The following is a 277,798-nucleotide window of genomic DNA, read 5'->3' on the forward strand; positions in this document are numbered from 1 at the left end:
ACTGTTCACATTATCCGTTTCCTCTTCTTTAGCACATCCTTATCCATGTGACAGGAGTAGGGACGGAAGCCCGACATGTGCACAACCAAACTTCCTTGCTGACCAATTTTGTTTAATTTGTCACTGTTTGGAAAAGTTGGTCAATTAAAATCCTGACTCCTCACTGGTAAGGCTACTTTTTTGGTAATGGTAAATATATTCACATAGCATTCTCACTGACCACTTACCCTTTTCTCCTGGGGAAAGTAGCCATTCCTGTTTGCAAAATCAAGACAATCACAGTTGCACATTTTCCCAAATCTTTGGCTGTATTGCAATGGTTGTTTCATTGTGTAATCTCCAACTAACATTTCCTAACCATGGGTTAACAATATAGTTACTGGCTGCTTTCTTTTAACAGTATTTATCCAACATAACAAAATAAACTGCAATTTGTTATACTTTTTTTTTACAAAACATTTTATAAATATTTTTACAAAATGTATACAAAGCAATTTCAAGTGAGACATCCTATACAAATGAAGGTATTTAAGCGAATGAAGCCCACACCACACTGACAGCAAGTGACGCACCCTCCCGAAGTCAAGTCAGTCTGCAAGGCCTCCCTAATCTAACAGAGTCTACTAAACTCTTCAGAGCTAAAACAGTTCTTGTTTGTAATTGCCAGTTTAAAATTTGCTTTATCTTTAGGCAGTACGTAAGGACACAGAAAATCAATTGCGTAATAACAAATTCACACTTTTCCACAACAAACAGGAAAAAAAAAAGAAAATGATTTTTTTTTTTTGTTACTGAGTACAAGTAGTTCTAAAACTTAACTCTGACTAATGACCTGAACAACTGAATGCTGGCATCTGGGGCTGAGCTCTCTTCCCTTCGCCATGGGCTGGAACCTAATCACAGGAGTAAAATACATTTTGTAATCTTCATTTGTCATTATCTATGGTCCTTCCTCCAGAAAAAGTAAACTTACATACAAGGACACAATTTACATGTTTCATTTTGGTAAGTTAGGCTCTCCATCAGCTGGACAAGTGTTAGGGCTTAAAAACCCTGTAAGATGGCATACAGAAAGGTTAGGGTTGGGGTAGTGGGGCAGGAGAGGGCAGGAAGAGGTGACACATATACATGGGGCTTATCTTGTCTCTTTAGAATTCCACTGATTTGTAGTAATTAATGTAACTCATTAGCAGCCCACGGGAAGGCTACCAGGGACCACTTGAATTAGGAGGTGTGAGCCCGAAGAAAGGAGCCCGTAAAATCCCAGGATTCAGGACAGGCTCTTAACCCTGCACAAGCAGAAGGTGTCAACCGGAAACACCAACTCGCTTTCTAATGTGTTGTAACTGGAAGAAGGGAGACCTACAACTTGGATATTGGCACAAATCAGGGAAAAATGGCAACCCTAAAATGGCCCAGATTTTCCCGTTTCAATTGGCCGAGGCCTGGGTGGGGAGAGGTACGTTGCTCTCATGAAGACTGGCTGTCTCACAGGGTTTCTTTGTGCGGTGGGTCAGAGAGGCAGGGAGGGTACAGGTCTTCTGTTGCTGTGATTTTTATTTTTTGAGACAGAGTCTCATTATGTAGTCCAGGTTGGCCTGAACTTGCTATGAAGCCCAGGCTGGCCTTGAACTCAAGATCCTCCTGTCTCAGCCTCCCGAGTGCTGGGATTATAGGCGTTTGCCACCACACCTGGCTTGTTGCTGTGTTTTTGAAAAATCAGAAGCTTTTCTTTCCTTTGCAGGCCAGTGTGGAAAAGAGAGGCTCAACATGATGACAATGGGCCGGCCATCCCCATCATGAGGACACGTTAAAGTGGGAACCAGTGGGTGCACCTCTATAGCCAGGGAAACGAGTAGAGTAAGTGAGTGTGTGTGCACATGTGCTAATCAAAATGACCTCTGGATCCCAACAGCTTAGACACATGCAAAGGTGCCATGGGAAGAAGATGGCTTTCCCAGCGATGGCTGCCATGACATTGAGAATGAAGGTAGCAACAGAAATGGGATGACCTGGGGCAGGTATACAGGAAAGGAAAATGGGAACGCTCCCTGAAAAGAAATATAAATAAATAAAGCAAGAGGTCATGTTCACTAGGATGAACTGTGACAGGGCAAATCCTTTGGCTCTCACGTGGGAGTCCTGGGTCTCAGCTCCTTCCTTCAGTGCTGGGCTGGCTGGTTACCTTTGGTTTGTCTGTGTTTTGGTAATGATTGCTGCCAGGGGTCACTGCTGTTCTCAGACAAGAAGCATAATCAAGGCCAAAGTCCCCTTCACGTTTAAACTGAAAAATTATAACATAGTTTTTAAATGAAAGTGCTTTTGATGCTTGGCTATTCCTTGTGGGAGAGGATACACAGAGAGGCTAAACAAAACAGAACCCAGCAACAAACAAAAACATACATTGTATGTTGATTATACCCAATTATAAAATGCAAAACCCTCGTTTTTCTCAACAGTAACATATATACATATTATAATCCTCTTGGCTCTGTCCCAGCCTCCCTGTACGCTGTGCCACTTGACTGGTTTTCATTTTCCTTTATTTAGCCTGGTGACGTTATTTCAAGTCTTGCTGTTATGACTAAGTACAGAGCATTCCCTAGATGAATTCAAATGGATGTGCTGAGCAGGAGGGTTTGCTTCAGGAGCATCAGAAAAGCACTTGGCTGACAGGGAGGGAAGGCCTGCAAATGCCCTGCTGTGTGCTATTGGCTTCTTACACCAGGCAGAGAAGCCAGCAACTTACCTCAGAGAGGGCTGACTGGGGAGAGACTATGTGGTGTTCCCCCAACAAAACAAAAACAAAACTAAACTAACCACTAACTTGGAGTTGCAGTGAGATACTCTTTAAAAAGTAGCTTCTATCAGTCCTGTTTGATTTTCTTTAATAAGTTTGTTCTTTTCAAATGACTTATGATTGTCAAAATTTTACCCAGGGCCAAGTGTACTGGGGTCACATTGAGTGACAGTGTTTTACAAAAATAAAACAAAGAAACAACAAAAGACCATAAGCACTTTCATGACACTTGAAATGCGAAGAGCCTATCAGACTGCTTTCCACCAAGGGTAACTGTACTAAAGGATCTCCCTGTAACCACCACGAGTATTGCTCTTAAACAAACAGGATTAGATGAGAAAGCGGAACCTGTGATGAAAGACCAAGCAGGCTGGAGACAGGAGACCGTTTCCATTTGCTCTTGCCAGGAGAGAATGTAACTTGTCCGGGCTGGGTGTCAGGGTGGGGAAGAACTGCTGCTATTAACACTCTAGGATACTATTTACAGCTGCTTCTAAAATGGAGTCTGTTTCTACAACGCCTTCACTGTGGTCCGGGATGAACTTTTCCAGGCAGTTTTCCTGTGAAGCCATCGGAGAGAAGTTGGGGAAATCTAACTCCACAGAGCCGCTCACAGCGGGGTCACTCTGGGGCTGCCGCCCAGCCTTCTTGAGTTCCAAGATGTTCTTAAATGTTGTTTCTAAACTCTTGGTGAGCTGGAGATCTGGCTGGGGCTCGCCAGATCCTTTCATGATGTCTGTGTGTAAAACTTCATTCTTTGGGGAATTCCTCCGAGTTTTGTCCTGGAAGGAATTGTTACACGTCATCTCCAAGTGAGAATCTACCAGGATGCTGGAAAGCTTGCTCTCAGTACCATGATCTGGTCTGGACAAGGTTTTGCGGTGCCCCTCGGGGCCAGGGGAGCACTCGTTAGCCTTCATGGGGTCTCTCCGACTGCCCTTCTCTTCAGATGCACCCCGGTACTGAGCTAAGCCCGCTTTGTCAAATTTCAGTGCTCTGCCGAGGCATTCTGTCTTTTTAGAAATGTTTCCCTCTGCAGAGACCACGATGTGATTAGGCACTGGATGAAATTGGTCATGATTCGTTGGTTCTGCCAGGCCTGGTTTGGCTCGGTCTCTGCTTTGGGCCTTGGCTGCCAGATGTAGAGAGCTGGTTGTTTTACTGCCATGCTGGTCACTCCTGCCAAACTGTGCGTCATGAGCCGCTGAGTCAAGCTTCAGGGAACAGCAGAAATCGGCCTTTTGAAAGCCCTCTGGAAATGGAAGGGAAAGGTCAGGAATGAGTGAGCCAGGGTAAGAGCTGTGCAACAGACTCTAGCTGGTGAGGTGCTGAGGGCAAGCCTGCCCCTTCCACCCATCCAGGCCCACCCTCCGCACCTAGCCCGGTCATATCCTGGCAGAGTAACCAAAACTCTGGGGCCACTGCTTCCTAACATCTTGGAAAACACAGCTGTTAGATGACCACTGGGGGAGCCTCATGGGCACAGAGCTCTACTTAGTTCTCATTGCTTAGTGTCAGAATTATTATTTATTTATTTTTATTTTTTGTTTTTTGCAGTGCTGGGATCACGTCCAAGGCCTTGTGCCTGCTGAGCATGCGTCCTCCCAGTGAGCCACACCCCCGGCATTTCTCTTAGTGTTATTTTATTTGTTTATGTATTTTGGTGGTATTGGGCTTAATCTCAGGGCCTCACACTTGCCAGGCAGGCACTCTACCACTTGAGCCACTCCACCAGCCCTTTTTTTGTGTTGGGTATTTTTGAGGTAGGGTCTCTCGAACTATTTGCCCAGGCTGGCTTTGAACTGTGATCCCCCTGATCTCTGCCTCCTGAGTAGCTAGGATTACAGGCATGGGTCACCAGCACCCAGCCTTAGTGTTATTTTAAATTAGTTTTTGCTAATGACTGCTTTGAAACAGCTAAAAACAGAAGTTAGGTGCTGGTATCAGCCTAGTTTCTGCCTCAGAGCACAAGACCCTCCTTGGGATAGGGCTTTATGATGAAGGGGGATGAACACAGCGATTTGTCTCTGGGTGATGACATTTTAGTCCCTCTAGAAATGTGTGATGGATCATCACTTTGCCCAGATCACAAAATTAATGGGCACCACACACCGGGCTGTGGTGTCTGAAGGAACTGTGTGAACCAGCACTGACAAGAGAAGTGTCCATGAGGATTTTGGATATAAAGGATGCAGCTGGAGGTAAGGACACTGCTGTTATGCAGGCACAAGTAATGAAAGTGAAGTGGGGCACTGAGACATACAAAACCACCAAAGAGGATGATTAGAACAGGCATTTGCTCACCAAATTCCCAAATGTGAGGGCTAGCTTGAAGCATAAAAGGTGACTCCACCTACCAGACCTTGCTGTGCGGGCACAGACAGAATGGAGCACAGTCCCTGCTCATGTGGTACTCATGACCGGGCAGTGACAACGTGGCAGGGTTTATGCCCAAGGCAATTCAGCAAAAGGCAATGGGAGATTGAGGCCCTCACTAGGTGCACACATTTCCTCAGAATTGTCTATTAGTGAGAGTAAGGACCATATATTCTAGTTGTTAAGCTTCTTCTTTTTTTTTTTGGCCCCCGTACTAGGGGTTGAACTCAGGACCTCCTGCTTGGTAGGCAGGCACTCTATTACTTGAGCCATTCCACCAGCCCTAGTTGTAAACTTCTTGAGTGTGAGAATCAACTAAAATTAGGTCTTTTCTGTCAAAGGAGTTAATGTGTAAATGCTAGCTACCCTCCCCGATTTGCTGCATTCATTCTTTGTGAAACATTGCTTGACCCTACAAGGTCAAACAAAGAGCTATTTACCACTAGATGCCCTAATCTCAAACTGCTTAATGAGTAAAATGTCAGCCCCCTTCCCCTCTCTGCAGGGGACCTTGAGAAAACACTTTTTCACTGAGCTGTAAAAATGTCACTGCATTGGAAAACCTTGCCCTTACCCCAAACAATAGCTAGCCAATCTGGAAGATTGTGAATCCAAACCCATCCATCAGGGTGAGGGGCAGAGAGATGAAAACTGAGTTGATTCCCTGCTCAGTGTGTTCTGCCTATCAGACCATGGTCTGTGTTTGCACCCTTCTGCAAAGTGAAACTTTTCTTTTTGCCTTGCTGAGTGTTTCTTTGATCACCACTTGGGAACGGCACTTCTAACATTGAGACATATCAAACCCAACACAGAACCTTAATTTGAGTATCAGAAAAGACAATAAAAGGAGGAGAATAAAGCCATAGGAAAAAACAGTCTAATAGCAGGAGAATGGATTAGCTAAATCATCAAGCTAATGCATCAGATGCATTAAATATTATTTTAAAGATTATAGCAATGCTATAAAAACTTCAAATGTGTCAACTAAAAGAGAATTAGAATACAAAGATCATATCTGACATTTGATCTGTGATTATAACTATATATAAATTATGTATACAAATAGGAACCAGAACTGGAAGAAAATCACAGAAATGAAAATATTTCTTTTATAGATGGTATATAGGTAAAATTTATACTCCATGAACTACTATGGTGTTATTTGATTTAAAAAATTTTAGCTGGCACTAGGAGGATCACTTCATTGCATGAATTTGAGACCGGCCTGGGCAACACAGGGAGACCCTGTCTCAAAAACAAAACAAAAGTGTAGAGGCTAAATAAAGTCAAGAGACTCCTGACCCAGGGCTTTCAACCATGGGCAGTACCACTGAGCTGTACACCAAGGCCAGATTCATATATATATGTATAAATTTTTTTTTTTGCTCCTGTTGTTTTTATTTTGAGACAGTGTCTCACTATATAGTCTTGAACTCGTGATCCTCCTGCCTCAGCCTCTCAAATGTTAGGGTTATAGGTGCGTGCTACCATACCTGGTTCCCAAACTCATTTTTATTATCTGTCTGTCTGTCTATTTATCTATCTACCTTTCTTTCTTTCTTTTTGGTGGTACTGGAGTCTGAACTCAGGTTTTCACACTTGATAGGATGGCACTCTACCTCTTGAGCCTCCAGCCCTTTCGCTCTGGTTATTTTTGAGACAGAGTCTCACTTTTTTGTCTGGACTGTGATTCTCTTATTTTACATCTCCTGCAGTCGCTAGGATGACATATGCATGCTAGCATGCCCAGCTATTGGTTGAGATGAGGTCTTGCAAACTTTTTGTCTAAACTGGACTCGAACCGTGATTCTCTTGATCTCAGATTCCCAAGTAGCTAGGATTACAGGCATGAACCACCACACGTAGCTTGTGAATTCATTTTTAAAAGGCAAAATATGGGCTGGGGGCATGGCTTAAGTGGTAGAGCACCTGCATAGCAAGTGTGAGGCCATAAGCTCAAACTCCAGCACCATCAAAGATAAAAGGAAGAAAAAACTGAGGTGCATTTCTGTAATCCTAGCTAATCTGGAAGCTGAGCTCAAAAGGATCATGATTCAAGGCCAGCCCCAGCAAAAAGTTTGAGAGACTCTCATCTCAACCAATGTCTGGGCAAGGTTTTGCACAGCTGTCATCCCAGGTATAGCAGAAAGCACAAATAAGAAGATCATGGTCCAGTGTGGCCTGGGCATAATGTGAGTCTCCATGCAGAAAGTCCTCAGAATGCGGCTCAAGTGGCAGAGCACCTGCCCAGCAAACACAAAGCCCAGAGTTCAAACCCCAGCACCGCAAAAAGAAAGAACAGAAAGAAACAAAATAAATAAATAAAAGTAAAAAAATTAAATAAAAGGCAGAATATGAGACAAATCTAAAATACATGCAGTGGGCAGGAAATCACTGGGAGGAAGGAAAAGGACTTCAATGTAGTGCTCCAATCTATTGGCTGGGGCTGGGGGCGGCTGTGTGTAACTGGTGTTTTCCTCCTAACCGTGACCTGCAATGGCAAGAACCTTCAATAACATGTTGAGGTTTAATTGGTTTTTTTGGTGGTGCTGGGATTTGAACTCAGGACCTCATGCTTGCTAGGCAGGCACTCTACTACGTGACCAGAATTTGAAATTTACAATGGGGAAAAAGAATCACTTAACTGAATGTAAAATTTCAGTTTGTTTTTTGATTTTTATTTAATTTTCTGGTGCTGGGGACTGAAGTTAGGCCCTTGCACTTGCCAGGCAAATGCTCTTTCACTAAGCTAAATCCCCAATCCCTAAAATTCCACTTTGGAGAGTAGTTCTCAGAACATTCATACACTGCTCTCAAGTCTGAGATTTTCTCTCTCTAGACTTAATGTTCCACCTTCTGGACTCAGCCAGGGTCAGTTCATACAGACTTCCTCAAGGCTCCTTGGTCCCTAACTATGACAGTGGCTCTCCCTCATTTGCATGCTGATGTTTCTTACCAGGGTCTACGAGCGCCAGCCGCTTGTCTCGGGACAGGGAAGCTCTTTCCTCCTGGTTGAACATTCGGTCAATCATGACCATCTCAGCAGAGGGATTGATCCGCTGGAAATGAGAGAAGCCAGTCATTTCAGATCCTTTTAATAAGTGCAAACAACTCAGTGTGTCTTTGAAATAAATGAAGTAATCACAAATGAGACTTTGGTGTGTAGATTCTGGTCATGTCCCCTCTAGTCACATTTATCCTAGTCACATGGGATACGTTTTTTTAAAATGTATTTTTTAAAAAGAAATTTACATATTGGTCAAAATTCAAAAGGTAGCTCAGGGCATGTGACAAGTGAGCCTTCCTTCTTTGTCGCCCCTGTCCACCCACTGCCACTTTATGCCTCCTCCATTTGCATGGCAGCTTAAAACACTCTTCGAAACTGATTTTAGTAATAAGCGTGTGTCACCACACTTGGATCCTTATTTTTAAAATTCACTTTTTAATTGATAAATACAAAAAAATTGTACACATTAATGGGGACCATGTGATGCCTTCATGCATGTGTTTAACCAGGTTAAACACAGTTATCTCAACTCAAGCATTTATTTCTTCTTTGAAAACATTCAAAATCCTTTCTTCCATCTTTTTGAGATATACAGTACACGACTGCTATCTACAGTCTCCCTACTGTGCAGCACCCGGAAGAACTTCTCTCATAGCTAAGTGCAGCTTAGGGTCCACTGACCAGCCTTCCCCACTTCTGCCTCCTCTTCTTCTCCCCAGCCTCTGGGAACCACCATTCCACTGTCAACTTCTATGAGATCAACTGTTTTAGATGGCACATGAGTGAGACTACGTGGTACTTTTCTTTCTGTGCCTGGCTTACTTCACATAACATACCGATCCCTGATTTGTTCAACAAGAAAACAGTGCTGGTTGGGATCCACCAAGTGTCATTGCTGTCATTTGTAGTAGCAGTAAGTTTTTCTACAACCTTAAATATTGGTGCTCTTTAAACTATGTTCTGACAATGCCATTCCTTGAACATCTGACTCAGTAGGTGTGGCTGAGGAGTAGTAAAGCAATGTCCCGGGGAGGACAACTTTACCATGGCGTCTTCTAGGAGCAGGCATCGGTACTTGTTTAGCATAGCTTGGGTCCTTTTTAGGAGCTGAGTGGCAACTGTTTCAAATTCATTGTCCACTTTAAAAAGAGAGAGAGAGAGAACAGTAAGAAAGTTTAAATTTCTGACCAGGTCTTTTATTTCTTAAGACTGAAATGAGTCAGGCGTGGTGGTACACACGTGTAATCCCAGTACTAGGGAGGCTAAGGTAAGAGAATTGTGAATTTGAGGCCAGTGTGGGCTACATATTGAAAACCAAAACCAAACAAAGGGCTGGGAGTGTAGCTCAGCGGTAGAGTACCTGCCTCAGATGCATCAGGCCCAGGGTTTGGTCCCTAGCAACACGCACGCAAGCACGCACGCACGCACGCGCGCAGACTAAAATGAACCACTTTTCCGTTATTCTAACATGGCTCATGAGTGGCGACCTTCTCCTTGGTTAAGTTTCAAGCTTCTGTACAGCGTCCCGTCATGGTCTCCTTGCATATGGCCATGGAACCTTACTCTAACACAGCGTATTTCAAGTTTAATTAGGAAACCAACAGCATACTACTTTTGAATATCACCTATAAAATGAATCCGTGGAAGAGACCAATGAACAGAGGACGGTCTGCCAGTTAGAGGATCTAAGCCTCTATACCTTTCCAACAGCATGAAAAAGTTCAAACAACTGTCTGGGTTGGGCAGACCAGTTTAATGTAAACTAGTCCAGGATGCCTTTCAGGTCATGGTCTGCAGCTCTTTCCTTTGTCTTTCAGTCTCTGACTTCACATTTTCTATCTTTCTTTTTCTTGGTGGTACTACAGTTTGAACTCAGAGCTTCATGCTTGCTAGGCAGGTGCTCTATCACTTGAACCACTTCGATAGCCCTTTTTTGTAACGGGTATTTTTCAAGATAGAATCTCATGAACTATTTGGCTGGGTTGGTCTCAAATCTCAATCTTCCTGACCTCTGCCCCTCTGGTTACAGGTGTGAACCACTGGTGGCCAGCAATACATCCCATTTTCTAATTTGCTCTTTTTAGCATCTTCCTATCTCTGTTTAATGCTGGATCTTGTCCCCATCCTGGGTCCTCCCAGGGAGGCCCACAGTGGACTGATGACACCACTATACTCGGAGGTCAAAGATCCTGCCAGGAGAAACAAGACTGGTGGCAGGACAAGAATGGAACTGAGCTGCACAACTGGAAGTGGCAGCAGGGCCAGGCAGCAGAATGGGCAGAGCTCTGAGTTGGGAGAAGGGGCTCTGATGCCTAACCTTTAAGTCAGTTTCTTGAAATTCAGCTAATACCCTGTCCTAGACTCACTTTGGAACTTCAGGGAATGCTTTTGGGGATAAAGTAGCCACTTAGTTACTAGGAGTGGTAGAACAGCTGAGGGAAGGATGAAGCTACAAGCTAGCCCATCTGCAGTCAATGCTTTCCACTCACTGCCCCCCAGTGTGTTTTTTATTTGGCAGTACTGGAGTTTGAACTCAGGGCCTTGTGCCTGCTTGGTTGGCGTGCTACTACTTGAGCCGTGCCCCCAGCTCCAATGTGTCAACAAGTTACTATGACATTTGAGGAGCCCCTTCATAGAATATTGAGAACAAGTTATAACCCTAGGCATGGATTGGGAACAAGTTAGGTTTGTGACAAAAAACGAGAACATGTCTACCAGTTCATGAGTGCAATACACTCTCGTCCTGTGGGCGGCCTGGGGGCACTTTGTGAGTGTCCGAGTGCACTGTAGGTGCAGCCTATTTACCTTTCCTCAAGTCTTCCTCCGTGGGCATGGAGCCCTGGCACACGTGGTAGGACAGCAATCTTTGCACCGCATCACTTAGTGATCGGAACTGGCTTTTGTCAGGTGTCACAGCGTGGGCTTGGTCCCTGTGTAACTGCTGGAGGATGCTTTAAAAGAGAAATGCCAGCGTCAGTACAGAATCATTCAAGGAAGTCAGATCTAATCATGATGTTTATTAGCGTGCAAAGAAAATAAGGCAAACAGGAATGTCCTATTCACAGGAGTTTTGTTTGTCTTTCAGTGTTACATTTGCATATTACCACCGTCACCCTGACCTCAAAAGCAGTTTCCACCAACCAATGGTGTATGATGGTGCAAGGGCTGACCACTGGCCAACACTGCTTATGCTAACGTTGCTCTTCTAAACCCAGGAGCTTATCAGCCAGCTTCTTCTGAGAGACTCTGCCTCTAAAGAGACAAAGATTACTCTCCTGAGAGCAAAAGAGCAAACAGTAGGCTCAAGCCATATCTGATATGCTTATAGGTCTTCAGGAAAATAAAGTACATTTCTGAGAGGCTAGTAAGCTCATTACTACAACCTGACTTTGCAGTGTACTTATTGAAGGTTAGGGACCTAGGGCAAGGCTAAAAGTAATTTGCAGTTGCAAAGGTAACTCACAAAGCTCCTTTAGTCAGCTGTTTGGCAGCAGGCCTTTTTTGTCCTCCTGAATGACTGTCCACCTAAACACAAAACATACCTCTCATTACTCCCCTTGGTAGGAAAAAGAAGCAGAATGCAGCCACACATAAAAGTCATTATGTTTCAAATGTTTTTAACTACCTATCAATAGCATATTCTAGAATGTGCTAAAAAACAAAATAAACAAGCAAGCATGGTAGATCCAGATAGCAAAGGTGTGCTGAGTTAAGATCACAGAAAGCTGTACTATCAGTCTCTTAGAAGGACTTAGTTTGTACTTTTTAAAAAATTTTAGGCACAGGGTCTCACTATGTTGTCTAGATTATTCTCCAGCTCTTGGGTCCAAGTGATCCTCTGGCCTCAGTCTCCTGAGTAGCTGGGACTACAGGTATGTACCACCACACCTGGCTCAGTTTTGTACTTGAAAGTTTGGATCCTTATCTCCCTCTATAAAAGCATCATCTTATTAAAGAACTATGTTTGTGGGTTCTGGCCCAACTCCATGAACACCATTTTCTTAATGTGAGTACGTTTGGAGCTCCTGTGACATACAGCTAAGGCGTGTGGTCTGACGGGCATTTCTTCTATCATTTAAGGAACCAAGTGTGCCTTAAGTCAGAACCTGAACATACCCTTCACCGGGTATGCTGGGCAGGCTCATACTGTAGCAAGTTTCATTTAGCTGTTAATTGGGAAGTTTCTTCTAAGTAAAAATACAAAAACATCTACTTCCTTTTTTAGACTAGTGGTTTATATCTCAAGTATCTTGAGATATAAAAGCCAAAGTTGGGTCAAAAGACTATTGGGACTGCTTACTTCTTACACTCCTGACTTACTACGGAGAAGGAAAAATCTCCCGCATCACCAAAGATCGATCCACTTTTCATATGATGATGAGTGTGTGAGTATGTGTCTTTTTTCTTTTCTGCAGTGCTGGCGATCAAATCCAGGGCCTCACACATGCTAGGCAAGTGCTCTACCACAGAGCTACACCAACCCCTGCTGGTTTAAATTAATCCAGAATGTGTCAGAATAGACTAGACACATTCATCGTAGAAACAGAAACACGATCAGGCCTGGCCCACCAGGAAGGTCTTTGGTGACGACACAGTTGTAGGCGCACAGGGCCTGCTGGCTGTGCACATGACGCTGTACAGAAGTGACAAGCAGCTGGCATGACCACATGCTCATGTAAGTATGTTAATCATGAAAGGGCTATGCAGACAGTTTTCTACCTGCACAGCTGGCTGGCCAGGGGATGATCCAATTGCTTTCTCCTGTTGCGGCTGGGCAGCTCCTAAGGACACTGGCATAACTTTACTTCCAGAATCCTGCCCTGTTAGAATGAATACAGAAGGCTACGTTCAACACAAACATTGACGCAAGTCACTGCACCCCTGTGCCCAGTGTAGATGGCTGAGCTAATCTTCTGGAAGGGGTTTCTTAAGGGGGTGCCTGCTGTGAGGAAGGCAGCAGGAGAATGCATTCATCTATAAGCGCTAGAGGCAGAGGTGAGGGTCTGACAGGTATTAAATATAGAGAACTCACTCGATAAATGGTTAATAGAAGCTGTAAGTGCTACAGTTTCAAATTATCTAGTCTTCTTATAGTCTGTCGCCACATCAGAACTCCAAAACACTACTTAAGAGGTGCAAAGGAGGCACTGACTAGGAATGCTCAAACTTCCCTCTTTTTTTAGTATTAACTCAGTAGTGTGGGTGTTTATAGCCTTAAAAATTGGATATGACCCATGGTGTTTCAGTTTCATGAAGAAGGACTCTAAATACACTTATATAAATCAACACGAGGATAATTAGAAAGTCATGGACACCACGGAATACCAGATTTCACTGTTTCTAAGCAGTGCATTTTTTTTTTTACATAATTTAGTGTGTTTCATAATGCAATTAAAGTGCTTTTTTTTCCTTCTTTAGTGATATACAACCCATGGCATTTTGGAGGTGATGCAACATGGTATAGTATTTAGGTGGGAAGGATACAGATAAAAGGAATGGTCAGAGAGGAGGTGAGATCCAGTCAGAAAGATTTCATGAAGAATGAAAGAGGCAAGAAGAGTGTACACTGGTTTGGGGGAACAGGGACACAATGCAGCAAGCTTCTACAAAGGCTCCTGACCTGGCAGTGCTGTGCTCAGGAGCCCGGGGATCTGTGCTTGCCTCAGGCAATCTGCGCTCTTGGAAGTGGATACGGGGGAGGTCTGATTCAAACATTTTTTCTGAGCCTGTGGAACACATAACCAAGAGGGAAAAATTAATTTCATTATTAAAAACTTTAATAGATTGCTTAAAAATGCCAACCAGGCCTCTTAATGCCTAGCTGGCATCACTTTCAGGTTGGATTACAAAACAAAATAAAACTTTAAAAACATTATTCTTTTATCACAGTGGGAGAATTTTGCAAAATACACCCTCTACAATCTGAATTTCCTCAGCGCCATTCGGTAGAGATGCCGAGTTGACACCAGATGTATTCTTGCGCCTGGGACTACTGGATGTGGTGCTGTTGCTGGAATTCAGTTTCTGTCCCCAGCAAATTTATGTTGCACCTGCTAGCATTATGATTCTGACCTGCAGTTCCTATGTGGGGTCTGTCAGAGCCTTGGGCCCATCCCAAATTAATTGCCAATACACATTGTCTTGCTGTGTAGAAGGTGTAAAGGATATTTCATCATTGCCTTCTGGGGTGTCCCTAGTTTGTGTCATTTCAACTCCAGGTGAGAAGTAATCATATTAGCCTGAGCAAAACATAAAAAGAAAAAAGTAATCCAATGTTTAAACTGCTGTGTGGCTTCTTTACGATAAACAAGGAAGACGAACTAGATGATACTTAAGAACAAATTTCTCTTAGCTCTTGAAAAAAACAAATCTGTTCTCACTACAATGCATTCTTTTTTGTGTGGCACAAGGATCAAACCCAGGGGGTAAGGGAGGGGGCAGGGGGAAGGGGGGGAGAAATGACCCAAACATTGTATGCACATATGAATAAAATAAAAATAAAAATAAAAAAGGATCAAACCCAGGTCTTCACACATGCTTGGCAGGTACTCTGTCACCAATCTGTATCTCTATACCCAGCCCTCTTGTTTTTTTTGGTTGTACTGGGGTTTGAACTCAGGGACTCATGCTTGCTAGGTCGTGCTCTACCACTTGAGCCACTCCACCAGCCCTTTTTTTGTGTTGGGTATTTTTGAGATAGGGTCTCTCAAACATTTTTCCCAGGCTGGCCTTGAACTGTGATTTTCCTGATCTCTGCCTCCCAAGCAACAAAGCTTACAGGCGCCCTGAACATAATGCATTTTGTGTTGCTGTTTTTAATTCTGTTATCTAATCTTCTGTTTTGCTTTGTTCCCATTCTCTAATCTTCTGCTTTAGTTTTTAAGCAGATTTTTGAGGTTTAATAAAACCCACCTACTTTGAGTGTACAGTTTGACAAATTTTGATAAATGTACAAATATATTCACACACATATATAAAACTATCACCAAAATGAAAGTAGGAAGTTTTTCTTCATTATGTGAGAAGCTACCTCATATCATTCAGTTAATCTTCAGCGCTTACCATGACTTTGGGCAAACTCTGATTGATTTTCTGCCACTACAGATTAGTTACATATGCTTTTTTAAGTACAATAAGGGCTTTTAACTTATACTCAATCTTTACTCCTCTCTGCCATTACCACTTCACAGTGCAGTAAACTTTCAGTCTGTTCTTCAGTCCCCATTACATATTTTACCAGTGCACTTAGAACGCAGCTAACCATCCCCACAGGGGACTTAAACTACGACGGTGGCAGAAGCAACAAAGCAAAACGTTCTCACTCTGCATTCAGGTGTGAGTGCTCGCATGGACCTTGGCAATGCCTGATCACTGGCAAGCTAACTCATGTAACATTTCTATTCTGAACAATTAGGTATCTATTTAGTTCTCTCTTTTTTGGCGGTACTGGGGTTTGAACTCAGGGCTTTGCACTGGCTCTAGTTATCTTTTTAATATAAAGATGGAAGGGAATCTGACATTCCCAAGCAACACTGGGGGAAGTCAATATAGAGTTGGGAATGGTCACTTTTTTCATGCTTTCGCTAGCAGGGAAAGGCAAACCTACACTGTCCTAGGTAGACAGGCAACACGTTCTTAGGAAGAAAATGACCAGGGGAAAGGTCAATGTAAAAATCTCCCAGTTGTTACAGCACTTCTCACCTGGAAGGGATGCCCACACCCTCTCCTACAGGGAAGCTGTGGGGCCCAGGGCAAGCAGTGACCACAGACCCTCCCCAGCAATATGTCCAGCGGACGGATGCTGAGGGCCATCCAATACCCAGCCAGGTGGAAGCAGGGGGCAAGGCTGCATACCAGGTGGGACTCAGAATGTGAGATCAAGAGCCAAGTAGAAGAATCACATTGATAAGCTCAAATGATCAAAGACCTTATAGCAGTGTTGGCTGTACACAAAAACTTTGGAACTGTTTTTTACTATTGCTGGTTCATATGAACAGAACAAAGTCATCTTTAGGGCTTTAGAGCAGATGTTTTTTTGATAAAAATGGCATTAGCCAGTTTCCTCTCCAATGTTATTTATCAAACAAGACCTAGAAGACTCCTGGCTATCAACCAAACAAATGCAACAAAATGCAGTGAATCTGTAAACAAGGATGAAGACTCTGTAAGAGCCAGGGGAGGGGCTGAGACTGAGAAGCACTGTCATACTCTCTTTCTTAAGCGAAGTGGCATCTCCACAGGTATTTGCTTTATAATTCATTAACGAGGCCTTCGTGTTTTATGCAGTTTTTCTAAGTGTACTATGTCTCATATAAGATTAAAAGTAAACAAAAGGAGAACAATTTCATGCCAAAGCATGGAAATTTGCCATCCTGGTAGGCTACTTTAGACGGAACTGTCATCTGTAAAGCCCAGTGGCTCCTCTGTGAGTTTGCTGTGGGATCCATGTTTTAGAGTCACCTGGGCTGCTTGCATGGGCAATTCACTAATATTGGTGGGTAGGCTAGACTGCATCCTTTCCTTGGGACTAGAATACTCGCTCTGATTGTCACACTGCCAGGCAGAGGATGGGTGGTGTGGGCAGGCCCACGGGGCAGTAATCACCTACTGGGGAACTTGGTCTGGTCCCCACATTGGGATCCTCTGTAGGTTGAGAAGGCTCTGTGGCAGGGGCTACAGCATGTGCAGAAGTGCCCTCTTGGTGTTCTCTCTCTCTCTCTCTCTCTCTGTGGGACTAGGGTTTGAACTAGCAAAGCAGGTGTTCTGCTGCTCGTTCTGGTTATTTATTTTTTGATCTGGTTATTTAGGAGATCAGGTCGTGTGAACTATTTGCCCCGGCTGGCCTCAAACCTTGATCCTCCTGATCTCAGCCTCCCAAGCAGCTAGGGTTATAGGCGTGAGTCACAGACACTGGCTGGGTCCTCTCATTTTGAGGACAGAACTGTGGTCTATCTGGTTCAATGCCACCCAGCATGGGAACAGGTCGTGGCACCACAGTAAGCACACAGCTAATAGTTGTTAAAGAAAATAAGTGAAAAAAGTAAGTGAATGAATTCCACTGAGGTATGCCATATTGGTTTCTTCCTCTTCCCAGTGCCCCACTCTCCCTCCCATTCCCCCCACCTTTAGGTCACCCCAGTTGATCAGCTTTTCCAGCAACAGAATTAATCATTATCTTGTTTTATGGAACTTTTAGAGAACACCTGCTCTTGAAATACATTTTCTTCACAAATATAAGTGTAAGTTAAGGACACTGATACTCAGTGATAAGCTCATCGTAAAGTAAAAGATTCATTAAGTAGAACCATCGTTATGTGGGGACCATCTGTATTTTGTTGAGAATTTGGCTCCAAGAATTCTACTGTCAATGGACAAATCTAACTCTTTAGGTTCATGAATTATTTTGACATCATATGGATGGAATGAAAAATCTCAAGGAACTCTAGACTTCATGTGTCATTTCCCCGTCAGTAGTACAATTTGCGAGAAGACAATTACATGTTAGCAAGATGATATTCATGAAAGAAGCATTTCATGAATGAAGCAGACCATTTAGGGTCTGCCCAGTCAATTCTCTTCTGATAACTGCTCCACTGCCACAAAAATGGGGTGGAGGCTAGCAAGGATGGAAAATGCATCAAGAACTCCAGGATTCTGGTCCAATGTATGAGGAAGTCTTTATTCTAACAATGAAAAACAGAAAAATCAAGAGTTCTCCTTAGATCCAGGGTCTCAGGGCAAACCAATGCCTGACAATTAGAGCAACAGAGAGGGGATACAGAGACAGAGACGCTGACCCACCAGATTAAAAACCTGAGGGGGTTGTGGGGAGGAAACTGAACTGTAACTGACGAGGCATTATCAGGGAGGCTCACTGCCATCTGCCTGAGAGAGAATTCTGGGGACACCTAGTCCCAAGTGACCTCACACTTCTTTCAGTTTTCCCTCTTACACCTAGTCTCAAGTGACCTTACACTTCTTTTGAGTTTCTGCTCTAGGAATCCTACCAGGTCCCCATGATAAAATTCAGAGAAAAATCTCATGCTTCCTGCACCAGGAGGAATAAGGAACTATTCTGAAACACCAGAGCATTCCGTTCTTAGCAAGGCCTACCCCAGGAGAAACTATTTTACCAGAAGCTAATCTTCTGGGTTACTTCAGAGCTTACCCCGCCTACTTGGGGAAAGAGAAATAACCAACTTCAGCTTTCTCTAGCCTGTTATGGGAAGAAGGGGAACAATGGATTCCAGATCCCAGTATTCACCTGTTGGAAACCTAATCCCCAATGCAACAGTGTTGAGAAGTAGAACCTTGAAGAGGTGATCAGGCCAGGTACCAGTGGCTCACACCTGTAATCCTGGCTCCTCAGGAGGTAGAGATCAAGAAGATCTCAGTTCAAAGCCAGCCTGGGCAAATAGTTTGAGAGACCCTATCTGGAAAAAAAAAAATCCATCACAAAAAAGGGCTGGTGGCATGGCTCAAGGTGTAGGCTCTGAGTTCAAATCCCAGTACCACTGAAATCAGTAAGATTCAATAATCAATAATCTTTCAAAACTAAACGCACCAGGCTCAGAGGGCTTGATAGGTGAATTCTATACATATTTAAGGAAGAAATCCTATCAATTCTTTATAATCTCTCTGGAAGACAGAAGCAGAAGGAAAACCTCCTAACTCATTCTATGAGGCGGGCATCACCCATATGCTCAACCGGATCAAGACATCACAAAACCAGGCAACTGCAGACAGTATCTTACCACCAATACAGACGCACAGCTCCTCAGTGGAATATTATTAGCAAGTCAGTCCAGTGTTCCATAAAAAGAATATACACCATGATCAAGTGCGCCTTCTTTCATCGTGCCTCCTTTGGGCCATAGAGAATCTTTTTTTTTCTTTTCTTTTCTCTAGGGCTACAGAGAATCTTGTCAAGGCCCTAGAACACATGTTCTCTGCCTTCTCATCAGCTCTGAATAAACCTCAAGTCTTTGCCATTAAAAGCAAATTCCCTTGACCTCACACCTCCTCGGTGCTTCTGCCTTGCCAGGCACCTGTTTCTCCGAAGGCTGGCTGTGCCCCTTCCCACTCCTCCCGCTCTCTCTTCAGTCACTGCGATCAGGCTTCTGCTCTATCATTCCATGGAAACAAGTCTTAGCAAAGACACAGCAGCCTCCCCCTTGCTAAGTCTATCAGAAAGGTCCCAGGCCTTCCCTCCACCCACTTCCCAGTGGCACTCTATATGTGACCTTGTCTCCAGGGCTGCAACATGCTTTGTCCTTAGTTTCCAAGGGGTGGGGCCTTGCTGCTGTCACTTTTTTTCGCTCTCACTGTGGGCTCCTCTGGGTGTCCCTCCTATAAATGCTGACCTGCTCTGAGTTCTCTTCTGGTTGACTTTGCTTCTCTAGACACACTGGTCCATTTCCCATGGTTTCCATTACAACTTATATGTCTACTGAGCCATTTGGTTCTTAAGCTTTCCTGTGTACAGCTGCTTGTCATCCATCTTGGTTCCTTCAGATACCTCAGACCTTGACAACCATCCTAAACTCAACTCAACTCTACAATAGCTTCCCATTTCTCTAACTCAGTGAAGTTGAGATCCTGTGTGCCATCTTTATTCCTCCATTATGGCTGACCAATCACAAGTTCTATCTCACTTAATTGTCTCAAGTTCATTCACTTCTCAGCATGTCTACTGCCACTAGGCTAGTGTGGGTCTTCACTACTTCACATGTAAGTTATGACACTGGCTCTTACCACGACATACAAGACTGGTATGATTTGGCCACTGTTCACCCTTCCCAACCAACATCTTGCTCACTTCACCAGAACTTGCTTTCCTCCCCAACCTCCACCCTCGTCCCCTGCAGTACCATGGTGTCTATCCTCCTAGCCTTTGCACTTGTGTCTTCTACTTCCTAGAAAATTCTCTACCCAGACCCTCTGTCTGGGTGACTCTTCTTCCCTTTAGAAGGTCTTAGCTCAGTAATCACTGTCTTACTGAACACCGAGCACTGTCTTACTGATGTCCTAGGCCATTTCATCTGGGTAGAGCTTCTAGTCTGAGCCTGGCACTCTAGGTGACTTCTACCAGCACACGTGAAACTCTATGGTGGCTGCTGGTTTATCTGTCTCCCTGGAATAGCAGGGAGTTTTATCCCAGGCATTGGCATGCCGCAGCACTCAAATGCTGAGAAAGGACCAAGAAGAAAACATCTAGCACATCAGCAGGCAGTACAACAACAAGAGAAACAGGCAGAGGAGAGAGCAAAGGAGAAACTAAAAGAAGCCTCATTCTTCTAGGGGCTCTGGGTGGGCCAAGGAGGAAAGAACTGAGACAGGACAGAAAAAGACATGCACTGGACACCTTCAGCAGAGGTTCACTCACAATGTGTCTGGCCCATGCAGGGCACGATGGGGCGTCAGCCTCTCTAAATGCAGGTTTCCAACCAGAGCACCTCCACCACAGGCGAGGGACTGTGCATCCTCCCGTGGGTGGGAGATCACCAGGCAAATGTGTTTGGAGGGTTAATGTAGTGGAAACCTGCCGTTAGGAAGAGATGGAAGGCAGACCAGTCACTGAGGCCTAATCAGGCACTGCCCGGGCTGTAATGAGCTGTGGAAACCACCTGGCCCGTGGTTCTCTTCCCGGGCTGCACTTTAGAATTGCTTGGGGAGCTTTCTGGAAAAGGCTGACACCTAATGCCCTTTCTCCAGGCTGTTTAGAGCAGGATTTATGGGGGTGAGATCCAGGCATCCATATTTTGTAAAAGCTCCCTGATGGTTCTACTGCACAGCTAAGCTCCTCACTTCAGAGAAAACCCGGGCTAGAGAGCGTAATACAGGAGCTTATGCCACAAAAGCACTGGCTGGCAGAGGAGGACCAGCTACTCAGCTTTGCCTCCGGACCCGGCTGATTTTCCCATCACAGTTTAGTCTCTCAGGAAGCCAGGTGCTGGCGGCTCACAACTGTAATCCTACCTACTCAGGAAGCAGAGATCAGTAGGATCTCAGTTTGAAGCCAATCCGGGCAAATAGTTTGTGAGTCCCATTTCAAAAAACCCACCACAAAATGGCTGGTGAAGTAACTCAAGGTGTAGGCCCTGAGTTCAAGCCCCAGTACCACAAAAAACCAAAAAAACAAAAAGCCAACCTGAGGGTATGGATATAGAAAAGGAGAGAGACAGGAAGCAGTAGCGAAGGAGCTGGCAGGTTACAGTTTGCCTTTATGCCCAATTTGTCTACACTATGGACCTGGACCTCCACCCCTCCACTGTGGCATGGGACCAACAGTACCACCTGGTCACGAGGGAGAGGTTGGAAATAATGTGTACAATCCCTACTCTGTCCCTCTTGTTATCAACATTGTTAATGTGTTCATCATGATTGCAAAAATGGACACGAGACATTTTCAAAGAAGGTGCAGCAGAGAAGAAACCAATAATATCTAAGTTTTCTTTCCTTTGAGGTATTGGGAATTGAAGCCAGGGCCTCATGTTTTCTAGACAAGCACTCTACCACTTAAACCATACCTCCTCCCTCACTTTTGTTTATATTTTGGTTTTGAAATAGGGTCTCAAAAACTTTGCCCTGAATTCACAATCCTCCTGCCTCTGCCTCCCAAGTAGCCAGGGTTACAGGTGTGCACTTCCATGCCTGGCAAGAACATCTAGATTTTGAAGTAAGTCTGCCTATCTGGAAACACAGTAGGTCAAGCAGGCAGGGCTATAGAGGGCAGGGAACTAGGGAGGGCAGGGGGGCTGAGACATCAGCAAGAATTTAGCTCCATCATGTCTGTACTCTTACACCCAAGGCATGACAGATGCTGCAGGTCACATGGGCTCAGCTGCTCTCAAGGATTTTAAATCGACTAAAACCTTTTAGCGATCTAAAGAGATTTGGGCCTATAATGTGTTTACTTTTGTTTGATAGGCTAAACTCTTATAAATTCACTAGTTTAAATACTGACTTTTGAATTTTTGATCCATTTCTAAGAAAGTGTAAACCCTGTAAGTTATTCTCAGCCTTAAGACTTAAGTTCCCAGGGCTCCTTGGAGAATGGCTGATTCTAGGTTTGAGGCAAGGTAATCTCAAGGGAAGTCTACAGTATCTTGTGCCACAAAGTGGGGAAGTGCTGAGAGAAGGAGTCAGAATTACAGAAGCTTGCTCCAGACTGAATCTGGGGCAAAGTGAGCGCTGAAAAGAACAAGGTAAACAACAGACTACAATGAATGAAATACAAGATATTTCAATGGTTTGAATGGCGGGGAGGGGACTGAAGCTCACACTCTAGGAAGCTGTTTATATCGGATGCCTACCAGCAACAGGGTGGCTGGGGGAGAGGAGGGAAACCTGGCTGTGCTGAAACTTTCTGTACCATTTGATTCTTTGAACAAGTTAATGTATTATCTACATTGTAAACAAACGGTATTTATATTTAGAAACTTAGTCCTAATATTAACCCTTTATGGTACTGAAACTTGCTGAACTAAGTTACCACAGACAAACAGCAAAGGCCTCTGTTAATAGTATGTTTTGTCCATTACAACATTATTTTATTTATTAATTTATTTATAGCTGTGTAACCCCTCTTTTTCCATTTTTTCCTTTTCTTTATTAGCATATTATAGTTGAACTGGGGGTGCACTGTGACATTTACGAAAGCGCTTACAGTATATCTTAGTAAGACTCACCCCTCCATCGCTCTCTTATTTTTTGATTTATACAAAAATTGTACACAAATTATGAAGGACAAGAGTCACTCTCAGAGGTTCTGGGTGTCCTATGGTAAAAATTGAAAGTGATCTAAAGCCACTCTTCCAGTTCCTTCTGCCTCTAAGCCCATGTCTCCTTATTCCAACACACCTGACCTTTCATCCGATTACAAAACCAATGGCAGGAACACACTTTAAGTAACACCACTGACCTAGTATCTGACACTTTTGGCATAAAAAGGCACAAAAAATTACTTTGAAGTTGCCAGTGTTGGTTTGCTAGCTTTGGGAGTAGTGAACGGTGATTTTCTTTTCTATGGTGGTGGGCGGTAGCAGCACTTATGGCTTGAGTTCAGGGCATTCTAGGCACGTGCTCTGCCACTTGAGCTACAACCCCAAACCCTTTTTTTGCTTCAGGTAGGGTCCTGCATTTTTGCCCAGGGCTGGCCTTGGAGTATGATCACTCTACTGATGACTCCTGCCACATCTGGGACCCACAGGCATTCGCCACCCTGCCCAGCTTATTGGTTGAGATGGATCTTGCTAACTTTTTGCCCAGGCTGTCCTTAAACTTCGACTCTCACAATCTCCACCTCTTGAGTAGGTGATTGGATTACAGACGTGAGCCACCATGCTCAGACTAGTAAGAAGTTCCCTAACCCACACTGAAGCATTACTTATTATCTAGGGAAAAAAAAATTTAAAAAAGAGAGGACAATGACTATGCTGTAGCTGACTACACATAATTAATTATAATAAACGTAAAGCAGAGTAATACTAGAGATCAAAAATGATCCTGAAGTTATGTAACTGAAAATGCCTACAGCGTGCTGAAGAGATGAGCAGCTTAAGGCAGAGGCCATGTTTAAGAGAATGCAAAGAACCCAGAGACAGAGGGACAGCAGAAGGAAACTGGGGCTAGGGGAAGGCTTGCTTTTCACTCTGAACCATTTGGGGACTATTTTCTTTTTTGTACTGATGGCATGTTTCACTTATTTTTAAGAAGTGCATTTGATAAATGCTATCCTGGCAGCCCTCCTCCGTGAGGGGCAAGTTTTTAAAGTCAGAAAGAAGTGCAACTAGCTGTATTCCTGCCACCAGACCCTGCATTAATGTTCTAGTGCACTTCCTTCTGGTCAAGTTTCTGGGTGTTGTGTAAGCAAGAGGTTTTCAGTTTTCTAATTCATTATATTGTCTCTCTCTCTGCCATTTTTTGAAGAGCATAAATCATTTGTTTATTTAACATTTTATATTTACATGTGGATTTTTCACTGGAAGTTATTTTGCAAACTTTCCCCTAAATTTAAATTATTTTTGGAAACCTTTTTTTTTTTTGGTGGGACTGGGGTTTTAACTTAGGGCTTCGTGCTTGTAAAGTAGGCACTCTACATCTCGAGTCACGCCTCCAGTCCATTTTGCTCTGGTTATTTTGGAGATGGGGGTCTCAAGAACTATTTGCTTAGGCTGGCCTCACACTGTGATCCTCCTGATCTCAGCTTCTCAAGTAGCTAGGATTACAGGTGTGGGCCAGCACCGCCCTGTTGGAAACACTGTAAATGGCTACATGGTACTTCACCATATCTAGTCATACTCCCATTACTGGACATTTGTGGTTTGTAAGAAACTTTTTGCAACCAAAGTGAAGAAGAATAGCTACTGTGTGCTTTGCTTTGAGTAAAAAGGAAGGGAAATAAGAAAATACGCAGGGATCTGCCTATGTGTACGAAAATAGGAAAAATAAACTATAGACTTAAGAGACGGAATGTTGGGGTGAGTGAGATGGCGGGGAAGGAAGTGTAATAAGAGTAGAAGGGTAGGGAGAAGCAAGAGTCCCTGTTCTCTGTGACCCTGACCATGCTAATGGATCACCTGATTGAAAGGAATTAAACAGATAAAATCAGTAAGCAGGGTGGGAAGGAATCCTAAAATATGACATAGGCAGAAACAAACAGACTATACTTCAAATGAATGGCATAACCACATCAAAGAAGGGAAGAAAAGAACTGACCCAGACAACTTCTGAACACAGTATTTTTAACTAAAGGCTAAAGGCAGCACTGCAAACCAATAATGAGGTCTAATTAGTAGGTTTGTTTTTCACAGTGGTGAAAAGCCTGGATGAGCAATTCCAAAACTACTTTCTACATACTCTAGGATTGAGCAAATAAATGAATATATTGTGGAATTGGCATTTTTGCTGTTAGAAAGGAGTTACAAGTATGGAAAAGAGGGAGGGCTGGAAGCTCAGGTGGTAGAGCACCTGCCTAGCAAGCTCAAAATCCCGGGTTCAAATCCCAGCACTGCCAAAAAAATTTTTTTAAATGGTAAAAAAGAGAAGAAAAGAGGGAACCCTGGGTGAATCTAATAGCCATGAGTTACAATTGGAGGGATCAGTCTGAACTCGTAGCTTGTAATATATATTGATACAAATGCTGGGTATGTACAAATATACATACTTCCCAGCTGAGATAAACTCAGTAGCAATGAAAGCACATAGTGCTCAGCTCCTGTGTGTGCGTGTGTGTGCATGCATGCGCGTGTGTGTGCATGTGTGTGTGTGTTGCTGAGGACTGAACACGGGACTCTATACATGCTAGGCGAGCACTAGCTCTACCATGGAGCCCCCCCCCGGCCCCAGACCTTGGATTCCAAATACTGTTCTCTGTGATTCCAGGTCAAGGGAAGAGAAATTAAAAGATGAACATGAAACATCTTCTTTTGTCAGAAATTAAAGGGAGTGCTCGAATCATGACAGACACATGTCAGAAGGACCAGCGACTAATGTAGAGGGGTGCTGCTAGCCAAATGTGGATTGATCTGAGATGCAAAACAGATGACTGCAACAGTTCATAACCCACTGAATAAAATAAGTGTGTCCATATTAATGGAAACCAAAAAAAAAAACAAAACCAAAAAAAACCAAACAGATTGATGTAAACAAATACAAACACGTAAAGGGAAGAGAAGGAAAATCTTCCTTAGAGCTGAATGCCCACACCACAAGCAGGACACGGGTAGACTGAGAAAATCTCACTTGGAAACCCTCAAAGTCATAGCTCAGGAATCTCTGAAACAACAGTAATCATGGAAGCTGGAACTAGTGTGTGCGAGTTTGAAAAGAAACTGGGTATCCACAGAGCCTCAAAGTATTTCCCAGAAGATTCTTGCTAACAGCAAAAGGAAAACTAGTGGTAAAACTGGCAGACACCATCTTAAGCAAGGGTTCAAAGTTAGTATTACAAATCCACACTGCGAATCTGAGGACACAGCACCTGTGTGACAATCCTGCCAGAAATGTATGTCCTGTGTTGACTCCTGATAAAATATCATGAGAAACTCAACTTTAGGGACACCTTACAAAGTAATGGGCTAGTTCTCGTCAAACCCATCAGGATCAGGAAAGGCAAAGAAAGGAGAGGATTGTTGTAGGTTTAAAGACATGACAGAAAAATGAGACAGGACCCTGGTAGATCCTGGACCATAAACACCAAAATGAAATACTTGTTTTTCTCTTTTGCTTTCATGGACACTATTGGGAGAATTGACTAAATCAGAATAAAGTCTGCAGATTATAGTACTGTCAGAATGATCACTTCTTCTTAATTTGGATGAATGTACTGCGGTTATATAGGGGAGTGTCTGTTTTTAGGAATTATAAACTGAAGGAAGTAATCAGGGAAAAGAAGTATCAGGCTTATGAATTGCTGCAAAAATTATGTGTGTCAGGGAGGGTAAATAGAAGGAAAAATTATGGTAAAAGTTAACATTTGAGAAATCTTGGTGAAGGGTATATGAAAAGTCTTTGTATTTGCAACCTTACTTGTTTTTTGGTAGTACTGGGGTTTGAACTTAGAGTCTACACCTTGAGCCACTCCACCAGCCTTTTTTGTGATGGGTGTTTTTCAAGATAGGGTCTTACAAACTGTATTTGCCTGGGCTGGCTTTGAACCGTAAACCTCCTGATCTCTGCCTCCTGAGTAGCTAGGATTACAGGTATGAGCAACCAGCATCTGGCTACATTGGGTATTTTTGAGATAGGATCTTGTGAGCTATTTGCCCAGGCTAGCTTTGAACAGCAATCCTTCTGATCTCTGCCTCCTGGGTAGCTAGGATTATAGATGTGAGCCACTGGTGCCCAGTGGCGCCCAGCTACAACCTTACCTTTTTTTTTTTTTTTTTTTTTTTTTGGGTCAGTCTGACATTGCTTTAAACACATACACCCCTTTGACACAAGAACTAATACTCTGAACATCCTTAATCATGAATCCATGAATCAGTTTTTTTGGCGGGACTGGGGTTTGAACTCAGGGCTTCTTTACTTGCAAAGCAGACACTCTACTGCTTGAGCCACAACTCCAGCCCATTTTGCTTTGGTTATTTTTGAGATGGGGGGGGGTGAACTTTTTGCTCAGGCTGGCCTTGAACTGCGATCCTCTCAATCTCAGCTTCCTAGAAGCTAAGATTACAGGTGTGAGCCACTGTCATCTGGCTCTTTTGTTTCCTTAGGATTCTTACTAAGTCAAAGGTATACAACTTTTAAAAGAGTGGTGGATATATATCTAATAGATTGATAGGAACTACATTGATATACAAAAAACAGAAGTTCTTGAAACTCCTGACTGTGGGGGAGAAAGGAAGCACATGGAGGATTGAAGAGAGCAGATACGGGGTAGAAGTGGGGTATGGAAATGGGTGGGACGAAAAGGACCTGGCTCAGTCTGAGCAGGAACCAAAGCAGAGGAGAGGAAGGATCAGCTGGACTGCAGGGCTGACACTGGTGACTATTGCAGACCCTTTCCAGAAGCAATCTGCTGTGTTTTTACCAATTGCCCACAGCAATTTCTCTGCACAATGGCGCGGTAAGAGCGGGCTCAGGTACTTGATCAAATGACAGTGCTGTGGAGCTCTCCCTCTCCACGCGTGTCTCCCTTTATTGTGGGCCAGTCACCTGCTGTTGAGTCTCACTAAGTCCCTGAGCCCTTCCTGTTGGCACACAAGAAATCACTACATAGTCCACAGACACATGACCTGGTGGCTTACATGGGATGTAAGTAAATGCTTGCATATGGTTTGGATATGACATGACCCCTCCCAAAAGACTCCTGTTAGACCTGGTTGCCAGCTGGCAGGTGTTTGGATGCTGAGGGCTCTGACCTAACAATGGATTAATCCCTTGATGATTCATGATAAGATGGCATTATTGGGAGGTGAGGCCCAGCTGGAGGAAGGAGGACACCGGGGCACAGCCTGGAAAGATACCTTGTCCCTTACTCATTTCTCTCTCTGTTTCCTGGTTACCATGAAACAAGCAGCCTCTGTCATGTGTCCTGCTGCCATGATAGTCTGCTTTGCAATGGATCCAGCTGATCTTGGACTGAAACATCTGAATGCATGAGCCAAAATAAATCCTTCCTCCTTTTAAACTGTTTCTCTCAGGCTTTGTCACAGCAACAACAAACTAACACAATTATCTAACCTTTCATCTGATGCCCATAATATATTTCAAGTATGTACATCTGTAAACACTGGCTCCTATATCCTGGACTATCTAAACGCCTTGTGAAATGATCTCACCTAATCCTCTCAGTAACTCCATGTGGTAACATTATCATCCCCATCTCACTGATGAAAATTAAGTCTAGAGAGGTAAGTTAATTGCTCCATGGCATACAGCCTATATTTGAACCCAAGAGTTTGGCTCCAAAGTCTCCAGTCTAGACTAAGAAATTTTCATTAAGAAGAAAAAATGATAATCAATCATAAACTGAAATTTTTCAGTTAACAAATTGGGAGTTGACAATGAAAACTGTATTCAGATAAATATTTATGTAATCTGTCAGAAAGGGGCATTACCTGACAGAAGAACTGTTGCTGGCTCCCTGCTCCAGGTGTGTTACTGAAGGTGCTGGTAGGTTTGGAAGAAGAGACTGGAAGACGATGGGACACACTGACTGGTACCGGAGTCCTATTTGGCTGTGTCAGCTGATCTCCTGAAAAGTTTGATCCTGATGCCCCAGACTGAACCGCAGCCCCAAGACTAGGATGCGCAGTGCTGGCTGAGCTGACAGCAGGAAACCGTGCAGGTCCTGACATGCCTGTCACTGAGGGCATAGCGGTGAAGCCAGGTCTTCCTTGGGAGACACCGCTCTGCCCAGGTGATAGGTGCAAAACGGTTGGTGATGCCTGTTGCATGGGCATCTGTCCACCAACAATCTGAGGAGATGCATGATTAACTATCACTGGACTTCCCGAGGTGGCAAAAGTCTGCCCAGATACTAACTGGACAGAGGTGTTCTGGCTGCTCAGCATCTGTCCAGAATATGGTTGGTTGGTCCTGAGCATGTTGGAAGAAGTCCTGTTCAACATGACATGCTCTGAGGCCACTTGGCCAGAAATGAGCTGAGAGGGTTGAGTCTGAAGAAGTTGCCCATTTATGGTCTGGACGTGGTGTACTGAGTTGGAGCTGACTGAAAGGCTTGTAGGTATGAGGAACTGACTTTGAGGGGCATGAGGCTGACCCATGGGGGAATGAATGACAATACTGCCCCCCGTGCTGCTCACTGCCTGTGAGGTGACTGGCTTTCTTGCGTTCTGTTGGTTTACAATGTTCACTGACATGTGTGGACCAACCACGGAGCCCTGGGGAGAGCTTGCAGAGGCAAAAGAGATCCCTTGTTGGACGTGGTGCTGCTGAATTCCCAAATTGTTCACATTGTATGTATTCTGCTGCCCCATCTGGATAGGCTTTGGCTGTATATTAATTGGGACTTTATTTGAATTTGGTGCAAGACCCCTCTGTATGATGATGTTATGCACAGGTAAGGATGTTTGGAAATTTGTGCTGTTGAATGGAACGGTAACAGGCTGTGCTACTGGACTGGAGCTGGAGTTGCCAAATAAGGAGTTGCCATTGGGAGTCTGTCTATGAACCAGAAGCCCTCCACTCACATTTGACGGGGCCTGCTGCCCGTTGCCCTTTAATATGATTTGAGATCCATCTAGGTTATTAATAGTCATCATGGAAGGCTGATTACCAAATGACCCAATTAACTGTATTTGACCAGAACCACTAATCTGACTGCTGTTAGACAAATGCTGGCTGGGAACACTGATCCCCACGTGCTGCATGAAGCCATGTTGCACACCCACTGTATTGCTTGCGAACGATGCTCCAACAGGCACGTGAGTCACCCCTATAGGCTGCAGCGTCTGACCTGAGTAATTAGAAACGTTAGAAGCCTGAGTAAAGGATGCTGATGAAGAAGGATGAAGCTGAGCTTGTGCAAACTGTTGGCTTGAACCTATACTGGCATCCAAATACGCCTCTTCTGCCAATGTCTGTTCAGTGATATTTGCCTCCTGCAAGGATTTCTGAAGAATGTCGAAAGGTTGGTCCTCACTGAGATCAGGAAGAGGAGAAGACTCAAGTTCATCTTCAAGAAACTGAAGGCTACTTGAAAGTGGTACTCCATCACTGGGCCCTTCTCCAAGCTGGTTGCTTACACCTTTGAGGGACGACTTAGGATCAGCACTCTACAAAAATAAACAGTATGTTACATGGCATGCCAAACCTTTGAAAGGGATGTATAAAAATTAATGTCACTTTTGAGTGTTAGTGGAACATAGCAATATGCTTTTAGGATACAACTTGCCAAATTACTCCCCTCATTCTGCTATTTTATTTCTTTAGTAATGATGTACACACTTATATTTGTAAGTGTATGCATTCATTATTCTCGTAGATTATTTTATAGAGGATAAAAAACATGAAATACTGACTACCTGGATCCAGCTTCATGTTTTTGAGATACTAGCACAGATTCTTATTTTTATATTTTTAGTGGTAGGGATTGAACCGAGGTTCTTAGGCAAGTGCTACACTACTGAGCTACATTCCCAGCAAAATTTATTTATTTTTTATGTTTTAGTGGTACTGGAGTTTGCACTCATGGTCTCATGGTTGCTAGGCAGGCACTCTACCACTTGAGCCACTCCATCAGCCCTTTTCTGTGTTGGGTTGTTTCTGAGAAATAGTCAACTTATTAACATGTTTTTTAAATCACTTAAATATTTAGCAACATATCTTTATCTTAAAAAATCTTTACAAAAAAACCTACTTAAGTGTCCTATTCAAAAGTCAACAGCCACTAGTGTTAGTTTTGTCCTCAAGGCACTCCAGCAAAAGACAATGCAGACATAGGAGGAGAAATGAACACAGTAGTAACAAATAAGATATACTCCACTGACCAACAATGTAAAAAATTGTAAAATAGAATGATATGAAAGCAAATCATCTAAAATAAGTAGAAGACAATAAGAATGTATTTAATACTACTGAATTGTACACTTGAAAATAATTAAGATGGGCAATTCTTTTTTCTTTTGGTGGTTCTGGGGATAGAATCCAGGACCTCATACAATGCTAGGCAAGTTCTCTACTACTAAGCTATATCCACCGGCATTTGAACTTAGGGCTGTGTGCTTGCAAAGCAAGCACTCTAGCACTAGAGCCACACCTCCAGTCCATTTTGCTCTGGTTATTTTGGAGATGCAGTCTTGCGGACTATTTGTCTGGGTTCTCCTTGAACCTTGATCCTCCTGATCTCAGCCTTCCAAGTAGCTAGGATTATAGGCATGAGCCACCAACACTTGGCATCAAAAGGGAAAATCCTATTGTGTGTGTTTAACTACAATTAAAAACAAAAAGAACTGGGTGTGGCGATTCACACCTCTAATACCAAGACTTAGAAGGGTGAGGCGGGATGGTTGAGAGTTCCAGGCCAGTTTGGGCTACATAAAGAGACACAGTCTTAAATAAACAAACAAAAGAGGAGAGAGAAAGAGAGAGAGAGAGAGAGAGAGAGAGAGAGAGAGAGAGAGAGAGAGAGAGAGAAGATTCATTTGAAAGTAGGGAAAGCAAATAGAAGCAAGAAGGTCTTTTGTTGTTGTTGTCTTTTGCAGAGAACTATCAAGGCAACCGTGGATATCTCCTGAGTGGTGATACACAGTTTAATACATTTTCAGTGTGCAAATTAACAAATCATAGGTTTGTTTTGAGACAGGGTCTTACTATAAAGCCCAGGCTGGTCTGTAACTTGCTATGTAATCCAGGCTAGACTTGAACTTGAAATCCTCCTGCCTCAGCTTGAGTGATGGGATTACAGGTGTGAACCACCATGCCCAGCTAACAATCACATTTTTAAGAGCATTTTTGATAGTTGTACTATGCCTGACATGCTGCAATAAAAGTTTGCAATAAATACATACTGAATGAAGCAGTGTGAAAAGTTAGAATTAATACTGACCTGGAAGTAGGAGAGTGGTTTAAAAAAATTATTTGTGTTGAGGTTAAATGCAAGTGTAAAGCTCTGAGTTCAAACCCCAGTACCGCCAAAAAAAAAAAAAAAAAAAGGATGAATGTCAGAAATGCTACTGGGGCTGGGGTCAGTGGTAAAGTGGATTTGATAATTGGCACCACCATAAAAGGAAGGGAGGGAGGGAGGGAGGAAGGAAGGAAGGAATGAAATGCTACTGATCCACAACCATTACAGAAAATCAGGGCTGTGAATTTGAAGCCACTCTAGCAGGTAGAGGCATCTTATATGACATGGTCTGACAATACATATACTCAAATACTTGGAAAACTTCAGAGTTTCTGAATACCATTCCATTCCACAGTAAAGGCCCTCAGGATAAGGACAAGTTAACAATTGTTGACTGTCCTGAGTGAGTTCCATGACTAGAAAATTGATCTTAACCACCTAGGAGGTGGTTCCATTGCTATCCTGGTTTCATAGTGAGGAAATGGAGTATCACAGAAATTGACTGATGCAGCTAAGATTACACACCTAGTAAGAGGCAGTGAGGACTCACCTGTGGGCAGCCTAACTTTGGCCTACCATCTATAGTAGAATGATGAAACTGAGAAGATTAGGTACCATAAGGTTTAAACACAAGATTAAACAAGGTTTAATCTTGATACAGTCCCAAGCAGGACTCCCCATTTATCTAACTGGTCTCCATGCTCCTAGAGCTTAACAATATGGGTCCAGAGGCTGGCGTCAGAATCTTAGGGCTGCAACTCAAGGATGTGTAATATTGGGCCAACCTCTCTATGCTTTATTTTCCTCACCTATAACATATGAATAACAGTAGAACCGCTTCCTGGAAGTACTGGGAGGACTGCATGAGATAATACATGCTACGCCTTTAGTACCAAACACATAATGCTCAACAAGTTCAGTTAGCATTTTTTTCTTACTTAAAACGAAAATGACTTGTAAGTAACTATAATTAAGAATGACTTCTTTAAAGCTTATGTAACAAGGCTCAAAACATATGACTGTCTCAAGTTATAACACTTGAGTCATTTTAGAAAGCTGAAAGCTTAGAAAATTGGCTAAGTAAATCTCATTTGGCCTGTATGGTATGATTAAAAGTAGAAAACAACATGACCAGTAGAGTTTTCTCCCCGCTAAGTTACAAGAGATAAGGATTCTCTGAGGACACAAAGGCAGTTAAAGCCTCACTTCCTCAGGCATCCTTGAGACGGTATCCAGTACTCACAGTAGAGTTGGCGAAAATGGAATTTGAGTTGGCTGCAGAATATGCTGCATTAGTCAAGTCATCGCTGCTCTGCAAAGGGCAAGTTCAACAAAGTGGTTACTTGAGCTGTTAAACAAACAAAAGTTGTATCGCGCGGTGATGTTCTGAGTAGCACTTACAGGTTTGTTACTGGGTCCATGGAGAAAGTAGTTCAATGCTTGTGGGTCTCTAGAAAAAAAAAAAAAGAGAGAGAGAAGGGAAACAACAAATAAATACCTGTATTTTTTTTACTAGGGTGAAAAAGAAAATGATGTATTAGCCCGAGTAAAGCCTTCTCCCTATTTAAAACTGACTTTCTGAGTAATTTTTTCTTTTTATTTTGTTTCTTATGTTGTTCCATTTCTTACTATCACTTATTTCTGCCTCGTGGAATTATCAACATTCTATTATTATTATTTGCAGTGCTGGGAATTGAATCCATGGCCTATGCATGCTAAGCACACACTCTACCACAGAGCTACACACCTAGCTTTGACTCCTGGGATGTGACAGAAAAAATGTGTAAGGGTAATTAAATTGACTCCTGTGATAATCTCTATCTCTTTGCCTCCCTGCTATAACTGATTACTATCTAATTTCTATTTTAAAAACTCAGCAGCTTTCAATATACCGATGGACTGAGTTTGTCCTGCAAACCTCTGGCCCACCCTAGGTTGGGAATGGGCACCTTACCCGATAAGATCAAGGAGACACGAGTCATCATCATCATCCATGACAACTGGAAAGAAAAGGAAGAGGGAAGCAGGTTGAGCAAACAGACCACAGCCAGTGCTGTCACTGCAACATGAAGCACACCTCACACTGTATGAGAGCTAGCTGTGTAGGTCATGGGGGTTTTCTCTAATTGCTTATTATTAATGTGATCCAAAAAAATTTTGTGCCTGTAGACTCAGTTACTCAGGAGGCTGAGGTGGGAGGACTGCTTAAGCCCAGGAGTTCAAGACCAGCCTGAGCAACACAGCAAGACCCCCATCTCAAAAATAAATAAATAAGCGAATAATGGTAGAAATACAATAAAATAACATTTTGTGGTCATTTGAGAAAGTATTCCACTTAAATTGTTTTTATTATAAACAAGTCCTCAACTTACAGGAAAGAGTCTAGAAAAATCAAAGAGTTGGCAGCAACTTCTTTGACACGTAGAGCCCCCACAGGAACTAAAAACAACAGACAGCTTCCTCAAATGTAGACCAAACAAGGGGAGAAGCAGCATTTTTGTAGAAACAATCTCATAGGTTCAGAAGTCTTTGTTGTGACAGATGCTTCAACACATGGAGAGCAGTCTGGACTTTGTGCCCTAGTTTGGCTGTCTTTAGGAAGACAAAGAAGCGGGTCTCCTGAATTTGGGGACAGAAGAGACTCCTTCCCCCAGCAGGCCAGTCAGGCTCTGGCCAACAGGGCCCAGGCTGTGCAGTGGCACTGCCACTATTCAAACCAGCCCTAGAATGTTTAAAATAGAAAGTTTCAGGCATAAGTCCACCCGCCCAGGCCATGAGCTTCCCCCTCCTGGCAGGCAGCCTCAAGTCAGGTCAGCACAGTGACTGTGCTTCAGCTGAGCCCGTCACAAGTACACGAATTCCAAGTGTGGTTCTCCCCCGAGATCCAGGCAACTTACACTCGTGATCCGACACCTGGCAACACTGCCTCGCACCCTTTCAAGCCATGCGTGGAATGGATTTACATCACAGAACGCCAGGGCCAAGGGTTCTGGAGCAGTTGGAAAGGGCAGTTGTGGACAGCAGTTGGATGGGAATGAAACACTGAAGAGATGCCCAGAAGAGGGCCACGCCCGGAGAAGGCAGGAGGAAGAGTCTCCACTGCATGTGTTTTCTCTCTTGAAACCGCCATCACCTCTCCAGGTCCCCCAGATTTGTCATTCTAGCAGTGCCCAGGCCAAACAAGCATAGAACCCACTCCTGCCACATGGAAGGGCACTTGGTTTGGTTTCCTAGGACAAGCAGGGTGAGTACTCCTGATGTGGGGCTTTCCTGCTGGTGGATGGGTTTGTTCAATTGCTGAGTGACCTGGGTGATTCTAATCCACTTGCGGGTGAGAAAGGAGGAAGGAAGAGTGGGACTTTACCCAGAGGTGTCACTGATGGCTGAAACCAGAAAGGGCAGCCAGCCACACACCTGAGTTACTTGAGGGCAGTGGCGCTAGTGAACCAGCACACAGAGGTCAGGGCAAAGGCGGCTGGGAGGGGAGCGGGAAAACGATCACCAGTGGATCTATGAACAGCTGAGTGAGGGTCTTCCACTTCATTCTCATGCAGTTAACATGGCCCAACCACATTAGCCATCGCTCAGACTGTCACACCATGGGCTTGTCTCCCCCGTGTTACAATCTCACCTGGGATAAATTAGGCAATTATGATGTATAATTCGGCCTATAAACTAGATACTGTTTATTTACTTCAATGTGACTATTCAAGTGGAGTTTCACTCTATCCTTTTTAAACATTTATTTATCTACTTAATTTTTTAGCAGTACTGGGGTTTGAACTCAAGGCTTTGTGCTTGCTAGGCAGGTGCTCTACAATTTCCAGTTTGTGTTGTTCTCGTTACTTGGGAGAAAGGGTCTTGCTCTCTCCAGGCTGGACTGGACTATAATCTTTCTATTTTACACTTCCTACCATTGCTGGGATGACAGGCACACAACACCACCACCACATCTAGCTTTTTTCTATTGAGATACGGTCTTGTACTCTTTTGCCTGGACTGGCCTGGAACCTTGATCCTCCTGATCTCAGACTCCCAAGTAGCTAGGATTAAAGGCATGAGCTACCAGCATTTTTTGAATTATTTTTTGAAGTGTCTGGGATGAGAATATAGTTCAGTGGTGCAAAACATGTTAGCATATGTGATGCCCTGGGTTTGATTCTCAGTACAAGAAAGAAAGAAAGAAAGAAAGAAAGAGAGCTGGGCGACAGTGGCTCACACCTGTAATCCTAGCTACTCAGGAGGCAGAGACCAGAAGGATCACGGTTTGAAGCCAGCCCCGGGCAATTAATTCCGAGAGACCCTATCTCAAAACTAGCTAACATAATAAAGGGCTGGTGGAGAGGCTCAAGGTATAGGCCCTGAGTGCAAGCCCCAGTACGGCAAAAAAAAAAAAAGAAAAGAAACAGAAAGAAAGAGAAAGTTACAGTCTCTAATACAAAGTAATTAATGTGAGAAAGAGCCTACCAAAGAAAAGCAGGCTCATAACTCTGAAAGTTCTCTCCCCTCTAACTCTTGTACTTGATGGATGTGCTAAGAGCTGACACACAAAGTCTGATGAAGGAGCTCTGTGCTAGTCATGGCACTGAGGTGTCACTGCCACCAGGGCTTCCAAGCCAGAGCACATTTCCTACCCACAGTTTAAGCGACAAGCTACTCCTTAAATAATCCAAATAAAAGAACAATTAATTTTTTTTTTTTTACAGTGCTGGGGACTTCCCACACTAGGCAAATACTCTACCACTGAGCTATACCCCTGACCCAACAAACTTATAATTTAGATGAAATTGAAAGCCATTGTATATCCTTCTCCAAACCAAAGAGGCTGGTCAAACACTGATTTGAAAGAGTCTTCTTGGGGCCTTCTAGACTATCCAGGCAGCAGAAGCCCTGGCAGGTGGGCCTCCCCCGCTGGTCCCACAGGTAGAATTCTACAAGCCTTCACAAGTTGGGGGGGGACCCTGAAAATTCTTTTTAAAGAGCCATACTCTTTCCTGGCTTTAAACAGTTCCAAATTCCCACATCCCTGGCTTTAAATAGTGTCAAAATACAGTATAATCTTCTGCCAGGATGATACATGGTTCACCAAAGTAAATTTACCTAAGTCAAATTATAAAAACTGACCGATTCTAAAGTGAAAGACAACCCAAGGATCAGAAACCAATGACTCAAAAGCAAGGTGTCTCCATTTACTTATGGACTCTTTTTTTTCCTCCAGTACTGGGGTTTGAACTCAGGGCCTTGAGTGCTAGGCAGGTATTCTGCCACTTTAGAGCCACAACTCTAGCCCTTACTTCTGACTGTTAGTGATGGTCTTTTCCCAGTCAAGTCACAGCCCTGGGATCACAGGATGGGTCAGTGGCACCAGGTGGATTTTGTAAGGCTGTGTGAAAGACTGGCTCTCCTCTAAGTGGAAATTCCCAGTTGGAAAGTATTTCTTGGCCCAAGACAGGTGACATGGTCCCTCAGTAACAACAGCTCTACCCAACAGGATCTGACATGGAGGGAAGAGGTTAGCTCTTACAGGATTCTGACAGGCACCCCACCAGTTCAGAAACTGCTGTCCTGGATACTTGGCTACCACTCTTAAAAAATTAAAGCTAATACTTAAAGTTGCTCTTAACAGAGTCAACAAAAACCTTGAATGCCTTTTAATCAAGAGGACACGATATACAAGTGACACATTAGAACACTGGGGGCAGGATCCTAGCCATGTGGGAAAAAGAAGGTGGACCCACACCTCACATCTTATACCAAAAGAAATTCCAGCTGGATCTAAGAGTGAAGAGCTAAATGAGTAGCAGAATAACATAAGGGAGAATTTTTTTTTAAAAACTCAGAATGAGGAAAGTCTAAGGATGTCACAGGACACAGAATTCATAAGAGATCGACAAATTCCATGTTATAAAAGTTTTAGGTTCTGCATGAGAAAAAAAAAAGACATCATAAGCAAAGTTAAAGCTGGGTGCAGTGACTCGTGCCTGTAATCCTAGCTACTCAGGAGGTGGAGACTGGGAGGAGTGAGGTTTTTGAGACCCTATCTTGACCAATAAAAAGCTGGGCACAGTAGCACGAACCTATCATCTCAGCTACTTGGGAAGTATAAATAGGAGGGTCATGATCCTGGCTGGCCTAGACATAAAAGTGAGCCCCTACTCAAAAAAATCTATAAAGCAAGACAGGCTGGGGGTGGGGCTCAAGTGGCAGAGCACCTGCCTGGCAAGTGCAAAGCTCTTGGTTCAAACCCAGTACCATAGAAAGAAACTAATTAAAAAATTAAAGAATGAAATAAATAAGGAAACAAATAAAAGATACTTTGTAGAAGGTTTCTCTAAACACTTAGAGTTCATATAAGTAAAAGTCAGGATACTTGCAGAAAATCAAAGGTATGAACAATGAATTCATAAAAAAAAGGAACTTGGGCTGCCTCCTTAGCAAGTAGGAGGCCCTGAGTTCAAACTCTGGTACCACAAAAAAAAAAAATGAGGGAGAGAGAGAGAAAGAGAGAGAGAGAGAGAGAGAGAGAGAGAGAGAGAGAGAGAGAGAGAAGTTGGGTGTGGTAGTATATGTCTATAACCCCAGCACTCAGGAAGCTAAGGTAGGAAGATCACAAATTCAAGGCCAGCCTGGGCTACATAGCGGCACCTTGTCTCAAAAAAAGGGGTGGGGAGACAAGTAGCTCCTAAACATAAAATAATCAACCTCACTTCTGAGAGAAACAGAAATTAAGTTAAAATTACTATGAGATACTATTTCCTGTCAGATTAGCAAAGACAAAAATGTTTGATTAAGGACTGTGCTGGTCAGGGAGTAGAGAAACAGGAACTTTTAGAGTGACCAAATATAGACTTACATGACCTTTAGAGAGGGCAATTCAGCAGACACTCTCAAAATTTTATTTATTTATTTTAAGTATCTAATTGTTTTGTTATTATTGTTGTGCTGGGTGGGATACATTGTAGCATTTACAAAGTTCTTACAATGTATCCAATACATCATACTTGAATTCACCCCCTCCATTGCTCTCTTTCATCCCCCCTCCCACTCTCAAAATTTTAAATAACAAACCAGGACAACCTTGACATATTCTTTGCCTATATGACCTTTTGTATCTTTTGAATTTTGCTATGCATGTCAAACCTATTGAAAAAAAAAAAAAAGGAAATAGCCAGGCATTCTGGCACCTGTCTGTAGTCCCAGCACTCTGGAGGCTGAGGCAGAAGGATTATTTGAATCCAGGAGTTGATGCTGTCATAAACAAACAAACCAAAACAAAATTAACAAATCTGTGAGCCTCAGGTCAGGCTCACTTTGGTTAAACACAAAGTGTTCAGCAGCTGTCTAGAGGAATCCTTTGGTTTTCATTAGCATCTGGAAGGACTTCACAGACCCCCTCCAGGCAGAGAAATGAAGGTGACAGCCTAGTTAAATTCTTTTCACTCAGGGGGAAAGCTCTAGTAACAAGAAACTTACTAATGTCAAGAAGTGATACTTTAGAAAAACTAGCCAGGCAAATCAGCTCTGCCTCTTAAGATAGTCTAAGCTAGTGGGAGGGAAAGAATGAAGCTTGGCCTTTGAAGACCAGAAAACAAGATTTAAAATCCCTCAAACAGAAGTTTGGCAGAGCAGAGTACAACTATTTTTGTTTCCTCCCTATCTGCTTCTCTGTTCATTCTTCCAAAAATAAAGCCTAGTGAGGATGATAGCGAAGAAGCTAAAACTTCAAACCACCAGAGACGATACAACAGGCTATTTTACCAAAGTATGAAAAATGACTGTCATTTGCTTTCTTTGTATTAATCTGACAGAGCATCTCAGTATATGCCGTAACTTGCTAACCACTCTAAAAGGTGCTGAGGACTGGGCATGGTGACTCAAACCTGTAATTCAAGCAACTCAGGAGGCGGAGACTGGGGGGATCATGGTTCAAGGCCAGCCTGGGCAAAATCTGTGAGACCCTAATTTTAACCAATAGGTGGTATGTGTCTGTCATTTCAGCTACATGGGGAGGCCCAAATAGGAGGACTGTGGTCCAGACTGGCCTGGGCATAAAATGAGACCCTATCTCAAAAATAACTAAATGCAAAAAGGGCTAGTGGAGTGGCTCAAGTTGTAGGGCATCTGCTTAGTGAGTGAGAGGTCCCAGTTCAACCCTCAGTACTGCGAAAAGAAAAAGGGGCTGAGGTGAGCAGAGGGCTCAATGAGAGACTTTAAGAAGTCAGAACTTTGCCATGGTTAGAGCCTTCACAGTGACAAGGCTTTTTTTCTTCTTTCAGTTCTTTAACAGTATTACCACATTGCTTCTCACTTGTACTATTTCCAAAGAAAAGTCTGCTGTCTTTCTTATCTGTTTTTATTCATAATGTCTCTTTTTCTCTCCAGATGCTTTGAGTTTTCTCTTTATCACTAGTTTTAGGCAATTTGACTATAATATGCCTTACTGTAATTTTCTTTATGCTTCTTGTGCTTGGGGTTCATAAAGCTTATAGAATCTGCAGGTTTTGGCTCAAGTAGTATAATACCTGCCTAGCAAGTGTGAGGCCCTGAGTTAAAACCCCAGTATCACCATAAATAAATAAATAAATAAGAATCTACAAGTTTATATTTTTCCTTCAAAAATTTCTGCCATAAATTTTTCAAGTATTTTGTGCCTCTTCCCTTCCTTCGGGGATCCCAATTCTGTCTGTATTATTAGGCTGCTCATTGTGGTTTATTTTTCTTTGAGCCTTTTTATCTCCCTGGCTTTCATTTAGGATACTTTCTATTATTGTATGTGCAAGCTGTGACTATGTTCTTTCTTCCTGTCTATCTTTTCAGTGCTGGGAATCAAATCCAGGGCTTTGTGCTGTTAGCACTTTTCTTTTGCAATGGGTAATCTTATGTTAGTCTGCCCAATGTATATATATTTTTTCCTTTTGATGGTACTGGGGTTTGAACTCAGGGCCTCATGCTTGCTAGGCCAGCATTCTACCACTTGAGCTATTCCACCAACCCTGCCCAGTATATTTTTATTTTCAAACGTTCATGTTGGAAGTTCAATTTATGTTTTCATGTAATGTGTTCAGTCTTTCCTCTGTCTTCTTGAACTTATGCAAAAGTGATAAATTTTGAATGTCTTCCACTAATTCTGTCACCTGTGTCATTTTTGGGCCTGTATCTATCGACTGTTTTTTTCCCCTCTTCATTATAAGTGGTATTTCCTATTGCCTTACAACTATAGTAATTTTTGACTGGATGTCAGACATTTATTGCACTTTAAAATTTTTTAATTTTAACTTAATTTTATTTTTATTTTTTGGCAGTCCTGGGGTTTGAACTCAGGGCCTCCTGTTTGTTAAGCAGGTGCTCTACTGTGTGAGTTACTCCACTAACCCTTTTTTGTGTTGAATACTTTCAAAATAGGGTTTATTGAACTATTTGCCCAGGCTGGCTTCAAACCAAGATTCTCCTGATCTCTGCATCCTGAGTAGCTAGGATTATAGGCATGCATCACTGCAACCTAGCTGGGTATTTGTGAAATGTTAATTTTACATCATCAGGTGCTAGACATTTTTATATCCACATAGCTGTTTTGTGCTTCATCTAGCACACAATTAGATGACGTAAGTAGTTTGATCTTCTTGAGGCTTTCTTTTAAGCTCTGTCAATCTTTAGTGGAGGGTTAGCACTGCCCTATACTAATGCAGTGCCCTTTGGGTGCTTCACTTGATTACAGAGAGCTCTGTACTCTTGTAGATGGGAGCACAAAGTGTCTCTACCCAGCCTGGGCTCCAAGTGTCGATTCCTTTGTTCCTATTGGGTGGTTCTTTCCCAGCGCTTGGGTAGTTTCCTTACACACAGGAACTGATCAATCATCAGCTGAACGCTGGGGATGGAGCGTGCGGTACAGTACTTGCCTAGTACACAGAGCCCTGGGTTCAGTCCCCAGAACTGAAACAAAACAAAACAAAACAAAACAATCAGCTAGCTGAAGACCTGACAGAAGAGGCAGAGCAGATTGCCAGGATGTTCTCTATGCACAGTTCTCTTCTATGAACTTTTCACCCCTGAGTTGTATCAGCTCAATTCAGGAAGATTCCTAGAGCCCATCTGGGTCCCCTGCCTGTGCTGATAGATGCTGATAGAGCTTGCTGCAATTGTTTTTCCTTGCTGCCTGATGTGGGCTGTTTTGTCCAATTTTTAATTTTTTTAATGTAGGAAGGTAAATCCAATCCCTGATATTCCACCAAGGTCCTATTGTTTTCTTCTTCTTCTTCTTCTTTTTTTTTTTTGATGGTACTGGGGTTTAAACTCAGGGCCTTGCGCTTGCTAGGCAGGTGCTCTACCACTTGAGCTCCACTCCCAGCACTTTTTGCTTTAGGTATTGCTCAGATAGGGTCTCACTTTGTACCCAGGTCAGCCTGGACTGTGATCCATCTATGTATGCTTCCAAGCATATCTGTGATGACACATGTGCCACAAACCTTTTGCCTGGGCTGGGTTTGAACCTCAAGATGCTTCCTGAGTAGCTAGGATTACAGGCTTACACACAATTAATGTATTCACTAGTATAAATTATCTATCAGAATAGCCTGTAAAAGGGAGGAGACAGATACCTAAATCACAGTTTTTCTCCTCCACCTCCTGTTTCCTACCCAGAAGCATAGCTGCAACATGGAAAGCCAGCTTCTTTAATTAAGCTGCTCAGTGGGTGTAGAAGATTCATTATTCATTTAACAAGCATTTACCACTGACCATGTGCCAGGTACTGTGTAAGGGGTTGTGAACATCAAATGAGAATGATATAACATGACAGTAACATAAATACTCTGAACATTTTGTAGTATGGAAGAGCAAGGCTGAGAAGCGAACTATTTATTGTGTTTAATCAAGCAACTTTTTCGTGAGTGTCATGATGAAAAGTTTTACCAGGAAATAGCCACTTATCCAGGAAAGTAACTTTTTATGTCATTTAGGATATACAGTACTGTCATCTTATTTCTCTTACTCTATTGCAGTTATGGTGGTGGGCTGCTGAATTCGTAGTGGCAAGCCTTCCCCTCTGGCACTGCTTTTAAGGAACTCATTTTCTTTGGGAAGAGACTTGCAGCGTGAGAAGTGCTAGAGTGTTGGCAGGGCTTCCCAACTTCTGCAGGTGAAGTCACTGGGCTCTTTAAAAATTAATTTGGCAGTACTGGGCTTTGAACGCAGGGCCTTTTGGTTGCTAGGCAGGTGCTCTACCACTTGAGTCACACCCCCCAGCACTCTGTGCTTTTATTTTTCAAATAGGGTCTCACATTTCTGCCTGGGCATCACTGGGCTTTCATGAAATAATCACATTGTTGTAGGAGAAAACAGGACCATATTTCCCCAATTATATCCATTTATAATAAAAAGAAGGCATCAAACTCAATGTGATTGGTTCTGAGTTCTTAAGTATTAGTCAACCAAGAACTCCATTTTGTCGCCAGCAAAAGGTGGAAAAGACTTAAGAAAAAATTTTTACAAGTAAAACTTACATATTATAATATTCCTCAAACTCAGAAAAGACAATTATTAATGTCCGCAGGATAAGACTTTGGCTCATTTTGTGAAATGCAGAATTTGTAAGCTTTTCGGCTTTTAATTCTGACTTGGAATGAGGTGGGTAGGGTAGAAACAAACCTAATACATTGAACCCCTCAGCTGGCAAAAAACACACTGTACTGTGGGGTGGCAGAAAGGTCAGCTCAGGTTGGGGAGAACATCTGGCAGAGGCTGGGGACACACTGGGAAGTCATAGGGCTCATTTTGGGTATCGATGCTGACGGTGATTAACAAGTTCTAACTTCTCAGGGCCCTGACTCCCCATCTTGAAGTTAACAGACCTCACTGGTGACTTTTAAACTTTGCTTCCTGGGGACCTAGGATTCTCTAAGGCATTCAGGAGTTATCTTTGGAGGCCTAAAAAGGTTGAGGTGGAGGTGCTTTGACACCCTGACTTTACCCCACACGTGCTTTTCAACTGAGTGACTCAACTCTTGCTCAAACGGAAGAAAAAAGTCTGAAAACCATTCACCTGTCCAGCTCCCAGAACTCCCAGAACTCAATGGCCTGTCATCCATTACAAAGGAATGACCAATGTGGGTATCAGTGGCTCATGCCTATAATCCTAGCTACCCAAGAGGCAGAGATCAGGAGGATCACAGTTTGAAGCCAGCCCGTGCTGGGCAAATAGTTTGCAAGACCCTATCTCAAAAAAAAAAAAAAAAACCCATCACAAAAAAGGGCTGGTGGAGTGGCTCAATAGTCCCTGAATTCAAGCCCAAATACTGCAAAAAACAACCACAAAGGAATGACCAATGGTGGCCAATCTGAAAATGGACACACAGGAAGGAGTCCATGGAAATCAATATATCATGATTATTTTAGCAAAAGAATCATGGTATGAGGTCCAAATCTCATTAAGACAAACTCCAAGCCAGGTGCCAGTGGCTCTTGCCTATAATCCTAGCTACTCAAAACGCAGAGATCAGGAGGATTGAGGTTCGAGGTCAGCCTGGGCAAATAATTCATGAGACCCTATCTTGAAAATACTCAACACAAAACAGGGCTTGTGGAGTGACTCAAGTGGTAGAGCACCTGCCTAGTAAGCATGAGGCTCTGAGTTCAAACCACAGTACTGCCAAAAAAAAAAAAAAAAAAAAAAAAGATAAACTTCAAAGCCGGGTGTAGTGGTGCATACCACTAGCTGAGGCCAGCCTGAGCTTCAGAGTGACTATGAGACCAACCTGGGCTGTATAGAGAGAACCTGCCTCCTAGGGAGGAAAACTCCAACATAGTGATAATGGTCTTAACTCACTGACTAAACTCTGGGGTCTGAGGAAATAATCTTCGCTGGTCCAAGGTCTCAATTTTGAGAAACACTAAAAGATTCTAAAAATTGTGCAGAAATACACATTCCGAAAAACTTTCAATGATTAAAATTCCGCTTAAAATGTCTGTTAAAGGCTGTTCAAAATCTTTTTTTTTTTTGTGGTGCTGGGAATAGAACCCAGGGCCTCATACATGCTAGGCAAGTGCTCTACTACTGAGCTACACCCTCAACCCCTCAAGATCTTGAGATCCAATAGCGTCTACTGCAGAAGACCTGTGTGACTGGTTTCAAAGATGGCCGTGGAGACAAGGGAGGGGTGAGGACAGGTAAGACACCTAAAAAACTAGCTAGCATTTGTTGCCCTTAACACAGAGAAACTAAAGCAGATACCTTAAAGCAACTGAGGCCAATAGGAAAAGGGGAACAGGTACTAGAGAAAAGGTTAGATCAAAAAGAATTAACCTAGAAGGTAACACCCACGCACAGGAAATCAATATGAGTCAATGCCCTGTATAGCTATCCTTATCTCAACTAGCAAAAACCCTTGTTCCTTCCTATTATTGCTTATACTCTCTCTACAACAAAATTAGAAATAAGGGCAAAATAGTTTCTGCTGGGTATTGAGGGGGAGGGAGAGGGAGGGGGTGGAGTGGGTGGTAAGGGAGGGGGTGGGGGCAGGGGGGAGAAATGAACCAAGCCTTGTATGCACATATGAATAATAAAAGAAAAATGAAAAAAAAAAAAAAAAGATGGCCGTGGAGAAAACATTTCCAGGCCACTCTTCATCCTCCTGCAATCTCAGCTGCTAACTGCGCATGGGGATTGGGTGGAGGGGTGGCTCCAGATGTAAACAAAGGTGGGCATCCAAAGAGACATGATTGAGTCCCGAGAATCTTAGATACCTCTGCATGCAGGCGAGAGGTGTCTCAAGAGACACAAACGCTGAACGTGAGAAAGCCCTGCAGCAGGGAGTACACTCATGACAGCCATTCTCCTGCACTGCACAGCTCCGAGTAGGAAGGAAGGGTGGGGATTCAATAAAGCTCAATTATAATGGGTTAAGACACTGACTTCAAATTTGAATATTAATAACAAACTATCATCTAGAAACGAACAGTCTAAAATACTACCCTCACAATCAGAAATCTTACCTCCTTCACCTTTATATCTCTGCTAAATAGCACAATAATAGGGTAACAAGTAGTGAATAAATACAGAGGTAGGGCAGTTGCATTTTAGACAAAAACTGTGTTTCTGAAGATTGCATAATTGTAACTCTAATCCTAACAAAGAAATTTGTGATTTCCTAGAGCCCACTGTTTGCAATTCCTGATGAATAAGTAATATATAAATATTAGCTAATTTTGTAGATGTAATGAATGTGGGTTTATATTTTTAAAAAGAACTTGCATCTTTTGGAGATCCATACTGAAACAGGTAGAAATTAAGCCACCTGATGGCTGGGATTTGGAGTAGTTTGTTAAAAACATGGAACCCTGTCCTCCTTCACCCACTCCCTGGAGACTGAGTCACCAGGAATATGGGGCTGTTAGCTGCTCTTGGGAAATCTTCAGGCAAAACAGGGAACTTGTTCTAGGTCTGAGTGGACTCATGTGGGAACTCCTCATGGGGACCTTTCAAGGTTTGTTTGAAGACCTCTGGTTTGTTTCAAGAGAAGCGCCACCTGTTCAAGTGCAAGCTCAGTAATCTGACTGAAGGAAGGTGGCGGAGGGACAATCTTCTAGACCACCTTCAGTACCAGTCTCTTTTTGCTCGCTCTTTTTCTTTTTTCTTTTTGGTGGTCCTAGGGTTTGAACTCAGGGCCTCACACTTGCCAGGAAGGTACTCTACCACTTGAGTCACTCCACAGCCTTTCTGTTCTTTCTACAGAGTAACCCCTCTACTTCTCCCTCGCTCTTATTACTACATGTACTCATATTTGTACTAGAACGCCAGCTCTGTGATGTCAGAGGTTTGTGTCATTCCCAGATGAACCCTGGCACCCAGGAGAGTATCAGGTACGTTGTTATGTGCCAGAAGCTCTGTAAACTTTAAAAAACAAAAAAGAAACAAACCTGTCTCCTTTCCCAAGGTGCTGGCCACAAGGTGGCAAGCCTGCAACAGAATGGGATGGCAGGGAGCATGGGCTTATTATTTCCTTTTCCTTGAAAGGTACTTCAGTGTTCCAAGAATGTAGGGTTTTATTTTGGAGATCAGACTATTACAATGGAGAAGAACCTAAAGTGAAAATAAAAATGTACCATAGAGCTCAGGTTATTCCCACTGTTCTCTGCACTCCATTCCTGCCGAACTGCCACTCTCCCAGCCCCAGGACATGAGGCACTGCCCTCCTCCAGGTGACAAGTGCCTTACTCAAATGTTCTTCTCTATAGCTACTGAAATTTCAACCATTACTCAAGACTTAGCCTGAAGCCTATCTCTGAAAGAATCCTTTCAGGTAACGTTGGGCTGTCTTTAGAATTCTCTGCCAGGAATTCTGAAAGTAACAACGGTGTCATTGGACCCTGACCAGTCCCTGCTGTGTAAAATTATCTGTTATCTGTTCTGTTCTCAACTACAGCAGAGCTCAAAGTGAAGGAAATATACCGTTAAGTGTTAGGAGAGTACTCATAAGACAGCAGTGAATCCTCCCATGTCAAAAGACAGTCAGGGTGGGTTTGGATGTCAGTGAGCTGACTATGCTGGCTTGTGATAGTGAGGCACCACGTCTCCACACCCCACCTGTCCCTGTGAGAAACCCCCACCCATCTCATGTCCCTAGTTATTTAGCATTTTGTCAGTTATTTGGCTTTGTACCTGTCCTTTTAGTTAGAAGACAAAAGACCTCTCTACCAACTTCCTAGTGGTTCAGTGACAGCACCTACTTACTTATCCTTTAAAGCTGTAAGAAAATGATATTGCCTTTCTTTACTTTTTTTTTAATTGCTCACTTACTTGCATCCCTAGAACACGTCTGCCACACTGCCAATGGCACGCACATGTGATGAATACTTTATTTTCTTACCCCCCCCATTACCTTAAAAGTTTCAGGAAAGGGTGGTCAGTTTTGTTTCATCTTTGTATCACTGGTGTTTGGTGCAATGCCTCATACATAGGTGTCTAATACATGCTTACTCTACTGAATTGCTTTCGTAAGATTTGGGTCTCCAAAGGACAACTTTGTTAACTTACTTTTGTGTATGTGGTGCTGACGGTGGAAGCAAGGGTCTCCTGCATACTAGGCAAACACTCTATCACACAGCTACACCTCTGGCCAAAGGACAACTTTAAAAGGGGCAATGTCAGTTGCTTATAATTTAGTTTCAAAAAACATGCAGCCAAGATACATGTGCATTTTTTCTTTTCTTTTTTTTTTTTTTTTTTTTGTAGTACTGGGATTTAAATTCAGGACTTCATGCTTGCAAAGCAGGTGCTCTAGCACTTGAGCCACACCTCCATGCCATTTTTCTCTGGTTATTTTGGAGATGGGGGTGGGGGTGGGGGGGTTGGGGGGAGGTGTCTCTCATGAACTATTTGCCCAGGCTGGCCTTGAACCATGATCCTCCCGATCTCAGTCTCCCAAGTAGCTACGATTACAGGCATGAGTCACTGGCACCTGGCCACATGAGCACATGTAATCTAGCCAGCCTCTTTTGAGTAGGAAAAGCCAGGAGGAACCAATTGATTCTGCTCCAGACCTGACAGCCCAACTCTCTCAGGCATAAGGAAACGCTATTTTTTAAGATCTGCAAAATGAGACTCTGCATCTTTCCAAGGTAAGTATCTAATGAACCACCTTAAAACTGGGGCTTAGCATGAAGCCCTGAGTTCAAACCCCAGTCCTACAAAAACAAAAAAACAAACAAAAAAACCCCTGGGGCTTACGTGCTGAACACAAACATGCTTCTTTTAGGTGTCTAAGTGTTCAGCATAGTATCTTACTGGTAATGCTTATGTTCATCAAAAGACTCAGAAGTAAGAAAATTGAAGTGGTTTTGTTTTGGTGGTACTGGGGCTTGAACTAAGGGCCTCACACTTGCGAGGCAGGCGTTCTACCACTTGAGCCACTCTGATAGCACTTTTTTGTGTTGGGTATATTCAAGATTGGGTCTCGTGAGCTATTTGCCCAGGCTGGCTTCGAACCCCAATCTTCCTGATCTCTACCTCCTGAGTAGGTAGGATTATAGGCGTGAGGCACGGGTGCCGATCAAGTTGAATTTCTGGCCACAGCCATGTATAGCTTTTTTTAGCCCTTAAAGAAACAAGCAACTCTGCAATATAGGAAAAAACAGATGCCCCAACAAAAATGCTTTTATACTTTATTTTGTTTCTTAAGAGACTGAAGACATTTTAATGACGATGGAAAATAGTACAAAGGAAACGACTGAGAAACAATACAAAGAACGCTGCTGCCATGCTTTTCTCTCTTATTTAAAAAAAAAATTTTTTTTGCAGAACTGGGTTTTGAACCCAGGGCTTCTGCTTGCTAGGCAGGCACTCTACCACTTGAGCCTCACCTCCAGCCTTCTCTCTTATTTTTGAGACACGAGGTCTTGGGCTCAAGAAATGTTCCAGTCTCAGCCTTGCTAGTAGCTGGGACTACAGGTGCAGCCACTGGACCCAGCTGATCCACTGAGTATTGAGCAAAATTAAACTGAAATCACCTTTATGCTAATTTATAGCATCTCAGTACACAGAATAGTGCATGTTAAAAAGACGACTCAGTTCCTGGATGGTACCTGATGTTCAACATCTCCTGACGTTTACCTTTGGTAAGGTGTCTGTTTTGTTAATTACATGTTTTTAATTCAGTTTTTTGTTGTCTTGTTGAGTCTTAAGAGTTCTTCGTATATTTTGGATTTATGAGGATATGACACATTTTCTTTACCAGATATGTGTTTTGCAAAGAAAAAAAGATGAGCTAAATGTTCAGTACTAAATTTCAATTAAAGAGTTTTTATAAGCTGGGTATGGTGGTACATGCCTGTAATTCTGGTTACTTGGAAGGCTGAGCTGGGATGATCACTTGTGTCCAGGAGTTTGAGACCAGCCTGGGGCAATATAGGGAAAATAGTCTCAATCAAAACCAAACAGCAACAGAAAAAAATGTTTGCATTATACTTCTCAATAAAAGTTGAATTCCCATTTTAATGACTGGTCATCACATTTGTTATTTTCTCTCACCCAGTTAGAGAAGTACCTCCCTGTGACAAGTTGACCTGTGACACCAACATTGAGACTAGCCATCCCTAAAATGTTTATTATTTATCAGCCAATAGCACACTAGTAAAAATTTTAGACATAGGAGTTAAACACTAGAAGAGGTAAGTCTTTGTGTGTGTGTACATGTGTGTGTGGGGGGGGCCCTGGGGATGGTACCCATGGCCTTGTGCATGCTAAACAAGCACTCTACCATTGAGTCACACCCCCAGCTCAGAAAGTGTCTGACACTTTTCTGATATCTAGTTTTATTCAGAAAAGATGTATCTTTTATTAAATGAAATGCAGATTTATCTATGTCATGCACGTTTTTCCTAATGTAAAAAAAGACTTATTTTAGAGACTATTTTGAATGAAGTGAAAGTGATACTCTTCCCAATGTGCTTTTAAAAACCATGGAGGGTTGAGGCATGGCTCAAGTGGTAGAGTGCTTTCCTAGCATGCAAGAGGCCCTGGGTTCAATCCTCAGACCCACAAAAAGTTCAGAACCCACAATGGATACTTTTATATGACGCCAGCCATAAATAGTAAAAAGGGGAGAAATGGCTGCTTGCATTCCCACCCCACAGTCACAGAACTCACTAAAGTACAGTACGGCAAGAATGATTAAGCTATAAAATCACAACTTCTGATGTCTGTGCCCTTGCACAGCATCAGTGCACTTTGTATTTGTCACTGTCCTCGTGTACAAATGCTTTAAAAATACTTGGAAATGGCAGTCAGTTTGAACAAAACACGTTTTTTTTTCATGAAGCATTATTCTAGAGTTCTGGTTAAACTTACTCAAACTCATGACTCCCATTCCCTTCTGTCAATAAGTAACATTCAAAATATTCTGGTTTTGCAGCATGTTCTAAGAAAAACAAGCGGTATAAAAATACCAACAATATTAACAAAACTTCCATTTTATAAAGTCAGTGATACGCTGAGCATGGTGGCTCACTATAAGAGGCAGCTACTCAGGAGATAGAGATCGGGAGGACTGCAGTTCGAGGCCAGCCCAGGCAAAAAGTTAGCAAGACCTATCTCAACAAATAAGCCAACTGTGGTGGTACATGCCTGTAATTCCAGCTAAGCAGGAGGCATAGATAGGATTATGGTCCAGCCAGGCCTGGGCAGAAACAGGAGACCATATCAAAAAAAAAATAACTAAAGCAAAAAGGACAGGAGGTGTGGCTCAAGTAGTAGAGCACAAGGCCTTGAGTTCAAACCCCAATACTTCCCTTCCAGCACTGCCCTCCCCTCCAAAAGCCAGTGATGTTACCCAGGAGACACTGAGGATTCTCTTTTATAAAGGGAGACTCAAAAGGGTGATGTGTGGCAAAATCATTTTTTAAGGAGGAAAAATGAGAGGACTTTTTAAAGATTAAAGATGATTTGGGAGAGAACATGAACAAATATATATGCAGCATGTTACCCCAAGCAAGATGTCACACGAGTTTCTATGAAGATTTTAAAGATGCTCAATTGTCACCCCTTTAAATTCTAAGACATAAACAATCTAGTCTGAAATTCTTTTATAAACCCTCAGAAATGGTATGTGAACTGGAATCCATATTTGCAGTCTTTCTACTGAAAGACCCTAAGATACATAACTGCAGCTGGAAAAGATGAGAAAGTTCTGGAAGGATGGTGGGATGTTTGCAAAACAATGTGAATGCACCAGTGCTGCAGAGTTGTGCACTTGAAAATGACTAAATAATAAATTTTATACTATGTTTTTACCACAATAAAAAGTATGTGTGAATATTTTTATAAAAAGACGACAATCATGTTTGAATATAAGTAGTCATACATCTTGGATAAAATGCATTTCTGGCAAAGTATTCTTTTCCTCAATGACCTTCAGGACAGAGGTGCTCACTGAGGTGAGATAAGGGGTCCGAAGCGCCTCAATTAAAATTAACCCCAGCGAGCAACTGGGGGGAGAGGAGGGGGAGGCAGATCCCACCCAAGCCACTGATAGACACCACGCAGCTGTGGTTACAAATCACTCTGCTAAACCGGGCACCGGTGGCTCACGCCTGTTATCCTAGCTGGGCAGAGATCAGGAGGACTGTGGTCTGAAGCCAGCCTGGGCAAATACTTTGCAAGACCCCATCTTGAAAACACCCAACACAAAAAAGGGCTGGCAGAGTGGTTCAAGTGGTAGAGTGCCTGCCTAGCAAGTATGAGGTCCTGAGTTCAAACCCCAGTACAGCCAAAAAAAAAAAAAAATCACTCTGTTGAAGGAGAAAAGTACTTAACTCCTGTGCCCTTTGCAATCTGGTGAAGTTTATGGCTTATGGATGAAATTTCAAGATGCAGTGTATATAGGATTTTATTGAAATATAATTGTAAAATTTTTTAAATGTATAATCTAGTTACAGGTGTGATTTTTAATCAGTGCATTAAAATACAAGATTTTTGGGGTGGGTTGGGGCAAGGGTCCAGGGTCTTGTCTGGCCTCAAATTTGGTATGTAGCCTAGGCTGGCCTTGAACTCACAATCCAGCTGCCTCCACCTCCTGAATGTTGGGGTTACAGTAAAATGCAAGATTTAGTGGTGAATCAGGTAACTACTGTCATTTAGGAGAGTAATCTTTCAAGACATCTTGTGATATAAAATAATGTAACATAAAAATATTTCTACTTAGTAACAAATTCCCATGCACTGCTAATACTCTTCTGTGACTTTTGTTCATAGACTTAGGAAATGGCAAATTTCAGATGGAGTCTTGATGCAAAAATTTTTGTACCCCAATTCATAGATTCCCTGATCACAGAATTCTATTCCGGGATCCCTCAAGAGTCAGTTCAACCAGCCCTCGTACTACGGAGGCCCAGGACAGATGTTAACAAGGAAAGAGAATAAACTCAAGCCAGTGACAAACACAAATGGATGTTCCATATCGTAAGGGAATTCACAAGGTGTTTTTATACTTGCTCAGCACACAATGGTCACTTCTACAAAGTGTGTTGATGGTTTTGTTTTGTGTTTTTTTTTTGCAAGGCAGAGATGGCCAAGGACCTGCCAATAGCAAGGATGGCAGCAACAAGCTGCAGAAAGGATACTTTAGTATCAGGAAAGATCCAGAAAGAATCCCAATTGAGCAAGGCCAAGTAAGCCAATTTCCTGTAAGCTGAGCAGAGGGCATTGCAAATTCATTTTATAATTTGGAAAGCCTGTAGGAGAAAAGTCCACTGAAATTCCCAATTCTTGGGGTGGGGTGGAAGGATTAGTTACATACATTCATACACAGAGATAGACAGGTAGCATAGTGAAAACTACCAACCACTTTAAAAAGCGGGGTTGGGGGGCAGTATTACATTTAGGAATATAATGGAGGGGTGAGCTTGTTCAAAGCACCCTGTATGTGCCTATGGAATTATCACAAAGAAACCCCCTTGTACTATTAATATATGCTAGTAAGACAAATGCTAGAGAAACCTGAAAAAGAAAAAAAAAAAGGAATTCCCATTCTCAACCAGAGCTGGGTACAAGGGCAAATTTCACTTGATAAACATGTAACCGTCTTTTCTGAAATGCTTAGTCAGAATTTACATCTTCGTTCCACCAACATCCAAAGTGGAAAGGAGTCACCTCAGTCATGCACTTTTCCAGTTTTATACAAATGTTTGCAATTGAATGAATATTGAAAGTAAAAGCTTTTTCTGTACTCCCTTCTGGGCTTTCTTTTTTAATGCTGACTGACTGACTTACAACATCACTCTGAGCCAGGCACCAGAGGCTCACGCCTGTAATCCTAGGTACTCAAGAGGCAGAGATCACGAGGATCGCAGTTCAGAGACAGCTGGGGTAGGTAATTCAAGAAACCCTACCTCAAAAAAACCCAACACGAAAACGGGGTTGGAGGAGTGGCTCAAGTGGCAGAGCACCTTCCTAGCAGGTTTGAGGCCCTGAGTTCAAACCCCAGTTCTAGAGCACACCACACCTTCTATCTATACCAGGGTGCTGTCCTTAGGAAAGAAAGACTTTTGAGTTCGAGTCTATCTCCTATCACTTCTGGGTCACTTAAAATAGGACAGACTTGTAATTCTTTATCACTGTTGTTCAGTACCATCTTTTTTGAGAAAAATAAGACAATGTCCTCCTGGTTCACCAAGTATCCATAGTGCCGCCTTAGGAATACCTTGTTTCTTCTCTAAATATTCAAATTCTTAGGATTTTATCCCACTCAGTAAAGTTATTCTTCTACAGAGGTTTATCATAATTGAACAATTTTTAAATGGTAGCTTGCAACCTTTTTAAACAACCCTCAATATTTGTATTATAATTTTTCTTAAAGAAAGTACATTAAAAGATGTGATATAGCTTGGTGGCAGAGCACTTGCCTAGTCTGTTGGTCCCTGGGTTTGATCCTCTGCATTGCACACACACACACACACACACACACACACACACACATACAATATTAAAATGCACATGTATGTAACACATCTTAGGTCTCACGTAGCAAATCATCTTAATGGAAAGGCAAGACATGGATCGAAATTATTCTCCAAACTGCATAAAATGCTATCAATATGCCTAAAAATGAATGTACATAAGCATGGACATTGACTGGTATCTCATCCAAGGTGACAAAAACTAACAGCTAATATTTACTAAGTGCCTTCCTTCTTCCAGGCTCTCCATAGTCCGGACCCTTGCAACAGCGGGGCATCGCTCCCCATTCTCAGCGCTGCGGGTGCCTGAGTCTCTCAGCCCAGGGCTCTTATCTCCTGGATGGAAATACGATGTTTGGAGGAGTCTGATTTCTGTAAACGTTTCCCATGCCAAAATATGGCAACTGAGAGTCCTAAAGTACTTTCTCCCATCCTGAAAAATCTCACTACTCTTATCAGCTAAAATTATAAAAATTTTAACCAACTTAACAAAGGTATTTTTGCTGGGAAAAGTAAGACATGCCATTTAAAATCTGTCACTTACAAAGAGCGAGTATAAGTCAGGAACTCTGGGAGCGCTGTGACTCAGAAGAGCACTTGGGTCTCGTGTTTGGAGACTATGGGGAGGGGGTGTTCGTTTTGCTTTGTTTTCGAGATGGGGATCTCACTATGTTGTTCAACTCAAGTGATCTTCCTGACTCAGCCTGGAGTAGCTGGGACTACAGATGGACGCCACCATGTCAGGGAAAGAAGTCTTTTAACCCAAAAAAAGGATGTCTGAAGTTCCATAATGAACTCTTGAGAAACATGACATGTGACTGACCCTCCTCGGTAATTCACAAAGCACGGCAGACCTCCTGTTCTCTGAAACTCAGTTTTCCAAGAGCCTTCCTCTCCCCTCCAATCCCCAGAAACTCCACCTCCCTCCCCTCTTTAATTCCCAGAAGGTCCAGCTCGGTGCTGCAGTAGGAACAGGAGTCACAAATAAGCTTCAGTTTCTAGTGGTTAATTTTGTATGTGCTGGGGGGAATCTACTTCTGGCCCCCAATTTTCTAAAAGTGTACTTTAATATAATTTATTTTTATATTTATATTTAAGAAATCTAAAATACTATCACTCCAACATGTAATTAATAAAATATTAATGAGATACCTTACATCCCTTTTTTCATATGACCTTTAAATTCTTGTATAGACTTTATACTTAAGCACATTACAGTTAGGGCCAGCCACATTTCAGATGCTAAAAGCCACATGTGGCTGGTGGCCATCATATTGGACAGTTCAGGTCTAGACACTTTCATAGAACTTAGTTGAAGAAAATACTAGCTTAGTTGGGCATGGCAGTTCACCTCTGTAATCTCAGCTACCCAGGAGGCAGTAATTGAGAGGATCATAGTTTGAGGCCAACCTAGGCAAAAAGTTAGTGAGACCCTATCTCAATCAATAAGCAGGGTCTGGTGGATTCATGCCTGTCATTCCAGCTATGCAGGAAACATAGATAAGAGGATAGAGGTCTGAGGCCAGCCCTGGGCAAAAACTCCAGACCCTATCTGAAAAATAACCAAAGCAAAAGGGCTGGGGGCATGGCTCAAGCAGCAGAGCCACTTGCCCAGTAAGGGTGATGCCCCGAGTTCAAACTTCCAGCACCACAAAAATAACACAAAAATGACAAAAAAACTAGCCTAACAATTTCCTCTTTGCTACCTCTTATGAATATACATAAGGTGGAAATCTTTCATAAGTTTTAGAGTTGAGCCCAGCATGGTGGTGCTCTTCTGTAATTCCAGGGCTTTGAACTTGCAAAGTAGGTGCTCTACTGCTTGAGCCATACCTCCAGTCCTTATCTTCTAATTTAAAAATAGCATAAAGTTCTAGCTGGGAATTTCTAACTGCAATGGAGAAAATATGTTCTACAGTTCAATTTATCTGAATTCATAAACACACAACTAAATTATTTGTTCACATTAACATTAGCTCAACTCTCAGTATTGCTCATTCTGTACTGTATAGCCAAAGTGCTTTTGTTTTTTTTAAGATGGGGGTTTCACTATGATGCCCACGTTGGTCTTGAACGCCTGGGCTCAAGTGATCCTCTTGCCTTAGCCTTCTGAGCCTGGGACTACAGGCATGTGCCACTGTGCCAGGCTAAGGCATGTGTTTTTAAAAAATAAGTTGGATGACTTTCTAATACTAGATGCAGATTTTTTCAGTCATCTAGACTGTAGTTCATGCATTATTTGTGATTACAGGTGGGAGATCTATAAAGACCTCTGTAAGACTTACAGTAATTTCTTAATTGGTTATGTGTCTAAATTAACTTTAAGCTTTAACATGACAGTGCAAATGAAAAAAGAATATACAGTAGTACATTAGTACAGTTGTGCCTCAGTATCCCTGGGGGATGGGTGCCAGACCCCCTGCAGATACCCCAATCTGAGGATGCTCAAGTCTCTTACATAAACGTTGTTCATTTGCATATAACATACACAGATCCTCCTGTATACATTAAATCATCTCATAATTCCTAATATGTAAATGCTATGTAAATAGTTGTTACTCTGCATTGTCTCAGGAATGACAAAATCTGTACATGTTCAGTGCATACACAATTTTATTTTAAATACTTTCTATCAAGGGGGTGGGGGCAGGGGAAAGAAATGACCCAAGCTTTGTATGCACATATGAATAATAAAACAATAAAAAAAAATGCCATCATGAAAAAAAAAATTTTCCATCAGCAGTTGGTTGAATACATGGATGCAGAAGTTGCAGACATGAGCCAGGCGCCAGGGGCTCACACCTGCAATCCTAGCTACTTAGGAGGCAGAGATCAGGAGGATCACAGTTTGAAGCCAACCCAGGCAAATGGTTCTCAAGACCCTTGGAAAAAACCCATCACAAAAAGGGCTGATGGAGTAGCTCAAGTGGTAAGAACCATTGCCTAGAAAATGTGAGCCCCTGAGTTCAAACCCCAGTGTTACAAAAGAATCTATCACCTATTTCTATGTATATTTACTTGTACCCCCAGGAAATAAGAGTTTTAAAAATATAAATATAGCAAGATTCATTTATATTAAAACCAAAAAGAAATACTTCCTTAAAACTACAAAATCAAATCAACTTTTACTCTTAGTAACCAAGAAAAAAAATCGGATTCTTTTGTAGGTAACAGTCTCTATACACAGAAGGAGTTGCTTATAAATTTGGACACATTTCTCTGCACTTCAAAAACATCTACATCTACTTGTCTTCCAGGTTTAGTCCAGTTTTAAAAAAGAAAATTTGCTCTGGAAAATGTTGACATTAATTCTAATTTCATCTGTAATCAAAATATTTTAATGTCTCAAAATGGCAGCCAGATTTCTCTCATTCTACCAATTACAGAGAAATGATTTCTTAAAAAAAAAAAAAAGACGCGTCAAGGAATAAATTACAAATGTTTCTAGGCTGCTTTATACTCATAAAATGTCCATGCATATTATACAAAAGCTAAGTTTATTCAATGATGGCCTTTTTTTTTTTTTAATTTAGAAGAAATGCTTAGGTCCTTGAGACTTAGTCCTAAAAATTTGCTGGGAATTGGGGCGGGAGTGGACATAACACTGCAAGGTATTTTCTCAACAGCACTGAACACCAAACCTCAAATTAAAACCCATCTGAGAAACCTGATAGACTAGTTTATCTTTTTTTTTAAAAAAAGTTACAGCTGGGTGTCATCGGTGGCTCATGCCTGTGGTCATAGCTACACAGGAGGCAGACATCAGAACTAGCTCAAAAAAAACCCTTCACAAAAAGAAGGCTGGTGGAGTGGCTCAAGGTGTAGGACCTGAGTTCAAACCCCAGTACCACAAAATAAATAAAGATTATAACAAAAGGGGTCATATCTGAAATTTACTGCAAGCTTTGAAGACATGCAATCGCAGTCTCAATACTTGGTTATGTCCAAAGTATCTATATACCAAAGTCTGAAATTCTCTCCAATATTACACTTAACACTAGATTTTGCAATTCTGGACTCCCCAAATTGGGCTTGTTAGTAATAAGTAGTCCGGAGGGTTGGTTCTTATTGGGTGAGATGGAAATTTCTCACAGCTGTGCACGAGGCACTCTTTCAAAGTAATGGTCTAGAGCTGTGGCTCTCATTTGTAAGAACTGACAGAACTGTTCAGAGTGTTTCACCGTGGCCTGTGGGGCTAAGCTTTCTTGTAACTCCAAAGCAAGACATGTGATTTCACTGGCCTCAACTTAGTAAATATGCCTACATTCATCCTACAATACAGCCTTTAAAGAATGGTTCTTCTGGCAAATCATACCTTATCCCCTTTTAAACATTTCTCCCCCAAACTGTATTTTTGTCATTGTGCTTACACTGATAGCAGCACTCCAAGCACAGGAACGACTTGAGCCACCCCAGACAATGGTTAAGATCTCTGTGTTCTCTTTTCAAATGAGGATTTTTTAAAGTCAGAGAGATGACTCAATCCCTGATGGCTAGCAAATATAGAGCTAAAATGGCACCCATGTTGACTCACCACACTAGCTGCAAAAAGGCAGAATGACTGCTTTGACTTAAAATATATTTGGCTACCAAGAAATTCTGTTTTTCTGATCACAATTTTATCAATGAAAGTATCTTTTCCTATTCCTCTTATTGAAACAAAGGTCATTCAATTAATTTTATTTAACTCTTTTGAGATCAGATCTCACTATGTTGTCCAGGCTGGCCTTGAATTGGGCTAAAGTAACCCTCCCGCCTCCAGAGTAGCTGGGATGACAGGCATATCAGTGTGCCTGGCTATAGGCATCCATTTTAATTTATAAAATCTCAAAATTTTTAGCGACTAAGCAGTCATTTGTAGATTAAATTGATACATGAATTTAATAGTAATGGCAAAAATCACTAATGCAAGAATCAGCATTATATATTCAAATCCCAGTTACGTTCCTTAGTGACATACCTTAGGCAAGTTATTTATTCTTTCTAAAGTTGTTTCAAAATGTTTTAAATGGAGATAAAACCTACACTATAGGGCAGTTGAGATGTTAATAGTATCTATCAAGCAGCCATCAGGTTTCAGAACAGTGTAAAAATTTTGATGAATAGTTCTTGTTCTCCCCATTTTTTTTCCTTGTGAAAACGTTTCGATTACAGGACAAGACACAAAGTTTAATCCTGATGATACAAGGAAACACCTTGGATTTTGGCTGAACCAAAACAAGCCACTTCTAGAAAGGCAAATGCTTTCATCCTTACTCCCTTGCATACTCACACTCAAGCATTCATTTTAGGCACATTAGTGTCTATGTGTTTGCAAGATAGAGCCAAAGAACCCACAAAAGCAGAAAGTGTTCAAGTCACAACTTTATTAAAAAGAAATTTATAATTAAACAAATCACAACTTTATAAATTAAAGTTGGTAAGGATTAAGGGGAACCTGGGCATAAGTAGTGGTACAGTGAGATCTTGATTTTTTTTCCTGAATGGAAGCACATATGTGGTGGGGGAAAAACAGACAAAAACCCCAGCTGCTCCTCCCCAGGACCATTTCTTCACCTCCCCACTCTGTCTCCAGCTCTCTTGAAGAGTACTACAGATGAGCAAGCCACCCCAGTCACAGCAGGTACCACTGAAAGGTTACCTACCACCCGAAGGCTTTCCTGTCAGGTCTACAGTGTACTCCTCTTGTCAGCTCTCACTCCTCCCCCATCCCTCCAACTCTTTCAACCCTCGGGATTTCCCATATCCACCATAGGCAAGCGTCAGGAGACAAGCATGCCGTGCAGATGGATTTGGCATGAGGTTTAGGCTTAAATCATGTCCTGGTCATAGCCTGGCACTATTTATTCTACCCATTCCCACCACACTGACACTTTCTACACATTTGCTCCTCTTCTTAAACTCAAAACCTTTTGCCTCTGTCTCTACAAATGACTATACCTTCTCAGTGAGGACTTAAGACTTCTGTTTTGAGTCTCCACGTACCCCATGGTCCTTTTTTTCTCATTGCACTCTGTTCCTTATTCTGTAGCCAATTCAGGGAATACAGTAAGAGTAACACTAGTAGATTCACAGAGGAAAGAAAGGGAAAGGGAAGCAGTACACACTCCCACTGGCACTGTCTGTAGAAAATTATGTTCTCAACAACCTCTGCATCCTGCAAGCTAACTTTTTCCCAACTACAGGCAAAGTCATATGCTAAAAACATCCAATGGGTCTCCCTGATCCTTTTTCTCAAAGATCCCTCTAAGAGTAATAGGACATTGCTGACCTTTACATCTCAAAAAACTGTTTTCCTTTTGGTCATTTACCTCTTTCTAAGTTCCCTACGTATTCACTAGTCAGCAAATGTTTACTGAGTACCTAGTTTGTTTTAAAGGTTACACTAAAGGCTTAGGATAACTCAGTAAACAAGAAACAAACAATGTAAATGTCCAGATCCTATTCCAGAATCTCTGTCTACAGATAACTGGTAAGCACACACAACTTTGGTACTACGATAAGAGGGAGGGGACACTCTCTGTTGCCTGAGATTTGCTTTCTAAAGCAGCCGTCTGCTTTAGAAAATGCAGTGCTATGCAAGTAGCATTTGTATCTGCCACAAATGTGAAAGTGCTATATGTTTCAAATGTTAATTGGCTTTACGGAGGTAAAATATGGCATAATATGTACTATTTTAACCATTTCCAGTGCCCAGCTCAATTGCAGTAGTAAATTCACTGTTAGGTTGCCATTATCACCGTCTAGTTCAGAAGTTTTCACCAAACTAACTCTACCCATTCACTTTAAAAAAAAAAAAAAAAGGCCCTCTTCCTTGAGCCCATCTGTCTCCTCCCTTCCTAGCATTCACCTCACTTCCATTCTCCAAACATTCCAATCTAACTTCCACCCCATCTGCCACTGAAGCTCCTGTCAACACAGCCAGCCCATGTTGTCAAAGCCGAACCCCAGTGTTTGACAGAGGCAATCCTTCTTTCTTTCTTGGAAAGGATAAAGAGTATTCCACTTTAGTGGCTGAGCATTTTCAGCCTCCACCACCTGACTTTTAGCCATTAAAAACATTTTAGGACTTGATCTTATGGCCTCTATGACCACAGATGAACTCTGCCAGCTCCACGACATACCATCTCTGCTAGTGACTTCCAACATTCACGTCCAGTCTAGACAACCCCTTTCAGTTCAACGTGAATATTCAATGCCTATTTGACTGTCTACTAGGCTGTCTCACAAGTACTTTGAACACAACGGGTTTGGGCTGGGGATGCAGCTCAGTGGCAGATTGCCTGCTAGCGTGGCCAAGGCCCTGGGTTCCATACCTAGCACCACAGAAAACCAAAAGGAACACAACAAATTCCTAAGAACTCACCCACCCCTACTTGTTCCTCTTCCAACCTTCTGCAATCAGCACATAGCACCATCAGCCACCCCAAGACTTAAGTCAGAAAACTGAAGGCCTCCTGATTCCTTCCTCTCTTCAAAGCCAACCTATTAGGCAAATCCTTCTGATCCTGCCTCTAATACATCTGAAGCCTACCACCTACTACTGTCTCCACGGCCCTCTGCTTGCCTAAGTCTTGGGCTGACTGTGGCAATAGCCTAATTTCCCTCTCTGCTTCCTCTCTTCCTTCACATAGCAGCCAGTGATCTCTAAAGACAAAACAGGAACCAGGTGTGGTGGTTCCAATCTGTAGTCCCAGCACTCACCTAAACTAGCTTGACACCAGCCTAGGCAAGCCAAGGGTGGGGAAGGAAGTAGAGAGGAAGGAAGGAAATTGGGAGTGTAACTATGTGGCAGAATGCTGCCTAGCAGGCATGGGCCCTGGGTTCAATCCCCAGCACCTGAACCCTGAATATACTACTGCCATGACATCTTTCAATAGTTTCTTACTGCCACTCGAATAAAATCTAAGAATCCTCCTATGGCCTAATATGAGGCTCTGCTCACAAGAGTCTGCCCTCCGTGGTACCATTCTGCCTTCCACTCTGCACTTGTCCTCAGGCCTGGAATGTCACCACTTTTCATAGCTTTTCACGTGGCTAGCACAAGCTCATGTTTCAAGTCTCAGTTCACATGTCACCTCTTCTAAGAAACTCTCCTGTCCCCTACTAGCCAAAATGGTTATTTTCCAACACACCTCCCTTTAGATCCATCAGCAACCTCATCATTTTTTTAATCTGCAATTATCTTGTTTATTTTCCATTTTTCCCACTTGCTGTAAACTCCATGAGTGCAGATACCTTGTCTGTTTTGAATTCTACTAAAGACTACCTTAAAATAAACAAGATACTCTTTCCCTGTAAGCTGGTGTATTTTAGATTTCTCCTTGTTCAGGATTCACTGGATTTTAGTCAAAGATTATAATTACACTGGCATTACCACGAAAAACAAGGGGAGAAAAGCCACAAGAAACATTAAAAATTGGAACTTGTCCTACCAAGCCAGCAGTCTAGACTGACTGTACACAGCCATTCAACAGTTGCTCCTTACAAAAATTTTCAAACAAGGGAGGAAAGAGAAATATGGACACACACGAAGATGGTGTGATTTTGACACCTGCATCAAAATCCAGGGTTTTAACCACCCTCCCTAACAATTCCTAAACATAATGATGATTTGAGAGTAAAAGGGAAGCACAAAAGAACACATGACCCTTCCTTCAGAGAAGTTAGGCTTCTCATATGACTTGGTTCTCATTTTAGTTAGGTCATCTGATTAGCACCTGTTCTAGATGTTTCTTCCTGACCTCTTCTGTATTTTTATCCATATTGGTCTTTTGTTGAAGAGGGGGGACAATCCTGGGGTTTGAGCTCAAAGCTTCAGGCTTGGTAGGCGGGCTCTACCACTTAAGCCACGCCCTCGCCCCATACTCTGTTCTTACTGGGTTTCATGTTTAGAGTAACTGACCATCCTACTTCCCAAAACCTAAAAGATGTATCTGCAGTTCAAAATTAACCCTTTCTTACAAGGATTTATCTCTAGGTCTTTATTTCAGGGTCTTTTCTACTCTCTTGCTAATTTCTGCATAAATCCTGGATTTAATTCTATCTTTGTTGTACAGCAGTCTTGACTAAACTAGATGGCCTGGCAAGATTAGACTCAGAAGCCTGTTTGTTATATGACTTCTCACTACAATGAGGAAATACACTTTTAAAATGTACTTTAATTTTATTTATTTACTTTTTAAACCTTTTTATTAGCATATGTTAGTTGTACAGGGGGGTTTCATTGTCCTATTTCCATGTATGTTTGCAATGAACCATGGTTAGACTGATTCCCTCCATCATTCTCCCTCACCCCCATCTCCCCTACACTTGCTTTTTTTAAAGATAGGGTCTCAGTAGATAACCCAGGCTGGTCTTGAACTTGAGATCCTTCTCCCTCAATCTCCCAAATGCTGAGATTACAGGTGGCACCACATGCCAGCTCTGTAATGAGATTTTAAAGTCTCAGGATACCCAAGAAAATAATTTCTATAATTTACAGATTATAAGAAAATAATTTCAATAATTTGATAAATGGAAGCTAGATAGGAAAAGGATGTGAGCAGTAAAATTATGTATGAAGCTCAAAGTGATATGGACCTAAATCCACATGCTCCAATTAAAAAACCAAAAAAACCCCACCAATGGTACAGTGCATAACCTACTTATAGCAGATTCCAAATGTATATCTATGTCACAGTGGAACCATTTGGAGAACTCTGGAATTAACAGACGCCTATGGAGGGTCTGAGCAGGCCAGAATTTCAAATATTGGAGGGGGTTAGGGACATCAAAGGGTGGAAGTCATCAAAGTCATCAAAGGTTGCCTAACACATGAAAGGACACAACCGGCCCTGGCAAATAATGGAGGTTACAAGTCTGTATTTAAAAACATCTCCCAGTTCATTTTGATTCAGACTTGGAAATCATAGGTATGGATCAAAGGATATGACTTTTGGGATCCAATGCCAGTTTCACTACTTAAAACCATAAGACCTTGAGCAATTAGCAAACCTCTGTGAACATCAGTTCCTTTCCTAGTAGATAATAAAATCAATATTGTATGGATAACAAAATAAGCAGAAATTATATACAACACCAAACACATTTCTGGCATAGACTAGGTATTTAATCTAGGAACAGTGAAGCAACTCTAACACCCACCACATAGGTATTGTGCTCATAAACACAAGGCCACACCCACTGGCCAGCCACTAAGTTACTTTTAGCCCCTGGAAATTAACTATTTACTTTCCATCTCTGAGGATGCTTAGAGATGAGAGCTTTACAGGCTTTTCTCCACTTCAATAACAATTTAAAAAGTTAAAACCCCACACACACCTGTCTGCTATAGAACTACCACCCCAGAGATACCTCTGTAGATGCTGTAAATCTCGTTCTTTTGAAAGGCTGAAGTCTGAGTTTTAAACCAGCATAATTTTTCAGATCAAGGTTCTAAGAAACTTTTATTTTGCTATCATCTGAAGTATTACGAAGGCCGACTAGAGGTTTCAAATCACTAACACCCATCACCTTCCCACAATCTGACCACTAAACAAAGTCTCTCTAGGGTTGGTTTACAAGACAACCAACTAAAAAAATAAATAAATAAAACTTGGCACCTGTAAGATTGACCCACCCTTGTCCCTGACTCTTGTTTTGCGGGTTGTAACCTGGGGGACTCCACTTTCAGTACTAACTGGAAGAGGAGGAAGGAACAGCCTCAGTGCCTTGTCCTCAGCCGGACCAGGGAAGCCCAAGCTGTCCAGCTCAGGTCACAGGAGAGAAGAATGAACCCCACACCTCCGATTTGAACCGGTGGTGCGGGGACAGGGAGGGGACCCATTAGCTACGAGGCCTGCCGCGGCCCACTTCCCCACCCCCCCTCAGAAAAAGGGAGAGAGGCCCTTTCCCCTCCGACCCGGAGACCTGCTCTTTTGGGTCTGGGGACGTGGGATCGACAAGGGCGGCGCGGCCCCATCCCCATCCCTCAGCGCCCCGCGCGTGGCTCGCCCTCGCCCGGGCTTCGCGAGGTCCGGGCCGGCGAGGCTTCACGGAAGGCGCCGCCCGCGCCGCGAGGGAAGATGGCGCCCGCGGAGCAACTGCGCCACCAGCCCTGGCGACCAGCCAGGCCCAGCGCCATCTTTAGCGCCTTGTAACCCCCCTCCCCCCGCCCAGATCCCGCATTCGGGGCGACTTGGGGGGGCGCGAAACCAATCGTGCCCACGCAGTCTCCGCCAAAAAAAAAAAAAAAAAAAAAAATCCCCAAAAAACAAAAACAAAAAATCCGTCACAGCCTGTCTTCTCTTCCGCCGGCGGGACAGCGCGGGCCTCGTAGGCGGCGCCTGGCTGGGCCGCGCGCGGGTCCTCCACGCGGTGCCGGCGCTCCTTCGGGCCGGGCCCGCGGGTCCTCGTCGGCGCTTCGGGGCCAGGCGCCGAGGCGGTCCGGAAGGGGCCGCCCCGCCGGCAGGTGCACGCCGCGGGCCGGGGCCGGAGCGGGACCCGGGCGGCCCGGCGGCCCCTCGCTCTCCCCTTCGCCGGCCGCCTGCAGATGCGGCGGGAAGGAGGAAGCCAAGGGTGAAAAATAAGCCCGGTCCCAGGCGCCGCCGCCGCCGCCGCCCTCCCCGCCCGCTCCCTCCCCTCCCCCGCCGCGGTGTCCATTTTGTGGAGAAGAAAGAAAATGCGATTCACACCCAAGAGCTTCCGAGTGAGAGAGAGAGGAGAGAGAGAGAGAAAAGGAACGCGGGGGGGATAGGCGAGGGGAGGAGATTGGAAAAGCTTATTTTTCTTGCTCGCTCGCCGTCACTCCAGGCCCTCCCTGCCCCCTGCTCGCGGCCCCGCCGCGCCGTCCTCCCCTCGCCGAGCCCCGCTCCCTCCTTCCCGGCTCCCGGCGGCTCCGGGGGGCGGAAGACACACTCACACTCGCGCACACAACTAATTTTAAACCGGCTCAATCAATGAGTCATTAAAAGGCTTCCCTCCCCTCCCCTCCCCACCGCCAACCGCCACGCCACCCCCCTTCCCGGGCTCTCCCTCTCCCCGCTCCAGAAATTTGCATCGCGGAAAAAAAAAAAAAGGAAAAAAAAAAAAGGCGCCAGGGCCCCCACCCTGCCGCCGAGGCGCCCCCGGCCCGGCGCCGCCGCCCCCTGCCCGTCCGCCCGCCCGCGCCCCCGCCCGCGACACTGAACTTGGTCTTCCCGGGGCCCCGGCGGCGCTGGGAGAGGCATAAACACTCGATTCCCCTTTTCTCCGTGTCCATTAAACATCCACCCACCACCACCACCATCACCCACCCACAAACCCACCCCCCCCAAAAAAAAAAAAAAAACACAGCCTTAGCCAATAGCTCTCTGGGCTGAAACCTAATATCCTGGTTTTGGCAACTCGATGTTTAATTTGCTCCTCTTTCTTTTCTGTCTGGAGATAGATCTCCAGCCCCCCCTCCCTGACTGCTCCCCTCCCCGAAGGAAAGAGGCAGAGGAAGGAGGTTGTGTGTGTGTTTTCTTTTTTTTCTCCTTGAAATTTTTATCACAAAATTATAATACACTCAAAGGGAAACTCACCGTCATGAAAAAGCAGTGCCTTGTCAACGGGGTTTCTGCGCCATCGCACCAGGGGCGGCGGCGGCGGCGGCGGGCGCGGGGCGCGGGGCGCGGGCGCGGGAGCTCCCGGCCGAGCGAGCGGCGCCGGCCACACGCGCTCCGCTCTCTCTCTCGCTCACCCCCGCGCCGGGCGGCGGGCGCCCGCTCCCCGCGCCCGCCCGGCCTGCATGCTCCGCGCCCGGCCGAACCGCTCGCCTGCTCGTCTACCTCCAAACTTCGGTGCTCGCCTGGCAAGAAATGGGGAGATTAGGTTTTTTTAATTAAAAAAAAATTTTTTTTTTTTAAGAAAAATCAAGCTCCAAGGTGGTTAATTCCTGTTTCCTTTGGGATTCTTTGTAACTTTGAAATGTATTGGGGTTTATTCGAGAAACAGGGTTTATTTGGCTTTTTTTTTTTTTTTTAAAGATCTACAAAATGCGTGTTGATTCTCCGCAGGCGTCCTGTACACACGCGCGTGCACACACACACACACACACACACACACACACTAGTTTTAGGTTGACTGGGGAGGGGTAAAGAAAAAAACAGTATTTGTTTAGAATTTGTATTTAGAGCAAACCACAGTAAATGCTTTTTTGCATAAGCTTTTTAAAAACTGAAACATCCCTTTTATTATTTGGCAAATAACTGGTGTATCCTAACTTTCTAATGTACTAAACTTTCCCAAAATGCTGTGAAAACTCACCCGTGAAACTTACATGTCAACATTAAAAAGGAAAACAACCAAACTAGGGGCTGAGATGAAAGGTAAGGAGCCAGAGTAAATCGCACTCAAAACATTCCATGCCTTCCGCCTTCTCTTTATGTAGCTTTTATCTCTATTAATTTGCATTAAACAAGTTCCATTCTTAAAAAGGAGGCTACAAAGCCTTTTAACACTTTTTTGTTCAAGTAAATTGCCACCTGTTTTAAATCTCAGATTGTTGAGTCTTTTCCCTAAACCATCTAGGATATCCAAAACATTTAAATAAATGATAATTATGATAGCTTAGAGTGGGAGAGCGTTGCTTTGTAGTCTGGTAACTACAAATGCCCACAAAATATAGTTGGGGTTTTGTTGTCTTTTATTTTAAGTAAGTATCAAAGATGGATAAAAGATAAATTGCACAAGAACTTAATTCAGGTTTAAAAAATACATATGTAAACCTCAAAATTCTAAAGTTACTTTAAATCAGTTTTGCGATGCATACGGTAATGAGACCCGGTGAGACAACAGAATGCTCACACCATGTTTGGCAAGTATCTGGTGGGGTCTAACAAAAATTATCCTGAGATTTCAATTATTTAAATAAAAGTACTGTTTGGTTTTTATATCCCCTTAGCTCAGCGGTACAGTAAGTTAGCTTGTGTGACACCCTGGGTTCAATCCCCAGCATCAAACAAACAAAACGAACTTTATGCATCTTGCTTACTTAATAAGGACACTGTAACTATAATGTGCAAAACAAAATGTGTCAAAACTGGCATATAATGTCATAGTCAACAGATCTTAAACAAACTGCTACTCTATCATTATTCATAATGTCTGCTTTGTATTTAAACGCACCTGAAAAATACAGTGACTTAGTATCACATAGTATCAGAGAGGGGTTTTCTCAAGACATTCCCCTTCAAATTCAGCCAAGGCCTTCCTGGAACAGTCCTCTATGCATAAATTAGCATATTTCTCTACACTTGATGGTTGGACCAACTAGTTTTTTAATTGGCTTGGGAAAATTTCAAACATGTTTTAAAGTGCCTTTGGATTGGCTGGAATTTAAGTATAATACCCATTTCCAAGAATTACATTTCAAGAGCCCATGGATTATTCATTGCAATTAGGGCCCAACCAAGTTTTATAGCTGTTGCTCCAAAGCGCCAGTGAAATATTAATAAGACTTCAGAAAGAGATCCTCCCCAGCTGGCCAGAACCCCACGGAAACCAGAAATCTGACTTCAAAGATGACTTACCATTCTAATGTGATCATTACACAACTGTACACATACTGAAATGTCATATTACAGCTCATGAATATGAACAATTGTTATGTATCATTCCAAAATAAAATTAATTTTTAAAGGAAAAAAAAAAAGACCTAACAAGCCGAATTTATCTAAGGTTCCAGAGTACTGCAGTCATTTTAGAGACCGCCCAGATTAAGAGCGTTGACTTTCACCGAGTGCCAAAGTGCCACAGGCATTCTGAGATACACTGACACACATTATCACCAGAATCTTCACTACACCTCAAGAACAAGGTTTAATCATTTGCAGATGAGGCTCTCAATGATTTCAAGTAATTAGCCTGAGGTCTCGGACTAGTGAGGGCTGATGGAAGAATTCAGGGCTGGTTGATCCCAAAACTCACCCTTGATCAGGCCTGAAAAGTATCTTGGGAACAAGCAGTCTTGCTGTGTCAACGTAAACCTCAGAGTCCAGTGGTGTGGCACAGACAGAGGGGACAACCCTCTAATTAGTCAAGACCTACTCTGAGAATGCCAGTTGTCAAATCTAATTTTAAATCTGAGGGAGGGGTTTGCAAAACACTGAGAGTGCCGTGGAGACTTTTTGACTCTCCAGGTACCACTGAAATCGTAATCATTTCACAATACAGCAAAACAAAACCAAGCTCTTATAGTTTCCCCCTATGATTATAAAATTTAGCATTTTAAGTAAGGGATATGGCTTTGTATGCAAAATTTAAAGCGGTGTTGTAAATAGACAGGATTTTGGAATCTGAGTGAGATTAGGAAACTTTTTAGGAGAAAAGTTCTTAAAATAGCTTTACTATATGCAAATGAATTGTATTTTCTACAGTTTCACTATTTATATATAGTTAAATGGTCACTCCTGTGATTCCATCCAGAAAGAAGGGTAGCAGGACACACACACACAAAATGATAATGTTGTCATAATCAAAATATCCTAGCATGTGTTTGAGCCTCCAAATGAACAGGCCCAATGCCCATGTAACAATTAAGAGTGAAAATGGAGCTGGGGGTGTAGCTCAGTGGTAGAGCACTTGCCTAAGTGCTCTCACAGGCGGGGCCTGGGTCTGAGTCCATTTCTCAACCAGAGGAGGGGGGCGGGGGAAGTGAAAGTGTTTTTTTGTTTTGTTTTTTTCCCTCCAAGTGTTTCCCTTGGCTGGTTAGAATGCAAATGCTGGATATTAAGTAGTGGTGTGCACCACCACAGCCCACCACAAAATGCCAAAACTACCAGATGAGTTAGTACGGTTCTACAGAGAGCTTGCAAAATACAAATTAAACAATTCTCAATGCACCTCAATAAGGTGCGCCCCTTTATTTGTGCCTCTGGAGGTGCTTATCATCTTCGGCTCTGTAATCAGTCTGAGTGGGTTCAAATTCCACCGTTGTCACTCTCCAGGTGTGTGGCTCTGGACAAGTCATTTCACCCTTCATAGCCTCAACTTCCTCATCTAAAAAACAGAGATAATTATAGTGCTCCTTTTGAGAGTTATTTTAAGGAACTGCCACATGTAAGACGGTTAGCAGGACACTTGAAACGCAGTGAGAGCTCGGTACATCCGGTGTCCAGCTCACTCACCTTCTCTTAGCTGGGCCTCAGGGCAGGGCTGGGGGAGGGGGCCCTGTGAACACCCAGTGCCATGCTCCTAGGACTGAAGCTCCCTCTCCTGTTCTGCAGGGACAGTGTGCTCCCCCCAAGAGCCCAGTCAAGGGCCCAGGCTGTATGCTCTGTGAGGGCCAAGCAACACACTTTGTATGTGCAGTTAGTGCAAAAGCAATGTTTTGGGGATGGAGGAAAAACAGCCCCAGTCTACATGATCTACAAGAATACAAGAAGTGAGCTGTCTACCTCAAGACCCATATATTAAGAAGGTAAAGTCTCCCTAAACCATATGATTGGAACAATTATGTCCAACTGGCCACAAGCATTATAGCAGAATGATTTAGACTCCTCCCTTCAGTCAGTTTTATCATTACTACTTTTTAGGCATCTAATCTTGACTTACTTTTTATTTTTTAAATATTTATTTATCTACTTACTTGCATGTTTGGTATTGTAATTTGAACTCAGGACTTCAAGCCTGCTAGGCAGGCACTTGAGTCAAGTCCCCAGCACTGACCTAGTTTTTAAACTTCTCTCATCTCAGTTTCCACATCTGTAAAATGGAAACAACAATAATGGTTTGAGAGAGTTCAATGCTATTAGTTATACAAAACTCCTTGCTTTAGTGCCAGGTATATAGTAATTATTCAATAATCACTGCCACTGTTGTTACTATTATTAAAAGTTACGTGGAAGGCTGGGGGCATGGTTCAGGGGTAGGACAGACGCCTAGCATGCTCCAAATTCTGGGTTCAATCCCTCCCCAATCCCCTACCTCAAGAAAAAAAGGAATGCTGAATAAACAATTTATTGGATTACAAATGTTTCAATATCTTGCCTATATTATTTGGTTTGATATAACTACAAACACTTTTAAGTCATTATTGTAAGACTAAGGCTATTCTAGTCATGACATATTTCAAGCTGATTATTTTCCTTGACCAGATTTAAAAAAAAAAATCTGAACTCCTACAAGTTTTTACTACAAGGATAAGGAGTTAATACAACACAGCAAAGCTGTGAAAAAAAAAAAAGGCACTCAGTCCTCCCACTGGCCTTGCCGTCTTACACATCCAGCCTGCTTCCCCACAGACACCAGGAGGGGGAGGACAGCAGTCAGGTTAGGAGGGCACCGCATATGGCTGTTTTCTTCCACAACGCCTTACCTCCCTGGGCTGGAAGTTCAGTCCACTCCACACTAGCAGGATGGGGGAACTGCAGAGGGAGTCGATTGGAGGTCAGTGTCATCACTGGGCTTCTAAGACAGGGTACCCATGGAAGAGGGCTTGCACAACAAATGTCAGTGTCATTTTCGAAACAAAACTACTAAGAGATAAGAACCTACCCTAGTAGATGACTTAGAAGATAAAGACAAGGAAACGTGTAGGCTCTAGCAGGCGCTCTCTCAGGTGTACTCTCAGCATGGAAGAGAAAACTTCCAGGGGTATTCTGATCACTAAAAAGCCACATTCTTATTTCAGCACAGAAAAGTTAATCAGGCATTTTTAGAGCCCACGTGAAATCTCCCCGAGATGGTACAATTCTTTTTCCTAAATATTGCAATCACTAGTTCCATTTCCCAGGTAAAGGTGACACCATGAGCAAAGAAAGGTGTAACTACTCTTTTGTTTGTTTGTTTGTTTCTTGGTTTTGGTGGTACTGGGGTTTGAATTGAGGCAGGTGCTTTACCACTTCAGCCACTCCTCCAGCCCAGAACAAATAACCTTATACCTCAAAAAAAAATTTTTTTTGTGGTACTGGGGTTTGTACTCAGGACCTACATCTTAAGACACTCCATCAGCCCTTTTTTTGTGATTTTTTTTTCGAGATAGGGTCTCACACAAACTATTTCCCGGGGCTGGCTTCATACTGTTATCTTCCTAATCTCTGCCTCCTAAGTAGCTAGGATTACAGGCATGTGCCACCAGCACCTGAACCTCCAAATTCTTATACATCTCTCTCACCATGAATCATACCGACCAGTACCCCCTTGGATATTTTAGGATTGTCTATGACTCCTCCTTGTCTCTTCCACCTCAAACCATAGAACCTGCTTCTAAAATCCCTCAAATTCAGCCCCTCTTCTCCACCTGCATCCAGGTCCTCATCTCTTGCTTCACCTCCCATCAATCTTCTGTCTAAATACTACTACAGAAGTCTCCTTCCTAAATCCTCCAGCTGGTTGTGTCACACCTCCATCAGCACTTCACTGCTTGGGGAGAGACTTATTAAAAATAAAGATTTACCCTGCTGGAGTGTGGCACAGTGGCAGAGTGTGAGGCCCTGCAAAAGAAAATGTGGGGCTGGAGGTGTGGCTCAATTGGTAGAGTGCCTCCCTAGCAAGCACGGGGCTCTGAGTTCAAACCCCAATACCATCACCAAAAAAGAAAACATGGATTCCCTCAAACTCCAGTGCTGCCAACAAAAAAAAAAAAAAGAAAGAAAGAAAATGTAGGTTCTCAAGCCCAAATCCATAACCAGGGAATGGAAACTTCTGGGGAAAATGGAGACCTGACACGTGTACTTTTGAAATTACATTAAATTGAATTAAATTTAGGTCTGGGAATTGAACCCAGGGCCTCATGAATACGAAGCCTGTGCTCTACCACTGAGCTACCCACTCCCCCACCCCCAGCCCCGAGGTGTACTTTCAAGCGGTTCACTAAATGGTTCCTCCTGCCTCCCTCAGGTGCATCTCCAGCCATGTCTGTCCTAGTACACCAGAGTCCGACGTGGGGAACGCTCTGCCCTGGAACACGTATCCCGATTTGGGCATCCCTATTCTCTTTGACTGAAATGCTCTTCTTCGTCTGAGGTAAGTGTACCATTCTCCAAGCCCCAGCTCAAATGCTACCTCCTCTGGGAAAAGCCTCCTTCCATCTCATCAGTAGCTTTCAAACATCTTTGCCTGTGACTGATTCCAAGAAATCCATTTCACACCGCGAAGCTATAGATAGATGACCGAAACGAACGTTTCTGAAAGCATGGCTAAACTTACTATGGAGGACACAACTGGGTATACTCCCTTCTGTGCTAGCTTGTGTCTACAAATACCATTAGACACCTTGTAAAGGACTTCCAGATCGCATGGGAGGTGACCTCCATGTGAAAAACACTGCTTAAACAAATGATTTGTTCCTCTCTGCACCCACATACGCCTTCTCTTACACTTCGAAATAGTGATCTGTTTACATCTGTCTTCACCTCACCCCTCCACAGTCTACACCCACCACCACTGCCTTAGCCATCTGCCAGTCACACAGCTGCTGCCAATGCAGAAGTGAGACGATTGGACAAGGAACACTTTCACTGCTTTTGCTTATGTCTGAAAAAAATAATTTTTTTTTCTTTTCTAGTTACAGTTCACAGCATACTGGATTGGAAACTCCCCAGAGACTAGGTCTGGGAATTATAGTAGTTTCAACTATGAAGTTAACAACAATTAAAAAAGAAAGGAAGAAAGAAAAATAGTCATTATATATTTCAGTACAATTTCACCAAGTGGATGGAGGCATGGCTCAAGTGGTAGATCTCCTGCCTCACAAGCAAAGGCCCTGAGTTCAAACCCCAGTACCAGCATAGGAAAAAAGATAGGGTATCAGTTTCACCAAGGTGAAATTTCACATACAGAAAATATGTCAGGTAGCTAGCTCACCAAGATAGTGCAGATGTGGGCCAACAAATATCTCACTTAGATACTTAGAAGCAAATATTCAAAAACCTCAAAATCCTCCCTAATACCACTTCAGAAAGGAATTCCACCCCCCAAACCCCCTCACCTAGGTGGTGCAGACAGCGGCCTCCATCCCTGTGCTTAAACCTCCATTTCTGCCTAGGTTGTCTCTACCACACTACAGAAAAGTAGGAAAACCCAAAAGATGCCCAAGTTGCCCAAAGGGACTATGGCGATGAACCCAGGCAGGATGCAAGTTCAGGGTGAAGGGTACCTGTAATGCTCAGGAGGGCGGGTGGCTGGGGGATGGGGGCAGGGAGAGCTTCTTTCTGCCACACGTGGCTCCACAGACAGGAAACCCGTCTGCAGCACTCCTACTCCTCTGCACACTCATTTGCAACACTTCATTTACATGATGCTAATGTGCTCCATGTTCTTTAAACGTTTTTACAAGATTCAATGAAAAGATATTGCAGGCTTGGAGGAAGTGGTCCTAAGGCCGGCAGGGAGGAGGAACCCAGCTGTCACCATTGTGGGTGAAAGGTTCTAGGAGGAGGAGGAGAAAGCAGGCATCCTGTTGAGGGGGGTGGGGGGTGGGAGTAGATGCTTTAAGCTAGGTTTTCAAGGATAGGTAAGAGTTCTCCAGATAACGGGAAAGAAGGAGGAGAACTCCAGGTAGAAGCCACCTACGCAGGCTTGAGAGGGAACTGTGGTCAGGTAGATGGTGAGGGGTTTTGTAGATGGTGGCAGGGAGTCAGCATGATCCCTAGGCTGCTACTGCCACAAGGCAGGTCATAATATGGTTTAGGTGGGTTTTTTTTTTTTTTTATCTTTTTCTTTTTGTGATGCTGGGGATCAAACTCAGACCCTTATGCATGCTAGGCAGGCATTCTATAACTTGACCCACTCCACCACCCCTGGTGTTTTGTTTTGTTGTTGTGCCTAGGATGGAATACAGAGCCTCACCCAGGCTAGGCAAGCTCTGTACCACTGAGCTACACAACTAGTCACAATGTTAAAAGCTGTGAATGATACAGTCAGGCATGGCTACACAAGTTGGCAATACCAGCACTTGCCAGTTTGAGGCCAGCCTGGGCCACATGGGGAGACAATGCATCAAAACAACAATAAAATAGCCTAGATTATAAAATATGAGACTACAGCACAAGGTAACTCTTGTGAAATTTGTTTCAGTTCTGAATGTGTGTATGGCTCTTCCACTTGAGTCAATGTCTCCAGCCCATTTTGCTTTATGGTTATTTTTCAGATAGGGTCTTATATTTTCGCCTGGGTTGGCACTGGTCCAGCCTCTAACTGCAATCCTCCTACCTATGCCTCCCAGGTAGCTGGGATCACCAGAGTGCATGGCCATGGTAGCTTGTCTGTTGAAGTGGAATCTTGCTGACTTTTCTCCCCCATAGCTGGCTTCGAACCTCAATCTTCCTGATCTCTGCCTCCCAAGTAGCTGTGATTACAGGCATTAGCCACCGCACCAGCCTAAAATGTATTTCTTATTGTGGTGGTGATTTAACATTTTTCAAATAGAAAAAATCTAAACAAAGAAGACTCAGTAAGGGAGGGTTCTGAAAAGATCTGAATTCCAAGTGTATTAAGTATGATACTTCAAAGATTCCTTTTTTTTTTCTTTCTTTCTTTCTTGAGACAGGGTCTTGCTATGTAGCCCAGACTGGCTTTGAACTCACAATCCTGCAGCCTCAGCCTGGATAACAGACATGCAAATGACCCCCTTTCCTTAGAACAATTTTTCATTTTTTACCTGCTCGTCTTTCTTACAGCCAAAACACTCCAGCCAATTTCCCTGCAGTGCTGGCCAGGAGAGCAGGGAGTCCCCCTTGGGAGGTCAAGTGTCTCTCCTGAGAGCAACAGCTCAGCAGACACCAAACTTTATGCTCGGCTCGAGCAGAAACTGCTGGAGACGGAGCAAAGGTCCTTTTGGACTGTCAACATGCTTAGCCTTCACTTCATTTTCATAAATAATCCTTTGATCATGAATGCGCTTGAGTTTTGGGGATGGTGAAAGTTGCATTCTGGCCAGCTGACCCATTGTTCCAATGGTTGGTTAAGCTCATGACCATTATAAATTAACAGACTGGCCTGAGAGGAAGTTATTCTAGAGTAACCTCTGTTTTGTTTCCTCTGCTCTTGGTCAAGCCCTGTCATTAACCCGATGAAACACAGCCACAGCCATGGCCAATGGCCTGGTCCCACTCCAGTCCCTTCTCCTGAACACAAATCAGATGCCTTGGTTGCTGTTCAAAACCCTCGGGTGGGTCCTCACGAGCCTCCAGGATGACTGAGGTCCCTCCTGGCCATTCTCTGCTCTTGCCATGGGTGCTCCTTCAAGTTTATCCCATTCAGCAAGGCCTGTCTGCTCTGCTCAGGTTCCTTCTGCTGCCTGGCACTCCTTCCTCCGGCACCTCCCCTGCCTGCCCTTTCCCTCACTCTTCTTCCCCTTGTACTTCCATACAACCCCCTTCCTCCTTTTTCACACACTGTCTACTCATGCAGCAAGGAATGACCCTTTCCATGTAACGGTTTGAAAGCTGGGTATGGTGGTACATGCCTATAGTCTCAGCTTACTTGGGGGGCAGAGGGAGGAGGATCACAGTCCAAGCCCAGCCTCAGCCAAGTTAGCTCCAGGCCCTAGCAAAAAACAAACTAAATGCAAAAGGGCCAGGGGCTTGGCTCAAGTGGTCCAGTGTTAGCCTTGCCTGGCAGCCTCTAGAGCTCTCTACAGAACCAGGAACAGGTGAGAAGGAAGATCTGAGAGGCTTTTGCAATAAGTGTGTCTTCCCATCACTAGTTTCATTCAAGCTTCGCCTTTCACTTCACAGTCATTTTTCAGACAGAAATAAAGTTTTTATTACTTTAAGGGACAAATAGAAAAATAGCTTGCCATGTTTAAATTCAGAGGCCAGGCAGAGGCAGGCCCTGCCCACCAGTTAAGTGATCATCTCCCTCTCCACAGGTCTCCTCCAGGATGCTGAATCTGTGCCTCAGCAAATTTCCAGGTACCACACTGGGATGTCCCAAGAGTGAACTCAATTGGTAAAGAGCCAAAATGCCTCACCCCACAGGCCTGCCACCACAGTCCTAAACTGCATGTGCCTTTGTCCCCTCCAAATCAATACCTTTCACCTTTTATAAGCAAACATTCACAATTCTTACAAAGCAAAGGACGGAAGGCTCTGCAGCTCTGGCTGCTCCCACCTGACAGCTATTTCACAGGATCTGCCATATTTCCTATGCCTATCAAGCTATCATGACACAAAAGGTGTCCATCTACCCAATTCAACGCACTTTTGCACATCCTAATACATAAAGCTCCACGCACACGACTGCTTTATTTTTTTCTGGCACTACTGGAGTTTTGAACTCAGGGGCTATACCTTGAGCCACTCCACCAGCCCTTTTTTGCGAAGGCTTTTTTCAAGCTAGGGCTTTGAGAACAACTTGCCTGGACTGGCTTTGAACCCTGATCCTCCTGATCTCTGTCTCTAGCTAGGATTAGAGGTGTGAGCCACTGGTGTCCAGTTACACAACTGCTTTTCAAGCTTGCCCTCCCTCCCTTCAGTCCTCCCTCCCTCCCTTCATTTTCATGGTCTGGGGCTCAAAGCCAGGGACATGTACATGCTAAGTGCAAAAAGAATATGTGTCTACCACTGAGCCTGAGCCAGAGCCCTGAACAGTTTTTGTTTTTCTTTTGTTTGGATTTTGTGGTGCTGGGGATGGAACCCAGGACCTTGTACATGCTCAGCTGAGCTGAGCTACTTACCCAGCCCACCCCAAACTTTTTTAACCATAAATAGAGCCACACATGGTAACATATACCTGTAGTCCCAGCTACTCAGAATTTATCTTGCAAGTCATGGATATGCATATATATGTAACATATTCATATAATATAAGCTTATTTATGCAAAGAAAGCACTCTGGCATTTCTGGTTTTTCTGAGACAGGGTCTCACTGTGTTGCCAAGGCTGACCTCCAACTCCTGAGCGCAAGAGATTCTCCCGCTTTAGCCTTCTGCATAGGTGAGACTACAGTGACACTACCTTTTTTTTGTAGTACTGAGATTTGAACTCAGGGCTTCATGCTTGCAAGGCAGGCGCTCTACCACTTGAGCCACTCTGCCAGCCATTTTTGTGTTGGGTATTTTCAAGACAGGGTCTCACAAACTATTTGCCCAGGCTGGCTTCAAACCACAATTCTCCTTATCTCTGCCTCCTGAGTAGCTAGGATTATAGGTGTGAGCCATCAGTGCCTGGCTTTATTTTTTTTTAATGCAGACTGCACCACTAACTGAATTTCCTTGACTCTTTTATTTTGGCAGCTGCAATTTTAAAACACCAGTTTATATTATTTCAAAGAAAAGTAGCACCTCATAAAAAAAATAATGAAATCCTCCCTAAGGAAGAAGACCTTAGAACTTGTAGACAGAATTGCCTTGACATTTTAAAAACATTTGAGTTCAATGAACAAGCATTTATACAAAAGCTTCTGAACAATTGCAAAACCTCACAGCTCACTATTGTCATTATACTATGGAAAGAAACTGAGGCAGAAAAAGCAAGTTCTCCCCAAATTGTATTAAAACCCCACATGCACATGGTTCAAGCAGTAGACCACCTGCCTAGCAGGTGTGAACCCTGAGTTCAGTACTGCCAAAAGAACCTAAAACAAAACTCACAATCACGTGGAAATTAAAATCTGCCTATGTCTCTCAAATAATCTTGGAATTATTGTTTCAAATGATCGCCTTTCTGGCAAAGTTACCATGAAGGCTAAATGAGATAAGTGAAGTACCTGGTGGGTCTGGCTGCCATTCAGCATCTAGGATGCTTGACCTCTGTGTGACCCGTGGGCTCCTTTGCTCATGGAGCACCTGCCCTACTGAGCCATTAAGGACAGAAGATCCCTCCAGAGACTTGTTGAGAAGAATATCTTCACTGCTAGGATAAAGCCCAGTGCCTGGGCTGAGTATTTCATTTATTCATTCAACAGATAATTACTGAGAGCCTTTCACACCAGGCATGGTGCTGTGTGCTGGGATTACAGGGATTTTGAATGCTCCCCCAAAGGCCACATGGTGAAGCTTGTGGCACTCCTGGGAGATGGTAGCTCCTATAAGAGGTAGGGCTCAGGTTCCTGGGGATGTGCCTTGAAGAGAATATGGGGCACTGGTCTTTTCCTCTCGTTCTTTTTTGCTACTTGGTTGTCATAAGGTAACCAAACCTTGTGTTCCTGCCATAATGTACTGTATGAGCCACCACAGGCCAAAGCAACAAAGCCAAGTGCCCATGGACTGAAACTTCTGAACTCTGAGCCAAAAGAACTTTTCCTCTTTCTAAGTTGTTTCTCTCAGGTATTCTGTCACAGTAATAGAAAGCTGACTAACCCGGGGACATAAAAAACAGCAGACACAACCACGCTCTCCTAGGGCTGACAGGCAAAGAAGAACTTAAGTGTATGTGAAAGCACAGTTTATTCTATTAAATACAGAACATGAGGGCTGGAGGTGTGCCTAGCATACATGAACCCCTGAGTTCAAACCCTAGTACTGACAAAAAAAAAAAGGTAACTTGAGAGTTTTACACTCTCATTTGTGAACTGAGGTCAGGGTAGATCAGGGGTTCCCAAAACTGAAGATTCTACGATAAGGAAAGCTTTCCATAAAGAAATATGACGGCTGGGCACAGTGGCTCAATATTTGTAGTCTTAGCTACCCAGGAGGCTGAGATTAGGAGGATCATGGTTTAAGGCCAGCCCAGGCAAAAAGTTAGTGAGACCCCCATCTCAACCAATAGACCAGGTGTGGTGGTGTGTTCCTCTATCATTGCAGCTAAATAGGAGGTCATAAGTAGGAGGATCTCAGTCCAGGTTGCCTGAACGACAAAAAAAAAAGTGAGACCTTACCTGAAAAATAACTAAAAGCAAAAAAAGGGAGGGAGCATGGCTCAAGTAGGAGAACACCTGCCTAGCAAGAACAAGGCCCTGAGTTCAAACCCCAGTGCTGTAACTGGGGGCTGGTGGCTCATGCCTGTAATCCTAGCTACTCAGGAGGCAGAGATCAGGAGGATCATGGTTCAAATTCAGTACAGGCAAATAGTTCTCAAGACCCCATCTCAACAATATCCAACACAAAAAAGGGCTGTGAGGTGGCTCAAGTGGTAGAGCACCTGCTTAGCAAGCACAAGGCCCTGAGTTCAAATCTAGTACTGCCAAAAGAAAAGCAGTACTGCCAAAAAAACAAAAAAGATGAAGAGAAAGAAAAAGGATATACTTTCACAATGCAGTTCTTTAAACAAATTGCCATAAAAATAACAACATATATTTTCTTTTTTATTATAAGCCAGTTAAATTTTGTGCTGGTATTAAAGGACCCCTTGGAATTCACCCAACTCTGACTTTCTACGGTGCTTTGATTTTCTTTTGCAGCACTATTTACATGTAAATTTTGCCAAAATATCCCCTAAAATGCAGAAAGCCTACACAACTATTTATAGGAAAAGCATTATTTATTTTCTTTTGTGGGACTGGGGTTTGAACTCAGGGCTTTGCTCTACTGCTTAAGTCATGCCCTGAGCCTTTTTTGCTCTGGTTATTTTTGAATTGGGGTCTTGAGAACTATTTGCCCAGGCTGGCCTCAAATCTCACACTCCCAAGTAGCTAGGCTAATAGGCATGAGCCTGGTTTCCGGGTGAGAATTATTAAACAGCCATTTTTGAGAAGGTCATAGAGCACAGAGGAGATTCTGGCTTTATCATTGACCTTGATGGCAAAGAAGTGCAAAGAAATGAAGGTCATGGCGACAGAAAGGAACCTGGTAACTACTGAGGGTTTGTTACTGGTCGGTTCAGTGTTGAGTATTTCACCACACAGTACTTTATTTAACATCACAGTAATCCTGAAACATGTATTTCCTTATCCTTAGCTTATAGTTGTAGGAAACTGAGCTCAGAGAGGTTAAGCATCATGGCTGATGCCACATAGCTAGTGTCACACAACTAATCAGCATTTCAGGTCAGATCCATCCACTCATTTCCTACCACCATACCTCACTGATAAGATCATGACAGAAAGAACACCAGTGCAGACATGTTTAAATAAATTTATGTACCTTTTGACCTGAAAATAATTTATAACTATATTCAAAATACAATTTATATTTATTTAATTTATATATGTATCACTCTAGCCTCCCAGAGTGACATCTTTCTAGTGACCCCTGCCACGTACCCTTTTTTTTTTTTTTTAAACAGTACTGGGGCCTGAATTCAAAGCTTTGCTTTACCACTTACATCATGCCCCCAGCCCTTCTGCTATTTTTTGGATAGGGTCTCACTTTTGCCTAGGCCAGCCTTGGACTGTGATCCTCCTACCTCCACCTCCAGAGTAGCTTGGATTATAGACATTTGCCACCATATCAGACTTGGGTTTTTTGTTTGTTTTTGGCAGGACTGGGGATTGAATTCAGGACCTTGTGCTTGCTAGGCAGGCACTCTACCACTTGAACCACAGGAGAAAGATGGAGAGGGACAGAGAGTAGCCCAGTTAGAGTGAGGGAGGTGCTGTGGACGATGCTCATTTCCTGTGTGGAAATGATTGCCCGGGAAGTCTGACAGCGCAGACTCAGGAACCAGGCTGACTTGACTCAAATCTTAGCATACAGAAATACATAGAGAAGGAAAGCTTGCCAAAGGAGAAGGCAACAGGAGCAAGGCAGGTAGGAGGATGGAATTCTGGCCTCAGGGATACTTAAGAGATGGTGGAGGAAGTTTGTGAAGGAGACAAGAAACAGTATCAGGGAAGGGCAAAGAACCAAAAAAAGCAGCAGGAAGCCTGACACCCTGCCTTGAGAAGAATCAATAACTGAATGCCACAAAGAGCACTGGCTTTGAAAACTGGGACAGAACATGAAATTGACTGGGTAATTTCAGGTTCAAATAAGAGGCAGGGCAGAAGTGGGATGTGAAGGAGCGAAGGAAGGAATGATAGTTCAGAAACCACCTTGCAAATGTGGATTACTGTTTTTTAAGTCTGTTGTTGGGAAAAGGAAGAAAGTTGGAGCATTTGGTTGAGTGGCTGACAGGACAAAGGAAAAGCTGTCCTAAGTTGAGGGAACTTGCTCACTGAGAGGAGAAGCCAAAAAAAAAAGAAGCCAAAGAAGGAAGGGATTAAGGGCAGATCCAAGGATGCTGGTGGCTAGAGGTAGTAAAAAGTGGGAGGGAGGAGCTGGAGAAGCTTTGCGTCCAGTGAGAAGGGAGAGAGGTTAAGAGGCAGATGGAGCTGGCACCAGTGGCTCACACCTACAATCCTAGCTACTCTGGATGCAGAAATCAGGAGGCTCCCTGTTTGAAGCCAGCCAGGGGAAATAATGTGAAAGACCCCATCTCCAAAATAGCCAGGACAAAATGGACTGGAGGTGTGTCTCAAGTGGTAGAGCGCCTGTGTTGCAAGTGAGAGGCCCTGAGTTCACACCCCAGGCCACCCCCCCACCAAAAAAAAAAATTGAGAGCTGGGCGTGGTGGCAGGGGTATTTCTTTAATTTGAAGCCAGCCTGGGCAAAGTTAAGAGAGACCTTATTTCAAAAACAAAGTAAATACAAGCGGGCTGGAGAAGTGGCTCAAGTGGCAGAGTGCTTGTCTGGGTTCAAACTCCAGAACTGCAAAAGTTCAGAAACCTCTCTGCAGTAAGGAAGTCACCCTGCCTATCAATGACAAATCCCTGCACTTGTACTCCAGCCTTCTCAGGGACTCTGTACTATGCACCTATGTCCCCTCTCTCCTCTTTTGAAGTTTTCCTCTCCACTGGATCCTTCCCACTGGCTCCAGACACACTCAAGTTCGACTGTAAAAATCAAAAAACACCTCCTTGGCTTCCTCCCATGTCCCAGTTCCTCCCACTGCTCTGTTCCAGCCAAACTTCTCCAGAGTTGTATGTGTTGGTCCTTGACTCTGGCGCGCACCCCTCCCTTCTCAGCCCTTCAGCCAGCCTCCTACCAGGCAGCACTTCTCCCACCAGGCTCTCAAGGTCACCAGTGATATCCATTTCTCCCTGTTTATTCCCACTCATCCTTCCAGCCTTTGCTCAGCAGCCTGGGAAGCCTTCACCAGTGGACGCCCTGCACCTCTTTCCTCCGTAACAGTTGCCACTGGTCACTGTTACATGCTTCTGTGGTTATGTGTTCAGATTCAGTGACTATGTGTGCAGCTCTGGCAACCTGAGGGTCTCCTGGCTCAGTACTGGGCACAATTAGTATTTGCTAAGCAGGTGGTAGACGAGCAAACAGGTCCCAGCCTCTGTACTCACCAGTAAGTGTATGATGATGAAAAAAGTTCCAGAAGGGAAAGGGTGCTGAGGTGGAGGAGAGAGCCAGGGCAAAAGCCAAGCAAGCTTCAGTCCTGCTTCTCAGATGAGTTTAGCGTCTTTTTAAACAACAGGACATGGGGTCACAGCTGTCATCTTTCACTGTCTCTGCCAGAAAAGTCAGCGATCAAGGTAGGAAGATTGCCTGCCATTTGATGCTTGATAGAGCTCTCTCATGAATGTGTCCCATCTGCCATACTCCCTGTGTGCTGAAGGATGAACAGGTAAAGCCTCCTTCTGGACAAGGCCTAGGTTTGGTTTATTTGCTTCCAAATGGTTGACATCTTCCACCTGCACAGGGCCAATGACAAATTCCATAACATAGGCCTTATTCCTATGCTGTCTAGGCATACCCACACTGGTTTTTGTGTTCTTTTAACACCTGTTCTTAGTCAAAAGGCCAAGAAGCAGTTTCTTAAATGATTTTACTACTTGCTTATTTATTTTCCTGGGGATATAAATACAAACATGAGGTGCTGGGGTTTGAACTTTGGGCTTCAAGCTTGCTAGGCAGGCACTCTACCACTTGAGCCATGCCTCCAGCCCTTTTTGCTCTGATTATTTTGGAGATAGGGACTCACTTTCTGCCAGTCTATTTTACATTTTCCATTGTCTGTAGGAAGACAAGTACACACAACCATGCCCAACTTTTTCCCATTGAGATGGGATCTCAGTAACTCTTTTTGACTCAGCCTCCCAAGCTAGCTTTAAACTTGCATTCCTCCTACCAGAGGAATCCCAGCTAAGTGCTGGGATTACTGGCGCGCACCAACACACTGGGCATGAAATTCATTTTTATGACATTAAAGATCAAATAAATGCAACAAGTATTTCAAATACATCACATACTGAATGAAAACGCAACCGGCAACATGCAGACTCTGGGAAACTCTATGACACAGATGATCATGTTTTTTCAACAAAACTTCTGAAAGAGGGTGGAACCTGCACATTATATGGTCTTAAGGGACACACAACTATAGAACCCATTTGCATCCTTATAAAATAACTTCAAGTAAAGGAAATTATAGGCTAAGCAGAGAGAAATGAATGTAGACTGAAAATCTGACATTAGGAAAAAATTATAGTGTTTGGGGGGTACAGTGATGATAATATAATTATAATTTTAAAAGGGAGGGCTAATGTTCTAAGGACTATTTGTAGATTGTAAAACATGAAATTATATAGTGTCTGGGATCTGCTGTAAAATAACCAAGGTGGGGTGGGGAAAGAGAGGAGGGTTTTAAAAGAAACAAAAGTGTGTCAGTTGGTAATTGTTGAGGCTGGGTGATAAGTATATGTTTTATGTATGCTGGCAATTTTTGAAAAGCTAGAAAGTAAATCTAACAAATAGACAAAGTATCGAACTTATTATTAAGCAAATGTTAACATTCATTGTACTTTCATTCTTTCATTTTTCAAGATGTCTGTGGGAGAGCGGGGCTTTGATCCCAAGCCCCTTCATTGAGAATAAGACAGAACCAGCTGCTTGCATTCACCACGATCCTACTGGAAAGCATCCTCTTTCCTTCTGTCAGGATAGCTGCTTACCTTTGACCAACTCCGATCCATTTCAAGGATGTAGGCTGAATCCACTGCCCTGGAATGTTACAAAGAGGATGCAAATACAGTCTGCCAAGGCCAGCAGTTTCCCAGCCATCCCACAGCCTTTGAACTTGACCATCTACCTCTGCCTGCAGCTTTGCTGGGAGATGTAAAGGAATGTCAGCTAGGAACTTCCCGACACCCTGGCCACTGACCTGTCCCTGTCCACAGCCATTCAGGCCTTACATCAGTCTTTTAAACTGCCCCCAACACATTGGGTCAACTGGGTGACCTGCTAATCTTTGTCCTTTACAATATTAGAACCTTACAGTCTACAGGCAGAAATGACATTCCTGAAAGGATTCATGACATTCAATTCCACTCTGGATAAGGGCAACACATACAGCCACCCACAGATTCACCACCGCTAACACAGAAAGGCTGCTTCACTCCAGCTGCAATATCCAAGACCAAAAGCCTTCTTTGGCTACAAACTTTCTTAATTTGAGGGGGACAGGTTCAGCTACTGAAAAACTTAAGAGAAGCAAATCAGTCCCCTCAACCCCACAAAATAAGTCTTCTCTAAACTTTAATTAAATCCACCTTTCCTGAAAGAAAACAGCTATTGCATTCCTCCACGTGACCTGAACAAGATCAAGCTATATTTCTTTCCCAGTTTCAGACACATACTTTTGTCAACTAAGACTGCTTTTGGGAAAAATGTAAAAATAAGTCTACCTTGCCCAAGAAACAAAACTAACGAAAACGAGGATGAACTCGCACTGCCAGCCTAAGCCCCGTTGTTTTCGGCGTTACGTCTCCATAGGATGCGCCCAAAACACTCACAGACCCAGGAGACTGTCCCCTCCTGCGTCTCACGCGGGGACTCGGCCACCCGCTGTGACCTGTGCTGACTCAGCGGACGGGGAACGCTCGATTCAACCGAGGCTTTGTGTTTTGTTTTTTTAACAATGGTTAAAAGGCAAGTGGGACATGAAAATCGGAGATCAGTCTCAATTCCCATTTAAATGAACAGCTCTCGTTCCCTTCCATCTTTCACTGCATCAGAATGCAGGTACATGGTGACATTTCGAGTAACAGTTTCTTGGACAGTTAAAAATCCCCTATTAAAAACGATGGAGGCTGGGAACGGGGTGCAGACAGGGTAAATGGAGGCCTGACCGGGGCCGAGCGCAGCACGCGAGGCGGTGGCCCGGGCGGCCGCTGCGACCCCGGCTCTGCCGGTCGCTGCCGTGGGCTTTTGCCGGTGACTGCGCGGTCGCCGGTGACTGCGCGGTCTCCGCTGCCCACTCACACCTCGGGTTGGTCCCCACTTTAGGCTAGGCTCGTTCACTTCCGGTTACAAATCCCTCCCACCACCTCTAGAAATAATGTACCGTTTCCCCAACGCTTTCCTAAAGACCGACGGCCCTACAGAGAGGCGCGGGGCGGGCGGCCGGGGTCTCGGCACAGCGCGGCCAGCGGCGCCCAGCTGCGGAGGGAGTGGCCCGGCCGGGCCCGCGGAGGAAGAGGACGGGGACGAGGGATCTCATCTTCCCTCGCTCCCCCCTCCTACTGCAGCAATTGGAAAAAAAAAAATGTAATGTTTTTAGACTCCCCCAGGGCTCCCTGAAGCCGTTGCAGTGAGGCGCCCCGTCTCTCCCAGCGCGGAGCTCGCCTCTCCCGCCCCAGTAACCGCCCGCGGGGACCCAGGAGCCCCAGGCCGCGCCGAGCAGCAGCGAAGGGGGAGGGCGGGAAGGATAAGGGTTATGAGGCGGCAGGAATGGGTTGGGGGAAGGGGTGATGGAAAGGAAAAGAAAAAAAAACCCAGAGACATGCAAGCGGCTCCCTAGCCAGCTGTTCCAGCTGCCGCTTCCTCCGGCGCGGGCCGGGAGGTGCAGTATCCCCCCCTCCATCTTTCTCACCACTACCTGTCCCCCCACCCACCACAAGCACACATTCCTCCCCACCACCCGGTAGCGAATCTCTGGCCTGTAAGGGGGTAGTAGGGAGGAGCTGGGGGGAGGGGGAGGCCTGCGAGTTTCTAACCTTGTTCTTATAAACAAACCCACATGTGCAGCTGCCGCTGCTGCAACTCACCCCACAATCCCGGATATAAGTCCTGCCCCTTTAAGAGGAAAAAAAAAAAAAAAACCTTCCCCCGCCTGCCTCCCACCCCACCCATCCACAAGGACCTTTGTCTCCCCCACCCCTTGTCAGTCGGCCCCTCCCCGCCTCCACGCCCCTCTAACGCGGAGGAACCAATAGGCAAAGGAAATAAGGCCGAGGGGCTGACGTCAGCGAGACTGACCAATCAAAAGACGCGTTGGTGGGAGGCCTCACGGAGGGCGCGCCCAGAGGAAGGGAGTCCAGGGAGAAGCTTGAAGTCAATATGGAGAACGCCAGTTTCTCTGTCGCCGCCGTTCGGAACGGGAACGAGGGTGTCCAGCGGGACCCGAGCCTGGTTCCTGAGCGGATTCAGAGGCGCGAGCAGGAGCGGCAACTGGAGGTGGAAAAGCGGAGGCAGAAGCGGCAGGACCAGGAGGTGGAAGAGGAGAAGAGCAGCTTTTTCGCGGCCGCCTTGGCTCGGGAGCGAAAGGCCGTGGCAGAGCTGCTGGAGGGCGAGGGCTCTGCGGAGCGGCTGGAGGAGGCGGCCGCCCGGCTGCAGGGCCTGCGGAAGCTTCTCAACGACGCGGTGCTGTTCCTGGCCTCCTACGACCTGCGGCAGGGACAGGAGGCGCTGGCGCAGCTGCAGGCGGCCCTGGCCCGACGGCGCCAGGAGCTGCAGCCCAAGAAGCGCTTCGCGTTCAAGGCCCGGAAAAAGGAGGCAGCTTCGGCTACCGAAGGGGACGCGGCTCCTGTCGCCCCGGCGGCTGAAGGCCTCCTGGCCTCTTCGCTGCCCTTGAAGGAGGAGGAGGAGGAAGGAACGCTCGATTCCAGCCGGGCCTGCGGCTTCTCCAACCTGGAGTCCCAAGTGTTGGAGAAGAGGGGCGACGAGCTGCACCAGCGCGACATCCTTCTGAACGAACTGAAGGATTGCACGATCAAGCTGTATGGCAATCCTAACGCCTTGCGCCTGGCCAAGGCCCACGGCTGCAGGGTGCTGTGCGGCCCGGTGTCCACCTCCGTGTTCCTGGAGGACTGCAGAGACTGCGTGCTGGCCGTGGCCTGCCAGCAGCTCCGCGTCCACACTACCAGAGACACCCGCATCTTCTTGCATGTGACCAGCCGGGCCATCGTGGAGGACTGCGGCGGCATCCAGTTCTCCCCTTACACCTGGAGCTACCCGGGGATCGAGCAGGACTTCCAGGGCTCTGGTTTAGATAGGGGCAGAAATAACTGGAACACCGTTGACGACTTCAACTGGCTGGCCCGGGATGTCCCCTCCCCAAACTGGAGCATTCTTCCTGAAGAGGAGCGAAAGATGGAGTGGGACTAGCAGTTGTCACACTTGTTCTGCGCTCTCAGCAAATACTTTCCACGTGGGAGTGCCTCCAGCTGAGGGGACCCCAGAACTTATCCTTTGTCACATTGAATATTTTAAGGCTTGAGCTTGCCAGAGGCTCCTAAACTGTTACTTTCATTAAATTCATGCTACATCTAACCCATTTTTGCTATTTTGGCAACGTTTATAAGCTTTTCTTTGACGACAGTAATTTGAAGCAATAAGGGGATGATTTTGAATGGTTTGTGACACTTAAAATGGTTAAAGTAGGTCTTCAGTTTTTATTTTTGGTGGCACTGAGGTTTGAACCCAGGGCCTGGAGCTTGCTAGGTAGACGCTCTGCTTCTTGAGCCATGCCCCCAGTCCTTCAATAAATATTTAATAAGCAAAGTCAGCAGGGCTCTTAAGAGCAGCTAATTCAAGTGGTATCAAGCTGTGCAAAATACCATTAGCAGGTTTTCTGCATTGCAGTGTTGGGTCCCTTACCAAAGTGTTTCTCAGCAGGAAGACTGCAAAGATTCCTCTTTGGTCTTAAACTACACATTAACTTGGGCTTTTGGAATCCATGGTGCATGAATCTTAACAACTGTAAACCAAAATCAGTTCTCATTCTTCTGTGCACTTAAACTCTTAGACATACTGACTTTTTAAATCCTCAAGATCATATAAGGTAGTTTGTGTTAGCACCATTTTGCAAGTGAGAAAACAGGTAAGCAATTTACCCAAGGTCACACCGCCCAGGTGATGTCCTGGGATTTGAAACCAGGTAGTCAAGTTTCTGCAACCCACCTTCACCACCACTACCATGTGTGGCTTACTAAACAGTGCTAGCTGAGTTGGAAAGAAAGTTTCCAAAATAAAGAGAGCAAACTGCTTAAGTTCTCAGTTTTGCTGCTAGGTGTTCTCTTACAAAGAAAATTGAGGCAAACATCCAGCCAAGTTGTAATTTTTTCCATACATTTTACTGTAATGCACTACTGTTACAGGTTTGTCTTTCTGCTCTATAAACTACTGTGCAGCATTCTTAGATGGATAGTTGTAAGAACTTTAAGAAGCACTTTCCGGTCTTGTGGCCCCACGCCTTCAGGCATGCTTTTTTAAAATAACTACCTCAAGTGTTAAGATACATGATGTAGCTCTGCTTGCCCAGTATGCTCAAAGCTCCAGGTTCAAACCCCAGCACTGCAAAAATAAATTAATACTGAAGAATTAAAGTCTGGAGTCTGGGGGTTGTAGTTCAGTGGTTGGAGCGTTTATCTACCTTGAATGAAGTTTAATCCCCAACACCAAAAGAAAAATACTTGAAATACTTAAAAAAATTTTATGTTCAATATTTATATGTTCTAATTCAAAAGAGCACTTAAAGTAGCTTTTAGTATAAGTAAAAAAGGTAACAAAAATAAATGAGAAGGATGGAATCAAAATGGAGGCAGACATTCCATTCCTTAATGAGAAGTGAACCTGAATCTTTTTTCTCTCAAATGTTAGTCTTGAAAACACACACACACACACACACACACACACGAAGAGCCTAATGAGTTTTACAATTTGCAACATTTACAAAGAAGGAAAAAATTTCTCAGAAAAAAATTCTGGTAAATGTAATCAAATTCTTAATTATACCATCATAGTAGGAACCATGACCCATACCCTAAACCATAGCCTTTAAGACTGATAATTTAGCCCCAAGAACACTTAAGTAAAAGTCATTCTTGTGGCATTGGGGGCTTACAATTCATATTTGTGGGCTGATCATTTTTACAGGACAGCTAACTCCATTTAAAAAACAAAACCCTGGCCAGGTGCCCGTGGCTCACACCTGTGATCCTTGCTACTTGGGAGGCTGAGATTGAGATTGGGAGGATTGCTGGTTGAGGCCAGCCTGGGCAAATAGTTCGTGAGACCCCCATCCCCAAAACAACCAGAGCAAAATGGACTGGAGGTGTGGCTCAAGTGGTAGAGCAACTGCTTTGCAAGTGAGAAGCCCTGAGTTCAAATCCCAATCCCCCCCCACACACACAAAAACTCTGGGATGGTGGCATAGAGTGCTTGCCTAGGCTTGGTTTGATCCCCCGCCCCGTGTACCACAAAAAGGAAAAACAACAAAACAGAGTAAAGTCTGTTGGAGCTTTTGCAAACTTGCTACCTGTAACAGATAAAACAATCACAAAATTATGGAAGTTTGAATCATGATTAATGCTAATGTCAGCTAAGCTTTCAGTGCTGGTCAGCAAGTCCACTGAGCACTTCTGAACAGCTCCTTCCACATGTTTACACCAACAATTCCGGACCTTTTTCTATTTTCCTAAGGCTTACAACCCTAAGCCCATAACTCTGCTCGTCTCACCCAGCCAACAAATTATAAGACATCCAACTAGCACCCCTTTAATGTCCCTCAATATTTAAAAAAATTCCCATCTTCACTGACCTTCCTCTCCCAAGGCACATTTCCTCCTCCCCAGAGCCATCTATTCCACTTAGGCGCAAGCTTACGTGTTTGGAAAGGCCAATCCAAAGTTTGAATTCCCTGCATGAAATTCTACCTGAGACCAACTCAGATGAGCATTAGTCACAGAAGGAAGCCTTCCTACCATTCGAGATACTACACTCCCCCTAACTCTAGAGACTGGTAAGACTACTTGTCTTTGTGCTGCTATAACAGAATACCATAGACTGGATGACTTATCAACAATAGAAATTTGTTTCTCACAGTTCTGGAGGCTGAGAAGACCAGCGTCAAGGCAAGAGCCCATTCAGTGTTGGTGAGGGTCCACTTCCTAGTTTGTAGACTGCTGTCTTATCACCATGTCCTTACTCAGCCAAAAGGGCAAGGGGACACTCTAGAGTCTAAACTAATGACCTACCAAGGCCCACCCCTAATACCATCACATTTTGGGGTAGGATTTCAATGTGAATTTTGGGAGAGATGCAAATATTCAGTCTGTAACACCAGCAGATAATTCAAGGCTGTTTACTGGGGTTTGAGCTCAGGGCTTTGGACTTTTAAGGCAGGCACTCTACCTCTTGAGCTAAGTCAAATACTTCTTTTGAGATTTTTTTTTTTTTTAACCCAAGTATTTCTTGTGTTTATTTCACCAAGAAAACTACATAATCTGACCTTTAGAACTGACATCAATGTAGAGGTTTGAGTCTAAGAAAACAGTGCAATGTTTTCTTTTTAAAAATAGGAATTCATAAAAAGGTACAAAAGAATTACAGTAAACACTTAGTGTTCTTCCCTCTTTTGTCCCAGACCCTTCAGTCCTCTTTGGAGAGCTCTCACTCTTACCACTCTTTACCAGTTTATATCTTTTTGGTCTGTCATTTATAAACCTCTATGTTATGTACTGTATATCCTTCTATTCCTGGACCCAAACAGAAGCACACAAAGTATACTATTCTGCACCTTCCTACATCATTAACATCATATGTGGAGACCTTTCCACATAAGTACATATCATGCCATATTTCCTACATATTTCTGTCACGTGTGACATACCATCTAATTAGTCTCTAACTGATGAATATTAAAGTTGTTTCCAATCTTTAGCCATTAGAACAATGAAACATTGAATAGGCTAATACACAAATTATTTAGCACGCCCCTAATTATAGCTTTAGGCTAACTACTTAGGACTGCATCAACAAGTTCTAAACATTTATAATATTTATAGATATTATCAAATTGCACTCCCAAGAGGCTTACCAATTTACACACACACTAGCAGGGTCTGCTACTGCTATTCCCTCACATCCTGATGAACACAATGTGCTGTCAGATTTTTGGATCATTGCCAATCTGATAGTTACAAAATGGTATCTTCCCGGTAGCAGTAATGTAATCATCTCCTAACTTGTCTCTTCAGTTCCTACCCCATTCTGCATGGAGTTATCAAATTAGTCTTAAAGTATGTCACTCCTGAGGTGCCCATTTTCTCAGGGACTCCCTGGCCTGGAATCTGAGCCCCTCTGCCATCTGTTCACTACCTACTGTTCTTACATGATGTTATAGTGTTTCATCACACACACTTCATGCTCCAGCTAGTCTGAACTAATACCCATTAATCAAACACTGTATCAGCCCTGGCAGGAAACAGATGCCACACTCAAAATGGATAATTTGTGAAGAGCTTAACACAGGAGCTATTTACAAAGCTGTGGATAGAGCTCAGACCCGAGGGCTGAAGGGACAAAATTTATTAGCTGAATAAGGAAGAAGGGGAAAAGAGAGAGAAAGAAGAAGGAGGAAGAGGAGGAGAAGGAGGAGGAGAGAAAATAAAAGAACACTGCAGGACAGAAGTTGTCACCTTCAGTGGAAGAATGCAGCCCATCCAAGTGACTGGGGAGAGCCAACAGGCAAGAGCCATGGGAAATGAAAAATGCCACCCCTTTGATTGCTGCCTTCCATTGGCTGAAGCCAATTGGAAATTTCAGGGCAAGGAAGTCTGCTGGTGCAATTGGTATGAATCAGTTACCAGGACAGAGCAAGGTGGAGAAAAATGAAGAGGGAATCTGGAGAAGGAAATGGAAGATATTTGGTACAAATGCTTCCTTCCATTCTTCCTGGGCTGATCACATGGCTTCGGTCTATGTGCACTGGCCAAAATTTTGTGCAAACCACAAGTCGGAAGTCTTCTGGGGTTTCCTTCAGTGTCTGGTATTTTGAGACAATATGAGCAAGAAAGAAGGGTGAGGAGCCAGGCATAGTAGCACATGCCTGCAATCCCAGCTACAGAGGCGGAGCTAGGAGGATCTCAGTCTGAAGCAAGCCTGGCAGAAAAACACAAGACCCTATCTGAAAAAAAACCTCAAAGCAAGAGGACAAGGGGTAAGACTCAAGTGGTACAGGGAGGTCCAAATTCAGTCCTCAGTACTGCCAACAAACAAACAAGCCAATGGAGGTTAAGTTGCTGAGTTCTCCAGCGGGCACAATCTTTGAGGGAAAGGAAAGGATTTGAAGAATGTGAAAAGTATAGCAACTCAGTCAGCACTCAGTGATAGCTCAACTTGAGGATGCCCAGCAGCATTAGCTGCTGAGACTCCAGTATGGTTGAGCCATGAATGAGTTCTGCAAAGTCATTGTCTATTTTGAAAAGTTTAAGAAGAGACATCAGAAGAAAAACCTGAAAGAGTCCAAAGTGACTTCTCAAGAAAAAGACAGGGGAAGCCTCCGGTGCCAACACAGAGGTACCAAGATGTACGCAAAAGTTAGCAGCCATCTTTGAAGAGGAGGTGACGGAGGAGGGGAAGTGGCCTTTAGTTATCAAGATTCTTGGGGAAGGAGCATTCAGTAATGGATTAGATGACTGGAATAGCGACTGGCTTTTAAGGTCCCTAAGCAATGAGAATGCTTAAGGACATTTGCCAAGAGCTATAGTTTAAGAAACATCAAGCTGGTGGAGTGGCACAAGTGGTAGAGCGACTGCCTAACAAGCACGAGGCTCCGAGTTCGAACCCCAGTACCACACACACACACGCAAAAAAAAGGAACTTTAGCAAGCCCAGCTCACACACATAACTGCCTCCCCAATTTAGCTTTTGGACTCTGTATATACTTAGTTTAGGTGTAATATATACTGTGATCCTCTTGATCTCTGCCGCCTGAGTAACTAGGATTACAGGCATGAGCCACCAGGGCCCTGTTTGATTGTATTATATATATTTATGTTAATTTTATTTTCACATCCCTTCATCTTCCATTCTGGTATTTAATGGTTGGGTGTTTCCTGCCACCAATCTATAATGGTGCACCTGTAGGAAGTATGGGTTAGACTGAATAGCTTGACCTTTTGTGTATGTGGTGGTACCAGGGTTTGAACTCAGGGCCTTGTGCTTGATTGAAAGGTGATCTACTACTTAAGCCATACACCTAGCTCTTTTTGCTGATTTTTCCACTAGGGTCTCATGTTTTTTGCCTGGGCTGGTCTGGACCATGGTCCTTCTACCTTGTCTCCCAAGTAGCTGGGCTCACAGGTGTGAACCACCACATCTGACTTGCTGGTTGAGACAGGATTTCCCAAACTTTTTGCAAGGGCTGGCCTCCAACCATTATCCTCCATATCTGGGCCTCTTGAGTAGCTGGGATTAATAGATGTGAGCCACTGTACCTGGCCACAACAGAATTTCAACTCATACTATGTGGTGCCTGTGAGTTCTGATTTCCCTTGTGGAAGAAGATCATGTTGCTGTCCTTGTGTCACCAGCAGGAAGAGCTGAGCAGTCAACACCCCCTGGGAGCAGCCCTCTGTAAGTGATCTCAAAGTTGATGGATAAATACTTCAGCTCCCTCACTGCACGTGGGACAATTCTGAGGTGTAGTCCCCAGGCGATTTCCCTCCTACTTGCTAGGCAGGAGCTCTACCACCTGAGCCTCTCTGCCAGCCCTCTCAGCCTCTTGTTAACACTGAATTCATCCTGTAGAATGAGAAGACTTTCGGCTTTCAAAGGATGGGCCAGATTGCTGCCTGTGGGGAGGAGCAGGGAGGGAAGGAAGCAGGGAAGGTGCCAGGGCCGGGAGGCCACCCAGAGCACTCAGGGCCACACCGCTCTGCACCTGGAGGAGGAAACCTTCTAGAAACTTCTGCCATAAGGGCTGCTGCAGCTAACCCAGTGGATGGAAGTGGACTCTTGAGGATCCAGAAAGTGCGTCCTGCCCTGGGCAGCTGCTCTACTCTGCAGCTGGTGCCCAGGTTTCCAGAAGCCCTGATGCCAACAGCTGGGGCCAAGCTCTGAAGCTGCTGCTTTTGAAAAACTCACACCTGCTGGCCGTGGGTGGCTCACACCTGAAATCCCAGCTATCTGGGAGGCTTAGATTGGGAGGATCGAGTTTTGAGGCCAGCCTGGGCAAATAATACACAGGATCTCAGCTCCAAAATAACCAGAGCAAGCAAAACAGAACATTGCACATGGTAGGCAGGCATGCTACCATTTGGGCCACATCCATGTCCCTATTTTGAGTTTTTAGTTACTTTTCAGAGAGGGTCTCATGTTTTTTGCCTGGGACTGGCCTCAGAACACCACCCTTCTATTTATGGCTTCCCACATAGCTGGGATGACAGGTACACACCACCAAGCCAGACTTTATTGATTGGGAGGGAGTCTCACTAACTTTTTTTTTTATTATTCATATGTGCATACAATGCTTGGGTCATTTCTCCCCCCTCCCCCCACCCCCTCCCTTACCACCCACACCACCCCCTCCCTCTCCTCCCCACCCCTTCCATACCCGGCAGAAACTATTTTGCCCTTATCTCTAATTTTGTTGAAGAGAGAGTATAAGCAATAATAGGAAGGAACAAGGGTTTTTGCTAGTTGAGATAAGGATAGCTATACAGGGAGTTGGCTCACATTAATTTCCTGTGCATGTGTGTTACCTTCTAGGTCAATTCTTTTTGATCTAACCTTTTCTCTAGTTCCTGGTCCCCTTCTCCTATTGGCCTCAGTTGCTTTTAAAGTATCTGCTTTAGTTTCTCTGCGTTGAGGGCAACAAATGCTAGCTAATTTTTTAGGTGTCTTACCTATCCTCACACCTCCCTTGTGTGCTCTCGCTTTTATCATGTGCTCAAAGTCCAATCCCCTTGTTGTGTTTGCCCTTGATCTAATGTCCGCAGATGAGGGAGAACATACGATTTTTGGTCTTTTAGGCCAGGGTAACCTCACTCAGAATGATGTTCTCCAATTCCATCCATTTACCAGCGAATGATAACATTTTGTTCTTCTTCATGGTTGCATAAAATTCCATTGTGTATAGATACCACATTTTCTTAATCCATTCGTCAGTGGTGGGACATCTTGGCTGTTTCCATAACTTGGCTATTGTCTCACTAACTTTTTGTCTGGGCTGGCCTTGACCTGCAATCTTTATCTCCCAAGTAGCTAAGATTACAGATATGAGCTACTGAGCCTGGCCTTTTCCTCTTTTTAAGTTGATTATCTCAGGTATCTGTTATACAAAAGAAAGCTAGCTGATATGACAATACAATGTCAGAGTTGAATATGTGCAATAATGGGTTATGGGCCTTCAAACCTAAAATAGTTACCATCTGGCCTTTTTACAAAAAAAAGTTTGCCAATCATAGAAAAAGTTCTCAACCAATGGTGATTTTGCCTTTCTGGGGATATATGCAATGTCAGGAGACATTTTTGGTTGTCATGGTTGAGAGGGTGGTGGTAGATAGTCTTGGCAAGCAGTGAATAGAAAGCAGGGACACTGAAACACCCTACAATGCACCAGACAGTCCCCCCATAACAAAGAATTATCTGGTCCATGTGAAGAATCACGGTTCGACAAAAGAAATGGTAAGTAGACTGATGGCTGACTTCTTGACATTAGCAATGCATGCCAAAAGCAGTGGAATGACTCTTTCAAAGGCTGGTAGGCAAAAACTGTCAGCCAAGTAGTGCTACTTTGACATTACAGGATTATGTAAAGATGTTTTCAGGTTTACACTAATGAAACCTTACAAAGGGAAATTCTAAGGATGTACTCAGAAAGGAAGAAAGTGACCCTCAGGAGGACAGTGTGTCAGGACACTCCAAGTGCAGTACATCCAATCATGCAGCAGTCATATACAAGACAAGCATGGTATCTACCCTTGATGGGCTTAAGAAAACACCACAGAACTAAAGTACTGGGTAAGAATAGCATATCGATCTAGAAGAAGTGATTAAAATATTCTGAGGTGATTGGATTATCCTGCAGGAAGACAAATGTACACATTAAATTCAGACATTATCAAATATATACTTAAAAAAATCCAGGGATAACCATTAAAATATAATAAAGTAAATCACTGGTAACAGGTAAAGAAAAAGTGAAGTGAGGATAAATATACTCCGTGAACCACAAAGAAGTCAAAGAGAAAAAGTATAGAAAAATTTAGACAGAGAAAAATCAAAATAAGTTGGTAGATATACATCCAAACAGGTCAGCAATTCCAGCAAATACAAGTGGACTAGAGTTCCAGTTAAAACAGAGACTGTCTTCTGTCTTAAAATCAACTATGGCATGAGGCCCTGAGTTCAAACACCAGTACTGCCAAAAAAAAAAAAAAAAAAAAAAACCTAAAATCAACTATGTACTATAAGTTAAGCATTCAGCTTAAGAAATCAGAAAACAAGCTGGACACAGTGGCGCACTCCTGTAGTCCTAGCTACTCGGGAGGTGGAGATGGGGAGGCTCTTGGTTGGAGGCCATTAGGGGCAAAAGGAGGTCCCATCTTAATCAGTAAAGCTGGACATGCTGGTGTGTACCTGTCATCCCAGCTATGTGGGAAGCAAAAATAGAAACATGATCCAGGCATGCCCAAGCATAAATGTGAGACCATATCACAAAAATAACCAAAGCAAAATAAAAAATTAAAAAAAAAAAGGGGGCTAGGGCATTGCAGTAGAGGCCCTGCCTTAAGCAAGTGCGAAGCCCTGAGTTCAAACCCCAGTACTGTCAACAAATGAACAAATATAAAAGAAAACAAACATCAATATTTGAAGAAAAGAAATTACATAGATTAGACCCAAAAATAATGATGTAAGCACAATAGAGAGATTAGAAAATATAGACTGATCCTTTGAAAAGATTAATGAAATGAACAAATCTTTGGAAGCCATTATAAAAGTCAGAGGCAAGTACAAACAGTAAGAGAAATAAGAGGCCTTACTACTAATGCTGCAGATGTTAGAAAGATAGTAAGTGAATACTATGAACAGCGTTCTGCTAATAAACTTGAGTACTTACACAAAATGAAGAATTTGCAGAAAAATAGGATTTACCACAAGTAGAAGAAAATCTAAAGAGGCCTAGAACTATTAAATAAGACTGAGGGGTCAGTCACCAGTGGCTCATGCCTGTAATCCTAGCTACTCAGGAGGCAGAGATCAGGAGGATAGTGGTTCGAAGCCAGTCCCGGGCAATTGATCCTGCAAGACCCTATCTTGAAAATACCTAACACAAAAAAGGGCTGGTAGAGTGGCTCAAGTGTAGGCCCTGAGTTCAAACCCTAGTAACACACACACACACACAAAGACACCGAGGTCATAATTAAAAACCTTCCAGGGCAGGGTGTAGGGGGGTGTAGCTCAGTGGTAGAGAGCTTGCTCAGCATCATGCATGAGACCCTGGGTTTGATCCCAGCTACTTAGGAGGTGAGGCAGGTGGATCACTTGAGACTAGGAGCTGAAGGCCAGTCTGGGTAACACAGCCAGATCCTGGTTCAAAACAACCAACCAACCAATCTACCCCCAAAGAGCACCGATTAAAATAAAAACAAAAACAAAAGTACCTTCCCATAAAGAAAATGTGGGAATGGTTGGTTTTTTGTTTGTTTGTTTTGGGTCATTTTTCTGTTTTTGCAGTGCTGGGGATTGGACCCAGGACCTTGTCCATGCTCGGCAAATGCTCTACCAATGAGCTACACCCGAACACCCCCTAAATGGTTTTAACAGTAAATTCTATCAAACATTAAGGAAGAAATAATGCCATTGAAGATTCGCAGTCTCTTTCTCAGAAAGTTCTCATCAGGGATGCAAACTGGGAAAACTGGAGAGTTCTTGCCAGACATGCACAAATGTTCAAAAGCACTGCTTGTACAAGCAAACTCCAGAGGTCAGCCATATTCTTCCCTGGGTAGAAGATACAGAGAGAACATGTCTTGAGTTCCTTTATTTTTAAAAATTGTATCATTTCATCATCTTAGGAATTTCTTAGGAATTTCTAAAGAAGAAAAGTGAATCGCTCTTAATTCTATTTTTTGAGACACTATCTTACCTTTTTAATAATGTATAGCATTTAGACTCACTTCTATTTGTCCAGAAGGAGGAGGGAGCCCTCCATTATCCACAAAAGAGTCATTAACCCTCCCTCTGAAGTCCACACTTTTTCTTCCCTGTCCATCGCCATCTCCTGCTCTGAATGATTCTCAAAATTTTGGCCAGAGACATTTAATTTTTTTCTTTGCCCTTTGTTGGTAATTTGACATCCTGGCCACCAGGGGGCACTCACAGACTTGACACAGGCTTGGCCCTGTGTTCACGGTTTACAATCTCCCTGTCAGGAAGAAAGAGGCCTAATCCCCTTAATCTTGTAGAGCTATTTTAAAATTCTTGTCCTCTGGTTTCTACAGCAAGTGTTTCTTCCTCTCCCGCCCTTTGATTTTCTCATCCACACCATGCTCCTAAGAGGTTCCGAGCTAGCATCACTGTCATCCACATCCTATTTCAGACAAGTTGTCTGTAGATTTTTTTTTGTGCAGGATGTAGGAGTCTAGTCATACTTCTGGTTATCTGAACATCCTCTCTGGAAAAAAATCACAATAAAGCAAAAAAGCAACATATCCGGAAACTGCCCCACATTCTTTTTGGTGCTGCTTGGAATTGAACTCAAGGACTTGCACATGCTAAGCAAGAGCTCTACCACTGAGTTACATTCTCCAGCCTTGTGTTTGTTTCTTTTGAAATAGCATCTTGCTATGTAGTCCAGGCTTGCCTTGAACTCATGATCCTCCTGCCTTTCCTCTCAAGTGCTGAGTTTACAGGCAGCTTCTACCACCTGGCTAGCACATTTTTTTTTTCTCCTGTCCCCTCCCCTCCCCTCCCCTCCCCTCCCCTCCCCTCCCCTCCCCAATCCTTCCCTCTCCTCCTCTCGTCTTCTCTTCCCTCTCCTTCCTTCCCTCCTTCCTTTACTTTCCTTCCTTCCTTTCTTTCTTTTGGTACTGGAGTTTGAATTCAGGGCCTCATGCTTGCTAGGCAAGTGCTCTACTGCTTGAGCCACTCCTCTAGCTCTGCACATTCTTTTCAAAGTCTTTGATGGGAAAGAGTTGGAATGCTTTGAAGATCCAAAGCTACACTAAGGTTTCACTACTAGAAGAGAAGTTACCCTGGGTAAAATGTGGCATGACAACATATAGCAAGATTGTTTTGGAGTTTGGCTTTGGAGTTGCCAATTGCAGTCTAAATTTGGGTTGAGCACTGGAACACTGCTGTTTCCCAAGGTGATTCTGTTGGAGGGAAAACTCCTGCCTCTTGGCTTTGTTCTCACCCCTCCTGTGTTGTGGAGAAATGCTCCTGCGGTTTTACCTGGTGACCTGGAGATCTTTTGTTTTGGTGGCACTGAGACTTGAACTCAGGTCCTCACACTTGCTAAGCAGATACTGTACCCCTTGAGCGACTCTGCCAGCAACCTGGAGATCTTAGAGAGGAGCGTGTTGGTGGTGAGTCCTGGGGAGCTGACGCACAGAAGGGCAGATTGGAGATTTGACCCCCCTGCTGTCTTGACCTCTGAGCCTCTTATTCTAGTCATGAAACCTTCCTTGGTTTTAGGTAGATAAGAATTTCAGGACAAGACTGGTTTGTTCTTAAGTCCTTTGTTCTTATTTATACATGGGCTGATTGAGAAGAATTACTGGGTCCTCGTGAATGTGAATTTAAACTGTAACAGAGATAGCTAGTTCCTCTTTCCAAAAAGGCTGTAAACAGGGCTGGGAACACGGCTCAGGTGCATAGCAATAATGTGAGGCCCTGAGTTCAAACCCCAGTACCAACAAAAGAAAACAAACAAACAAAAAGGATTAATGAATGAGCCAAAAAGACTGTGAACAATGTGGGTTGGGTCTTGTGGTGCATATCTGTAATCCCAGCTACTCAAGGAAGCTGGACCTTGAGTGCAAATAAAACCAAAGAAACAAATAAAATCAAAGAAACAAATAAAAGAAACCTCTTAAAACATGGCAAAAGTTCTGAAAGGGCACCTGACCAAAGAAAATATACAAACAACAAATAACATATAAAAAGATACTCAGTAGAAAATGTCATTATGGAATTGCAAATTAAAACAGCAAGGAGATACCTCTGCACACCCATAAGAATGGTTAAAACCAGAACACTGACAATACCAAATACTGGCAAGGGTGTGCTGCAAGAGGAGTTTGTGGGAGTGCCAAATTGTGCAGCCACCTTGGAAGATAGTTTGGCAATTTTTCACCAAACTAAACACAGTTCTGCCATATGATCCAGTCTTATCCTTTTAGATATTTACCCAATGTCCACAGACACACCTGCACATAGATACTATAAGCACTTTTATTCCTAATTGCCAAAAATGGGAAGCAAGCAAGATGCTCCTTACTAGCATGTCTGTATAATCAAATATTATTCTGTGGTAAATAGACATGATCTGTGCTGTCACAGAAAGATGTTGCTGGTGGAAAGCAGTCTGCAAAGGCTACATACTGTATGATTCAGACAACGTAACGTTCTGGAAAAGGCAAAATGACAGAGACAGTAGTGGCCGAAGGCTGTGCAAGGAGGGAAGAAGGAGCATATGGGTGGACAGAGGGGACCATCAGAGCAGAGAAACTACTCTGTGTGGTGTGACATGATAATGAGGGGTATATGACATTATGCATTTGTTAAAACTCACAGAACCATTAAAAAAAACATGCCATGTATTACTATACAGGAAACTTGTTGGGGTGAGGTAGTACATGGGAACTCTATTTTCTGTTCAGTTTTTTTGTAAACCTAAACTTGCTCTTGGAAATAGTCTATTAATTAAAAATTATAGAGTATTATTATAATACAGTTCAAAGCCAGCCAGGGAAAACATTTAGTGAGACTTCATCTCACCAATAAAAAGCTCAGTGTAGTGGTGCATGCCTACCATCCAGCTATGCAGGAAATAGAAATAGGAGGATCATGGTTCAGGCTGACGTTGGCATAAATGCAGGACTCTAGCCCCAAAGTAACTAAAGCAAAAAGGGCTGGCAGAGTGGCTCAAGTGGGAGACTGCCTGCCTGGCAAGTGTGAGGCCCTGAGTTCAAACCCAAGTATCACCTGAAATAAAGAATAAAGTAATAAATTAGAAATGCAGCAAGAGGGTCTAGCTCCATTTCCACTATCTTTATGTTACTGTGTGGTGACAGAATTTGGGTACATGTTCAATCTGATGGATGAGTTTGGTCTCTAGGTCTCTATTGTTGCTTAATTTGCATTTCCCTGCATATTACTCAGGTTCAAGATCTTTTCTGGATTGTTGGACTTGCCAGGTTTCCTTGTTATGAACTGCCTGTTCTGTTCTGTCCTTTGCCTGTTTTCCCAGTTGATTTTTTTTTTTTTTTTGCAGTGATGAAGATGGAACCCAGGACCTCACACATGCTAGGCAAGTAGTCTACCACTGAGCCATACACCAGCAGATTTTTGATCTTTTGATTGTAGATTTGTGAGATTTAAAATTTTTAGCACATGAATTCTCAGTTTTGGGTATTGCAAATGTTTTGTCACAATCTCTCATTTCTTTTCAACTTGGATTATGATGCCTTTTGTCCCACAGGAAGTTTTAATTTTTGAAGGTGACTGGCCAGGAAATAGGCTTCTGGGAGACAGATTCTGAACTAGCCCTCCTGGTAGATAGAGCCCATTCCTCTGGCCAGTCTCGCCCTTTTGCCTCTCCTGAGCTCTCTGGTCTGGCATGTGTGCAAAGGCCCCCTTTGGCCGTGTTTTGAGACTGGCACGGCTTTGTCTAATGGGATGAACCTACTAAAGAGATTAGCAAGACATTTTGTAGATCCCACTTTTAATCTGCAGGGTTCAGGCTGTCCCTGCTTGGCTAGGAAGGGAGCTGCAGCAACGACGCCCCAGACTGGCCCCTGCTACCACTACTGAGTTAACAGGGGGTCCCAGGCTAGGGAACCCCAACATGGGCAACCCCCAGGACAGCTTCCTGCAACTCAGGCCCTCTGCACCCTTCCCGAGGCCCTGAGTGGTCATCCCCTGAGCTCACTCAGATTAGGAGTGGGAGCTGTGCTGTGGGAGGCTGCCTGGACTGAACTTAGCAAGGATGGCGCTGCTCAAAGTCAAGTTTGACCAGAAGAAGCGGGTCAAGTTGGCCCAAGGGCTCTGGCTCATGAACTGGCTGTCTGTGTTGGCTGGGACCATCATCTTCAGTCTGGGGCTGTTCTTGAAGATCGAACTTCGGAAGAGGAGTGAAGTGATGAATAATTCCGAGAGTCATTTTGTGCCCAACTCCTTGATAGGGGTGGGGGTGCTGTCCTGTATCTTCAACTCTCTGGCTGGCAAGATCTGCTATGATGCCCTGGACCCCGCTAAGTACGCCAAGTGGAAGCCCTGGCTGAAGCTGTACCTGGCCATCTGTGTCCTCTTCAACCTTGTCCTCTTCCTCGTGGCTCTCTGCTGCTTTCTGCTGCGGGGCTCCCTGGAGAGCACCCTGGCCTATGGGCTGAAGAATGGCATGAAGTACTACCGGGACACGGACACCCCTGGCCGGTGCTTCATGAAGAAGACCATCGACATGCTGCAGATCGAATTCAAGTGCTGTGGCAACAATGGCTTTCGGGACTGGTTTGAGATTCAGTGGATCAGCAATCGCTACCTGGACTTCTCCTCCAAGGATGTCAAAGAGTGAGTAGCCTCAGCCCCGGGGTCATGGAGGCCCAGGCCTCTGATTCCGGCGACTTTTCTTCCCTGTTGGAGGTACAGCTGTTAAGTGGACTGAGGGACATACTGTTGGACCGTACGAAATTGCCAGTATCCTGGCACCTGTGGTCCATAAAATGGCCCAGCCTAACAGTTGGCTGAGGTGGAGGAAGGTGCCAAGTTATCGAAGCTGCTTGGGTAGGAGTCACCAGGAGAGAGATCTAGACAGGAATGTGTCTGCTGTAAGGATGCATTCCTTCGGAGTTCACGTTAGGAGGCATTGTTTGGTTCTTGCCTCATTCAATCAAAGGAGGTGGGTTCAGTCCCAGAAGTATCAATTTCCTCACTCATTCCCTGGTTTTCCAACCTTTCAGGACCAAGCATCACCTCCCAAGGATTTTTCCCTGGATATGGTGGAATCCAACCACACCATATTCCAGTGGGTATGGAGCAGAGGATGAGGACAGGCAGATCTGGGCTGTGGCTCTGGCTCTGTTGTTAATTGGCTGTGACCTTGGGCAGGTCCCTTCCACGTCAGGCCTTTGTTGTCCAACTTTGAAGTGAAGGCACTAGAGTAGGTGACCTTGGAGCTCACCTCCTAACTCTGCCCAGAGCCTGGCATGCAGCAGGTGCTCATTAAATGCTTGCTGGTGTTTATCTCTTAAATCATGATAGTGCAATGTGATAAAGTATTGTGAAGTCTTCTGGGCATATGTAAATGAAATCCTGGAGTGGGCAGTGGTAAGAGAGAGAATCACCTTCGCTTTGGATATCCCAATGTGGGTGCTGATTTCAGCCACTGCCCTTCCCAAGACAGATGCCAACTTGGGTCTGGAGTGATTTTCCAGGAGAAGGGCAGGCTGCCCTGAGCCAGACACTCTCCCCACCTCTCCTTTCTTCTGACTCTACACTGCCTGGGTGACATTACAGTACCACGGGTCAACCAGGTGTTTTCTTCTGGCAAGTTCAAGGGGGACTTGAACTTGAGGGTCACACAACAGCAGAATATATTGAAGTCCAGACAGCATTACTGAACCCTAGATAGCTGGCTTAGCTGCCCTCAGGTGGAAGGGAAGTCACAGTGAAGGTCACTGCCTGGGATTTTATTTTCTCAGGATGCAGATTACTACTGCAAATCCCCAGCCCAAGAGAGGATTGTGACAGGCTCTGCCCTTCCCAGATGATAGGCCTGCAGGGACAGCACAAGGTGGCATGGCTTACTTAAGTCACCAGGAGGGTGTGAAGCCAAGGGGTGCAAGAGGCCATGGTAGAACCAGCCTTTGTGAGTAGATGAGAAGGTGTTTTTCATGTCCTTCTATTATTTTTCTTAAAAAAAAATTTACTGGAAACTTTTTTCTTTAAGTGCTAGGGAATCAAACCCAGGGTCTTGGGCATGCCCGGCATATACTTTTGAGCAATATCCCCAGCCCTCTGTCATTTCTCTTTATGATCCTCTGCAGAGAACCAGTCTTTGGAGAGACATACAAAAATGGCTCTATAACACAAATCCCTTTCATTTCAGAGTGAAGAAATTATCCAAGTCATTATCTCAGTGACCAGTGGACCCAAACATTTAGCTTAATCAAAACTACCTCAAGGCCCCATACCAACTTATCCTAACTCCACTGACTTGGAGAAAACTTTCTCTATTTCACACATAAAAAAATGGCGACTATATTAAGAGGAACAATAGCAGGAAAAGAAATTAAAGCCAGCTTCTCACCCACAACTGGTTGATGGCTTTAATTTTTCCACATTTCAGTCTAGTCTTGTTAGTACCTTCATAGTGATGTGATGTAACCATAGTATAAATGCAACTCAACAGCTGGTGGAGTGGCTCAAGTGGTGGAGTGCCTGCCTAGCAGGCCCCGAGTTCAAACCCCAGAATCACCAAAAAAAAAAAAAAATTAGAAACGCAACCAAGTGCTCCATCTTGTAATCTGATCTATCACATTTGCATTAAAGTTTGCCACAATCCTGTTTAATTGCTACATACTGTTCCAAGGAAGGCTCTTCTTATTTGCTTCTAAGTAACAGAAAGGGCCTCATTGAGCCCTGTGCTGCTCTTGGTTCTCTTATTTCACTTTGGCTAAATTCCTAGGAAGGAAGCTACCTGCTAGCAGTCTTCAGATACAGCTGTAGCATTGATTTGCCTTTCTACTTTTCAAACCCTCTAGAACCTCACACTACAGTAGAATCACCTATGTGCCCAAGGGCACAGTCCGAATCATTTCCCATAGACTTTTACATTAGCAACCAGTGGACAATGCCTGGGAGGGTTCAGTCCAGAAAGCTTCTAATAGTTGTGTTTTCCTGAGGGCTAGGGCCTGAATGATTGAAAGAACAGGGGAGGGAGGAATGAGAGGGTGTGGAGTGGCACTTGCCTCTCCCCCGAGGGAACTAAAAAGATTATTTCTGTATTTGGATCTTGACTACTTCATTTAGGAGTCCTAATAAGTTTATGTGACAAAGCAGGCTCCCCAAAACCCTCCCCCGAAAATACAAAGTATGTTTCTTTTTTTTGTTGGGACTGGGGTTTGAACTCAGAGCTTCATGCTTGCAAAGCAAGCACTCTACAGCTTGAGCCACACCTCCAGTCCATTTTGCTCTGGTCATTTTGGACATGGGATCTCAAGAACTATTTGCCTGGGCTGGCCTCAAACCATGATCCTCCTGATCTCAGCCTCACAAGTAACTAGGGTCACAGGACTCCCGGCCAAAGTATCTTTCTTTATTTTTTGAGATCTTAAGCACTGAGAAGTGTTAAGTATTTACCTTCTTTCTTCTGGATTTTTGTGGCAGCATCCACAGGCTAGGATTGTGTTTTTTGAGAGGTTCTCATTAGGTAGCCCAGTTGGTCTCAAACCAGTGATCCTCCCACCTCAGCCGTCCCAGTGCTGGGATCACAGGCATGAGCCATCATGCCAGTTCCTCAGGCTAGGATTCTGATGGCAAAGAGATGGGGCCTAGAAAGAGGAAGCAGGGTAATCACCCAACAAGAGACTTTTAGCGGAATTCTCCTTTTTCCTTTTCCACTGAATTTGGACACACCAGCAAAGAGGCTTGGCTCATACGCTCTGGACTCCAAGGACGTGGGGTGGTGACCCCAGGAGCAGGAGCTGGTCAGAGGGTGGATGATTTGGAGAACATGCCTGAAGAACCCCACCTGAGGCTATGTAATTTCCTGTCATTTTTGCAGGCTCTGCCCTGGAGCAGCTCTGTGGATTCTGTGTGAGGCATGCCATGCTGGACTAGGCAAGAGAAGGTTGAGGCTGGCACCGCCCAGCCTCTCCAGTCCAGCCCAGAACTGGGGTTACTGGGTTCTTGAGCCTGGCTCCCCAGAGGACAGATCCATGGCCTCAGCAAGCATGGAGGGGTGGGCTGCTTTTGGAGATTTCTCAGGGGAATCAGTAAATGAATGTTTGTTTACTACTGACAGAAACCTCCAGACTGCTTTGGTGGGGAGACGATCTGTCTTTTTCCCTTTTTTTCCTGGATTTCTCTGGCTTGTTTTCCATGTCCTTTCCTAGAGAGAAATGAGAGGTCATGCAGAGAAGATGAGCTTGAAAAGCATCTGTGGATTATGACTGTATTCCTATGCCAGGGTCACAGATAATTAGGGGGCAGCCCTCAAAATCAAAAATATCACCCCAGGCTCCTTGGGCTCCCAGATGTGGTAAATGGGGCTGTCACTGTGTCTTGACTTCTGCATCTCACTTCCTCCCCAGCTTGGGGACTCTGGGTGGGCCTAGAGGGACGCACTCTGCTGTCATTGGAGGAGGCCATCAACAGAAGACAAGCCCAGGAATGGTGCCTCCTTCAGGGCCTGAGTTCCCGGGAGCCAGGCGTCAGGAAGACAGACCTGTTATTCTCAACCAGTGATTTTATCTGATTTTAGGGCTGGGGTTATTTTAGTCTTATTTTAGACTGGGGTTCCCTGAGTGAGGAGCCCAGTTGAAGGTGGGGATGGGCCAAGCTTGGTGGAGGTGGACTTCTCTGGGCACCCAGCCTGGAGCCTCATGGTCCCACACCTCTGTCCACACCACCCTCCAGGGGTGTCACCTTGTTTACTCAGGGCCTGCCTCTCCTTCCAACCACAGATTAAGGCCTCACTCACCTCTTAAGACAAAGCCAGGTGCTGCAAGCTCCTTAGGTGGTGAGCTGACTATTTATATCCGAGAGTGTTTCCCAGGCTACCAATTTGCTCTCCTGGGGGTCACTAGGGCTTGTAGGATCTTGATTAAAATAAGGCCTGAGTCTGATGTAGTACCTATAATCCCAGCATTCAGGAGGCTAAGGCTGGAGGATTGTGAGTTTGAGGTCAGCCTGGATGACATAGTGAGACCCTGTAACCACAAAAAAAAAAAAAAAAAGAAAGAAAAACAACAAAAGGTAAGTCCTATGTTCTAGGCTGCTCCCCCTGGCCAGGCCACATAGAACTTGGGCAAATAATCATGTCAGAGTTTTTTTTGAGAAACAATTTAGTAGATGAGTCAATAAATCAGTAAGGACAGACATATGGAAATTAGTGGGAAGGGGAGTGAGGGACTCAGGAGTGTAACCAATGATAAGTCAGCCAGACCTATGCTAGCTGAGTGATGGCTGGAACCTTGGCAACTCCTGAGCCTCAGTTGCCCATCTGGAAAATGAGAATATAAATGACTGACAGGGATATGGTGGGCATTAAGTGCAAGAGCATATGTACAGCACCTGGTATATGGCAAGGGTTTCATATTTCTTTTAAGATTTTTCCTTTGAGGGCTGGTGGAGTGGCTCAAGTGGTAGAGTGTCTGCCTAGCAAGCATGAGGGCCTGAGAGTAAACCCCAGTACCTCCAAAAATAAAAATACAGTTGATCTAAAAAAAGAAAGATTTCTCCTTTGAGTAGTCACTAGACATAAAGTACTGCAGGTGGTAAGGGAAGAGGTAAGAAGACACCATACTCAGGGAGCCTCCATCTGAGTAAGACACAGTCCCATCCTCAGGGAGCCTCTGTCTGAGGGAAACACAGCCTCATCCTCAGGGATCCCCCATGTGAGGGAGACACGGCCCTGTCCTCAGGGAGCCTCTGAGGGAGACATGTCCTCAGGGAGCCCCAGTCTGATGGCGATACAGCCCTTGTCCTCAGACAGCCCAGCTTCAGGGGAAACATAGCCCTGCTCTATGGAGCCCCAGGGTGACTTGTCCATTGGGGGTCAGGTAGGTGAGGGTGGGGAGTAAGAGACTGTCTAGAAGGGCAGCCTATAGACTATGGGCAGCTCAGAGCTCTGCTGGCCTCAGTCTCACCTCAGCTGCAGGCCTGGCCCTCACTTCAGGTACACCTGTAATATGTATGAGGCAGGTATGCAGGCTTTACCTCAACTGAGGGACACCTGCAGGAGGTGTAAGGATGGGTGAAAGTGGTTAGGCAATGGTTTTTGGGATGGGTAACAGGGAAGAGAAATCACACGTTCCCTGGAGTTTAACTAGAAAAGCCAACAGGCCAGAAGTTGTGGAGAGGTGGGTAAATTCTGAGGCAATGGGGAATTTAAGTGTGAAATTACTGTGGGTTGGTCTTTGACTTCCTGTGTGGCTTGAGTCAGGCTCTGCCTTGCTCGAGTTCCACTTACTCTTCTGTAGAACACCAAATTCTGGTGGATTTCAAGATCCTGTACAAACAACTCTTAAGTGGAGAGGAACCAACATTTTCTGAGGGTCCAGGGAGCTTGGACAAGCTTGGTCACATGTGTTACTTGCATCACCTGAGAGGCGGACAGCATCCTCACCACCTCACACTGGTCCAGAAAGGGTGAGGCCCATGGCTTTGGGACTCCAAGGTCTGCTCTCTGCCACATCCACCCGTGTCTCTGGAACACTGGGAATGACTCCAGGGAATACTGTGGTGTGGGAGAGGGCTCAAGGCATAGTCTGCAGATGAGGAAGAGGGTAGAACAGCATTTGAGCCCTACCCAGGGCATACCTACCTGCTCTCACCAAGGGCCTACACAGCTGGGGTGCCATCTCAGGGTTGTGGGAGAAACTGAGCAAGACCTGGTTTCTGCCAGGAAGACAGGCTCCTGTGAGAAGCGACTGCAGGTCACTCTCCTCAGCCAGGAGTTCTCAGCACCTACCCATAAGGCAGCCCTCACCCATGAGCTCATGTTTACTGTGTACCTCCCACATACCAGGCCCTCTTCAGGCATTTTTACACACACAGTCCTCATACAACCTCCATTTTACAGATGAGGAAGCTGAGGCAGGGAGTGGCAAAGGAACTTGTCCAAAGGGATGGGACTGGTCTGTGGCAGGGCCAGGAGTCAATTCTGGGTCATCCTGCTCTTATCCCTGCCCCATGCCTGTGCAACCCAGGGCCACCTGTAATGCAGGCAGTATGTCCTGCCCATGCAGTAGAGGTCAGGGATGAAAGGCAGGTGGAAATGTGGCCACAGTAACCCAGGCCACCATATGTAGCCTTCCTGAAGTCTTAATCCTACTAGATGGAAATCAACAGGCAGTTCATACAAAAAGAACCACAAGTGATGCTTAAAAGACACTTAACTTTGCTCATAAAGAGAAAAATGGAAATTAAAACAACCTTAAGACACTAGTTTTCATCTATTAGCTTGGCAATGATCAAGTCAGACCCTGTGGGTGTGGCTGTGAGAAGCAGGCTCTCCCATGAATGGCTGGTCAGTGTGACTGTACAGCTTCCCAAGGAGAAATATGGCAGCGATTTGGCGAGATCACCCACGGACATAGTTTGCCTCTTCTAGAAATTTACTATGTAGAAATATGTGCCATATGCACAATGACCCAAGTCCATGTTGTATGAACAGGAGAATGGAAAAAAAACCCCAAACATCTATTAGTATAGAACTGGATAGAACCCAACAGAAACCTCAATGATCAACTTCAATATAGGCACACCACACAGCTCACTACACACTAGCAAAACATCTAGAACCCTCTCCACTGGCAGATGGGAAAGGGTCTGCTAAGGGAAAAAGGGCAGGTTCAGCAGTATGTATGTCACATTAGCATCTGAGTTTTAAAAACCCTAGAAAACATGAGGTTTGCAGAATCTGAGCTTGCTTGTCTGTGCGTGAGGCCTTTCTGAAGGACAGGTGGGGATGGCTGTAGTGGTGGGACCTGGAGGCAGAGTCAAAGGTGGGACACTTGTTTTGTATTTAGGAGATTGTATTTAGAAGCTAAACATGGATATATTTTAAAGAGAACAGTTATCATGCCAATGCACATCGTTGAAAATACTTGGTTTTAAACAATGACATGTTTTCTATTCTAAAAGTCTATTATGTAATGCAGGCTGGCTGGAAGCTTTTTCACTTGAGACAAGACATACACAGTCCAGTGCAAAATCTCAAGTGTGCAGCTGGATGAATTTTGCCACATACAGACACTTGGGTAACCACACCCAGGACAGGTAGAACATACCCAGCCTGCCTGAGGGCGAGAGGAAGCGCTTCACTGTAACAATACCTTTTGAAGGCTGGCTAGCTACTGGGAAAGCTGATACCAGGAGGATTGCAGTTCGAGGCCAGCTTGGGCAGAAAGATCTTGAGACCTCCATCTCCAATATAACCAGAGCAAAAATGGTCTGTAGGTGTGGCTCAAGTGACAGAGTACCTACTTTGCAAGTGCAAAGCCCTGAGTTCAAACCCCAGTCCCCCCCTCCCTCCCAAAAAAAGATCTCTTTTGAATTCTGCACTAGGGTAAATGTACAGTGTATTCTAGAGAAGCATACATGAATACAGATGCAAAAGTTGCTGGGAGTGTTGTGGTTGGTCTGGACAGGTGAGGGGGCAGCACATCCTTCAAGTGAGTAAGGGACTCCCACCAGCCGGGGCAGAGTTTGCAAAAGGCAAGCCCTCTGGTATCCATCCACTGCCTCTGCACATGTGGCTGGAAGAGGTGTTGGCCATGAAGATCCTTGAGAGAGGAAAAGATTTGTGAGGCGGTTAGTGGCTAAATTTTGACAGTCATGAATGATGGCCAGACCTTCTCCATGTCACTGCCTGTCCTTCCTACCAGCCTGGCACACTTCCAAGAAGATCTCGTAGGCTTGGGCCTGGCAGTACAGTGTGGTCAGGTGAGTTTCTATGTCCTCTATTGCCTCTTGGTTTGCCATCGGCCTCCACTTCTAGAACACACTGCAGACAGGCAGGGCTGCATGCTCACTACTCTGTTTGGTGCCGAGAGCACGGGCCAGCGCACAGTGACTGTGTGAACTGTGACGTAGGTTTTCAGGGATGGAGGGTCTGGCACCTTGGTGAGAAGCCCAGGATGCCTCAATCAGGCTTTCTGTCTCTCCTCTAGCCGCATCAAGAGCAATGTGGATGGACGGTATCTGGTGGATGGTGTCCCTTTCAGCTGTTGCAACCCCAACTCGCCGCGACCCTGCATCCAGTACCAGCTCACCAACAACTCAGCACACTACAGCTATGACCACCAGACAGAGGAGCTCAACCTTTGGCTGCGTGGCTGCAGGGCCGCCTTGGTCAGTTACTACAGCAGCCTCATGAACTCCACGGGTGTCGCTGTGCTCCTGGCCTGGCTCTTGGAGGTAGGCCAGTGGGTGGAGGACAGGGAGCACCTTGCCCTTCTTGGTTTAGTGGGGTGGAGCCAGGCCCGGAAAGCAGCCTCCCTCCTGTGGCTTAGCCCTGGATTTGAACCCCAGTGTCTCCTTCCACTTCGCTTTGTTTCCCATCCCTTTTTTTTTTCAGTGTTGGGGATGGAACCCAGGGCCTCACACGCTAGGGAGGTGCTAGGCTAAGCTACACTCTCAGCCCTCCTATCTTTTATTTTTGAGATAGGGTTTCACTATCTTGCCCAGGATGACCTCAAACTCAGCTTCTCAAATAGCATGTACCACAGTTCCTGGGGCTCCATCACTTATTGAAAAAAGTAAGTTGGCATAAACTTGTCATTTTTAAGCACACAATCCAGCATACTCACAAGGGTGTGCAACAACCACCTCAATCTAGCTCCAGAACATTCCAATCACCTCCAAAGAGAGCCTCGTCCCCACTCAGCAGTTATTCCTCACTTGCCCCCACACCGGTCCCTGGCAACTAGCAGTCTCTGTTCTGTGGGGTCACTTATCTGTCCTGGACACAGATAAATGAACCCACAGTGTGTAACCTTTTGTGTTGGCCTTTTCTCACTCAGCATGTCTTGGAGGTTTGTCTTGTGTGCCCATGGCTGGTTTCTGAGGCCTTGGACAGCTGTTTCACCTCAGAGGACAGCTTCCCTTAGCTTTGGGGACTTCTTGATGTCTGGCCGCTATTTACATGTTACTCTAATGACTTCTGGGTTCACCTTACGTTACTTGCAAGGCTTAGTTTCTCTCTTTGTAGCTACGGAGCTTGAAATGTGCCAAGCCCCCAGCAAATATGTTGAATTGCAGTTCTGGGGTTTGAATTCAGGGCCTCACACTTGCTAGGCAGGTGCTCTACAACTTGAGCCCCTCTGCCAGCCCTCAGAGAATTCTCAAACCACGTGCCGGGAGCTGTTCTAGGTGCTGAACGAGGATGCAGTAGTGAATGGGAGACAGGATGGCCAGGGGCAACTCAGGGTGCCTGCTTTGAGCTACTCTGACAGCAGAAAATCCAGATTCCAAAATCCAAATGCACAAAGCCAGAAGCAGTAGGTGGGGAAGATTTCTTCTCCAGAGAAGTTTCCCTGAAGTTTCCTTTAAGTAGGTCACTCTTCTAGTGCAATGGAGAGTAGTAGGGTGTATCATGCCTGTGGTGCTACACACACATGAAGCCAGAGGGGGGCAGTGCCACCTGGAAAAGCTTGTGTGTGTGTGTGTGTGTGTGTGTGTTGTGGGCAGGGGGACTGGGGTTTGATCTCAGGGTTTTGAGCTTACAAACCAGGCGCTCTCCCACTTCAGCCACACCATTTTTTGCTCTGGTTATTTTGGAGATGGGGTCTCATGAACTACTTTCCTAGGCTGGCCTGAAACGGCAATCTTCCCAATCTCAGCCTCCCAAGTAGCTAGGATAACAGGAGGGAGCCACCAGCGCCCAGCAGACAGCTCCTTTTGATGTAGAGGTAAACATGGTATAGTTATGACCGGTTACTAGTTGTTGGCTCTGTGAGGCACAGTCTTGGGGAGTTGTAAGTATAAGGAGGACTTCTTTACTACTAGAAGGTGAGGTCAGGACTCTCCAAAACCCATGAAAAAAAAAGACTTTTTCTTTTTTGCGGTACTGAATTTGAACTCAGTGCCTACACTTTGAACCACCACACTAGCCCTTTTTAGTGATGGGCTTTTTTGAGATAGGTTCTTGCAAACTATTTGCCTGGGCTGGCTTTGAACTGCAATCCTCCTGATCTCTGCCTCCTGAGTATCTTGGATTACAGGTGTGAGCCACCAGCACCTGACCAGAAGACTTTCTGAAACAACAACAGAAGTTAGGGGAAAAATGGAGTTCTACTGCCTCTCAGCTCACCACCTTTATAGGAATCTGGCTCACTGGAACCAGCTCCCTGGGAACAGAGAGTTTGAACATCCCCAATTTTTCCTCTAGGCCTTTAATGGGCAGAGCTGTCTTGGGTACCAGGGTGGTAGAGCTAATGATAAGATTCAGACCTTAGCCATGACCTCCTGCCTTTCATGGCCAGTCAGGAGATGACATCACCTATGAACCAAAGGGAGGACCATTGCCAAGTGTAAAGTGCCAAGTTCACCTTGCAGCCTTCAGGAAAGCTAAGGGAGTCAGAGGGGATGCCCTCATCACAAGGACCTCCAGGAGGAGGTGACTTTTTTCACTGTTAATGCATTTTATTAAACTTTCAATTGACAGTAACAAGAACAAAATCTAAACCTTGGTCAGTTACTAGTCATTAAGCACTATCATATTTATAATCTCCAGAGCATTCTTGGGTGGTGCTACTACCACTTGGTGTTGTTCTAGGAGCTGGGATGCTGGGTGTTCCAGAGGCATAGAGGCCAGCTCTGCTCTTGGAGTGGCCTTGTTTTCTCACAGCATCTGCCATGTCACACAGGAAGTAGAAGAGCATGACCCAGGAACTTGGGTAGAAATACATGGTAAATGGAGTGTTCCTGGACAGGTGAAAACAGTACTTACCAAGTTAATCCACCAATCACAGCCAACTTCTACTTTCCTACCCTGCGCTGTATGGATACCGTGGCATCACAGCAGTCACGTGAGGCAGGTGCCATTTCATCTGAAAAATCTTCAAGCCAGAAGAGTAAGCTATGGTTTTCTAGTCACATGGCTAGCTAAGTGTCAGGCTGGGGTTCCAGCCCAAGCATCTGGCACCAGAGACTGCCACAGTGAGTGCTAGTGAACAAATCCAAATGATCCATTGGTAGTATCCATTCACTACTACACTCATCAAAATAACGAAAGAGGAACCACACATCACATGGTTTGCAGAGAAAGAAGTGACTTTTCAGTCCTACCCAATGAAAGTGCTGATCACCCAATATTGCCAAGGAACATTCTGGGAATGGGTGAGAGGAGGACACAGTGGTGAAGGAACCCAGGTCTAGTGAGCCCAGGATGGGGGACCCAGGAAGAAGGGAGAATGGCAGGGGAACTCACCCTAGATTGACTCTGAGCTTACAAGGTGAATATGGAGAGCGATATGTTTAGCCAGAAAGGCAGATGGTAAATATGTAGAGAGGAGAAAAAAGGGGTGACAGGAGGGGGAGGACTTAGGTCCTGAGTTGAGGCTGGGGAAGAGGCAGGAACCCTGAGCACTGAAGCAGGGGTGGGGTGAGTCAAGCCTTCACCAACCCAGACTCCACAGTACCCCTCAGTTTAGCTCCCACCCCCCAGGGAGGCACAGGCTGGTGGCTCCCGGCTCCCACCCCCACTCCTCTTCTAAGTCTCCTCTCTTCCCATCAGGTGAGTGTCACAGTTGGGCTGCGCTACCTGCACACGGCGCTGGAAAGTGTATCTAACCCTGAGGACCCTGAGTGTGACAGCGAGGGCTGGCTGCTGGAGAAGAGTGTGCCCGAGACCTGGAAGGCCTTTCTGGAGAGCTTGAAAAAGCTGGGCAAGGGCAACCAGGTGGAAGCCGAGGGTGCAGAGGCAGGCCAGGCCCCTGAGGCTGGGTGATGGCCTAAGGGGGGGAGGTTCCCTTCCCTTCTGAACACTCAGTAGTGGACTCCAGGAAATGTGGCTACCCCCCTTGTCCAACGGAAAGTCCAAATCTCCTAAGAAGGCTGGCCACCTTCAGACTCAGAATTCTGATTTTTTTTTTTGTTTGTTTTTTTTTGGTGGTACCCAGGGCCTTGTGCATACTAGGCAAAAACACTCAATCACTGAGCTATATCCCTAGCCCAATTCAGACTTTTCTTGATGGTGGGATTTAAAGTTCAGGGTCTCTAAAGCATGTGGCAAATATTTGTGCGATGGCTGACTCCAAATGTGAATGAATAGGCACTCACTCCAAAGGCCCTCTGCTCTGGGATGTGTCCTTAAGGTGCCCTTGGGGCCTCGCAGGGCATGACCGGCCCAGGACTCATCTTTCTCCCAGCACTGATTTCTCAGTTCCTGTGGACACCGAGGACTGTTCCCTCTTGAGCGTTTGCCTGTTTTTCAGTTCCCAGTTCCTCCATTCTATATCCAAAGCATCACCTGATGCATAAACACAAGATCTGGAAAATGTAATGGCCATGTTGTGTTCTGTTTTGTTTTGAATGCCAAGATTGACAGGCTGGTCATTTTGTTTGCTTAATGACAGAAGGTGGGGAAGTTACACTTTTCTAGCTGTCCTGCTGTGGAAGAAGAGCAACAATTAGACCAGCGTCCACCCTTTGGAGACCAGGCCTCACCTCCTGGTGGGCCCGGTGACACCTGTTGAGGTGGCCATGACTGACCCTGTTTACAACTCTGCCTGCAGTGGAGGGCAAGGAGTTCTCTGAGAGTTTCTCCCTGGTTCTTTCCCCAGATCCCCATCTTGCAAAGCACTATTTCTGGAATGCTTCTGCATCAAAGATGAATCTCTGAGACAGTCTTTCTGAACTAGCACCTGTATGAGATTTCACTTCCTATAGCAGAAAGAGTCACGTTTTCAGGAGAGAAAACACGATTTCACCAGCACCCAGGCTCCTGGGGTCAGGAGCACAGCAGGGACCAGTGTAATTCTGCTGGTTGAACATTCAAGAGAGCTACTCCTGTCTGGCTGGAGAGCAAAGCCAGAGGTAGAAGAGAACCGGACATTGTAACTTACCACTGTTTTGACCAAGCAATGGCATTTGGAAACAAGTTACTTTGGCCCGAATTTGGGTTTACTGATCTAAAAATTTCAGTACAAAGAAAGTTGACTTTTGGTGCTGCCTCGGTGTATTCTAGTGCTTTCTCCCATGCAGAAGACAGATCAAAGATGTTTGGATACCCATCAGATTGTGGTTTCTCTGGACTTCTGAGTCTCTGAGACCAAGGAAGGATCCACAGTGAGAATGCCGAGCCAGCCACCTCTGGTGAGGGCCCTTTAGCTACCGGGGTCTCTCAGGAATGCTGAGAGACCATCCTGAAAGCGCTATTCTAAGCCCAACATGTGTAGCTATGCTGTCAACAGTTGTGTAACAGATATTAAAAACTATATGAAAATTACTTAAATGATTATCTTAGTCCATTCAACAGAATGTCACAGAATACCCAACTCTAGCTAGGATTTGTTAAAAAAAAAAAGGACAGAAACCAACTCCAAAAAGGAGCACTGTTAAGGATCAGTGTCACCAACATGGCCTAGATATCATGGTTCTTCTCTAGCCACCTTGGATGATTTTTTAGGTCATCGAAGTATCTTTAATATTTGTTAAGAGTTTGAGTTGAAGCTGAATTGTAAATGTGGCATTTTAATTTATCGATTTAAGAATTCCAAACCTAAGGCTGGGGGTGTAGGTCAGTGGTGGAATGCTTGCCCAACACACACGTGAGGCCCCAGGTTTCATACCTAGCACCATCCCCACCTCCCCAAAAAAAAAAAAAATCAAGCCTTTTTTTTTCCCTTCTCCCAAGGTCAAACCCTCCCCACCAATGCCCCATAGGTCAATCTGACTTTTCAGGGGTCAGGAAATTGGGAAGATGCGAGCAACTCAAGAAGCCGAAAGCAATTAGGAGGACCAAGTATGAACTGACTCTGTGATAAACTTCATCAGCTGGTTCAGAGCAGACTAAGGGCTAGCTGTGTCTCAGGTAGCTAGTAACTTGCTAGAGAAACCTGGCCCATCCCTTTTGCCCGGTAAGATTCTGGGACATACACAGGTTCTTTTAGGACTTTGTCATCATCTTTTGGCAGTACTGGGTTTGAACTCAGGGCTTCATGCATGCTACATAGGTGCTCTTCCACTTTTTTGTGTTGGATATTTTTGAGATAGGGTCTCTTTATTACTTGGGCTGTTCTCAAACCACAATCCATGTAATCTCTGCCTCCTGGGAAGTTAGGATTACAGATGTAAGCCACCAGTACCTGGCCAATCTTTTTCTTTGTTGTAGTACTGGGACTTGAACTCAGGGCTTTGAGCTTAGTACGCAAATACTTTACTATTTGAGCCACGTCTGCAGTCCTATTCATTATTTTTTACGTGCTGGAGATTGACCTGAGGGAGCTAAGTGCTCTATCATTGTTTCATTCCCAGCCTGGACATCTGTTTACATACACATGTGCTGGGGATCAAACTTGAGGCCTCAAGCTTAAGCAAATGCTCTATCACTTGAGTCACACCCCCAGTCCTTTTGCTTAGCTTGTTTTTCTGATAGGGTTTGGCAGTAACTGCCTGGGTGGCCTTGATCAGTGATCCTTCTGTCTTTGGTGGACATTTTAAAAAATACTCCATACTGAAGTAGTAGGGGATGGCTTCTTATGTAAAATATTTAGGAAGGCAGGTTTTCTGGAATTTGTAGCCTCAGCTCAAGAAATCACTTCTTGCAACAAGCTTCAAAGCCCAAGGCTGAGCTGCCAGCAAATAAACCCCAGGTGACCTCAATATACACGAATAAGATTAGCTGCTTGCTTGTCACTCCTCCTCGTAGGGCACCTGTTATGCTAGGTCAGCAGGTTTTCAGCTTAGCTGGCTGAAAAGACAGCTCCTGCTGGCAGTGTGAGGAATAGGAATGTGTCTGTAGAACACTATGGAAATCCAGGGAAGATGGGATGCATGTCTTCCCAGTCCTCAGTGGACTTGGGATTGGCTGGAAGGGAGAAAACATGTCTTTGATTCCCGGTGGCATTTTATCCTGTCCCCTAAAACAGAGGATAAATGTTAACAGCAAAGTTAGAGATGAGAGAATGCTGTGCCCCAACGCTACAGAGTGGATTATGATAGACGGGGTGACTAGGTATTTACTCAGAGGAAATAGAACATTTAGGTCCACACGAAAACCCACACGTGATTATCAGTGGGGCAACCGATAAATCATCACCAAAAATCACACGCCCCTTATTTGGTGAGTGCAAGAACAGGTGGCAATGGAATGTTGTCACAACCTCCTCTGACTGCATTCTACGGAGCTAGAGAAGCATAGTTGGAAGGCTCCACTGATGAAACATTCTGGAAGAACACAGAAACCAGTGGAACCAGGTGGCAGGACAGGGAGAGAAGCTGACTACACAGGGGCACCAGGGAACTGAACCTGGAACGGTTCAGTTTCTCAACTGTGATTACACAACTGTACATACTTCTTAACACGTACAGAACTGAACACTAAAAAGGGTTAACCTCACTGTTTGTAAACTATACCTCAATAACTCTGGCTTTGCAACAAAATAGGGATAGAGCAAGGAATGAGTCAGAGGGGGCTCAGTGAGTCCTTGAACTGAAGGCAAGCCAGGCCCAGAGTCAGCTGGGCACTCATGATAATCAGGAGGTACAGCAAGTGTTAATGGAAACCCTATTTCAGTTTGATGTTCTCCTTTTAAGAAGATTCTGAAAAGCACTGCAGAATTCTCATAGGCAATGACTCTCTTTTGAATAAAATACAGCTTCCTTTCTATACATGTCTCAAAAGCAGAAAGTGTCTGGTGACAGTCACAAGCTGTCATAGGCAATGAATATGAAACTTGATCAGCAGAAATAATGACTAAGCTTTCTATGGGAGGGTCAAGATGGCTCAGCTAGTGGCCATAACTGACACTAATAATATAAGCCTCTTAAATTTCAAGCTAATACAGATGTTCCACTTTTGCAAGGTGACATGGGGAGCACTGCTATGACATTTAAGTGTGTAAAAAAACAACAACAAAAAACAACAGAAAGAAGACATAAGCAAACCCATAGTAATGTCAATGCCTAAAGCATTTATTTGGGTATCTTTAAACTTTTTACATATGATACATTCCAAATTTTACAAGTTTTCCACAGATATTAAATTATAGCCAATTTATTAAACAGATAGGATTTCCCTGATATGGAAAGCATGATGTATACATTTCTACAATAAACATAAAACATGCGGAACAAATCATAAAATTCATATGTTTCATTGGTAGGGAAGATAACCAGTTTAACATCGGAAAACAAGAGTGTGCATGTTTCATTTTCCTGTGAATTCACCTCCTAGACTCTCCAACATCATCAGAGAATACATCCAGGACACTCTCTTGCCAACACCAGGCTTCTATGAAGTCAGGCCTGAAAACTGGAGTATTGCCATGATTTGTGAAGATATTTATAATTTATAATTCACTTAGAGGAGGGGAGAGAGTTTAAGCATGGTGAAAAGCTCAAAGAATCTTAACTTAAACATTAAAGAACTGCATGTGTCAAAGTCCAAAATAAACATTAATTATGCCATCCACAGTCCAAATAATCAGATTACATAAAGGAAAGAAAGGCCAGAAAAAGGGAGAGCGTGGTAGATTCTAATTTGGATTTTCTTCCTGTTGGATGTCCTCTTAGCATGAGCCAGTCCCAAGCAAAATTGTTAATTTAAACTAATGCTTTCAAAGGAGGTGGTTCTTTCACACATGAGCTTGGAGAGATGTGGCTTCTGCATCCTATTTTAGCCTCCAGTCTGAACTTCAGGCTTTCCTCCAGGGAACACTGTGAAACGTGCACAGCTGAGTGGAACAGAACTTGCAGATGTGATTCAAAAAAGCTGAGTAAAAGGGTTGCTTGCGTTGGTTAGAAAATCCAAGAGCCATGTGTTATTCACCTGTCCCTCAGCCCTACTTCAGAGCTCAGAATTCATTCCTCTACTAAATCTGCTGTCACTCTGTGTAGTCAAGCTCTCAGTACATGGATATCAGACTCGAGTAGCTATATAGTAAGGGCTATATGGTAAGCTCCTTTACTAAGTGGCTAACGCTCTACGAAGGCACCTCTTAGTAAGAACAATATTTAAAAAGAATAAAAAGCCTGGGTGCAGACTGTCCCAGGAATGTCCTAAGCAAGCCAGTAGGTAAGCAGCAATTCATCTAGTCCAGGAAATCCTGGATAGGGTGGGGAACCTCAAAACACTGCAGTCTCACATTTTTGCTACTATGATTCAAGATGCATGCACTCTCTCAGTTTAGCCTTAGAAAGAATGCAGACCATTTTTGTCTGAAAAATTAGGAGATTCTTTGTTTTCAAAAAGCCATTTTAAGTGAGTTTTTCTCTCAAAGCCAAAGTCTTAACAAAAATAGAAAAAACAGTAACAAAAAGATCAATCTTCCATAGCTGCAAAAAAGCCAGACAGCATACTAAGAAGCTACCTCCTCCCTAGGCACTCTTGTTTGAGTGCCCCCAACTGTCTCAGACAATGCAGAGAAGGGAATCCCATCTTCAAATTCAACTGCTTTGCTTTTAGAGAGAGAGGTAGGGTCCCGTCAGCAGAGGTGAACGCCAAGTGAGCTTTAGTGCTAAGTCACTAAGGAGTCAGGAAGTATGTCCCTGATGGGCCAGAGAAACTTGCTTCCTGCCTCTGCTGAGTCAGCCCCAAATTCACTAGAACCAATGATGTGAAGTGGCTTGGACTACTGGCAAGCCAGCGCAGTCAGACTTCAAGAGGTGCTGAGCTCCAGTCCAGGAAGGGACACTCCTCCTTGGATCTTAAACCCAAGGTGTGACATTTGAGGGACACAGCAACAGTGCAAAAAAACCTGCTGATGGAAATTAATTTTCATCAATCCTTGGAGCCAGAACTATAAAAATAAAATTGGAAAGGAAAGCTTAAATAAAGAATTTATTTCAAAATTCAGCAGAACTTATTTCCTACTCTTTTTCTTGAAAAGCCAACTAGGATACAAAACTCCAAGTTCATGTTTTTGGTAGTGAAGCGATTATAAATGCTGCCAGTCAATGCCAACCAGGGTCTGATTTGCTTCTTGTGCATGTCCGATTTCCTCTGTGATACTGTGTTGGTGCCAGAGCTTCTGGATCTTCTTAAATCGCTCTTTGCACAAATGTAAAGGATTTCCCCGTCTAGAAAGAAGACACGTGTCACTCAGGATGCTTTGTTTATTCACCTGTTACACTCCAACCTTTCCTGTTCTAGGAACAGTACAAGTTATTGATTTTAGATCCTCTGCACAACTTCTGTTCAGTCAGTGACTGGCTGTTAGCAAGCATGTGAGCTCTACAGGGCTCTATGACAGGTGACAGGAAGGAAGTATCTGCTGAAGAGGAGGAGAAGGCACTTAAGCTCACCAACATCCTGAGTGCGGTGAGGGTTCAGGGAATGGGAGAACAGGGGGTCCGGGTTGATAGGCTAAAATACTCACTGTCCATTTTGTGGGTGACATATAAAAAGGATGGCGGGGCAGAGGAGAGGGCAAAAGGAGAATTACTAAATGTTCCTCAGGTTGCTGTCTTTTAGCCTCAAGTCTCAGGGCAGCAGCCAAATTTGAGTAACCGCCAGGTGTAACTTAACCACAAGGGCAGGCTTCACTGGGTTCCCACCTGGGTCCCTGGTCCTGAGCCTGGTCCCTTTGTGGCCTGTTCAGAGTGCACCAATCCTTGCATTGTCGAGCCGGGACCATCCTCCTAGAGCTCACACTCCTCAGGAAAGTAGGAGGAACCATTCCACATAGCATATAGGCGTAACCTTGACTCAGGTGCCTAGAGCAGCTTCTCTACTTACCTTCCCCGGCTTTTCAGGCCTCCAACTCTGGCTACTCAAGCCTGGACAGGCTATCTACATTAAAGCTTTTATCTCCTCTGGGCAAGAGATGGTCTAATGAAGTTCTTTTATAGTGCTTGGTAAATGGCTAGCATTTTGCTACCAGAGTAGCAAACTTTGGCAGTAGCAACTACCAGAGTAGAAGTGACTAAGCCTCAAGTGCTGCTGTGTAGTGCTCTGTATGTACTAAACTATCCCCCCAGATTCTTATGTAATAAGATAAGCATATCTCGTAGCAGGCAAAAATTGTTCTTTTTTTTTTTTAATCACCTGGAGAAGCCCAGGTCTTCCCTAGACAAAGCCACACAGGTCAGAAGGGCCACCTCTTTCATACTCTAAGGCTGGGGAGGCAATTTAAACAGTTCTTGGGAGCGATGATGGCATCAGATGCCCTCTGTCCTCTTCTCTCCTCTTATTTATCCTGATGTCCCTCAAGGCGTTTTCAAGGCTGGGAAAGAACACCAAGGCAAGCAGCCAGATGTCCTCCTTGCAAGAGTCCACAGATAAAATAGCCACCTCTGCCAGCACCAGCCCTTGGTGTCAGCAGGGCTGACTTCAGGATCCACATGGCTCACCATGCAGAGAATGGCTCTGAGGCCCAGGGTCAGGCCACCCAGTCCCCAGGATGGGACCTTACCTAAGTCCCTGGTCAGTCTCCCCGTAGTCATCAAGATAAGGAGGAGAATAAAAGCAGCCTTTGGTTTTGCCGGCTAAAAATAGCACCTGACATTCCCGTACTCTGCAGAAAGATCATTCAGACATTACACTTTATACATTAGTAACCAAGGTTTGGATTCAGGTCTTCTATAAAAACAAAACAACAAAAACAGACTCAGTGTTAGAAGGGGAAAAACATCTAGAGCAAAGAGATATTTAAAAGTATCAATCCATCTGCCTAAATTTTCAGAATAACTATAATGACTGTATAATTGGTAACATACAGCAAATCCATATAGTCATACCTTGGTGTAGGAATTCAGGGCTCAAAAAATAGAATTTAAAAAATGGTTAAGTATGAGAAAGACAGCTTACTTCTGAACATCTATTTTATGTTCAGAAATAGGCACTGATTATTTTAATCATTATTATGAGGAAATTATTGATTTAAAAATTATGAATTAGGTTGCAGATGTTGTATAGAATCAAAAGAACTTATAATATGTTAGACAAGAGAAAATACTTCTTTTGTACTTCTCCCAATAGCTATTTAATAATTCAGCTGAATTCAACAAGCACTTATTGAGAATTATTTACTATGTATAAGAAATTGTCAGGGCCCTGAGCGGATACTAAGATGACTAAGGTACAGATAAAACCTGTGCCCCGAGGAGCTCACAGTCATGTCACTTCTCTACTTCAACCCTGAAATGGCTTCTATCTCACTTAAAGGTGTCACAAGGACATACCAGGCCCTGTGATTCTCTGTACTGCTCACACACTAGTGACACCCGCTTCCTTGTCTTGACATGTAGGCACATTCCCATCCAGCAACTGTGCACTACTAGCTGCTCCTGCTTAGGTGTTCTCCCCCTTTCTTTAGGTCTTTACTCAAATGTCACATTCTTAACTCCCTTAGGGAGCTAAGAATGTGACATTTTGCGGTATTCGAGTGTGAACTCAGTGCCTACTGCTAGTACTTGAGCCCCCATCCCCATCCTTGGATCTAAAATTCAACTCTTCCTTTACCATTTCATGTTTCTCTCTGCTTTTTCTCCTCCAACATACATCACTATCTTAAGTTCTTATCAATCTAATTTTTTCTCTCTCATTAGAAAATGAGCTCCAGAGCAGAATTTTTTTTGGTGGTAAGGATCAAACCCTAGGAGAGTCCAGGGCAGTGAATTTTTGTCTGTTCTGCTGACTACCCCATTCTCAGTGCCTACTACATGGCACTTACAAAGTATTTACTGTATATTGTTGAATGAGCACAGCACATGCCAGCCTGTGATGCATGAGTAGAGGCCAAATCCAAAAGCCAGAAGGACACAACAGAAAGAATAGTTCTGACTGGACTGGGGAAGAAGATCAGGACCAGTTGTAAGTGTCAAATGACAAAAGAGGCATGAAGAAAGTAGAACAGAGTTGTTGATGGGGGGCAGAGGTGGGAGAGGGAATGACAAATCATGGAAGAGCCAACAGAAAGCTTGCAGGAGCCAAATGAGAGATGTGAGAAATAAGGACCCTCATGCTCTTCAAACACACATCTAAGAACAGCAGTTTCAAAAGTCTCTTGTGCCAGTCCCTCGAGAGGCATATATGGGACAGAACCAGTGCTGGAAAGCCCCAGCAAGTCCTTACCTCAGGAATATGCCTGCCCCGGAGCCGCAGGAGTACGTGTGAGCTGTGCAGGCTCCTACATCCTCTCCTTCCAGCTCCGTCTGGCAGCAGTAGCTCTGGGAACACAGCAGACTTCCACACACAAGGCACAGAGTTGGGGCTCTGCTCTTATCACCACCTGATTTGGGACACCTCCATGGGGCAAAGACACCAAGTCATTTCTCTAAAAAAAGAGTGGCTAAGGAGCTGATGGTGGAAAACCACCCTAGAAAATAATCTGCACCATTAAGTGGAACCAAAATGCTTATACCTCGTGGGAATGGGGAACATCTTATACAGACACACAAAATACATGTACTAGAAACACTTAAGGTGTCAACAATTAAAGGTAAAATAAAATTATCAATAAGAGAAAAAGATAAATAGTGTAATCATCACATAATAAAATACAGCAGTGAAAAGCAGTGAAAAGCAACAACTTACAAAATTCCTTATGTCACATGGATAAATCTTAGAAAATGCTCAGTGAAAACAAGCTGTAGAATACGTACAGTACAGTGCCACTAAATAAAGCTTAAAACATGTAATATAGTAACCCAGGCTGTTCAGGAATGAATGTAAGTCTATGCAGTTAACATGCAGATTGACAGGAATGTCTCACTGCAGAGGAAGGGTGCAGGGGAAGGAAGGCAACAGAGAAGAGTTACCCAGGGAGCTCAATTGTCTAGGTAATGGTTAATTTCTTACAGTATTGCATTCTTCATGTTGCTTATACATCAAACATTTAGTCATGTATTTAAGATTACTAAGGGCTCTTATTAAAGTATAATTATTGTTTAGATAACCCTTCATTAATAAAACCTATCTGTTGCTACCCCTCACCACATCTTATTCTGAACCATGGTGGGGAATGATGCCTTTATAGATTAGGTAACAGAAAAGTACTGCCGATGTTATCATTTTCTTACCCAAACACAACAAAGCACAACAAGCAAATCCCTCAAATTCCTTGTAGGAAGGTGAGTGTTCCAGTGGCAGGGCATGCTCAATGCTCTAGTAAAAACTTACGAGAAATTGGAAGCTTGGTTAATGAGGCTGCTGTAGTCCTCTGGAAGGTCTATTAATTTGTTAGATTCTCTTGGATAGCTAAAAAAAAAAAAAAAGTAAAAATTCAAAGATCTCAGTTAATAGGAGGTTATATTTGTCTTAACTCTTAGCTTAGTCAAACCAAAGACTGATTTCATGCTACCAGAGTGATGCAAGCCAGAGTAAGAACCAAAGATGCACTCTTATGAGTGTGCTAGGGTTCATATTTTTACTTGAGCTCAGAATTAAGTGGTCAAAACAGCAGTGATGGTACTTAGAATCTCCCCTGTTTAAGCAAAACTTTGGTAACTACAGGAAGAAGGGAAGGGTCAGACGAGGAAATTCATTCTTAGCTTTTGCCTACACTACACAGTAATGGTGAGCCTAACCACAGAGTTTAGGATATTGAAGACAGAAGGGGTGTGCTTAGTAGGGGTGATCTTAAGGTGAAATGAGTTGGGAGACAGAAGACAGTAGAAGAATGGATTGATTTCTTTAAATTAGAGGTACCCAGACATGTTGACTCAAGCTAATTCAGAAAAAGTTTATACCCAAATCCAACCAGTATTTGAGGACCCACTGTCAGTGTGAGGCACTTCCATGTGCATACACCTGCCCAGCAAAGGGAATGTGGATGGCCTTTCACTAATCACCTACTGCAAAGACAAAGAGTGGGCTTCAACTGAGGGGGAATTACTTTAGGCAGATTTTTTTTTTTTTTTGGGTGGTGTTAGGCTACCATTTGAGCCATGCCCCCAGCCCAAGACAGTAGTTCTTAATCATACTATAAGTAAATGGGGGAGCTCTGAGGGGCACATATGTGCTAGGACTTCAACTTTAGAAGATCAGATTTGGTAGGCAGTGGTGTATCATTATTTTTTCTGGCAGTACTGGAGTTTAAACTCAGGAGTTTGCACTTGCTAGGCAGGCACTCTACCATCTGAGCCACACTTTGTTTCCTCAGTCATTCTGATGCAGGACTACTGTTCCATATATTAAGACTTTTCTGACTGCAGGGTTGAAATTGGTGATATCTGATCCCTTCTGACTTATGAAAACTGGAACTTCATATGGTTCAACCTAATAAAATTAGGCTACCATTTCCGGATGTGTAAAAGCAAGCAAATAGAACAGATAATCATCTCTGATCTTCTGGTTTTTTATAGCTAGTATACTAACAGGACCAAGGAAATACTAACAGATGAAATACACGGCATATCACTTTACTGTGTAATCAGAGTACAACTAATGCAAAAAGGAATGAAGAAAAAATAAAAATGAAAATGACTGGCCATGATTTGTTACTAAAGGTGGATGCTAAGCATGTAGAGCCTCCTCGTACTATTCTATTTTTGAGTAGTCTGAAATTTTCCATAATAAATATACATAAAAAATAGAGCTAAGAAAAACCTAGATGAGAACCTACACTTTTTATAGAAAATATTCCAAAATATAATTATGCTTTCGCTACTAAAAATAATGTAGTTAGTATATTTATATTCTTACTTCTGACATTTATAAACTCTCATCAGCAAATTGAGAAGAAAGTGTAGAAGTGAGATTTCCTACCTCTTGGAATCACTGAAGTCTTGGGAAGCTGGTTTTGATGAAATACAGCACTTACATCCACAGTGTGTCTCCCTACCACCCACACCCAGGCAAGTCTTTATTTCCTTTAACCTACCTTATGGCATCTCTTTCACCTTCTAGGTACCGTTTAACTTCATTGTTATGACACCAACTTTAATGTAATGGGGGAGAAAAATTAAAACATTTTTATTTTTAAAGGGCTAGAACTAGAATTTTGTCCTCTCTATAGCCAAAAAAGGGGAAATAACCATCTTGACTTAATGTGCATATACCTCATCTAAAGAAGCCTGGAGAAATACCACATTTTGCTTGCAAAATTTTAAAATTAGAAGAGTATTTATTTTCTAAAAGCAAGAATGGTTAATATACTAAGATTTGCAGCTCTATACTTTATAACCCACTAATCTGAACACTCTGGATAAACCAATCTAAATGAATGAGAAGCTCACATTATCAGAACTGAGAAGATCCATATTAAACATTTTAAGTATAACAGTTCATGGCATTAAGTACATTCACACTGTTGGGCAACCATCAACACATCTTCAGAACTTTCTCATCTTGCTTAACTTAAACTCTATACCTGTTAAACACTAACTTCCTTCCCCAGCTCCTGGCAACCACCATTTTACTTTCTGTCTCATGAATGTAACTCTGCTAGACAGCTCATTTAAGTGGAATCATACAGTAATTGTCTTTTTGTGACAAGTTTATTTCACAGAGATAATGCCCTCAAGATTAGATCAAGAGATAATGCCCATCCATACTGCAGCCTGTTTCATTTTTTTTTTTATTATACTTTTGAATATATGTTGTTTATTTTTTTATTTTTTTATTTTTTATTTTTTATTTTTTTTCTTTTATTATTCATATGTGCATACAAGGCTTGGTTCATTTCTCCCCCCTGCCCCCACCCCCTCCCTTACCACCCACTCCACCCCCTCCCGCTCCCCCCCCTCAATACCCAGCAGAAACTATTTTCCCCTTATCTCTAATTTTGTTATAGAGACAGTATAAGCATTAATAGGAAGGAACAAGGGGTTTTGCTGGTTGAGATAAGGATAGCTATACAGGGCATTGACTCACATTGATTTCCTGTGCGTGGGTGTTTTCAGAATTTGCTTCCTTTTTAAGATCAAGTGATGCTCTATTGTGTGTGTGCCCATATTTTACTTATCCATTCACTTGTTGATGAACATCTGAGCTTTTTATACCTTCTAGCTCTAGTGCATAATGCTGCTATGAATATGCATGTGTAAGTATTGATTTGAGTCCCTATTTTCAATATATACCTATAAGTGAATCACTGTGTCATATGTAATGCTATGATTAATTTTCTGAGAACTGCCATACTGTTTTACACAGTGGCACTATAATTTCCTACTCATACTCAGTGCACAAAGATACCAACTTCTCTACATTCTTGCCAACATTTGTTATTCCCCTCCCTCTTAAAAAAAAAAAAAAAGCCACTTAGCTGGGCACTAGTGGCTCACGCCTCTAATCCTGGCTACTTGGGAGGCTGAGATTGAAGGACTGTGGTTTGAGGCCAGACAGGGAAAGTGATTCATGAAACTCCAAACTAAATGGAGCAAAATAGATAAGAGGCATAGCTCAAGCAATAGAACACCTGCTTTGCAAGCACGAAGCCCTGGGTTCAAACACACACACAGCCATGTAATGGACACAAGGTGGTATTTTTTTGTCTTGTCATATTGACTTTTTTTGGCTTTTTGAAACAGGCTCTCACTATGCAGCCCAGGCTGGTTTCAAACTAGCTATCCTCCTGCCTCTGCCTCCGAAGTGCTGGGATTGGGTGTTTTGTGTGCACCATAATGTCTAGCTTGACATTATGTGCTTACTGGCCATTTGTATATCTTTAGAGGAATGTCTGTTTAAGCATTTTACTCATATCCAGTTGGGCTGTTGCTCTTTTTGGTTTGTTTATATTAATTATTCAATTGTAGGAGTTGTAGATACACACACACACACACATACACACACATATATTCTGGATATTAATTCCTGATCAGATATATGGATTAAAAATATTTTCTTACATTTTGTGGGTAGAACAGCCATTTATCTTACCTCTGTCACAAACTTGACTTGTTTAGAATGGCTAATTCCTCTAGCCTTCAATTTTCTCAGTATAAAGTGAGGGTATTTGACTAGTTAATTCTGGTACTTTTTAATTTTTTTGGAGGCAGTGGAAGTTGAATTCAGGGCCTCACACTTGCGATGCAGGCACTATACCATTTGAGCCACTCTTTTTTTTTTTTTTGTAGTACTGGAGTCTGAACTCAGGGCCTACACCTTGAGCCACTCTACCAGGCCTTTTTTGTGATTTTTTTTTCAAGATAGGGTCTTACAAACTATTTCCTTGGGCTGGCTTCAAACTGTGATCCTCCTGATCTCTACCTCCCGAGTAGCTAGAATTATAGGCGAGAGCCACCAGCACCTGCATAAGCCACTCTTACCAAGTAAGTTCTATCACTATTCCCTTTCCAAGAAATCTGTTCACTAGCTTGGCAAAAATCTTACCCCAAAGCCAAATCCTTAGCTAAAAAGTCCTTTCTGATTGAACACAGGGGCACCTGCATGCAAGGCAAGCACTCTACCATTGAGTCCCCCAAGTCCTCACTCTTGTAGCATTTGAGTATAAAATAAAGAGTGTCCCATGTAACTTCTTTTTTTTTTAAATGACAAAGCCATGTAACTTTTCAATATGATGCAGAAAAGTATACAATCATTACCTTTCCATTAGTGAATTCATTATCTCACTATTTTCTTGAAAGAGGCAAATGAGGTTGGTTGGCAGGGAAAGATAGTTACATAAATGCTCAAAATTGTTCGTTCCAGAAACTGCAGACAAAGAAAAGAGTAATACATAAAACAACTAAGAGTACATTCTTCATAACAGTGAAAAATAGCAGAGCTTCAGAAAAACAAAACAGAACAAAAACAAAAACAAAGTATGGCAAAAGCATTCAAACTTGCTAGGGATGTCGGAAGCTCATGGACTGGCATGTGGGAGGGACCCAGGGGAAACACAACACGATGGACAGGATGGAGTGAGACAGCTTCTACAAGGGTCACCACTTCCTGGGCCTCAGGTGGACTATTTGCAAAATGGCACACCTGCTCAATGTACTTTATGGGGTTACGTTGAACATTAAATGACAAAAGTCATGTATGGGTATTCTAAAAATGATAAGCAATGTAAGAATATAAGACGGTTTAATAATGACAGAAGGATTTAAACACTAACTCTAAACTCATCACTGCAAATACTGCGTGTGCAATGACTAGCACAGCCGTCAGCCAACTTGTAGAGAGCAGCATTACACACAGGCGCCTATGCGCAGTTTCAGCACTATCAGAATACAGACACATGGCTAAGTTGATCCTTACACTGCTTTCATTAAATGAATCAGAAGAAAACATGGAAAGCAACTGTGAAATAGCTAAGAAATCTCACCTTAAAGTCAGATTTATGTGCAGTTATGGTATTCTACATTTTCATGCCACACAGTTTAAAGGTAAAAATCACATACAATTGTTACTTTTTATTTTAAAATTTTAAGGGCTCAGTTTATGAAGAATATATGTGAAGCAATTTAACATCTAAAGAAGAGCGCCTTACAAATGTAAAACCACAGAAGTTTAATGGTGTATTTACTGAGATTCAAATAAAAATGCAGACATATAGACAAATGTGCACTTTTAATTCTAGAAACGTGTACCTCACTATAGTCAATTTGCTATGCACTAAAGTTTTAATTAGCTTTCATTTTTCAAATCACCTTTATTCTAAACTGCTGGAGTAAAAGCCTACAAACATTTCAAAGAAATGAGAAGTTACCTTGAATGTCGGGTGGGGCTGGAACTCCATTTAAGTAATGAAAGAACAAAGCAGAACACTTCAGGAAAGGCATGATTCCAGCTCTGACACTCCTGCACAGATACCAGCCAGAAGGTACTTCTCTCAAGGCACTGAAAAAGAGAAAATGATTATTATCAAGAAAAGGTCATTCTAGTTAAAGCATAGTGTAACTGACCTTTGGAACTGATGGTACCTATGTTAGAAAGAGTGGGCTAACAGGTTAGCTGTAGCCTTGTCTATTAAAGGATGTCAGGTATAAACAGTGATATAACCTCTAATTCTATTATTAAGATTTATAAAAGTAATAAAGTCACATGAAAAGAAAACTTGAAAATGAAAAACCAGTGTGAGGCCCTGAGGTCAACTCTGAGTACCACCAAAGAGAGGAAGAGAGAAATTGAAAAAACCACCAATTATTCTAGTATCTTACATCAGCAGGTTATTTTTCTGGCAAACTATTTTCATAGTAATTTGTCTTACATAGTTGTTAACTATGTGAAGCTTAAAATTAAAATGCTTTGCAGAACATTAATGCCATAATATTTTAGAATAGGTTTACTTTATTAGAGTGGATTCTCAGAAATGTGATAATTTAACAAAGAACAAACTTTTTCTTGCTATGTAGCCCAGGCTGGTTTCAAACTCAAGATCCTCCTGCCTCCTGAGTACTGGGATTACAGATATGTCCCATCTTGCTCAGCAAAAACAAACATTTTTATAGGTTCTGATGTAAACTGCTAAGAAGCTGAATGAGACTGCTGTACTAAATCATAGTAACTCTAACAGTATGGAGTATAAGCCACAATATAGAGAACAATAATTTTACTTCACTCCTGCCATTCCTGCGTATTACTTTCAAAATATACTATGCCAACTTAATTACAAAAAAGCAGCTTTCCAAAGTACATCTATTTGCTAGTCTGTGCCAGATCCTCTGTGCAAGTAGAAGCTCCATGCCAAATAAAAGTGGGATGTTCTGCATATTACTCTTATCTCAGAGATTTCCAATTATGTCAAGTGTATGAATAATTTTTTTTTTTTTTTTTGGTGGAATTGGGGTTTGAACTCAGGGACTTGCGCTTGCAAAACAGGTGCTCTACCACCCCAGTCCTCTTCTTTTTTGACGGCACTAGGTTTTGAAAGCAGGGCCTCGTGCTTGCTAGGCAGGTGCTCTTATTGCTTGAGTCACTCCACCAGCCCTTTTTTTGCGATGGATTTTTTTCAATAGGTCTCAAAAACCTTATCTCTGTCTCCTGAGTAGCTCACAGGTATAAGCCACTGGTGCCCAGCTCTCTTCTTTTTTTAAACAGGTCAATACACAGTTTCTCCTGATGTTCACTAGGATGAATTCCTTTCTCATGCTGACCTCTACTAAAGTGTGGGGCATACCTATCATGGAAAGATTATGATCTTACCTTCCTGTATACTTGTGAAGTGTTTTATACAAATCAAGAACTGCTAATTCTTCTTCCCCAGAGGTATTTTCTTGATCCATGCCATTCTCTTCTAAAAGATAAGGAAATACCAGTACTCTGTTTTCCTATTGTGTTGTCAAAAGGATTGGTCAGTTAAGTACTCAAATATAGCCATACACTCACGTATAACATGAAATATTGTCACAAACTACACAGAATTTTAGTTCTTCAAGTGTGAGCACAGTACTGATCTCCATTAAACCAAGGAGCCAGCCAGCATGCAGTGGGAAAAATCAGCTAAATATATTGTCTTGAAATATTTGAAAAACAGGAACTTTGAATGCAAGACATACTAATGATGAACTCACCAGGATACAAACAAATGTGTAAGTTAAATTCTAACACATAAATTTCTAAGGGACTAGCCTACTATGCTACTCAGCTATTAATGAACTTATAAGATTAAAAAAAAACCATTCATATTGCTAGGGGATTTTAACAGGAGAAGGAAATTTAATTCAAAACTTTTTATATGAAAATAAACAGAAAAAGCAAGTAGCCTAATTATAATTTATACATTATTCTCACCCAAACATCTTTCCCTCTACAACTTTTTTAAACTGAGAAAACTCAAGTACTTTCAAGAAGCTGACAAAAAAACATAAGAGTTACCTGTACATGAGGTAAGTAAGATCTGCACGATGTGTGCCATAGTAACCAGATGGAAAATGTGAAGGTCTCCAGTGCCAAGGCTGGTCCCTGAAAAATCCTGACACTGCAGCGCAGGGAAAGACAGCAGCAAGCCCACCTAGACACCAAACCCAGAACATCAGACAGAGGAGTGCCTTTCTCTTGCAGCTGAACACATCTTTATTTTCTTATGAGACCCCTCTTGAGTTTAGTTCCCCCTTTAAGAAATCATTGTTCTTAAAGGGAATATGCATCAGAAAATTCACTAGGAGTGGCTAAATGAGATGACTTGGGTGCTGGTGGTCCATGTCTGTAATTCAAGTCACTTGGAGGCCAGCAACCCCATCTTAATGGAAAAAAGTTGGTATGATGGTGAACATTTGTCATTCCAGCTACGGCGGGAAGCATAACATAGGAGGACTGAAGTCCAGACTGGCCTGGGCAAACAGCAATACTCTATTTCTAAAATAATCAGAGCAAAAGGGCTGAAGGCACAAGTGGAAGAGTGCCTGCAAGCGTGAAGCCCTGAGTTCAAACCCAGGTACTGCTGCAAAAATAAAAAAAAGAGAAAGACAATTAACAGGGACACACCACACCTGTAATCCCAGCTACCTGAGAGGCAGAGGCTGGAGGATCATGAGTTTGAGTCCAGCTGGGAAAAGTTATGGAGACCCTATTTAAAAAAAAGTGGTGGTAGGGTTGTGGGTATAGCTCAAATGGCAGAGCATTTGCACAGCATGACAAAGGCCCTGGGTCCATTCCCCAGGAGCAAAAAACAAATAAGCAAACACACACAGACAAAAACAAAAGAAGGGGGTCTTGATGGGCAGTATCACTTATCGAGCGGGCTCCCTACACATAGCTTATTGTTAATGTGAATAAAAACATGACTTGAAATCTTTGTAGGGCGTGATCAGTGGAAAAAGACATAGGTATGTCTCAGTTTCTTTCTTTCTTCTTCTTTTTTTTTGATTGGTCTGGGGTTTAAACTTAGGGCTTCCCACTTGCAAAGCAGGCTCTCTACTGCTTGAACAACACCCTCAGTCCATTTTTCCTCTAGTTATTTTGGAGATGGGTATTCTTGCACACTATTTGCCAAGGCTGGCCTTGAACCCTGATCCTCCCTATCTCAATCTCCCAAGTAGCTAGAATTATGAATGTCAGTCACCAGTGAAGGGCTCCAGATCTTTCACTTACGAACTTTTATACAAGTTAACATGTTTGAGCTGTACTTTCCCTACTAGAAAACTAGACCATATACCTTGGTAGTAGGGATATGAAGACAAATGTGAATGTAGGTGAGAGCAGACAGGTACCTCCTGCTGCTAGGGTGGTGATGCCTGTGATGCTGGTTTTTGGAGTAGTGTGAGAACAATAGTAACAGGTAACATTTATCAGGGATATACTACTTTAATCTCTTAGCATGCAGTAACCCATTAAATTGTGAAACAGTCCTTGAGGGGGGTACTAACAAACCTGAAGATACAGAATCTCGGGTCCAAGGATTAGGGGACAACACTTGAGGCTGCAGTGTGTGGCACTGACCTCATCTGTAAGGGGACCAAGGTGAGTTAGGGCTAAAATTCGGCCATAGGCTGTTTGGCCAGCTATGTGTTCTGGTTGTAGGTTGCAACTGCTCAGTAGATATGCCCATATAATGGGGCTATCTGCCATTAAGTAGTGTGGCTGCAGGATGGTATCTGCCCAGATTTTCTAAAATGCACAGGAACACTGTATGAATCAGTAGTAGCACTTATGTTACTTGTGCTATTTTTACCTCCTTATAAGTTAAAAGCACAGAGAGATTAACTTACTGACCTCAGTCACAAAGCAAAGTATGAGAGGGGCATGTTTAGACACTCGGGTCAAGTCTCGCAACTAGGTTGAGAGACTCCTCATAAAAGATTTAATGTAGAAATGGTAAGAATGATGTCAGTGACTAACTCCTCCTGCATGTCTCTACACTACTCACCAAATCTAAGTTACAGTTAAGAATTACAATAAGAGAACATCAAACTGACTGCCAGATACCCACCAGTAAATGAAACATGTCGATGTCTAATAGGCATGGAAGGTCTTCATAACTGTCACTAGGCACCAATGCTAGAGATTTAAGGAAAAATACATTAGCATGTTTCATATGGTAATATAAATAAAAGTGGGTAAAATCTAGTTTAAACTTATCCTTTGGAAGATACATATGAATTCAGGAGCTAGAGCTTCATATAAGAAAAACAGTACTACCAAATACTTCATTCATAATTGAGAGAAGTTAATACTGCTAATAACCAAATTTTCCATGAGAAATTACCATGACACATATTATAAATATATGAATGCTCACAGGCAAAAAGTTTACAAAAGTGTCCTTGCACCACTGAAAGAGATGCCACTGTCCAATGTGCTGCTGCGAATCTTGTTAATGACCTAAGACAGTCATCCTGAAATAAAGAAGCGGACAATTATCAAAGAAATCAACATATGAAGGAGTTTTAGTTCAAAGCACAGCTGTATGTACAATGAACTCTCTCTAAATGGTATGGAATTGAATCTGTGACATCTTCAGTGACATGTCTCTAACTTAGAATAAACTGAACAGGAAACATATACTTGTATGCCGAATAAGTAAAAGCTATATTCCTGCCACACACTGCTGGATTTCTGGAAAAGAAAATACCTGCACATGTGTCAACACATACTACTAGGAAGCTGATGCAGTATGTCTTTATAGTTACTCTAAAGAGACCCTTTAAGATGTAGGAAATACTCCAAATATTCAGGAAATTATGCACAAAAAAACAGATGAACAAATCAAGGTGTCTATGGTGATTAAAAAACTGTTATGAGTGGGCATGCATTGAAATACCCCTTTGAAGATCAACTCAAATATTAATAACAAAAACTAGGACTGTAAAATAGGCACAGTGTGTGTATGGGGGAGGGGGTACTAGTGGGAAGGAGGAGGGTGAAGGAAGGAGATTAAGGTGACAATATATGGCTGATGGACTTTATATACCTATATGAAACAGAACTAAAAAACCTCTTGCAATTGCTTTAAGTGGGATGGGAAGGGGTTGAGGGGGAGAGACGATGGGGGAAATATAAATAATGTACAATATAAGATTGATCAGAACTGTCACTGCGCATCCCCCCCAATGAATATATCCTAATAAAAAATTGTAATAAAAAAATTTCAGAATTCCTTAAGATATTGAAACTTCCAGTATTTATAAAACTTCCAGTATTTATATATTTAATTTTCCATACTCAATAGCAAGAATATACAAGTTAATATGAAAAGGCTCATGTGTCAGCATAAATTAAAAGGCAGAACATTCTTTTAATATAAATAAACGTGGTTTCATTAGTTAAAAAAAACTGTTTTGGAAAGTAAGTAGCAATAATGAGAAAATTCTCAATTTAAAGTGAGGAACAAAGACCCAAAAAACTCTACTCAGAAGCTTCTAGACATCATCAATAGCTATAGCAAGGTAGCAGGATATAAAATCAACATAGAAAAATCATTAGCATTTCTATACACTAACAATGAGCAAACGGAAAAAGAATGTATGAAAACAATTCCATTTACAATAGCCTCAAAAAAATCAAATACCTAGGTGTAAACCTAACAAAAGATGTGAAAGACCTCTACAAGGAAAACTATACACTTCTGAAGAAAGAGATTGAGGAAGACTATAGAAAGTGGAGAGATCTCCCATGCTCATGGATTGGTAGAATCAACATAGTAAAAATGTCTATACTCCCAAAAGTAATCTACATGTTTAATGCAATTCCCATCAAAATTCCAATGACATTCATTAAAGAGATTGAAAAATCTACTGTTAAATTTATATGGAAACACAAGAGGCCACGAATAGCCAAGGCAATACTCAGTCAAAAGAACAATGCAGGAGGTATCACAATACCTGACTTCAAACTATATTACAAAGCAATAATAATAAAAACAGCATGGTACTGGCACAAAAACAGACATGAAGACCAGTGGAACAGAATAGAGGATCCAGATATGAAGCCACACAACTATAAGCAACTTATCTTTGACAAAGGAGCTAAAAATATACGATGGAGAAATAGCAGCCTCTTCAACAAAAACTGCTGGGAAAACTGGTTAGCAGTCTGCAAAAAACTGAAACTAGATCCATGTATATCACCCTATACCAAGATTAACTCAAAATGGATCAAGGATCTTAATATCAGACCCCAAACTCTTAAGTTGATACAAGAAAGAGTAGGAAATACTCTGGAGTTAGTAGGTATAGGTAAGAACTTTCTCAATGAAACCCCAGCAGCACAGCATAGATAAATGGGACCTCATAAAACTAAAAAGCTTCTGTTCATCAAAAGAAATGGTCTCTAAACTGAAGAGAACACCCACAGAGTGGGAGAAAATATTTGCCAACTATACATCAGACAAAGGACTGATAACCAGAATATACAGGGAACTTAAAAAACTAAATTCTCCCAAAACTAATGAACCAATAAAGAAATGGGCAGGTGAACTAAACAGAACTTTCTCAAAAGAAGAAATTCAAATGGCCAGAAAACACATGAAAAAATGCTCACCATCTCTAGCAATAAAGGAAATGCAAATTAAAACCACACTAAGATTCCACCTCACCCCTGTTAGAATAGCCATCATCAGCAACACGACCAACAACAGGTGTTGGCGAGGATGCGGGGAAAAAGGAACCCTCTTACACTGTTGGTGGGAATGTAGACTAGTACAACCACTCTGGAAAAAAATTTGGAGGCTACTTAAAAAGCTGGACATCGATCTACCATTTGATCCAGCAATACCACTCTTGGGGATATACCCAAAAGACTGTTACTCCAGAGGCACCTGCACATCCATGTTTATTGCGGCACTATTCACAATAGCCAAGTTATGGAAACAGCCAAGATGACCCAGCACTGACAAATGGATTAAGAAAATGTGGTATCTATACACAATGGAATTTTATGCAGCCATGAAGAAGAACGAAATGTTATCATTCGCTGGTAAATGGATGGAATTGGAGAACATCATTCTGAGTGAGGTTAGCCTGGCTCAAAAGACCAAAAATCGTATGTTCTCCCTCATATGTGGACATTAGATCAAGGGCAAACACAACAAGGGGATTGGACTATGAGCACATGATAAAAGCGAGAGCACACAAGGGAGGGGTGAGGATAGATAAGACACCTAAAAAACTAGCTAGCATTTGTTGCCCTTAATGCAGAGAAACTAAAGCAGATACCTTAAAGCAACTGAGGCCAATAGGAAAAGGGGACCAGGAACTAGAGAAAAGGTTAGATTAAAAAGAATTAACCTAGAAGGTAACACCCACACACAGGAAATCAATGTGAGTCAATGCCCTGTATAGCTATCCTTATCTCAACCAGCAAAACCCCTTGTTCCTTCCTATTATTGCTTATACTCTCTCTACAACAAAATTAGAGATAAGGGCAAAATAGTTTCTGCTGGGTATTGAGGGGAGGAGTGGGTGGTAAGGGAGGGGGTGGGGGCAGGGGGGAGAAATAAACCAAGCCTTGTATGCACATATGAATAATAAAAGAAAAATGAAAAAAAAAAAAAAGTGAGGAACACAGCAGGAACAAAACTATAGGTGACTATCAGCTGCAATCAAGTATAAGCATGCTAATGGAAAAGATGGACAGGTGAGAAGTTGGCGAGGGTTTTCTTTTTGTTTATTCTCTATTTTGCAAATTTTCAGTAATGTCATTTGGTTTAATAAATATACTAGGGCAAGATACAAGGTAGAGACAGTTACACTTGTCTAGGCAAGAAGTGTTATGGGACAACCCAGATGAGCACAGGCGGGAATGGAAAGAAGTTAACAGACTGCTGGCTAACTGGATGCAGCTGCCTAGGCCAAATGATGCATCTAATAGGACCTTAATTTTCTGACTTGATCATTTGGATGGCAGTGGTGACATTTAACTGAGAAGAATATAGGAAGAAAAAGTGACTTGGATTGTGAAACTTGATACCTTTAGGAGATCTAGGTGAAAAAATAAAAGCAGGCAATGTGGTAACTGATCTGGGTTGGAGTTACACGGGTAGGAATCATTTGGATAGCCTAACAGATGGGGGTCATGGGCAGGACTCTGGGACTTTAAGGTAACAATGAGACAATGAAGGAGAGAGAGCAGACTAAAAAGAATAGCAAGAGAGACAGAAGCATTTCACAAATCAAGTTTGTACAATGTCAAGTAAGATAAGGGTTGATGAATGCCCACCCAAAATGATAATCAGAAGAGCATTTGGTGAGCTTGACAATAGCTGCTTCCAAAAAAGTGAAGTGTTAGGAGTTGGAAGCCAAACTACAGGAGATGAAATGTGAACACTTAGCAAGAAAATGATGCTTGAGAACATGTTTTTCTTTGAAGATGGCTTGTTGTGTATAAGATTCCAGACACATGAAGGATATGAGATGAAATTAAAAACTGCAGGTGCTATTTCTTTTTTTTTATCTGCATTTAATTATTTTTCAGGGCTGCCTAGCTTGGGTGCTAGGCAAAAGGAAGAGAAGCTTGAATGCAAGAATAAATGAAGGATCGGAGCACACTTGTCCAGAGGAAGTGCCAGAAAACAAAGACAGACACCTGCCTGAGAGGGGATGGATTCCAGATCATAAAGGAAAGGATAAACCACCTTATCCTCGGCTCTCTCATTCTCTGACACAGCAGAGAAAAGTGAATGGAGAAAGAATGTCAGGGAAACAGAAGTAACTCATCTCTAATAGACACATTAAAAATAAAACTTAAAAACTTTTAATTCTTAGACATCATTTTATAAGGCTAATAAAACTTTGATAGTCAAAACCTGACAGGAACCTTTATAAAAGGCCAGCTTAACTTTGACATTAAAATTTTACAAGAAGGAACCAAGTGCCAGTGGCTCACACCTGTAACTTTAGCTACTCAGGAGGCAGAGATCAGGAGGATCCAGGCTTGAAGCCAGCCCCAAGCAAATATATTGTGAGACTCTATCTCAAAAATGCCCAACATAAAACAGGGCTGGTGGAGTGGCTCAAGTGGTAGAGTGCCTGTCTAGCAAGTGTGAGGCCCTGAGTTCAAAGTCCAAAGGCACTCAAAAAACCAATCAACCAACCAAACAAACAAAAAAAACTTTATAAGAAAGGAGATGAGGGTATGGCTTAAGTGGTAGAGCACCTGCCTAGCAAGCTTGAGGTTCTGAGTTCAAACTCCACTGCTGAGAAAAAAAAAAAAAAAAGTAGCATAATCAACACTGACCTGATAAGTCATCTCAGTCAATACTGATGTGAAATGCCATTTTGCTGTTTATATAAAGAGACAATTCAGGCTGTACTACCAGACTTTCCAAATCTCTTATGTCTGAAAGGACTCATGTATCTGTATTTTTAAAAGCCCTAAAGAGCATTTTAATGTATAATTCCCAGCTGAAAACCTCTGATGCAGAATCCATATTCCTAAAACTTTAGAAAAGGGTCTGAGCTAGGTGCATGGCCCAACCTGTCATCCTAGCTACTTAGGAGGCAGAGACTGGGAGGACTGAGGTTCAAGTCCAGCCCAAAGTTCTCCAGACTTCCATCTCAACCAATGGCTGGGTGCACATCTTGTCATCTCAGCTACACAGGGAAGCACAAATAGGAAGACTGTGGTCTAGGCTGGCCCAGGCATAAAGCAAGACCCTAACTCAAAAATAATCAACACAGAAAGGACTGGAGGAGTGGCTCAAGTGGTAGAGCACATGCCTAGCAAGTGTAAGACCCTGAGTTCAAAATCTCATTACAAAAAAAAAAAAAAAAAAAAAAAAGTCTGAGACTCTAGGTGATTGGAACGAAAAGTCAGCAAATGAATCAGGTGATAAGCAATAATACCTAGTCCACTTCAAGAGACTCTCACTTAATTGACCTGTGGTAGAGCCTGGGTGTTTTCATAAGAGTTTTACTCAGAGAAAACTTTAGATGTTGTTGCTCCCAAAGGCACTTTTATGATTTGAAGCCTGGTAGTGTATGATACTGTCAGACACCAGCTACACAGTAAAAATTATCAAGACTTGATCGTATAGTCCCTTCCTCATTTTCTTGGTATTAAATAAATGTACTCACTTTGACAATAATTTGCAATTATTTACATTTGTTTACCGAAGATGGTCAAATGTGGTAGATGGTGTTTTCTATTTTTCCCATCTTTTCAAGAGCTTAACTAAGAGCTCTGGATGACAGGAGAGGTTTAGTTACTTTCAGAAATCTATTTAAAAAAAAAAAAAGTTGAGCCACAAACAGTAGTTCTTCATCATCCTTACAGGAAAGGTACTTTACTCTGAAAGGAACAAACACTCAGCTAAAACACTATTTCAGTTTGTCAGTTTAGAAGAAGCAGGGCCACAGAATTTTCATCTCATCCTTTCATGAACTGAGTAAACGGAACTTACCAGTCTGCAAGGCAAAGGACCAAACAATGGCTTCTCTTCATCACTCAAAATTCTTTCTGTGGATTAAAAAGGGTTAAGATGATAAATTTTGTTATATATATCTGATTACAATATTTTAAGAAGTTAAATTCTTTCTTCAGAATATAACATTGTTAGGTTCTGGAATCTTTAAGTCATTTCACAAGAATTAATTCTGGATGAAAAGTAAAAATAGATTCCCTTGACTAATAAATAGCTGTAACAACCATCTAATGTTAAATAAATGTAACAACCACTGTGGTTAGTTTATAAGCTGTCAAACTAGTGTTCTGTCAATACACTGTATTCCCTGCTTTATATCTTTGTATTGTTCTTTAAAATTGTTGTCCACTTTAAACATTCCTTTAAACCAGGATTCTTTAGAAAATTCTAATCAACATTTGCTTGTGATTTAAAGAGATGCAAGTGTAAATCTCTTACCTATGCTCTGGATGGTGTATGCACAACTACCCCAGCACATAATGGGTACACGTGGATCATCTTCATTGGGATGAACCTTTAGTCCCACCTTATAGGTAGCAGTTCCAAATGTTGTTAGCATTTCTTTTATGCTGTCAGAATAAGGGTCCCTGAAGTGAACACATACAGGATTAGCTCAATGTGTACGTCAATAAATGGTTCGGTTTCTTAGCAGCTCTTTCGCATATTGGAGTTGAACCGCTTAACTTGTACCTGGAGATGGCTGCGTGCAAAGGGGAATGGGAGAGAGCTAACAGTCCGAGCCTGAGGGAAGTCAGGCAGAGAAGCCCAGGGCTAAACACAGGGTATCAGGTGAAAGTCTGCATGCAGATTATTCTGAGTTAGCAGTGCATACTCATTGCCACAGAGCTAATTTGCTTTCCAGTGAAGAATCCTCAGAGGAAAGTTGTTTACACATTGATACTTGGGGACCTAAGGGTAAAAGATTGGTGGTGACCTGACAAATGAGGCTCACAAGTCAGCTCCAATGTGCCTTTTAGGTATTCAGTGAGTTACCTAACGACCAATAAATATTTAAGAAAAGCATAGAAGACAGAAATCGAAACAAACAAGCAGAAATAATATCTGGGGTGAGGGTATGGTTCAGTGGCAGAATGCATAAGCAAGGCCCTGGGTTCAAGTCAAAACAAAAAGACCCCAGGGAAAATAACAACAACTAATTAGAAAATTAAAGGATCAATCTAAGACAGCCAACAGTGAGCTAACAGCCAGACCACCTCAAAGAATAGAAACTCCAAAAGCAGAAAATTATCTAAGATGCCACATAAGGAAACTCAGAACTGAAGGACATGAAGATTAGAAGGAGTTACTAAAAACTTAGGTGAATGAATGAAAAAGATTCACATACTGAGGATTAGCACACTGGGACAAACAGAAGATCCCAATAGTTCCCAGAAGTAGTAAGTTACAAAGGAACAGGAATCAGAATGGCATTAATATCTCAGTATGCTAGAAGGTCCTAAACAAGGCCTTCAAAACATGAAGAGTCAAGCAAGGTGTTGCATGCCTGTAATCCCAATGCTCAGGAGGCTGAGGAATGAAGATTGAGTTTGAGGCTAGCTTGGGCTATAGAGTGAGATTCTGTCTCAAAAATCAAAAAACAAACAAATAACAACTCCCACCTCCAAACCAAAAAACAGTGGATAAAAATTTACTTCTGACCTAGAATTCTATGTTCAAATTATCAAGGAAGCATATACCAAATGTAAAACTAAATACAAAAATTTAACATGCAGTTATCCTTTCTTAGGAGTCTGCTGAAGGACGCACCTGTGTAAGGAGTAAACTAGGAAAGAGGAAGATGCATATTTAGAACACAAGAGGAGTACGGACAAGGAGAGTCTCAAGGTGAAGCTGCGCCCTGTCTGACTGGTGCAGGACAGAAGCTCTTGGGGGAGGGAGGGCGCTAAGACAGGAGGTCACCTGCAAGTCTGAGTACTTGGACAAGCTAGATATGGGACAGGCCTACATTCAGGAAAAAAGAATTAGAAACACACATAGAAAACCAACTACAAGAAAAAGACATGGCAATTTTTAACTAGAGGAAAACAAACTGCACAAGAAAGGAAATACAGCACGTAACTTATATCAGACAAAGTCCAATTATAGTACAAAAACTGGTTTGCCAAAAACTGTGAAATCACCAGTCAACAAAAAGATGGTGAATTGGAAATATGGAAGTAGGGTTGGGGGTGTAGTCCAGTGGAAGAGCATTAAGGAAGGAAGGAAGGAAGGGGTCAGGGAAGGAAGGAGAGAAGGAGCTGGTGATAATACTAAAAGAGACAGACAAAATGACAGGACTGGGAGTGGGGAGTCAGGCAGGACTGATTTTTTTATTCAGGCCTTCCCATTCTGCATTTATTGTTACTTAGTACACACCACGCACAACTTCTAGGTGGAACATCATCTCACCCCTATAAAACCTGTGAATCGCTCTCATCTTATAGATGAGGGTACTGAAGTACAGAGAAGTTAAGTAATTTACTTAGAGTTACACAGCTAAAAGCAGTGGTGTTGGGAACTTAAATCTAAGCAATACTTTGTAACTAGTTGTCTACTGGGTAGAATTGGGTTGAAATACTCTGGTTTTGGTCTTTGGTTACTAAGAGTTTGGTGGGCCCATAAACAAATGTGGAAGTCAGAAGGAAACATGGGCCTTGGTGGGGAAGCTGAGAAGGGTAGATTACATGCCTTGAGGAGATGTCAAGGGGATGAGCTACAGGGACAGCAGCAGGTGAGCAATGCAGAGCAGGAGAGTTTGGAGAGTGAAACAAGCCACTGGGTGTGTTGATGGTTTTTCAATACACTGCAATAAATGTATGTAATGCTTTACTGCAGAATTCAAGGTCCATATCCTGTAATATTTTGCTCTCTAGCTTGCCAAATCATATCACTAACCGCTGACTTAAATTCTCATTTCAAATGGGCCAAATTAAAAAGACATAAAATAATATACTCACTTAGGATGAAAACTAGGCCTGAATCCTTCAGGGAGCTGAAATTCATTTATATTTTCTAAATTCTTTGAAGAGGAAGCATCTACAGAAACAGGCATTTTATACATTATTCAACAGATCACCGTATTATACAATATTTCAGTCATGTAGGCCAGAAAATAAAAACCTAAAAAAATTTCCAATTAATAAAAACTGGCATGATACCCACATAAAGCATGACACATACTGGAGCTCTGGCTGATCAAGTCACTTGCTTTGGTTACCTATGCTTTTCTCATATGATAGACACTAGAACATCAACAAAAAGGAATATTCTATTTTGTTTCTGTGAAAACCAATGACATAAATCCACAGGCTACTGAGTGCAGTGTGTGGTCTATGAAACTTGGGGGGCTCTGGGGTTGCTGATAGTGAAGTGAGTCTGCCCACCAAAAACTAAAGCTGATTCAATACTTAGTCATGACTCCCAAATTCCCCAAGCTCTTCAGTAGAATGAGAGAATAAGTGAGAAGTATTCATTATAAACTTCATGAGCTAGTGTGTTTTCAAGGAGAGTTACACTGAATTTAAGAGAAAGAAAATTAGAATGAATTAGATTATTTATTTTAATTTTTTGAGATGGGATCCCACTATGTAGCACAGACTGGACTCAAATTTGAGATCCTCCTGTCTCAGCATCTCAAGTGCTGGGATTTCAGCTGTGCACCATCACACCTGGCTTGAACCAAATTTTCCCATGTGAGGTTTCATTTTTAAATACATTAAAACAATTTCTTCTGGAAATATATTTTCCAGGCACCTCAGACTTCAGAGAAGAAAGAAAACAGACTGCCAGAACTTACTAGGGATACTTTCTTCTTTCCTAAGAGCCCGTAATGCTTTTATTTGATGAGATAATGTTTTAATCCACTGAATCAGATTTGGTTGATCAGAAAAATTTAATCTCCTAGAAAAAATTGTAGAGAGTATTTAGTACTTTACTGTTATTTAAGCTTAGTTATTTATTAGTTTACAAAAGATTTCTTAAATCTTTACAGGTATATTTTAGACACACTTTGAATATTCAGGCTAGGGGAAAATTTGCTGCATAAGAAAAAAAATCAGAATATGGGCTGCCCCACCTGCCTCTACAGTCTTACTGAGCATCTTTAAGAAGTATAAAGAGAATATTTAAAGTAGGGCCCTAGAAATAAGGAAGATACTTGATTTTCAGGAATACATAGGAATTTTATATCTTCTATAGTACAATGGGTGAATAAAAAACTTAAATTTCTGCCTGGTCCTCTCTAAAAACGAAAATCATATTCCACAAATCTGCCAGAAGAAATGTCTAAATAAAAATTTGGAAAGTATCTGGGAAACATGCAAATACTGAGGGCGAGTTCCCCTGCTGGTTTAGTACTTCATTATCTTCAAAACAAATTGCTGCTTCATTACAAGATGTTATGAGCCAACATTTACCTGTTAAAAATATTTCTTGGAGGAGGCAGCAGAGGAATAACAGTGTTACTCAAGCATTCGCAAAGGGGGCAGAGGAATTCTCCATTCTCTACATCATAGCTTGTGTGCAAACGCAATCTCTGCTGCCTTCGTTGCTCTTTAGCTTGAACGGAATCAAAATACCTTTACAATTAGAGAACAGGTGGCGTCAAAATTGATGGTAATTTGTTTTAATGAGAATCACAAACTTCAACATGTTCAATCATCTGTTTCCACAAATATTTCAAAAACAAAAAACTTTAAATGAACTGAATTATTTTTAACAGTGGCACTGTGATTTGTTTTACCACTCAAACTGGAGTAAGAATTCTAAAACAGGAAAATAAAAACATACTGACTTGCCAATAAGCATTTCAAAAGCAGCAACAGAAATTTTTTGGTGCTACTGCTGCCTGAACCATTCCTAAGAGCTGGTGGCTACTTGTTTGGGGCAGTTCACACTAAGTGAGCACAGTGCTAGGGTAATGGTATTGATCTGTTGGTTTTGTAAAAGCACAGAAAGCACTAAGGGAGAACAAGTTTAGGGTTTTGTCATCTTAGCACAGGGAGTAATGAAAATCTTGGGAGTAACAGAGCAAATATTAACCCCTTTGGATTCCAGAGCTGCCACCATAGATCTGAAAAAAGACATTACTCATCTATAGTTTATCCCACTATAAAAACTCCTTTTCTTCTTCTAGCTTATCAGATACAGATCTACTTTCCTTCTTTGGTGGGACAAAGAGATTCTAGTATAAAGTTAGATAAAAAAATATCTGATATACTCTGAAGTTTCTAATTATTTCTTTAAATTTATGACCAAGCAAATGGATTTATTATTTATTAGGGAACTATGGAATTTTTTGGTCAACATTGTTGATTCTTTTTGTCTAGAATGAAATTTCCTTTACTTAAAAATTCAATTTTGAACCTTCAGATAAGCTTCTCTTGACTAATATTAAGAATATAAATTACCTTTGCCAACAATGGGCATGCATAATATGCCCACAGCTACCAGTGTGTGTTCCACAAGACAGATCAGGGTGCATGAATAATGGATCATACTTTTCTGCATTGCAAAACAAACAAACAAACAAAAAACAAAACAAAAAACCAAGTATTTAATTTTCCTATAATAAATGTGCAATTTTAAATCTGTGAAATCCTTGATAAGGACTATGAACTTGAAATGAAAACACTAGTTTATTCTTTGCACTTGAGACACCACTAATTTATGCAAAATTCTCTAATTTTTATCACCCTGAGAAAGTTAATTAAACATTCCTGAACTGTAAACAAAACCGGAACTCGGTAAGTAGTCAGTCCTCTGTATCTGTGAGTTCTGCAACTGCATATTCAATTAAGGCTAGATCAAAAAATATTTGAGAAAAAAAAGCTTCTATATTGTACATCCTCAGCACTATGCCACTTTATAAGACTTGAGTATCTGTGATTTTGGTTTCTATTGGGGGTCCTGCAACCAATCCTCAATGGGCACTAAAGGATGACTATATATATATCCAGTCTTTGGTCACTGAAAAATTCCAGTTCCCTCCACACTGTCCTTATGCCTTGAGATCAAGGTAAAAAAGGATAATTTCATGGGGTGCCATTAATATGTTCAGAGCGTATGGGTTACAAAGCTGATGAAACATTCAAGCCCACACCAGGTCGGATAGGGAAAAAAAGAAATTCAGTCTCTGGTGCTAATTTTTATAGTGAAAGTAGTTGGGATTGCACTTAGTGCCAGCCAAAGCTTTTTCATCAGGAAATAATGATTAGAACTTTATCTTTGGCTTAAAATACATTTATAAAACACCTAGTTTAAAGAAGAAGCAGACCAATGCTTTATAATTAGGATGCTTCAGAGTCACATTGTGAAAACCTTCCTTAGAGAGAAAAGGTGGTCCTATGAGCCTTCTTTACATCCTGCAATATAAAAGGCTTGGGTAAAGAAGTGCTTTGGAAACTCCTAAGAGATGATTTCTACTGAAGAAGTTCAATGGGTGCCACACATAAGCATATGAACAACAGAAACAAGCTGAAGAGTACAAATATACAGCTGTGCAGTTCAAATCCCCTGCAGAAATGCCCAACTTCCTCAGTTGTTGGAAGAGGACCCTTACCTGCTATCCCTCCTTGAGTGAAAATTGCCTCATTCAAGGTCAGATTTCTTTCCATGGTGCCTGAAACCCATTGTTCATCATTGCTAGAGTGCAAGATCAGCCCTCTCACCCAACACAGGGCAGTTCTGAAGGGCTGTCCAGCTCAAGCTCCCACCAGGTTGGCTGAGGCCTTCTGGGCACTACACTGTAGCTCAACCTCTCCCTTTGCCCAAATCTACTCCTGTCCCCTCCTTTCCATACATGCTGACCCTAAGGCTATCCCTAATAAATGTTCTCGACAAAGGACTGTTTTCTGGAGAATCTTTTTGTGGTAATATTGTTATTCTGAGTTCAAATCTGGTTCCAGGATTGCTGCAACACAGGCTAACTGGCAACACTATTCTGAAGACAGTCAAATCTGGCACTGTTCATGAGATAAAATACTGTTATTTTAGTGTGTCAACAAATTATGAGGACTTTACAAATATGCTGAATGATGGGAAAGAGCCATCAGTATCAAGGTGTGCCAATGTCACATCACAAAGTAAAGTTTGCTTTGAATTCCTGCTCTACACTTACCAGCTGTGAGATTCAGGCATGGTACTTAGCCTTGTGCAGTGGTTCCACATCTACGAAGTGAGCAATTCTTGTCTAGTTACCTGCTAAAGAGACTATCAAGCCTATGGAGTAATTACTAGATTAATAAAACCTCTACCTATCACCAAGTACACTAACTGGCAGCCATTACTAATAGGGAGGATGAAGACTTAGCTGTGACTTACCTGGGTCCTGAATGAATTTACTTCTGTTTTTTGATAGTACCGTTGATCTTTGAACAAATGCTGCCAAGACCATTGCTCTGCTTTCCACATTAACTTCTTGTTCTTCTTGACACAATATGCAGGTAACAAACTGTCTGTGTTCAGGGACCTGAGTTTGTGCTGGACCCAAAGCTGTAAGTGTCATATCTGAAACTACAGGGCTATAATAAAATAAAAAGGGTATAGAAACAATGAACGAACCTAAGAAGTTTCTATATAATCAGAAAACAATAGACTCCAGGTATATATATATATGTATATATATATATATATATATATATATATACACACATATATATATATGTGTATATATATATATATATATATATATACACACATATATATATGTGTGTATATATATATATATATATATATATATATACACATATATATATATATACACACATATATATATATATATACACATATATATGTATATATATATATATTCTAACATGTTTTGATGACCTGACTTGCTAAAGTCTTTCACATGTGAAAGCCATCTCCTTTAATGTTCACCATCCATGCACAACATACCCAGATGCTGAGCCTACAGTACACAACGTTCTTTCCTGAATGTCAAAGGTCTTCTGCAAGGAAGAGCACTTGAGGTATACACGTGAATTATCTAGAACCAGAGGTTTCTAAGATGAACTCCTCTAATTGGAGGCTACAAAATTTACCTATCAAATCGACTCAATTACCTGAAGATTAAAAATGTACCTATAAGGAGAAAAAGCAATGCAATGTTGTTTCTAGAACCACCGGCAAAGACAATACACATAGGACCATTTTCTTTACCTATTCTCAAGAATGGCAGAGGTAGAGGCATCCAGTTCTAATGTCTGCTGAAAGAGTTCTTTGTTCTCATCAATAAAGTGCCGCTGCATCTCAGACATTTGGGCCATGATCTTTTCTCTGCGCAGCCTAGCAATCTCGGCTTTTCTCTTCCTCTCAGCTTTGTCTTTGTCTCTTGTGCTCTGAAATTATGCTTCACTCAATTAGATCTTTAGGTGCTACATTCACATGTTTTCCCCAAGGAAAAATATCTTTATTATAAATATTAACTAAAAAATATTCTACCATCTTAACTATTTAAATGAAAACCTCTTAACCTGACAAATTAAAAAAAAAAGAAAAAAAGAAAAGCCACAAGAATAACAGATAGTGGCAGAGCTGAGCACAGTGCTTACTCCTATAATCTAAGCTACTTGGGAGGGGGAGACCCAGTCAGGGCAAAATGTTCATGAGACCCCATCTCAACCAATAAAAAGTTGGATGTAGTGACACATGCCTGTCAGCTACATAGGACAATCACAGTGCAGGCATAAAAGCGAGGTTGTATTTAAAAATATCTAAGGGGTGGTGCTGTGGCTCAAGTGGTAGGCACCTGAGCCTAGTTCAAGGCAAGTGCAAGGACATAAGTTCAAACTCAAGTACTGACAAAAAGAGAGATGAGAGAGAGAGGGAGAGAGAGAGAGAGAGAGAAATACCTAAAACAAAAAGGGCTACCATATGGCTCAAGTGATAGAGTGCCTGCCTAGTAAGCACAAAGCCCAGTACAAGAAAAAAAAAAAAGTGGACATTTTTTGCATAATATCAACTATGCACTTATTGCAGGTAAGTTTAATTTGTTCATATGGAAACTAGCTACAGTTTTTCTGCATTATTGTATTTTTTATACCTCTTCCATTATGGTTCCTTCTGTCTCTGCCATGGGACTAGCAGATGAACTCTCTCTTATCTTCTTAATAGCATTAAAAGTCTATTAAAAAAACAAAAGAATCAGTTATTCTGAAGCTCTGAAACATTATCATTATCACAATGTATACATAACAAATGTTTACTATTTCTCACAGAGAGTAGAGCAATTCAGGAAGCATTACCTTTAATATCCACCTGATCATGTCTTTGTGGACTTGTAGGTAGGGAGCATTCTGTAGTGTCTCCAGCATAGCTAGTATGCTTGGAGAGTTGTTTGGTGCTTCACCAGGTTCTACAGCAGAAAAGTAACAGGCATGATCACAACAGCAAGCACGTCACAGCACTTATTCTTACATATGAGACAAGCACAGTTGCTTATATCTCCTTGTCCAACATCTGACTTCAGAGCTCTGCTTACAGACCTTCCATACTGCTCACGAAAGTGACATACTTGTACTTTACAAATTGTTAACAATTAGAATTCTTTAAGTATTTTCAAAACTGACTGTTTACACCAAGCCATTATTTTAATATGGGCTCTAGCAAAATTAAAATTAATTAGGATGATGGGGGTATGTATATGTATAAATGTTCCTATTTACCTGGATATTTTCTTTAGCAAAATCTAGACTCAAGATAAAATTTCTTCCCTCTCTAAACTTATTGCTTACTTTTTTGGGGGTGGTGAGGGGTGGGAGTGAGGTTTGAACTCAGGGATTCACACTTGCAAAGCAGGCATTCTACTGCTTAAGCCACACCTCCAGTTATTTCTGGAGATGGGAGGAGAAGTCTTCAACTATTTGCTTGGATGGGCATCGACTCACAACCCTCCCAACCTCAGTGTCCCACGCAGCTAGGATTATAGGCATGAGCCTCTGGTGCCTGGCTCAAGCCCATATTCTTGAGTTCACAAGTGTCCAGTTATTTATTTTCTTGACTTATGTGCAATCATTCTGGCAAAATATTCTTCTTTCCTAAGAGGGAGAAGGACTGAATTATGTCATCCTTAATATTCTTCCAGATCTAAAATTCTGTGGTTACCTACTGGGGATCTGACTCTAGATGAGGAGAGAGGTTTCTTCACAAATAAATACACAATATGTCTTTATACATAAAATGTTTTTAAAAAGTAAGAGCAATGTCCAAAGAAAGTGGCTGTTTAAAAAAAGAAACAAATGGAAAGTGAGAAAAAGCCTGCTATCTTATAGTGATGAGTGAATGAATTCAGGGAGTTTTCTGTGTGACTACCCTAATGTAAACACTGGAGACCAAGAAGGCGAGAAGACACAATGTTAATCCATGGAAAGAATATTGGCAGTGAAACTTGTGGGCAAAGCTGGCACTGACACTGAGAGCATCCAATGGGGAAAGGCAGCTCCAGCCGAGCCCTCTTGCTCCCATTTACTTGGATAAAGGAAGACAGGAAAACTTAAGAGATCTAGTGGTAACAGACTACTTCCTGCCCCTGCCCCTGCCCCTCCCCTGCAGGATATGTATTCTCACTGCCCTTAATCATTTAGGAAGAAATGGCACAGAATAATGTGGGTTTACTAGGGTTTGAACTAAGGGCCTCACACTTGTGAAACAGGTGCTCTACCTCTTGAGCCCATTCCACCAGCCTTTTTTTTTTTTTTTAAGTTCTAGAAATTCACAAATGGCTATCATAGCATCATAAATTCATTTACAAACATCTCAACAAATGGTTGACTGCAGGTCCAGGCATGGAAAGAACAAGCTGAGCCTCGTTATCTCTGGGTCCAGCAAGGGAGTTGGTGCTCAAATACTAATGTGGCCAGGTCAAAGGACTTAGAACTGACTGACTGCATGGACTGCCACTAACCCAAAGTGACACAGTATAAGCATCAAAATAAATAATAAAGCTGGGCACCAGTGGCCCATGCCTGTAATCCTAGCTATATGGGAGGATGAGATCTGGAGGATCACGGTTCAAGGCCAGCCTGGGCAAATAGTTTGTAAGACCCCCATCTCTAAAGTAAACACAGCAAAATGTATTGTAGGTATGGCTCCAGCAGTATAGTGCCTGCTTTGCAAGCATGAAGCCCTGAGTTCAAAAACCAGTACCACCACCATCAACAAAACCCCACAAATAATAAGGATAATAAGGGGCCAGGTATGGTGTGTACTCTTGTAATTCCAGCTGCTTGGAAGGCAGACATGGATAGAAGACTGTAGTTTGAGGACAGCCTGGGCAAAAATCAGTGAGACCCTATCTCAAAAACAAGTGGGGGTTTGGGGGTGCATGCCTGAAATCTCAAGCTCCTTGGAAGGCAGTTATTAGAGGACTGAGGTCTGAGGCCAGTCTGGACAAAAGCGTGAGAGCCTAGTTGAGCAACAAACTAAAAGTAAAGGACTGGTAGAGTGGCTCAAGTGGTAGAGCACTTGCCTAGCAAGCTTGAGGCCCTGAGTCTAACATCCACTACTGAAAAAACTTTTTCTTTTAAAAGATACATAAAAATGACTTAAAAGCACTGAATAACAGCCCATGAATAATATAAAAACAAATAACCCAAACAAAAAAAGAGTTAAAGTTGCCACCATCATGGGTAATACTGACTGCTTATTCTGAAAATCAAAGAAAGAAAAAATTTTCTTTAAGAAGTGAAAATGTTATGATGTGCACAGTGGTTCAAAAAAGTGTGTGAATATAAAAATAAACACATAAAAAAACCAATAGTGAATCTTGGTGTCAGGTACATAGATGTTTGCTGTACAACTCTTTCAACTTGTACATATGCTTGAAATTTTTTTTGGTGGTACTGGAGATTGATGCCAGTAATGTTTGAAAATTTAAAAACAGGGTCGGGCATTGTGGTATATGTAATCCTAGCTATTCAGGAAGCAGAGGCAGGAGGATCTTGAGTTCAAGGCTAGTCTGGGCAAAGGTAGCAAAATCAAGTCTCAAAAAAGGGTTGGGGGTATGGCTCAAGTGGCAGAGCACTTACCTAGTATGCTCAAGGCTCTGGATTCAAGCCACATTATGTTGTATAAAAATACAGTTCAATCCTCTATAGCTAACTTTCTTATTTTTAAAATGTAGAATTTTACATTTGTGTAAGATAACAGCAATAATTTAAAAATGAAATCCTGATAGCATACTTTGTGTTTTTAAAAGTATATCCTAGAGATAATGTATGTGTTGTGCTATACTAATTTCAAACTAAGGACTCATTATTTTTGCTATTTATGAATTAAAATGCATGTATCTTGAGTATACAAAGACCCTAACTATTTTAATATCACGATCTAATATAGTACCTTTAATGCACAAATGAATACATGTAGTATCATATATTTGAATTCAATATTACCCATTTAGAACTTATACAATAAAAGAGGTTACAAGAGATTATTTCAAATTACTTAGATCGCCTTAGTTTAGCAGAAAGTGTATACATACTTGATATCTTCTGAGTGAAGGTAAATGTTACTACGTGTTCTTCCACGGCATTCTCTAGATGCTGTCTCTCTTCTTGTAGTGCCATTCCAATTAAATGTAACACCTCAAATAACAAGCACATATTTTATAAGAAATAACAGAAAGAATTCATTCACTATAGAGAAAAGATAAGGACTAAAATGCAATAAAAATAATTCTAAGTATTAACTTTTATTAAACTAAAGGGCTGAGGTTCATGTTCTAATAAAAAAATTCTTAGCATGAAAAAAAGTAGTGAGGAAAAATATCAAGTACAAATTCTAAAATTAAGTGAAAATTATCATCAGGTATGACTAAGCAATTCATGCAATACATACTTTTCAATTTTGTTTCATCAGTGGCCATATTATAGAAATTAACACATCCACCAGTCTCATCCAGTTCCTAAGGACTGAATCTTAACCACCTGAGATAGAGACTTATCTCTACTGCCACATATGCTATGTATCTCACAAAACATTCCTTACCAGACTTCTAAGAAAACATGTAACTACACTGAGCTATTTGTATTTTTACTGCTTATCCTGCCTGCAGTTTTTGAAGGAGACAGGTGTGTGGTACCTCTATATGTTTCCTTCCATGTAAGACAACCTGTTGTCAGAGACTTGGAAGAATTAGGTTAGCCTGAACAACATAAATATATGCAGGAGATATCTTTTCTCACATAAGACAGTCTCTAGAAGAGCACAGGTCCTTGCTTGTCTGTTTTAAATACATGTTTATAAATGGGAGAGGGTGTAAGTACACACACAGCTTATCCAATGAGACACTTAAGACTGCTGAGGCTATCTGAAGAATGGCAGCTGCAGAGGAGGGTTTGCCTTCATCTGATCCTTGGCTTTACTGCTTTCAACCTACATACTTGCAGGGAAGCCTACTTCCCTCTAGAGTTCAGAGGATTGCAAATATTGTATGCAAAGTGCCTAGCATAGAGTAAGGCACACAGTAGGCAGCTAGTAACTGACTAGCTATTATTGTGTCACTAGTTGGGTAACATGGGAAGTTAAAGAACCTCATCAATACAATGGAAAAAGCAGTATCTATTTGTGGAGTGCTGTGGGAATTTGATGAGATAATGTATGACTCACATAAAGCTATAAAAGTAAAATTCAAACAAGGTTCTAAACTTGCCACTTTTTTAGTTATCGAAAGAGTCCAACTCTAATTTCTTCACTTGTAAAATATGGGTATTGATGAACTCAATATTTTTTTTGAGAGGGAATTAAAAGTAACACATTATACTAATATCTGAGTACTGCATATACAAAGACCAGGACCAGTGATGGAGAGACAGATTGGCTAACGGGACTGAGGTAATCACAACCTGTGATATAAAAATAAAATCTGTCTAACAATTTTCATTGTTAGATACAAAACGAGTAACGAAATGCTATGTTTCAAATTAAGCAAATAAAGTGCATTTTGGACATAATTTTTCTGTGTGTAGATATAGACAAAAGTAATTTTCGTACTGCAAAACACTAAAAAATAAGTAAGAAATGCCTTCGCACCTACCCTTTGCAGCATAGCCTCTGACCAGGCATACCCGTTATGTTCCGCAGCCCACTGCAGCACTGTTCCCATGATGCACAGCATGACGTCTGATTGCAAGATGTTAACCAGACTTGCAAACAAAGGGCAGAATGGAGGCAAAACCGGAGGTGGAAGTGCTGGAAATAGTTATTATGTTTCTTTTAGAGACAGTGTTTAAAGAAACTATTCCTTCATTAGATACTTTTTGATAGTCTTCATTAAAAGTATATAAATTAGCACATATTTTAAGTTGTATTTTACTTTCTGAAGGTCAGTCAAATGCACAAAAGCAGCTGAATAAATAGCAGCAGTACAAAGGAAAACTTTCTTTTATCTAGAAATGCCTCAAATTCTGAGATTAAAATCATTAACCTCAAGGTTACTCTGAACAGACTACAGTAATATATTTATTACTCTTTGAATAGGAGGATGCTCACTGGAAAGCTTATATTTAAATCTCTCGCCCTACCAAGGTGATGTTTAGCAAGTTAAAGAGACTAATGAGATTTCTGGAAAGATGATGAAAAATACCTGTGTCTTCTCTATTTTGTCTTTTCAACTTCCGTTGAGCTTCTTCTGCCTAGTAAGAAAGAAAGTAATTTGGAAAATAATTTGAATACAAAACAATTAAGCCATTCTCAGCTCTATGATCTTCTGGTTTTTAGAAGATTTTTATCCTTAGTGTTGTATTACTCCCAAATTGATCCATCAGGGTTAATTTATTTTCCCACCAAAAGAATCCCCAGGTGAATTCTTTATTGTCTTAAAATGCAAACCCAAAACTTAATTAGGTTTGGATTCTATGATATGCATCCAAAACTAAACAAAAGCTTCTTGTGAGCTGGAGGTATGGCTCAAGTGGTAGAGTACCTGCTTTGCAAGTGTGAAGCCCTGAGTTTAAACTCCAGTTCCAAAAAAAAAAAAAAAAAAAAAAGATAGAAAGCAAAGAAAGATAAATCACTATGGAAAAGTATGTTAAACAGTACCAATTCTGAAATGTGTGTAAAATGGGTTAACTGATAATACAAATTGAAAATCTGTCTTTGAAAGCCAACTAATTATATATGTCTGAGTATGCATATAATTGCATAGACCTTATATATCTATGCACAAAACATTGTGTGTGTGTGATTTAAAATGTTAGAGAGTGGTTTTCTAGGTAATTTGGAATATTTCCAAACTTCCTACAACGAAAATGTAGGAAGTCCTTTTTCAAGCTGTGAAAAGCAGTGAAAATTTTGGGGGAAAATAAATCCAATTTTTTTCAACAACTAATTTTCTCCATTACCTTGGATTGCTCTGCCCTTGAAAAGTGGTAGAAATACAAGTTGAACTCTTTGGCACATTCTGGTTTTAGCTCATACATGCCTCGTCCTGTTAATCCAGGTTTCCTATGAAAAAAAGGCCCTTAGGATATCAATGCTAACATCACACACTAATTTATGTTTAGTCATATTCTGCTTGCTGGGTATTTCCTGAGGGTTAATGTGGCACCACAATTCTAAAGCTTTCTGTGCGCCCACTTTATCTACCATGTCCACTTTGAATTTACCCTAACTGGACAAGTGGATGTGATGGACATGGGGCTGCAACAACTTTAAAGTTTAATAGAGTATATAAATTACAACATCTCTAAGCAATTGAACACCATTAAAAGTGATGTCAATTTCTGTATTTTGAGGTGTAAAGATGTTTGTAATAAGTTTATTAAGTAGAAAAAAGCAGGCACATTATTGGGGTTTAAAGAACTTTCACAAACAGATTATAAACTCCAGAAGTCAGATAATACAGAAAAATGTTTAAAAATATTTTAAAACATATTTCACACATTGTGTGAAATGACACCACAAAGTTAAGAACCAAGTGATATGGAGAATGTATTTAATATGTAAAAAATACTCACAGAACAGTAAAATGGGGACAAACAACTACAGAGAAAAATGCACTGAACTATGATTAACTTTATAACATGGAAGATGTTCAACTGCATTGGTAGGCAGAATAATATAAATTAAAATACGGTAACACTTTTTACCCCCCTACTCTGTAGAACTCAAAGAGCCTACAGGGCTAGGCAATACTAAAGACTCTCAGTGAGTGCACGATAAAGTCCTGAGTTCAATCCCTAGCACTAATCCCTCAAAAACAGAAAAACTTCAACAATAACGTGAAAACAAAGTAGCAGTGGCTCTCATGTATTTAGAGGTATGAATCAAAAAGTACCATATGCCTTTCTTGTGATCTAGCAAATTCCTCAGACATTTTCACAGTCAAAGATACACAGACCAATGATAATCAACATTATTTACAATAAGGAAGATCTAGAAATTAAACATTCATCAACAGAGAAGGTAAATACATTATAATAACAACTACAAAGTAAACAAATGGAGTGAGCCTATATATACTGACAAGGCATATCAAGTCCAATAAAACAAATTCTCAGAATCACAAACATGTGGAAGCACCCCATTGAAGTATAAATTAAGAAAAGATGATAGAGGGCTTAGTGGGTAAGACTGTTTGCCTCATGTACAGGAGGCCCTGGGCTTGATCCTTTGCCCCACAAATAAAAACAAACCAAAAACTTATAGAACATAAATATAAAGCAAACTCATTTTTGTTAAAATATGTATCTTCTTAGACAACTTGCACACACATATAGATATGCTATTAGTATAGAAAAATTTATAATGATGTATATCTAAATGTAGAACTCACCTGAGTTTTGGATTATGGTGATACTGCTTTCTTCCTACCTTTCTGTATTTTCTCTAAAAGCATTTTCTTTCTCTTTCTTTTCCTTTTCTTTCTTTTCTTTCTCTCTATTATTTATTTTGCATGTACTATCTTTATAATCAACAAAAGTAAAGACACTGCAGTTGGGGTAGGGAGCAAGGAGAAGGCAGAATTAAGAAACTGCTTCAATAACTTTAAGGGGGTAAATTAATTTATTGATTGGGGAGCACAAAGGACAGTGGAAAAGGCAGCATTCAGAGATCGCCTCACAACTTGGGTGCCACATTCAAATGGAAAACAAGTTTTTGTTGTTTATTTTGGCAGTACTGGAGTTTGAGCTCAGAGCCTCCATTTAAGACATACCTCCAGTCCTTTATGCTTTAGTTTATTTTTCAGATAGGTCTTACGCTTTTTGCCCTGGGGCTGACTTCTGAACACAATCCTCCTAACTCTGACTCCCACCTCAGTGGGATTATAGGCATGCATCACCACAGCTAGCCCCAAGAAAGCAATTAGAATGCATTTACTTAAATCACTGGTCAAATCAATCTCTATTACTGAAACCATCAGGTATGAATATCTATTCTAAATGCTACAAAAAACCCTCATAAAGCTACTTTACTTGATTGAGTGCAGGGCTAGATCATAAAAGCTGGTGAGAAACCTAGTTCAGAATTGTAACTTGAAAATATCACTCTGAAAGCAATAACTTCATTCTCAGTTTCATGTAGGAAACAATCTAAGAAAAATAACTGTATTAAAAACATCACAAAACATGAAACGATGGGAAGCACACTCACTTGAAATGGGCAACTTCTTCGATTACACTCTCCATGCCAGTCTCCTTATTCTCCTAAAGGTCCAGGAAAAAAGTAGGGATGACAGTGACTGTGAGCATCTGAGCATTGTACTTTATTCAGTAACCAGCACAGAGCAGTGACACTGTCAAATGTCCCTCCGGGGAAAACTGCTCTCGGTTGAGAAGCACTGCTTTACACAGTCCTGCTTATGATGAAGTGGTAATTCAGCCACCCATTTTCCAGCCGTGGAGCTTTTCAGAGACTCAACTCTTACAGTAAGAAAGGACTTTATGTTCATTGAGGCTACTCAAAATGTTTTCTCACATTTGAAACAGAGATCAAAAACTTTCAACCTTAAAGTTCATTCTTTTGAGATTTCAACCAATCTTTTGTTGCATAGATAATACTTATTTTAAACACTGTATATGAAAATGCTCTAACATCTGCAGAAATAGAAAACACAGCAGAACCTGTCATTCCTGCCTAAAGCCTGCCTTCCCCTATCCTGCCCTAGTAAGAAAAAATAACTACAATGTATCAATGTTCTTGTGAATATGTTTTTTTTTTTACATTCACTAAGATGAAATAATGCTCATTATTTAAAAGGGAAGTCTTTGGCTAACTGAGAAGGAAAAAGCTCTGGAAAACTTTATTAAGTCTATTTGACACAAGTGAGCAGGTATTTCCTTACTCTGTTCCTCAATGTTAGGTTACAAAGTGATCTGTATGGCCACAGCAAATCTGTATTAAAGATCCTATAATGCTCTCTCTAGTGGATACAAAAACCCAGGTTTTGTTTTTTTTTTTTTTTCCCTGAGATAGGGTCTCGTGAACTATTTGCCAAGGGGTGGTTTTGAACCGTAATCCTCCTGATCTCTGCCTTCAGAGTAGCTACAATTATAGGCATAAGCCACCAGCACCTGGCTAAAAACCTAGTTCTACTGCCTAGATTTCCTTTTTTACCAGTGTCCTTATCTCTTTCAAGGCTTTACTGTCAAAGATTCTATTCCTATTCTGCTTTCCACTCTGACTCCCTAGTATTCTCTTTTCTAATTACTTTTAATAAGAGGAACTGGAGTGATATGCATCCTAGAACTGTAGATTTTACAATTTTGGGAAACTATCAAGAAGTCAATGTACACACACTAGACTGATAGCTAGGGTATGTACTTACATCTTCAGGTAAAGACTTTACCAATTCACTATGAGCCATCGGCTTGATGCTCAACTGATGGATAATCTCCCGCTTAATTTCATCTGTAGTGTTTACCTGTCCAACTCCAGGACTAAATCTTTCTCCTGTCAAAAATGAAAAGGTACATGTATACACATTTTACATGATCACATCACTCACTTGTATGACATACACCTATAATTCATGCAACACAATGTATTCTTCTGTTCAAGCCTCTGCACCATGGGAAAGCAACAACTGGCATGAAAACAAATAGGGAGAGAGAGATTCCTGATCACACTGTGAGTCTTAGGCATGATAAGGGAAGGCAAGCTTTAGGCAGGAGAGTGCACAAGTGGCTGCTTTGGAGGAAGAATCAGACAGTGGGAAGAGATTAGATGTAGTGAAGAGAACTAGGTTCACTCCATCCTTTGTGAGAGCAAGGGGGAAGAACCTTCCTTTCCTTTTTTACCTATAGCAAGCAAGGGATTATCTTCTGAGACCTTCTTATTGGTATCACCTGTCGGTAACTAGGACCATCTTCTTTAGAGGGTTTGAAATAGCAAGGGAAGAGACGGAGTAAGGGATAAAAGAATGGGAAGGATGGGGACAGAGTAAAGACTGAAAATATAGATGACAAGAGAAGAAAACCACATCTATTAGCTCTAGGTCTCCATTAACTTAGCTCACATCTGTGGTCAAAAAGACATTTGTGTATCACAAAACCTTGCAGAGAACATAGCCAAGATTTACAGCAACAGTAAGTTACTCCTAAATATTCTACTCCTAGATTCTCCTATCCCCACCTCCCTGCTTTTCCCCCCAAAACAGTCCTCTAGTTTATTCTGCTTCAGCTGTTGTACCTTTGCCTCTTACCACAGCACTGTCGCTCTCAACATTAACAGTAACCTGAGCCCAAGTCCCTTCCCCTACATCTGAGGGCTTACCTTCTCACAAAAGAAACATATTTCACAAGTACTGAGCTATTTGCTACCACAAGAAGCGGTATAATTTATAAACACGTCAAAACACAACCTAAACTTACCAACAAGCATTATAATGAGGTACAGCATCTCTTCTATGAGAGTATTGTTCTGCTGAACGACATCCTGCAAGTGGGAAGACGAAGTTCACTGATAAGAGCACATACGCTGCATTCTCTCAGAGTGTTAGCATCATCTGAGTGATGGCCTGTGGTCTCATGAAGCACGTTCTTACCTTGTGTGTGACCTCGGAACTAAATCTTTTCCCATAGTCTGGTGTACTGAAAATCTGGTACAGCTCAAAGCGGCTGAGCATTATCATCAGGAAGTGATTTGGATCCATCATGGAGACACCTGTCTTTTTTTGGTTTGTTTTTTCAAATAAAGGAAAAAGGAAGGTCAAAGGGGACACTGAACAATTAGTGACAGGTATTTTGATTTGTACAAGAGAAAACAGCTTATTTGTTTACCAGTCCAATAAAAGCTGGACACCCATTTAGCCCCAATCCCTACTTCAGGGAACTGACAAGTGGGGACAGAGATCTAAGCCAATCAAACACAAACAAAAACCCTCTAAAACCTAAACCCACACATGAGAGTAACACAGACTTTACTCAACCTTCTTTCCTTTACGTACTTAGAAATCTAGTCCTATGAATTTGGTTCCAAAGTTTTGTCAGAGCTTACTGTCTGGTGATCACTCTAAACTCTGAGAGAAATGCCAATTAAACTTCTACCGTTTCTTGGTGGCACTGGAGATTGAACTTAGGACCTTGTGCTTTCGAGGCAGCTGCTCTACCACTGAGCCATCAGCCTGCTTGTAGTATTTCAAAAATATATATATCATATTCAATTATTTTCAAGTGCTTTTTTTTTTGTGGTAAGGAGTATACTAACTCAAGTGACAACTTTTTTTTTTTGTAGTACTGTGGTTTGAACTCAGGGCTTACACCTTGAGCCATTCCACCAAGCCCCTCCACCCTTTTTTTTTGTGTGTGTGACTGGGTTTTTGAGATAGGGTCTCACAAACTATTTCCTGAGTTGGCTTCAAACCTTAATCCTCCTGATCTCTGCCACCTGAGTAGTTAGGATTATAGGCGTGAGCTACCAGCACCCAGCCAACTAATATTTAATTTTAAATATTAGTTTTAATTCTCCTATAATTCCATTTGTTTTTTTTGTTTTTTTTTTTTTTTTATTTAACCACTAGACCACCAGGGACTATAATTCCATTTGTAAAAATTCTAAATCAACCCAGATCTTCCTTTACTTGGAACCAATAATTTTTTTTTTTTTGAGACTGAGATTTTTTTAACTTTTTTTTAAAAAAATAATTACTGAATCCATTTAGTGACCAGCACTGTGCTAGGCAAAAGGTACAAAAACAAGGAACAAGATACAGTTGCCACAGTCTGGGTGGGGGTGGAGAGGTGGATTAAAGGTAAACAGGTACTGGCAATCCAGGGTTGTGGGTATACTGGCAGAATTAAGTACCACAGTTCCTAAGGGTCCTCACAAAAAGTATACTTAGCCAAGTTCTAATATGTTCCAAGAGGGATTTGTGGACAAACTGACACTAAACTAAACACCAAGACATACTGGAAAATAATAGCTAGATGAATGGGAAAGCGGCAAGGGAGCAAAAGAAATGTGTAGAGTTTAAGACTTAAAAGAGGACGTGGCAAATTCAGGGAACTCTAATGTAGCTAAGTATGATAGGCCTTGAAAATTAATTTAAGGAGTTTAAACTAAGGGGTTTAAAATCAGTTAAATAACCAGAGAACAATCAATGACTGAAGGATGGTTTTCAGGTTTCTGACTTGAGCAACTGGGTATTCCGTGCAACAATTCACCAAGGTTGGGAGCCTAAGGAAAGAAGGCACGGGAGAAATAAGATGAGTTGTTTTGAACATTTTGAGTCTGAGATGTGTCCGGAACATCTAGAAATGCTCCACAGGCCATTAGCCATGTGTGTGTAAGGAGCTTTACAGACAAGTGACTGGGCTTGGTGGAAATAAGCAAAAGACTCACCACAAACATCCACTTAATGCTTTTAATTCATTACCTGAAGCATTACTATATCCTTGTCAAACATCTCACGCCTGCATTTCACATTATGGTAGTAATAAATCTAAAAAAAATTAATTATACTGGGTAAATAGGCTTTTATTAGTGTAGCTCCCTCTCTCCTTTCAACCCCTCCCCCCACCAAAAAAAAAAACCCACATGGGTTTGTGTAAGTACAAGTGTGTGTGTATATGGACAAGGTGGTTTTCTGAACAGTTAACATTGTCTTAGTATACATTAATTAATTAGAAATTTCCATTAGTGGTCACTGCATGGTTCACATTTTGTACTGGGTCTCCCAAAAAAATAAAGTTTAGTTTCCAAAAATGGGGGTGGGGGGGTAGTGGAGGAAGAATCCATTCTAAGTCTTTGTGAGGTTTAGAAATTAAAACCTCAACTTCAGAGATACACTGAGAGGACTTTTATCTTTTAACCCAATTTAAATAAAATGAAACAAATTTTATCATTTAGTATCCAACTCTGCTCTAAAAGTTATTTTAAGTAAATGTCAAAACTACTGTTATTCATGTCTACTTTTGATATTATTTCCTGACGAGCTAACAATTTTAATACAGACACTAAAGTTTCAATGACATAGTCCATCAAAAACTACAATCTACAAAAAAGCTAAACCCTCCACAGGATTAAACAACACTTACCTGGTTTACTAGAGAGAACCCATTTCTTCTCCACATTCCAGCATGTACTTGGGCACACAAAACAAGACATCTAAGAGGGTGTTCTATCAACATGGGCGGACTAAGTTCACTCTGTGTATTCAAAAATAAAACTCGTAAAAAATCAAGTCCATAAAGAAAGTTGGTTGACAGAAGAAAGCTTTCATAAAACACAGATTAAAATTATTTTAAGATATGTCTGTGTGACAGTTAATTTTGTGTTAAGTTAGGTAATCTATGGCACCCATTTACCATGCTGCCATGAAGGTAATTCTTATATGGGAGTCATATTTTAGTAGACTTTGAGCAAAGCAATTTACCCTCCATAAAGTGGGCAGACCTCATCAATGCACAGAAAAAAATTAAGCGAAAAAATTTAGGTTCCTGAGGAGGAAGGAAGAGTTCTGCTTCCAACCTTAACTCTTCTCTGGGTCTCCCAAGTTTGCCAGGCTGCCCCGCAGACTCTAGACTTTCCAGAAGGCAATTCTTTAAAATAAACATCTCTTTCTCTCTCTAAACATGTGCATACACACACACACACACACACACACACACACACACACACACACACACACACACACACATGCCCCTACCTTATTGGTGAACCTAGATTCATAAAATTTGTTTCAAATAAAAGGAACACAGTAAGTAGTCATTCAGTTCTAAGTGTCAGAAACACTTACTAGAGGTAGGAGTTCTGGAAATGTATATGCCACTTCACTTTTGCTCAGTAACACATGCAAACCTGCATGGAAGAACAAACAAGTACTTCTGTAAGTTAAAATAACATTCACTCAACTAAATAGTCACTCAACTTTATTATCAAACTTTAAAAAAAACCTTGGGAACCTATCAGGTTAAATATTAGATATGAAATCTATTTATCCATAGATTAAGATTTTCAGTGGTTATTCTAATGAGTTTCTATAGCAAAGGCATAGTTAGAACTAATCCTGACCACACATCCCTACACACACCGGTGACATTTTTAGAAGTAAATGTTAGATGTACAAACATCAGAAGTAGTTATATAAACACAAAACAATTCATACATGTTATGCCAATTATAAGTCATATTTCACTGGACCATGGAGTTTGTTATCATTTAAACTACAATGTTGAGAGATCCTTCTGGCAATTGAATAGAAAAACTAGCCTTGAATTCATGGTATGCACTGCTCTTGACCTCAAAATTAGGTTTTCCAGAATTTCCAGTTTAGGATTAAAACCCTTTTGGTTCCTAATCTCCAGGAGCTTTTTTGTAGTTCGACCTCAGTTCATTCTGATTGTGTTCTATTTATGTCATTGCTTAAACAAAGAATGCTCTTTACAGTCTCATCAGTATATACGGGACACCTGTCCAAGCCTGACAAGAGGCTTTCTTCATCGAGCAAGCCATGCTGACCCATTCTAATAATTAATAAAATTTGCTCTCAAGAGTCATGCTCAAGCTCCACTAGCACACACTCCAAGTTGTTCACGACCTGTTTTGTGTATGTTTACTTAACTCTCCAGCTACATGATAAGCATTCAGAACAGCATTTCCCTAATATAGTGAGATCAATACTCCCAATTACTCACTGCACAGATTTTATGGAGGTAAAGACCTAGGCAAAAATCAGTACATTTTTGGAGTATTGTTTTTTTCCACTGTGAATAATTATCAGCCTCAGCTTCTACTCATGCAACCAGATTTTGAAGGAAGAGATTAATGGCTGAGTTGGACAAGGGGCCCACTTTCTTCTCTTCTAGTCAAATACTTTTCCACAACACTATGCTGTCAGTTGCCTGTGTTTAGGACCAAAGTTTTCAACTTCTGAAAACACTTATTAAACAAACCTACACCTAAACAAGTTATAAGGGTAAGAAAGATATGATTCTTACAGTCACATTTCATTTTAGTTAATTATCTGTTGTACTGCTACTTCAGTATTCATCTGTTTAAGAATAAAACCGTCACAAGCCTCAAAGGAATCACAAATCATTACAACTTCAGTAACACACTCAAAGACTTTTGAAATGTAAAGATCCATCAGCAGGATAATATGCTAATGCTCAGAACAATGAATAAAATACCTTCAGAATGAAAGGGATCCTTACTGCTTGACCCTATTCCATTATAGGGACAATGAAGGAATGCTATGAACAACTCTAGGTTCATAAATCTGATAACTTAGATAAATGGATCAATTCCTTGAAAGACACAAACTACCAAAACTCACACAAGGAGAAACCGATAACTTGAATAGGACTATATATATTACAGAAATTAAATCAATAATCAGTAGCCTTCCAAACTAAAGCATGAGATGGTTATGCTGGTGAATTCTAGCAAACATTTAAGGAAAAAAATGACATAAATTCTCCACAATCTCTTCTTGAAACAAAACAAAGAATACACCTTCACATCACATTAAAAGTTACTGAACCAAAAACTAAGATAAATCATATATCCTGCATTGTGTAACAGTATCTTTAGATCTTCTTTCTGTTCTTTTAGGTAAAGTGGAATGAAATGAAGTAACAGTATGTCAGCAGGATAATACCCAGAATCAAGAAATATGAAGCTGTGCTGAAATGAATCACAGAGATGGATAAGTGCATATTCAAAGTCTTTGGCTGCTGCAAGGTGGCAGCTTTAGATATTTTAACCATTATAAATGGCCTGTAAGTGTATGCCACCCCAATATGGCACTCACTTATTACTTCTGCTTAAAAGGTTATCAATAAAAGAGCCAGAAACAGCTCAGAGGAAGAGAAAACCTAAGGTGGCTTCAATTTACTAGCAGTCACTTAAGTGACAGACTAGTTTGACTTGTAGTAACACAGACTTTGAAGCTGGATTGAATTAAAAAATAAAACATGTGGTTTCTGTAGTTAAGTCTGAAGAAGCACTATAGTACAATGGTTGCAAACATGGCAGCTGGTGCCAAACTGCCTCAAAATGACAACTCTGATTCTATCTGGCTGTGTGATGCTAAGTATCTCTATGGCTTAGTCTTCCCATCTGTGAAGCGAGCTTCATAAAACCTACCTCATAGGCTCATGTAATGATCAAATAAGCTAATGCATGTAAAATGCTCAGAATAATGGCTGGCACATGGTTGGTATTCATAAATATTAATCACCACAAACAATAGTTTAAGATAATTTTAGGGTTCTTTTTTTGTTTTTTTAAGGGGGAAATGCTTTACCTGCAAGTAAGCGAGAAACTGGGAGGTGAATGCTAACTTTTTCTTGGGAAACACAGTATCTGATAGTTTCCACTGAATGTCCACAAATATTTAGTGTGATTGGCTGTTCACCATCAGTAAAACCACCATGACACTGCATCAATACAGCGAGGCATTTCTTGTAAGCTTCAATTAACACTTTTTCCTAAAAAAGAGGGTTTTTCTGTTAAGTTATTCAAAAGACTGGGTTGCTACAACATTGAATAAGCACCTCAATTTGATGATGAGTAAGTTTGTCAAATAACAATATGCGCAAAACCAAACTCAATCTTCCCTCCCAAACTTGGTCTCTCTCCCAGTGGCCCCTGTCCCACTGACCTCACTTAGCAATAAAGCTGTGGAAATCAAGAATATGCAATGCTCTCCTTTACCTCATTCCACACTGTCTTGTCTATAACCAAGCTGGCAACCTCTTTTTCAAAATACCCTCAAAACTAGCCATGCTTTTCTTTCCTCAGTAATTCCAATGCCCTGCCAACCATCTCTTTATTAAATTCCTTGCCCCATCCATCCACTGTCCACACAAAGCAGTGTTTAAAAACATATCACTTTCCTGCTAGTTAGATTCCAACGGCACCCCACTTCAATTAGAATACAATCCAAACTTATTTCCATGGCCTCCAAAGGCCCTGCAAAGTCAGGTAGCTCTGCCCATCTCTCTGCCCTCAACTTCTGTGCTCCAAACACAGATAGCTCATAGTTTCTGGAACAACCACAGGCCCTCTCATCACAGAATATGATGTAGTTGTCCTCTGAATAAGGAGTATTCTATATTCTTTGTTCAGTACATTTTTACATGTTATTTGGATCTCAAGGAAGCCTTTCCCAATTGCCTGACTTATCTAGACTTTACTGGTAAAGGAATAAGTCAAAATTATTTTAAAACACAGGATAAATGTACTAATCGTAAAACTTTAATTTTGGTAGATTTATAAATCACTATATTTATATGCTCAAATTCTAGAAATGATTATGGAGAAAAGGAAAATAGTTCACATTAAGAAGGAGAACATATAGATTATTTCTTCCTCTGTTTTTCAAGTTTTTTTCCTAAGGCATTAGGATTTTAACTTTTAAATCTCTACTAAGTTTATGGGTGGAAGGGAAAAATATTTTATGAACTACGCTAGAAGAAAACTATTTTCTCCCAATCTCCTCAATTTTTATTTAGGATTCTATTTATTTCCCTTCATTTTCCTCATATTCCCCACACCTAGAAGAAACTCACATCTAAAGCACACCAGTCCTGCATCATTGAAATGACATGTGTTAATTTCATCTGTAGTGTAAAGGCTGCTTCCCATTCTGGTTCCATTTCAATATGCTGTCCTACTTGACGTGTGATTGGATCCATTCCCTTAAAGAAAGTGAAAAAACTTTATATGAATAAAAATTATAGTTTTTCCTCATATGAAAACTGAGGAAATAACATAGAGGAAATACATGTTGATTATAATATACGGTAAATTTTAGCAAGGAGCTTCAAAAACTATGAAAAGTCATAGTTTTAAAAATTATGTTTATATAACATGCTGTAAGATAAAAATATCCCAGTAAAATATAGGACAATTTATTTCTGAGGCACTCTCCTATATGTTTTAGACAATGAAATACTTCAAATATTTGTTGAAATAATCTTTCTAGTTCCTTTTTAACTTCATTATCTAAAAAAAAAAAAAAATGTTTGTTAGAAGAAATCTGACAGGCTTTTTGTTTTTACTTGTGGCTCTGGTGATTGAACCCAGGGTCTGACGTATGCAAGCACATGGCCTACCACTCAGTCCCTTGACAGTCCTTTAAAATGTACTGGACTTATGAATACATTACAATACAGGTTTTATACTCATTCCTTAATGTGTTTTAAAAGTTTTCAGTGCCTGAATGAAAACAAAATCAGAATAAGCCGTTTTTAATAAAAAAGGAGTATCACTATTAAGAAGTTAGCTTAACTAACCAGCTATTAAACAATAGAGTACAGAATACCTCAAATATTCAAAATGACCATTAGTCAATAATGACTATTATTTTTGTAGGTACATGAAAAACCACAACAGTATTATAATAAATGAAACACCCCATGAATCACCACCCAATTTATAAACTAGATGTTCTTTAAGAAGGATGGGCCAGCTTTGGCTATTTCTCTCAAGAAAGCCAGATGACTGCAACATTGGCTTACAATAGTATTTGCTCAGGTTTTCAGAGATGTCTCCTGTTTTGTAAAAGTTAGAAACAGTTAAATACAGTTGTTTGTTTCTACTTCTAAATCCTGTTTTATACATAGGTATGTTTCAGAAAGAGAATTAAACAGGGAAGAAGATCTACACTGTATTATATAACACACCAAGGAGAGAAAAAGAACTATGGAAACATCAAACAAACAAACAAAAAGAGGGGTTGGGGGTGTAGCTCAGTGGTAGAGTATTTGCCTACTATATGCAACACCCTGGGTTTGAGCACCAGAAAATAATAATAACCATAGTTTCTCAAATAACTGACTGTATTTCCAAGTAAGCATAGCAAAAAAAAGAAAAAAAAAAAGAAGCCAGGCATGATGACTCATGCCCATAATCTTAGCTTCCCAGGAGGCAAAGATGGGGAAGATCCCGGTCAAGGTTAGATAGGCATAAATGCGAGACCCTATTTGAAAAATAACTGAAGCAAAAAGGACTACAGGCATGGCTCAAGCAGTAGAGTGCCTGCCTAGCAACCTCAAGGTTCTGAGTTTAACACCCACTACCATTAACACAAAACTTTCAACAAAAGAAACTTTCAACAAAAGAAACTTTCAACCTCTAAAGAAACAGTAGTGGTTAATCAAAAGAATCACCAAATACAAAAGAGCAGTAGATGCCAGGACCTTTACTGGAATCTCAGTTGCTCTACACCTAAGAGCCTCTATTTGTAGAAGAATTTCTTAGTCCAAATTACAGCAATCTAAATCGATCCTCTGGAAATGTGTCTCAAATTAATAATTGGGCAATACAGAGCAATGTGTTTAGTTTCCTGGATGACAAGAAAAAACAAGCAAGTTAAAATTTAAAAAGAAAATGAAACACCACGAACAACAGGTGTTGGTGAGGATGTGGGGAAAAAGGAACCCTCTTACACTGCTGGTGGGAATGTAAACTAGTACAACCACTCTGGAAAAAAATTTGGAGGCTACTTAAAAAGCTAAACATTGATCTACCATATGATCCAGCAATACCACTCTTTGGGATATACCCAAAAGAATGTGACACAGGTTACTCCAGAAGCACCTGCACACCCATGTTTATTGCAGCACTATTCACAATAGCCAAGTTATGGAAACAGCCAAGATGCCCCATCACTGACGAATGGATTAAGAAAATGTGGTATCTATACACAATGGAATTTTATGCAGCCGTGAAGAAGAACGAAATGTTATCATTCGCTGGTAAATGGATGGAATTGGAGAGTGAGGTTAGCCTGGCCCAAAAGACCAAAAATCGTATGTTCTCCCTCATATGTGGACATTAGATGAAGGACAAACACAAGGGGATTGTCACGTGATAAAGTGACAGCACACAAGGGAGGTATGGGGATAGGTAAGACACCTAAAAAACTAGATAGCATTTGTTGCCCTCAACGCAGAGAAACTAAAGCAGATACTTTAAAGCAACTGAGGCCAATAGGAGAAGGGGACCAGGAACTAGGGAAAAGGTTAGGTCAAAAAGAATTAACTTAGAAGGTAACAGACATGCACAGGAAATCAATGCGAGTCAACTCCCTGTATAGTATATCCTTATCTCAACTAGCAAAAACTCTTGTTCCTTGCTATTACTGTTTATACTCTCTCTTCAACAAAATTAGAGATAAGGGCAAAATAGTTTCTGCCGGGTAGTGAGGGGGTGGGGGGAAGAGGAGTGTAAGGGAGGGGGTGGGGGAAGGGGGGGAGAAATGACCCAAACATTGTATGCACATATGAATTAAAAAAAAAAAAAAAAAAGAAAATGAAAAACATGTCAATGTATACATACCTGCATGCATTTCAGTAATTCCAAAAAAGCATCAAACCCTTCCAAGAATTTCTGCCTCAGTTCATCTGACCATTCAGTTGGTTTGCTAATTAACACATACCTGAACAAAAAAGTAACAGTAGCAATGAATATATAAACACTGACATTTTTACAAGTTTCAACTGGTTTGATAGCTGAACAAAAACTTACTTGAGATCTAAAATAAGGCTCTGAACTCTCCTAAACTTGAAAGCTTGTAAAGCGGTGTATCGTTCAAACTGAAATCTGCCTTGGGCATCTCGTTGTCTCAAATGATCCATGAAAGTCTTAATGATAATGGTCATCAGGTTTTCTTCTATGATGAGCATTCGAGCCTGAAACAAGTATTAGTCCATGGCAATCAAAAACTACTTACTAAAAAGTCAGCAACATTGCTTAGCATTTGCAGTTTCAACTTCTCCAACAAAATATATATCGCAAATGCATGACTGGATATTTCTAAATAACAATTACTTACTCCAATTGTCACGAGTATGGAGCAACAATTATATCAGATGCCAGAATGTTAGAAGACAGATCCAACGCTCATTATTCAAAGATAATTCAGGGTAGGGGATCTGAACCAGGCTGCAAATTTTCCTTAACTGAGACATTTGGACACCTACAATGGTATGGCATAATTATTCTAGGATTCAGAGGTTTATATCACAGATTTTCTAGAATTCAGTATGAAACTATTTCCTTTTAATCTTCCTAGTCGAAATTTATTTTTGCTTTTATTTCTGTGTGTATATTTTTGCTTTTCTCTCTTTCTATATATATACATATATGTATTTTTGAATAGCAAATACATTTAAATGATGCCAAATATGATGGGTAAAAGTCTCCTAGCTCTGAGGTCTACTGTCTGGACACAAACCTCGTTAGCAGTTTCTTGCATGTTCTTCCCGAAATGGTCTAAGTGTGTATAATATTTACATATATATACACAAACACACACACACACGTACAAATATATAATAGAGATCAAGTGTACATTAAGTATATACAAGAATGGGTATGTATAACTGTATGTATCTCTTTCCTGCCTGAGGAGAGTTTATTATAAAGCTTTTTTTTTATTAGATACATCTTAGAGATTTTCCCATAGCAGTTCATATAAATTTCCCTCATTCTTTTAAACTATTACTAGGTTTACCTTCATACCATATTTTATTTAGGCAGGTCCTTACTAGTAAGGCATGTGGGTTATTTGCAGTTCTCTGCTATTATAAAAGATGTGTAACAAATATCCAGTGTAGCACTGTAAGAATACTTAAAAACCAATTTCCTAACAGTGGAATTACTAGCGAGAGTCTATACATTGTAAGTTTTGACAGTACCAAACTGTCCCCACAAAGGGACTTAACAATCCACATGCCTACGATGTGACCCTTTCCCTCATGTCTTCAAATATTTTGACCTTTGCCATTCTGATCACAATCTTTATCTGTTTGTTTTTGACAGTACTAGGGTTTGAACTCAGGTCCTCATCCTTGCTAGGCAGGTGCTCTACGACTTGAGCCATTCTGCCAGCCCAAAGATCATGATTTTTTTTTTTTTAAATCAGAGTAAAAATGTGGTATTCAAAGTAAAATTAGACCTTTTGACTTTACTAAGACAAATTAAAGTTATAAGAATGTGAAGAATTTTCCAGTGAAGATTAGGGTCAAGCTTGAAGGGTGTGGGGATACTGATAGGTTAAGTAAAGAGATTCTCCTTTTTGATTGGTATACTGATTGATACAGAAGAAGTTAAATGAATATGATTAAATTCCATTTGAACTAAGTAGTCACTGGAACTAGCTTATAAGACTTATGAGCAGGTAGTAAGAGGAAGTGTGGTGGAGAGACAACTCAGTATTGTGAGCATATAAATCTTACCATCAGGGCACTTACTGAAATTTGGTTTCAGGTGAATGTTAAAAGAGATAGCTCACCTATTACATAGTTTGGGTTGGAATCTAATTGTTCTTACTGGTTGCCAAATTAAAAAATGAACAGGGTGGCCCATTAGTAATGTCCCGTTAAGACAGGGGAGTTATGCAGACATTTCCAACTTCTAAAAAGATAAATGAAGGAGCACATTTTCCAAAGTCACAAACAGAAAGTAAGGATAAAATACTTTAAGTGCTTAGCCTTATTACTTTATGCCTACATTGGGCTAGCCTTTCAAGGTAACTTTTTAGTATTAAATATTTAACATTATTATACAGTCCTAGCACTTAATATCACATGCTCTAAAAACATCCCTCAACTTTTATGCCTACAATATACTTTCCTTTAAAAATTATCACCACTATTTACCTTAATTACAAGTATTATTCATTTTTTTGTAATATTCAATATTGCATTGCAAGGCTCATAAACATCTAACAATATATTCAAAATGGGCCGAATTCAGACTGGAGGTGTGGCTCAAGCAGTAGAATGCCTGCCACTTAAGTGTGAAGCCCTGAGTTCAAACCCTAGTCCCTACCCCCCCCCAAAAAAAGACAAAATGGGCCAAATTCTTCCCAAAGACTGAAAAACTTCACTGAATAATAATAATAACAATGGTCTATGCACACACTTTGGTTAAACTAAATGTCAAAAAAAAAAAAGATGGCACAGCTGGGCATGGTGGACAGGCCAGCTATATGAGAGGCATTGTGGTAGGAGAGGCATCTGGGAAATTACTAAAGCAGAAAGGGCTGGGTACAACTCAACAGCCATACCCGAATCTAACTACCTCCTCAACCACACTATTTTCACAACTCCCTGTATGTGTATGAAATTAAATATACTTTTTCCTTGTTCATTTGTCGTTGCCCAGCAATTTTCAGGGCCCCTTAGTTACTGAACCTGCGAGGGAGGAGAAGAGTTTTTTTTGTGTGTGTGTGTGTGGTACTGGGGTTTGAACTCAGGGCATACACCTTGAGCCACTCCACCAGCCCTTTTTTGTGTTGGGTTTTTTCAAGATAGGGTCTTGAGCCGGGATGTAGCTCAGTGGTACAGCGCTTGCCTAGCAATGAGGCACTGGGTTCGATCCCAGTACCAAAAAAGAAAAGACAAAAAAAAAAAAAAACCTCTCCCCTCAAGATAGGGTCTTGCAAACTAATTTCCCAGGCTGGCTTCAAACCATGATTCTCCTAATGGCTGCCTCATGAGTAGCAAGGATCATAGACATGAGCCATTGGCACCTTGCCCAATGAGTCCATATCAAAAAATAAAACACCAACCAACCAATCAAAGGCCACAGGAAAGGAGTAACTGAGCAAGACAGAAAACTTTCAGGCAGTAACTCCTCTATGCTAGGCAACCACCACAGAAAAAAACTGACCCCATCTTCATGCACACCAATAAAGGCTGAGGACGGAGCCTGGGATTCCACCCTGGAAGCAAACAATGTGGTGCCCAGCCATAGCAAGCCAAGATACATGCTGTAGCCTCTAGGACAATGCTATTTAGTGCCCATGGGCTAGCAGCCTACAAACTGCTTCTTGTTTGTTGTGAAAGTGCAAGAAAGTGAAGCAACCATTCTGACTGACATTTTTCAAAGCAACATTTTTGCTGGAAAGAAGCAGTATGCTGACTAACATCTTGGAACAAGTTATTTATTTTGTCATGTACTAGAGTAATCCTTAAGAGAATATTAGATGAATATACAACTAACAAGTGTGTGTATATGTGTGCTTTTGTTCTCTGTTTTCTTTTTTTTTTTTTTGGCAGCACTGGGGTTTGAACTCAGGGCTTCATGCTTGCTAGGCAGGTGCTCTTACTGCTTTAGCCATACTTGCAGCCCTTTTTGCTCAGTTTATTCTGGAGACAGGGTCGTGTTTTTTTGGCCAGGCTGACCTGGATTGTGATCCTATTTCATGCTTCCCACCATAGCTGGGATGACAGGTGCACACCACTATACCCAGCTTTTATCTGTTGAGATCAGGTCTTACTTTTTGCCTGGGCTGGCCTGGAACCTCGATAGGTTCCAGCATAGCTTGGGATGACGGGCACCCGCCTCTGTGTCCAGCTACTCTGTTCCTTCTCATTTACTTTATCTTGTTAAGGGTATTAACGTAGTAGAGTAAAAGTGTCTGAAAGCATTAAAACATCAGAGGTGAGGGATCTTACTGACCATTTGGCCTACACTCTTGCCTTTCCTTTATATAGGATTAATTCCCTCACTCAGGTGTTGAGATACTTTGCGTATTTCTGTAGTAAGGAAGTTACTCTTTCTTTCTTGAGTGATCTCATTCCACTCAGGAGTCTACTTCTAATTATTAAAGCATTATCTTTAAGTTTCATGATTCTAAACTTCAGAACCTGAATTGTGGCGAGCCTAGGTTGGGATATGTTTGTCAAGCAAGCAGAGGTAGTAGAGTTGATGTATAAGCAATGGCAGAAAGATTCCAGGAACATAGTTTGACCTGAAGATAGTAAGATGGTAAGGCCATTTTGAATACATGACACTGTCAGTCTTCCGTATTTCCCAGCAGCCCGTATGTGCTCAATACTGACTACTTACTGAAGAGGTAAGTGGACTGAAGAGAAAAAAAAATCTTGATATACGAACCTATGTCTAGAAATTCCACCCTGTCAAGAAACCTCCCAACATCTAATTCATCACCACACTCAACATCCATTAAACCCACTTGGCTGGTTCTATAGAATTTACTAACAAATTATCTCTTAAAATTGTTACACCCACTGTTAGCACCCCAGTTCAAGTCGCCATAAGCCTTGTCAGGACTCTTGCTTTGCTTCTAACTTAGGTTCCCCATATTCACTTTTGCCTTCTAATTTGTCCCCTAAATCGTGAACAGCATGATCTTTTAGAATCACTAATGTGATGATGTAAAATGCCACTTAAAACTTTTCACCGCCCTCCCATGCTCTCAAGATAAAAACCAAATTCCTTGATTTGGCCTGTAATAATAGCAATAATGGGGAAAATACCAGAAAATACCCTTTTGTAAAATGTGTCCTTTAGCATAGTAGAAAAATGGAAAAAAACAGTCATTTAAAAAAAATCTAGAAAACACGCTTTGTCAGTAAGGTAACTATAAAATGCTCTTAGAACTACACAATTTGCTCCATGTTTAAGATCTGTTCAAGTACACTGGCTTTCCAATGCTTCCCACATAGGCAATATTCCTTCCTGCTGCCAGACTTTCTCAAGTGCTAGTCCCTCTGAATGAGCCTTCAGTCAGCCCCCACATAAAAGCCCCTACATAAAAGTGCCTTCCTTAGAAAAGCCCTCTCTCAACTGGGATGAAAGGTCAGATTATCTCTCAAGAAATAATTCTTCACAATTTTTATTGTTATTTAAATTAACTATGTGAATCTTTCCCACTAGGGAAGGGGCAAGAATCATATCTGATTTTGTTTTCATTGTATTTTTACCATTTTTTTTGTTTTGGGCAGTACTGGGGTGTGAACTCAGGGTTTTGTGTTACTCCATTGTATGTTTACAATCTAGAACTGTGTCTAATAAATACGTGCTTAATAAATTTGTGGAACAAATACATATGATTTTTAATTACTACAGGAGCTACTAGTGAAGGTTAATGAAAGACCACTCAATCACTGTGATTCAATGCCTTAACCATACCTTTCCTTATTAGGCGAGGCAAGGAGGAAGATTTCTTACACCGTGAGATGGTATACAGTATGTGTCTGACTTAATGTTAGGGAGATCTCTGATAAACAAATCAGCTAATGTTAACTCATCAGTTCCAATGAGAAAATAAGGATTAAGTTTAAATGAAGTTCCCCTCATAATTACTTTGATATTCAAGGATACACTCTAGTGTGGTTGAAGATATAGTGTCCGATTACCTATTAACCAAATACTACCCTATTCAGGAATATACAGATCTTACTTTGCTATTACTTCAAGGTTTTACTTTTATTAATTGAAAACAAGAAAGTTCTTCTAGTCTTTCAGTACTTACAAGTGAAGGAACTGTGAATATCTGAACCGAGAGGTCTGCGACTGAAAACTCTCTGTCGTGGTCATCTGTCACATAATCACTCTGCAAACGCTCATAGTTCTATTAAGAAGGCAAAAAAAGGCAAGGAGTGCCAGCTATCAGTTACAAAGAAAAGGCAAGCACTACTCACCAGAGTAGGTGCGGTGAAGAACTGGACAGACAGAGCAGTCACCGACACTGCTCGTTCATGATCATCCTCCATAAAATCTCTCTGCAACTGCTGGTAATTCTAAACAACAAGGGGGAGATTCACCTCTAATCCACATTGACCAAGTGTTGAAGGATTATAATGAAAAGTCAGTGCTGGAGAAGTCAACAGGATAACACTGCTATGAAAGCAATAAGTGGAATCATTTCTGCCAATTAAATCCTGTATGAATATTGATTTACTGGGGTATCTGGGGAATGCTGCATAAATACTGATTCTTTGGCACAATGGTGGTTCAGCAGCCCAAATAGGGAGTAAGAACTACTAAAATCCTATGATGCCACTGTATACTGGGGGGGTCGGGGGAACCCCAACAACATCACACTGTGTGTGATAAAGCCAGGCTCCCATTACTTCTGATGCACTTCGACATCCTCTGATGACTCCTGCAAAGTACACATGATTAGGCCCCACTCTTAGTGAAGCATCAGTAGATTTGAGAAAGGAAAACAAACACAGGTATTTTGAAAGAGCTCTCCAAATGATTCTTACATGTTTCCTTAGTTAAGAACTCCTAATTCAGGGGAATATAAGAAAAATAAGTGATTAGCTTATATACTGCTGAAAGGGAGAACTTAATTCAAGTAATCAACCACCTAGAATTGCTGATAGCTAAATCATACCTGTATATACATGTTTCAACCAAGATTACCACTTTCTTCATGAACTTTCATAGGACCATGTCACAATTCATTTATCACTTCCTATCATAAACACTCATAGATGGATATTTATATTATTATGGGAAGTGATGAACAAGAAGTCTCACTTCTATTAACTTTACGGATTAAAGATAAAAAGATTATTTATGAAGTTTCTTGGAATATATAATCAACACATTGACATGTTACTTTTTTTTTATTTGTTTTTATTTTGTTTTGTTACTGTATTTCAGAGCCTAGGTAAAATTCTGGGTTATAGTTATTCCACATATAACTTATTTTATAAATCTTCAAAACTGAGAAAGTACTTACTTTGGCAAATCGAACAGCAAATAATTTCTTGTATTTCAAGTCCATAAGGAGGCTGCTCATGAACAACTGGTGATACATGCTCCTAGCACCTTTATAGAAAGACCAGGGCACAAGATAAGTACATACCAAACAAGCCAAACATGACATTTTATGTGATCACCTGTATTTTAAAATCTTAATAGCAAAACTCTATGTATTTCCCTTAGCATAAAATATTTGTAATCTGTTTATTTTTTTGATAAGATCAGATTTTCTAAATAAAAAATTTTTAACAAAATATAAAGGCTATCTAATTTGGGTCATAGCCCTCCCCCCCCAAAAATTTGTATTTTTTGACTATTTTTGCAGTGCTGTTTTTTTGAGGGGGGCCCTAGGATCCCCCAGCTTTGCAATGCTAAATGTTAAAGGCATAAATATATTTATTACATACCTTTCCATTTCAACCCTGTATCTTTTTTTTTAAATTATTTTTCAGTACTAGGGTTTGAACTCAGGGCCTTATATTGTTAGGCAGACCCTTTATACTTGAGACACTCTACTAGCCCCTATCCCTGTATCTTAAAAGTAGTTTAAGAGACTTACCTTTCCACAACTTGGAATCACTAAGCATCAATCTGTCCACCAGAGAAGAGTTCTCCCCATTTGGCCCTTCTTGTAATCCAACTTGACATAAAACCCGGCGGAGGCCATCTTTAAATAGGGGAACAATATTCATGAGATGGCAACTTCTAATATTAAAATAAAGTGACATTGTATGTTCAAATACATCTTTACAGTTTAAATGTTTTATTAAAGAAATTTATTTAGAAAAAGTGGACACAGTTACTATTTTACTAGTATTTTCACAAGGAGAAAAATTCCAAACTCACATTACATGCAACTTGTGATCCTCCTAATCCCAGCTTCCCAAGTAGCTAGGATTATAGGCATGAGCCACAGGTGCCCAGTGATGTGCAACTTTTAAGCTACAATAAATATTGTTCTTTAAGCACTTGTGCTAATTAAAGCAGACTACGTACTGTAATCCTATATATTGTATCTTAAGGTAGGTATAATATAAAATTGTGCTAACATTTAAAAAAATGCATATATACTAGCATATTTTATTAATGTTATGCAAAATGTTTTTAATTCACCAAGCAAGAATTCTTTGTGGATCTGCCACGTGAGAGGCCTTGGAAGACAAATTCCTACGTCTTCTAGATGTCAAATTTTAGAAATGTTCTTCAAACATGAGAGTAAACATTAAAATAACCAAAGCTTGTAACATGTTTTTATTCCAGACTTAATAATTTAAATTGCTGTTTTCAGTCGTCTTTCAAGCATGAATTAAAATCAGAAAAAACTGAGTAACTTTAAATTTAATTATAAAATCTGTCAGAAGTCATTTAAAAGGTTAAAGAGAAAACCTCATGTATTAAATGTAAGTACTTAAACTAATAATAACAAAAAAAATTTTTGTATTCATGTATTAAATGTAAGTACTTAAATTAATATAACAAAGAAAATTTTCAGTAGAAAATTACTTTAATGGTTCTATTCACTAATACTGCACCATGGTACTCAGCATCAGGTATAAGAGAAAATGAAAGCTAAAGAATATGGGGCTAAGAGAAATAATTAGACATTTAAAAGACAAGCAAAGGTATTCTCTCAAATATCCACGCTTCCATATTTTCAACTGTCAGGTCGCAGTGTGTTCTTTCTAACAGCTTTCAATACAAATAGGAATTTTCTTTACAGTAACATTGGTATTGTCATTTATCCATAGTTTGGCTTAAAAAATAGTATGACAGGACTGGATGAGGTGGCTCAAACCTGTAATCCTAGCTATTTGGGAGGCAGAGATAGGAGGATCATGGCTCAAAGCCAATCCGGGCGAAAAGTTAATGAGACCTCCAACTCAAGCAATAAGCTGGGCATGGTTGGGCACATCTGCCATCACAACTACAGCGAGAAGTTTAAATAGGAGAATCAAAGGCCAGGAGACCAGACTGGGCAAAATTGTGAGATCCTATTCCAAAAATATTTAAAAAGCAAAAAGGTCTGAAAGGTCTGGGGGCATGGCTCAAATGCTAGAGTACCTGCCTAGCAAATGTGAGGTTCCGAGTTCAAACCCTAGAACCACAAAAAACAACTCCAACCCGCCCCCTCAAGAAAAAAACAAAACAAAACAAAACAAAACCAAAAAAAAACCCATGACATTTACCTTAGATCTATTCTTAATTTATACTTCAGTGCTACCCATCCAACTTGTGTTTTTAACTTCGGGCATGAGGGTTCATAACTATGTTACCATTACATTACAAATTACCTAGTCTGTAGAATGTGGAAAAGCAAAAACCAAACCAAACCAAAACAAATTTCCAGAGTTGCGAAATAGCAGTAACCAAAAGTTATAGGAGTAAAAACAATTACATCGAGGTTAGTATTTTATCATTTAAATTGCCTACCATTAGATTTTAATTAAGGGGTATTTTCCAGTAGTTTGTGAAGAGTTCTACAGAATGCACCATTGGGAGAAAAATAAGTTCTTTTATAAAGTTATTGAGATTTATACTGTATTAACATATTAAAATTGTTCATAATTGTCTAACCCAATGTTTCCTGCATTCTTGCAACAGAGAATCCTTTGTGTACATATTAAAAAAAAATCTTGTGAGACAAAATTAGGTAAATACAAGTTTTCTGTGCATAAAGATATTCTGAGATGGTATATTAAAATGTGAAATTAAAGCAAGAAATTATTACTTGATATTTTTTCCAAAAACAGTTTTGCAAGGGCATATGAACTCATTTTTAATAGTCAATTAGTACAAGCTTTTACAAACCTACCTGAATATCCAATTATACTTCCCAGCCAAGACAAAAGTTTCAAACCAAAATTCTGATGTGCAACAATAGACGAATGCATAACTTGAACTTTGAGTGGCTTTGTCTGTCTACTGGTATTTCTCTTAAAAAGAAATGGCAAGATGAAAAAACTAACTTAAAAAGACTATTTTATTGGAAGAAAAAAGTTAACATTTTATTTACCATAACCGCACCATTGTCACCATGAGAATTTCCGTGTATATGTGTAAGAAAAGCACTACTCTGTTCTCCTTACTTGATTCAGATCCTAATTTCCTGGAGGGAATCTGAGGATTCATATAAAATTGGAAGGCCCAGCTTATGAGTAACCTGAATCTTTGTCATGCATTTGAAAATCTGCCATGCTAATTATCAATGTCTTAAACACTTAAGCTTGCTAATGCCTTTATACTAGTTTCCCAGCCCAGTCACATGCTTATTTAAATAACTTTCCCATGGCATATTTGTAATCTTGTTATCAACACTTTTTTAAAATCATGGTAAAATACATACAGCATAAAATTTACCAGTGTAATCATTTTTAAGTACATAATTCAGTACTATTAAGTGTGCTCACACTGTTGTGAAATAAATTTTCAGAGCTCTTCATCTTGCAACACTGAAACCCAATAAACAAGCAAGTCTCCACTTTTCCCTTCCCTAGCGATCGCCATTCTACTTCTCTGCCAGTCTGAATCTGACCACGCCAGATATCTCATTCAAGTTACCTCACACGGTATCCTCCGCTGCTTGCTTACTTCTCTTCGCCTATGTCCACAGTAGTCATGTTGTAGCAAAGTCTTCATCTCTAACACTGAGTATCCCTCTGTATGTATTCACTACACTTTGCTTCTCTACTCATCTGCCAACAGACATGTGGATTGTAGACATTTCTCTTAAGAGACTCTGCTTTCAATTCTTTTGTATATATCCACAGAAGCAAAACTGCTGGATCACATGGTAATTCTATCTGAATTTTCTGAGAACGGTCATACTGTTTTTCACGGTGTATTTTACATTCCCATCAGTAGTCTGCAGGGTTAGAAATGGTTTTTCCAAAGCAGTCATTTGTCTATTGACTTAAAATGTGTGTAATTTCTCAGTTGGGGTTCTAGTCTCAGTTGAGAAGTGCTCCCTCTTGCAGTTCCTAGATTTTCCTCACTGGAGGAACTACGTCTGGACTCTACTCTGTATCACTAATATATCTCTCCATTCCAATGCAAACACTACCAGGGATTACAAATACTAATTTTTTAAAAAAGGAAAAAATTTAAAGATACTATTGAACATATAAGGAGATATGAAGTACCAAATGTAAAAGAAAAAATTTAACAAAATCATAGAAACAATGTTGCTTCTAAGTCTTACATTCTCACTTTTCTGAAGAAGAGCAATCTAGAATTATTAACAGTCCCATTTAAAAGTATCTTTAAACATCAGAGCTATAGTAATACAAAATTCAGTATCTTATGAATACTTTTAAAAACTTTTTATTTGGAAAATAATTTCAACTTACAATAATAAGAACGGTACAAAGTACATCCATACACTCTATCGTTTACCCAGACTCATATACTGTAAGCATTTTATTCCAAATGCTTTATGGTTTACACACCATCTTTACACATTTTTTTAAAAAAAAATCATTCAGGGTTCAGTTATATGCATCATGGCCTTTCATCCCTAAATATATCAGCATGCATTTCCTGCAAATGGGAATATTCTTTACTATGACCATAATATATGTGTGATGTGTTATTAAATTGATTATGTTTAAAAAGATACTTAGAAACTAAGGAAATGCACAACATGGGGTGGTGTACACCTATGATTCTAGCATTCAGGAGGCTGAGGCAGGAGAATAGAGTTCTAGGTCAGGGCTTGGGGTGTGACTCAAGTGGTAGAGAGCCTTGCTAGTACACATGAGGCCTGGAGTTCAAACCCCAGTAACACACATACACATTAATTCAAGGCCAGCCTGAGACCCTGTCAGGAAAAAAAAAAAAAAAAAAAAATTCCCCCACTCAGCACAACAAAAAAATAAATCTACAATTAAAAAAAAAATCAAGGAAATGCAAATTTAACAGATGAGATGCCATTCCATCTACATCAAATTGTTAAAAACTAAAAATACTGACAAAAGAATACTCTATAGCAGGAGTATTTTTCACAGCAAAAAATTGGAAGCATCCAATTTGTTTACCAACTGGAGAATGAAAAAGCTGTGGTACAATTGCCAGAAGAATAACATTATTTATTTTGGTTAGAAAAGTGAACAAAGCACTATAGGTATCAATACAGAAAAATCTAAAAACAATAGTGAAATGAAAGGCAAGTAGCAGTATAATTAATATATTTAGTAAGAACTTTTTTTTTTTTTTTGGTGGAACTTGAGTTCAAACTCAGGGTTTCACACTTGCTAGTCTGGTGCTCGATTGCTTAAGCCATACCTCCAGCCTTTAAATGCCTTCACATCAATACAAATGATGCTGACAGATATTTATTATACAACACTCATAAGAAATGGAAAGAGTGATAGCAAGTAGCCATCTCTAGGAAAGGAGGAAAGATAATGGATTTAAGAAATAATACAGGGGTCTCTAGACTACTTTACTTATTCAAAATAAGCAGGAAGAAAAGAGAATAAGGCACAATGTGGGCACACAGGTGTTGATTGTGGCATTTCTATTTTTGTATATTTAAAACATTTTATAATATACAAAATTATTTCTTAAGAACAATTACATGAAATGCAGTTACATGGAATAATTAAAAAGAAACTTTAGAAAATAAATCAAAAAGTGGGGAAGAGTTTCCTTTCAGAAAAATAATATACTAAATTCTATCAGGATATGCAGTGTATCTTGCCATAATGTAGCAAGAAACACATTTCTTGGAAATGTGCAAAAGGCCTAATTTAATTACTAAAAAGGTAGTGTGAAATCTTACTAATTAAAAACAAAAGAAAACCCAAACAATTTTCTAAAATTTCTCTGATGAAGACATAGGAAGACAGATATAAATATTAATTTTCTATTATTGATCATAGCTTAAAAAATTAAACTAATGTAATGCTCAAGAACATCTTTAAACATGATTTTTAGTTGACACTGACTTTATATTCATGAAGGCATTAAAATGTGCTTACAAGTACTAAAATATGCAGCTAGTCTTAAGCTAATAAAAATTAAAAAAATATATATATATGTATTTGTTTTTAAATTACTTACCACAATTACTGATTTTGCTTGCTCACAATATTGGAAGTCTCCATATCGAACAGACCTACGCCCCTGTAAATAAAGATATTTAAAATTAACCTATAAAATATTATATTCATTGCTAGTAACTTTAAACCAGTAAATAAAAACATACATTTGAAAATATGACAATTGTAGTGTATTTTCCTTTCTTTTGTTAGCGACGGAGTCTTACTATGTTACATAGCCTGGCTGGCCTTGAACTCATAATCCTCCTGCCTCAGCCTCCCAAGTGCTGGCTGTGCACCACCACGCCTGGCTCTTAACAATTTTTAATATTTACCACATTCATCCTACTCATCAATGAAAAATAAAAATTTCTTTCAAAGCTATCCTACCATTTATCAAGCCATTACTAAATATATTTCCTTCAACAATACATTTCTTCTAGTAGACTTCTATAAACTCTCTTTTCATAGATGAGTGTTTTTGATCACTATGTAGAACAAAGATAAATGTGTATCTTTTTAAACTTTCTATCTAGTAATACCTTAGCTATACCAATATACATTTTGTTTTGTGATATTATGAAATTGCTTACGTCTCGATCTACTGTAGTTGCAAAACCAATAGCTTCCTTTTGTGTACAGTTGACAGCTTTCTGAAGAGTGTAAATAACTTGCTCATAAGTGTGAACCTCATCATTAAACAACATGCAATAGTAGGTGTCACTCTTCTCTCTGTGGGATAAAACATTAAGGTGCTATTGGATTATCTATTTACACATTATCTTTTTAAGCTTGCTTGCTTGCTTACTTATTTATTGGCAGTAATGGGGTTTAAACTCAGGGTTTCATGCTTGCTAGGTAGGAACTCTACCACCTGAGCTATATCTCCAGCTCTCCAGGCTGATTTATTAAGAACAGACTGTGTGAACAGGATGCATGGCTCAATAGTACAGCGCCTGCCTAGGAAGTGTGAGGCAAACCCCTGTACTGCCAAAACAAAAGAAAAGAAGCAGAACATACTTTGTCCTACATAATATGCTAGGAATTGGGTACCTTATAGTAAAGAAGTTATCTGTGGTCTCTATGCTCTATGACCTTACAGTTACAATCTGATGGGGAAAACATACTGAATATATAACTCTGTGTGAATTAGCTTTTATCAAGAACAGCAAGGTGCTAGAGCAGGGCTTAACAGGTCTGCAAGTTGAAAGAAGACCTTCTGGGAAAGTGACCTGGGCCCTGATGTCAGGACTGGTTATCAGTGATTCTCAATCAGGGACAAGTCCCCTCTGTCCACAGTAGTTGACCATTTGGCAATGTCTCAAGACATTTTTGGTTATGACTAGACTGGGGGTGGGGTGGAGGTCTGCCTACAGGCCTCTAGTGGATGAAGGCCAGGAATACTGCTCAATATCCAGCAATCTACCCGATAACTCCCCTGAAAATAATTAATCTGGCCCCAAATACCACCAGTACCAAAGCTGAGAAACCCTGGGCCTGGAGGGAGGTAAAAGCAAAGGTGGCAAAAGTGAATTTTGGAAGTTGGAGCAAAGGGAGGAAAGCACAGAAATTATATGACATTAGTTTGGTTTAGACAGACAGAAATCTTGAATATCTTAAAATGGATGTACATTTTTGTTGTCTTAAGGGTAATCAAAGATTTGAAACAGGACATGCAATCAGATTTGCCTTAAAGTTCACTTTGGCTGCAGTGTGGAGAATGAACTGTAAAGGGCAAGGGTGAATCTGGCAGTCTCCGTATAGTAGAAACAGAGGTGAGCAGAAGCAGAACAATTTAAGGGAGGGAGAGTCAGCTGGACTTGGCATTTCTAAATGCATATGGGCAATTCAAGTTTCTGGATAGATGGAAGTAAAGAGGAAACACTACAAGTGAAGAGAGTCAGATTCTTTTCCCTTTTGTGCTGGTGGCCCTGAAATAAATAAAAACAAAACTATTCCATTTATTAGACTCTAAACTCAGATGTTAGATAAAAAAAAATCCCCATTTGAATTTCATGAAGATACAGTTAGGAGATGACTAAGTAATCTTCAACACTGTCAAAAAAGGTAAAGCACACCACCTCGTATTATTAAAAAAAAAAAAAAATCCACCCATAGCCTCAATTATATGGAACATAGTGTGAGAAAGAAAAACCACCACCACCAATGACTTCGGATCAGCCTGAATTCAACCTTAGCTATGAACACAATTCCAATTTTTTAGTAAAAGAGGAGGCTGTTTGAAACAAGCACATTAACAAGGAAAAGTATGTCTTTCCCCCGGCACAGCTATGGCAGAATCCAACTCTTCATTTACAAGTTTATGGCTTCAACAATCTAAGTAAAAATGGCATATGTACAGTAAAAAAACCCCACAAACTGCTGAATAAATTTCACACTGAGAATCAAAATGGTTAAAATTAAGTATGAGAATTAATTCAAACCTCCAAACTTACTTATATCAGAGAGCTCATTTCTTAATATAGGATTAAGGAAACAAAAGGCAAAATTGCAAAGGCTTGGGGCATGGCTCAAGTGGTAGAGTGCTTGCTTAGCAAGCTGGAGGCCTTGAGGTCAATCCCCACTATTGTAAACAATAAAAAAATTGAACTGTAGTTATTTATATGTATTACCATATAATCAAAATCAGAAAACTGCTAATGTATGAAACCAGATAGAGTCTTGACATAGTTTAAATATGGCTATAAACCAACCAATCAAGAGAAACCTTCATTAATTAATTAGCTCATACATATTTCAAATTATAATATTAAGTTATTATTTTGCTAAAAACTAATCATTAAAAAGTTATGTCCAACTTCTAGCTGAATGAAAGTTAAAATTTTAGCAGTCCCACATACACAAAGACTACATGAGCTATACTTACGAGCTCTCTAAATCTGCTGGCAATTCACTTTCTTTTTCCCAGGTTAGTATCTCTACTGCATATCGAAACATAATAGCAAAAATGTTGTAAGTTCTTGCTATCACATCTTCTGATAAATGCATAAGAGGATCCTGAATGAAAGGACAGAGAAAAAATGCAGCCATGTTAAATACGTTACTAATATTCTTCTTTCCCATTCTGCCCTGAAAATACTATAGAAAAAGCTGGCAGGTTTTCCAGCTTCAACTTTTCTAATGAACTGAATCCTATACATAACAATCTACTAAATTGAACTTACCAAATATTTTATTCAGAAGAATCTCAATTTTGAACCAACTAAATCAGAATATTCAATGGTACTCTAATGTCTAATGAATAAATTTAAACATTTTGGAATGGTATTCCAGAATCTCTAAAATCTACCATCTTTCTAGCTTTGTATCCTAATCCCCAATTTACAGAATAAATGAACAGGGAATAGTCTCTAAGAATGGACAAGCAGTATTTAGTTCTAGAAGTTTACTTGACTGACAATTTCAAAGAGGAGAACTCACTAAAGTCAGAAAATTGTCCCCTGATGTTCTTAAGAATCACTCATTTGCCTACTATCCTTTAGCAGGGTAAGATGTGCATGCATGTGAACAGGGAACTGTATAAGAGACCTAACAGGGAACGAGTCACTAAATTTCTAGGTTAGTCCAAAAAAGTATTAATTTAAACTTAAGCATGTGTTTATCACTGGCATCTTTCAGTCAAGGCTGGCAAAATGTTTGAAAACCTTTTATTTTTACTGCTTTATCTTAAATCTAAACAAGTTTATTTATTTAACTAAATAATATTGTATTCATTTCTCATATTAGAGAAGCAGTATGTCCCAACATCATGGGAACAGCAATCAGCAAATTCTTGTAAACAGACAACATACATACACACACACAAAGAAAATTTTTGTATACCCATACTCAAAAGAATCCTGGTGAAATTGACAGAAGGAAAATGGAGAAGGTGTAATAACAAAATTCCTAAAGGAGATGACTCTAAGGCTTGAAGATGCCAATTTTCTTTTTTCAGTAATAAGCAGTTTTTAGATTCTTACAGCACCTTTTGTAATATAAACTAGTCTCACACAGGCCACTTTACATGGCCCATCGAGCTTTTGTTTTGTTTTGTTTTTCCCCTCCTATTAGTATGCTTCATTACTATTTGTCATGGAAGCTTTAGAAGTCATTAATATGATGAAACTACAGGTATACAGAAAACACCAGAACTGGTACCTCCTGGGAATTCAAGAGAGAGTAAGTATTAATAATGACATGACCTTCACACTATCCCAAAATAAAACACAGAACCAAAACTCAGTTTTCTTAGTGATATTACTTCACCAAATAGTCATTCTACTTCTTAAAATTACATCTTACAATGCCAAACATTCAAAGATTGAAGAATTAGATTGAAGAATTAATGGTCTGGCCAGAAACAGCTAACAATTCTTGAGAATCCTAACCAGTAGGGTCCAAACGCTACAAAACCACTTGGCCTGGTAGACATGTTTTCTATTGAATTATATCTCAGTTTAAAAATATATAATTAAGCCGGGCGCTGGTGCCTCACGCCTGTAACCCTAGTGACTCAGGAGGCAGAGATTAGGAGGATCACAGTTCAAAGCCAGCACGGGAAAATAGTTCATGAGACCCTATCCTGAAAAAACCCATTACAAAAAAAGGGTTAATGGAATGATTCAAGGCATAGGCCCTGAGTTTAAGCCCCAATACTGAAGGAAAAAAAAAAATATATATATATATATTTACAACAGAAAAGTTCACTGTATTGCCAGGTATGGTGGCACATGCCTGTAACCCCAGCACTCAGGAGGCAGAGGCAGGAGGATCTCTGCTATGCTCCATTTTCAAGCTAAAAGAATATAAGGTACACTGTTAAATGGGTTATCAGTGGTTATCTTCCAGAGGGAATTATGGAGAATCTTTTTTGTGATACACTACTACAACATTTATGTACTGTATTGCTGAATCACAATAAAGACTTTAACTGCTGTCATATGCTAATAAACTATGAAGATTTTCTCTGTATTCCCCAACTGAAAATATAAACTAGAGGCCGAGCAGTTGATGCATCAGAAAGTAAAATAATACAAGTATTAACTTTTAAAATGTATTAATACCACATTTATAGGTTTTAATACTAGGATTTTTACAGTAGAATCTCATTAAAAATAGTTTACTGCTAAAAGCTTTTTTAAAAACCAGTATAATGTGCTGTAAAAAGTTTCATTACTGGAGTACACACTACCACAGCTCTCGCTCTACGTGGGCAAATTTTTTTTTCTTTTTCTTGAATTCATACTTTATTTACAAGTAAATGAAAACATAAACTTATAAGAACATTAACAGAAAGACAGAGCTGCTTGCTGGCTCTGCAGTGACGTGTACATGAATGGAATCCATGCTACTGTTTCTTTAAACAACGATTTTGTTATTAAAGCAAAACAAAATCCCATGATTTCTTCATATTATGTATAAGAAAGAATTAAAACTAAAAATTACTTCGAAACTACTGTCTCTGGTCATACGTGTGAGGTGACCAGGATGTCACTTTTATTCAGTAACAGCCCGTTCTCTGAGAGCAAGAGCCTCTGAGCAAAGGAACTAATACTCATCAAGGGTGTCTGTTTGAAGAATGGAGCTTCTCTGCTTGCAGCTTGGTCTGCTGCTCCATCCTCCATTCTAGGATCTCTCATCAACAGATTCCTGCTGCAAGATGTGTCGCTCTCCTTTCCAAGTCTGCTTTTCCTAGGAGGATCACATTTCTCCTCTGACCACAAAAATCCCTCAAGATATATGACCATATATTTGCTCTGTGGGTAAGTTTTTTAAACTGAAACTCAAACTTTGTTATCTATAAAATTTTGGCAATAGCAGTATTTTTCTATCTTATAAAACTGTTTTGAGGTCAACTGAAATACTTCGCATAGTAGCTAGTGATTACTAATCACTGATCTGCATTCAAATGATATGAGAACAGCATCTGTAATTAAAAATCCTACATTACAAAACCTTCACTAAGGTTGTCATTCAGTTAATACTTATTATTTAATTAAATCTCATTCCAAGGAGGATTTATAGCAACTTAAGACTAATACCTAATACAATAGGATAGTACTCAAAAAAGTACAAGTACAAAGCAGGCAAAGGAAAACAAAGGAGAAAAATTACAGTTCAAGATAACATTTATTCATAGTTCAGACATACAAATTTCCACAGACCTACTATATATAGGCTCTATTTCCAAACATTTGGCTCTTCTTCCAGAAACATCAAAAAATGAAACACAGTTATCAGATTTATGTAAACAAACGTATCATTTCTTAATGCAGAGACCTGAGAGAAATTTCTTATGAACTCCTATGAAGATCAACAAGCCAGACAGCACACAGTATGTGATGGTTCTCAACCAAATGTACTACTCACTGCCCTCCCATTCTAGCAAGCAGCCATTTGGAATCTGGGCTGGGCTTTTTTTAAACTGTCACTGATGAGAGATGCTACTGCCATTTAGTGAGTGGGAACCAGGTATGCTAAACAGAATGCTTCCAACAGCTCCTGGTCTACAAACTTTTCCCAAAAAGAGTAAGTATTTCAGTCTTCACAAGTAATAGGGTGTCTAAAGTAACAACTCTTCTGCTGTCTTAGTGGAAAAGCAGCTACAGACAATAAATAAAAAAGTTAAGCATGGCTGTGTTCCAATAAATTATTATGGACACTGCAATTTAGATTTCATATCATTCTCACACATCACAAATACTATTGTGTTGATGTTTTTCCCAAATACTTAAAAACAGAATAACCAATCTTAGCTTATGGGGGTGCCAGACAAAAAAGGCTGCATTGTAGGGTCATAATTTGCTGACCCTTGCCCTCTACAATGAAGAAATGTCCCATTGTAAATGCCAAGAGGTGAGAAGATATGGGGAACTCCTAAACAGTAACCCCACAGGAGAGTATGCTCAAGTTTCCTCCAGCTTTCTCTTACAATGAAGGCTGAATATATAACAAAAAAAACCCTATACCAATAAAAACAATTCTATGACTAAAAAGTCATGTTCCAATATATATATAGCTCTCTTCTTTTGCAACCATATAATGTAGACAGCCTAGGTGTACATGTGGATTTAGTGAGTAGAGACTGGGTGTGGTAAACACAATGCTATCTTTTAGTATATCACAATTAATCCCTTGAAGGCTTCATTTCTCTTACATGAATCCATAAATAAGTATTAAGTGGCAGAATATGGTAGTTTTATCATTTGTCAAGTAGCTGGGGGGGGGTCTATTCTCTTTGTGGCTTTGAAGTAGTGTGTCACGGTATTTTTTTTTTTCATATGATTTTTTTTTTCATTTTTCTTTTATTATTCATATGTGCATACAAGGCTTGGTTCATTTCTCCCCCCTGCCCCCACCCCCTCCCTTACCACCCACTCCGCCCCCTCCCTCTCCCCCCCCTCAATACCCAGTAGAAACTATTTTGTCCTTATTTCTAATTTTGTTGTAGAGAGAGTATAAGCAATAATAGGAAGGAACAAGGGTTTTTGCTGGTTGAGATAAGGATAGCTATACAGGGCATTGACTCACATTGATTTCCTGTGCATGGGTGTTACCTTCTAGGTTAATTCTTTCTGATCTCACCTTTTCTCTAGTACCTGTTCCCCTTTTCCTATTGGCCTCAGTTGCTTTAAGGTATCTGCTTTAGTTTCTCTGCGTTAAGGGCAACAAATGCTAGCTAGTTTTTTAGGTGTCTTACCTATCCTCACACCTCCCTTGTGTGCTCTCGCTTTTATCATGTGCTCATAGTCCAATCCCCTTGTTGTGTTTGCCCTTGATCTAATGTCCACATATGAGGGAGAACATATGATTTTTGGTTTTTTGAGCCAGGCTAACCTCACTCAGAATGATGTTCTCCAATTCCATCCATTTACCAGCGAATGATAACATTTCGTTCTTCTTCATGGCTGCATAAAATTCCATTGTGTATAGATACCACATTTTCTTAATCCATTTGTCAGTGCTGGGGCATCTTGTCACGGTGGTTTTGATTTGCTACCTTACTGGTAGCACTAATGGTGCTGAACATCTTGTTGTGTATTTGTTGGTCACTTATCCATTTTTAAGCCATGTCTATTCAAGTACTTTGCCTATTTTTTAATTGGACTGTTTGTCTTTTTATTGTGAATTATTAAGATACATATCTGGAAACTAGATCCTTAGGCAGATAAACATGATTTATAAATATTTTTTCCCATAGTTCTAAAGTTTTATATTAGTGGTTGTTTTTCAAATATATCTTAATTTGTCTCATTTTTTTTATCTTTTTTTTTTTAATTTTTATTTTATTCATATACGCCTACAATGTTTGGGTCATTTCTCCCCCCTTCCCCCCGCCCCTTCCCTTACCCCCCCCCTTACTCCTCGCTACCCGGCAGAAACTATTTTGCCCTTATCTCTAATTTTGTTGAAGAGAGAGTATAAGCAATAACAGGAAGGAATTTGTCTCATATTTACATGCAGAACTGTAATCTAGTTTTCAAAACGGAGTTGCTCCAAAAGAGGTGGGGAAATTTGGCCACAACCACCTACTTCTCCTGAAGCAAATCCAGAATACTTGAATGATCCTCAGACAGATAAAACACGTTTTCTATAGCACTGAATCATTCTGTACAAATTCTGATCTAGGCAAAATACAGTGGAACACTGTCTACAGATGTTATTCTGACACCAAAAAGTTTTGGCCATTCTGTTAAAACATTTGAGCCTGCACAGTATGTGCACCAGGAAGGAATACAGTTGTCCACTTGTCCTGAGTGTGTATCAGTCCTTCTGAGTATTGTGAATGTACCTACCATCCTGCCATTCAAAAATACTAAAATCTGGAATAAAGATTATTATGGTTTGACTATGAAATGTCCCCCACAGGTTCATGTGTCAAATCCTAGGTCCCCAGCTGGTGGTGCTATTTTGGGAGGTTCTGGAAACTTTTTTGGGGGGAACTAGCTAGAAGAAGTAGGTTCCTAGGGACATCCCTGGGGGATCTTGCCACTGGCCCCCGCCTGTCTCGCTCTCTTGCTTCCTGTCAGCAAAGAGGAGAAGCAGCTCCTGTGCAACACTCTCCCACCATATGGGGTCAGGCAACTATGGACTGAACCTCTGAAACTGTGAGCCAAAATAAATCCTTTTTCTCGCTTAAGTTGTTTATAGCAGGTATTTTGGTCACAGAGACAAAAAGCCAACGAATACAAAGCTCTTGAATCAAACATCAGTGTACCATCGGATGCAGAGATGCAGGCATTGATTTACTGAGTCTTCTACTTCACTACAAGCATCATTTAGAGGACGACAGCTCGGAAACAACAGCTTAAAGAAACACACTGAAGTGGGGCTAATGTTTGCAGAACTATCATCTCTGCACTTGGTCCCAACACAAAGCCAATGACACAAACTTACTGGGCTAAAATTAGGGTAGGCTCCCATGTATGGTAACAGAAAAGAAGGGTTATCTGCCCAACATACACAGCAGAAATAGGCAAAACCAACTGAACTGCTCTACACATACAGGAAAAATAAACACTTCCATAATAATTTAGGGCTTTAAGAAATCCCTCCTGCTCAAACAAAACCTGAACCAAATAAAAACTGAATTAAACTAATTTTCTAGAATTTCAAAAGCAATGATACAGTGTCCACACACTGCAAAGCCCTGTCACAGTAAATAGTGACAGGACCCTGCGATTACCCATCTCTCACATAACCTAGCTCCTACTTTTGAAAATAGTCAAAATTCATAGTTATAATAGGATTTCCTTTAAAATAACTTTGTGAAAATGTTTTTACCTCTTCTTCCTCAACTTCAGAGGTGTTAAGTTCATGTTTTTGACAATAAGGACCCTCTTTCCAAGCTTCAGTATCACCACAGTCACAGAAACCTCCACCTCCTGATGTTGTCATCTTGAAAAAAATTGCAACATCAGTAAGTACTTATTGAGAGTTATGAGATAATAAATAACAGAAGTAGCAAGGCCTAACGAAACAACATTTCACCTGTTTGGAAGGATAAAATTAAATAAAATGCCAAGCCTCTGAATGGTTTAAAGTTTATTTTAAATAAGCCTATAGTTTAACCTAAGTGATTTCAAAATAAAGTACCTTGAAGCACTAAGTACAGCTATCTTAAGATAGTGCGTCTGCCTGCGTGGTTTGGTTAATCACAGAAGTCATGATTGCGAGGTTCCTGCTGGATTGTGGCTAAGCTGATACCAGGTTGTGATGATATAAAATAACAGATTCAAGAAAACCGTTTATTGTTTTTCCTCTAACAATTCTCTAATAATCTACTCTCTGAAAGGGGCTCAGGAAATATAAAAATGGACTGCCTGGTGTGTAAAACTTGTCACCATCTGCAGGGTACAAGAATTAGTCACACTTTTTTAAGCTATGGCAATGATTCAAGAAATATGTCAGGATGCTGGGCGTGGCAGTGCACGTCAGTAATCCCAGCCAGCATGAGACAGAGACGGGAGGAATGCAGTTAAAGACCAGCCCTTGCAAAAAGTCAGTGTGACCCTATCTCAAAAAAAAAAAAAAAAAAAGCTGAACCTGGGCAGCGGTGGTTCATCCTCTAATCCTAGCTACTTGGAAGGCTGAAATATGGAGGATTGCAGTTTGAAGTCAGAGACCGGACAAAAAGTGAGACCTCAACTCAATTAATAGCTAGACGTGAAGGTGACCTGTCATCCCAGCTACATGGGAGGCTGAGATCAAGAAGATCGTGGTACCAGGGAAAAATAAAGCTAGCGAGACTCCATCACAACAGAAAAAAGCTGGGTGTGGTGGCACATGCCTGTTATTCCAGCTCCAGTGGGAGGTGTAAAATAGGAGGTTTGTGGTCCAGGCTGGCCTGAGCAAAAAAGGGAGACTCCATTTTAAAACTAACCAGAGCAAGCTGGATACCACTGGCTCAGGCCTATAATTCTAGCTACTCAGGAAGCAGAGATGAGGAGGATTACAGTTGGAAGCCAGCTTGTGCAAACAGTTTGCAAGACCCTATGTCAAAAAACACCTTCATAAAAAAGGACTGGTGGAGTGGCCCAAGGTGTAAAACCTGAGTTCAAATCCCAGTACTGGGCTGGGGATATGGCTCAAGTTGTAAAGTGCCTGCCTCAAACCCCAGTACTGTGGGGTTGGAGAGGCAACAAAACTAACCAGAGCAAAAAGGGCTAAAGGCTTGGCTCAAGCAGTAAAGTGCCTGTCTAGCAAGTGCAAAGCCCTGAGTTCAAATCCTAGTATCACCAAAAAAAGTTGGGTGTGGTGTGCATTCCTGTAATCCCAGTTATGCTTGAGGTAGAGATAGGAGGATCATGGTCTGAGACCAGTTCAGGCAAAAAGCGTGAGACCCTATCTGAAAAACAAACTAAAGCAGGGTTGGCTCAAGTAATAGATCACCTGCCTCTTAAGTTCAAAGCCCTGAGTTCAAATCCCAGTCTCAACAACAACAACAACAACAACAAAAAAAAAAACAGGAAAAAAATGAAAAGAATCATGGGCTAGAGGCATGGCTCAACTGGTAGAGTGGGTGCCTAGCAAGCACAGGCTCTGAGTTCTCACCCCTGTACCACAAAGATGCACAAGAAAGGAAAAAAAAAAAAAAGAAAGAAAGAAAGAAAAGGAAAAAAAATCTGGCAAGACAGAACCTGTTAGTCAATAATTAGTAGACTAGAAATTCTGCTTTTCTTAAAAGTGCTATGAGGAAGAATTTAAGAATGAGTATCACATATAACAAATTTTAAAAATGACTATCCCACCAGAGGGCTTAAGTGCTTGTTCTGGTCACCAAACTACAGGCAGAGCAAGTTGAAGGAAACTGGGATTCTTTTACTGATTTATGACAAAAGGAGAATATAGAAGAATATAAATAAGGAGCCTGATTTGTGGTTGTTTTAGTTATTATCAGTTCTTGGATAGAGTAAATAAAAACAAACAGGAGGAAAATCCCCAACCCAGAAGGGTTCCTGTAGTAAGAACAAGATGAGAATACTCCTCCTCTACCATTTTCTTTTGTGGTTACAGTAAAAAGTTACAAGAGCTGTTCCCTAACCTTTGACTCTTCATAATCTACCTTCAATTTCCAGTAGAGGAATCAGGACAGATTTAATCTGCCCAAACAATAAAGCTTGTGAGTCTTATGTGCTGGGCCCTGTCTTACACTGCAGCACATGTTCTTTAAGACATTTTAAAATAGCAAAACAAACTAGGTGAAAACCAGTACAGAAGAGCTGACACCTGTGCTGTCTTTCTTAAACCATGTGTTCAAGAAGCATGTTTTCATGTTTAATGAACTTTTTTATTCATTCATCAATTTTGCAGTGCTGGGTTGGAATCCAGGGCCTTTTGAGTAAGTAGGCCAGACGTTCCCATTGAGCTACATCCCCTAATCAACACATTTTAAAAACCATTCTCTCCCTGTTTTAGTGTTACATCGCTGGGTTTTAAAAAGAAACAAAAGCATCTAAGTATAAAATTCAATACTGTGTATGGTTATTATTTGAATGATACTAACCCTATATCGGTGGTCTTTGTGAATACTTCCCAAAAAGCACTCCATGCATAAAACACAAGTTGGATCAACTGCACAGTCTCTGTAAAGTTAAATAAAAAAATAAATCAGAGTGTCATAAAATAACTATTATTATTTCACAACAGATTTCACATTGGAACTCATCCTAGAAGCTCTAGAATATTGGTATTATTAAGAAAGGAAATATTATTCCCAAGGATTTGTCAGACCTTTGATCAATGCTATCAATCTCAGAGCCTGGTTTTCATACTGGGTGTGTATCAGGCAGTCTTTCAAGACATATCTTACTAGAATGGTAAATTTTCCTAAAGATTTAAGGAAATAACATCACACATTAAAAAACACAGAAGTATATGGAATAGATTCAAAATGTGTATAAATTCTTAAGATTCATATCGTGGGGATTTCAAATAACTTCCTCCAAATCAAAATGGTATGTATACACATCCAAAAAGGCAAGACACCAACTGGGATATAAGACAATATTAGAATTTATATTTCTATTTCAGTTTTAACTAAAAGGGAAAATTAAATATTCTACATGCTTAGTACACACACCGAGGAGGGTCTCCTCACTTGGTCCATGACATATGACGAGAATGGTGCTCCACAAGGTGTCTAAGTGGCCAGTGGTGTTTCATGTAGTTTCACCATATTGCCAATTGGATACACTTACACAGCATCTCTTCAACAAGAGAATCTCTATGACAATTCTATAAAATGAGTGGGAAATATACAATTATATGTAATGTAACAAATACAAATACTGGTCTCTGCCCTTGCTTTCTGACATAGATCTATTAAATTTTTTGTAGAAAGGGGTGCTAGGAGAACCTTTTGCTAATGTATTATCTTTGGCCTCTGTCCCAGACATAGAGCTCTAATCTCTTTAAGAGTTTCCTGGATGACAGGAACAGTCTCTTGGTCTAATAAGATGACGATGGCTTAATGCCTGGATGGCATCAGGATGGGAGCCAGTTGCCAGGGGAACCAATTAAGTGATTAAAGGGCTGACACTCTCAGTCTCACCCACCTACCTCTAGGGAAGAGACAGGAGCTGAAAGCTGAGTTATTAGCAATGGTCAATAATATAATTAATCATGCCCATTAGTCATGAAGTCCTCATAAAAATCCAAAAGCACTGGATTTAGAGTTTCCAGATTGCTGACCATTTGGCAGTATCTGGAGGCTTCCAGAGAGGGCATGTGGATCCATTCCCACATGCTCTGCCCTAGACATCTCTTCCATGTGGCTGTTCACTGTGTCCCTTGGAATATCCTTCATAACGAGTAAGTAAACTTGAGTAGAGTGTTCCTTAAGCTCTGGGCTTATTCTAGGAAGTTAGTAAGCCCTGAGGAGGGAATCACGGAAACCTCAAGTCACAGCTGGTCAGTCAGAAGTTTAAGGGGCAAGCTTCTACTCGTGATTGGTGTCTTAGGGGCAGTCTTGTACGACTTAACTTGTGGTATTTGACACTGTTTCCAGGCAAGCAATGCCAGAATTCAGCCGAACTATAGCACACTCAGTTAGTGTCCGCTGGGAGGAGGGGTGACTCCCACACACCTGGTGTCAGAAGTATTATGTTGTTTAGTATTGTAACCCTCTCTACTGTCCCAGCTTTAGTCACCTGTATTACCTCCAAGGCTTCTACCACAAATAATGCTGCAATGAAGGGGAGAGGAGAGGAGGGAAGGGGAGGGGAGGGGAGGGGAGAGGAGAGAAGGGGAGGGGAGAAGAGAGGATATCAAGTGAGAGTGAGCTATTATTGATTAAAACCCACTCATGCAGCTTTGCAGCCAAAGGTAACATGTACTTTGAATCCATGTTTATGAATCAGACAATTTCAGCCATGGCTAGGTAACAGAAATTAGTGCTTATTTTTAGGATGTTAGTGGTTATAGAGGAAAAACCCACATTCTGAGCATCTATTGATAAGGCACAATGTCTGGAACTTGCTTAATAATAAAGTGAGGAAAACTTAATAATAAAGGGAGAAAAAAGGGCACATGGGGACAAGATGTAATGCTCACTAGTCGCTGCATACGGTAAATGCTGAAGCTAGGCAATGAGAGTTAGCTTACTTTTTATATTTAAAAATGTTCATAAAGTTTCTAAAAATCCAATATACAAATATACATTTAGGTTCCCTTATTTGCATTGTTTGCTAAGAATTTATATAATTATTGAAATATGTAAAATTCTTTTCTGAATCAATTCAGGAAAATTTTTCTTTTCAACTATTAAGATAGTGAATTACATTAGTAATTGTTTTAAAGATGAAGTATCTTCGGAGTCCTGAACTAAACTGCACCTGATCACGAGCTATCACTCTTTTAGTATATTTTTTATTTCTATAGCTGGTATTTTATTTATGATTTTTCTATCCATATTAATGAGGGAAATGACTTTATAATGTCTCCTGTACTAGTCTCATGGACAGTAAGACAGTACCAGGTGCCGGTGGCTCATGCCTATAATCCTAGCTACTCGGGAGGCAGAGATCAGGAGGATTGAGGTTCTAAGACAGCCCAGGCAAACAGTTTGTGAGACCCTATCTCAAAAATACCCAACACAAAAAAGTGGTAGAGTGGCTCAAGTGGCAGAAGGCCTGCCTAGCAAGCAGGCCTTGAGTTTAAATGCTGGTACACGAAAAAATAAAAAAGGTAAGTAAGGCAGCTCTCACTCTTTCCCCAGTTTCTGTAACAAGCTACGTAAGAAAGAATTGTTCTTTCAAAATTTAGTAGAATCCATCTGTGCAGACATCCAAGCACAGGATTTGGGAGGGAAGATCTTTGATTACCATTCTAATATTTTTAATTCTGTATTCAAGCTGCTTATCACTTTTCAAGGAACTTACCAGTTTCATCTAACTCTTCAAATTCATTAGTATTTAGTTGTTTATATTCTCATATTTCAGAAGTTATTAGAATTACTTGGGTAAAGGCACTTGTAGGTTTTTTTTTAAATGACAACCCCAAAACCAAAAGAAACATTCATTCCATTTACCAAACAGACTGAAACAACTTACACCTGGTGGGTACTGTACAGCTTCTCAAATCATAATGTCAGACTGGACACTGCCACCCCCACTTTCTGTTCCATGTGAATTTTCACAAAGTACTTGCTTTCTAATCATAGCAAGAGAAAACTCAAGCTTTGCAAATATGATTTATCACAAGAATGCAGCAAGTTTATTGGTTTTCATGTTCATTTTTATGATTTTTGCACCTTCTATTTCTTAATCAGTCTTGCTAGAAATTTGGCTTATTAGTAATTCCAGTGTCTCAACTTTTTTCTTTTTTCATTTCTGATATTATCTGTGTTTCCTTTCCTGAGTTTGCCCCGTTCTCCCCAAGTTTTTGACTGAATGCTTACCCTGCCTTTTATTTTTCAATTTTGATTTAATTTTAGTCTCAGAAAACCTGAAAAAATAGTAGAGTTTCTTTGTATGTAAACCAGCTTCCCCTAACATTTACCATAGTAGTACTGTCAAAACCTGAAAATTTACATTGGCACAATATCACTAACTATGGACTTTACATAAATTTTATCAGTTCTTCTCCTGAGGTCCTTTGTCCAGGATCCAACACAGAATCCTGCACTGCATTAGTTGTCATGCCTAATAGCATTTCCAATTTGTGACAGTTGCTCCGTCTTTTCTTGACTTCTACAACCATGACACTTTCTGGGGGAGGGGCAGTACTGGGGCTGGAACTTGGGGTGCTGGCTAGGCAGGTCCCTATTTACTGCTTGAGTAACACTTCCAGCCCTAACCATGGCACTTTTGAGGAGACTGATCAATAGTATTGTAGATGTCCTGCAATCTGGTTTCATAGACATTTGTGGTTTTTCTACTTCTTGGCTTGTGTAAATAATGTGAATAGTGCTTCATGCACAAGTGTTTGTTTGAACACTTGTTTTCAATTCTCGTGGGTTTATACTTAGGAGTGAATGTTTTATACTTACACTAAGTTACACATTTTTTTTTTTTTTGGTAAGAATATCACAGAAGTGATGTTGTGTCCTTAGTATATCATAATGGGACATATGATGCTGATTTGACCTCTTATTACTGGTGATGTTAACTTTGCTCAATTGGTAAAGTTTCTTCTCTGTAAAGTTACTATTGTTCCCTTGGTAACTAAATACACTTGGGGAGATACTTTGTAACTTTGAACATCTTGTTTATTCTCAAACTTTTAGCCCCTAGTTTTAGTATGAATTGATGGATCTTGCCTACAATTTTATTACTGTTATTTGACAAATGGGGATTTCCCATTTTCCTCCTAATTCACTAATTAGAACTCTTCAGTGTGAAAGAGCTTCTGAAGGCATCTTTTATTAACAGTTTATTCTAGTATCTCATGGATGTTTTGCTCTATGGTTATACTCTAATACTATCATTTATTTTGCTGCTCAAGCTGTGTCAGCTGTGGCCACTGGGAGCTCCTTCAGGTTAGCTCATGTACCCTTTACAACATCTATTCTTTTTTGGCACATCCGACCCCATAAGATAACCTAGGCTGATTGTGTATTTTTCCTATCTCAGCCTTGGAATGATCACTTCTCCACGTACCTTGATTCTTTTTATTGGACAATAGTATTTATGAAGCAATATTTGAATACTAGATATGCTATGGATATTTCACTGTATCAAAGTTCTTTCAGTAGGTAAGAGCCAGGAAATGTATGTATACATAGGCTTATGAATTTTTAATCTTCTTCTTGACAAACATCTTAAAGGCATGTTATTTCCTCCTAAATTCTCCTTTTGCTGCCTCAAGAATTTCAACATGCAATGTTTTCATCATTCAGTTGTTTCTAAATTTCCTTAGTGATTTTCTTTTACCTAAGGGCTATTTAGCAATGTTAAGCTTCTAACAAGGTTTAATTTAACCTACTGTTATGATTTGGATATTAAGTATCTCTCCCCAGCCCCCAAGAAAAGCTCATGTGCTGAAGCCTTGGTCTGCAGCTGGCATGCTACTGAGAGATGACTGCATCACAGAGCACGAACGTCAGCAGTAGACGAATCCACTGAAGAGTCCATAGCTAAACAGGACTACGAGGGGATAAGGGCGAGTTGGAAGAAGTGAGCCAATGCCCTTTAAGGGTGTATCTTATCCTTGACCCTTCCTTCACTGTCTGCTTCCTGACTGCTTCGAGGTGAGCAGTGTTTCTCCACCATATCCTTTTGCCTCACTAAAAGCCTAAGCAATGGAACCCAAAATATATAAAGACTCACACACTGTGACCAAGCAGAATTTCTTTACAATATGGCAGTGTGGTACAGCTATGAAAATTGCTGAATCCATCATGTCAACATCCACAGACGCAGAAAAAACATTTATTTGATAAAATCATGTCCATCTGTGATTAAAAAAAAAAAAACAACTTTCAGCAAAGGAAAAAAAGTCGGGTTACTCAATTTGATAAAGAATACCTTAAAAAAGCTACAGCTCGTATCACACTTAAGGGTGAGAAACCTGAGTTTATGCTAATGAGGTGACAGGATGGGACCCTGAGAAAGCCTCTAAATGAGGGCAGTTATCAGAAAGGCCAAGTGACTAGAGAGTTGGGATTTTCAGCCTCTCCCACCAAAATCTAGGAAAGGTGGTAGAGCTGCTGGAGATTAAGAACTATTAAAAACTCTTGAATAAGACTTAATGTTCAAGAGCTTCCAGGTTGCTGAACACAGAAGGTGCTGGAGAGTGGTATGACCAGAGAGGGCATGGAGACTCCCCACACCCTTTCTCCTATACCTTGCCCTATCAATCTCTTCTACCTGTATCCATTACAATAAACAGGTAAACTTAAGTGTTTCCTTTAGTTCTGTAAACTATCCTAGCATATTAATCAAACCCAACAAGGGATTTGTGGGAGCCTGCATTCCTCATAACCAGTCAGTGAGAATCACGAGTGACACTCTCCTAACTTTTGCTTGGTGCGTGAAGTAGAGGGGACTGAGCTAGTATCATGGGGAAATCTGACAATAACTGTAGGTAGATAAGAGTCAGTGCTACATTAAATTATAGAATATCTGGCCAGTGTTTGAGGAGTTGAAGAACTCAAACATGTAGTGTTAGTAGCATTGTCTGAGAGCAAAGAGTGGATTTTTGCTAGAAATAGTTAAAAAGGAGAAAAACAAAAAGAGTGTAAAACAAAACCATTTTCAGATGGGTGCCTGTGGCTCACACCTGAATTCTAACTACTCAGGAGGCAGCGATCAGGAGGATTGCAGTTCAAAGCCAGGCCTGACAAATAGTTCATGAAACCCTACCTCAAAAAAAAAACACAAAAAAGGACTGGTGGAGTGGCTTAAGGTGTAAGCCCTGAGTTCAAACCCTAGCACTACAAAAAGAAAAAAAGAAAAAAAAAAGCAACAGCTTTCAGGACTTTGAAAGAAATAGGGAAGATGACACGTAACGAGGTGCCACCAGTTAAAACACCAAGTGTGAGTGCAGTCTCTACCTCTTCATATGAAAACTTAACACAGCTACTAAGGAGGCAGAGATCAGGAGGATCATGGCTCAAAGCCAGCCCTGGGCAAATAATTCCTGAGACTCTATCTCGAAAATACCCAACATAAAACAGGGCTGTTGGAGTGGCTCAAGTGGTACAGTGTCTGCCTAGCAAGCATGAGGCCCAGAGTTAAAACCACAGTCATAACAAAACAAAACAAAACAAAACAAAAAAACACCACTTTACAGGAAGGGAACTGGGGGTGTGGCTCAAGTGGTAGAGCACCTGCCTAGCAAGTTTGAAGCCCTGTGATCAAAACTCAGTACAGCATAAAACAAACATACCAAAAAACTTCACAAGGGAAACAGGCCAATCTCGCTCATGAGCACAGATGCAAAAATCTTAGAACACTGACAAATCAAATACACTGACATACAAACAAGATGACAGACATGACATGTTGTTATTTCAGGAGTATAAGGTTGGCTGGAATAAGTTAATCAACATAAAATTACACATTAACATAAAACTGTATTAACAGAATACATGCACAAATAGAAATAGTATTCCAAAGAGGTGTTCTGAAATACATAGAATCAAGAAAATGTTCAAGAACTGCCTTAAAAACTGGATAGAATACTTTATCCTATACATTTGGGACTGCCCTTTCAATAATCAACATAATTGCCAATTCTTACTATAAATAAAAAAGTAGCATAGTCAGCTCACAACTGTAATCCTACTCATGAGGCAGAGATCAGGATTGGGAGGATTATACTACAGCACAGCCTGGGCAAAAACTCAAGACCCATCTGAAAAATAACTAAAGCAAAGAAAAGGGCTGAGGCCATGGCTCAAGTGATTGAGCGCCTACCTAGCAAACAAAGCCCTGAGTTTAAATCCCTGTACTACAAAAAAAGAAACACAAAGGATGAGAGGATTTTAAGTGCAAGGTTCATGGATTTTTGTGACATAGTAAGAATGGACTCTGATAAATTATACAGATATGTATTATAATCCCTAAAGTAAATACTTAAAAAAAAAAAAAAAAAAAAAAAAAAGCAAAGCAGTAGAGCTCAAGGACCAAAAAAGAAATAAAAATGAATCCAAAAGAAGGCATAAGATTGGTAACAAAGGAACAAAAAGCACATAAGACAAAATAAATGGCAAAATGACCTAAATCACTAAACACATAATTAATAAATACATCTTTCTTTTCAAATACATATGAATGTTCAGGACTGACCGTGCTGCTGAGCCATAAAACACGTGTCAAAAAATTTAAAGACTGAAGCTGGGCAGTGGTGGCTCAAGCCTATAATCCTAGCTTTTTGGGAGGCTGAGATCGGGAGGATCGAGGTTTCAGGCCAGCCTTGGCAAATAGTTTGTGAGACCCTATCTCCAAAATAACCAAAGAAAAATGAGCTGGAGGTGTGGTTCAAGTGGTAGAGTGCCTACTTTGTAAGCAAGAAGCCCTGAGTTCAAACTCCACACCCACCAAAATAAAAAAAGAGCAAGGAGGAAGAGAGCAGCATGGTAAATAGGAACCTAGGGGCTCAGCCAGAGGATGCACCTCTTGCTGAAGGATGGAAAGGGCACCAGGTGGACTGGCAGCCAGTCCTCCCTTTCAGGGTGCCTTACCCCATTCTTGTCGAAGGCTTGGAACATGACCTCTACATTGCCCATGACCTTGAAGAAGCACTTAAACTTGTGCATGAAGAGTGTGCCACTAAGGTACCACACCACCAACAAAAATATAGGATGAAGCAAAAGTTCCTAACATTTTTTTTAAGGTCACTGTAATCCTATACCAAAACCAGACAAAGACATTATAAGAAAATGATAGTTGGTATATTTTCTGGAACATAGACAAAAAAACCCTAATAAGACATCAATAAATTGAATCCAACAATGTATTTTTAAAAAGTTACAATACATGATAATCAAGTGGAGTTTAGTCCAGTAGTAAAAAAACATCTGAACTATCAGTCGGTGCAATCAATCATACTAGTGGAAAAAAAAAAATACATGGCAGCAAAAACACTTTAACATTCACGATATTAAAAAAAATTAAAAAAAAAAATCCCTCAGCAAAGGAGGAATAGAAGGGAATGTCTTTAATGACACAGAAGGTATATAAAAGAAAGTATGCCCAATATACTTAGCAGATGTGAGTGATGGATAGGAGTGTTCTCAGATGAGACTGAGAACAAGGCAACAAAGTCCACTGTCACCAGTAACAAGGTACTGATACATAAATAAATAAGGCAGAGAGAAGGGAAAGGAAGAAGAAAAACTATCTCCATTCACAGAGGACATGAGTATATAAAAATCCCATGGACTAAAAAACAAAACAAAAAGTGCTAAAATAAGTGAATTTAGCAGGGTCACAGGCTACAGATTCAATATCAGAAACCAGTTGTATTTATTTATACTGTCAAAAATAAACAAAAAGTAAAATTATGAAAAAATTCAATTTATAATAGTATCAAAATACTTAGAATTAAATATAGCAAAAGATGCGTAAGATGTGTACGACTTCTGCATAAAAACTCTAAGACATTGCTAAAAGACATTAAAGAAGATGACCTTAATAAATGGAGACACATAAAATATTCCAGGACGGAAAACTCAGTATTGTTAAAATGTTAGCTCTCTCAAAACTGATCTACAGATTAAATGCGATCTTAATTGTAATCTTAACAGTCATTCTTAAAATTAAAAACTGATGAATTAACAAATTTATAAAATGCAAAGGACCTGAAACAGAAACAACAAACTTTAAAGGAACAAACATGGAAGACTTACACTAATCAGCTCAAGACTTCCACATTAATGAACAGACTAACCTCATGATTATAATCCTAGCTACTTGGGAGGCTGAGTTCAGGAGGACTGAAGATTGAGGCCAGCCAGGGCAAATAGTTTGCAAGATTCCACCTTCAAAATAACCAGAGCAAAATTGACTGGAGGTGTGGCTCAAGCTTGTGGAGCACCTACTTTGCAAGTGTGAAGCCCTGAGTGCAAACTCCAGTCCCACCAAAGTAAATAAACAAATAAAATGACAGACTAGAGTATTCAGAAATAAACTTACACTAATGGTCAAAGCAATTTAATCTGGAGGAATAAGTGGTTCTGAACTACTGGATATCCATATGCAACTCCTACCACCTGAAGCCATATAAAAAAATTACACTGAAATAGATCGTAGACCCAGATATAAAATCTAAAATTTAAAGGTATACAAGGAAGAATACAGAGAAAAAAGGGAAAAGAAAATAGTAAATTAAATTTCATCAAAACTAAAAACTTCTTTCATCAAAAGATATAATATGGACAAACCACAAACTGAGAGAAAATATTCACTAAATGTGTCTGACAAAGGACATGTCCAGAAAATATAAAGTCTAAACTAGTAATAAAAAGATAAATAATCCAGTAAAAAATAGAAGGCCTGAACAGTAACTTCACAACAGAAGTTAGGTGAATGGGCAGTCAGTTCTTCAGTCACGAAGGGAAATTAAAATGAAGTTAGATACCACACTGCATAAAATGGCTGAAGTGAAAACATCAAATGTCAGTATAGACATGTGCAGCAGAAACTTTCATACATCACTGGTGACAATGTATTGGGCAAAGTTTGGCAGTTTACTGTGAGTTCAATATGTATGCAAGTGCCTTTTGACCCACATAGTCCACTCCTTAGGCATTTATCAGAGAAAAATGAGAACATATGCCCATCAGCAGATTTGTATAAAATAGTAATAACCTGCAACTAAAGTGTCAGCTAAGAGTATTCACTGTAGTAGATCACAGTCTAGATTTATGGAGGCTCGTTGGTACAGCACTTGTCTAAAACGCACAAGGCGCTAGGTTCAATCCTGAGCACCATCAAAAAAAAAAAAAAACACTTTAAATAATAAGACTTTACCCAGGTACTGGTGGCTCAGGTCTATAATTCTTGGGAGGCAGAGATCAGGAGGATCTCAGTTTGAGGCCAGCCTGGAAAAAAGCAAGGTCCTATCTGAAAAACACCCAACACCAGAAAGGGCTGGAGGAGTGGCTCAAGTGGTAGAGCACACACCTAGTAAACAGGAGGGCCTGAGTTCAAATCCCAGTACTGCCAGAAAACCAAAACCCCCAAAACTGTTAAGAATGAGGCAGATTAACATATAATCAAGTGAAAAGATTTACAAGACAAATTGCTAAATGGAAAAAAAGGGCAAAATTATAATATATATATATATATATAACTTTAGTTATATATTAATCCATAATTAGAAATAAATAAAGTTTTTAAGATCGGTGTGATGGTTCACATCTATATTCTCAGCTACTCATAAGCAGACGTTGGGAAGATAGTAGTTTGAAGCTACTAAAAAGTTAGAGAGGCCCAACTCAAGCAACAGGCAGGTGGTGGCACATGCCTGTGGTAGTCCCCCCTAGGCTATAAGGGAGGTGGATAAAAATGCGAGACACTACCTAAAGAAAAAAAAAAAAAAACTAAATCAAAAAGTGCTAGAGGTGTGGCTCAAGAGATATATCTCCTGATAGCAAGATCAAGGGGAGGCCCCAAGCCAGAGAGTTTACATGCTAGGCAGGACCTTCACCCTTTCTGCTCTTGCTGTGGAGATTAAGACGGTCTACAGTAACTACATGGAGAAGAACCCTCCTTCTACTCATTCCACCACTTACCCGAACTGGTCACGCAGCATGACTAATAAATGTATTTTGGGTACTTAAAGTCTCTGAGATTATAGGGTTTATTATATTTATCATAACCTCATCTGCCATGAGCCACAGAATCAAGAGTTAGAACAAAATTAAACCTAAGCAAAACTGTTTAATAGTGGATAAAGTATCATAAAGTACTATCTGAAAAGAAAGTTCAAGAATATCCCTAAAGGGAGGCCAGTAAGCCTCCCAACCAAACTTCTGGCTACCTATAGCATTTGTAGTAAGTTTTCAAGTGTTAAAAAAGAATGTTCTCAATTTAACTATACAAGAAAAACAATGCAACTAAACTTCACTTCTCTATAGCTAAAGGAAGTGTTAAAAACTGCCCTCTGCTTTCTCCTTTTAGGGGTGCGGGGGAGTACTAGGGTTTGATCTCAGGGCTTCACATTTGGTAAGCACATCTACAGCTTGAGCCAATGCCTGCAGCCCTTATTTTTCTTAATGGTTATAAAATGTCGAAATATACACAATTATTGTAAAAGGGACTTTGAGCCTGCTTTTGCTAAAAGAACTGACTCTTCACTACCTGATGACTCTTCACTACCTGATGAATGACTGACAGCAGGATAAAAGCCTGGCATCTCTGCCTTCATTCTGCTATCTTAAACTTGGGATCTGACTCCTGCTCAATTCTGCATAGATATGTTAATCACTTAAGGACTGTATGTCCCAAAACTGATCTTACCAGGATGATTAGCCTAAACTTACCTACCCATCTCCTTTCAAGTCAAGGTAAGAGTAACTAAGATATTTCTAAGACTGCAGGAAGACTTGGGTGCCAGTAGCCCACACTTATAATCCTAGCTACCTGGGAGGCTGAAATTTGGAGGATCAAGATTTAAAGCTAGTCTGGGTAAATAGTTCACAAGACCCCCATCTCCAAAACAGCCACAGTAAAATGGGCTACAGGTGTGGCTCAAGTGGTAAAACGCCTGCTTTGCAAGCACAAAGCCTTTAGTTCAAATCCCAGTCCCTCAAAAAAAAGGTCAGGAACAGCAAGTAAGCAAGTATTGCAGGCAGATTACTCCATGACCGCTCTGCCCCCTCCGTCCCCCAAGTGAGAGCCATTATTCCAGGATGATAGAGGCTGTCCCCCTAAGCAGGAGTAAACATCTCACAATGGGAACAGAATTTCCCCCTCAAGCAATTAGACTTCCCCTAGAACCAGGAGGACTTCAAGAACCAGACCTGAGATAACGACCAACCAGACCAGACCACAGTTTGACCACGACTGCTTAACAAAGCGTATGTGCTCCCTCCCCATTTATGTTTCTTCCCATATAGAATTCTGGAGCTCTTGCCAGTACCTCTGAAGATACTAGTCCTCTTGGTTCCAAGTGTGGTTGCAATGAATAATAAACACATTTCTTGTTTCACCATCACTCTAACTCTAAGTGGACTCTCTAAGGCAGCCGGTGGCAAAGCCTGGTGTTTTGAGACCCCACCCTCCCCGCCCCGCACCACCACCACCAAGAGTCAGTCCTCTGGCCTAGGAATCTGGTCACATTATGATCAAAACCAACACTAAGACCTTTGCACTGTAAAAACCACCTCTATTTAGTAATGAAGAACAAGCACTAAGTTGGACTACTCTTTTCTTAATAGAAAACAAAATATGGACAAATACCATACTTACTACCTGCAAATACACAATTTTTTCTGACATCAGCAAAATAATCTGTGACCTACACCACTTTAGAAACTATGAATAAATAACTCTGTATAGGAAACTAGCCTAATTCCTTCACAAAACCTTTTCCTGACTATCACATAAAACACCACTTAAAGTCATTTTTTCCTAAAGAAAATGGGTCTACACTATGGATCCAGTTTTATCTTGCAGGGTCCAGTTTAGGAACGTCCCACAATTACAAATGCCATCGTTCCATCTTTCTAAATGATATACTTCATGCTATTTTGTCCCACCCCTCAGTTTTAAGGGAGTATCTACTTTGAGATATTTATTCCTAGCAGTCAGCATTTATGGAATTTACTACGTAACAAGTATTATGTAAAGCACTACAAAGGATCTCATTTACCTCTTACTAGCTGTACAATAAAGAGTGGCTGTCTTCTGTCCTGCCTCCTGGAAGGTACCCATGGGATAGGATGGTCTTTGTACTTCCCACCCACACCTGACAGTTTATGCTAACTAAATGACAAAGTGTGGCCTGAACCAACCACATGATTAGAGGGTCAGGGTATTGGGCAACACAAGGTTAGTCCAGTTTCTGAGAAGTAAAGGGTGCTGGAGATTGAATCATGTGGGCAGTGATTTAATCGATCATGCCTAAGGAGTAAAACACCAGTAAAACTCTGGACACCAAAGACTGAGTAAGTTCCCTTAGTTGACAGTATTTTCTCTGTGTTGTCAAACATCAGCATGCCAGGGTAATGTGTCCCTATGGATAATGGAACTTCCCTATGTGTCTCTTCCTTTGGATGATTCTGATGTGTGCTTTCCTGTGACTTTTAAATATAGCGTCTCTCTGAGTTCTGTGACTTGTGCTAGTGAATTACCCACCTAATGTAGTCTACAGAGAGACCCATTTGCAGCCAGCTGATCAAAAATGAGGGTGGCCCAAGAAATTCCCAAACTTGCAGCTGTATCAAAAGTGAGGACAGTTTTATGGAAGACTGTGCCCTTAACCTTAAGGCTGGCCAACTTCAGGTAACAACTGCATTGGTATAATCCCTAATTCATTGCTGAGGAAACCAAAGTTTAAGACATGTTTTTTTAAAGAGTCGGGCCCAAGTAACCCTCACCCCAAGTTACTTGTCTGTACAAGTTTCTGTCACCAGGTACCACTTCCTCCCCAGCAAACCTTCTTTCTGACTGCCATGGCCTACTCTCTTCTTCCTGGTTTCTTCTCCCAGGTAAGACTGGTAACAAAATAAGATTTTCCAATCTTTCCCCTCATAGCACAGCATTTTCTGTTCTCCCCATGACTACCACCCCTACTAGCACATGCCTCCTTTTCATTTTGTAAGTGTTTGGGGAAATTTTTTGTTTATCTTTTACCACTGGGCTGAAAGGAAATAAATGCATGCATCCTTTAATGTGGAAATTCTACTTCTAAGAATTTGTATGATGGATATACTTCTATATGTGGAAAAAACACAGAGAAAGATGTTCCATGCAATATTATTTGTAATATCAGAAACACCTTAAAATGTTTATTAATAGAAGATGAGTTAAGTAAAGGATACAACACTCAAACTAACATACAATGAAATATGTAGTCATTAAAAGGGTAAGACAAGGTCAGCATTCTTTGTATGTAGTGATAATAATCTTAAGATAGATTTTAAATCAAATTAGGTGAAAACAGTTTATGTGGTATGTTAGCATTTATCAAAAAAAGTGTGTTAATGTTTACAGTATATAAAGAGTACCTGGAAGGATACTTAAGAAACTAGTAACAATGGTTTCTTACAGATAAGGAAACAGAGAAATTAAGGGTTAGCAAGGGAAAGATCCTTTTCATGCGTGCACTTTCTGAACATTCTGAATGCTGTAACTAATATATGCTTTGACAGTGGCTAAGGCTGTTCATTGTGTTCTCTGTCCTTTGTAAATAGAGCCGTGTGACTGACTCTCTTTAAGTGGCATGAAAGTAAAAATTCTTTCCTCCACGAGACACATTCCCCTACCCTTAAAAGCCTTCCTTTTGTTGATTATATACATACTCTAAATAAAAAGTCTAGGATGGTATGAATAGATTACCTAATACTGTACAGAGTCTAGTTAAACTAAATCTATATTTCAGAGAAACCCCAGAGTAAGCTGAAACTCCACTATATTCAACACAGAAAAAAAATCTGTTGAGACCACCTCTGACTCAGTTTCACCCACAAATTCTTTTTATTTATTTATTATTCGTATGTGCATACAATGCTTGTCACCCACAAATTCTTAAAGCACACTTAAGCTTCAGCTACAGGCAAAAAGTTCACCATGGTACATTATTTTCCTTGAGGGAATAAATATATCCCTCTTCCTGCCACTCTACCCCTTGCTTCAAACTCCCCAAAATCTACTCCACTACTGCTGTTGAAATGAGATTCTTCTTTCTTCCTTGTCTTCCTGTAATGGCTGATCCCAGGACTCTGTAAATGTAATCAGTACTCCTTCATAAAGCATTCAAACAGTTAAGTTCTTCCTGCACCCAAACTCTTCTCCCCTAGGATGGACCCACAAATACACATACAAGATTCCTAGGACTAACAAAATTCCTGGATGCTGAACCTAAGGTTAAAAGAGTCCCAAAAAATGACAATATGTTCCTAAAAGAGATTAATGTCCTGTGTACTAGAAAAACAGCTACCCTATTAATGAACTGGCTAGGTACAAGAGTGAATCTCTCAAGTGTGTAAACTCAAGAATGGAGAGGATCTTCCTGTACATAATAATGAATAACATCCTGGAAAGCTGCTGAACTATTCAGCAGCTGTTGTCCAGTCGCTTGTCTACTAAAGTAGGAACAGCGAAATAACATCTATAAAACTGGCCCCTGTACTTTAATGTAAAAAGACCTTTGCTCAAAAGTATTTGCTAGGCACCTAATATGTATGAGGTACTATATACGTAGTACACACCTCCAACAGGGGATAACGAAAGAGAAGGACCCAGGCCACCTCTACGATTCTGAATTACCAACATTTCTTTCTACAGCCCAAATGATTTTTATTTACTAAACTAGTATGGTATAGAACACAGTATTAGAATGCAACTTTGTTTTCTGTTTAGGAACCAGTGTGGTACTATGTGGCAGTTCGTAAATTTCTGAGTTTCAGTAACTAGTAGAAAACTAAAGAAGAGGCTATTGTTTGTTTTTTTTTTTAGTCAAGAACATTAAAAAACCAAAACTACCTAGTGCACTGCTATAATTTTATATGCTAATATTTTTAACAAAGGACCTATTTAAGAGTTTAAACAAATTTAATTGCAATAAACTCAGTCCATTTTTCCTTATTTTACTGTGTATGAGTGAAAAATTCCCAACAATATCTGAGAATAAAAGACAAATGAAAAGACCATGGCCTTCAGAGTCAGGGAGGCCAATGTGATATGATGATATACATGCTCTGCTTTTGTTCATGGCTCCTGGCTCATTACTTCCACATATCTTGTTTTTCTTAAGTGACTAAAGTGGGTGCTTTAGGTCTCAGAAAGAAAAATCCCTCTCTGACATTTCTTACTCTCCTTTTATCTGCTTCTCTTCCCTTCCCTAAAGCAGGTCACACAAACTAAAAATAAACTCTGATTATCCCCAGCCTTTCTGTATTGGAGCTGGCCATAAAGAAATTCTCTGATACAAGATCCTAAGTCCCCCACTCCAGAAGGGGTTGTACCCCATACCTGGAAGGAAGGTTGCAGAGACCAGGAACAATCTGAACAGACAGGCTTTGCTGGGCTTCCCATGGAGTCTGTTGTTACCATTGGGTCATACCCTTTTTGTCCAATCACATTTTTTCATGGTTACAATGCTTCAATCATGCCCATGCAATGAAGTATCCATAAAAACCCAAAAGGACAGTTTGGAGAGCTTCTGGACAGCTGAACACCTGGAGGTACTTGGACCATCCTGTAGCTTGCCACAAAGGGCATGGAAGCTTCTTTCATACCTACCCTATGCATCTCTTCATCTGTATCCTTTGAAACAGCCTTATAATAACCCAGTAAACATATCTTCCTCAGTTTTGTGAGCCACTCCAGCAAATTACTTAAATCCAAGGAGAGGGTCATGGGACCCCAATTGGTAGCTGGTTGGTCAGAAGTTCAGAGGGATCCAGAATTGCAACTGGCATTTGAAGTGGGGAGCACTCTTACAGGACTGAGGCCTCAAGCTGTAGGACCTGACACCATCTCCTGGCAGACTGTGGCAGTGAACTGGAGTAAAGGATGCACAGCTGGTGCTACAAAATGGATCACCTGCTTGGTGGTAGGAAGAAACTGCACATTTTTGGATCACAGAAGTAATCTATCTTGTGAGCATAGAGTAGCAGGAACAGAAAGTGAATGAATTTGGTCTTTCCACCTTATTATCAGACCTGGTTTTAGGTTTTTATGACTGACTACAGACAAGTCACTTGACTGTTCTGATCCTCAGTTTCCTCAAGGATATTATTTTGGAGGCAATGGAGGATTAAACACAATACTTGCAAAATGATTAGTGTTAAATATGGTGCCTTATGCAAACATAAGCAACTTTCATTGGTTAAAATAAACTTGGGACTTCCACTTCTGGCTGTGATGGGATAACTGGTAATGAACTAACTCCCATCTACCATCACTATAAACAATCATAAAACAAGACAAAACACATGAAGGCAACTCTATTCAGGCACTGAACAATAGGCAGCTCAAAACTGCAACAACTAAGGAAGGGAAATTCATGAGGTGAGTCCCAGGAAGGCCCTGACTCTGACTGAGGGGATAATTTACCACCTGCACCTGTGCTACAGAAAGCTGAAATCTGAGCGCAGCAGGAAGGTCCCACTGAGCTGGGCTGGACCAGAGTCCAGGGCAGAAAAACAGCTAAACTCTGTGATTCAGGGCACCAGAGAGGTGGAATGAGCATGGGATGGGGAAGGATGGGAAGGGACAGAAATCTACACGGGGATCAGTGGTGGGTAAGTCCTTGGCTCAGGGTTTCCTAGGGAACGTGATTACTATAGGACTGAGAGCACCACTAAGACACCTGAAGTCTAGCAAGCAGTGCTGGAGCACTTTGGAGTTCTAGGCAAGACAGACATCCAGCTGACACACAAGAAAGGCCATGCCTTGGATGCTATGCACCCTACAGCAAAACTTGGATCTGCCCTAACCAGAGGTAGAGGGAAGGCCACCATGGTTCAGCACAAGGTACAGAGCCCAAATGGTTACACACAGAGCTGGGTGCGAGCAGAAGCAAAAAAGCAAAAGAATAGTTACATAAAGGGGAATGATCAGATAAGTACATATTTTGAGGGTAATGAGACTCAAGTTTGATCCTGTTGGAGAGGGGAATTACAAATACACAAAGGGGTGGTGCTGGATTAGAACTAGATAGGTTACTACAAATGCATGGTTTTTAATATCTATTTCAATGTTAATTAGATAGATTTAAAATAAACATAATGCCATTGTGTACCTAGGAATAGTGATGCCCCAACAGCAACAAGCACACCTACTTATCTTCCATCTTATTTTCTGAACACCATTTTCCACTAAAAGAGTCAGGCTTTTTGGCAAAATGGTTGATTTCAGAGCAAGCACTGAGAAAAACCCAAGATGTGTCTGTGACATCTTGTGCCAGAAAGAAAGAAAGTGTTCAAAGAATAACAGGGATATGAAAAAGAGCTTAAAAGAGCTCCTTCGGGACAAATCCAGAACAATTTAAGCAAGAGAATAATAAGACCCCATGAATAGGTACTGACATAAATAAATTGCAGGTTCAACCCACAGCATGGCAAAAAATATACAAGATTCTAGATAACTGAAAGCTTGACACAGAAGAGGGCATTTCATAATCAGAAAGTACTTCTCAAAATCCTTATTGATTACACAGGGAAAGGGTAACTTTACAGTGGAGTCTTGCAGCTATCCCCTTAATCAAGTGATCAACATCACCAGTTATAGAACAAAATTGTATGCCACATAAGGTTAAAACATGTGACTTCTGTGGTAATCCTGCTAAAGATGCAACTTGAATCTAATTATAAGTACTAGACAAACTCGAATTGTGAGACATTTACAAAATAACTGGTATATAATCTTCAAAAGTGTCAAGATCATGAAAGTCAAAGAACAACTAAGTAAAAGATATGACCTTAGCTAAAATTAGTTTAATGTGCACTGGCGGTGTGGCTCAAGAGGTAGAGTGACTGCCTAGCAAGCACGAGGCCCTGAATTCAAACTCCAGTACCGTAACAAATAAAATAAAAATCACTTAATTTAAAATTTACAGGAGAATGGTTTGTAAAAAATTAAACAAGGCCTCTAACAACAGTACATTCACACAATGGGATATTATCTAGCTATGTAAGTGAATGGAAAGATGTCAAGTGTTGGTCAGAGAAAGGAAAATTTAGACCAGTATATGCTACATATTCCTTTTGTATGTAAGTGTGCACGTATGTATGTTTAAGGTGCAGGTGTGAGGTTGTCCCAGGCAAAAACATGAGACCATAACTAAAGCATGAAAGGGTTTGGGATATGGCTCAAGTGGTAGAGTATCTGCCTAGGAAGTGCAAGGTCCTGAGTTCAAACCCCAGTGGGTCAAACAAAACAAAAACAAAAAAACACCATGGGCCTATAGATGCATAGAAAACTTCTGGAGGGGCATACAGGAAAGTATCAGCAATGACTATTCTGGGAATGATAATTAAAAAGGGAACAGGAACTTAACTTTCCTTCTTCTACACTTGCATACTCAGTTTTCATCAGAAAGTGTCTTAAAAAGTAAAGTCTTCCTAGTAGCAGTAAGTATATGCAGTATCCAGATCTCAGTTACTATCATTCCAACTCAAAAGAAACTCCTTGGAGAAATGACTGAGTGTACATAGCAGTCGAATAAGTACAAAGAGCTGTGGACATCATATTGTGCCAGAAAGGAAAGAAGCATCCAAAGTTAAGGGAGGCAGTGCAAAGCACAAAGAGGCTACTGTGATGGGACTCCTGCTAGCCAAATGTGGAGCAATCTGAACATTAAGAAGAATTAACTACAACTAAAAAATCAAGAATGTGTCTTGACTGCGAGCATCAAGACGGGTTAATTACCAGAGAGAAGAAAGCACACAGTGGGCTTCTGGAATGCTGGGAAAATCCAGTTCTTCATTTGGAAAATCATGACACGAATGTGTATTTTATAATTACTTATTAAACAGTATGTATCTGTAATGTGGACATTTAAATGTAAATGCTGTATTTTAAGGTTTCAGGAAAAAAAAAAAAAAAAAGGTCCAGTAAAAAGTCTTTAAAAAGAAAATGATAATTTTTACCTGCAAGAATATGTAGGTTCTCCTACTTTAAATACACGACCACAAAGATGAGAAGGCTTGTTTGCTTGTTCGAGTTTTGGAAATCCAAATGCAGGATCTTCACCACAAAGGTACCATTCCATTGGGCCCAACAAAACATGCTGTGCCAGCATGTCTTCTTTCTGGGGAAAGGGATTGGGACCCCTGCAGTAGATTCTGGGTACATAGTGGGCTAAATGCTGGTATACTTCTCTAGTGAGGTCACTTGCTTGTAGCCATTTCTTTAAAAAAAAAAAAAAAGAGAGAGAAAAGAAATAGTTTTAAGCAATATCAATAAACTGTTAATTTGAACAATTATATCCAACTTTTAGATCCAAAATTAATGAAAAGTTGTATCTTATTTATAACATCACTGTATACTGGAAATGTAACCTATTTAAATGTCAATTATTTTAGATTTCTACTTTAAAAAAGGCAAGTAAAATTAAAATAAAACAAGCCTTCTTTGCAAAATGACTTTTTTTTTGGGGGGGTGGGGATTGGACTAGAGTTTGAACTCAGTGCTTCACACTTGCAAACCAGGTACTCTACTGCTTGAGCCATCCCTCCCGTCCATTTTGCTCTGGTTATTTTGGAGATTAGAGGGGGGGTGGGTCTCACGTACTATTTGCCTAGGCTAGCCTTGAACTGCAATCCTTCTGATCTTAGCCTTCTAAAAAGCTAGGATTACAGGCATAAGCCACTGGTGTCTAGAGCAAAATGACTCTTAAAGCAACCTTCTCTAGTATGAGAAAATGATCACAAGAAATTCTTATAGAGACACTAGGGGTTGAGCTCATCTGATTTCTGAATGCTATTCTGATTGTGACAGAGATTCTCATGTCAGTTTGCCTACAGAGAGAGCAGGCAATGACCATGAATAGCCAAGACACTGGCTGTATTTCTCACTGATTAATAAATGAGCGTATACATATGTGCACACATGTTTGTGTACTCAACTACCTATATACTTAGATATCTCACAGGCAGTAACTCACATGCCCCAAACTGAACCCCCACCAAAATCCGTTCTTTTCCCTATTTCCCTATTTTAACACTTACCTAGGTATCCAAACCGGAAAGCCTTGAAAATCTCCCTTCTTCCGCACCCCAGCATCCAGTTAACCAGCACATCCTTTCTTCTAGACTTCCCAAATAGCTTTTGAATCCATCACTTTCTCTCTATAGCCACCGCCTCCATTGTCATAGTCCAAACTCTCACCTCCATCACGCAACAATGTCCTAACTGGGTCCCCCAGCCTTGCCTCACTGCAATTCACTTTCTAGCCTGTAATTTTTGCACCATATCAACATGACATCATTCAGCTATCCATTAAAGAGCAAGTCTACCACCATGGTTTAAAAAGTCCTCTGTCTTCATTGTATCTTCAATTTTCTCCTCCTGCCCTGCCTTACTCTTCTCTGTGCTTTTTACAAAACTATTTTCTACTCATGCTTTGGATCTCATTTTTTTTAACTTCCTCTAAGATGTCTCCTCAGTCCTTCCCCATTCACCTGGGTTTAAAACAGAACCCGGCTTCAGTGAGCATTTAGTAAAACTGTTAAGTGAATGACTATAAATATGTTTTTAGTATTTACTGTCACATAATATTGACATTCTAGAAAGATGCTCTATGTGACATTAATGAAAGCAGAGAAAGGAAAATCCAGGCCTGCAGCACAGATCAGGTGTCTAAAAACCAAACCAAATTAGCCCTACACAAAGCACTCCTTTCCTTTTTTTTGCTTTCTATTTCCTTATTCTGTCATTTATCCCTGTCTCCTCTGTCACTCTGCCTACATGTTTATTTGTTATCCATACTGCTTTGTATAATTTACAAGTCATTTGGGCTCTAAGCCAAGAAAAAATTTAAATCAGAAAACATGAAATAAAATGGCCCACTTCTACTAAAATGTAGTTAACTGAACTGATAACACAACTCATAAGCTCAATGTTTGTCTATGGATTACCTAAATTTCAGTGACATCCTTGTTAAGACAGACTATGTTCAAGTGATGTCTAACACCAAAAGTCAATGTAAGATCTTCCTTTTAAGTATTACTTCAGCCTACTTCCTTCCTTCTAAAAATAACATACATAGGTTTCAAATATTCATCAGGTGGCATATATTAACTTTAGTCAATTTCATATTTCAGAGAACTTTTACTAAAAATCTAAAAATTTTGTTCTTAAGGGATTGAGTGGAAATTTATAAACAATAACAGTGAGCTTTTCCCCGAGTAGAAACTGTATTTTCCAAACACTTAATAATTTTTATGTAAATAGGAAAGAAACTTAACTACTGCTAAAACATTATTATTGGGTCAGGCACTGGCCACTCACACCTATAACCCTAGCTACTTAAGAGGCAGAGATCAGGAGGATCAGCCCAGGCAAACAGTTTGAGAGACCCCCATCTCCAAAATAACGAGAACAAAATGGACCAGGTGCATGGCTCAAGCAGTACAGTGCCTGCTTTGCAAGTGCGAAGTCCTGAATTCAAATCCCAGTCCCACCAAAAACAAACAAACAAAAAATACCAAACCCTAGCATTTCCTGGGAGACAATCTCAAAGTGTTAGGATTCCCTCCCTTTAGAAAGTAACTGCAAACTGCAAATCAAAACTTTATTCACACAGGAGCATACATAAACTTTCAGCTATAAAAAGGACACGTTTCTTTCAAAATAGTAGAAAGCAAAGAGTCATCAACAAGTAATCTTAGTATCTTATTCTTTAAGCTAATAGACACTTTTGAGGGCCACAGTCAAGGGTAAATAACCAATGTTTAAGTAAGAAAGGCAGGCATATGTTCCCCATCTGTAAAAAATTTACTGTCAGGAAACCAAAATATGAATAAAGGAATAAAATTATCCTATACTATTCCTTATGAATGAAAAATTAGTAAGTCTGAAAGAATTCAGACAATTTTTAGTTTACAATGCAATGAAAGGTTTTATTGAGTAAGCAATTTGGGGGGTTGGGGACATGGCCCAAGTAGCAGATCACCACTGTCTAGCAAGCATGAGGCCCTGAGTTCAAACTCCAGTATTGCCAAATTAAATGACAAATATAATAAAATAAAAAACAATTTTTATTTTCCTTATATTTTATATTCCCATTTCTCCTAAAACTTCACTTTTGCAGAATTTTAATCTAGGGAGAATAAAATGCTTCTTAAAAGAAATTATGTAGTCTTGTGACTCCAACAACACACAGGCCAAATTAGTTCATAAGAGTTCCCCAATAAAAAATTTAGAAGCAATATCAGCTTCTGGTTAAGAAAAAAAATCAGCTAAACATATAATTAGTAAAAACAAGTATCTAATTTAAAATATAATTTTATTATATATTATTATAAATTATTAAAAAATTTAAAAATCTAGTAAGAAAAACAAGCATATGTTCACCATCTCTAAAAAACTTACTACCGGGGCTGGTGATGAAGTTTTTTGGTGGAGGGCTTGCTTCACATGCATAAGGTCCTGGATTCAATTTCCAGCACCACCAAAAAAAAAAAAACAACCAAAAAACAAAAATTAGCCATTAAATGAAAAATTAAAAACCATCTATCAGAGTTGGGCTTTATTATAGGCACCCTAACCTGCTTAAACTTACATACTTCTTACATAAAGGAAGAAAAATTTTATGACTGCCTTTCAACATAATGGCTCACATTTCTCTAAAGAATAAAATCTATAGCTTTTTGCATAATTCAAACATATGCTAACTGCAACAGATTCTTCAAGATGAAAAATCAGTGAGATTTCTAATTCGGCTGCATTTTAATTTGTCCTTGTGTCAGATACCTGTAGCTGTCATATCTAAATGCACTAAAGTTCCCCATAAGGGAAATAAAGAAACTGTCAATTCATTCCACTAAGTAAACATGTTATGACAATGTTTCCAGGAGCTCTGCTTTTACTGAGTGCTAAATTTAAACTGTGGGATTGAGAGCAAGTGCAATAAACACAAAAATGAAAGAATCCCTAGAGGTTCGTCTTTTTATCACTGTACCTAATTATTATTCTATAGTCAATTAAAACTGTATCCTTTACCCACATTTGGTGGCTTACTTTCTAACAAGGCTAAGCAGCATGTCAGTTAATCATAAAACAATAATCACTAGTGCTCAAATGGAGCTTGGGGGACCATATTATTAAAAAAATGACATTAAGAGCTCTAAGTAAGGAGAGTATTTACAACAAAAATAATACAGAAACTCAATGATAAAAGACAAAAAACCTAAATGAAAAATGGGCAAAGAAGATACACATAATGAGTCATGAAGAAAATGCAAATCAAAATCACCAGAAAGCACTTCACACCCAATAGAATGGCTATAATCAAAAACACAGACAAGAGCTGGCAAGAATGTGGAGAAATTGGAACCGTTGTGCGCTGGTGGTAGAATTAGAAAATGATGCAGCTACTTTGGAAAACAGTCTGGCAGTTCCTCAAAAGAGTTATTAACATATGACCCAGCAATTCCATTCTAGGTATATAACCAGGAGAAACAAAAAGGTCCAAACAAAAAATGTGTACACAAATGTGTGTAACATCATGTCTCACATACCAAAAAGGTGGATATAATTCAAGTATCTATCAGTTAGTGAATGGATAAAACTTGGAATATCCACACAATGGAGTATTTAGCAATAAAAAGGAATGAAGTATTAATACATCCTACGACATGAATGAACCTTGAAAACATTTTGCTAAAAGAAAGAAGCTAGTCACAAAAGACAACATATTATACGATTCTATTTCTATGAAATGTCCAGTATAGGGAAGTCTACGAAAACAGAAAATAGATTAAGAGTTGCTTAGAGCTGGGGAGTTTGTGGGAAAATGAAGAGTGACTGCTATTGGATAGACTATTTCTTTTGGGGGATAATAAAATATTCTAAAGTTGATTGTGGTAACGGTTATAATTTATATATATATAATTTATATATGTGTATGTGTGTGTATATATATATATATATATGAATATACTAAAACCCACAGTGAGTTATATCTCTGTAAAACTATTTAAAAATTTAAAGCTCCAAATAATCATTAAGGATATAAAACATATAATGAACTTGGACTTCTTTTCTTTCATTCTTTCTTTCTTTTTTTTCCTTTTCTTTTATGAGACAAGGTCTTGCTAAGTAGCTCAGGCTGGTCTTAAATTTGCAATCTTTCTGCCTCAGTCTCCTGAATGCTGGGGTTACAGATGTTCAAAGGTGTTTCTCTTATACTTAAAGAAAAACAGTATGTTTTAAATGATAATCACTCACTGGAATATAATGTAATCACCATGTGGCATGAAATGCAGATTAAGTCAAGAAGTGTTGGGAGAATCATACTTGAATCAAGTGCATCAAGAAACAGAAGACTGAGAAGAGAGGATCCAGTAATACCCTAAGTGTACAATCAGTAAAGAGTCAGCCTGGCTGTTTTTATCTGAGAGGCACACTAGTTAGAACGGATGGGGAAACAAAGTCTTTCCTCCTCTTATAAGAAAAGTGTAAATGAAATGTGCTAAAGACAGTGCTCATTAGGAAATTTTAAATGGAAATGATCCTAACAAATTACCAATTAGAACTGGTCACATCTATAATCCCAACTATTTGGGAGGTAAGATTTAAGAGGATCGAGGTTCTAGGCCAGCCCAGGTTAAAAAAAAAAACAACTGAGACTTCATCTCAGCCAGTAAGACCTGGACGTGATGGTGTGCACCTGTCATCCCAGCTACTCAGGAGGATCACAGTCCAGGCAGGCCTGAGCATAAACAGTGAGACTGTTCAAAAAAAAACTAAAGCAAAGGGGTTGGGAATATGGCCCAAGTGGTGCAGCACTGCCCAGTAAGTGCAAGGAGTTCAAACTTTAGTACAACCAAAAAAGCAAATTAACAATTACAGAGCTCTAGACTCTGCAAAAGAATCTGCTTTCTCTATTTGTCTTCTCTAAAATAATTTATTTTTCATGGTACTGGGGTTTGAACTCAGGTCCTCACGCTTGCTAGGCAGGTGCTCTACCACTTGAGCCACATCTCTAGCCCCTAAAATTTAATTTCAATGCTAACAGAAAACTTTATTAGTTCATTTTTATTTGTGATAAGGGGCTGTGTTGGAGCCTAAGGTGAAAGAACAGTTTTAAGTATACGGTGTTTTAAAAATACAGACAGTAAAACCCTTCCAAGGTACTACCAGGTTAAGGTCATACAGCTGGGAGAACATTTTATCTTAATATTAATTTACATCTTCTTTATTTGAAGGAGTTTTGTTGGCCTTCAGACTATACTTTTTAAAATACATATAACTGTTTAGAAAGCCAGTTAAAAGTAAACAGAACAAGAAGTAAAATGTAGCTCAGATTGTGACCTTCACAAAGTCAAATTAAGTCCAAATTAAGTATGTTTTGTTGCATTTCCCCCACTACATCTATATGAAAATTTCACTGCACAAGAACTAAGAGGAATGTCTCCCCGCCCTGGCTTTATAACTGATTTCCTCAGGAACCTCAACAAACTGGAGAAGCTCTAATCACTTGACAGCCCTCATTTTTAGAATGAGGAAAATGAAAGATGCAGCCTGTGTCATTGAGCCAATAGACACATTTGGTGGCAGAAAGATGCAGCCTGTGTCACTGAGCCAACAGACACATTTGGTGGCAGAAAGGAAGGCTACTTTGAGGCCAATAGATGAGATATCAGTTAGAAGAGACCCAGCTAGTAAATAGCTCTGTCTTCCTGTTTACTTGTAATACCACTTTCATTTTCTTTTTTCAAATTCCTTTGATAAATGAAAGGCAGATGGGGGCTGAGAATTCTTGGATTTTGCAATATTACGTAGAATGTAAATGCAAACAGACTTAGACTAGCCAAGTTGTTTTAAAAAATACAACAAAACAAGCAGACTCATCATTCAAGATGTGTTTCTGTAAACTTTTCACCTCTACCTACTCTTGTCATTTATTTCCACCTGGACTTTGGTGTCCTCACCAATTCACTGGAAATGACCAAAAGTCCCACAGAGTCCATCTCTCACCCCCACGTCTAAATTTTGTCCCTAACATTCAGGTGGCTTACTTATTTAATGGGTGTTTTAATTGGAGGCCTTAGAGATGGGGCCCTAATTGTTTTGCTCCATTCATAATCGCTGAGGACTATTTGTGCGAGAGAGTACTCGCTGTCCTTACAGGGGAAAGAGACATCAGGGAGTTAAAGTAATCACTTTACAACTCCGCGACTTGGCGCGTCACATTCATTAGTTAGTACTTCTGAGTTTGAATGATTCAAGTTCTGGGCCTAATGGCTCCTGCTATACTGTGACCAGCTCTGACAAGCCTAACTTGCAATTGCTGACCACAGCTACCCTCGCAAAGTTATATAACGTTTGTTCCCCATCCAACTTGTCCCAACTCCTAGAAAAATGATCTTTTTTCACCTCCCAGCCTCCGCTATTACTTTCTCAGGCTTAGTAAACATGTCCAGATGCTACTTTCCACAAATGCATCCACGCTGTCCACTAACTACAAATCAGTGCCCAAAAAGCAAGCACTGCAGGTGGAAATGAGGGGCCAAGCCATCTGCAACCTTGGTGTCAAAGGTGGTCCCAGCAATAAACTTGGGGCAGCAAGCGTGCTTGCCGGAGGAGGGAAGCACTGGTCCGCTGATCCCAGGAAAATGGGGCAATGGCACCAAAAACACTAGGAAGCGTGTCTTTCCTGCTCTCTCCCACGAGTTGTTGTAAAGGTCAAAGGCGCGAGTCTCGGGGCCTTAATGGGGCGCACGGGTTCGCGGGGCAGAGGGGATGTGGAGGTGGCCGGGGCGCCGCGCAGCTCTGCTGGCGCCTTGAGGACGGAAGACCCAGGCCGGGTCGGCGGCCTCCGGGCGGGCTCCTCCTCGGGGCGCGGCACTCACCGCCGCCGTCTCCTCGGCGGAACATTCCAGCAAGCTGCGGTCGATGGCCTGCACTTCGGGCTCCAGCTCCGACGCCATCTTCTCTCCTCCTCCTCCTCGTCGTCCTCCTTCTCGCCGGCAATGCCGCCGTCCGCAGCCTCGCTTCAGCCCCGGCGGCCGCGACGGTCACCTTTGCCCCAGGCAGTCAGTGCCGGGCCGTCCAGGCAGCCGCGGACCGAGCAAGACCCGGAACAAGGTGGGGGCGCGAACCTGCCAGAGGAACTCCGGCCGCCTGCGCTTGTTCCGGGCTCAGCACCCAGAAGTCAATCACTACCTCGTCCCTGACCCGAGGAAGGACACGGAGCAGCCCAGGCCTGGCACTCCCGCTGGCCACTACCGCGTCCCACGCCAGGAGAGGGGCGAAAACACCCGGGAGCGGGCGCGGAGCATTGTGGGTATTGTAGTCGTGGCCGGCACACGGGGGCGCCACGAGGGCAGCATGGGAGTTGTGGTCCGCCCCCTAGCGGGATCTGGGCAGAACTACACGCTCCGTGTTTTGTATTTCCTGCGCCACGAAAGAGCCTGGCACGTGGTGGGCCCTCAACAAGTGTTCGAAGAATGAATGAATTGCATTGTATTCATGTGTTCTAATGCCCCGCCATTCGTCTCACCCTCACTCCTTACAGTAGTAACCCAGGTGAATAGTACCCTGCTCCCCGACCCCCTTTTATTTAAATCTTGAGACAGGGTCTTGCTAGATTGTTCAGGCTGGCTTCGAATTTGTGATCCTCCTGCCTCGGCCTCCTGAGTAGTTGGGATTACAACTTTGTCCCACCATGCTCGGCTAGTATCCAGGTTTTTGAAAGACCTAAAACATGTTTTTAAATTTTGCCAGCAGTTTAGTTTTGACACTTATTTAAATTTATTATTACAAGTCCTGCTGCAAATAAAAGAAATCTAGCTGGCGCCTGTGGCCCACGCCTGTAATCCTAGCTACTTGGGAGGCAGAGATCAAGAGGATCGCGGTTTGAGAACATCCCAGGCAAATAGTTCAAGAGACACTATATCGAAAATAACCTGAGTAAAATGGACTGGAGGTGTGGCTCAAGCAGTAGAGCCCTGAGTTCAAACTCCAGTTCCACCAAAAAGGAAAAAGAAACGTAAAACCAATTTAAAGATTTACTCTTAATAGCGGATATTTTTATAGAAATAATCCATCTCTTTTTTTTTCTTTTTTTGCTGTACTGGGATTTGAACTCTGCACCTCAATGCTTGCTAGGCAGGCACTCCACCAAGTCTTCCTTTGTGTTGGATTTTTTTCAAGACATGGTCTCACAAACTATTTGCCCAGGGCTGGTTTTGAACCTGCATCCTATCCTCCTGATCTCTGCCTCGAAAGTAGCTGGGATTACAGATGTGAGCCACCGGTGGAGTGGTTCAAGGTGAAGGCCCTGAGTTCAAGTTCCAGTACCACAAAAAAATCATTTTTAATATTTTCTCATGATTTTGTCCAGGATAAAATGTATGGTCCTATCTGTACAAATATCTATAATAAGATATTATATATATATATATATATATCCATACATATATATGTATATATACACACACATACATATATATCTTTTTTGTTGCTATTGTTTGGTGGGACTGGGGTTTGAATTCAAGGTTTCATGCTTGCAAAGCAGGCGCTCTGCCACTTGAGCCACACCTCCAGTCCCTTTCGCTGTCACTATTTTGGAGATGGGGTCTCTTGAACTATTTCCCCCGGCTGACCTCAAACCTCAGTCCTCCCAATCTAAGCCTCCCAAGTAGCTAGGATTATAGATGTGAGTCAGCAGCTCCCAGGTTGGATTTTTAAAATATATTCTATGTAACACTTTCTTTTTCTAATTTCCTTGTACTGGTCCACTTATTATTAGAATCAACTTAGAGGAAAAAAGGGATTGTCACAGTCTAAAAGCAAAGACAGTGTCTCTTGAGGGGTCCTAACATGGAATTTAAGCCATTAAAATAGCAGGAAAAAATTTTTTCTTTAGAAGCAATTTTATTTTTGGCAGCTATGGGGTTTGAACTCAGGGCTTCATGCTTTTAGACAGGTGCTCCATCACATAAGCCACACTTCTAGCCCTATAAAAAAATCTTAACATTATTATTTTATTCCTTCTATCTATTTGAGATTGATTTTGATATTTTTCTAATATTTGTGGGGGGGCAGTCCTGGGGTTTGAACTCAGAGCCTCAAGCTTGCTAAGCAGACACTGTACCCCTTCAGCCACACTGCCAGCTCTTTTCTGATTTTTAGTTATTTTTTCAGATAGGATCTTGTGTTTTGGCCTGGGACTGGCCTCATTCGACAATCCTCCTACCTCTGCCTTCTGAGTGGTGGGGACCACAGGTGGCTCCACCATATCCAGCTCATTGATTGTGATGGGCTCTGGCTAACTTTTGTCAGGGCTATCCTTGAACTTAGATTCTCCTGGTCTCCGTCTCCCAAGTAGGTGGGATTACAGGCATGAGCCACCACTCCTGGCAATTTTTTTTTTTCTAAATTCTTCAGTTGGATACTAAAGTTGTTGATCTTTTTTTTTTTTCTACATGTAATGCAAGGTAGTGGTTCTCAAATTTGAGCATGTGTCTATCTCGATAAAATACAGATTTCTAGACCCAACAAATCGGAAGTCAACATTTCTGATTCAATGGGTCTCGAATACAGAGCCTAAAATTGACATTTATGTTAAATTCCCTGCTCATTCTGCTGAAATAGCAGAAACACTGTACTACATCTGAGGGAGTTAATTTTTTTTGTGTGTGGTACTGGGGTTTGAACTCAGGGCTTCACAGTTGATAGACAGGCAGTCTGCCACTTGAGCCACTCTGACAGCTCACGGGGGCGTTAATTAAAAGTCTACATATTGCATAGAGCTATCCCACCCCACAACTCTGAGAAGCTCAGTGACCAGGTTAAATACCATTTCTGGAAATGAAAAGTGAAGTCTTTGCAAGACTCAAAACATAGTTGAATAGCAGACCAGAAAAACCTGCAGTGAGAATTTACTGACTGGAAGATACATCCAGAATGCAGCACAGTTTACAGTATGGGAAAATGCTAACGAATGATGATGAATGAGAATAGAAGAGGAAGTCAAACAAGTTGCAGAGGAAGGAAGTAGAATGAAAGATAACAGTTAAAGAAATAATGACTTTGAATCAGAATTCCTTTTCAAAGATTTCTATTCCTTCATAATCTTGAATTATTTCCTTATGGTTTTAAATCTTCCTTTCAGATCTTTAATACTTTCCAAATACACTTAGTAGTGTTCAGGTTGTTGCATTTATAAAGCTCTTGAGTCTAACCTCCTGTGTCTGTGCACAAGGTTATGTCATCCTCACTTCCCATTAGCTGTGGGAGTTTTCAGAGTCCTGTGCTCACAGTGTACACATCACCTATTTGTTTCTGCAAGAAAACAGTCTAGGAAAGTCACACACGGAGGATTAGACACTGGAGGGGTATCATATACCCAGGACCAATTTTTATGTTCCTTGGCTGGGGATTCCCTAATAGTATTAACCTGACTGGGTTGGTGGAGTGACTCAAGTGATAGAGTCTGCCTTGCAAGTGTGATGCCCTGAGTTCAAACCCCATTGCTGAAAATAAATAAAGAAAGAAAGAAAATTGTGGCATTGTCTCTGTCTATAAATTCTTAAAACAGTTCTTTTTTTCTTACTCAGAACCAAGGCAAAAAGCTTTCTTGTCATTTTCCTCTGCCAGTCAGTAGACTTTCCTTCTAGTCTACCCTTTCACTGCTGTTAACATCCTTTGAAAGTCCTGGCTTTTGGTGAGAGAGCTCAGGTTAAACCCAATGTTTCTTTGAGCCAAGGTCTTGTCTTCTGTTCCAATGTGGCATTAAAACCTGAGCTTTAACTTCCAGTTAAATATGGCAGATTGAATACCTTAGGACAGGAAAAGGAAAAATAAAAGAAAGAAGGGGGAGAGGGGCACTTGTTCACAGATACTTGAGCAAACCTATAAAAGAATGAGTAATGCAAAACTGAGAAAGGAAGAAACAGAAAGAAGTTGGAAAGGAAAACTTAAAATGTTCCTAAAATTCAACAAAGAATTAGGAGGGGCATAGAGAAAAGGTACATTGAAGAACGAAATTGCTCTTAGAAATTTAAAATGTGAAAATTCCAAATAATAGGAGTCCCAGAAAAAGAACAAAGAAAATAGCTGGGTGGAAATTATCAAGCAAAAATTTAAAAAAAAAAACAACAAACTTTCTAAGAATGAAAGAATGTGTTTTCAGACTAAAAGAGCTCATTTGTGCCCAATGCAGTGGTTTTATGTATTTTAGTTTATTTTTGCAATTTTGGTGTTTGAACTCAAAGTCTTCTACTTGCTAGAAAGATGGTCTACCACTTGAACCACACTTCCCGCTCTAGCACAGTGGTTTTAAACAGAGTGACATCCCATGGGAAGCTCTAGAACACCAGGAATTAAACAAAGAATCCTATAAACTTCCAGAAAGAAAACACAGACTTGGAACAGAGTCATGCTTGGAGGTACACATCTGTAACACCAGCACTCGGGAGGCTGAGTGGAGGATCACAAGTTCACAGCCAGCCTTAGGCTACAAAGTGAGATTATCTTAAAAAAAGAAAAAAAGACTTAGAATGGTACTGGATGCTTCAACCTTAATCACTTAAAATTATATTTGTTATATTTTTGTTCAACATTTTTAGAGAGTTGTGATGGAAGTGGTGGTGGTTCAGATAATAAGGTTTATCATACTTCTTCTATTACTAAACTGATTTCTACGAAGGCAGGGACCCTCCATTTTCCTGCATGTGTCCATGTTCCTAGAATAGTGTCTGGAACATATCAGGTGCTCAATCATTTATTACATGCATTGCTGTGGTTTGAATGAGCCCCCCCCAAAAAATTTCATGTGTTGGAAACTAATCCCCAAACTCATATACTGCTAGTATTTAGAGATAGGGCCTTTAGGAGGTAGTTAAGAGTTAGATGAGGTTGGAAGCAGGGTCCCCATGATGGTACTGGTGGCTCTATGAGGAGAGGAAGAGAGATCCAGGCTAGCACCTTACTGGAAGGTCAGTGCAGCCATCTCAAGAGAACTTAGGTAAGACCCAGATGGGCAGTGAAAGTGATAGGTAAGTTTATTGGGGAAGGAATACACTTTCAATAGACTGAAAGCAGATTGTCTCAGGTGAGAAGACACTGTTAGCCTTTGGGGTTTGAGTATTTACTGAGAGTGCCCATCTAAGCAACAGAGTGACCAGCTAGGGTAGATAAGTGACTATGGGGGCCACCTGACCCCTAGGGTATTGTTTATGGGTCTTTGTTAAATAGACACCTATTATTCCAGGAAATTTGTATAGACCAACCTTAGGGTGGGTGGGGGACTCAAAACATCTTATGACTCTGACTGGTCTCCTGGGAGTTGGGGAGTTTTGCCATGTTTTCTCCAAGATCTTGTGATCCCTTCCTCCATTTTAAGTTCTCTTAGCCTTTTCCATCTTTTTTATCTTCTTTATTCTTGAGTTCACCTTCATTTTGAGAGAGCATATAATTCCAGTGGGTTTCCAAGAAAGGTTGCATGAGAAATTCATTTTTGAGAGCTAGTGAGGCAGTCTAAAGTAAGGAAAGATTTGAATTCATAGAAAAAATATTATATCTTAAATTAACCTTGCTTTGGTGCAGGAAACACCCTCACCTGGCTGGGAACCACCCATGCCTCTCCCAATTATTGATTATTGGCTGGGAATCTCCTTCTGCTCCCCTTCCCATAGGTTATCATAGGTTTTAAAAGCACCTCAAGAGCAGAAAGACGCTCTCTTAGCTTCTGGCTTCCACTTGGGCCCCATTGTGCTTCCCTTTGTATTTCTTTTCCCTGACTTTTAATGAACTCCCTTTACACCCACGTGTCCTGCCATGGATTCTTGCTGGTGGGATACAAAGAATTTGGAAGTCTTCTGATCACAGACTGCACCAGCGCTGTTAGCACTAGCAATTATCCAATTAACTTTATTCTACTCTTCCACTTGATAGTTTGCAGAGTATAGAATTCTAGGTTGGAAATAATTTTCCTCTAGAGTGTTGAAAGCATTTCCCAATAGTCTTCTAGGTTCCAATATTGCTATTAAAGAAATCTAAAGCTATTTTGATTTCTAATCTTTTATTTATGACCTGTTTTTCTATCTCTGAAAACCTAAACTATCTTCTTTTTATTACTGCAATTCTGAAATTTCACAATGATGTGACTGAATGTGGCTTAATTTTTGTTTTTTTGTGGCACTGGGGTTTGAACTCCGGACCTCTTACCACTTGAGTCACTCTGCCAGCCCAATTTCCGTCCCTTAGTGGCAGGTACTAAGTGCAGCCTTTTAATCTGAAAACATCTTTAAGGTTTGGAAAATTTTAAATAAACTTTTTTTAACGTAACATTCTTCCCTATTTTTCTCTCTTCTCACTTCCTGGAATGCCTGGACTCATTTTCTCTTTTTCTTATTTTTTTTTTCCTCCTATTTTCATTTCTTGGTTGTTCTTCCTGGATAATTTCCTGGCATTGGCCTTCAGTCCTTCTTAACAAGTTCTTTATTTCTTCTTTCCATTTTGAATTGCCAAGAGCTCAGTTTTCCCCTGTGACTATTGTCTTTTAAAGAATGTCTTCTTACTTTAAGATTTCAGAATATTATCTCCATGAAGATTTCAAATGCAGGTGAGTTTTTAAAAATTGTATTGTTGAAATTTTATTCCCTCTTGCATAGATTTTGCTTTATCTGTTAGTTTTGGTGTTTACTTTTCACAGCAGGAGCTAGACCCTGTGGTTGTTGCCTCATTTTTTAGGGTGAGAGACTAAAGCCCTCATGAGAAGCTCTGAAATCACAGGTAGGGCTCATCCATGGGGGAATCTGCTACAGAATGATTCGTTTGAGATGTTTCACTGGGAACCTGTGGTGTAATAACAAAACCTTTAGATCTTTCCTAATCTTTATTTATTCATTATTTTGGCAGTACTGGGGTTTGAACTCAGGACTTCACCCTTGCTTGGCACACACACTACCGCTTGAGCCATTCTTTTTTTGTGTGTGTGTTTTTTTTTTCCAGATAGGGGCTAACGAACTATTTGCCCAGGGCTGGCTTTGAACCATGATCCTCCTGATCTCTGCCTCCCGAGTGGCTAGGATTACAGCCATGAGTCACCGGCGCCCTGGGGCGTATTCCCTTATCACTCCTTTTAGATTAGTCAGATTTCTCAAAGATACTTGTGAGAGCCTTTTGCCTGGCTGGTAGAATGGTCCAGTCTTCCCTGTCAAAGGACTACTACAATATGGCACCCACTGTCAGAACCTGCAGGAACAGAATTCCTGGCGTCCAAGCTGAGTCAGTTAAGCAGACTGTAGACGAGATTGCCGAATGCGTTCTTTTTCTTTTTAACTGTTGAAATGGTGGTGGCGGAGACATCCACAAACGTGGCAGTGGCCGGCAGAGATGCACTTCCTCCGCAGTGACGTTGGGAGTCTGCAGGGGGCGCTCCTGCCCAGGGCTGGACCCGCCTGGCGTGGGGCTGGGTTTTCCTAGCCCTGCTGTTCCTGTTTTTTCGCAAGGGAGCTTGCAGTTTGTTTAAACGTGACCCTGTGGTACAGCTCGGGGCTCAGAAGTACTGGGTGTCCCTTTCTTGTTTTAGGTTCCATAAGGAACTAGTAACTGACATTCGAAGGGAGCATCCTCAGGACAAGAAGCCAGAGACCAAATCCTTCCCCAAAAAGGCTAAGGATGGGGGTCCAGAGGAAGGGTGGTGTGCACAGCTGCCCCTGAGACTGCCGAGAGAGTGGGTGGTTTAGACCCTATGCAAACTCCGATGTCCTTCTAATAACCTAATACCCAGATATAGGACTGTTAACTCCAGCACCCAGGACAAACGGTAATATCTAGGTCTGTTTGTTGGTGGGAGGGGGCTTGAACAAAAGCCCCTGCTTGGGCCAGGGCGAATTCCTTTCATGACCAAAGATAGAGCCAAACTGTAACTTGGAGGACCCCTGAATTTTTTCCTAATTGATAGCACTTCTCATTTCAGTCAAAAAAAAAAAAAATCAACAGAAGACAGAGCTTCAGGCACAGTTGTTGTTTAATTACCCTAATTAATATGTCGCCATCACATAAAGTAACTCCAGTATCTGAATTAGGCCACCTATTGAAATCCTGCTTTATCAGACTTCTGGGTAGGATTCCTGGAGATTTAATATTTAGTTGTGCCTGAACCAAGGGAGTGCTGGCCTTGCCAAATAAACACTCATTAAAAATACAGTTGTTACATTAAGCAAACACAAATATGTATACTCAAATTTGAATTTTGGACATAAATAATACTTTTTTATTGTATATATTTGGGCATAACTAAGAATAGATTTGTTCTTTTTCCACGGCTCCAATTTAAGTGGATGTCTTGTATTTTATGTCCTTATTTTCATTGTAAAAAGAAAACTCAAACAACCTAAAAGATCTTCATCTTCCTGTATATCTTCCCCATAGCTGAATGACAGGTGCACACCAGCATGCCCATCCATTGGTTGAGATAGGGTCTCATGAACTCCTCATCCCAGGCTGGCCTCAATCATGATTCTCCCCATCTTTGCCCCCATGTAGCTAGGATTTCAGGTTTGAGCCACCACTTCCATCCTGTTTTTTGACTTTTTAAATAATTTTCTCCTGAAGAAATGCTTTCTATTTATCAGTTTTTTGTTTGTTTGGTTTTTTTGTTTTTTTAATACTGGCCAAAGATGATGGGCTTTCTATAGAAAAATCTGTTTTGCAACAATTTTCTTTGTGCTTTAGCCTGGTTTTTAGTATCTTTATGGATTTATTTTAAATCCATCTAGGGTATATTTTGTGAATTGAGAGTAAGAAAGACCCTTTTTCCCCTAAATGACTAGTCAACACAATTTTTATTTATTTATTTATTTATTTATTGGTGGTACTGAGGTTTGAACTCAGGGCCTCATGCTTGCTAGGCAGGTGCTCTACCACTTGAGCCACTCTGACAGCCCCAACGTAATTTGTTGAAAGCCAATTTTTTCTGCCACTGACTTGAAATGCCACTTATCACATTTTAAATTCTTACTTGTGTATGGGACTTTTCCTTAACGCTTTAATCTGTTAAAAACTCTGTATATTCCTGTATCTGCACCAAATTGTTTCAAATAAGATGAATTTGTAATGTGTTTAACTATTTAGCATTTGATTTTCTGGGAGCTAATAATTGTCACCCTCTCTCATTTACTGAGTCATTTTTCTTAATGTCATTATCATTAATTCAATCTCAAACTCTTGACAAGTTTATAAATCTCTTCTTAAGACTGGTTGCTTTATCAATTTTATCTTTCTGACAAAAAAGTTTACACTTGTAGCTCTCCGTGCCTGGGGTATATTACCTCTCTTTGATTGTCTCCTGTGACAGAGCCCCAGCTCTGGATGCTATATCTTCCTTTTCTTTTCTTTGTCTACACGTTTTAGTAATGCATCCCCTTCAAAAGCTCCATAAAGAAGGGTAGATGAGAGGAAATTTTTTTCCACACCTAATAATGCCTTCATTTCGCTCTAATACTTTAAAATGACTGGACATGGTTCTTTCAGTAGAAAACCATTTTACTCCAGAATTTAGAAGGGTTGCTGTATTTTCATCTAGCTTCCTGTTGAGAAGTTTATTCTTTTTTATCTCTCATCTTTTATATGGGTCTTTGTTTTCATCTCTAGAAATCTGGAGGATTTTTTTCTTTGTCCCTATTGTTTTGAAATTTCAGAACAATGAAAGTGCAATCACATCACATAACTTTTATTACATTGTCTTGTTATTTTGAGATAATAGCTCTATTTTATTGATGAAGTTAATCTTTTATTGTACTAAATTTCTAAATTAAACTCTATCATGGGTACATGTGTAGTAAAAAGCATGGTGTATACAGGGTTCATTACCACCCAGGGTTTCAGGCATCCTCTGATGCAGATAAGGAGGTCTAATATAAGGCAGTTTCCCTCACCAGTGGGCAGGACTCTGATCCATTGAAAGTCTGCATAGAACAAAGAGTCTGAGCATGAGAAAATTTGCTCTCTCTGCCTAATGGTCTTTGAGATGGGACATTAGTCTTCTCCTGCCTTTAGACTTGAACTGGAACTTCTGCCATCAGCTCTCCTGCTTCCCAGGCCTCAGTATTTAGCTCTTGGGACTTCTTGGTTTCCATAATTGTGGAGTCAATTCCTTATAATAATTCCCCCTCTGTCTATGTATACGATAGATAGGTAAGTAGGTAGGTAGATAGATAGATAGATAGATAGATAGATAGATAGATAGGAAGATAGATTTTATTGGTCCTGTCTCTCTGGAGAATCCCTATATTAATTATAGTTTTTGTTTTGCTTTTCTTCTAATTGCATAATTCACTTCCTGTAAGCTTTTCTATTTCCTGTTTGCACATTTTGGTTTTCTTGCTTCGTGTTAGAAGTTCTCTCCGATGCCTGGAGGTCGTTGGCAGCTGGCTTGTATTTAAGCTGATTGGAAGGTTGGCAGTGTGAGGGGGAATCTGTTGGGTGTCCTGGATGAGTGGTTTCACTGTGGGAATGCATGATGTCTATTTATATCTTTATGTTTTCCTTGTGGGCTGCTCAGGTTCCCCAGGTAAGTCTTTTCCACTCTTTTTGTGAAAGGGTGAAGTCAGGCAGCCAGTGTTCTAGAAGCAGAGATGGAGGAGGACAAGAGATTCAGCCTCTAGAGCTCATACCTAATCTTGTGTTCTCTCTAGTGTCCCTGTCCTCCAGTGTGCCTAGTGTCCTCCAGACCAGATCACCCAGCTCCCACTCCCACGCCTTACCCTTTTCAGAGAACAGACCTCCAGTCTTTCGCTGTGGAGAGGCTGGGAGGGGAGAGGGTATCCAAGGCCCTAACTGCTTCTTTTATGTGTGTGGGGGGGGGATTGGTTCCTGGAGATTGAACCTAGGGCCTCACACAAACTAGTGTTTGTGTGAGTTTGTGTAGCAAGTGCTGGGCCACTGAGCCACACTCTCGGCCCTCCATCTACTTCCTAAGCAGTATTTCCAACTGTTCTCTTTATTTTTTCCTTCTTTACTTCCAAAGGAGGGGACCCACCAGTTCCCGAGACTCTGAGGATTTCTCTGGTGCAAACTGGCTTCTTTCTTATCTTTCCCACTGCCTTGGGAATCTGAGTCATTTACCTGTAGGGCAGCTATTCCTTTTGTGTGTTTATATTGTTATTGGGTAATGTCATGCATTTTCTTCTTCTTAACATTTCCAAAGCGCACAATCCTAACATGGGCAAATGATGAAAAGTTCCTTCCTAGTTTTACACTTCCTATTTCTTTCCCATCTCTGACTACACTGGCTTATACCTTCACTGCCATGTGAGATAGTGGTGGGTGTGAGTATCCTTTTTTTTTTTGATTTCCTGGGATTCTGTCAATATTTTACTACTGAGCATGATGCTGGTTTTGGTTTGCCTGCATACATTTACTGTGTTAAGGAAACCTCTCTTTCTCTCTATTTGTTTGTTTATTTATCAGTACTAGGGTTTGAACTCAGGGCGCCATGCTTGATAGGCAGTTGCTCTACCACTTGAGCCACACCACCAACCCTGGGATTATTTTATTTTATTTAAAAATAGGGTCTTCAGTTTATGTCCAGGCCAGCTGGGTCATAATACTTCTATTTATGCTCCCCACATAACAGAGATGACAGGCTCACACCACCACACCCAGCTTTTACTGGTTGAAATGGGGGGGTCTCTAAATGGGGGTCTCTAGAGTGTTTTGCCTGGGCTGGTCTCGAACTACAATCCTACCCATCTCCGCCTCCTGAGTAGCTGGGATTATAGACATAAGACACTGAGCCCAGCTATTCCTCTCTTTTATTAAGAGACTTTTGTCACAAATGGATGTTGAATCTGAAATTCCAATGGATTTTTAAAATCTATCTTCATGAAACCTGTTGTTCATTTTAAGAAGGAGTTGGGGGAAAAGGAAGAATAATGAAAGGGATGAACCAAACTGGGGTACAATACATATACATATATATGTATAACTGTCATATACTAATAAAAACATTTACAAAATCTATATTCATGAGTGAAATTTGCTGTGGTTTTCTTTTCTATGCAGCATTTTTTGGGTTTTAGTATTAATGTAATACTGGCTTTGTAAAAAATGTGTCTGAAAGCTTTCTTTCTCTCTTAGGCTTTTGAAAAGCTTAATGGCATGGAATTATCTGGTGAGAATTTAAAAATTATAGCGTCCAGTACTTGGACAAATTGTTTCTGCACCCTCCTTCAAATCAAGTCCCAGCTTGTAGGGGAATGTCTATGTCTAAGCAAACTCACTTGACTCAACTTTTAAGCTGTGGTCTCAGCAGGCACAGAAGTAATATTGAATGAAAGATGTAAAATGTACTTTCTGGAAGCTTCAGGGAGCCGGAAAAGGAGGAGAAGGAAAAGGAAAAGGAGGAGGAGGAAGTTAATTGTGTGGTTTGGACAGGAGTTAAGTTCCTCAGACTATGCTTTTGTTTAGTCAACCACAAGACAAGCCTGATAAAACAGGACAAAATAAAAGGAATTTCTACTACTCTTTGTCCACAGCCCTCAGACTTGGGCCCACAGTTCTGTGGTCTCTCCAGGAATTTCCCAAAGGAAATATGTGAGGCCCTCTCTGTACCACTGGGACAAGGTCTGGGGATGCCGCTGAACAACAAAGCCCTGTGTTGTTTTAATGACTTGCCCTTTTCTCTGGTGAAGATGGTGTTTATCATACTAGCTTGATTTGGTTGTCTAATTCAGTAACTAATGGTGTGTCACAGTTTATCTACAGCCTGAGGAAACACTGAAGTAGAAGGTTCTAGAAAGAGTTCAATATATTTTATATGAGAAACTTCTGACTATTTCTGGAAATGGAAATTGCTGCCTCCAGAAGCTTAGCTTCACCATTGGATGGTGGCTGAACTGAGTGACTGGGTGACTGTGGTGATTCTCCAAGTCTGTATGTAGCTATATGAAAGAGGCAGGTTTAGAAGATATCTTCCTACTTTAAATAGAGCCTTCAGCTCAGGTCATCTCTATGTTCCCCTTTAACTTACATAATTGGTGAGAGAACCAGTATATATCAATGATGGAGAACGTGAACTCTGGTTCAGACATCACGTGAATCCCATTTTTTCTCAAGTAGCTGTTGTGTTGGTCAAATTTGTGAGCTTCTCTGGGCCTCAGCTTATGTGCAAAATGGTTACAGTAGTTGTAATACCTACTTCCTAGGCCAATGCGAAGATGAATTAGTGAGATATTGGGTAAAAGACTTCTGCCATGTGTCTAGTAAGGATTTATTACATGTAAACTATCATTATTATTATTTTACGAGCCTTCTCAGACTGCTACTTAATCCATTAAATAGGAACTTTTAGAGAAATACTATAAAATCCAGTCCTACCTGGGACTGAAGAAACATCTGGTGGCTTGAATAAACCAATCCACCCAATGACCCCCAGCTCGCAGTTTCTTTCTTCCACATCTTTGTCTTAAGGAAAATGGTGGGAATTCTATGCCTCTGACAATGAACTAGGCTCTTTATTCTGGCTCCAGATGGATAGACTGGACTCCAGGTAGGCAAATCTGATTGCTACTTCAACAGAGTAAAGGCCACATTGGGGAGTGACCTGTTCCCTATACCATCTGAGCCTTCCCTACTTATCCCACTGCCCCCTTAGCTCCTCCTGGGCAACAACGTGCAGCTTGACTTCTCTGTCCTCTCGACTTCAGACACCAGTGTCTTTCATTCACAAGATTTAAGAAATTAATCAAATTGCCTAGAGTGTGTGTTGGGATTTTTGCTTGTCATAGTTTATCTTGGTTTATCTCACCAAATTCCCCTCCTCCGTGGGAGGGTGGATTATACAGTTATTAGGAAGAACCCACATGACAATGATGGGAATCAGGGCTCTAAGGTCACCCGAGTGGCTTCCAGCTGGGCCTCATGGGGACTAAAACACAGCTCAGAAACCAGAAGGAGGCTCTGGGGACAGCTGACTTGTCCACTTCAGCAGGAGATTGCCTACTGCTCAGCACAACAGCGATTCAGGCCCTTTCCATCTCTGCTTTTAACACTTCTGTCACTATCTGCCGCCTCTAGCTCCTCTTTTCTCTGCTTCCTGGCTGCTGTCCTGTATAAATTTCTGCTTATCTGGAGCTCTGGTGCTCACTAGCTTCTCCTGCCCCATGATGCTGCGTTAATCTCTGGTGAGCAGAAATTTTCACAGCAGAGCTCCTCCCAGGCTGCTGGCCTGCCACTCATTGACAGACTTTTCACTAGTTTCTCACCTTGGTTCATTTAAGTGGCCATGGAAGACACATGGCTCCACCCAGGACTTGTTCCTCAGCTCTGGGACACAGCAGGCACTCTGAACTCGGCTTTATCAGGAAACACCATTTTCCTTCCCACAAGCATAAAAGGGTTAAATTGGAATTTCAATGACCCCCAAACCAGGTGATTAACAGAATCTTATGAGCATTTTTGGGGGGTGCAGTACTATTTACTTATTTTTGTTTGGTGGTACTGGTGTTGAACTCAGGGTCTGGTGCTTGCTAGGAAGGTGCTCTACCACTTGAGCCACTCCGCCAGTCCTTTTTTGCATTGGTGATTTTTTGAGATTGTTTTATGTCCAGCTCAGCCTAGATAGCAATCCTCCTATTTGTGCTTCTCCATGTATCTGTGATGACAGGTGTGTACCACTGTGCCCAGCTATTGGTTAAGATGGGGTCTCGGGAATTTTTTGCCTTGGCTGGCCTGGAACAGTGATCCTCTCAATCTCTTCTTCCCAGGTAGCTAGGATTATAGGTGAAAGCCACCATACCCAGCTGGCACCTGTTACTGAACCCAGAGCCTTGAGCTTGCTAGTTGTGGGAAACTTTTTAAAACTGATTTCTAGGAGTAATTTATCTATACGGTGGGAACAGAATAACATCTACCATATGTAATTGGTGTCTGGAGTTAGTTTGGGGCTCTTCTTTAATTTCTTTTTCTTCTTAATCTATATGTATTAGAAATCCAAGGTCCTTACAAGGGGAACTTGTTAAACAGTGGTTCTCAAGGCCAAAGAAGAGAGAGAGCATGGCAGAGTTCCTTGTGCTGGGGAGCCCCATCCTCGATCTAGGTGGGAATTGAGTTTCCTAGATTATGAGCTCTGCCAGCTGCAGCTACAACCCCTGTCAGCCAAAATTATGCACTAAGTGACCTACAATGTGGTTTGTTTGCTTTGTGGGGCTGGGGATTGAACCCAGGGCCTCCTGTATGCTACTCAAGCTTTCAACCACTGAGCTACACTCCCACTACGTTCTTCAAATGAAATCTCATATAGCCAATTGAAACTGTTTTACAAAAGAACATTGTTTTTAAACATGCAGAGGAGGTCGTGATGAGTCATTGAATTAAAAAAAAAATACCCCCCCAGCAGGTTGTAAAACAGGACTATGGTAGAACCTAGTTTGTTGGGGAAAAGTACATACTGACATGTAATACATAGCTAAGAGGCTGGGAACCTAAAAGTACGGTGGCAGATGTGCCAGATCGGCATCACCCAGGAGCTTGATAGAAACATAGAATCTGGAAGTCAACTCTAGACCTCCTGAATCAGGATCAGAATCTGCATTGTGACAAGACCTCCACATGAGTGGTCCCTGCTCTAGAACACTGGTTCTTATCTTGGGTTCTTAAGAGAATTTGCCTGGGAGCAAAACCAAAAACCCTCAATGCCTAGGTGCACCCAAGCAATTAAATTCCAGTCCCTGAGGTGGATGCTGACATGTGGCTTAAAACTCCCAGATGATCCGGCTGAGCAGCCAGGGCTAGAAACAGCTGCTGTGAGGATAAACCCCAAGAGATGGAGTGATGGGTATTTGGTAGCTCGGAAGTCCTCTTTTTCTGTATTTTCAAAGGTTTGTTTATTGTTTTTGGAATGATTAAAAAAAAAAAAAACTTGCTGGCAGAGTGGTTCAAGTGGTACAGCGCCTGTCTAGCGAGCATGAGAACTTAAGTTCAAACCCCAGTGCAGCAAAAAAAAAAAAAAAGTTATTTTTATCTGGGTTCAGTGGCTAACAATTGTAACCCTAGCTACTCAGGAGGCACAGATCAGGAGGATGGAATTTTGAAGCCAGTGGGGTAAAAAGTTTGGGAGACCCCATCTCAAGCAATAAAAGCTTGGTGAAGTGGCATGTGCTTGTCATCCCACTTATGTGGGAAGCATAAACAGGATCTTCATGGTCCAGGCCAGCCAGGCATTGCACGACCCTATTTGCAAGATAACTGCAGCAAAAAGGGCTGGGGGCATGGCTCAAGTGGTAAAGCATCTACCTAGTAAGCACAAGGCCCTGAGTTCAAATCTACATACTGCCAAAAAAAAAGGTTATTTTTTTATTTAAAAACTGAACAAATGCAAAGCCCAGCTGAGGGTTAGATTGTGTGTGACCTTGAAATGTGGAGGTGTTTTTTGAGCAGGACCCACAGTAGAAGGGGGGAGACACATGGTTCTAGTTTTGGAAGGGGGAGTTCTAGCAAAGCCGTATCTGTGCTATTCCTTTTATTTTAGTTCTTTTTTTATTTTTTGATATTTGATTAGTTGTCTTGAAATTTGAAGCATCACAGAAATATGTCTTATAAAAATAGCCTCTTTAGCAAAAAGCAACATGGGTTAAAAGGGCTGAAAAATATTACCCTAGAGGAAAATGGTCATTCTACCTACCCTCTCACCAGTGCACCACTTCCCCTTAAGACAGAGGCTCCACAGTGCTGAGAATATACCACCCGAGCACTGTGATAGGCATTTCATTGCTTCATAAGCCAATGAAAGTTTCATGTATAAAAATATACTCCAGATATCAAAGAGTATGAAAAAATGGAATGTAAAGTAGCTGATCATATTTATATTAATTTCCCATTGATATTGTTTTGGATATTTTGGGGTTAAATAAAATATATTATTAAAATTTATTTTAGCCTGGTGTGATGGCTCACGCCTATAATCCTAGCTATTTGGGAGGCTGAGATCTAGAAGATAACAGTGTGAGCCAGCTCACAAACAAAAAGTTGGAGAGACTCCATCTCAACCATTTAAAGCTAGGTGTGGTGGCACATGTGTGTTATACCAGCTACACAGGACATATAAACAGGAGGATTGTGCTCCCACCTAGGACATATGTTAGTCCCTATTCAAGAACTACTGAAAGCAGGCCAGAAGCTGGTGGCTCACACCTGTAGTCCTAGCTACTTGGAAAGCCGAGATTGGGAGGTTTACAGTTTAAGGCCAGCCCAGGCAAATAGTTCACAGGACCCCATCTCCAAAATAACCAGAGCAAAATGGACTGGGGGTGTGAAGCTCTGAGTTTGAAACGCCCAGTCCCACACTGCCCCCCAAAAATTTATTTTACTTTTTATTTGAGGTACTGGGGATTGAACTCAGAGTGTCATGCTTGGCTGGACTGTGGTGACTCACGCCTGTAATCCTAGCTACTCAGGAGGCAGAGATCAGGAGGATCACGGTTCAAAGCCAGCCCAGACAAATAGTTCATGAGACCTTTTCTCACAAACCTATCACAAAGGGCTGGTGGAGTGGCTCAGGGTGTAGGACTGAGTTCAAACTCCAGTACCGCAAGTACTCACAAGGCAAGTGCTATACCATTTGAGCCACACCCCCAGTCCTCTTTTCACCTTTTTAAAAATGAGACCACTAGAAAATCTAAACTTGCGTAGGTGGCCCACACTATTTCTAGGTGATCAGAGAAAACTAGAAGATAGCCAGCCCTTGGGAATTATTCATGTCGGTTGTTTATTCTTTTTGGAATCCTACTCAGAGTAGAGGAAGAAGAGAAAGAGGAAGGATCTTTTCCCAGGTTTATGGGATTGAGGAGTAAGTGCGGAGGAAGTTGAGTTTGAGGGCGCCCCTGTTCCTTTCTGTAACCTCAGCTGACTGTTAGAAACGTCTCGGGAGCATTTCATAAACCCATGGCTGGACATTCTCTTGTCCAGTCAAAATCAGGATCTCTAGAGATGCTTTGGTTTTCAGGATGCCAAGGCTCAGCCAAGATTGAGGACCACTGCTCTAGCCAGAATTGTAATCCTTTGTCATTGGGAACAAACTATTTAGGAAAGTAAGCTAGCATCCTTTAGAAAGCAGATGGTCTTGGCGGGGCGTTGCTCAGGTCATCACAAATTTTAATTTAAAAAATTGAGGATGCTTTATTTTCCTCTTGTGAATTAACCCCAAAAGGACAAGTTTAGTTCTACGACAGGGTCAAACAGTGTGAAGAAGGCAATGGGACTGGTTCTGTAGCAGGACTAAGCCTGCAAAGCCAGCCTCATGGCCACTAGGGGGACGGAATAAAACGTTGGTGGAAGAACAGGCCTTCCTTCGTCCTGGAGACATTGCTCATGGTGGAGGGAGGTGGCTGTTGTCGTCTTAGAGGACAAAGGACAAACACGTATTGCTGCTTTTTTAACTTTTATGAAAGAGTTAAATCCTATAAGCTCCCCTAGAGGACTCAACTGCCCCCAGGAGTGAACACTGATACCATTGTCCTAGAGAAAGCAATGTAATATAGAAAACCTCTACATGGCATCATATAAAAATAAGCTTAGACTTCGACACAGTGCTTTAGTTATTGGATTTTACAAAAGGACATAATAAGCCAACTGCATAATTCAGAAATAGACCTAGAAAAATCACAATGTCCCTATTCTGATAGGCTAGTCAAATTCTTATGTGGCTGTAAAATGAAATACTATGTAGCAGCTAAGCATGTGATATACAAGTTATTTACTGAGATGGGAAAATCTTCAAGTATTAAGTCAAAAAAGCAAGTTAGAAAACATTCAGCAGTTGGGTGTAGTGATGCATGTCTATAATCCCAGCCCTGGGGAGGTTGAGGCAAGAGGGTGTCAAGTTTAGGCTAGTTTGGGCTACATAATGAGATACTGTCCCCTATCTGGAAGGAGGAAGAAAGGAAGGGAGAGGGAGAGAGAGAGAGAGAGAGAGAGAGAGAGAGAGAGAGAACACTAAAATATTAACAGTTGGCTGAATTTGAGAAGAATCTCAGGAATTTTCACTTTTATATTTACATTTGTCTTTGTATTCTAATTTTCCCATAATGTATCTTTTGGGTAGGTTTTTTTAAAAAAAGGAAATGCAAACTAAGATATTTCAGGACATGAAAGAATAATGCCTGATTAAAGGAAGTGAAGAGTAGAAGGTGGTCCTGGGCACTGAATTTAGCTCTGAAATCCTGGTAGCCTAAGGAAAAAGAGAAATGAATGAGGGGTATCACTTTCACATGATTTGTTAGTGTTGTAGGAGAGAGCCTCTTAGGAGGGGTTTCCCACTCCTAATTGTTTTCTCCTGTGAATTTCAATGCAAAGAACCATAAGCAGATAGTCCACGCATGTCCTGATTCTGTGCTTTCCCTGCATGGAACCCGCACACACTGAGAGCTTGTGGTATACCAGACTGGGGATGGAGTGTGAAATCAGCTCTTCTTTGCAACAGCACTCTGATTCTGCCATCTGGAACCCCATTCCTACAAATCTTTTCAGTCCTTAAGTCTAGTTCAAGCACCTCCACTAGTCCAAAGCAACTTGTTCCTTCTGTGAACTCTGTCACACCACAAGTCAGACCAATTCAGCACATATGCATTCCCTCATCGTTTCAAGAGCATCCATGACTCCACTAGTAGACTAGAATATGGACCTGTTCTCTTCTATATACAACCCTGGGATTAGCATTTTAGGGTTCCAAGGTGAGGCCTGACAGCTCAACCACCAATGTGTCCCGATTTGCCCAGGAATTTCCCCATTTTAGCCCTGAAGGCTCCACATCCAGAAAAACCACTTAGCCTTGGCAAAACAGTGGGACAGCTGGGTGTGGTGGTCACACCTGTAATCCTAGCTATTCTGGAGGCTGGGACGGAAGGATCATCGGAGGCCAGAAGTTGGAGACCAGCCTGGGCAACATAGTAAGAACTTGGCTCAACAACAACAAAAAGTTGGCAAGGCGCTTTATGGAGATTCATAAATCATTTAATTGGTTGTATTGTACCTGGCAAAATCCCTACTGGTCATGTACCTGGTGGTAGCTATATTACCTTAATAAAATAATAACCCATGTGTTGTTATCTTCCCTGCACGCCACGGTTTTCATGATCCTCAGACAAACTTAAATGTATCGACCCAGAGAAAACTGAGGCTGAGAAGAGTTTTATGAATTTTTTTCAGGTATTCAGTAACTAGCCAAAACTGCCTCTATCTCTTGACTCCTAATTGGGGCTTCCTGGAATTTGAAATTTTCCACCATGGAGTTTCATCTCCATGGTATCTATCATTTCACAGAATTTCCTGACAAGATCTTTGTGCAGAAAACCACAGATCGTACTTGATATACAAAAAGCTAGCATAAATGAAACAGAACATATTTCTAAGCTGAAAAATTCAATTACAGTAAGAATAAGTTCCCCCAAATTAGTTAACAAATCAAATGCAATTTTAACCAAAATTCTAAGTTTTTTTTTTTTTTCTTGGGAGGTGACAAAATGATTCTGAAGTACATCTGCTAGACTCTCCACTCAAGAAAATTTCCAGAAATGTTTGAAAAAGAATAATTATGGAGGGGGAAATTGTATTACCGGAGACTAAGAGTTGTTACATTAGAGAAATGAAGTAGTAAGACAGTACAGAATTTGTTGCTCAATAGATTTAAAAAATCCAGAGAGAAAACCCAAAGTATTTAAGATTGCTTGATACATCATAAAACATGGTTCAGGTAAGTTAGGGAAATGAAGGTTTGTTCAATTAATTACGTTGGGCAAATTGATCATTTCAATGCAAGTAAAATCAGGTCCTACCTCTTCAAATACCAAAATAAATTTCAGACAGTTACATCTTTGAATGTTAAAAGAATAAAATAAAATAAGGCTGCAAAAGAAGCCGAAGAGCCAGTGGATATTTATGTGATCTTCTCATGAAGAAAGTCTTTCTAAATGTAACATGAAAGGCAGATGTTGTAAGAGTAAAAACAGATTAGATATGACTACACAAAAAAATCCGTCTGTAAGAAGTACAATAGAAATGACAATCTGGGGAAAACCTTTGTTGTCTATGTGACATTGAAAAGATTTCTTACAAATCATTAAGAAAAAGTCATACCAAGAGAAAAATGGCAAAGGACATAGCAATTTGTCACAAAAGTCTGAGTGACAGCAAATTCTGAAAAGTTCTAGCTTCAGAGTAAGCAAATGAAAGTGAATGAAAAGAACAAAAGATCTCCCCTCTTCTTCTTTTGTCTTTTTTATAATTTAATCATATTAACACAAAATTAAGCAATACTATTCTTTGCTGGTAGAGTATAAATTGCAGTCTTAGTATAAGCCAGGTGTAGTAGGAATGAAAGGATCCACTAATTGTACAGAATTGGTTTTGTTTGTTTTGAAATGCTAAGTAGCCCAGGCTGGCCTTGAGCTCACAATCCTCCTACCTCAGTCTCCTGAGTTTCTAGGATTCCAGGTGTATATCACCAAACCCTTCAGTCTTGAGTTTTTACCCAGAGGCCAACCTCAAACCTCAATCTTCTGTCTCCTGCATAGCTGGGATAACAGGTGCAACACCACACCCAGCTAGTTTTGTTGAGATGGAGTCTCACTAACTTTTTGTCAGGGTTGGCCTTGAATCAAAGTCCTCTTATTCTCTGCCTCCCAGGGAGCTTGGATTACAGGCCTAAAATCAGTTTTAAGGGAATAACTGGAGAGAGGTGGGACTCTCTTTGTAATTATTTACTGTAGTTAAGAGCAAGAAGCAACCTAAATGCCTTGTTTAGAGAATAAGTGATAGTGCACCTCTTTGCTAGAACAGGAAGTAGTTTTGGAAGAATGCTGGGCCATTGGTGCTGTAGAAGATTTAATGACATGAAAAATGTTTCTGACACGGATACTGCAGCTGTTTACCCATAGCACACACAGTATGGTTTGTACATTATAAATGATGTTATATTTTTTACTTTTATGCTTTTCTACAGTATGCATTTATTAGATATCTAATAGGAGAAATTAATAATTACTGGCAGTTGTTACTAAAGAGAACTTTCCAGATCCCTGTCTGTGGTTTTTGGAGTATGGAACAGCAGGGCTGTCCCTGCCCTGTGATATTTACTTCTGTGAGGATGCATGGATTTTGTTTATTGAATGCGATCCCTTTCCTAGGCAAAAGAAAGTGGTTTTCAGAAAGAAAGAAAGGGTCGGGGGACAAAGAAGTTCACACTCTCCATCAAGCTATTTCATGTCTGGAAATGTTCTTAAAACTGAATATAAGCAAATATTTAACCACAGATTGCTTATAACAGCAGAAAACAAGCAAACAAAAAAGGTGATGACAAACCTATCAACATTGAAGAGATGATAAATAAGTTATGACTAAATCCAATTGATGGACTTAGAGCAGCATAGTGAAGTGAACATGAATCTTGTCTGCCTTAGTTTACATCTGCCACTCACTAGCTGTGTGACATTGCATATGGTACTTACCTGCTCTGAACTTCACCCTCCTCCACCTCACTAAAATGAAAATAATAGCATCTACCTTACAGAATGGTGATGAGGATTTTAATCAGTCAGAATCCAGGCAAGAAAAGATGAGACCCTCAAACAGTTATTGAGTGGTTATTGGACACCTGGAGAGAGAGAAGTTGAAAGAGAAGCAGGGAGACAGATACAGACAGACAGATAGAGAAATGAATGGACCCAGTGGCCTTGCACCCCTTCATAAACACCCGACCTTACCCTGTAGTCTCCTTCTGGAATGTCATCTGTTGTTACATTGCCATGATTGCAATAATGGCACCCACAGAGAACCCCCAAATCTCAGTGGCTCCCAACTACCAATATTTGCTTTGTTCCCTTCTCTGTTGATTGGTGTGGTTCTGCTTCAGGCTTTGTGTTGGGTTCATTTCAGCTTCACGGGCCTCACTTTTTGTGACCAGTGGCCTAGAGGTCGAACTGGCAAGTCCAGTCCAGGCCCCGGCTCATGTCAAGTCTACAAACATTCCATTGGTGCAAGCCTACCACATGACTGAACCTGAAATAAACAAATAAAGCAGATTTTGCATTCCACAGACTCGCATGGCAAATCCTTACACAGGGAGAGGGGCAGGCAACAGAGCCTGGAATGACAATCTAATCTAGCACAATTTGCCACTGACCTAACCCAAGGCAGGGGGAGGACAGGAGCTCCTCCATGTGGTTTAGGCAGGCCAGCCTCCCACACACAGAGCAAGGCAGCAGAGGGGACAGGGGTCTTGAGGGGTGAAGACATCTGAGCAAGATTACATGAGTTAATATTTTTCATGAGTTTAGAATAGTGGCTGGCTTCTAAGTGTTTAATTGAAGCAGTAAAATAGGGTGTCATTGAGAATGTTTTCAGGAATATATAAATACATATTTAAAATATTCATACTGAATTGTTAAGTAAAGGAGGTTATAAAGCAGATATATATTATAATATTTTTTTTAAAATATACCTAGAAGAAGGAAATGAAGCAAAATGTTCAAGTTGCTGCTGAAAGATAGAATCTTGGGGCATTTTCATTTCTGTGCTCTGTGTTCAGAATAAGGTCACCACCTTCGGCCTCAATTGTTGTGCACTGTACAACACTAGGAGGTACCACTTATCCCCGTTTGCTTCTCTAACTTGCACAACCTCCTTTACTGTCACAGCTTCCAAAACACACACATATTACTCTAGTGTAACCAAACAAATAAAAGCAGTTTCAAAAACTGCAGCCTTGTCTTATCTTCCTGAAACATTTCAAAGACAAATGAAGTTGACCTAGTTTGACACTTTTATTACAGTGGGAGAGAAATTACCCCTGGACTCAAAAACAATTGATACAATAGCTCTTGAGATGATCCGGGTATACAATCAGCCTGCAGAACTGAAACGTGTTATTTAATGTGTGCTGCATAAATAAAGAAAACATTTTTTTGGCCTAAGTTATTCAAATGTTTTAAAACCCTGAAATAAATTTTATATACTATAGAAATTCAGAACTGCTAGACCAGAAGTGATGGATATAAGAATAAAATGCTCATATTAAATTCACAATGGAAGAATATTTAAAGTAAAATGATTTCGAGTAAAAAAAAAAAAAGAAAGAAAGAAAGAAAAAAACAAAGTAAAATGGCTTCTCTCTCCATGCTCAAGATGAAAGAAGCATGGTTCTAAATGGCACCTCAGATTGACCATTAACCTCCCACCTCCATACTTCCTGTCTGGGAGATAATAAATGTCATTACCACCTCAGCCACTGGAGTTGGATGCTCTATTCTGTGTAGGCACAATGAGACAGAGCACTCCTTTCCTGCTTTCCCTGGATTCAGTTAAAGCCCCTCCTTTCTATGCCACAGCCTGCCATAGGGCTTCTGTTCTAGAATTTTGCATACACATTTACATAAGTTGTTTATAAGATCTTTCAAATAAGTCATGGATTTTCTTTCAGTTTGTAACTGTAGTCTCCTTCTTGGTATATAATATTCAGTTGGTGTCCCCTGTTCAGGGAGGTGTGCAGGGTGCTTCTGCCTGGTTGTGGAGAAGTGGTGGGCCTAGCCTGTTGGACAGACTGAGTCAGAATCACACCAGAGACTGCTGCCCAAGCCTGGTGTCCCTGGCAGGACACTCCTGAAAGCCAGTTTGTAGAACTAGAAAGTGACTATACACTGGGCAGGGCCACTCAGAAGAGTATGTCTCTTTCCTAGATTTGGGTCCTCAGGAGTCTTTTTTTTTAGAAATTTTCTATGTCAGGCATGATGGCGTGTGCCTGTCATCCCAGTTATCTGGGAGGTATAGTGAGGAGGATCATGGTCCAAGGCTAGGCCCAGCAAAAACAGGAAGCGCGCCAGCCTAGTAAGCAGGAGGCCCTGAGTTCAAACCCTGGTACTGCCAAAAATAAATAAGATTAAAAAAAAGATTTTAGAGATTAAAATGTTGGCTGCACCACAAAGGTAAACTGGAGGAAGTGGGATGGTCATGAGGTCAATGGGTTTGTGAATTCTTTCCTCTTTTGAACTTGCCTTCCAAAACGGCACCCTCCATCCTCATTGGGACAGTGTCCTGCTTGGCTTAACACATAGCTGGGGAACAGCGCACCAGGCACTTGCAGTCCACCCTCAGATTGTCCACTGCTGGCAGAAGCACAAGTTGACTCAGAAAGCCAGGCCTGGGCTGGTGGAGTGGCTGCCTAGCAAGTGTGATGCCTGAGTTCAAACCCCAGTACCACCAAAAGGAAGGAAGGAAAGGAGGGAGGGAGGAAGGGAGGGAGGGAGGGAGTGAAGGAGGGAGGAAGAAAGGAAGGAAGGAAGGAAGGAAGGAAGGAAGGAAGGAAGGAAGGAAGGAGGGAAGGAAGGAAGGAAGGAAGGAAAGAAGGAAAAGAAAGTCAGACCTGCCTGGGAGGCAGGGGTGGGATGGGAGGGAACAGACAGGTTGGGTAGTTTGCTGGGACAGGGGCACAGGTTCAAAACATGGACTGCTACACCAAATCCCCTGATACTCTGAACTCTAACCCTTGTTGCTTCCCTCTCCTGGATTGGATCACTGGGAGTCATGGTGTTGACCATGTGCCCTGTCCCATCTTGATTTGGCCATCGCTTTCTAACAATGGAAAAAACACAGCTCTGAACCAGCGGACGGATGCGCTGGAAGGCTTGGCCAGGCTGAGTTTGATATCGTATCTGGATACTTTCTACACAAAGTTCCACTGTGATGGCTGGAATTCTTGGCAGAAATAGGATTTGGAATCTGAGATTTGGAGTCTCAGGTTGCAGTAAAAGTAACCAGTGTACAGAGCCAGTGTCAGAGTCCAAATGCCTCACAGAGCGAGTCTGATAAACTAACCTGATGAAGTGTTAAGGTCTGAGAATAGGCTGATATGGCAGCTCCCCACCACACCTCACCCACTAATTAGCAGTTTCTTTCAATGCCTCCTGGAGGGATGGTATTCGGTATGGCAGGTCTCCACAGGGAGGGGGCTTTATCTGGCACCCCTCAATTGTGGTAAATAGAAAGCTCCTATTTTACTGTTTACACACTAGGATAATGATTGTAAGGAATGTGGTGTGTGTGTTGGGTGGGGAAGGGTTTCCAGTTCTCATGCAAAAGGAACCAGAGCAGGGACCCTTCTAATCCCACCCCTCATGACACACCTGAACAGCTCAGGCAGAAACAGGAAGTGAGTGAGTGAGAACACAGTGAGTGAGTGAGTGAGTGAGCTCCCCTAAGGTGACCAGGGCACCATTTTTTGGTTCTGTAGCATAAATTGGTCTGATCAGCCTCCATTCATCCTGTTGAGCTCAGTCTTTCCCTTCAGCCTGATGCTCCCCTGTACCCAAAAAGTACGCAGTGCACCTGCCGGGAGCCCCACTCCACAGCCAGAGACTACTTTGCTACCCTGGCCAATTGCCAAGCAAATGAATCTCCTGGGTTCTCAAGGGACTGGATGACTCAGTGTGGCCTGTCCCCACTAGGAGCAAAACAGCCCAAAGCAAACAGTCTGTGTCCCTGAGTTAGCAGTGCCAGCCTCATGATAGAAAATTTTGTGGCAGGTGAACAGCACGTGCAGCTTAATTTTTGTGCTGTGAAAGGGGAAGTTGAAGGAATGGGTTGAGACTGATAATTTCTGAGCATGTTTCATCCACGTTTGTGCCATTTTTTTTACATCTATCTGCTTTTGGGGATCTGCACTGAAGAATGAATCACTCTTTGGCCACCTCCTCTCTTCAGTATTTAATCCCTTAATGTAAAAGAGAATTAGGCAAGAGGATTAAGAGAGATTAAGTAAGATTCATTACTGAATTATTAAAAATTAAACTGTGGCTTAAAATAACCTAAGAGTAGATGTGTACAACCATGTAAGGCCCACAAAAGTCCTCCTTCACGGAGCAAAGTCCAACAGGAGGAAGTAGCAAATTAAAACTCCTTACTCAAGCACAATCGATGGCATCCATTAGTTTCTTGAGAAAAATCAATAAGCAACAATGATGTGCTCAGAAGACATCATGGATGTTTCTTCATCCATGAAGAGAGCTTATGAGCCACTGATGAGAGAGTATAGACATAGCAGAGTCACTCTGGTCCTGGCATGGGTTAGCCTGGTGCTTGTCCTCATCTGCCACAGGACCAGCTCTTCTTTCCCAGGGGTGACTCAGCGTTTCCAACCACTACACCTTGGAACCCAGATGGGGTTGGTAAGCCCCTAGGTCACACTGTGGGGCAGGGCTTAAGTAAGACTCTGAAAGCTAAAGCAAAGATTTAATGACAGATTTGGCCTCTCTGGTCACCTTGTCATCTCTTCATGCCCTCCAGTCTTTACATAGAAGAACAGAGAGCAATATTCCAGAGCAAATTCTGGAAAAAAACCAACTTGGGCTTTGTGTGTGCATTGAGAACTTCTAAAAAAAAAAAGTTTAGATTATATGTTGCTTATTAAGTTTCATTTCTCTCTGAGTAGTTCTTAAAACCACAAAATAAGGACAGTTTCTGCAGTGAGCTCAGCCTCTGAAATTCCACTTCCAGACTATAGAGACAGACTGAAATTCTTGAGACAAAGCACCTTGTCAGCTTCCAAGTTTCACAAGGAAAGTCATGCTGTTTGGGTGAAAGCTCACACTGTTGTGTTTAGTTTAGACCCAGGGTTTGTAGCACCCTTAGGAGGACCAACTGGGCCACTGGGAGTTTGTGGATCCAGTGAACTTGGAGCAAAGTTTTTGTTCTATGTACCTGGATGAAGTATGGAGGAGCCAAAGCTCTGTTGCTTCTCAAAGGAAGCCATGACCTCCAAAGATGAACGATTTGCCTTTAGGGTTCAGCTGCAGAACACACATCTCACATACAGACGATATTAAAAATCCTCATCTTACAGCTGAGGATACAGACTGAGAGCAGTAAGTAACTTGTCTAAAGTCATACAGCTGGTAAATGTTGTCTGAAGTTTGAGTTCCTATAACAAATTACCACAGACTAGGGTGCTCACACAACAGAAATCTTATTTCTCATGGTTCTGGTGGAAGTCTGAGATCAGGTGCCAGAATAGTCAGCTCTGGTGAGGGGCAGAAGAATGTTATCTTCTCATTGTAGAGAATGTTCTGGGGTCTTTTATATAATAAGGGTACTGATCCTACTCATAAGGACTGCACCCTCAGGACTCAGTTACCTCCCAAAGCCTCCACCTCCTATTACTTCTCACATTGGAGGTTAAGATTTCAAAATATGAATTGGGGTGGGGGACACAAACTACTCAGCCCATAAGAATAAGAAGACAGATGACAAAACCAGATTCGTCTGACTTCAGAACCTGAGTGGAGAACACTTTGTCTACAATGAGCAAGATTTAAAAACTCAGATTAGGATTTGTGAGGGCTTTCCCAAATTCTCCAACTCCTCTTTGCAGGATCCCTGCTTGGTGACTCTGCTCTGTGGGAACCTGCTGGAGATGGAACTTCCTGCCTCACCAGGGGTGGACTCTGTTGTTGGACTTAAAGAGTTCTTTTTAAATGTTAAGCCCCAATTTACCTTAGGATTAGATACTGGCAAGAAGCTTTTAGGGTTTTGTTGTTGTTATTGTTGTTTTGCAGTGCTGGGGATCCCAGAACAGGCCCTTTTGCATGTTAGGCAAGCACTCTACTACTGAGCAATATCCCCAACCCTGGCAAGGTGTTTTCTAATGCACAATACCTTTGGGTGTGAGATTCAAGATGGAGGCTGACAGTCTACTTCTCTCCCTCTTCATGTACCTCTGTGGTGGGCGGAAGGAAGGTGGAAAATACAAGTATGAACTTCAAGAAATAATCTAATGTGGAATGGTGGATAAGACAACCTTCCAAAAGTATCAGAAGAACACACACTTTGAAGACTGATAATTTCCGGATATGCAAAAATCCTTATTAGTTGACATTTTTTTCCTCTAGCTTCTTTTGTAAGTATGATCTTTCCTGTATTTCCTTTATACTCTAGAGAACAAGAAATCTGGAAAGTGGAAGAGTTTTTGGGTTTTTTTTTAAGTTTGATTTTTTTTTTTTTGATGAGATCAAATTCTTTTCTGTTTCTCAAAAAAAAATTCTCAATGATACATGCCTTAAATATCTTAAAAACTGAAAGCCTTTGGGCTGTCGGAGTGGTTCAAGTGATAACAGCACCTGCCAAGCAAACATAAGGCCTTGAGTTCAAACCCAAGTGCTGCCAAAAAAAAAAAAAAAAGCATTTAACCATAATACTAGCAAAATGGAAAGTTTATTACCAATGCCTGAGTAAATTATTCTTTCTGTGGTAAGTAACCTCCAAAAATGGTCTCCAAGGATCCATTCAGGCCTCCCATAGGAGGACTCTAGTCCTCTGTAGTCTCCTCCCACATGGAATCTAGGCTAGTCCAGATTTCCTTTAGCCAATAAAACCTGGCAGAAGTGATGTGTAGACTTTACAAAGATCTTAAAACTTCCCCTTTTGTATTTTTGAGAACTCTGGGCTACCATATATGAAGTCCAACTATTTTTTCTGTTGGAAAGGTCATATGGAGAGAAGAGTTCCTGAGACTCTACGGAGAGAAAGAGTCCTGGCTGCCCAAGCATCCCATCTGGGTACAGCCTTGAACCCTTCCCTACCAAGGTACCAGACATGTAAGGTGGCTTTCTTGGATGCTCCTAGGTGACTGCAGCCCAGTCAACATCACAAAAAGCTGAAGAACTACCCAGCAGAGCCCAGTCAACCTACAAATTCCTGAGATAATAATAAAATTGTTGTTGATGTAAGCCCCTAAATTGTGGGGTGGTTTGTTACATAGCAATAGACAACCAAACACTTTTCATATATCAAACATAATTATTTTTATGTCTAAAGAAAGTTAATAAAATGCATATTATAGAAAAGTGATTAAAAATGTGCATTTGTCTTACAGGACACCCAATCAGGAATAAGCCCAACTGAAGTTCATATTCAGACCATAACACATAATACTTTACACCCACTAGGATGGCTATAATTAAAAAGACAGATTGTGGCAAGTGTGAACAAGAATGTAGGGAAATTGGAATGCTTACACACTTCTACTGGGGACATAAAGTGCTGCAGCTACTTTGGAAAACAGTCTGATATTTCTTCATTATTGTTTTTTTTCTTTGGTGGCACTGGAGTTTGAACACAGGGCCTCACTCTTGCTAGGCAGGCACTCCACCATTTGAGTTACTCCACCAGCCCACAGACTGGTGTTTCAATAAAATCTTAAACAGATTTATTGTGCAACCCAGCAATTCCACTACTAGGTATATATCCAAGAGAAATAAAAAACTCATACAAGAATGTTCAGAAAAAACATTATTACCTGAAAGGTAGAAACAACTCAAATGTCTATCAAATGGATGGATTAGCAGCATGTGGTAGTATCTATACAATGGAATATTACTTAGCAATAAAAGGAAAACGCTGGCACCGGCTGCAATATAGAAGGACCTTGAAAATGTGGTGTTAGATCTGAAAAGCCAGTCATAAACCCAGATGTTGTGTGATTTGTGAAGACAGTAGGTAGTGGGAGACTAGACTTAGGAACAATGGAGAGGTACCAGGTACAAAATTTATTTTAGGGGTGATGAAAATATTCTAAAATTGAATGTGTTGATGATTTCCAACTGTGAATATGCTGCAAGTATGACATGTGCATTTTAAATGGATGAGTTTTGTGGCATGATATCTCCACAAAATGTTACAAAAAAGAAGTAACTCTGTGAGACTAATATACATGCTGTTTTGACCACTTTGGGCACCAAACTCCTAGCTATCACCAGATCAAGCAGCCAAATCAACCCAGATACCCAACTGGAATAGTAATCATGTGGGCTTTGCCTTGGGGTAGTTGATAGACACTTCGTGAAATGAGAACTGAATATCACCTTACACATCCAGTGTAGCTCAGTTTTACAGTTACTGGCCCCATCTTCCGTTTATAAGTAAGGTCAAGATCAGCACAAGGATTTGGTCTGAATTCTTAGTCTTGATTATGTATGGTTTTGTTAAGTCATTTCTTGAGACCTGCTGGGTTGAGGGTTGCACATTTCTCTTTTTTCCCCAGTACTGGGGTTTGAACTCAGGACTTGGTTTTTGCTAGGCAGATGCTTTACCACACCTCCAGCCCTTTTTTGCTGTGGTTATTTTGGAGCTAGGGTCTGACTTTTTTTTGCCCAGGATGGCCTGGACCACAATCTTCCTATTTTGTATTTCCCACCACAGCTGGGATGATAGGCATGTATCACCACACCCACCTGTTTTCTGTTGAGATGGGGTCTTGCAAACTTTTTTGCCCAGGGTGACCTGAAATTGCAGTCCTCCCAATCTCAGCCTCCTAAGTAGGTAAGGATTACAGTATGAGCTACCACCACCTACCTCTTCTTGCTGTTTTGTCGCATCCTTGTTTGAAGACATTTATCCTCTGATTATAGGTGATTTTAGTTTGTTGTCATGAAGTATGGGAGAAGTGCTCAGCTTCCCAGACCTACAACCTAACTTGTAGGAACCATTTGAAGTGTCTGAATGTACGTGACAAGAAAACATAAGTGATGGTTGGATTCTCCTGCAACAGCAAGATGGCAAGTTGTTACTGTCTAATAGTCTTTATATGGTTGACTTTTATACTTGTTTCATGTGTTTTTGGAATAAATATGGATGTTGAATTTACTGTTGGGGATAGTTTAGTACATATCCATTAATTCAAGATTGTTAAATGCATTTAAATCTTCTATGGACTTACTGATGTTTTAACTACTTAACTTGGAATTGAAGTAGTAAGTATTTACGTACTGATAATCTGAACTGCATTAAGCCCCATGGTGAGCTCTGAGGACACAATTCCTAACCTCAAGTAGCTTGGTGTGGGTGACAAGTGTCTCATTACATGAGGCCAAAAGACCCACAATGCAATTTTTATTTTTATTTATTTGTGTAAAAATTTGGGGCACAGGATATGCTCAATGATAGAGCACTTGTCTTGCATATGCAAGGGCTTGGGTTTGATCCCTGCACACCCTCTACACATAATAAATACATATATAAATAACGACAAGTGAATATTTGCTTTTAATCTATCAAATTTTGATAAAGCAATGTTAAAATCTCCCACTCTGGTGTGGAATTGTCCAGTTCTCCTTAAGATCTGTCTATCGGTGCTAAGCATACTTTGCAGCTCTGTTGTTTGGCGCATGGAGGCTCAGGTTTGTTACACTTCGCTGAGGAATTCCTTTCTCTCTCACAGGGCCTAATCTGCTGGTCATGAGGCAAAATTTCACCTTAGGCATTTCAGTTTTCATCTCAGTTTGGATCTTTTAAAATATTTTCTGTGTATCTACTCAAAATCCTCAATCTTTCCTCTACCTTCATATGGAATATAGTTACAACTTTTTAATGTTCTTATTTACCTCCTGATTGTGTTATCTGTGCTGTTTCTGGATCTGTTCCTGTAGTTGGTTTTTCTTCTTGCTGTGGATCATCACTTCCTGCTTCTTTGCATGCTTGGTAATTTTTGATTGGATGCCAGCATTGTGTATTCTACCTCGTTTTTTTAGATGCTGGATATTTTACAGTCTTATAAACACTCTTGAGCTTTGTTTTGGGACACAGTTAAATGACCTGGTAACAATTGGATGTTTTCAAACCTTTTTTGTTTTTCAGCTTTGTTAAGTGGGATCCAGATAGTCTTCAATACAGGATTGATGTTTCCCACTGCCACAGCAAAACCCTGTGATAACTCAATGCCCCATGAATCCCAAGGAGATTTCTATTCTGATGAGAGCCCAACTATTCCTAGCCCTCTATGATCTCCCTGGATTGCTCCCTGTGCTCCTTTTGGGCCCTTCTTTCCCTGTCCTTGGGTAGCTTCCTCACACCCAGGTACTGACCAGTAATACTTAGCTGAAGACTTACGGACAGGCCTCTGCACATTGCTGTCTTTCTCTACAATCAACTGTCCTCTCCAATACTGTGGATGCAAACTTGAGGGGCTTTGGTTTCCTCACACTGCCAGATCTTTCTCTTTCAGCTCAGGGAGCCACAGATCTGTAGGGTTCCCTCTGCCTATACTACAGTCTGGGAATGCTCTCCAGGCCCTAAGCAGGAGCCATCACGGGGCTCGCCTCATTAGTTTTTCCCTCTTAAGGATCCTTGCCTGATGTTCAAAGCATGAAGCATCGTTTCAAGTATTTTGTCCAGTTCTCTAGTCATTTCAAAAAAGGGGGTAGATTTAGTCCGTTACTCTGTCCTAGTTGGAAGCTGAGATCTACTTTATTTCTAGTAATGTTCTTTGCCTTCATCTCTATTTTAATCTGATATTAATATTGCCACACCAGCTTTCTTTCCATTAGTATTTGTCTGGAGCATATACTTCTGTCTCTTTCCTTTGCACCTTCTATATCAGATGAAATTGGGTATGATCAGGGTTTTATGACCATAGACAATTTCTTGTATCATTCTGCTCCAAGTTTGACTCTTTTAAAAAAGAACATTGCAGTTGGATTTTGTTTTATTTTGTAGTCTAAGAATCTTTTTTGTTTTGTTTTGGTTTGGTGGTACTGAAGTTTGAATTTAGGACTTCATGCTTGCTAGGCAGACACTCTACTGCTTGAGTCACCACACCAGCTATAGTCTAGGAATCGTTCTCAATTAACAGGTGAATTTAATCTTTTTATTTTATTTTATTAATTAGTTAATTAATATTTATTTATTTTTGGTGGGACTAGGGTTTGAACTCAAGGCTTTATGTTTGCAAGGCAGGTGCTCTAGCACTTGAGCTATGCCTCCAGTCCATTTTGCTCTGGGTATTTTGATGATGGGGTCTCATGAAGTGTTTGTCTGGACTGGCCTTGAACTGTGATCCTCCCGATCTCAGTCTCCCAGGAGCTAGGATTCCAGGAGGAGAGTCACCAGTGCCCGGCTTATTTATTTATTTTTGTTATTTTTTTTAGCAGTATTTGGGGATTGAACTCAGGGCCTTGTGTTTGCTAGGCAAGCACTCTAGTCACATTCCCAAACATTTTTTCTTTATTTATTTTTTAGGTACAGTTTCCTGCTTTTTATCCAGGGTCAGCCTCATACAGTGACCCTTCTACCTCCACCTCCCATGTAGCTAGGATTACAGGTGTGAACCACCATGTCTAGCCCTTAATCTTTTTAATTTGGCAGGATTCAGGGTCTATTTGGGTTTATTTCTATTTCCTTTTTTATGCTTTTCCTTTACCATACTCTTTTTTCTTTTACTGCTTTCTATTATATTAATGAAGTTTTGCTTAAGCCCCCTTTTTATTCCTACTAATTTATATGTTATATATTTTATTTTTATTCTCTTAGGAGTTACATTTAGAATTTTAATATACATTCTTGACATAATAAAATATAAAATTATTTGGTGTTATTGTCCTCACATTAGTGTTACCTACAGTGCATTTCCATCTTGTTTTTCAAAATTCCCACAGAGATTAGGAATCTTTTCTCTTTTTATCTCTCTTTTCTTTTGATGGTACTGAGGTTTGAACTAAGGGTTTTGCAGTTGCTAAGCAGGCACTCTACTTCTGGAACTACACCTCCAGCTCGTTTTTGTGTTTAGTTATTTTTCAGGTAGTGTCTCACATTTTTGCTCAGGACTGGCCTTAGACCACAATCTTCCTACCTATGGCTTCCCACTTAGCTAGGATCACAGAGGTGCACCACTATGCCCAGTTTATTGATTGGGATGGGAGTCTTGCTATTTTTCTGGGCTGGCCTAGAGCAGTGATCCTTCAAGTAGCTGGGATTACAGGTAAGCACCACCACACCTGGCCCAGATCAATGATTTTTAATAGCTAATATTTATTGCAATTTAGATTATCAACCTACTTATTTGCTCACCATTGCTTCTTGCGTCCTGTGATTTCAACTACTCTTTGACTGAAGGATACCCCCAGCTCTTTCTCTGAGCATCAGGGAGAAAAATCTCTCAGCTTTTGTCTGAAATGTTTTTATTTCATTCTGTGCACTCTTTAGAAGCATGATTATCTGGATGTAGAGCTCCAGGCTGACAATCGCTTTCCCTTCATACATTGAGGGCATGGTTTCACTTTCTTCTTGCTGATGGAATGTCTGTTCTCAGTCATTGTTGTTCTGTAGGCAATCTGTCTTTCCAATTTGATTGGATTTATCTTTTCTTTGTATAGTTCTGCAGGTGTGATGGTGTGTCTACATATGGATTTGTACTTATGTATTTTCTTGTGACAATTTACTACTTCAGTTAGAAAGATTCATCATGGTAAACGCCATCCTGCATTACCCACAATCCCCTATGGGATGAAGAACCTAATCCCCCAGGTGTTGGAGCTGGGGCTGCTTCCAGGAGACAATGCTCAGATGTCGGCTGTCTTCTGGAATTATTCTTAGGTGTATGGCACTGCTCTGCCCACAAGGTCTCACCCTTCCTGAGGACAGCCTGCATCAGCTGATTGGTAGATGCAGAAGTATGAAGACCAGCCCTCTTGTGCCCGTGTGGGACATTCTAATGTTCCATCTTAGCCTCAGAGCTCCCCATGGGAGGATGATCAACTATCCTGGTTTTTGCCTTTGGAACTCCCACATCCTGGGAGACTCCTGAATTCTGGGTAAACCAGCACAGCTGGTCATTCTCCCCTTGAGACTGGCTGAAATCATTGAGGCTGTGTCATAGTTCCTCTTCTTTATCTGCCCAACCCTGCTTCCATCCCTCCCTCCGGTGTTGATCCCAAGAGCACTGCTGGCTAATCTCTGCCTTGGCTGCTTCCCAAGGAACACTCCCTGCAAAACTCAAATTTTTCTAAATATAATAACCAAGAATTCTCACTGATTTTCTTTTAAATCTTGCCCTTTCACATTCTCCACTCTTCAGGGTCACTCACTAAGTGCATGATGACTCTCCGTCCACCAGAACTCTTAGTCATAAATTTATTTTCCATGCCTTTGTCTCTGTCTTTGAATTGTCTAATTTTGTCTTCATCTGGATCTAATTTTTCTGTTTAACCCATCTATTGACTTTTGGTTTGTAATAACTTCCTTTGTTTGGCTTTGAAGACACCTGTCCATCTGGGTTTCTTCCTATATTTCTGGTTGCTCAGTTTCAGTCTCAATGCTTCTTCCTCTTCATCTTCCCGACTTCTCAGCCATGAAGCCCCCAGGGCTCAGTCCTTGGGCCTCTTCTCTTTTTCACAATCTAAACCACTTTCCAGATTAAGTCATCAGTCTTGTGACTTCAAATATCATGGATATGCTGATAACATCCAAATTTTTATCTCCAGCCCAGACCTCTCCCCTAAACGCCTGACTCATATACCCAGCTGGCCATGTGACATCTCCACTGGAAAGTTTAAAAACTGAGTTCATGATCTTCACTTCCAAATCTCGTGGGTTTTTTCGTCCCATCTCATTTAATGGTAACTATTCTTCCAGGTGTTTAATCTAAACGCGTTGGAGTTGTCTTTAGCTCCTCTTTGCCTCCCACTATAAATACTACAAACCTATAGGCTTTACCTAAATATGGATCCAGGGTTTTCCTATCTCTTGAGCTCCTCAGTGCTGTTCTCTGGCCCAAGTTCCTGTCATTTCTTGCCTGGAAGACTGCAATAGTTTGGTCTGTTTACATTTTGTTCTCAACATGGCTGCCAGGGTACTCCAATAAAATGTTAAGTCCTTACCTCTCTCTCCTTAGAACCCAGCAGTGGCTTCCTTATCATTTAGACTAATACCAAAGTACTGAGTGTGACCTGAGAGTTTCTATATTATTTGGTCCCTCTGTCACCTCCTGGGCTCGTCTCCCACTGCTGTCTGCTATGCTGCGCCGCCATCCCCAGCAAGCAAGGCTCCTTGCTATTGCTTAAAAACACAGGCATATTCCCCTCCCACCAAGACCTTTGCTCTGACTGTGTCCTCTGTCCAGAAAGTTCTTCCCACACACCCATGTAATTTACTGACTCCCTTCCTCAGGACCTGAATAAAATTCACTTTCTCAGACACCTGATCTGAAATTTCACCTGGTCTCCCTTGATGTTTCATATCTCCTTCCCTACCTCATTTTTTTTCTCCTTAGCACTTACTCCCTACCTGGGCTGACTTCCAATTGGTGATCCTGCCTCTGCTTCCAGAGTAGCTGGAATTACAGGTATGCACCACCGCATCAGGTTCAGGAGCCTCTTTTATAAGTTGTAGGTGCCAATGAAAGATTCTGAGGACACTAAGAGAAGTGGGTGTTAATTCTGGATCGGTTGCTGTTACTGGGGTGAAAGAGAGGAGAGGATTCATAGGTACAGGTGCTGGGAAGCAGCAAAAGTAGCTCTGTAATTGGATGCCTCAGTAACAGGAGGGTACGGCAGCATGTTCTGGGGAGATTGGCAGGAAAGCGGTAGTCACTGAGAGGTGGTCTTTTTGGCATTTTCCAGCTGCTGCCTGAGTTGGGAAGAAAGTGTTTCTGTGAACTTCATAGCTGGCATTATTAGTGTCTGTCCTTGCCTGGATTGACAGGTGTGGTTTTGTTTCAGTTTGCCCTCAGTTCAAGCTAATTTGCACTCTAAATCTCAAACAAGATTCCACATTCACCTGAGTAGTAGGAATTTGTCTTATCTTCTTGTGAACTTGTCCTTGGTGGGTATTGTTTCAGGGAAGATGTGCACAGTTGCTTCTGCCAGAATGCTTGGTGTCCCAGTGGCCTCCACTCCTGTGCGTATGGGCTGGGCCTCCGGTTTAGATTTCTGGTGGATCATGTTCTTCTTTCCACGTCCAAGACAAATGGTGAACTTCCTGGCCAATTCCCAGGACTCATGCATATTTTTTCTAAGCCTACTTAAGTGGGAAGTACTCTCTAAGGGCTTAGATTTTATGCAGAGAGGGCATAAAAGCTCACCAGCTTCCTCCAGTCCTCTCATGGGCTTAGCCCCAGCCCTAACTCCAGATCCAAATTCTTTTGGGCTACTGTGATGTTCACTCAGCTAGTGCTTCACCTTTGATGGCTCCCTTCATCCTAGCATACTATGGTTTAAACATGGTTTGCATTTGTCCCTCAAAGGTTCGTGTGCTGGAAGTTTTGTTCCCAGTGTCACAGTGTTGGGAGGTGGTAGGAACTTTAAGAGGCAAGGCTTAGCTAGTGCCTGTGGCTCACATCTGTAACCCTAGCTATTTGGGAGGCTGAGAATGGGAGGATCACTGTTTGAGGCCGGCCAGGGCAAATAGTTCACGAGACCCCATTTCCAAACTAACCAGAGCAAAATGGACTGGAGGTGTAACTCAAGCAGTGGAGCACTTGCTTTGCAAGTGTGAAACCCTGAGTTCAAACCCCAATCCTATCTCAAAAGAGGTGGGGCTTAAAATAAAAGGTTATTAGGTCACCGGAGCATCTCTTGGAAGTCATTAATGTAGTTCTTGCAAGTCCTTGTTCAGTTCTTACAGGAGTGGGTTGCTATAAAACAATGTCTGGCTCTAGAATGTCTCTGGCTGCTTGTCTTTGCTATGAGATCTTTCTCTCTTGCACAAGCCATCTGCCATGTTGTGATGCAGCTGAGGGAGCCATCCCCAGAGGCTGAACAGATGGGGATGCCCAATCTGGACCTTTCAGCCCTCCAAAAACTGTGAGCTAAATAAACCTCTCATCTTCATGTATTACTCAACCTCAGGGTTTGGTTTTTTTTGTTTGTTTGTTTTGTTTTTGCAATAGAATATGGTCTAACACAGGACTTGAAGGCTTATCTAGGTTATAATTTACTTTGACCTTCTTTGTATTTGTGATAGAACGGGCCCCACCTCCACATTAGCTTGGCTCACCCAGTCCTAATGCCAGGATGTCAGAGGTGGTTAAGGGTTCAGGACCTGGGGAAGGAACTGTGTTTAGACAGTGTTGTCTGTGTTTATTTTTCTGTGACTTTGGTAAACACTCTGAGCCTCCTGTTAGCTATAAATTGGGAAAAATAAGCCATGAAAATAATAGTGAGGTAGTAGACACAAAACACATATTCAAGAAGTCAACAGATGCCATCATTACCACTGACATCAATATAGAAAATAAAGGAATTAAAAAAGAATAAGAAAGAAAATAATATGTGCCATCTGGTGGTGAGAACTTCCTCCTAAAACCAGGAAGACTCTCTCCATCCATGTTAGACAGATTCTGCCTATGAACACAGAATTGTTATCCATTTTGCAGCCAAAATACCTTTGACTTCCTCCTGATGGTTCTGAAAAACCCTTGTCTGTAGATACCCGGGACATGGCTTAAGTCTTTGCCTGCTGGGAGCAGATCTGCCTTCTGAGTGCTCTGAGCAACCACCTCCTGTTCTGTGCTTCATGACTAGTTGTGCCTGTGGCCTAGCATTTTTCTGCTCCCTCCTCAGTGGAAGAACTTTCTCTTTGGTGTCTTCTGAAACAGAAGCTCCCCCGCCCCCCCCTCCAAGTAGGTGGGACATCAAGACCATAATACTTCTTTTGCAACAGCATTGAAGATGAACTTCAGCAGTGCAATGTCGTGAGGGCTAGACATATATTTAAATTTTCCCGCACATTTCTGACATCTTCTCTGAATAATCGTACCTTTCTTTGAACTCTCTTCATTAAAGATAAATGAGTTACCTCATCACACTCAGTATCTACCTCCAATTCTCACCCCCGCCGAAAGTCCAATGACTGTTTTATACACACTAAGATATCTATGTATGTGTTAATCTCTCCTACTTTTGGAATTCGGAATTCAGATGCTGTGAAGATTAACTGAGAAAGGATATATGGAAGTATGCAGCTCTCATGTGGCACTCAGTCAATCCTCAATAAATGGTGCGAATTGGGCATATCGCTAGTTCTATGCACGGATGCCATCTAAGAAAGAAAAAAATTAATTCTGCAGTGCATTTGTTTTCAGAGGGCATACAGTATATATTTATATCTATATACACACAGAATATTGGCATGCTAGTTTTGTTTCTATTTCTAAATAAGACAGTGTGAACTCTGGGAAGCCAAGAGTTATTTCTACTTCTATAACTGAGTCCGTCCTCTCCTCCCACCCTGACAGTCTTATGCTCTACATGGATGCTTCTTCTTTTTCTCCTCTTCCTCCTCTTCCTCTTTCGCTTCCTTCTCCTTCTCTTCTTCCTTCTGCTCTCCTCTTTCTCCTTCTCCCTCTTTTGCAGTGCTGGGGTTTGAACCCAGGACTTTGAGCATCCTAGGCAAGCCCTCTACCCCCTGAACTCCAGCCCTCCAGCCCCTGTACTCTTCTTATATCATATTCAAAGGGGTATAAAGTGACCATCGTGGGACCTCAGGAAACGGACTTGTTTCCTTCCCTCATGTCAAACATCACAGACCGGCCCACTCAGCTCCATTCCAACTGTCTTGCGGGATACCTTGCTAAATGCCTCAGATAAGACAGACTACAGATTTCCCAGATTCTTTTAGGACTGACATTCCAAGTCCATCAAGAAAACCACATAACCCTTCACAAAAAAGAGCTGGTAAGGCCCTGAGTTCAAATCCCAGTACTGAAAAAAAAGAAAGAAAGAAAGAAAAGAAAACCAGGCATGATGCAAGGAGGAGGTCATGCTCTGCTGTTCCCTGTCACATCTGTCAGCATGTGCACACCTGGAGATGGGTTGAGGTTTTCTGTGAGAGCAGTGGGAAGAGCCCAGTGTCTGATTTGAGCTTTGCTATATCAAGAGCAGTATGTTCCTAGAGTTTCCTGGTTCCCCAGATCACTAGTGGTGACAAAGTAGCAGTTTCCTTCATGGGCCACTTCTGCCATCTTGTTCTGGGGGTCATTCTTGGAAGACCATTTTAGGGTTTTTTTCTTAACAGTCCTTCAAAAAAATTTTGCAAGTATCTAATTCCCTTTTTAAGAGACCATTTGCTTAACTTGGCCAGAGTGGATCCTGCAGCAAAACCCTGACTGCAGAGCTTATGAACACCCCTTCCTGTCACAACCCCACGGTCCCTCCACTAAGCCTGGTGACTCTGATCTTAGCTGGGATTTTCCTCCACTGGTTTGCATCTTTGAGTCCTATAAAAGCTTATCAGCTCTGGGACTACAGAAGCCATCGCAGAATATTCTCGATGACTTAAAGCCTAGGCCAGTGCCTTGAGATTTGTCCTGATGAAGGGCTTTGAATATGTAGAGAATGGGAAAGAAAGGACCACAGGGCTGCTGAGACAGAGTAGCCATTGAGGGGAGAACCAGAGGCTGAGCCCAGCAGATCAGTCTTGCCACCCTCACCCTTTTCCCTACATGGTCCCCTGATGTGGTGTTTGGTTTCAGGGCAGAGTGTGGCCATCAGGAAAACCAAGCAACAAAGAAAGTGGCTGGAAAAGTCCCCCTCTGCAGTCAGGAGGTACATTTCCCAATGCTCTGTTTAGCTAATGCAGAATTGGCTGTGTGGTCTAAGGAAAAAAAAAAAAAAACCTAACAGCATGTACTTTTTAAAGGAGATTTTAAAAAATTTAAAAGTAAAATGTAGTTATTTTTATTGAAGACAGTTCCCCTTCTTGAACACATTTGCATTTCTTCTCCCATTTAAAGCCTATTTCCTGAAAAATGTTTGGAAGATTTAAGTGTCTAATATTTCCCAAGGCTATCTCATGATTCATCAGTTTACTGTTTATTAAAATATAGTTTCAAGACACTGGCTTAAATGGGAATGATCATCTGGATTTTCTCTTCTGATTTACTTCGTGGATGACAGGAGAATGAATTAAAAGATTAAAAGTCAACATTTTGTCAAATGCCTTGAATAACAAAGGGACCCAGGAAGTTGCCTATGTAGCCAAGCCCTCAGCCTGTGGTATACCTAATGTAGTAACAGTCTGTAACCAGAACTGGCCTGAGGGCAAGCACCTCATTTCACAGAGGAAGAAACCGAACTCCACAGAAGGGAAACGACTAACTCAGGATCCCTGGTGGCCAGTGGCAGAGCTCAGCAGAATTCAAGTCTCCTGAGCTTCCCTTCCAGCATCCTTCTCCTGCCTGGCTTATTTTCAAGGGAATCCTTTTTGATCACACTTCCTGTTTCTGCTCTCCAGTCCTTTCTACTTCAGTAGGAGTCAGACACCTTACTGAGGCTCCCCACTTATGAGAAATACAGAGGCTCTGTAAGGAGCTGAGAGTTCCTTCCTTAGAACTCCATAGAAGTTAAGACTCTCTCCATTGTCTAGATGAGGAAGGGAAAGTCTGGAGAAGGAGTTTGATGCCCAAGAACACACAGCTAAGATTAGAACTCAGACTCCTGGATTCCTGAGCCAATGTCCTTCCTGATGTGTTACAAAAAGTGACCTGGTACATACATGAATATGCTGTGTTTTTGTTTTAAGAAACATAGTAAGCATTTTGGTCTGATTAAGTCCATCCAAGGAAAATGAATAAAGTAGAAAGGGACCTACCTAAAGACACATCTAATGGGAGGTGTCCTCTACCAGACAATCCAATTATCAGTTACCTTTCCAGAGTGAACGTTAGAACACTGTAATTTGCTGATCATTTAACCTCAAGATTTCTATCTACAGAATTCTCTTGGTTCTGCAAGTCCTTTTATGATGGCAAGGGTGACTTGAAGGCTATTAAAGGTCAGTGATCATTAAATTATGAAAGTAGAGTAAGCACATCCCAGATCTCTATAAAGTTTAGAGAAGAAAAATATACCTATAGATCTACCATCCAGCACATTCTTGTTATTCTCTCTGTCTTTTTACTAGAAGGGTTTTACACAGTTTTAAGTAGTCTTCCTCTAACGTCCATGGCATACTTGTCGCCTTCTATCCTCCTCCCCCCGTGGCATTACATCATAAACATTTTCCATGAAGGACATTGTTTTCACAACATGTCTGGTGGCTGCAAACCACTCCACATCATGGGGCTCCCATGGGTGCCTGTGATTCTTTATAGAGGAGCCATGAAAATCATTCCAGAGGATTCTCACTGTCAAAGATAGCAATGATGTTTGTCTATTATTTTTCCAAAGGTAAAACAGTTCAATTATGTATTTAAAACATTTTGCCTTTAAAGCCAAGCAGTGGGGGAAACTCTAGGTGTGTGGAGTGAGCACCGACAGGACTAGGGGAGCTCAGGAGCCAGTCAGCCAGCCTGCATCCCGCTCAGCATGACTCTTCGGGTTCCTGCTGCTTAAGAAGAAATCTGTCATAAGATTTTAAATGGTCTTTATTCTTTTCTGTATTATTCAGTCTAGGCTCGTAATGGATTATAGGCTAAAAGCAGAAAATCAGGGATCAAATTAATGAGAAACATTAAAATTATAGCTCACGAGAGCATGAATGATCTTTGAAAAAGTTATGCTAAGTGAAAGAAGCCAGATGCAAAAGGACACATGTTGTATGATTCCCTCTGTATGAAATATCCACAGTAGACAAAGCCATAGAGACAGGAGGCAGATTAATGGCTGCCAGGGCTGGGGGCGGGGAGGGGATGAGGAATGGCTGCATAACGGTTAGATACGGAAGTTTCTTTCTGGGGTCATGAAAATGTTCTAGAACGAGATAATGACTGTACAACATTGCAAATGAACTAAATGTAATTGTCACTAATGGTAAATTTCATGTTATACACAGTTTACCACAATAAGGAATTGCAAATTCTGAAATTTGTCCTGAGCAGTCCTTACCAGTCCTTAAAGTGAATGTTTTAAATTTTAATTGGAAACATCAAGACATTTCTGATGCTTTAAAGTCTGGGTTAAGAGAGGATTCTCTTAACCCATTCTTAATTCTGGGTTAAGAGAGGATTCATCCACTGGGAATAGTTGCTCACACCACATTCCACTCCCAAATATGCTTGTAGAGAAGTGTTTGTAAATGGAAGCCTGAAATTGCTCTCATTTCTTTGTTTTGAAGTAAAATATAAAAATTATAAAAATAAATCAGTTAACATTTTCAGTCAAAATGCAAGACTGTGGAGCATTGGTCAGTGCAAACAGGTTTTATTTAGGTTCATGAAGCATGTCGTTACTTTCAATCTGTATTGAATATAGGTTTGGTTCCTAAACTAAGCATAATAAACCATTCCACTTAAAAACGTTTAGCACAAGTTGCACATTTTCTTATATAATTAGCATACGCATTACATGGTAAGTATTGTATGTTAAATTATATGAATTTTGTCTTAACATTGGACATTGTTACTATTTTAATCTCAATTTTATTTCTTTGGTGCTAGGCAAGCACTCTACAATTGAGCTACTCCCCAGCCCGATATGGATATTATTAATGTTCATATTAAATTAATCTTTGGGACATTTCATAATGCCCCAATTCAAGTCAGGCTCTGTGCAAGAGGCCTTACCAGACTTGTCTTTTTTGATCTTCACAATAACTCTACAGGGTGGAGGCAATTATCATCCCTGTTTTCCAGATGGGTAAAGTGAGTCTTGAAGACTTGAATCATCATGGCCTGCTATCTAGGTGAAACACCAAACAGGAAAGACAGTCTCCTGGTAAACTTTTTTCTCTTGACTGAAGGAGGGGGAAGAGGGATCACCTAAAAGGAGCCGATGAAGGCGTATAGCTTAGATTTGACAATTTCACAGTTAAAGATTGAAAAGATGAAAAATGAGCTAGTGAGTGGATCCAGGTGAGTTGTAAGGTTACTCGGTGTCTTTGCTTCTAGGGCTGCTATAACAAATGACCATAACCTGGGTGGTTTAACCAACAGAAACTTCCTCTCTTATAGTTAGGGAGGCTAGAAGAGCATAAGGAAGGCATCGACAAGGCCGTGCTCTCTCTGAAGGCTCTAGGTAGGGAGGAACCTTTCCTCTCCACTTCTATTTTAAAAATTCTACAGAATGAATAATTCAGGTCCTCAACAAATAAATTCCAAGTAAAAAAGACAGGTGTGTGTGTGTGACCTATAGATTAAAAGAGACCTGAAAGACTCAATTGCATACTTGTCTCTTAATGGGATTTTGATACAAACATACTGTTAAAAATTGTGTGCAGTACACAGGTAAATTTGAACGACAATATGATTTTTAATGACACTGTTATCACCATTATTATTATCATGATATCATTATCAGGTGGTAATGTTTTTTAAATGCTTATATTTTGGGGATACATGCTGAAATAGTTATGGATAAAAATGGTGTGCTGACAGGAATTTCCTTCAAACCTATTAAGGAAAAGGTGTAAATAAAATGATCATTGATATGAGTTGATATTTTGGGTATCAAAAATGGGGTTTATCATATAATCTTCTAATAATGTTTTAAAAGCTAAAAATAAAAGCACCAAGCCTAGGAAGTTTTGTGGGAGAGGACTGTTAGCTCTCCAAAAAGGGATCATTGTTATTTTGATGGCCAGGGTTTGAAATACAAGGCCTTGAGCTTGCCAGGCAGGCTTTCTACCATCTCAGCCATGCCTCCAACTCTTTATGACTTTTTGTTGTTGTTGTTGTTTAATAGGGGCTTGCTTTTGCGCTGGGCTGGCCTGGACTCTGATCCTCCTATTTATGCTTCCTGCCTAGCTGGGATGACAGGTGAGTATACCAGGCCCAGCTTTCTATTGGTTGAGATGGGGTCTCTGAGACTTTTTGCCCAGCCTGGCCTTGAACCTTGAGCTTCCTGATCTCAGCCACCGGAGTTGCTAGGATTACAGATGTGAACCCCCATGCTTGATTCAGAAAGAGATCATTTCTAGGTTTTATACATTATTCTAGAGTTGAAAAGTATCCAGCTCATTTTGTAGGAATGGCAAAGCACTCGTCCTAATAAGATCCACTCCCTGCCAAAGAAAATAAACATATATGCACCAAAAACAGATCCACCTACCCTATGACATAGATATAAAAAAGCTATTTCAATTTAAGCAAAGTAAATAGGACAATATATCAAGATATACTAAGTACATCCCAATGTCAATTATCATGACAAAGGGAGGCTAATTACCGAGGCCCAAGAATCAATTTTAACTTAGAAAGTTTATATAACTCACTACATGAACAGATTAAAACACTTGATTATATCAATAAGTGTTAAAAACATAATTGATGTAATTTAACTTTTTTTTTTTTAACTTTAGTTATTTTTTGGGTGGGGTCTTGTGTTTTTGCCCTGGGCTGACTTCAGACCTTAATCCGCCATCTATGCCTCCTGTGTAGCCAGGATTACAGAAGTATACTGTAATCCTGGCTACACAGTATACTTGTTGTTTGAGGTAGGGTCTTGCTAACTTTTTTTTGTGGGGGGATAGAGGGACCCTGGGCTGCCCTTGAACTCATACCCTCCTGATTTCTGCCTCTTAACTTTTTTTGGATACAGTTCTGCACCACCAGCCCAACTCTAAACATTTCTTGATTAAAACAAAAACAAAACAAAGCAAAAAAACCCCAACTCTAAGCAGCTTGCAAAAGATGGGAAATTTCCTATCTGAATAAAGGGGCCTCTCTAAACCATACATCTATCACAATACTTGGTAGTGAATTTAAGGTAATCCTATCAAGTCTGCAATGACATAAGGATGTTTGCTTTCATGCCAGTAGATGACATTAAATTAGCAGTGTAGGCAACACAGTAAAAGAAACCTGTAAATGAAGGTGGTTTTATCTACCAAGCATAGAAAATTTAACTTGAAAGAGTTTATACAAGAAACGATATTCACCATCTTACCTAAGAAATTCTGGGGCAGGACATCTCCAGAGTTGGTTAATATAGTTGTTTATTGACATCGTTGAAGATCCAGGTTCTTTCTAAATTCACGGCTGCATACTATTCCCATACATTGGACTATTAGTCTCCCGAAGGAAACAAGATGGCTCCCTTAGCTGCCATCCTACACGGGCATGGAAGCAGTAGTGATGTCAATTCCTGCCTCTTTTTGGGTGTGAGATGCTTCCCAGGGGCACTAAAGTGTGTTTCATCACACCCATTGGTCACAACTGGCCACATCCCCACTCCTCAACTAAGGAATAGAGCTCCCAGGCTGCCCATGGTGGACATTTAGGGGAGGAAAGGAATTACATCTGGATGGCTACACTGGCAAGACGGTGGTGAGCTTGTCACTGCAACATAACCAAGCCAATCCTGACCTGATTCACAAAATCCAACATTAATCAACATCGTCATCCTTCTGGAGAGCAGAAAGTGCCGCCTCAGCCTGCCTGTTATGTGCTAGCTCATCCTCCTCCCTCTGTACACATGCTCCCGCTGTCTCTCTTAATATTTCAATATTTTATAGATACAAGCAAATAAGAATATATATTGTTTTACCCTCTTGCTTGCATAAATAGTAGAGAATTATATTACTATTCTATAGTTTCCTTTTTTTTTTTATTTAAAATAGGGATCTGGAAGATCTTTTCACATCAGAAAAAGCTTCCTAACTTTTTTACAGTTCTGTTATAAATAGAGTTTACTTAGCCAATTCCTTATTGATGGACGCTTTGTTTTTTTCCCCACTCTTTTTCTAAGTAGACAGTGATGTGATGATGGATTGGCCTATACACTTGTCATTTTGTCATTAGATGGGGGAAATATAAACTCTTTAGAACTGAAAATGTCAGATCAAAGGGCAAATGCATAGAAAATTCAAGAATGCTTGCCAATCGCCTTCTATTATGATTGTATCATGTTTTATTCCCACTAGCAAAGTCTGAGATTACCTGCACCCCCTTCTCCTTGCTAATAGAATTTGCTGCTCAACTTTTGGGGTTTTTCCTACTCTAGCTGAGGTATCTCAGTTTAGTTTCAATTTGCAATTTTCTTATAATGAGTGAAGTTTACTTTTTCTTTATATGCATATGGGTCTTTTTAAAAATCTTTTTTTTTTTTTTTGGCAGAACTGAGGTTTGCGCTCTGGGCCTCATGCTTGCTAAGGAGATGCTGTACCACTTGAGCCATTCCTCCAGCCCTGTTTTGTCTCAGGTATTTTTGAAATAGGGGCTCATGAACTATTTGCCCAGGCTGGTTTTGAAACCTGATCCTCCTGATCTCTGCCTTTCAAGTAGCTAGAATTACAGGTGTGAACCACTGATACCTGGCAAATAACAAGTTTTTGTTTATTTTGTTTGCATGTGAACCTTTTATATAGCTTTTTTGGTAAATGTTCTATTTATGTATTTTGCTCATTTTTAACTAAAATTATATATTCTTATTGGTCTTTTGCATATCGATTTGTTACAATTTTTTATCTACTTGAATAATTAACCCTTTGTCTATGGTGTAAGTTGCAAATATATTTTCCCAGTTTGTCATTTGTCCTTCCATGTTGCTATGACATGTTGTCTTCCATGTGCTTAAAAATTTATGAGTTAGCCGGGCTGACACCTGCAATCCTAGCTACTTGGGAGGCTGAGATGGGGAGAATTGAGGTTCCAGGCCAGCTTGGACCCAAAAAAAAAAAAAAAAATTGTATGGTTAAAATTGCTAATCACCCTTTCACATGCATCTCCTTCTCATGATGAGAAGTATATTATTTTTCCAGGTGGCTATCTGACTGTCTCACACCACTTGTGTAAGATCCACTCTGATTTAATTACCCTTTTTGCATACTCCAAAGTTCTGCGGCACTTGGATCTATTTCTGTGCTTCATATACTCACCTGCGCCATTATCATACTCCTTTAATTAATGGAACTTAATTTTTTGGGGGGAGTGTGGGGGCTGGAGTTTGAACTCAGGGCTTCGTGCTTGCAAAGAGGCACTCTACTGCTTGAGCCACACTCCACTCCGCTTTGCTCTGGTCATTTTGGAGATGGGGTCTCACAAGCTTTTTGCCCAGGCTGACTTCGATCCTCATCCTCCTGATCTCAGCTTCCCATGTGGCTAGGATTCTAGGCATGAGCCGCTGACAGCCAACTTAGAGCATATCTTAATATCTGATTGGGATAGCACCATCATACTGCTTTTCATTTTCAGAATTTTTTTTTGATTACTCTTACTTACTTTTTGAATGAACTTAGAGACAATTCATCTATTTTCAGGAGAAAAAACACTGGTGATTTTATTCAGATGAGATTAAATTAATAAATTGACTTGCAGAGAGCAGACTTTTGTGGGTTTTTTTTTTTTATGCCAAAGAATAGGGCCTATCTTTCAGTTCTATTTTTTTCATATAGGGTATATTTGAAAGGCCTGTATCTATTTCAGTCCTGTGTTTTGTTCCACAGTGGTTATTTGAAAAATTCTGCATAAAGATATTATGGGTTTCTTGCTTACTATTAAGTACTTTATCTCTTTGCTGTTGTAAGTGGGATTTCTTTACATTTCTGTGTTTTAAATAGTGGTGCTTTAGACAAGAAAGTTTATCACTTACGTATTAATTTTATACTCTGTCATTAACCGGATTCTTCTTATTTATAGTAACTTTTCGGTGATTCTCTTAAATATAAAGTTGTATTATTTGCAAAAAGTTATAGCTTGACTGTCTGATTTACGACTCTTACACTTTTTCTGGTCTATTGCATTTGTTAATATCTGCAGGACAGTTTTAATATGAGCAGTGATGACGGCATCCTTGCCTTGCTCTTACTTTGGCACAGTGCCTCCACTGTTCTTCATCAGGGAGACTCTGGATTCTGGACTGATAAATAAACGTTAGGAAGTTATCATCTACACATGGTTTATGGGGTGTTTTTAAAGTCAAAAAAGGGCTTTTTTCTCCTCAAATTTCTAGTAGTATCAGTTAGCTATCATTTTTCTCCTCAGACATTAACATGGGCAGATATTTAATATTAAAACATCTTCGCATTCATAGAATAAACATCACGGCTATTATTTTAAATGTGCTCCTTGGTTCTGCTTGTTAATATTTGATGTTTTTGCCCTGATATTCATAACGGAAATTAGTCAGCTCTTTTCTTCCTTTGTGTGGCATTGGTTGGAGACCAGTGCTGGATCTGCTTTGGAGTCACTTAAAAATAAATTGTTACACTGAGGTTTCCCGGAAAGCATGAGCGTGAGTTAGGTCACAGTCCAACGTGAAGGCCAGCTGAGGGTCTGCATTTGCAGTGAGTTCATTTCACCACCCAGAACGAAGCAGCCAGCCTTGGTCACACTCCTCGAGGCCTGGGCTTTTCCTCCGCATCTTTCAGAGGAGGCTGGGTGGGGGTCTCCTGTCCTTCTCTCCCACCTTGGAATTCTCTGCCTTAGGCCTTGTAGAGACTGAAAACAGAAATGTAGAATCTTAGAAGATGCTACTCCAACAACATTGCTCCTTTCACCCATCGGCTTGTGTAACGTTTTGTGACTTTCTTTGACAGTTTTTCATTTTCCGATGAAAACATATCTGTTGTGCCTAGCATTTTTACTTGGTTTACATCAAGAAGGCTATTACAGCAACTGGTCTACCCGTGGATAGAAGCAGATATTGCAATTGCCAAAATAACTGATAACATTAAAGCAATTGGAACTGCATGGTTCAGCATGGAAACAGACAGGTTAACGGGATAGAATGGAGACCAGAGAAACAGATCTGTGTGTAAAAACTAACATTCACATAGACGATTGCATCATGTCACACTCCATAGTGTTGGAATAAATGCTATTTATTAATAGTGTTAATTTGTCGATATTTAGTACCATACATTTATTAATAGACACATATTATTGGGGAGGAATAAGCTATATTTATATCATCTACCACTCTCAAAATTAATTCTGAATGGATTAAAGGGGTGAACATTAAAAAACTCCAAACTATACAATTGTTCAATGAAAATATATACAAATATTTATAACCACTGAGAAAGGCTGAGCCTCTGAAGTAACACAAACACATACACACACACACACAATCACACTAGAAAATATAGGCAAATGTTGATCTAAAGAAGATTTTCTAAAACAAGACAATACCCCAAAATACAAAAAGCCTTACAAGAAATACTAATAAATATGACTACTTAAAAATAACCAGCCAGGTGTAGTGGCATACTGCTGTAATCCCAGGACTTGGGAGGCTAAGGCAAGAGGCTCACAAGTTCTAGGTCAGCCTGGGCTGAATAGTAAGACCCTATTTACAAATAAATAAATAAATAAAAATAAATAAAATACCTTCTTCTTATAAAACACACCAATGTCCAGATGAAAGAAAATCAGGAGGCTAGAAAATTTGCATCTTATGTATGGCAACAAAAAATTAATCTCACAATCTGTAGGACAATGAGAAAAACGTGGAAAACTTGTCAAATCTACAAAGAGGAAAAAAAAACCACCCATAAAGGTATTAAAAGGTATGCAACTTTTACAGTTAATAAGAGACATGCAAATCTTAACCACAGTGACGTACTATTTCTTAACTGTAATGCAGAGAAGAATTTCATATTTATTATATTAAGTCCAGGAAAATCGGTAGGAAAACT

General features: G+C 41.2%; 4 protein-coding genes and 1 long non-coding RNA gene across 13 annotated transcripts; 2 read left to right on the forward strand and 3 right to left on the reverse strand.

Annotated features, from left to right (window-relative positions):
- Positions 1-287: 287 nt before the first annotated feature.
- Positions 288-67,307, reverse strand: Bicral (BICRA like chromatin remodeling complex associated protein). The gene is made up of 12 exons (XM_020157259.2): positions 67,206-67,307; positions 34,172-34,217; positions 33,619-33,667; positions 33,461-33,529; positions 28,748-30,427; positions 13,804-13,909; positions 12,903-13,003; positions 11,647-11,708; positions 10,989-11,134; positions 9,228-9,322; positions 8,133-8,235; positions 288-4,052 (listed from the first exon to the last, which is right to left on the reverse strand). The coding sequence occupies exons 2-12, from the start codon at positions 34,210-34,212 to the stop codon at positions 3,262-3,264; spliced, it is 3,243 nt and encodes a 1,080-aa protein (XP_020012848.1). The 5' UTR covers positions 34,213-34,217; positions 67,206-67,307; the 3' UTR covers positions 288-3,261.
- A 76-nt stretch (positions 67,308-67,383) lies between these two features.
- Positions 67,384-87,587, reverse strand: LOC141425632 (uncharacterized). 4 transcript variants are annotated; one of them, XR_012450641.1, is made up of 4 exons: positions 85,429-87,579; positions 83,821-84,168; positions 70,507-70,662; positions 67,384-67,471 (listed from the first exon to the last, which is right to left on the reverse strand). It is a non-coding gene; the product is annotated as an uncharacterized lncRNA (long non-coding RNA). The 4 variants fall into 4 exon arrangements; XR_012450642.1 differs by lacking the exon at positions 70,507-70,662 and having other exon boundaries at positions 67,386-67,471; positions 85,429-87,574; XR_012450640.1 differs by lacking the exon at positions 67,384-67,471 and having other exon boundaries at positions 67,486-70,662; positions 85,429-87,574.
- Positions 87,588-87,759: 172 nt separating this feature from the next.
- On the forward strand, positions 87,760-89,026 carry Tbcc (tubulin folding cofactor C). The gene has a single exon (XM_020157096.2). It carries the CDS (start codon positions 87,815-87,817, stop codon positions 88,859-88,861), a length of 1,047 nt encoding a protein of 348 aa, XP_020012685.1. The 5' UTR covers positions 87,760-87,814; the 3' UTR covers positions 88,862-89,026.
- Positions 89,027-103,694: 14,668 nt separating this feature from the next.
- Prph2 (peripherin 2) lies at positions 103,695-116,395 on the forward strand. The gene is made up of 3 exons (XM_020157097.2): positions 103,695-104,275; positions 112,603-112,849; positions 116,169-116,395. The coding sequence occupies exons 1-3, from the start codon at positions 103,695-103,697 to the stop codon at positions 116,379-116,381; spliced, it is 1,041 nt and encodes a 346-aa protein (XP_020012686.1). The 3' UTR covers positions 116,382-116,395.
- Positions 116,396-120,547: 4,152 nt separating this feature from the next.
- On the reverse strand, positions 120,548-226,804 carry Ubr2 (ubiquitin protein ligase E3 component n-recognin 2). Of its 6 annotated transcripts, none has more exons than XM_020157264.2 (47): positions 226,378-226,804; positions 218,449-218,708; positions 198,247-198,325; positions 195,525-195,638; positions 188,626-188,756; positions 186,332-186,470; positions 185,761-185,823; positions 182,513-182,633; positions 180,260-180,367; positions 179,678-179,766; positions 178,626-178,724; positions 172,696-172,859; positions 172,507-172,606; positions 169,734-169,862; positions 168,467-168,650; positions 165,956-166,017; positions 165,255-165,365; positions 164,594-164,659; positions 162,764-162,886; positions 162,591-162,654; positions 161,546-161,670; positions 160,372-160,424; positions 158,121-158,223; positions 157,364-157,412; positions 156,815-156,969; positions 155,261-155,363; positions 152,025-152,134; positions 151,823-151,903; positions 150,940-151,118; positions 150,100-150,299; positions 148,188-148,281; positions 147,195-147,356; positions 146,576-146,679; positions 145,737-145,815; positions 143,218-143,366; positions 142,759-142,814; positions 136,660-136,756; positions 136,351-136,418; positions 134,298-134,433; positions 133,626-133,716; positions 132,190-132,320; positions 131,081-131,189; positions 128,419-128,475; positions 126,717-126,794; positions 125,670-125,840; positions 124,009-124,110; positions 120,548-122,674 (listed from the first exon to the last, which is right to left on the reverse strand). In XM_020157264.2, exons 1-47 carry the CDS (start codon positions 226,453-226,455, stop codon positions 122,533-122,535), a joined length of 5,268 nt encoding a protein of 1,755 aa, XP_020012853.2. In that variant the 5' UTR covers positions 226,456-226,804; the 3' UTR covers positions 120,548-122,532. The 6 variants fall into 6 exon arrangements, 5 of the variants coding, with proteins under 5 accessions (XP_020012853.2, XP_073938266.1, XP_073938267.1 ...); XM_074082165.1 differs by lacking the exon at positions 178,626-178,724 and adding an exon at positions 178,457-178,555 and having other exon boundaries at positions 226,378-226,803; XM_074082166.1 differs by lacking the exons at positions 178,626-178,724; positions 226,378-226,804 and adding exons at positions 178,457-178,555; positions 198,823-198,977 and having other exon boundaries at positions 218,449-218,585.
- Between the last annotated feature and the right edge of the window lie 50,994 nt (positions 226,805-277,798).

This window comes from Castor canadensis, chromosome 8, assembly GCF_047511655.1.
Source record: "Castor canadensis chromosome 8, mCasCan1.hap1v2, whole genome shotgun sequence".
Taxonomy (NCBI): Eukaryota; Metazoa; Chordata; class Mammalia; order Rodentia; family Castoridae; genus Castor; species Castor canadensis.

What these genes read in the sequence shown, in the direction of transcription:
- Bicral (XM_020157259.2), bottom strand. Translation starts at nt 34,212, where the DNA reads ATGGATGATGATGATGACTCGTGTCTCCTTGATCTTATCGG. An exon ending in AGCAACAGTTCTTCTGTCAG is followed by an intron (nt 13,910 to 28,747) that starts GTAATGCCCCTT and finishes TGTGTTCCACAG; the next exon opens with GCTCAGAAAAAATGTTTGAA. An exon ending in TGCTCCTAGAAGACGCCATG is followed by an intron (nt 8,236 to 9,227) that starts GTAAAGTTGTCC and finishes TCTCATTTCCAG; the next exon opens with CGGATCAATCCCTCTGCTGA.
- Ubr2 (XM_020157264.2), bottom strand. Translation starts at nt 226,455, where the DNA reads ATGGCGTCGGAGCTGGAGCCCGAAGTGCAGGCCATCGACCGCAGCTTG. An exon ending in AGCCTTATTTTAGATCTCAA is followed by an intron (nt 172,607 to 172,695) that starts GTAAGTTTTTGT and finishes TTTTTTGTTCAG; the next exon opens with GTATGTGTTAATTAGCAAAC. An exon ending in TCGACATGTTTCATTTACTG is followed by an intron (nt 134,434 to 136,350) that starts GTGGGTATCTGG and finishes TTTGGTGTCTAG; the next exon opens with GTGGGCTTGCTGCTGTCTTT.
- Tbcc (XM_020157096.2), top strand. Translation starts at nt 87,815, where the DNA reads ATGGAGAACGCCAGTTTCTCTGTCGCCGCCGTTCGGAACGGGAACGAG.
- Prph2 (XM_020157097.2), top strand. Translation starts at nt 103,695, where the DNA reads ATGGCGCTGCTCAAAGTCAAGTTTGACCAGAAGAAGCGGGTCAAGTTG. An exon ending in TCCTCCAAGGATGTCAAAGA is followed by an intron (nt 104,276 to 112,602) that starts GTGAGTAGCCTC and finishes TCTCTCCTCTAG; the next exon opens with CCGCATCAAGAGCAATGTGG. An exon ending in TCCTGGCCTGGCTCTTGGAG is followed by an intron (nt 112,850 to 116,168) that starts GTAGGCCAGTGG and finishes TCTTCCCATCAG; the next exon opens with GTGAGTGTCACAGTTGGGCT.